Source organism: Anabrus simplex, chromosome 5 (assembly GCF_040414725.1).
Source record: "Anabrus simplex isolate iqAnaSimp1 chromosome 5, ASM4041472v1, whole genome shotgun sequence".
NCBI lineage: Eukaryota > Metazoa > Arthropoda > Insecta > Orthoptera > Tettigoniidae > Anabrus > Anabrus simplex.
In genome coordinates, this window is record NC_090269.1 from 358,027,459 (window position 1) to 358,309,837 (window position 282,379).

The 282,379-nt window shown below is 38.6% G+C and overlaps 1 protein-coding gene across 1 annotated transcript; it reads left to right on the forward strand.

The window, feature by feature from the left end:
* Positions 1–55,888: 55,888 nt before the first annotated feature.
* LOC136874537 (sodium channel protein Nach) lies at positions 55,889–199,495 on the forward strand. Its single transcript, XM_067148174.2, has 10 exons — positions 55,889–56,037; positions 71,913–72,119; positions 89,910–90,075; positions 106,127–106,269; positions 138,078–138,234; positions 144,173–144,458; positions 162,886–162,939; positions 175,442–175,610; positions 186,440–186,546; positions 199,142–199,495. Exons 1-10 carry the CDS (start codon positions 55,889–55,891, stop codon positions 199,360–199,362), a joined length of 1,659 nt encoding a protein of 552 aa, XP_067004275.2. The 3' UTR covers positions 199,363–199,495.
* The last annotated feature ends 82,884 nt before the right edge of the window (positions 199,496–282,379 follow it).

Below are 282,379 nucleotides of genomic sequence, written 5' to 3' on the forward strand. Positions count from 1 at the left end.
ATCATGGTACCTCAGACTGCCTTGCCAATGTCAAACTATGTTTACATTGTGATCGGTAGCATTCAACGGGCTCATCTGATTGTGCTGTCCACCTGAGACAAGTAGAGATGAAGAAACTGATGTGCATTGATAATATCTCCTTTTCGGAAGCTTCCTCTAAATTATTTCCACCTAATTTTTCTGATTATAGTAACCTTCAGCAATTTCCTCCCCTTACCACTCAATCTTCTCCTCCCAAGCCGGAAATGCCGCGCATACGTAAATTGACGCAAGTGATCGTCAAGGACTTGCCTTCCAAGCCACCTCCCGGCTAAGATAGAGCCGGCTATCTCCAGATCGTGCAACCCACTCAATTTTCCCGTCCCATGCAAACTCTGTCTCACCAATACCCCATACCTCCCAACCAGCCAGCTCCAACAACATCGAAACAAGTAACCCCGCTGCAAACCGCACAACAGCCACTACAAACAGGTAACACACTACCACACCGGGAACATGTTCAACAGTGTGATCTCTATCTTCTAGTGAAAATTACGCAACTTATTAGAGATCACCCCACTATTTTGACAGTTATTAGTCAACTACGAGAAATTTTACAGTTTATCTTTAGTGAGCATTCTTCAATGGAATGTCAGAAGTCTACAAAACAAACAATATGAACTACAAATTTTAATGAAGGAAACATCTCCTCAAATAGTAGCCCTGCAAGAAACTTGGTTCCAACAAACTCTACCTTTTATTTTCCAGGTTATTATAATGAACGGCATGACGGACCAGGGTTTGATGGCGTGACTCTTATGATCCACAATTCGCTATAATACGTTCAGTTACAACTGCAATACATCATACACAATACCTACGCCCTTGAAATTATATATCACAACACATACGTTATAAATTTATATAATCCACCAGATAATTACATCTCATTCGCACAATGGTTAAAATTTTAAATCAATTTCCATCTGATAGCCAACTCCTGCATTTGGGGGACCTAAATATGTATCATACTCAGTGCGGAGCTCATGTAGCCACCTCCAAAAGCACACAGTTCGTAAATGCTGCAAATCAACACAATCTCATGATTCTTAATGATGGTTCACCTACTAGACTCACTCCTCCCGGTACGTCGCTTAGCGTAGTAAATTATCACTTTGTCGTTACACTCTCGCCTCTATAACTACGTGGAGAGTATTAGGAGACACTCATAACAGTGATCACTTTCCCACCATAATTACTTATGGACTTGTGAATATCACTCATAACCCTCCTTCCCACTATTCCCCTGGTCGAATTCGCTCCCTACAACATTTTGATACTTCGTGCTTTAAGTCATTCATGGTACAACAACTGGAGACATGCCCAGTTACAGAATTATCCTATCATTCGATTATGCAAATGACAGTAAAGTATCTTGGCCTCTACCGCCCCCTTAAACACCTTCGAATGCCATAACATCCGGCACCTCTAGATTAAAGTGGTGGGATTCTGAATGCCACCAGTTAGCACTCAAACGAAAGAGGCTTTTCAGAATATATCGAAAAACTTGAACCCCTTCACACTATTTTCATCTTAAGCATCAGACGTGTCTTCAATCAAAAAAGAAGACGAGCCTGGAAAACTTTTATATCCTTTTTTAATACACATATTTCTGCATCTCAGTTATGGAACGCCGTACGTGCTCTTACCAGGGCTTCGAACCATATCCCACACCCTCATATAACGTTGAATATTCTTAATGAATTTCTAACATCCCTAACTCCAGATCATGTGGTCCCACCTTACACCCCAACTCTCTTTCCTTCTTCTAGTCAGTCTTCAGTTCTTTCACGTCCCATAACTCTCCTGGAGCTTACATCTATTCTTAACTCTTGTAAAGCATCCACACCAGGTCCCGATTATGTTTCTTATGCTGTGTTAAAATAATTACCTATATACATTTCGATTTCTTCTACAAAAGAATCCTCTATGTGATCCCAGTAATTGCAGTTCAAGTCCCTGGAGTAGTAGGAGTAGTTTTGATAGAAATATTTGAGAAAATGACAATATATTACATTGGGTTAAATTGATATTACTTATTCGCAGGTTTTTACATTTCATTTGAAGGGTCAAAAATTTTATTTTTGTAGGTGGGCCCATATCACATATCATCACTTCAACACCGTCTGGAGTTGGTACGTGGTTCCATGGTGTCGAGAGCCGTTCTAGTGACGACGAGAATAGCAGCGGTGCGACGCGGGACATCGCCAGCAAGAGAACTGGAGGACATCGTGCCTAATCAGTCTCCAATAGTACCTACTGAGGTGATATGATCTTGACTTTGTTTAATAAATCAGCAGTTTTTTTAAGGGAATTAACTTCATACGGAGTTAAACCCCTTCTCTCTCTATACCCGCTCAAATTTAATGCGCCGTACACGCCCTGCGTTCAATCTCGTGCTCTTCAAGCTCAAAAGTACGGGCAATTCCTGATACCATTTATAAGTATGACAGCAGAGGACAACGACAACTGTTTTAGAGTTAGGGTAAACACACAATTTTCTGAACAGGATCCTTTTAGAAGGGAGTAATATTTTTCAATAAACTCCCACAGGAAATTATACTGCTGTCAGATTACATATTCAAGAAGAGTTTAAAAGTACTTAGCAAACAAAGTATTATATTCTATAGGTGAATTATGATTATTCTCAAATATACCAAGTAGATGTAAACATATGATTTTTATCACTTTATGTTTGTGTATCTATCAAATTCTAAATTACACTTGAGAAAATGGAAATTGCAACACCATGAAGGCATTGGTCGTTTTTGTTGATTTTCAAGATATGGAACGATGCCATGTAGGTATGTAAATGATCAAAGTTTCAAACTCATTGGATTGTTGCTACAGTTCTCCCCACGTGATTGGTCGTGGAGGAATCAACTCCAGTACGGTATACGGACTCTGGTGTAGCGTAGTTGAGTTGCAGTCTGTGCAGTGAAGTGTTCCCCGTCAAACATGCTTCGACGACAAAGAAGAGCACGCTATCAATAACTGTCGCCGTTTGAGAGGGCTCGGATTATTGGGCTGTGTGAGGCTGGATTATCGCTAAAGACTGTCGCTGAACGTGTTGGCCGACAGGCATCTACGGTATAACGTGTATGGCAGCAGTGGTCAAATTAAGGTACCCACACTCCTAGACCTGGCACAGGCCCAGAGCGACAGACAACTGTGAGAGAGGATCGCCGCATCATTCCGATGGCCCGGATGGAACTCCATGCAACAGCAGCAATAATTCGGGGCACCCCACGTTACACAACAAACTGTTGGTAATCGCCTGCGGCAGCTGGCTTACGAGTCCGTGTCCCTACAGAAGGTGTTCCATTGACCCCACAACAGCGACATGTAAAGCTGGCCTGGTGTCGAGAAAGATCGACGTGGGTTGACGAATGGCATAGGGTCGTCTTTAGTGATGAATCGCGGTTCTGTCTTGCCCGCAATGATCGCCCGAATCGTGTGTGTCGAAGTACCGGGGAGAGGGGCCGCCCAGATCTTATTGTCGAGAGGCACACAGGGCCAACGCCAAGCATTATGGTCTGGGGAGCTATTGGCTTCAATGTGAAATCACAATTAGTGCTTGTTGAGGGCACTATGACTGCTCGACAGTACGTTGATAGGGTACTCAATCCAGTGGTTGTCCCTATGATGGCGAACATTGCTAATGGGATGTTTCAGCAGGACAATGCCCGGGTTCACACTGCACGCATCTCCAGAGAAGCTCTCCACGATATCACAACATTAGAATGGCCCGCCAGATCCCCGAACCGCAGTCCTATTGATCATGTGTGGGATATGATGGGTCGACAACTGGCCAACCGTCCTCAGCCACCCACAATTCTGGAACAACTGACCCGTGCAGTGCAGCAAGCATGGGCCACAATTCCTCAGTAAGCGATCCAGGGCCTTATGGACTCCATGCCTCGACGAATTCATCAATGTATTGCAGCTCGTGGTGGGCACATCCTGTATTGATTGTTGCCCAAACTTGCGGTCAGAGGGATCTGAAAGTGTAATCATCGAATCAAAACCGAACACTCCTCCTGAATGTTCAATTGCAGCAATGTAGCACCACTCCTTCTGGGTGTAGCAATTTCCATTTTCTTCAGTGTATATCAAAGAAATGGTAGTATAAAACTGAACTTTGTGTACTGATATCTTGAAGTGTTACATTTACACTGTTACATGGAAATTCTGAATCATTCCAAAACATTCGATGTACATGGACATTAATTATGAAGATTTCAGAATATGTTATATTAAATCAAGTCAAAATCTCTTTATTTGCAAATGAGGTGTCTACCTCGGTGGCAAATGGTACACTAAAATACATTACTGTCAAGCAATAAATTTTAAATTAACAAGAGAGGAGGAATATTTCTTCTAGAATACAATAATATACAATTTATGCTAACATTTTTTTCTATTAAACAAACAGCTCATCCTTAATAAATTTATATTGTTTACAAAATTCTACTTATAATATCTCCTATACTTACAAACATAGTCAACTGATATACAGTATGTGTAATTACTTCAAATAATACTATACAACTGGTATAAGATTAAAATTTACATTGCATTTATTTACTTATTATTTTTTTTACCCATTTTGGAACATAACGACCTGCTGCGTCTTAACCAGAGACCCTTTTGCCACCACTTTTCAGAGTTCCTGAAGGGCCTTCACAGCTACCATAGCGGTCCCAGGGCCCTCGAAGTCCTCACTGTACTTCACCCCTACAGGCAGTCCCCTACTTTGGCTGTCCAAACTCCTTAGACCAGGGGATGGAATTAATTTTTTTCACACACATTTTTTATTTACAATAGCCTGCTCTGGTCGAATGCGCTCTTACATTTCATTTATTTTCTCTGTTGCTGTTTATTTTCTTCTTGAATATCTGTACAGATTTTGGAAAAGGATCAAACACTAACCCTAGTAAACTGTTCCACTCCTTCACGTCCTTCCCAATGAATGAAAATTTACCCCAATCGCTTCTGCTAAAATTCCTTCTAAATTTATACTTGTGGTCAGTTCTGCCGATATAATTATTTTCCAACTGAAGACTCTCATGGATTTCTCTCCATGCTTCTTCTCCTGTATAGGCTCTGTATAATCCTATAAGTCTAGTTTTCTCCCTTGTCTTACTTAAAGTTTCCCACACAAGTTCCTCCAACATTTCTGATACACTACTTTTTCTCCTGAAATTCCCTGTTACAAAACTTGCTGCTTTCCTCTGCACACTATCTATTTCTTTTATTAGGTATTCTTGGTGAGGATCCTAAACACTGTTTGAATATTCCAGTAATGGACGAACCATACTGAAGTAAATTTTTCATTTAATTATTTGTTGCATCCTTCAGTAGCCTAATTATGACATGTGACGGTCTGTATGCTTTCCCAACAATGTCATCAACATGATCCTTCCAGTGCAAATTACTTTCTAATCTCACACCTAAGTATTTGCACTTGCCATCTTTTGGGATAACTACCTCATCCAAAGTACGTAGTGTAATACAGGGATTCGGCCGCCACCTCCACCTCTGGCTCTCGGGAGAGGCCTCTATCGTCGCCATAAGACCTATCTGTGTCGGTGCGACGTAAAGCCCCTAGCAAAAAAAAGGGAGAGGCCTCCACCTCCCGCGGGATATTTGAATTTTGGTGCGAGATTTGAATTTGCAAACAAAGCCACGTGCTTTTTGACAGCTGTCATCGACAAAAACGCATCGCTAACCTCACTGCTGCCATCTTGACGGGCCTAAACCTCAGTGGTACCAACTTAACCTAACTAGCGCGAGATTTGAAATTGTAAATAAAGCCACGTGTTTTTTGACAGCCACGTGCTTTTTGACAGACAACAACGTATCGCAAACCTCAGTGCAGCCATCTTGACGGACCTAAACCTTAGTGGTACCAACTTAACCTCACTAGCGCGGGATTTGAATTTGTAAACAAATCCTCGTGCTTTTTGACAGCTGTCATCCGCCATCTTTAAACTACAGAGCACCGTGCTGCCCTCTTTATCGCAGTAGCTGCAAATTCGTCACCTGTCATCCGCAGTGCTACCATCTTAACGGGCCTAAACCTTAGTGCTACCAACTTAACCTCACTAGCGCGAGATTTGAATTTGTAAACAAAGCCACGTGAATTTTTAGACAGCTGTCATCCGCCATCTTTAATCAAGAGAGCGTCGTGCTGCACTCTATGGGGTGGCGGCAAATTCGAAGTGCTTTAAAAACTCACGTGCTTTTGTCATCCGCCATCTTTAATCCAGAGAGGACCGTGCTGCCCTGTTTGTGGCGGTGGCAAATTCCACGTGCTCTTGTTTGGAAATAAACTCACGTGCTTTTTTCTGACAGCTGTCATCCGCCATCTTTAATCAAGAGAGCGCCGTGCTGCCATCTTTAGCTAGATACCTTTGAAATGTGGTGGCGGCAAATTCCACATTCTCTTCTTTGGAAACAAAGCTACGTGTTTTTTGACAGCTGTCATCCGCCATCTTTAATTTAGAGAGCACCGTGCTGCCCTCTTGCGTCAGCTGTCATCCGCTATCTTTAAACTACAGAGCACCATGCTGCTCTCTGTAGTAACGGGTAATTTGAAAAATTCTATCAGCTATCATCCGCCATCTTTAATCTAGAGAGCACCGTGCTTCCATCTTTGTGGTGGTGGCGAATTCCACGTGCTTTACAAACTCTCGTGTTTTTTTGACAGCTGTCATCCACCATCTTTAATCTACAGAGCGCCGCGCTGCACTCTGTGGTGGCGGACAATTTGAAAAACTGCTAAGAGAGCATCGTGTTGGCATCTTTATTCTTTGACATGTGGTGGCGGCAAATTCCACATCCGCCATCTGAGAGCACCGTGCTGCGCTCTTGATCGTAGTAGCGGACAATTTAAAAAGAAGCGATTAAGAATATATAATCGAACACTGTACTCGATACAACATATGATCAGAACATCGATTTGTTCTAAGAGAAGACAAGAGTACAGTTTTGAACGGCTTGCGTATGATAGCGATTGTTTGCTTAGCATAACTTGCACCTAACATGCTTGTTGTTACATCAGGAATGTTAACTGGCTAAATCCTGGACTCTCAGCGCTAGGAGGGGCATCTAGCTGTAAAACAATAGTTCAAGAAACTGTGATTTAAATTCCTAGCTGTAAAAAAACAGATTCTTGCATCAGGAAGGGCATCCGACCGTAAAATAGGTTCTTACAATTTAAAATCTCATGTTAGGAAGGGGCAACCGGTTGTAAAATCAGGAGGAGAGCAGCAGCTAGCTGCTTCCTAATGCATTCCAGGTGTTATGCCTTACGAGTAGCTATGTACTAGCACCGGATTTAGAATAAGCAGACTCTAGAACGAGAAAAAATATCTGGGATATGTTTTTGAAGCATGCCTACACACACACGCGCGCAAGCTGCATCCGGCTAGCAAGCTCCTACCTGGAATGTGTTTGCCTCAGCGGAGTACGAAGTCCACTGCACGCGTACAGTTCGCATGAAAATTATTAGCAGCTTGTCGAGCTGAGCTCAAACCTTCCCGTTTAATCGTAGTACAAATACGTCTGCTTGTAGAACTTGTATATTTCGATACCTCAGCGTTTCGTGTTGTTGCTAACATGTGGGTGGTACTGTGGATGTAGGCTTAGCTTAGTAAAACTCACGACAATGTCTGACCTCTGTAGGTTGAAACTTGGTTTCTTCCGAACATTGCAACTTTAGTCTATTGATAAATAGTTGTTCTCTTCAATCCTCATGCTATAGAAGAGGTTAATCTTATAATTTCACACTTACAACCATGTCCGATTTCTATAGGTTGAAATTGGGTTTCTTCCGAACATCGTAACATTTAGCTCATTTCTATTGATAAATAGTTGTTCTCTTCTATCCGCATGCTATAGGAGAGGTTAATCTTATAATTTCAAACCTACAACCATGTCCGATTTCTATAGGTTGAAACTGGGTTTGTTCCGAACATCGTAACATTTAGCTCATTTCTATTGATAAATAGTTGTTATCTTCTATCCGCATGCTATAGGAGAGGTTAATGTTATAATTTCAAACTCACAACAATGTCTGACCTCTATAAGTTGAAACCGGGTTTCTTCGGAACATTGCAACTTTAAGCTAATATCTATTGATAAATAGTTGTTCTCTTCAATCCTCATGCTATAGAAGAGGTTAAACTTATAATTTCATACTTACAGCAATGTCCGACCTCTATAGGTTGAAACTTGGTTTCTTCCGAACATCGCAACTTTAAGCTAATCTCTCTATTAATAAATGGTTGTTCTCTTCAATTCTTATGCTATAGAAGAGGTTAATCTCATAATTTGAAACTCACAACTACGTCTGACCTCTATATGTTGAAACTGGGTTTCTTCCGAAAATAGCAACTCTAGGCTAGCTGACTTGTCCTTTCGTATCGAATTATTGCATCTGCTTTTACGCTAGGTAATAAAGGTCTTTAATTTAAAAATAGCTAGGTTAGCTGTTAACGAACCAAGTAACTTTTACAACCTTCATTGTGTTTAGCATTTTACGAAAGGAGAATTAGAAGGTGTAGACAAGGAAGAGGATAATCTAATGATTTCAAACTCATAACCATGTCCAACCTCTATAGGTTAAAACCTGGTTTCTTCCGAACATCGCAACTCTAGGCTAGCTGACTCGCGCTTTGGTTTTCAGCACTCTCGGGTTAGAAGGTGTAGACATAGTAGAGGTTAATCTTGTAACTTCAAACTTACAACCATGTCTGACCTCTATAGGTTGAAACTGGTTTTTTCCCAAACATTGGAATCGCGCGCGCTGACCTTCCCAGGTTTGATCTGCTGCAGAACTCCTAAATTCTAGCACTTCGGCATCAGCAGCAGGTTCGATTCCGGCTTAGTGCTTAAATACGTCAGCCTGCAGAACTCAGCGTAAGGTACTCAGGAGAGCTCTTGTTGCATAGACATTAATTCCAACTGTACTGTAGATGTCAGCGACTCTGATATCCGCTTGGTAACAAGCAGCATATTTTCTCGCTGCAGTCTGCGTGAAGCGCTCACAGTTCTTTGTGTTTGTTTATTGCGTGCACATCCGCGTCTAAGTACTGTCTGCTGTGAATATTAATCTTCAGCCTTCGACTTAAGGTAAGCTTGAACTGTTAGTTAGTGTTTGCAAAGCAACTTCTACGCTAGGCAATAAACATCTACATTCATATATGTTTGTTCTTTTTAGGTACAACTAGAATATTATTGTTCGAGTTACAGGCTTGAATGTACCCATTTTATTCATCCGAGTAACAGTTTGCAGCCCGTGCATTTTAAGGTATGTTGTGAACTTTGAGTTGTAAAGATAGCAAGGCTAGCTGACATATCCCACACTACATTCATATATGTTTGTTCTTTTTAGGTACGACCAGAATATTATCATTCGAGTTTCAGGCTTGAACGCTCGCATTTTATTCATCCGAGTAACAGTCTACAGCGCGAAGATTTTAAGTTATGTCTGACCTCTATAGGTTGAAACTTGGTTTTCTTCCGAACATCGTAAATTTAAGCTAATCTCTATTGATAAATAGTTGTTCTCTTCAATCCACATGCTGTAGAAGAGGTTAATCTTATAATTTCAAACTTACAGCCATGTCTGACCTCTGTTTTCTTTCGAACATCGCAACTCTAGGCTAGCTGACTTACCCTTTGGTTTTTAACACGGAAGAGGTTAATCTTGTAACTTCAAATTTACAACCTTGTCTGACCTCTATATGTTGAAACTTGGTTTCTCCCGAACATCGCAACTCTTGGCTAGCCGACTTACCCTTTGGTTTTTAGCACGGAAGAGGTTAATCTTGTAACTTCAAACTCACAACACTGTCTGACCTTTATAGGTTGAAACTTGGTTTCTTCCGAACATCGCAACTCTAGGCTAGCTGACTTAACCTTTGGTTTTAACATGGAAGAGGTTAATCTTGTATCTTCAAATTTACAACTATGTCTGACCTCTATAGGTTGAAACTTGGTTTCTTCCGAACATCACAACTCTTGGCTAGCTGACTTAGCCTTTGGTTTTTAACACGGAGGAGGTTAATCTAGTAACTTCAAACTCACAACCATGTCTGACCTCTATAGGTTGAAACTCGATTTCTTCCGAACATCGCAACCCTAAGATAGAAGAGGTTAATTTTGTAACTTCAAACACACAACCACGTCTAACCTCTATAGATTATAACTTGGTTTCTTCTAAACATCACAACTTTCGGCTAGCGCTTAGGTGATAAACATCTTTGAGTTGCATGTTTGTAAAGTTAGCATTCTAGGATAGGAGATAGAAGTGGTTAATCTTGTAACTTGAAATTTACAACTATGTCTGATCCCTATATGTTGAAACTTGGTTTCTTCCGAACATCACATCTCTAGGCTAGCGGACTAGCCCTTTTATATTCGATTATTACAAGTGCTTTTATAAACATATTGAGTTAAAGATAGCTAGGTTAGTTAACTTACCCTTTTATACTCCTACAGTACAGTAATATATTTTATTCTTTTTAGGTACAACTAGAATATTATCGTTCGAGTCACAGGCTTGAACGTACACATTTTATTTATCCGAGTAACAGTCTGCAGCGTGTGCATTTTAAGGTATGTTTCGAACTTTTAGTTGCATGTTTGTAAAGATAGCTATGCTATTATCACAAGTGCTTCTGCACTACATTAATATATTTTTTGTTCTTTTTTAGGTACAACTAGAATATTATTGTTCGAGTTACATGCTTGAACGTGCACATTTTATTTATCTGAGTAACAGTTTGCAGTCTGCAGCGTGTGCATTTTAAGGTATGTTTCGAAGTTTTAGTTGCATGTTTGTAAAGATAGCTAGGCTATTATCACAAATGCTTCTGCACTACATTAATATATTTTCGTTCTTTTGAGGTGCAACTAGAATATTATTGTTCGAGTTACAGGCTTGAACGTGCACATTTTATTGATCCGAGGAACAGTTTTCAGCGCGTACATTTTAAAGTATGTTTCAAACATTTTTTTTATCGATCTTATATGTGTACAACGTTTTCAGCATTCTAAGATAGGTGAATTATAAGGCATAGACATAGAAGAGGTTAATCTTATAATTTCAAACTTACAATAATGTCCGACCTCTATAAGTTGAAACTTGATTTCTTTCGAGCATCGCAAATTTAGTCTAATCTCTATTGATGAATATTTGTTCTCTTTAATCCTACATGCTGGTTAATCGTTAGTAATTAAATTTTCGTTTTTCTTTGCGACTCGAGGAAAGGATATTGAGTTACTATATTTTTAACAAGAGTGCTTCGACTTTGTTAGGTATAGAACATTTATCTCTTTCTGTTTGCTTTTAAAAACTTACAACAATGTCTGACCTCTATAGGTTGAAACTTGGTTTCTTCCGCGCGTTGCAACTTAGGCTAATCTCCATTCATAAATAGTTGTTCTCTTCACTCTTTCATGCTGGTTGATCGTTATTAATTAAATTATTGTTTTTTCATTGCGACTCGAGGAAAGGACAATAAGTTACTTTAGTTTTAAGAACAAAAGTGCTTCTGCTTTGTTAGGTATAAAACATTTATGTCTCTCTGACTGCTTTTTTAAATTTACGACAATGTCTGACTTCTATAAGTTAAAACTTGGTTTTCTTCCGCACGTTGCAACTTTAGTCTAATCCCTATTCATAAATGGTTGTTCTCTCTTCAGGACATGAAGTCAACATGTTTCCCTGCTCTCAGTGCGATGTAATTTTTACAAGACGAGATGCCCTTACACGTCATTTAAAAATAAAACATAGTAAGGCATCCAATACGTTACACTGCGAGCAGTGTCACGTAACGTTTACGAGAGAAGATAACCTCGCGCGTCATGATAAATCAAAACACCCTAGCATAACATCCGCTTTATGTAATGTTTTCGGGCTGTACTTCGCTAATGTAGAGCAATACCAGGCTCACTTAGCAGAAGTACATCAAATATCTACTTGCCCTCAGGTAGTAGTAGGGAAAAAGCGTACAGCTACTGATGTAGCTGTAGAAAGTACTAGTAGTAAAAAACCTAGAAAAAATCATGAACTTCAAACTATTCACTGCGAGCACTGTAACACTGATGTACCATCTTCGCATTTTCAGGGACACTTATGCAGTAATGAGCATAAAAATAATGCTAGTAGAAGTGGCTGTAGTGCAAACATCGAGGAAATTAATACTGCATTTAAAAGCAGGATTTTTAGTTGCAGAATTCGTGCCAGTCAAAAGTTTCAGAGCACTTCAAACTTTTTAAATTGTGTTCAACCGGATGTACAACAGCTTCTCGCTAAAACTTTGTCCAATCAAAATTTATTTAAAGTTAATTTTGAACTTTTCGCCATGTACATTAAAAGCACGGATGAATCGGAAATAACGGACATTAAATAATTTAATACGAAAATTTTCGTCATAAGTCAGTCCACTAATTTTGGTGATGTACTTAGGGATGTCTCGAACATTATTTCAACTAAGAGCGAGGAATTTCAGGAAAAGGAATCAGGGTAGGCTTTAGTTGAAATAATGTATCTAGAAGTTAACATCAATAAGTCCAATCCCATGCGAGGATCTTCGCACATCGAGCTGCCGACATGGATTCAGCGAAAAGAAGCTGTTGTAAACATCCAAAACAATGACGAGGCATGTTTTGCATGGGCAGTGATGTCGGCTTTAAATCCTGCGAAATCGTATGTAGCGAATAGAACATCATCGTATCCACACTATTCAACGCAAGTAAATTTAGATAGCATAGAATTTCCTATGCAGTTAAAGGACATTAAGCGCTTTGAAGAACTAAATAACATCAGCATTTATGTGTATGGTGTAGAGAAAACGTCTGTAGTAGGTCCTCTGTATTATACATGTCATAAGAAGAGTACTCATGTTAACTTTATATCGAAAACAGTGAGAATAGCCACTTTTGCTGGATTAAAAATCTGAGTAGACTTGTTGGTAGTCAGTTGTCCAAAGAAAGGTGTAAAAAGTGGCTATGTGATGGATGTTTGCAGTATTTTAGAACTGAAGATCAGTTAACGAACCATTCCAAGAATGACTGCAATCATGTACGTACAGAGATACCTACTACAGGCAATAATGTTTTAAAGTTTACAAATTATGACAAGCAGATGTGGGTACCTTTCGTGATTTATGCAGACATTGAAGCCATCCTCAAGCCATACAGCACATGCTCACCTAATCCTAACAACTCTTTCACTAATACTACGCACATGCATGTCCCGTATAGCTTCGCGTATTACATCAAGTGTAGTTATGATAGTACGCTTAACAATTTAGAGCTGTTTCGATGACCTGATGCTGCTAAAGCATTTCTAGAAAAACTTGAAAGTGATGTAGTGCGTCTTGGTCGTATTCTAAATAGTAATATTCCTATGAAGCCACTCACCGAAATTCAGTTAAATGATCATGAACGTGCTACGAAATGTGGCATTTGCGATGGGGAATTTTCCGAAAATGACCCTAAAGTTTTTGATCATGATCATTTAACTGGTTGCTACAGATGTGCCGCTCATAATAGCTGTAATCTTAAGTACAGAGTTCCAAAATTTATCCCCGTAATTTTTCATAACTTATCTGGTTACGACTCACATTTCATCATTTCACAATTTGGAGCTTCAGATGAAAAAGTACATATAATCCCTCAGAATAAAGAGCGGTACATTGCATTTGCAAAGTCTGTAAAAGTAGATGAGCAGCATTCTATAAAACTGAGATTCCTTGACTCGTTTCGCTTTATAGCGAGTAGCGTCGATAAAATTTCTAGTCTTTTACAGCCAGAACAATTTACGGAAATTCGACGCGTTTTTCCTGAAGAAGCACAGTTTAATTTACTTCGGTGTAAGGGTGTTTTTTATTATGAATATCTTGACTGCTTAGAACGCCTCGAAGATCGTGCTTTACCATCGAAACAATCATTTTACAGCTCGCTGAATTCAGCTGATATTAGTGAAGATGACTATTTACATGCACAACATATCTGGGAGCAGTTCCACATTCAAACGCTAGGTGAATACTCCGACTTATATTTAAAGACGGATGCACTTTTGTTAGCTGATGTTTTCGAAAATTTTCGCTGTGTTTGCAAGAAAACCTGCAGCCTTGACCCATGTCAGTATTTTTCAGCGCCTGGGTTAAGTTGGGATGCCATGTTAAAATACACGCAGGTGAATTTGGAACTGCTAACTGATATTGATATGGTGCACTTTATAAAATCGTCTATTCGAGGCGGTCTAAGCCAGTGCAGTGGGCGGTATTCTAAGGCAAATAATAAGCACATTCCGAGTTTCGATTCTAGTCAGGAATCTCAGTATATTGTTTATCTCGATGCTAATAATCAGTATGGGTGGGCGATGAGTCAGCATCTACCGGTGAGTGGTTTCCGTGGCTAACGCAGTGCGAAATTGATGCTTTACAGCTGCACGCCCTAGGCGATGAAGCTGATAAAGGCTATTTCCTCGAAGTTGACTTACAGTATCCTAAAGATTTACGCACTTCTCATAATGACTTACCGTTCTGCCCTGAAAATATATCGCATCGCATCAACGACGAAAATGCTAATTGCTAATTTGTGTGACAAATCTAAGTATATCATTCATTACCGAAATTTAAAACAGTGTTTGCAGCATGGTTTGAAGTTATCCAAAATTCATCGCGTACTAGAATTTAATCAGTCACCGTGGCTAAAGCCATATATCGATCTGAACAATAATTTAAGAACAAATGCAGTTAACAAGTTTGAGAAAGATTTCTACAAGCCTATGAATAACAGTGTGTTTGGTAAGACTATGGAAAATTTTGACAAACGCGTTGTTGTAAAATTGATTACAAACTGGGAAAATATTAAGAAAAGGTATGGTGCTAACTATTTAATAAGTAAACCAAATTTCCACAGCTGTACAATCATACATGATAATTTAGTTATTATACAGATGAATCGTGTTAGGGATAAGTACGACAATCCTACCTACGTCGGCTTTGCAGTACTTGAATTGGCTAAAACACTCATGTATGAATTCCATTACGATTATATGATGAAGAAGTACGCGCATAATGCGCAATTGCTCTACACAGATACCGATTCATTTATTTATAAAATCAAAACTGATGACTATTACAATGATATAAAGCAAGACTTGGGTAGGTTTGATACTAGTAACTATCCTGCAAATAATCAATATCATCTACCGCTAGTGAACAAAAAGGTTCTAGGTAAAATGAAAGATTAATGTGCTGGAAATATTATCGATTCATTTGTAGGTACTAAATCCAAGTCACATTGCATAAAACTCTTAAATGAACTACAAATAAAGAGATTGAAGGGAATTAAAAAGAATGTAGTACAGAATCAGCTAAGTTTTGAAAACTATAACAATTGCATTAAAAGTAATCCACCTATTTTGCATAAGCAAATGTCCGTCATTAGAAGCAAGAAGCACCAGTTGTACACTCATTTAATTAGTAAGGTAGCCCTTAATAATGTTGATTGCAAACGGTTTGTCATTCCAAATTCTACCAACACTCGAGTCTGGGGGCATAGTAGTATTGATAGGTACTACTTTACATAAATTAGTAAACATTATGCTAGAGGTGTGTACTTTGTAATATATACCGTAAGCTGTCTTACATCACAATTCACTGTACACTAGGGTAAAATGATTCGAGATAAAACTTGTACATACAAGATGTAAATAAATAATGTAGAATTGGCATATTCTTTTATTTTAGATTAGGTATTACCTTCCTCGCGCTCCTTATTTGCAAGATAGAGTTTTGTTCAATACTATATCAGTTAAGGAAGAAGAGTAAGTATGACAAGGAAGAAGGTGTTGAGCAGATTTGTAAGTATGTTGAGAAGAGAATTTGCAGCGTTTCATTCTAGTCTTGCAATGCAGTGTTCAACAACATCGAACTATAAACGGTAGTATGTGTTCAAGTCTAAACTTGCATACTCTTGCTTTTGCGATGCACGTTCGATAGAGATGTACCTTGATAGAGGAGGAAGAGCAGCTTAGTAAGTATGTTGAGAAGATAATTTTTTTCTTTCTAAACAGTGCTCGATTCTAGTCATGCAATGCAGTGTTCAACAACGTCGAACTATAAACAGTAGTATGTGTTCAAGTCTAAACATGTAGGTACGCGATATGTGTGCTGTCTTATGTGTAAGATCGCGCTGTATGTTCGATAAAGCTATGCCTTAACAGAGCAGGAAAAGGAGGTTATAACTATCGCTATCATACGCAAGCCGTTCAAAACTGTACTCTTGTTTTCTCTTAGAACAAATCGATGTTCTGATCATATGTTGTATCGAGTACAGTGTTCGATTATATATTCTTAATCGCTTCTTTTTAAATTGTCCGCTACTGCGATCAAGAGCGCAGCACGGTGCTCTCAGATGGCGGATGTGGAATTTGCCGCCACCACATGTCAAAGAATAAAGATGCTAACACGATGCTCTCTTAGCAGCTTTTCAAATTGTCCGCCACAACAGAGTGCAGCGCGGCGCTCTGTAGATTAAAGATGGTGGATGACAGCTGTCAAAAAAGCACGAGAGTTTGTAAAGCACGTGGAATTCGCCACCACCACAAAGATGGAAGCACGGTGCTCTCTAGATTAAAGATGGCGGATGATAGCTGACAGAACTTTTCAAATTACCCGCTACTACAGAGAGCAGCATGGTGCTCTGTAATTTAAAGATAGCGGATGGCAGCTGACGCAAGAGGGCAGCACGGTGCTCTCTAGATTAAAGATGGCGGATGACAGCTGTCAAAAAAGCACGTAGCTTTGTTTCCAAAAAAGAGAACGTGGAATTTGCCGCCACCACATTTCAAAGGTATCTAGCTAAAGATGGCAGCACGGCGCTCTCTTGATTAAAGATGGCGGATGACAGCTGTCAGAAAAAAGCACGTGAGTTTATTTCCAAACAAGAGCACGTGGAAATTGCCACCGCCACAAAGAGGGCAGCACGGTCCTCTCTGGATTAAAGATGGCGGATGACAAAAGCACGTGAGTTTTTAAAGCACTTCGAATTTGCCGCCACCACATAGAGTGCAGCACGACGCTCTCTTGATTAAAGATGGCGGATGACAGCTGTCAAAAAATTCACGTGGCTTTGTTTACAAATTCAAATCTCGCGCTAGTGAGGTTAAGTTGGTAGCACTAAGGTTTAGGCCCGTTAAGATGGCAGCACTGCGGATGACAGGTGACGAATTTGCAGCTACTGCGATAAAGAGGGCAGCACGGTGCTCTGTAGTTTAAAGATGGCGGATGACATCTGTCAAAAGCACGTGGATTTGTTTACAAATTCAAATCCCGCGCTAGTGAGGTTAAGTTGGTACCACTAAGGTTTAGGTCCGTCAAGATGGCTGCACTGAGGTTTGCGATACGTTGTTGTCTGTCAAAAAGCACGTGGCTGTCAAAAACACGTGGCTTTGTTTACAAATTCAAATCTCGCGCTAGTTAGGTTAAGTTGGTACCACTGAGGTTTAGGCCCGTCAAGATGGCAGCAGTGAGGTTAGCGATGCGTTTTTGTCGATGACAGCTGTCAAAAATCACGTGGCTTATTTACAAATTCAAATCTCGCGCCAAAATTCAAATTTCCCGCCAAAATTCAAATTTCCCGCGGGAGGTGGAGGCCTCTCCCGAGAGCCAGAGGTGGAGATGGCGGCCGAATCCCTGTATTACACTACTAAAGTATATTCAAATTCAGTTTTAAAGCTCCTGTTTGTAAAAGTTGTAACAGTTGATTTGCCTCCATTAACCTTCATATTATTATCTTCAACCCATTGTTGGATACTTTCGAGGTCCCTTTGTAGTTCTGAACAATCTTCAATGTTATTTATTTCCCTATAAACAATTATGTCATCTGCATACAATCTTATTTTTGATGTTATATTATTCCCTAAATCGTTTGCGTATATTAAGACAAGTAACGGACCGATTATACTACCCTGTGCAATTCCCTTCCAAAGTTTCTCTTCCTGTGATATGTTATTTCCTACTTTGACTTTCTGAACCCTTGAATTTAGAAATGTTCTTATCCAACGTATAACCCTTACGTCCAATCCTATTACCTCCAATTTGTTTAATAATATTCCATGTTCCACTCTATCAAAGGCTTTGGAAAGATCTATGGCTATGCAATCTAAGTGGCCTCCTGAATCCAACTGATCTGATATGTCCTGCTGAATTCCTACCATTTGTGCCTCACAAGAAAATTTCTTTCCAAATCCATACTGGCTCCTCATGAACCAATTTTTATCATCACATATCCCTCTGATGTACTTTGATATTAAACTCTCCAGTATTTTACAAACTATACTGGTCAGGCTGATTGGTCTGTAGTTCTCAGGTTTCCTTTTATCACCCTTTCCTTTATAAATTGGTATAAATATAGATTTCTTCCATCCTTTCGGTATTACACTATTATTTATGACATTGTCAAAGAGAAATTTTAAATAAGGCACTATGTACCACCCCTTCGTCTTTAATACCTCCCCAGTAATTTGGTAACTTCCTGCTGCTTTTCCTTGCTGAAGCTGTTGGATTTCTCTGAAAATATCTTCATTTGTGAATGAGAAGCTTCTTGTTTCCCTATGTGTCACTCCCTCTCTATCTTCTGTTACGGTTTCCAACTGACAATCTTCTATTGCATCTCTGAATTCCCTACAAAATAGATTTAGTTTCTCAGCATCTATTAAATAGTGTTCACCCCCTTCTCCCACCATTGTAGGAATTCGGATTCCTTTTTGATTCCTAATATATGAATACAGCTTTTTTCCATTTCCCTTTGTGGTCATTACCCTCTTGAAGTATGCCATTCATATATTTCTCTTTTGCTTTCTTTTTCACTCTATTCAGATCTCTCATTAGCTGCTTTCTAATTTCTCTATTCTCTCTACCCTCTTTGATTTTCCTGTTTACTATTCTATATTTTCTTTTTAATTTTCTTATTTGCTTTGTATAATAAACAGGGTCAGAGGTCATTCTACCATTCTTAACAGGTACAAATCTCTTCTCTCCTTCGCAAATGATTCCTTTAAATTCAGCCCAAAGTGTATCCACATTTCTCCCTTCACTTATCCAACAACTGAATTGTGATTTAAGGTAAGTCCCAAATTCATCAACTTTAGTTTTTCTGTGTAATTTCTTGTCTTGTGTGACCCTCTTATTAAGCATTTTTGGTACGAGTCCTACATCTATTATTACAGCCTTATGGTCACGTATTCCTTCAATTACCTCAGTTTTATCAACAATTTCCCGTGGTTTAACGAAGAATACATCTAGCATGTTATTCAGACGAGTCGGTTCTTGTACTACTTGTGTAAATCCTCCCTCCCAAATTAACTTATTTGCCAGTTTCTGTTCATGGGCTTCACTTGCAGCTCCATTCCATTCAGCTTCAGGCAAGTTTAGATCTCCCTCAATTATTACCATATCATTATTATTGTTTTATGAGTATAATCTATTATTTTCTCAAATATTTCCATGTCTCTTTCCTCTCTTTCAGGCCTATATGTTCATATAATTCCCATCTGCTTCATATTATCACAAACTAATTTTATCCCTAATATTTCATCCCTTTCATCAGTAAACTATTCATGTGAACAGTAAGTTTCCTTCACCAGAATAAACAACCCTCCTCCCTCTTTATCTCCTCGGTCTCTACGATAGACTGTATACCCTTCTGGAAATACGTCTCTATTACTCACCCCTTCTCTCAACCACGATTCCACTCCCATCACCGCACCAGTCTCATAAGATTCCATCAATGTACCGTATTTTAACTGTTTATTTACTACACTCTGACAGTTTATCAAGAGCAATCTCAGACCCCCTTCCTCCCTAAAACTTGAGTGTTGCAATTGGGTAACATTTGACTCATGAGTTGAGAACGTCCCTGGAACCCAGATCCTTGTACATAGATCTTGATTTAAGGATCTGGGTTTACTGACAAGTTTCCCTGCATATGCCAGTTAAGTGGTTTGGAATTCTTACCTCTGAGGGTCGTAATTAGTTCCTCATCTTCATTTTCAGCAATGCCATTTGTACCACTCACAATCACCACATAACTGTCCTCCTCTAATACAGGATCACAACTTGAAAGGACGTTTTCAGTTTTAGCACCTGATTTTATTAGTCCTAAAACCTCAGTTTCTGGATTCTGCAGCTCATCCTTGATGCCTTCTGCCATACCCCGCCCTTGACTGTTTGCGTAGAGATGAATTTTTGGCGATCTTGACTTTCGGTTGGTTTTCTTCTTCTGTAGGTTACTTCCACTGGATTTAAAATTATTCGGAAAACTTGATGTGTCTTCTTCTGGAACTTGTTGCAATGGCTGAAATCTATTTTGGCACTGCAAAGGGTTTTTCCCGGTTTTATGTTGTACGCAGTTTCTCCCATATATTTAATATTAAGCCTAAAATGGCTACGCGTCACTTCCGTCCACGGCGATCTTTCTTCTTCAATGTCTTCTTTATCTTCCAGTTTCTTTATTCTGCCCTTTAAGCTTTCATTTTCAAGTTTCAGAGCACATAAGTCTTCTTGTAGCACTCCTAAAATCTTAAGCATAGATTCGTAAGCCTCTCTTTCTTGTAGTTCTGCCTCACTATCAGTGTTATTACTCTCGGGACACAGCCACACACTTTCTTCAATATCAGTCCTATTTACTATATTTGCACCACGAAAATGGTACCATTCATCACACTTACGACACAGAATCCCATTTTTAACTGCTCTTTTGCATTTGCCACATTTTTCACTGCATCTTGAAAGGAGGTTTTCAGTTTTAGCACCTGATTTTATTAGTCCTAAAACCTCAGTTTCTGGATTCTGCAGCTCATCCTTGATGCCTTCTGCCATACCTCCCCCTTGACTGTTTGCGTAGAGATGAATTTTTGGACGTGGCGAACCTGGGTGACGCCATTCATTCGATTTACGCTTTAATTCAGGCTTGTACGTTCATGCCCACGTCTCATCAATGGCTACAATACGCTGTAGAAATGTGCGTCTCCTTCGTTGCGGTATTTGTCCAGATAGATGCCAGCCAGTGCACACTGGTGCCGTTTCTGTACGTCGGTGAGTTGATGTGGAACTCAACGGGACGCAATGTTCCTAATCGGTAGTGTCAATGTACATAGTACGGAATATTTATTGAACTAACAAGTACAATTGAATTGCATTCCTGCTGAATTGAACTGAGTTTCTGTCAAATGTCGGGAAGCCGTAGGGGACGACTGATGACAGCGACGGAGCGCTCTACTGCTCGGAGTACAGATGGCACGTCAGAAAGTCTGTGGCCATGGAGGGGTTACTTCAACTTCGGAAACAGGTCGAAGTCACAAAAACGCATGTCGGGTGAGTACCGAAGGTATTCCAAGACCTCTTAATGCCACGGTTGCAATAAGAGCTTGACATTATCTGCGACATGTCAACGTGAGTTGTCATGCGACAAGATAGGACGATCATCTCTCAATAAACCTGGACGTTTGCGTCGCATAGCCCGACGCAGATGTCGCTCCAGAAAATGGCAACAGTAATCACTGTTGATGGTTTGTCCCCCAAGGCACAATCAGCATAAGCTTCACCCAGCTTCGAAATTTCTGTGGACGTGGCGAACCTGGGTGACGCTATTCATTCGATTTACGCTTTAATTCAGGCTTGTACGTTCATGCCCACGTCTCATCAATGGCTACAATACGCTGTAGAAATGTGCCTCTCCTTCGTTGCGGTATCTGTCCAGATGGATGCCAGCCAGTGCACACTGGTGCCGTTTCTGTACGTCGGTGAGTTGATGTGGAACTCAACGGGACGCAATGTTTCTAATTTTAAGACATTTCGTCAGTAGGCCCTATGTGCCACATCGTTTGATGACTGAGAGAAACCTCTACGGATAATTCCCGGACAGACCATCGATGGTCTGCGGAAACGACATCCGATGACGATGTCAATCTGATCTTGAGGAAAGGACGGTGTAAATCCGCAGTCACATTCCGACCCGCACGAAATGTTTTGACTCATCGTGCAACCGTCCTATTCGGTAATGCATTCTCGCCACAGGCTTCATGTAATCCTTGATAGCATTCTAATGCAACAATACTCCAAACTGGATGCTCGTCAAATGCACACTACACATCGACAACAGCGGCACCTGGCCGCTCCCGCATCCTTTATGTGCATGCCCGATCTCATGCGAATGTCTGGACTACGCTGCCACTACTTTAGTTACGGCCCTCATAACTGTACGGTATGTCATCCTAGTTTAACATATAATTTATACCGTATCCTTAAGTACAGAGAGTTTTCTTTTTTTTTGTGACTATCCTATTCTGTAAAATTTAATTAAAGGTAGCAGGTCTAATTTTGAATTTGAATTGTGTTGGAACCCTTTTCGGATAGTTACCGTAATTGTGATAATAATAAGAAATTGTAATTAGAACAAAACAGTGTTAATCGAATTACATCCTTAGAAATGTGGTAGCCTCTGTGGTGTAGTGGTTAGTGTGTTTAGCTACCGTCCCCGGAGGCCCGGGTTCGATTCCCGGCTCTGCCACGAAATTTGAAAAGTGGTATGAGGGCTGGAACGGGGTCCACTCAGCCTCCTGAGGTCAACTGAGTAGAGGTGGGTTCGATTCCTCTTGGAAGTAGTTTTCCGTGGTTTCCCACTTCTCCTCCAGGCAAATGCCGTGATGGTACCTAACTTAAGGCCACGGCCGCTTCCTTCCCTCTTCCTTTTCTATCCAGACAGCTGATTAAATTCCACTTCGTTACACTGTGATTCTGGATTTACCCACGGCCGGAAGAATACCGACATATTACTGCTCTTGCGCTAAACTGATAAGTTATAAATATTACAAATATCAGTTATTTAATATCTTACTATTAATAATGCTCACTAGGTCACTGCACTGCACTCGGGATGAAGAAAGAGTCAAGACTGAAGAGAGTGGTTTGGCAACCTCTCCATACCAAGCAAGGTTTACATGGAGCTCATTAACTCAGCAGGGTGCAGGGTGAGATTTACACCTGGCTCCCAGCTCGCTTCCAAGAACTGAGGTCATCATGTTTTGTCCCCAACTATAGGTACCTACCTACACTTGGACACTTTTATGTGGTAAAAGGCGCAGATTAATTTTATGAATTCCACCAAGCCTTCTCTGTAGTGCAAAACCGGCAGTGTATATTTTCATTGGTGTGTTGTTATTCATTTACCACATTTCTTCTTTATCTGTTTACTCTCCAGGGTCGGCTTTTTCTCTCGGACTCAGCAAGGGATCCCACCTCTACTGCTTCAAGGGCAGTGTCCTGGAGCTTCAGACTCTGGGTCGGGAAACAACTGGGGAGGATGACCAGTACCTCGCCCTGGTGGCCTCACCTGCTATGCTAAACAGCAGCCTTGCGGGGGATGGGAAGATTGGAGGGGATAGACAAGGAAGAGGGAAGGAAGCGGCCGTGGCCTTAAGTTAGGTACCATCACGGCATTTGCCTGGAGGAGAAGTGGGAAACCACGGAAAACTACTCCCAGGATGGCTGAAGTGGGAATCGAACATACCTCTACTCAGTTGACCTCCCGAGGCGGAGTGGACCCCATTCCAACCCATGTAGCACTTTTCAAATTTCGTGGCAGAGCCGGGAATCGAACCCGGGCCTCCGGGGGTGGCAGCTTATCACACTAACCACTACACCACAGAGGCGGATAGCGATGGCATACTGATAGAAAATGTGTGTGCATTTGTGAAGCGGAAGTAGTAGTCCATCTAATAGGCTTTCTGGAAACTTACTCGCTGGAGTCGCCGTCGTGTCATAGGTTAAATGCGGTGATGTAAATGCAGCCGCGGTTTATTAGGTGGGTTCGAATTCCACTTGGGCCTGTAAATTTTATTCGCATTTTGTACTTCGAGAATCATTCGGAGAGCCAATGTATCCTCATGCCCTCACGTCGTGGGTTATTTAATTTATTTATTTATTGTCCGCCTCTGTGGTGTAGTGGTTAGCGTAATTAACTGCCACCCCTGGAAGGCCCAGGTTCGATTCCCAGCTCTGCCATGAAATTGGTAAAGTGGTACGAGGGCTGGAACCAGGTCCACTCAGCCTCGGGAGGTCAACTGAGTAGAGGTGGGTTCGATTCCTACCTCAGCCACCCTCGAAGTGGTTTTCGTGGTTTCCCACTTCTCCTCCAGGCAAATGCCGGGTTGTATCTAATTCAAGGCCACGGCCCCTTCCTTGCCTTTCCCTTCCATTCTTCCCCTTCCCCCACAAGGCCCCTGTTTAGTATAGCAGGTGAGAGCACCTGGGTGAGGTACTGGTCCTCCTCCCCGTTTGTATCCCCCTACTCAAAGTCTTACACTCCAGGACACTGCTCTTGAGACGGTAGAGGTGAGATCCCTCGCTGAATCCGAAAGAAAAACCAACCCTGGCGGGTAAGCAAATTAAGAAAGGAAGAAAAGGAGTTAATTAATTAATTAATTTATTTATTTTGGCACTCTTCTAAGCCATTAGGACTGCTTATGTGGATGTTTTACAAGCAGGGATGGACGAGGATAAAATGGTTGGGGGTTTGAATCTGCTTGACTGAGCAACAGCCTGTTAGCGCAGTACGGTAAGTGTTCGAATAGATGGCCTTCTGCAGTAATGCACGTTTCAGCGCGCCGTTAAACTGCCATTCGGCAGTTCTTTGTAGCATTGTAGGTGTTACGGATTCACAGGTTTCGGTAATAAAATTTTGAAGGCATTCGGGATTTTCTGGCTGCTGAGCATACACTACATTATTCAAATAGCTCCATAGGAAAAAATTTCAGTGGCATCAAATCGGGCGATCTAGCAGGCCAGATGACAGGTGCTCCCCTTCCTATCCATCGACCGGGATGTGTAACATTCAGGTAGTTGCGAATATCTGCTGACATGTGAGGGGGAGCTCCATTGTGTTGATACAACATGGTTACGCGCTCACCCAGGGTTACATCCTGTTACGATCTCTCCACTACATACTCTGTATTATTCCTACCTTCGGCTGCAACATTTTCTTCAACTGCTCTGCTGCGGCCTTTCACTCTCTACTGCTATGCTCACCCGCTGTCATCTATTCTGCTGAACATGTGACTGCGATGTCATCTCCCTCAAGACTCTGCGATCTTCGCCTCCTATGCCGCACGTGCCTGTGCTACACCTATGGACACATGATTGTGATGTTCTCATTCTGGAACATGCTGGCTTTTTTTTTTTCCATATACATCTAGACTTTTCCATTCCATTGTGCTTTATATTCTTGGGCTCCACCTCTCACAAATGAGTCTGTCTTCGTATTGGAGCGATGGAGTATCAAACATCTGTGCACCGACTACTTGGTGAGCAAGAACTATGAACTTGTTATTTGGCTTTTACATTTTTCATTAGGCTATCTGCCCTCTATCCACTTGTGCTCTTGCCAGCTTACCAGTGTTTAAAGTTATGCTTGCAGACTCCATTCTTCTTTTTTGTTTGTTTAAATACGGACTTTGCTTTGGACAAAATAATATTACTTATTGCTAGTCTGTTAGCAAAGCATCTACTACTGCCCATAGTTCATTAAAATCCTCTAACAGCAATGATAGTTGGTTTTGAAGAAACTGTAGGTACCAGGCTCCTGTCAAATAATCCTCAAAGAAATAAGGTCCAATTAGGTGATCACCCAGCGTACCACACCAGACATTTACTCCCCATCGTGCCTGAAATGCTGCCTGCCTTTCCCAGTGAGTACGTATTATGACAATTCACAGAGCCATTATCAAGAAATCGTGCCTCGTACGAAAATAAAATGTGAAAAACAAATGCTGGATCATTTGCCACTTGCATTAGTATCCATGCACAGAAATCAACGTGAGTTTCAAAATCTCGTCCGTGGAGTTCTTGATGTAGTTGCAGGTGATATGTACAAAAAAAACTGGAATGCAATATCAGACGACTGGCTGATGTTGGCCCTTTGTGCTACTGCCCGGGTACTTGTGTGAATACATAGTGAAGAAATTACCAGGACTGCTAGGCTACACCAAATGTCAGGAAACTACACATTCAACATGCATGCTATGGGTCGAATGTGGCACGAATGGCCTATGATTTGATTCTCTAAGTTTAAAATTTGAATAAAAATATTTATCGTTCGTAGGATTCGAACCCACCTACGAACGCAACATGCGTCACCACGTCTGTGGTTAGTCCACTACACTACGGTGACTTACCTGCAGTTTATCAGAAAGCTTACTTGGTGTAAAACTACGTCCCACTTCAAAAACTCACACATGTTTTCTATCAGTATGCCATCGCTTTTAGCTATAATTTCGTAACCAATCGAAAACTTATAATTGGCACGTACATTTTACATAATCGTATGACAGTTTGATGTATTGTGTAAATACCTGTCACATAAATGGTTTTGTAAAAGTCGTGCAGTGATGATGCAGTAAGCGCTTTAAAGGCAACTGTAGCTTGGTATACGGCAGAGGAAAATCAACCATCACCCCACTGACATTCGTTGGGATGTCTAAAAGTAGAAACGTCAGGCGCAGCGGACTCACCCATTATATATAGTGTATATTCTATTCTATATGGATTCGAGTTGTCCATGCGGTTAGCAGCACGCAGCTGTGAGCTTGCATCTGGGAGATAGTGGGTTTGTATCCTTCTGTAGGCAGCCCCAAAGATGATTTTCTGTCATTTTCTGTTTTCATGCCAGGCAAATACTGGGGCTGTACCTTACTTCAGGCTATGGCCACTTCCTTCCCACTCCTAGGCCTTTCCTATCCTATCATTGCCATAAGACCTATCTGTGTTGGTGTGAATAAAGTCAATTGTAAAAAAACAAAAACAATAATACTTTTATGCTTGACTTCCTCCACATTATAGCTGAAGTCATAAATTTAAGAAGAGGGTCAGAAAGAAAATAAGAGGCAAAAAAATTCATGTTACAAATGTTGTTAAAATATTTATAGCAGAAACAGTGTTAAATCAATATGAAAGGTGGGAATCAAATTTCTGTTGGCAACTTAATCAGTACAGTAATACTCTTACAAATTCTGCTTTGGACACTTAGGAAGAATAAAATATCAGACAATTTCATATCTTTCACAATATTGTGATGTCACAAGTTTATACTTAAATTTAATGTGACAAAATTTACTTCGTAACAATCTCCTTTCATTCAGGAGCATAACTAAAGTGATATTGGCCCATCTGCAAAAATAAAATTTTTGACCCCTTCAAATAAAATCTAAACCCCTACGAATAACTAATATCAATTTAATGCAATGTAATATATTGTCAAATAGTACAAAGATAGTATTGGTGATTGTAGGATAATTAAAAAATGTATAATATGTTTTATTTGACTGCCTGTGTGGCTTAACAGCTCAACTGCTGAACTGCCAACCGTGCACCACTTAGATCTTTGTACTTAACTAATTTGTTTCATTTTTCAGTAACTACAGAAATATACTTTGTAACTGATACCAAAGTCTCAATTTTAATAATTTATTTGATTACAGCACAAAAATAATAAACACAAACAAAATTAAATAAAAACTCTCAAAATTAAAAAAAAAAAATCAAACCACACAACTGATAAGTCTAGTCTAATATTAACTTTGGGCAGAGAACTCATTTGAAACTGAGTTGATTGATTGTTAGTACTGTAACTTCTTATTGGCATTATACATTTTTGTCGAATGAATGTGTGACAAAAGTTAAATGTTCAACAAAATGTATGCATAATACGCTCTCAGGTATTATCAACAAAGTATCATTTTCCAACTAAAATACCAAATTTTCGTATCAATTTTCATTCCTGTACTGGTAATTATTTTTCAATAATTTGGTGAAGATCTTTTTTGAGAAGCGTATTGTGGTGCTGGAGGAGATGGCAAGGGCAGGCAATGTTTATGACTGTGTTGTGTTACACTCAACACAATAAACTTTTTTATTTTTTGAATTACAATTTGCTTTATGTCACACGACACAAATAGGTCTTATGGCGACAATGGGATAGGAAGGGACTACGAGTGGGAGGGAAGTGACCATGGCCTTAATTAAGGTACAGCCTCGGCATTTGCCTGGTATTAAAATCGGAAACCACACTGAGAACCATCTTCAGACTTACCGAAAGTGGCATTCGAACCCACAGTCTTCCTAATGCAAACTCACAGCTACATGACCCTAACTGCATGGCCGACTCCCTTGGTACACAATAAACTGCTGCTAGATGCAGCTAAGTGGCAATTCCTCTATGTAAAATTAGAAAGAAAAAAAACAACCTCTTTTGACTGATTCTACAGAACTACCCTGATAATTTCTGTGCAGAGTGATGTTAGCCTTTATTTTTTTTTTAGGAGTCTGCTGGGCCTCTTAAAGGCTTGGGCCCACCTGCATTGCAGGCCCTGCGGGTCCTTTCATTCCATCCAAGTACTATGAGGTATACACCATATGTGAAGTTTTGTGGACCATCTTGAATAATAAGAAGTTTGATTGTACATAGGCCTATTAAGGTTTTCCAACCCTGTAAACTCTTGTCCTTAAAAATTATTAAGACAGTTATTTCTTTCAAATATGTGAATCTAGTGGGCATAGGAAATACAAATTCATTATGGTACTGGTATATGCTAAACAGTAGCTTCAAGAATAGAGTAATTACAAATATTGATCCTCTGCAAAGGGCATGTTTCATGTGCCTAATCTCTGATCTGCTGAGTTTTTGCATAATTTATGTGGTTCACCGCATATTAAATGATTAACCAAGCTACACGTGACCTGATATTGATATATGTTGTTTCCTAGGCCACCCATTAATGTTGTTGTACTTCAAGGGAGGATTGTCAAGGTCTATACCTCTACAATACAGTAGTAAGGCAAATATGTTGACAATATTGGAAAAAAACAAGCATTAGAACTACTCATTTATAAAGAGAAATGTATGGTAAGTCTAATGAAATATGAAAGTAGTGTATGTATTTAGTGGCTGTGCGTATACAAACCATATCTCCTTTTCTCTCACAAACTCTAGTATAAGTCCACAAATAAATCAGCTTGTAAAATTAAATTTCACAAACATTTTTGTTAACTAACCTAGAGAATGAATGTTGTAATATAATTCTTTTTTTAAAGATAAGAAAAAGATCCTACAGAAGCCTACAGGTACTTACTGTACATTTACAAGCATGAATTGGATGGGGCTACATTGCACTGCAACTCCTTCAAACAAAATTTTTACCTCCATTTGGAGTTATTTATTTATGATCCAAAGTAACCTTTCAGCTACGGTATATAGAGAAATGTTACAAAATGCATATTGTTTTGCTGTTAATGTTAAGAATAATAATACTGAGCAAGTTGGCTGTGTGCTTAGAGGCACGCATTTGCAAGCTTGTATTCGAGAGATAGTGTGTTCAAACCCCACTATTGGCAGCCCTGAAGATGGTTTTCCATGGTTTCCCATTTTCATACCAGGCAAATGTTGGGGCTGTACCCTAATTAAGGTCAAAGCCACTTCCTTCCCACTACTATCCCTTTCCTGTCCCACTGTCTCCATAAGACCTATCTGTGTCAGTATGACGTAAAGCCAATTGTATAATAATAATAATAATTCTCTAACATCCTCTCAATTGCTGAAGATTTTTAGATATGCCCTACTGAATTCTTTAACATGTTGGATGCAAATGACACAGAGCTCTAGCTCTAGCTCTGAAATACCACTGAGTCCAGCAAAGATAAAGCCATCCTCAGATTAGAATGCTGGTGAAAAGAAAGAAGAAGAAGGAACTGGAGTTAATGAGGAGAGATTCCATCTATAGAAAACAGTATTTAAAGATATATAATTTGTCCTTGTCTTTTTGGTCATGTCCCTCTTTCTACTTCTCCCACCAGGGGAGTTGGCCGTGCATTGAGATGTGCGCAGCTGTGAGCTTGCATCTGGGAGATAGTGGGTTTGAACTCCTCTGTCAGCAGCCCTAATTAAGGCCATGGCTGCTTCCTTCTCACTCCTAGGCCTTTTCTAACCCATCATCACCTTAAGACCTGTCTGTGTCGGTGTGATGTAAAGCAAATAGTAGAGAAAATCTATTTCTCCCTCCACCCATAGACTTTTCAATTTTTCCTTCTTCTTAATTTCATCATCCTTATCATCATCATCTTCTCCTGTAGATAATATTTGCTTGCAGCAGAATACTTAAGTTCGTTATCAAATCAAGGAAGCAATAGGTAAGTATAAACAGAAGCATATGTCAGTCCTCCTCGACAATGAGTGAAACCTGGCAGTAGAAACTAAAGGAATCTAATCATTTGGAAGGCATAAATGGAAGAACTATTCTGCAATGAACGAGGAGACAAATAAGATTTGAGCAGAACTTAGGACCTCGTATACTCATGAAAGAAGTGAAAAAGGCACTTGAAAGATGTAAAAGGGGAAGGGCAATGGGCCATGATGAGATCCGAAATACTGAAGGTGATGGGTGAAATGAGCGAGAGACAACTAACAGAGTTCTTCAATGCAATCTACAATTCAGAGACCAATCCAGAGGACTGGCTAATATCGATTTTCAAGAATATGTGTATTGAGTGAACCAAAACCTAACACTGTTTCTTAGTTTTAACTGTATCAATACGGATCTATACAATGAAGTTCGTAAATTGTACTTTCAAGACTTTGCCAATAAAAACATCTGCAAAGAAATGTAAGGAATTCCAAACCATCAGCCTGATGAGTCATTGTGTTGAAACTCTTTCTGAAGATCACACAGACCAAAATCTGTAAGAAGTGTGAAGAATATTAGGTGAAATGCAATTTGGATTCTAGAACTCACTGAGTACTTGCAAGGCCCTTTTCATGTTGCAAGTACTTGTTCAAAGATGTAGAGATGTGAGCTGTGATGTTTTCTTATGTTTTATCGATTATACCAAGGCATTTGATCACTGTCAGCACCAGAAGATGATCCAGGTCCTTTGCCGATTAGGTGTGGTTGATAAAACCAGTCTCTACTGGTAGTTCTTCACTCAAGTCTGAGTTGAAGACCAGGTGAGTAGAAATACACAGGGGCATCAGGCAGGTTTGCATACTTAACCCTGCTCTGTTCAATATTTACTCAAGAAGATCTTTGCAGAGCTTTGGCTGGTCTACATGTGGGTACTCATATGATATTAGTTTCATTTTCCGTATTGATGGTTCTACAGTTCTCAGTTACAAAGGTTTGATGTTTCCACCTAATCAATACCATAATTATGTAATGATAAATATATATGTTTTCAAAAATACATAACAGGACTAGTTTTGATCTACATAGATCATCTGCAGCTGATAAATCATACTACGAATAACTAAAATAGGATTCACTTATTTAAATGTCACTCTTCTCGTATTAAATTTTTTGCAAACTAATTCTGCTGTTACAAATCAATGTCATGGTAAAATGGGTCATTAAAACTGTTTGCACTAGTTAAGCACTTGTGAAGTACAATTGTATTGTTTTTACTCCAACTGTGAAGCAATGTGTGATGGCTCACTGCTAGTTGTTGTTGCTTTTTGAGTAGTTGTGAATAGGAGGGAACATCTTATATTTTGGTAGTCTGTATTCTATTGTCAATATGTAGATGTGAACTGTAGAATAACAAGCGATCACCATCAGCAAGGCCGCAAGAAGCAGGCCTATGAGGACTTAAGGGAACATCATACATCTGTTATACTTCAGGCAATAGATAAGTTTGTCTTTGAGCACAGCAAGGATCTTATTTTAATGAAGGCCAATCAGGTGATTTCTATTCGGGCTTTGATTAGTACATTGGAGTCCCACTATGTTTTGAGACTGTTTCCTAGGTAGACAAATTATCCTTATTACGCATAATCAAGTGTTATATCTACCGTGTTTTGTTGTATGAGGTAAAGCCATGAACATTAACAGAGCAATGCAGAGGGGAATAGACGCATTCAAAATGTGGATCTTTAGAAGCTTGCTCAGAATATCTTGGTTGGATCATGTGACCAACGTCATAGTTCTGTGGTGGACTGGCCACAATGAAGAGCTGATGAAAATCATGAAGAAACAGAAATCAGAATATTTCAGAATGTCGTATATTGAAATATTTAATACTCCAACTCATCATACAAGGCAAGATATTCATGAAAAGAGGTCTTGGACACAATCAGATCTCTTGGCTGAGAAACCTCCATCAGTGGTTTGAACTGTCATCTGTTAAGCTGTTCCAATGATCTGCGAACAAAATTACAATAGGCCTGATGATCGCAAACATCCGGACTGGATAATGCACAAGAAGAGGAAGAAGAATACCAAATGTATTTAAAAAAAAACAGAATGGTATAACTTTATGGTATCCTACAGCTAACAAAAAATATATCTTCAAATATTCACAATATGGTAAGACAATGGTAAAATCGTCATGAACATTAAGACAAAAGTTCTACAGTTATAAGATAACCAGAGTTGGGAAGTAACTAAGTAAAAGTAATGATTATATTCTTAGTAATTTTTACTTGTAATCATTTCTTTTTTTACAAAAAAATCTTTAATTGTAATTTACTTCTTGAAATAAAATTGTAATCGTTACATGTTAGTAAATGATATATGTTGCACGGAAGCAAAAACAGGGGAAGAAAAAACTCTGATGAAGATAACTTTTTCAGTTCTAGTACATCAGTAGTTTCACCAGTGCTAGATGAGGCACTTTCTTACCTGTCTGGTACTTCCAAAGACATCATACTTATCCCTCTGATGTCCTTCAAATTAAACACAGGTATTCCTTCAAATGGACTCTCCGAGGCTCAAGCGGCAGCACGCTGGCCTCTCACCACTGGGTTCCGTGGTTCAAATCCCGGTCACTCCATGTGTGATTTGTGCTGGACAAAGCGAAGGTGGGACAGGTTTTTCTTCGGGTACTTTGGTTTTCTCTGACATCTTTCATTCAGCAACACTCTCCATTACCATTCCATTTATCAGTCATTAATCATTGCCCCAGAGGAGTGCGACAGCCTTCAGAAGCCAGCACAGTTCCTGTCGTTGCTGTTAGATGGGGCTTCATTAATTCCATTCCTGACCCGGTCACACGACTGGAGACAGGCTGTGGATATATATACATATTCCTTCAAATGCCCCTGTAGGGTGTCTTTTCAGATGTATTTTCCACCAAAAAGATCAAGGATTAGTAATGAGAATTTTAAGAAGCAATTATTTTATTTGTAAAATAAATGACAAATCATTTGAAATGCTAGGAGTAATTAACTAAAATAAAAATGATGGGAAAAGATAATTTTGCATGTTTCAAGGTATCATGTTTAGTCTCACCTAATGATAACCACTTGATGTCTCTATCCTTAAAAAAAGCATACAAACACAGAATGAAGCAATATATTTTTCTTACAAACTTTTATATTATTCCATCACCATGTGAAAAAAATAACAGAATTTACGTCGCACCGACACATGTAATTCTCATGGCAACGACGGTATAGGAAAGGGCTAAGAGCGGGAAGGAAGCAGCCGTGGTCTTAATTAAGGTACAGCCCCAGCATTTGCCTGATGTGAGAATGGGAAACCGGAAAACTATCTTCAGGACTGCCAACAGTGGGATCAAACCTACTATCTCCCAAATGCAAGGTGACAGCTATGAACCCAAACCATGCAGCCACTTGCTTGATGAAAAAAAAGTCAATGATTTCCTTAAGACTACCATTCTGTAAAGCAATTGCAATTTTACTGATTACTATTTGAAAATGTAATTTGTAACTTTAATTGAGTAAAACATTTGTTAGGTAACTATAATTCAGCCCGATCCTTGTACTCTTCCCATCACCAATGATAACATTATTTCAAACACAGTACTAACAGCTGTTATTTTCACCAGTCACAGAATATATGTATGGTTTGTAGTACGGTTAAGGAAGTAATGGCAAGGAATGTACAAGTACAATATATAGTCATATATAGAAAGATAGGAACATCGAAAAGAACTCATAATAGGATGAACATACTGACAAATCAGTGTGAGGATAGGGAAGAATAGAAGGATAACGGAGCTCCTTCTTCCCACACTGACCTGCTGTTGTGTTCATTTGGTTGTTCCTATCTCTCTATACAGTGTGTGACTTCATTTGACACTTGTCTGTTCCGTTCCAGTACTTAAATATTTATTACAGTTAGTCTCCTGTGGTCTACTCTTTACCTCACATGAATAATCGGCCTTTATGCAAAAGGGGCTTTTGAACTGGTTATTCAACTCTCCCCATGCTTTGTTGTCAATGTAAGACTTTTTTTATATGGTAAATCAGAGCCAAAAGCAAAATTCTCTTTGTACAGGCCATGAAGGCCCTTAAACAAGTGGAAGGTAAAGACTTCTACTACCTATAATCTTGGCACTAAGTAAAATAGGGTGATTTGCTGTGTATCCATCTACCTTTGTCCCCAGGAATTACTCGATTTTGGGAGTGAATCTCAAGACCATATGCCTTTCCAGAAGTGGAAATATCGTTTCAAAATTTTTCGACCTCTTGATAGGGAATCCCCATCTCCCTCTGGGGAGAACCAAGCATGAAATGCAAATTCATCATATACCATATTTTATTTTATATTCATCTGTGCAAGTGTTATAGTGTGTTTTTAAACTTGTTTTAAAGTTATATTTCATATTCATCCATGCAGGTGTTATAATGTGTTTAAAGTTGTTTTATTGTGTTTGCCCGATTTGACTTTGTGGCTGATGATGGCACATATTTGGTGCCGAAACTAGTACCTCATGTGAACGATATGTGATTCTTTCACGTTAATGAACATCTTTGTATTAAATAGGAGGAATCCTCTTAATTTCAAATATTGTAATCTAAGCCACCAGCGGGGTAAATTCACCACACTAGCGGTTAGCAAACATGCACCGGCCGGTACTACCTATAAGCCGGTGTTAAATAAATAATATTTATTAAACAAATTAAGGAAATCAGACACAAGGATAGGAAAATTACATCCAACAGTTACTTACCCAGCAAGGCCCAAATAAAACTCCCAGAGGAAATGGATAAAAATCCCTTGTTTTGGCGCTGAACCACACAGATAATGAAATGAGACACTGGTTTCAATCAAATAAACTTTTAATTAAAGAATGAAAACTTAACATGAAACCAAAAGAACATCGTCCTACCTGAGGGAATAAAAGTATTTTAAGTAGTTCAAAAAACAATTAGTGAATAATAGAAAATACACGGATGAAACTGAAAGACGTAGTCCTTTTCAGAAAATGATACTGATGGAAATCATTAACTTAAAACAGAAAATTGTACTAATTAAAGACACTAAACCCATTACCAGAAATAGTACACTTTGATAACATTACCATAATAACAGAAAATGATACGAATTAAAACTTAAATTGTTTACAGAAGGTTTACACGGGCCCGTTTGTTAGACTTACTAAAATGAAATTAAAGCTAACATATTAAACCTAGGGAAAGCCAATCAATTAACGAGTTTCGCAGAACTTTCTTAGTAAGATGAGGCTTTGCAGGAGCATAGAACTCTAGCCCAATTAATAAACTACAAGGGGTCAAATAAGATCAGCAAACGGAAATCACACACAGTTAAATAGGGGGAAAAGGAAGAAAACCGTAAGAGATCAAGTGAGGAGCAAAGAAATCTTCCACATAAATTGAAAATTCTTAAGTAAACTCAGGCTCCACAATCAACACGCAAAACCCACAGGCAACAATCACCGACACGCCCCTAAAGGCAAAATCGTTACCATAGCAACGAAAACATACGCCCGCAAACCAATCATGGTACAAGGCACAACAAAGGCCAGAAACACAAAAATAAAATCAGGACACACAAAAGTATAAAATACCAGAAAACTAGAAGAAGCAAGTTGTTGTTTTATTTTCTTTTTTAAACAAGAAAACTAGAATTATATGCTTCTGCAGAACCTCACGCAGTATAAAGGCCACTAATTGCCCAACACATTTTGAATTTACATGATGAATGAAATTCATTAACGGGTGAAAATGATAGTTAATTTAAAAAGGATTTCCTTATTTTCGTAGTCTTTACATGCCAATAATTTTGATATGTTATTAGAATTAGCCACACGTCCGTCTGCTTAGTAATTTCCAAAAATAATTATTTTCACTAAATTCCACCTTGAAAGAGTTAATTTCAAGACACGGATCACACGAATTTCCTTGCAGTTTCATAATCACAGGATATAACTTGCCGAATGATGAAGCCACTTACTTGGGTGAAGTTGACGCTCAGGCTTGATGAGCTAGTTCCTCACATACTTACAGATGCTTGCTGATGAGTTTGGTTTTCCTGGTCAGAATTAGCTGAAAAGTATCATAATAGGATGATGCAGGAAACAAGGTAATTTGGGTTTAAAACGCACATCTCAAGACCTTCAGCCGGGGTCTATACTCCAACATGACGCCAACATCTTAAGAATCCAATTAACACAACCGCATGCCATGACTTCCCCATGTGTACTGTCAGCGGTCAAAATGGCGAGGTTTGCTCCATCAGGAAGTAGCCGCGCTCTGATAGGTAGAAGAGCGCTTGGGGAGGGGAAACTAATTGTGGGTGACTGGCGGAAGATTGCAGCACTTATTAGAAGAGAAATGAAACAGTCCGTACAATACAGAAATGCGATAATCCAAAGACGTAGCCATCAGTCCACAATAAGAAATATAAATAAGTTCGATGAGTATCACCAAAGCACGTAGTAGTTCGAGGGAAACCATCCGCTTAGACATATAGAAAGATTAAGATTTTCTACGGCGATATTGCCAGTTCAAAATAGGTTCTCGGGGGAGGTTTTAAATTGCGTTACTCCGTAACAGCCCTCTCCCCCTGAAGCTTTGTATATTCACTGATATACCTCCCAGTTCAGTTTAGTGGTCAAGAAGTAAGCTAAATTTCAAATCACGTCCACATTAGATAGAGACCACTAGTGACGACTTCGTGTATGCACAACAATAACATGTCGAACCAGAGTCATTTTAATGTTATATTCTTGACTTAAGTTCATGGTAGTTGTGGCTTAGGTTTAGTAAACAGTCTTTTTTTAAAAATATTATCCATGAAGACACTTACGTTAATTAACCCCATTTCAAACAGAGTTCCATTTCCCTAACATTCATAACAATTAGATTAACTGAAATCAACCCTGTTATATACATTACAATTCACCCGTTCTATGAAAATTAAGATTAAATTCACAATTACAGATTAGAGAATAAATTTTCTCTAGGTCACCAAGAAATGCATTATCTCACCCTTTTCCTTTTGACATAATAGTCAAACGTGTAACCCACCAAGAGGAAGAAGAGAACCCTCCGCAAGTACGGGGAACGAAAGGGGAAAGGAGATAAACAAGTCCGGTGATACCGTACGGAAAGAAAATTACAAGATCCAAAATAAAACACATATAGCTTAAACTAGTAGAAGGCGGACTCAAGGTTAAATCATACCAATTGACCCCACAAAGAAACCCGGAGGCCTACACTATGATAGGATAGAGAACTAAAACGAATAGATAAAGCAACAAAATAACACCAACTTACAAATAATTAAGGTAAAAGTGAGAGAAATAAATCACACAAGGTTAGATTCTAGATAAATAAGGGACATTAGGAATCGAAGTAACTGCACCAGCTACTGATAGTTAACTATGCCAACTCACCCAACATGTTAACCAAAATCACTGGATCACAACATCGAGCAGTGACATGCTGAGCAGTGCCTTACATCAACGGGCACAACCTTCCTTACAGAACAATACATAAAAATGACCCACCATAAGATGAGGAGACAAGCTTCAACTCACCAGGTTACAGACAAATAGGGCAAGGACCTAACTATCGAAACAATTTTGGTATAAATAAACTTAATTTGATCAAGAAAATCAAGGTGATAGATGGGGTAGGGCTTACTTTCAATGAGCAAAAGAAAATTTACATTAGTTTCACAATAAAACCAAAATTAAATACCTCATAAATTAGTTTCAACACATTCGTATTACCCATACATAACTTACTACCACAATAGGTGAAATCAGATATATTATTACCCGACCAATCAACAACACAGAGCAACAGGATGTAATCAAATGACAAGAATACATGGGTTACAGGAAGGAATTACTTCAGGAAAGGCCGATATTGGTAGCTGCAGTTGGAGACTTCAAGATCTTTCCGATGGTGGGTGCGCTCTTAGTTGGTCATCACCAACGAGCTATCACCAACATAAGGCCAACAATGATACTAAGATAGAAAACAATAAACTCACAGTAACCCTTTCCTTTACACCATTGGTGGAGCGGAACACAAAATATCAGAAGAAAATTCAGGAAGGTTAACCAATCGGAAATCACATTTCTCATGACTGCACTGAAATTTCAAACATATACCTCAACAATGGACAACTCAATTAAATAAAAGGTTCAGAAATATACCTCAATTAAGTGACCGACTTGGAAGTGAGAAAGCAGAGACATAGCACGATTCACTACCAGTTATCCGCAAGGGATCTCAGACTAGCCGGACTAGTAATAAGAGATATCTGTAGACTCACACTGTAGCTTCACAGCGACAGGTACCTTGCCCAAAACAAAATGAAACAAGGTTAATAAAATATAAATGGTAGATAACAAACCAGATTGATGGAGAATGCTCAATACAACCATGAAGAAAGAGAAAACACTACTAAAAGACCCTATGATCAAATAGCGGAACGACTTCAGTACTGCTTTAGGAGTACTAGTTAATACCATACCTAACTAGCACCGTAGGACAGCGAGATGACCAAACAACAGCAACAGATATTAATACTCAACAGAGTCAGGTTCCAACAGACTGGCAGGTTGATCTAGAACGAACCTTATGGTACAGCAAGTTAAATACCAGATGACGACAGGTTAGCAAGTTATGCAGAGGAATTTTTTTTTTTTTTAAGATAGAATAGACCCAACTCATACGATAACCAGCAAAGAGTTGTAGACCCAAACAAGAATTAATATCAAACCACTGTGGGCACAAGGTACAAATAAAGGCAACACACCGCCCATACCTGACATGCCCTAACAAATCAATTACACAACACCATAACATCAACACAACCATGGATTACATTTGACGACATGCATCTGCCCCAAGAGGGATAAAGGACCATTTACTTTCCCCGACACCATGCCCAGAAACAATCACATTCCACTCAAAACTATTTTCACAATACACCTACTTACGATATAGTACCAACGGTACCAACATAGGACCCAAACCAAACCTACTGCGTTTAAGAAGGGAGATGCTCTCCCCAAGTTAAGGATCCATACAAATGTAGTTAAGGTAGATAAGGTAGGGAAAAATGAGGGTTACAACTCAATACCAAAATAATGCAACCATATTAGAGGCCAGAAACCCGGTAAGTGGGGTTTGTAGTAGGGTGCGGAACTAATACCACATTCGACCGAAAAATACAGTTAAGTAACAACTTAGTTAACCACCATTACCAGAACGGAAAACTCAGTTGCCAACCTTCTAAAGGTAGGTAGAGTAAACCTTTACTCACCAAAAGGTCAATGGGGCAGAAATGTTCATAAATAAATCAATCAGCCAAAGGATAATTCACAACAGATTACAGGAATTATTTTGAGAGAGAGCGTTGGAGCAATCGAAAATTAAGAACCCATGCCACCGGAAGTAGGGGACCGAAAGCGGTAAAGACAGTAAAGTCCATGCCCAAGGCAAACAGCTAACCATCACCAACGCCGATCGACAGGGCTCAACAATAGCAATAGCCACTCCCTAAGCGAATTAACCAAAAGAAACTAACATTGGGTACTACTTAGTAGTGAACGGACCCACTGTAACCCGAAAGGTCCACAGTTACATCTTACTAATAGAGTCGAATTACCGAAAATAGGGTATAGCATTTTAGAAATATAATAGAAAAGAAAAGCTAGAATTCCCTAACAATATTCACTTCCATACATAACAACGAAACAGGCTAAAATCACACAAATTTTGAAGTACCACTTGACCAAGGTAAACACATCATGACAGCCCATAACTCAATTCATTTTCAATTTAGTAGTCCATCAAAGAACAAGATCAAATAATATTGGTGACGGAACTGGCAAGCAATCTCCCCATTAACCCGATGAGTAGTTAACGGTTAAATAAGTAGATGCTTACAGCATAAGGGAAACACACATATACTCCTAAGTGACAATCACATTTTTAAAAGACCAAGATCGTAGTAAATACGCAGTAGTTCGTTTCTACACAGGCATATCGCCTGAGATGTGAATGCAGAAGATTCGGACTAGGTAGTCTTAATACATGGTAAAAAATTCACACACAACTAAACAAACTCACTATTTTTTTTTTTTTTTTAAACAGGAACAGATCTTAAGCTTTTGGAAACCAACCCCCAGAACATCCAACACTATAAACACAGTACCCCAGGAAACCATAACTAAATTAAAATTCATACTCAACCAGAATAATTACCTAACGATCTAAAAATAATTAAATAAATTTGCTCATTGAAATGTAGCCCTCATCCGCAGATTCCAACTACAACCACAGGAACAACTAAGAAGCCCTAAAGGAAGGAGGAGGGACCTTAACTGGTTTTTAATTGGGAAAAATGAACTCGCCTAATCCTTTTAGCGATGGGGTCGCTCACCAACACCGAAACTGGAGATAAAAACTGCAATACCGTACAGGGACCTTGGTACCTAGGAGAAAGTTTGGCAGAAAATTTATTAATGGCTTTGCTGATTGGGTAACATTTAACGAAGACTTTATCTCCAACCTTTAACCTAGTTGGTTTCCTACCGATATCATACCTTTTCTTGGCTTTCTCATACGAAATGGACAGGTTTTTCTTTGCTTCATCCCACACCTTTTGAACATCATGGGGTTTAGACAGATCAGGCAAAAGATCATCAATACCAAGCACATTTGACATTGGGGAATATGGAGTATAAGAAAACATAAGAGACATGGGCATTTTCCCATGAGATTCATGGATAGCTGAGTTGAATGCTTGAGCTAACCAATGTAGACAGGAGTCCCACTTAGACTGATCATTGTGATGACAGGCAATCAATGCAGATTTCAAATTTCGGTTTACTCTCTCGGCATAAGAAGGATTTGGGTAATATGGTGTGGTTGTGACATGTGAGATACACAACTCGAAAAGGTATTTTTTAAACAGATGACTAGTGAACGCACTGGCATTATCAGAAACAAGGAACTTGGGAGGACCGAAAGAAGCAAAGATATAATTTAGACAGTTAATAGTAGTCCGAGAAGTGGTAGACCTAGTGGGAAAGATCCAAGTGAACCGTGAGAACACATCCACACACACAAAAATATGGGTGTTCCCCTGAGAAGATCGAACCATTGGTCCCACATAGTCGATGAATAGTCGCTCCATGGGGCGAGAGGCTTGTGAGGATGACAACAAACCTACATGGTTGTTCAAACTAGGCTTACTGATGGCACAAATTTTGCAAGATTTGACCATGTTTCGAATATCACTGTCCATTCTTTTCCAAATGAAAAACTGCCTAATTTTCTGCCTAGTTTTAAACGTCCCTAAATGACCCCCAATAGGACAGTCATGATAATACTTGAAGATAATCGGTACTAGTACCTTGGGAACGACAATTTTGAAACCATGATCTCCGCGACCTTTACAGCACAAGACACCCTTGACTAGGGAGTAAGGCTTTACAAGATTCCCATCATTAATTTTGTTGATGATCTCATTTAATTCAGGGTCAGATTTCTGATGATCTTTGAATTCATGGTAAAGTAAAGGTAGATCGGAAAGGATGGCACTAACTCCAAAAATATTACTTTCATCTAAATTTTCAACGTTATATTGTACAATAGGACAAGGTTCCCCATCAAACATTCTGCTTAGACTGTCAGCGATGACATTATCCGTACCTCTGATATGTTTAACTTGAAAATTAAAGGCAGAAATCCTAAGTGCCCATCGAGTAATCCTTCCAGTTCTTTTGGGTCGGTTCAACACCCACGAGAGAGCCTGGTTATCCGTCTCAAGATCGAAATTCACATGTTCCACAAATGGCCGAAACTTTTTGAGAGCGAACAGGACAGCAAGGCATTCCAACTCATAAATAGAGTATTTGCACTCAAGATCAGTTAGGACTCGGGAGGCATATGCAACAGGTCTGCGTCCATCCTCATACTCTTGCAGGAGTACCCCAGCAATAGCTTTTCCAGATGCGTCGGTCTGAACAATAAAGCGTTTAGAAAAATCAGGTATAGCCAAAACAGGGGCGTTCGACAGAGCGAACTTCAATTTCTCAAAAGCTTCTTGTAGGAGAGGACCCCAGAAGAACTTCACATCTTTCTGCCTTAAATGATTGAGAGGGGCAGCTACCTCAGCGAAGTTGGGAATAAATTTCCTGAAAAAGTTAACCATTCCCACAAAACGGGCAATGCCTTTGACATCTTTAGGAGGCTGAAACTCACGAATGGCTTGTGTTCTGGATTGATCAATAGAAACTCCATTTGAAGACACAACGTGCCCAAGAAAGGACATACTCGGTTGGGCGAAGGCTACCTTAGATAGCTTAACGGTGAGGCCAGCTTTCCTCAAGCATTCAAGAACTTCCTGTACATGGGTCACATGTTCTTCAAAAGTTTTAGAATACACGACGACATCATCAAGGTAGTTAAAAACGCATTTAAATTTAATATCAGAGAAGATAGAATCAAACAAACGTGTGAGAACTGCAGCTCCAGAATTCAAACCGAGCGGAAGCCGGAGAAATTCATACAAATTCCAGTCAGTGATGAAGGCAGTAAGTGGTATTGACCGCTTAGATAAAGGAATTTGGTAGTAGGCCTGGTTAAGGTCCAATACAGTGAAAAACTTTGCCCCAGAAAACCACCCAAAGCAGGTGTGCAGGTCAGGTAATGGAATGGACTGAAGGAGCACCTTCTTGTTTAATTTTCTATAGTCCAGAACAGCCCGGAAGCCACCAGAGAGCTTGGGTACAAGGAAAACAGGAGAGGCGTATGGAGATGTAGAAGGTTGGATAACACCTTCTGCAAGCATATTCTCAATAATCTTTTTCAATTCCAGCATACGTGGAGGAGAGAGTCTAAATGGAGGGGAACGGACAGGTTTGGTATCAGTTAGTTCAATATCATATTCAAGAACATCAGTTACGCCTAACTTACTGGTAAATACTTCAGGAAATTCACTACAGAGGGCATGGATTACTTCAGTTTTTTCTTTACTCAGATGATCAAGCTTTAAGTTTTCAATACCACTAATTTCATCTGGTACAGACCCAGATACACAAGAGACATTATAGGTACCCCTAGAACTCTCAATCAATTTAAATTTACAGGCGGGAGAAAATTTAAAAAAGAACATTTTGTCCTGAAGATCAAGAACTAATCCAGTTTTTGACAAGAATCCAGTTCCTAAAATTACATTGCAGGATAGTTGGGATGCCACTAGGAAAGTAATTTTCCAAGTGAAGTTTCCTATTCTTAGTTTTACTCTCACAGTTCCCAAAATATCCAATTTGTTACCATTAGCTGCAACACATTTTATGCCAACGGGTTGCAATTCAGAAAATTTACAGGCACACTTTAGACAATTATACCAATCAAAATCAATCAAGTTCACTACACTACCAGAATCTATCAATGCAAGGACAGGTTCATTATTTACTTCCACCTTAGTGAAGGTGCCATGGGAAGAAACGTGCCCATATATTTTATTACATTCAGGAGGACAGAGAACTTCATTCAAATAATTTGAATTCACGGAATTTTGAAATGCAGATAGTTTACCATTACCTCTTAGTCATTTGGCACGTCTATGGAAGGAGTTAGGGCAGAAATTTTTTGTATGTTGCCGAGAACCACACAAATAGCAACAAATATCCTGTTTTCTGTTCTTGGAAGGGCAAGAATTCCTAAGATGCTCGATAGAACCACATACAAAACATGCTTTAAGATTAGAACCATTACCCGTTTTAGAATCCACTGGAAAACTGGGATTAATAGGGGGAGGTAGGTGTACAGGTCTGGACACGTCTCCGTGCTTTACATCTTCAGCGAAGGAACACGCGGCCCCAAGTTCAATGATATTAGTAGGACTCCTCGTAAGGGAAAGGTAAGACCGATAGGCAGGAGAAATGCCTTTTAGTATACGAGTTACCATTTCTTCTTCAGGGACCGTAATTTGGAACACCTTACAAAAGAATTTCACATCAACAATGTATGTGAGCAAATTTTCATGAAGGTACTGAGTCCTGAAGCAGTGCAGTGGTATGAGACTCTGAAGGCCTAAGGAGGGAATAAATTTATTAAGAATTAGTTCATGAAAATCATCGATTTTACACTTCTGAGAAATAGCCTCAGAAATTTCTCTCTTTAAAATACCCTCGCAATGGGAAAATAAGGCCCTATACATGCCTAGATCGTCAACAGAATATACACTAGCAGATTCCTTCATTTCTACAAGGAATCTTAGGAATCTTAAAGTTTCTTCGATTGAATTCACAGAAAAATTCTTAACTCCGTTAAACAGTTCCTTAAGGGAATTATGAGAAGGGGTAACATTTAACCTGGAGATGAGGCTTTCTAACACCGAAGTAGCAACACAGGTAGACACTAGTTCATTAGTATTGGAAACAACTTGATTAGGATTGTTATTAGGGTTAGAACACGAAGGACTTGGTCTGTCAACCACAGATAAACTTTCTACCTCCCTACACGCTAACATCAGGTCTAACTCAGTCGAAATATTAGAGGCGAGACATAACAAGCGTGTTAACTCACTAATATTTTCCGCAGCAGGCTTAACTGTCAAAAGGTCCTGAATCCGCCCACAATAGTGGAATGATCTAGCCTTGAGCCGATCTACTTGAGCCTTAGTAGGCGTCACCTCAATAAATTCATTTCTGAAGGATTGAATCTCCTCTACATTACTTTTAATCTCAAGAATGGACTCACCGGAGTTGTTAACTTCTACCTTAGATACATCAATCGGAACCTGGAGATGGGATGATAAACGAGCCGCACATTCAGTAGCAGTGCCGCCTGTCTCCAAGCCACGTACCTGGAGCTCATACACGAGTTTGGACTTCCTCAAATGATATGGAAACAACACCCCTCGGGACATGATGAATGAACATGAAACAGAGTTTAAAAAAATTAGGAAAGATACTTGCACTTCTTTTCACAATTATGCATACAATTTCCATACATAGTGCTCCTTCATTATCCAGCCTTTCAGTGCCATCTCAAGAACAATTACCCAGGAAAATGGGAAAAGAGAACAATGGTTAGCAGCGCCCAAAGAAAAATTAAACAACCAGAGCTTCTTGCTACCACTTTACTAAGCCACCAGCGGGGTAAACTCACCACACTAGCGGTTAGCAAACATGCACCGGCCGGTACTACCTATAAGCCGGTGTTAAATAAATAATATTATTAAACAAATTAAGGAAATCAGACACAAGGATAGGAAAATTACATCCAACAGTTACTTACCCAGCAAGGCCCAAATAAAACTCCCAGAGGAAATGGATAAAAATCCCTTGTTTTGGCACTGAACCACACAGATAATGAAATGAGACACTGGTTTCAATCAAATAAACTTTTAATTAAAGAATGAAAACTTAACATGAAACCAAAAGAACATCGTCCTACCTGAGGGAATAAAAGTATTTTAAGTAGTTCAAAAAACAATTAGTGAATAATAGAAAATACACGGATGAAACTGAAAAACGTAGTCCTTTTCAGAAAATGATACTGATGGAAATCATTAAAACAGAAAATTGTACTAATTAAAGACACTAAATCCATTACCAGAAATAGTACACTTTGATAACATTACCATAATAACAGAAAATGATACGAATTAAAGCTTAAATTGTTTACAGAAGGTTTACACGGGCCTGTTTGTTAGACTTACTAAAATGAAATTAAAGCTAACATATTAAACCTAGGGAAAGCCAATCAATTAACGAGTTTCGCTGAACTTTCTTAGTAAGATGAGGCTTCGCAGGAGCATAGAACTCTAGCCCAATTAATAAACTACAAGGAGTCAAATAAGATCAGCAAACGGAAATCACACACAGTTAAATAGGGGGAAAAGGAAGAAAACCGTAAGAGATCAAGTGAGGAGCAAAGAAATCTTCCACATAAATCAAAAATTCTTAAGTAAACTCAGGCTCCACAATCAACACGCAAAACCCACAGGCAACAATCACCGACACGTCCCCAAAGGCAAAATCGTTACCATAGCAACGAAAACATACGCCCGCAAACCAATCATGGTACAAGGCACAACAAAGGCCAGAAACACAAAAATAAAATCAGGACACACGAAAGTATAAAATACCAGAAAAATAGAAGAAGCAAGTTTTTTTTTTTTTTTTAAACAAGAAAACTAGAATTATATGCTTCTGCAGAACCTCGCGCAGTATAAAGGCCACTAATTGCCCAGCACATTTTGAATTTACATGATGAATGAAATTCATTAACGGGTGAAAATGATAGTTAATTTAAAAAGGATTTCCTTATTTTCGTAGTCTTTACATCCCAATAATTTTGATATATTATTAGAATTAGCCACACGTCTGTCCGCTTAGTAATTTCCAAAAATAATTATTTTCACTAAATTCCACCTTGAAAGAGTTAATTTCAAGACACGGATCACACGAATTTCCTTGCAGTTTCATAATCACAGGATATAACTTGCCAAATGATGAAGCCACTTACTTGGGTGAAGCTGACGGTCAGGCTTGATGAGCTAGTTCCTCACATACTTACAGATGCTTGCTGATAAGTTTGGTTTCCCTGGTCAGAATTAGCTGAAAAGTATCATAATAGGACGATGCAGGAAACAAGGTAATTTGGGTTTAAAACGCACATCTCAAGACGTTCAGCCGGGGTCTATACTCCAACATGACGCCAACATCTTAAGAATCCAATTAACACAACCGCACGCCATGACTTCCCCACACGTACTGTCAGCGGTCAAAATGGCGAGGTTTGCTCCATCAGGAAGTAGCTGCGCTCTGATAGGTAGAAGAGCGCTTGGGGAGGGGAAACTAATTGTGGGTGACTGGCGGAAGATTGCAGCACTTATTAGAAGAGAAATGAAACAGTCCGTACAATACAGAAATGCGATAATCCAAAGACGTAGCCATCAGTCCACAATAAGAAATATAAATAAGTTCGATGAGTATCACCAAAGCACGTAGTAGTACGAGGGAAACCATCCGCTTAGACATACAGAAAGATTAAGATTTTATACGGCGATATTGCCAGTTCAAAATAGGTTCTCTGGGGAGGTTTTAAATTGCGTTACTCCGTAACATAATCCCACTTCAATACGGATCATGAAATTTCTAAATATTAAAGAACCAAGCATGTCTTTATTGCCTCAGATAGGTAGCCTCTAATATGGCACATTCTTCTTCTTCTTCCTCTTCTTCTTCTTAGGATGATGTCTCCCTACGAAGGTTAGCGAGCCATCTGAATATGATAACTCTCGAAACAGTGGATCGAAAGATTTTTAAGGAAGTTTGTCCATACCAATGGCACAGGTCTTGAAGCCAGGAATTTCTCTGTCTCCCCACAGATCATCTTCCTTCAATTTTCCCTGCGATGATGAATTGGAGAAGTTAATATTTTTCACCTTTCGTGATGTGCCCAACGGTTCATATTTTTCACCTGTCATAATGTGCCAAACGTACTTGAGCTTTCGCTCCTTGACAAATGTTAGAAGCTCTTTTTTCTTATTTAATAAGTTAGGACTTCCTCTTTGGTCTTCTTTTCTACCCAGGATATTCGAAGCATTCTTCTGTACAAGTACATTTCAGAACCTTCAATCTGTCTTCCAGCAAAGGACTGAGCATCCAGCCTTCAAAACCATACAGAAGGACAGGGAAAACATAGCATCGCAACATGCAAACTTGGAACTGGAGGTTGAGATCTCTACTGGTGAAGAGACCTCATACTGCTGAACAAATGTTTGGCTTGCCTAATCCTGGAGAATATTTTATTCTTGGGATCGCAATGCTCAGTCACTGTAGTCCCAAGATATTTTAAGGATGGCACCTGTTGAACAATTGTGTTGTTAATGTGCAGGGAGGCCTGCTTAGGTGTTTTCGAAAATATACTTAGCTTGGTCTTGCCAATATTCATGAACAGACCAAATGCTGCACTGATCCTGCAAGGTTACTGGCTAACACAATGGTATCATAACCAAAGTGGATGTTATTAATGGCACTGCCATTTATCCTAATCCCTAGGTTAACATCCTTAAGAGCTTCTCTGAACACAGCCTCAGAATAAATATTAAAAAGTAGAAGGGACAGGACACAGCCATGTTGCATGCCTCTATGTATAACTATGTCCTCAGTTATATCTCCCTCTATTTTGACCTCTCCTGTTTGGTTCCATTAGAGCTGAGTGATGATATGTAGATCACCAGCATCAACACAAGAAGTTTATAAAACCTTAGCAAATTTTGCATAAGACATGCAATTGAAAGCTAATTGGTGGTTGATGAAGCATGTTTACACATTGATATTCATATCCAGGCATCTCTGAGTCAAAACATTCAGAGAGATAAAGGCCTTGTGAGTTCCCAGTTCATTTCTACAACCAGACTGAGTAGGACCAATTTGGCATTCACATTTCGCATAGATACAAGTGTGGATGATACGTAGAAATACCTTTAAGACATGGGATATTAGGCTGATCATGGGATAATCAACACAATGTGATGCACTAGCTTTTTTATGGTATGATAACCAAAGCTGATCTTAACCAGTCAGATGGAATTCTCCTGGCCTTATATACTGTGTTGAATAGTGCAGTTAGCAGGTTTAGGCCTCTACCATCACCTTTTAAGCAATGAGTTTGAGAGGTTCTGCATGTATCTTGTCCAGACCCACAGCTTTACCTTCTTTCTGAAGCTTGATTGCATACAATACTTCCTCTTTTGTTATGTCAGGACTTGCTTCACTGCATTCTTCAATACAGGGAGGTTTGTCTGGCAGCATATCGCTAAATAGATTCTCAACATACTCCTTCCAGTACTTGAGCTTTTCTTCAGCTCCCACCAAGATAATGTTATTGGCATCCCTTAGTATAGCTGTATATGGCTTGTGATATTTCCCATTAAGTTCCTTGATTTTTTATGGAGGCTGAAGAAGTCCTGTTTCTCCTGGAAAATTTTTATTTCTCTGCATTTTTCCACCAGCCAAAGTTCTTTTGCCTCCCTGCATTTTCTCTGCACTGCCCTGTTCAACTCTTGATATTGATCTTTATCCCTGTGCTTCATCTTCCATAAGTTGTAATATTTCATCCATCATCATTGGCAGTTTCTTTGGACTGCTTGAATATCCAATGTCTGTTTCTTGAGTATCAATAAGTCCATTCTTTAGGGACTCCATTGTGATTCAATATCAACTGTTCCTGAGGTTTTTACTGCACTCATCTGTTCTTCAAGCTTCAAGGTTGTTTGAGTCCGTGCCTCGAGGTTGTCAAGTTTTCTTATATCAATGCGCTTAGGTTTTTCAGAGCATCTGATCTTGACAAAGTGATGGAGTTTGAAACGCATGATGACGGGATTATGGTCACTGTTAACATCCGCACCAGGGTAGGTTTTAGTTGATTTCACAAACCATTTTAGATGAATTTTAATGAGGATGAAGTCTATCTGGTTCCTGACAATATGAATGTCACAATCCGCAGGGGACATCCATGTATACAAGAGCCGGGGATGTAGTTTGAAGAAGGTATTGAAACAAGTAATGAACTCTTTCTGGTTCCGTATTGACTTAAATTCATTTAGAATTTTTTTCTTAGAAGGTAGTGATGACAGATAGCTGTTGTTCTGAACAAAACTGTACCAGATGTTCTCCTCTGGTATTTCTCTCACCAAGACCATATTGTTCAACAATATCATCCTCCATGCCAAGACCTATCTTTGGGTTGAAGTCACCGAGGGCCGTTGTTATCTTCCCTTTCTGCATAAAGGCCATTGCCTTCTCAGAGTGGAATAAAATTCCTCAACCAATCCATTGTCTTTATCTTCTTTTAGAGCATAAACCTGGACAATGTTCATGAGATGATGTGATGTTTGCAATTTAAGAAGCATGACTCGTTCTCCAAGAGGAATGAAATCAAAGACTAACTTCACCAGATTAGAAGAGAGGAGCACAGCTACTCCTTGTTGATATTGAGGATCATCACCAACAGAGTAATAGAGGACCCCATGTTCAGTCTTATGTGTTCCTAATCCAGGCCATCTAACTTCACTGAGGCACAAAATTTTGATCTCCAGACATTGCATTTCTGCTTCAACATTTGCAAGCTTTTCAGCCATATACAAACTTCATACATTCCAAGTGGCAACTTTTGTTTTTTTTTGTTGTAAATTTGAAACTTATCACTAACTAGCAAGATACCCGTGCTTTGCTACGGTATTAGAATGAAATTTATAATTGAATGCTTGATGTTTTATATATAATCCACCAAAATTCACGATCTAACTCGTTTTCTGAGAGAATCTGCCAAAATTCGTGATCTGACTCGTTTTCTGAGAGATTACGGCAAATTTCCTCCCATTTTCCAATCTTTCTTTCCAACAATCGATTTCGTACTTCCCGGGCTAGGTCCAGGTATTCCACCCGGCCAGTTGGGTCCCTAAATCTTTGCCATCTTTTCCTATAAGCATTTTAATATGGATCAAATCCGTGAGGAGATCCGTAGTGGTGTCGTCTTGGGTGCCTTGGCGGTACTGAACCCGCGGCCGGACTGCAATCATAGTCATTACCCAGCCAGGACCCGTTTTTAAAGGGAAATTCACTTGGGGGGGAAGTGTGAAAGGAAGTGAAAAGTGAACTCCTTTTTATGGGGATACTTATATCTCAAAACTGAAGGTAACAGATGTGAACATAGGGGATTCTAAATACCAAATTTTACATCCGTACACTTTAAAAGTTTTGAGATATATACATACTCTCATTTTAAAAATTCATCCCCCTTTTCAACCCTCCATTAACTGGATTTTCCAAAAATAAAAAAAATTGTGTTTCTTTATTTTTAAAGGAGATCCCAAATACCAATTTTCATGTCTGTAATATCTTCAGTTTCTGAGATATAAGTATCCTCATTGAAGGCATTCAGCTCCTTTTTCACCCTTTTCCACCCTTTTCCACCCTTCCTATTGGGATTTTTTTCGAAAACAACAAAATACGTGTTTCTTTATTTTTAAAGGAGATTCTAAATACCAATTTGTACATAAACAAACTTTAATAGTTTTGAGATATAGATACACTCATTTTTAAATTCACCCCCTTTTCACACCCCCCCCCCCCATTAATTGGATTTTCCAAAAATAAATGTTTCTTTATTTTTAAAGGAGATCCCAAACACCAATTTTCAGGTTTGTAATATCTTCAGTTTCTGAGATATAAGTATCCTCATTAAAAGGCATTCAACCACTTTTCCACCCCTTTTCACCCCTCCTACTGGGATTTTCCAAAAACAAAAAATATGTCTTTCTTCATTTTTAATGAAGATTTTAAATACAAATTTTTACATCTGTGAACTTTCAAAGTTTTGAGATATAGATACACTCATTTTAAAAATTCACCCCTCTTTTCACCCTCTCATGAATTGGATTTTCCAAAAACAAAAAATATGTGCTTCTTTATTTTTAAAAGAGACCAAAAGTACCAATTTTCAGGTCTGTAATATCTTCAGTTTCTGAGATATAAGTACCGGTATCCTGATTAAAGGCATTCAAACCATTTTTCACCCTTTTCACCCCTCCTATTGGGATTTTCTGAAAACAAAAAAAAATATGTGTTTCCTTATTTTTAAAGAAGATTCTAAATACCAATTTTTCCATCTGTAAACTTTTAAAGTTTTGAGATATAGATACACTCATTTTAAAATTTCACCCCCCTTTTCACCCCCTTAGCGATGGAATATCCAAAAATCCTCTCTTAGCAAGCACCTACATCTTAATATGAATGTATCCCCAAAATTTCATTTCTTTATGTCCAGTAGTTTTGGCTCAGCGATGATGAATCAGTCAGTCAGTCAGTCAGTCAGTCAGTCAGTCAGTCAGTCAGTCAGTCAGTCAGGACAAGTTATTTTATATATATAGATTGCCTTTATGGGGATTCCTAGCACCCTCTCCCCACTTAAAGGAATATTTTGGAAAGATAGTGCATTAGATCATGTGTTTCCTTTCTGCGCAGCAGTGTGGGAACTGTAGAGGCTGCTACAGCTGTGCTTCCCACGTCTACTGTAATGCAGGTAGTGAAGTCCATCCTTATGCGCAACTACACGATACTGTTGGAGCTGTTGCCATTCAGCAGGAAATGTCCACTTAACCCTGAACAGTGGACTGCTTCTTTCATCAGCTCTGCCATACCAAGTCCCTCTTCTCCGTCTTCGCTAATGATGAGGAACCTTTTACTCACATTCAACCGGAGTACATGGCTGCCTCCCCTGCCATTTACACTGTACTGAAAGACTATCTTCTCCATTACAAATGCTGTTGAGGTCTTCACTCATTACCCTGAGCTATGGCCCTCCGTATTTTATGACCCCTGGAGAAAGGTTGTTCCAGTATTATTAAGCCCCCAGGAATTGGGCTGCCTGTTGGTCCGTGGGTCCATTTCCGGGTTGTCTGAACCAGCCCACATATATGTGGGTCCCCTATCCACCACTTATCAGCCTGCAGGGCAAAATTCTGGCACCTTGGCACATCCAAAAACTAGAAAAGTTGTTAGTGAGATATGAAAACAATAACATTATTATTATTACTTTTCCCTTCTAGCCTCGAGTGTTTCCCAGTTTCTCTATCGTCCTTGGCACTCCATTTCTAAGATGAAAGCACTAAGTAGCCTTGATTTGTACCATATCTAGTTCACTGATGCCTTGGTTAACTACCCTTTAGAACCTGTATAACATATTGCAACAATCTATATACTTACACTCTCCTTTAGATCATTTTTTAAAATATAGATTCCTAGGTAATTATATGAGTCTCTGTTCACTAATCCATCTGTTCCAATACAGTATTGAAATTCATATAATGAGCGAAGTAATTGCTCGGTAGTGTCGTGTAGCTGGAAGCTTGTGTTCAGGAGACAGCAGATTTGAACCCCACTGTTAGTAGCCATGAAGATAGTTTTCCATCATTTCTCATTTTAATTAAGGCAATGACTGCTACCTTCTCAGACCTAGTCATTTCGTATCCTGTTGTTATCAATATCTTAATAACATATGAGTTAGGATGATATCATTTTATCTTTCCTTCCTATTCTTACAAGATTATATTTTAAAATATTAATTTTTATTCTGTTGTCAAGTACCCACATATGGAACATGCTAAAGTCAACTTGTAACAACTCATTGTCTTCAGAACTAAGAATTTTTTGTGTGTATTATGCAGCCTCTTTACATATTGCTGGCCAAATTGTTGATAAACATTACAAATATTAGTGGTCCAATGCACTTCACATACAACTTTCAATATTATAGCAACTTTGTCTTTGCACTTTTCTCCTTTGTGTACAACTTAACAAAAGTTCTTGAAACACAAAATCATCCTATTATCTACCTTTGTTTCTGCTAAAGATTTTTATCAGAACACCATGCAATATGCCATCAAAGGCCTTAATGAAATCTATTAGAACAATGTCAACTTGAACTCCTCTGTCTAGTGATTCACCATTATCATGAAACAGTGATGGCAACTGACTCTCACAAGAGCTTTCCTAAATTAATTTTGCTAGTCATTTGTAACTTCAGCAAAAGTATATATTTGTGCATATATTAATATCTTCTTTGTATCATTCCCTCAATCCTGAGGATTATAATTTTTAATAATATTTCTTTATATCCATTTCCATCTTTTTTGTTCTTGTGCTAGACATTTTTCTTGTAGGAGGGATGTATTGGTTGTGTGTTTTATGCAGTCTGTTCAGTGTGTAGGAGCTCTTCCATGCTCCCTCTTTCCTGTCACATTTCTTTTCAAAGCTTTCTTTTCTGCACTGTATGATGTGACCAATAAAATGCAGAATTATTTGCTGGCACACTGATGATAGATAACCTGATACTGATGCTCAGCTCCTTCAGGGTGAACTCATTGGTAAGAAATGCTGTCCAAGGAATGCAAAAAATTATTCTTGGGAAGGTGAAACTGCACTGTTGTTAGCTGCCAAAATGAATGTATATGAGAATAAACTATACACTCTTTAACAGTAGCTTTTCCTGGAAGACTGTTTCAGTATTCAAACTCACTATATCCTGCAATTTTAAATGATACTCTTGAAGATCTTGACAAGCCAGGTGTGATGTTAAACTCTTTGCTCTTGCAGGTTTTCTTTGACTTCTTTAGCTACCGGTTTTTAAATGAAAGGGTATGTATCTTCTGCCTACACTTCTTTTACAGTAATTGATTTTTCATACTTGTTTTGATTAGGAGTTCTTTATACTCTTCCACTCTGTACAATTCTGTTACCGGCACTTTTTCTAATGATCCTCTTGATACACCCAAGTTTCCTGTTGCACTATAGGTATGGGCGTTCACAATTTTCTTAAAATAACCATTGTCTGCAAATTCAATAAAAATCTAATCACAGTGCAATTGTTATTTTGACTGACACAGCTATCACTTAATAAATTTAACATTTTTGATTGACCATAACTTGTGGCTTCTGATTGAGGTAACTAAATAAATTCAAGAAACTCAGTCATAAAAGCACCAATGTTTAACCCCAGTGTATCTTGAGCTCATCACTTGGAAACGGCACCTTTCCAAGACACTAGCTGGTTAGCACACCGGTAGCGATACCACTTCAAACTATCCTGTGATAAGCACAATGCGGTGCCATTGTACTAGAGGAGATATTGGAGGGGAGATGTTTTTACCTGTTCTCCAAAAATCAGCTACCTCAGCTGGGATCAAACCTTTGAACTTGGGATCATAAGTTGGACTCTACCTCTGATAGACCAAGATATTTTTAGGCTATTTGTTGAACATCTCACTAACACATCAAAGGTTTTCAGCAATGGAAAGATGGGAAAGGGCTAGGATTGGGAAGGTAGTGACTGTGGCCTTCACTAAGGTACTGCATTTGCCTGGTGTGAAAATGGGAAACTATGCAAAACCATTTTCAGGGCTACCAACGGTGGGATTTAAATCCTCTATCTCCTGAATGCAAGCTCATAGCTGTGCGACCCTAACCACTTGGCCAAATCGCTTGGTCAACCAAGAGAGCTACAAATAAGGTGACATATTATCATGTGCTTCCAGCGTGCCCTATACTTAAAGCTGAATGTTTGTCTGATACTAGATCAACAGTCTGAGCACGAGGATAATCCAGACCTTCCTATGTTAATCTAAACAGGTCTCCACTTTAACTGTTTAAAACTCAATGTGACAACATACTCATGTAAAATCAAATGTTTTAATAATAATTTCAACACTGATGATGGACCTTAGAGTCTGAAAACTGGTTTTGAAATAAAATTTAGTGTGCTGATACGACTGTATATGATTAATTATAACAATAACAAATACCAGTAATGAAGTCCAACATTTTTACCACATCTATTAAGTACTTCATACTATGTGGACTTCCAATCCCATTTAAAATATATCTCTCTTAATTTGCAGTTCTCCAGTGGACTACTAACTTGAATACAACTATCATATTGATCGTTGTTATCAACACTGCCAACTATGCCTAATCCTACTCAAGCTCGCACACAGCAAGATGATGGATTACGCTGGACACAAGTGCTATGGAGCGTAGTGGAGGAATATATGGAGAATACCTCATTGCATGGATATCGATACCTAACAGAACCAAATCGCCACTGGCTAGAAAGGTAAGTAGCAGACTGATATGTTCCTTGTTCCAATACATAATTACGTTACAAAAATATGAATGTTATTATTAATAACTAATGTTATGTCTCTTGGATTTTAACAAATCATACTTTTAATTTTTTCAAATTTAATATATTTTCAGTTTTTATTTTTTATGTTCTAAAATGAATCGATTAATATTATTAAGAAGCATAAAAGCATTTATGTTAAAACCTGTGCCCACTCTTCTTTGTGTTGTTTGAGTCATTAGTCCATAGACTGGTTTGATGAAGCTCTCACTACCATTCAAAACAATGTAAAATATGATGATGATGATGATGATGATGATGATGATGATGATGATGATAATGATGATGAAGATGATGATGATGGTGGTGGTGGTGGTGATGATGATGATAGACTATAATTATAATTCTGTAGAAGTCCGACGATGTCACTGAAGCATGATAGAATGAAAAGTTACTGGTAAACAAGCCAGCTAGTGCAACGCCAGTGACAGTCCATTGCACCACGTTGCATTCTTGGGTAGACTATTGAGGAGAAAAGAAGTACATGAGGAGTACTTCGTTAATATAAGTTAAAAATGTGATTTGATAGAATCTGATGATGTTCTTTCAAGAACAAAATATATCATTCAATTTTTGATAAAAGTGTTTCTTTTTCTAAATTTTACTTACTCATAAAATATATCCGCAGACTGAAGAACCTAATTTTTTTTTGCTAGTGGCTTTACGTCGCACCGACACAGATAGGTCTTATGGCGATGATGGGGTAGGAAAGGCCTAGGAGTTGGAAGGAAGTGGCCGTGGCATTAATTAAGGTGCAGCCCCCCAGCATTTGCCTGATGTGAAAATGGGAAACCACAGAAAACCATCTTAGGGCTGCCGACAGTGGGATTCGAACCCACCATCTCCTGGATGCAAGCTCACAGCTGCACGCTCCTAACCGCACGGCCAACTCACCCGGTATTCTTGTTATTATCACTATGTAACTTCATCAAGAATATAGCATATCCCATGGACAACATCTATGCACAAAGTGTTGTATGATTAGGAAGTGAAGTTGTAAAGGAAATACAAAAATTTTCTTACATAGGTAGTAAATTTTCCTCTAACAGACACTTACTTTTACCTTCTGAATTCCTTTGGAGATGCAACTGAAGCTTAACTTCCATTCATATTCCATAATAGTAAAAGTTCTGCTTAATTATTTCATGATGGTCACCTCCGAAAGTTTATCTGAATACACAGTTTATTATTTCCTGCTTGACGATATAACAGATAGTGAGCTAAATAATCTCACTCAAATCCTATGCATAGCTGCCCATGGCTGAAGACTGGTTTTGGAAAATAGAGACATATTTTATCAAAAGTTTGATCCTGAGTCTTACTGATCATCATTGAGAAAGTTTAACATATTAGAAACTGTCATTGTTCAAGTTTAAAAGGCACACACACATCAGAGGGAGTAAGTGTATTCAGGGTATGAGAACAGTTTCCATAGTATCAGAACCTATAACAGTTAGGACTATTATATTACGCTCTGATTTAAAAAAATAGAAGTCTTGGACAGTAGTCAATTTCATAGTGACATGATTATAGCAGCTTTCTTCATTCTCAGTTTGTGTGGAAGCATCCTGGCTGATAGACTCGTAAGAAATTCTTCATGGTAAGCAAATTAATCTTCACCATTGTCACTCACAAAACTGTCTGCACTTTGTTAAGAAGGAAGCCATACTTTCTAGTGTCCACTCAGTTAAATGTAACTTGAAAGGTCATCAGTCTGTCGAACACCTAAGTTAAATATAAATTTTATACTACAACCTATCTGTAAAAAAAAAAAGAAAAACACATTATTAAATAAGGGATAATAGTGTGTATTTTTATCCCTTGTTTAATAATGTGTTTGTTACAGATATGTTGTAGTATAAAATTTATATTTAACCTGCGTGTTCAACAGACTGAAGAGCTTTTAAGACCGACCGACCGATCCTGATCTGCATTTAGGGCAGTCGCCCAGGTGGCAGATTCCCTATCCGTTGTTTTCCTAGCCTTTTCTTAAACGATTTCAAAGAAATTGGAAAATTATTGAACATTTCCCTTGGTAAGTTATTCCAATCCCTAACTCCCCTTCCTATAAACAAATATTTGCCCCAATTTGTCCTCTTGAATTCCAACTTTATCTTCATATTGTGATCTTTCCTACTTTTAAAGACACCACTCAAACTTATTCATCTAATGATGTCCTCCCACGCCATCTCTCCACTGACAGCTCGGAACATACCACTTATAAATGCTTACAATATAGTGATTATTTTAATCTACCTATTCAATACAAATTGGTTTTGTGTTGCTAGTTCATAATACTACAACACGAATTTACAGGAAGATGTTTCGCTTTATTTACAAGCATCTTCAGCCTACATAATTGTCTCAAGGTTAAGACCTGTCATATTTGGATTCTTTTACAAATTTTTTGCTTGATTATAAATCCATGTTTAGTAATAATATGTAAAAATTATAGGAATTATGTACACATTAAAAGTATGACAATATGAATTACAATGTTGAATTGAAGTAACCCTTAATTCTAAAATACATTGACATCCAAAACATAGTAACTACAATTTAAAAATTTGGTTAAGATTGTTTTCACAATTACAATGTTGAATTGGAGTAACCCTTAATTGTAAAATACATTGACGTCCAAAACATAGTAACTACAATTTGAAAATTTGGCTAAAATTGTTTTCACAATGCTGTGGTTGATTGAATCAACTGTAATATGGCTTTAAATTTGAGTCATAAATATAAACTGAAGGTTAAAATATAGGAGCCATTTTTTCTAAAATTCATTGATTTCTGGAACACAGTAACTTCCGATATTGAGAATTTGGTTAATAATTGTGATCTCTAATGCAATTATTTAAAAACAACTATGATTTGACTCCATGTGTAATATGAGTCGAAATGATATTCTAAAAATTAAAATCTTGGAACCGTTGGAGACCAGCTTCTAGAATTTTCGTGGCTTGCTGCAGTTTGGTGATTTGATCAGTGAAAATATTAGAATAATTAGTTCTTGTTTATTGCGACTTGAATATCCATTGGTAGCAGATTGTATTAAAGTAGTTGTAGTTAAAAGGGGGGGCTTCTACCCAAATCTTGAGTAGCTGTTTATGTTTCTTTTGAGGTAATAGAATGAGTGAAGCATCCCTTTGACTGCTGCTACAAAGTCTTGTGGTCTTTCTTACGTTACTGTGACTAATGAGATTAGTTACATGTAACATACCACTTAATCGAGCAGCTCGTCTCCTTTCTCCCAAGTCTTCCCAGCTCAAACTTTGCAACATTTTTGTAACGCTACTCTTTTGTCGGAAATCACCCAGAACAAATCAAGCTGCTTTTCTTTGGATTTTTTCCAGTTCGTGAATCAAATAATCCTGGTGAGGGTCCCATACACTGGAATCATACTCTAGTTGGGGTCTTACCAGAGACTTATATGCCCTCTCCTTTACATCCTTACTACAACCCCTAAGTACCCACATAACCAAGTGCTGAGATCTGTACCCTTTATTAAGAATCATATTTATGTGGTTACCCCAATGAAGGTCTTTTCTTATATTAACATCTAGGTACTTTCAATGATCGCCAAAAGAACCTTTCACCCCATCAACGTAGTAATTAAAACTGAGAGAACTTTTCCTATTTGTGAAACTCACAACCTGACTTTTAACCCCGTTTATCATCATACCATTGCCCACCGTCCATCTCACAACACTATTGAGGTCACCCTGCAGCTGCTCACAATCTTGTAACTTATTTATTACTCTGTGCAGAATAACATCATCTTCAAACAGCCTTATCTATGATTTCACTTCTTTACAGATATCATTGATATATATATAAGGAAACATAGAGGTCAAATAATACTGCCTTGAGGAATTCCCCTCTTAATTGTTACAGGGTCAGATAAAGCTTCACCTACTCTAATTCTCTGGGATCTATTTTCTAGAAATATAGCCACCCGTTCAGTCATTCTTTTTTCTAGTCCAATAGGACTCATTTTTGCCAGTAGTCTTCTATGATCTACCCTATCAAATGCCTTAGATGGGTCAATCGCAATAGTCCATTTGGCCTCCTGAATCCAGGATATCTGCTATATCTTCCTGAAATCCTACAAGCTGAGCTTCAGTGGAATAACCTTTCCTAAACCCAAACTGCCTTCTGTCCAACCATTTATTAATTTTGCAAACATATCTAATATAATCACCAAGAAAGCTTTCCCAAAGCTTACATGCAATGCATGTCAAACTGACTGGCCTGTAATTTTCAGCTTTATGTCTATCACCCTTTCCTTTATACACGGGGGGCTACTATAGCAACTCTCCATTCATTTGGCATAGCTCCTTCAACCAAACAATAATCAAATAAGTATTTCAGATATGGTACTATATCCCAACTCATTGTCTTTAATATATCCCCAGAAATCTTATCAATTCCAGCTGCTTTTCTAGTTTTCAACTTTTGTAAATGTAAATGTAAATGTCATTGTTATCATAGGTAAATTTTAATACTTCTTTAGTATTAGACACCTCCTCTATCTGGACATTATCCCTGTAACCAACAATCTTTACATACTGCTGACTGAATATTTTTGCCTTTTGAAGATCCTCGCATACACTACACACTCCCCTTGTTCATTAATGATTCCTGGAATGTCCTTCTTTGAACCTGTTTCTGCCTTAAAGTACCTATACATACCCTTCCGTACTGTAAATTTGTCCGCACTTTTGCAGACTTCCTTATCGCCAGGTAAAAATTAAAGTACGCAATTGCTGATTTCAATTTTTTCATCATTAGCAACACTAAGACTCATTATTCCTTTTAACCTTTCTCAGCATGAGCCTCTAATCAGAACGGTTTCAACTTAGATAACATATAACCTTTCAGTTTTATAGTCTGTCCAATGTAACACAAGATTATGAAATATTGGAAAATTAATTAATTAATATTAATTAATAACAGTATGGCATGTTTTTTCCTAAAGGAGCATCATCAGGTTCAAACATTTATCAAGGTACTGAACGTAGGATTTTAATATGAAATATTTTTGCACTTGTTCTTAATAATCATAATTGAAGATCAACATGGCGGACGACACGGAAGATCGTGTAAAAGATGCTCTACAATACCTAACACATATCGCAGAAACAGGAGGTTATATGAAGAAAGAAAATAAGGAGGAAATCCTAAAAGCAGTAAGTGTACTGAGAAATTACTTCACTGGACAGAAAAAAGCCTGAAAATCAAAAAACGATGATGAAAACATGCCTTCAATGGAGGTTAAGGGAACACAAACAGAGAGCTTACAAGACAAGAATGACAGCTGTGTAACAGGACTAGTAGTGCCATCTAGCGACCAAGAACAATAGTTAACAAGAGGCACCCAGCACCCGCTGCCACCTACCAGAGAAACGGCAAATGATCTGAACCCCGAGCTACATCCAACACTGGAATACAAAATTACTGAAAAAATCAACAATCAAATGAGAGAATATCAAAAATATGATTAAAGAGGAAATGCCAGCTGCAAAGCAGCAGAACCCTGTACCACTGGAATTTGTAAGAATAAATAAGAACGACATCATATGAGAGAGAATCAACCATCCCACGGAGGAGAGTAGTGGAAGGGGAAACCACTCCACCTGGGAGCAAGAACAACAGCCGTATGCAGAAGTATTGCTTCAATACCAAGAACATAATCAGACAACGGATGAACAAGAAGAGGAAAAATGGACAAGACAAATCCACAAAAGGCACAGACACCCAGAAAGACAGCAACAAACCATGAATGGTACAGGAGTGAAGGACGATGACTTACAAGCAGAAGAAAAGAGGGCCTGGCTGTATGTGGGAAGACTAAAACAGGAGACAACAAAAGACACCATAAAAAGATTCCTAGCCAAAAAGGGAATCAAAGAGAACGTTACTTGCGAAGAGATAGAAACAAGATACAGAACCAAAGCTTTCAAGGTAGGAATACCTTTCAACTTCCTTGAAAATGCAAACAAGATGGAATTCTGGCCAACAGGAGTAACAGTTAGACGCTACCATTTTATTCGGTCTTTTCGAAGGGACATAGGGACATCACTTGAATAAAACAACTCAGAAGCTCTCAGAAATTACAAGACTTGGAGAAATCGATGGGAGAAGAAGCATGAAAATAATGTTATGGAACGTAGAAGGATTAAAGAGCGCAGCATGCATAGCTCCACCAGACTTTCTTGAAGGATATGACACAGCTATATTCACAGAAACCTTTCTCACAGACCATTGGCAGTACCTATACTATAGCATACACCTGCTAGCAAAACAAGGAGAAAGAGGAAGACCCCAAGGAGGAACAACAGTCCTTCTTAAACCGTGGATAACACCAATTGTATCGACATCAGAGCAGAACCACTCAATTCTAATAGAGACAAAATAAATCACAATATTAGCAACCTACTTTCAGCCAAATGCAATGGCTATAGATATAATAGATGAATTGGGCCAACAAATAACACAGAGCAAGAAAGACATCTCTCTAGTTATTGCAGATATTTCTGATTTTTGGGACTGATGTAATAGTCATGTCTGATGTCTTTTCTCCACTGTTTCATCACATTCACTGTTCCACCATTGGTGTTTTTTATGTGATTGGAGCCAGGTCTTCTGCAATTTGTCTAAGGTTGTGTACTAAGTCCTCAAGTTTATCTGTGATTTTTATATTTTCAGTTGCTTTTTGGTGATTTTAATTGTTGATTAGCTGGGTAGGATCTATTTTTCTTTTACTTTTAGGGGCTTGTTTTTGTTATCTTCTCTGGGGAGTGAGTTTGATTTTAATTTTAACTACGTAGTGATCTGAACCTATATCTATTCCTTGACAATCAACCATGGAAGGTCTTTTAAGGAATACTTCACCGGCTGAACCAAGAGTAAAGAGAAGGCAGCATTCAGATATGGTGGGCTGCCACTTAAAATATACTCCACATATTATATTATATATTACTCAGAAAATTAAAGTTGTAAATAAATTTGAATATCTTGATGAAATTGTCACTTAGAATGCTAATGAAAATGCATCCATAGATAACAGAACTCTAAAATTGAGATGAGCGCAACAAATTACATGGCCGAGTTACAAAAAAACAGTCTCTTTCAATTAAAGCTAAAGTTTTCCATTATAACTCTGTCATCAAACCAGAAGCAACATATGCAAGTGAAACAGTATTCAAACTAAATACCCAAGCAACAACAGACAAACTGCAGAAAGTGGACAGAAGAATTCTCTGGACAATTAATAATTTTACCCAATTCAATAATTTACAAGGAAAGTGAATGAATTATTGACACAATGTGAAAACAGAGGATTGCCTTCGAAGACAGTGACTGGGGGAACCGCAAAGCCTGAACAATCCCTTCAAAGAGACCTGAACGATGGACTGGCTAAAGTGATCCTATGGGGTCATAAAACAGAAGAAGAAGAAGAAGAAGAAGAAGAAGAAGAAGAAGAAGAAGAAGAAGAAGAAGAAGAAGAAGAAGAAGAAGAAGAAGAAGAAGAAGTGGGGTGTCATCTTTAAAGGATGGCATCATTTTTGTTTTCTCAAAAGATATTTTCGACCCAGTCTTCGCTGCTAATCTTCCTAGTTCCGCTACTTGAAATTTTGCTTCTTCTATACGATTTGTTAATAGCGCCAGATCATCAGCAAATGCAAGACAATTTAGTTGAATATTTCTTCCAATCCTAACAGTCGGAGGACATATTCTTACTCTATTCATGCATACCTGTCTGTAGAAATAGACTACATAGTAACATCGATTTTAGTATACTCAGATTGTAACATACTAATATTCAGTTAATTTATTTTAGCCTTATGTTTGAATAAGTTTTCCTTTAAGCTAGTTGTAGATATATTCTTTAGCTTATAAGTTGATACTTTTTTGTTATTATCCACTCGCTATTTATCCTATAATTTTTCATCAGTAGTAATCTTAATTGTATTATTGTTATTCTATATCTGACTCACCTATATCAATAACAGAAATTGATTACAATGATATTTTAGATTAATACTGTAAAAAAAAAAAAAAAATGTATGTGGTTAAGTGTAAGAGAGGGCCAAGATCTCTAACTTCGCCTCATGATGAATAGTATCATAAGGCTTTTGAAAATCAATAAAAGTGATCACTAAATTTTTGCTCCTAATGCGTTGATGTTTTATGATTCATTTGAGACTGATAATTTATCTGGACAGCTTCATCCTGGATGAAAACCACCCTAATATTCACCCAATTCACTATCAAGCTGATCATGGATTCTGGCATATAGGGTCTTAGAAAAAAAATTTAGGTGATATCTGACAAAGAAATTCCCTTATAGTTACTAGGATCTGATATATCACCTTTTTTTTTTTTTAAATGGATTGGGTATATAATTGCAACACTCCATTCTTCAGGCAATTTTTCTGTATTCCAAATGTCAATGAGATGTTTATGTAGATTCTGAATAGTCTGTATATATATCCTTCCAGAGTTCCGCAACTAGTTGATTTTCTCCTGCTGTTTTAAAATTTTTCAGTGAATACCTGCACATACTTCATCATAAACCGGTGGTATGACCTTTTCCAAAGGTATTTTATTTCTGGAAAATAGATCAAAATCGAAATATTTTTCAGGTTCATCACTATTAAGTAATGTTTTGAAGTATTCATCCAAAATTAATGCATTGTTATAATCATCATGAGCTACCTTTCTTTTCTTATCTTTCATCAGAAGAGTAGGGGGAGTATAATTTTTTTGGTATTGTTTAAATGTCCTTTAACAGTCTCTTGTTTTATTTCTATTGAAAGCTTCATCAATAGATTTTAATGTTTCCTTCTGGTAATTTATTTTAACTCTCCTGATTTCTTTAGTCATTAATCATCTAGCATTGACTAATTCTTCTCTAGAGCTTTCTGTTTTTTATTGTTGATCATTCAACCAGGCTTCATGCCGGCGTAGTATTGCTGTATCACACTCTTCATTCCACCAAGAATGTTTTTCGTTTTTTAATGGGAGCAACTTCCTCTGCTATGGCTTTTTTCATTGCTATTTGCTTTATGTCGCACCAACACAGATAGGTCTTTTGGCGACAATGGGACAGGAAAGGCCTAGGAATGGGAAGGTAGCGGCCGTGGTCTTAAGAAACAGCCCCAGCATTTGCCTGGTGTGAAAATGTGAAACCAAGGAAAACCATCTTCAGGGCTGCCGACAGTGGGGTTCGAACCCACTGTCTCCCAGATGCGAACTCACAGCTGCACACCCCTAACCGCACGGTGAACTCACCCGGTGCTATAGCTTTTAGTGTGTTAATAGTGCTTCCCAAGCTATCACTTAAAAGTGTTGTGGATTTGTATGTTTGATTATTAATGACTGAACAAGGATCATACAATCTTTTCCTATTAAGGTAATAATAATAATAATAATAATAATAATAATAATAATAATAATAATAATAATAATAATAATAATAATAATAATAATAATAATAATAATCATCATCATCATCATCATCCAGGTTGCATTCATGAACTGGAAATCTGGTATTCTGTTGGACCTTATCTAATACCCTCAAAAAATGACAGAAGTGAGGAATAACACACCACAAGGACATCTCTACGAAGAATCAACAAACAAATAAAAAAATAAATTTGGAAAAATATATATATTCAAAAATATATTCAAATAAACATTTCAAGACAACATAGCATAAAAATAATTAATAGAATCCAAGCAGAACAGCATTTATAAACTTCTCCCTTACACTTCCATTGTAAATACCGTGATGTCTTTTAATTCAACATTTTAACATTACTTAATGAGATAGGAGTCATCTTGTAGATTTATCACGCCGGATATGTAATAGTTGGCATCTAAATCCACCTCCATGACTTAAACAGCTTCCATAAAACAGTTGATAAACTTGACTTGAGCTCACTGAACAACGTACAGACTTGCTGCAATTTCTTTTCGTGCAACTGACACAGACAAGTCTTACAGCACCGAAACATACAGACTGTTGTCCCAAAACCAGCTATTAGCCTTGAAGATTAATGGAATACAGTATACTGAATGCCAGTGCACTTTACATTTCATTAAATGAAAACTGTTAGCAAAAAACGAATCTCCATACTGTGGACATAGATTATACATGATGTAAGTAAACTCATGTCCTCATCCAGAGGTGGTGCAGCTCTTTTCAGGCACACTTCCATTAGAGGTGAGCTGCACGTACCATTTCAACCACATACCAGCCCTCCTGCCATTCTTAAATTTCTGGCAGTATCGGGAATAGAACCTGGGCCCCCGAGGATGGCAGCTAATAACATTAACCGTTACGCTACAGAGGCGGACAATTATACATAATGATGCTTTAAAAACAATATCAATTTACATGCTAATAGCTTTTAGACATAATCACTATCTCACATTTTCCTGCACTGTTGCACAAAGGATATACTGTGTGAGCAATGTCACAACTTCACTTATTTAATGCTGGAATATCATAACTCACTTCCTGATATTTCCTTCCTTTTTTAAAAATTATTTTCCCCAAGTTTTCATTCCCCCCTCCTGAAGGGGTGGGGTGGACCACCTAGAAGGTGTCGCCCTCTCCCTGGCCAGGGGACTGGATGAGGTTGTGAGGGATTGGAGGAAGAGGGGGATGGGGAAGGAAAGGATTATTGGTTTTAAGGATGTGTTGAAGAACTGGTTGGTCTTGAGGCTCCCTGATTACATCTTTCTCTTTTTATACCTGTAGGTCATCACAGCCTAGGTTTGCAGATTAGCTGGTGCAACCCAAGCGTTCCTTGCAAACAACATATTTTCCATTTGAGCCATAGAATCTTGGAGATGATACACGAAACCCAGCAAAAGGCCCCGCTTTACTTGTTTCAACGTAACAATTTATTTCAAACCTCACTTGAAGTGAGCAACGGAAACATCTCTTTACAAATTTTACGTTCTTAAAAAACTACCAGTACACAATTTGTTACCAATTTTTAAACAAGGACATTCATAAATTTACGACTATTTGTATATTAGACTTTATTAAGGTTTCATTTTAAGAATATCAAAACTATTGTCAACCATTTCACTCACCGTTTGAAACACTTTTCCAACATCATCTTCATATTCATATGTAATTTAATTACAATCAGATACCTGATTAATTAACTTTTAGATTGAGATTAGGCTGAAGATGCCCTTAATTAAAGGGCGAAACATGTCCCTATAGTTTTATTTACAGATTTCATTCTTTATTAACATCTCTTTTTATGTATTGAATAGGTGGAATAATTAATATTATTTATTTGACTTCATTGTACATTTCAGTACGGATCAAAATATGAAAATTATAACATGTAACATACCACTTAGTCGAGCAGCTCTCCTTCTTTCTCTCAATTCTTCCCAGCCCAAACTTTGCAACATTTTTGTAACGCTACTCTTTTGTCGGAAATCACCCAGAACAAATCGAGCTGCTTTTCTTTGGATTTTTTTCAGTTCTTGAAACAGGTAATCCTGGTGAGGGTACCATACACTGGAACCATACTTTAGTTGGGGTCTTACCACAGACTTATATGCCCTCTCCTTTACATCCTTACTACAACCCTTAAACACCCTCATAACCATGTGCAGAGATCTGTACCGTTTATTTATCATCCCATTTATGTGATTACCCCAATGAAGATCTTTCCTTATATTAACACCTAGATACCTACAATGATCCCCAAAAGGAACTTTCACCCCATCAATGCAGTAATTAAAACTGAGAGGTCTTTTCCTATTTGTGAAACTCACCACCTGACTTTTAACCCCATTTATCAACATACCCTTGCCTGCTGTCCATCTCACAACATTTTCGAGGTCACGTTGCAGTTGCTCACAATCTTGTAACTTATTTATTACTCTATAGAGAATAACATCATCCACAAAAAGCCTTACTCTGATTCCACTCCTTTACTCATATCATTTATATATATAAGAAAACATAAAGGTCCGATAATACTGCCTTGAGGAATTTCCCTCTTAATTATTACAGGATCAGATAAAGCTTCACCTACTCTAATTGTCTGAGATATATTTTCTAGAAATATAGCAACCCATTCAGTCACTCTTTTGTCTAGTCCAATTGCACTCATTTTTGCCAGTAGTCTGTTTTGACGACTGGAAACTGAAAGGTGTATGTTAAGTTCCAGGTTCAATAATGTTTTGAACCTGCTGTGCAAACTGTGGTTTGCTCACACTGTCACATTGCACTGTGAATGCAATTTAGCTACACGTGACACATCCTCACCAGAGGCTTCCAGCTTCTTCAGGAATTTTCCACACAAATAATGTGATGACTTTCAAAAACTGTTATGTCTTAACATTGCTGTTCTTAACATGTATTGCAACAGCCACAGTGTGCCATTTCATCCCTTATATTGATGCTGACATTGATGCTCTGAAAAGATAAAAGTGCAGCAATTAATAACACATAAATTTACCTGCAAAATGACATGTTTTCAAATACCATAAACATCCTTTTATATTTTCTACTCTTTACTGATATACAAGTTGGTAGGATACTTTCAGAACTTATATATTTTTGACTATTTGAAAATTGCATAGTGGTTACTTATTTTGAAGTCTTGTTCATTTCTTTTCAACAGGTCAATGTTTTCTTTCTTTCTTTCTTTCTTTCTTTCTTTCTTTCTTTCTTTCTTTCTTTCTCTTTTCTTGGTGTGTTAGTGGGTGCATTAATATATGTATGTCTCCATTAAAATATTATGCAGACTCCTTTGTTAGCTGAGCTTCATAATACATCACATATAATTTTACTCTGAGGCTAATACTTCTATCTCATGGCGACATCATAATCCATCAAATGGTATTTGGGAAACACTGTCAAACGCAGCATGCTGCTGCCAGATTATGATCGCCTGTATCAGGGAAAAGTTCTGGATTATTGGCATCAAGAGATTGGAATGAAACACAGTGAGTAAATGTGTGATTTGAGGATGATATCAAAGCAAGCCGGTTGAACCCCTTTCTGCACCATTACCGAAAGACAGCGTTAAATGTGCAGCGGCATTTGAAATGGCGAGAGTAAGGACTGCTCATGGAGAAAGGATTAGGCCACATCAACATCTTCATCCTTTGAAGGTGTGTGCAACAATGAAGCAGCTGCTTGTGGAACCTGATTCTCCATTGAACGTCCAGCCAAAAGACTCCAAGCCAGGCTGAGTGGCCCAGATGATTGAGGCATTGGCTTTCTGACCCCAACTTGGCAGGTTTGATCCTGGCTCAGTCCGGTGGTATTTGAAGGTGCTCAAATGTATCAGCCTCGTGTTGGTAGATTTACTGGCACGTAAAAGAACTCCTGCGGGACTAAATTCCGGCACCTTGGCATCTCCAAAAACTGTAAAAGAGTAGTTAATGGAATGTAAAGCAAATAACATTATTATTTAAAAGACTAACCACACCCAGGCGACTGGAGTGGGACATTGATGATGATGATTTAAAAGACCCCAAGGTGTCCATGGTTGGAAGGAAGATACTTACAACTACAAGATTGAGGCATTGTGTGAAAATACCTGACAGACTGAACTTGTGAGGAAACTAGAAAAGGTTGCAAATTTGTGTTACTTTTAAAATTGCAAGATGGGAGAGTTCTCAATTATTGTCGGACAAGGAGGTCATCTACAAAATTCAGACTAACAATGTGAGACTGGGTTCAGTTGATAATTACTTGCAGAACTACAAGGAAAATGTCAAGTTGATTATATTGAGGGACTTACATTGCAAATTGGTGGGCAGCTGGACCATCCAACTTGGAGCCATGAACCAGGCTTTGCATTTGTGGTGGTACACAGTGGGCTTTGCTAGCATCGACAATGCCATGAGAACTAAGTTGAGGAGCTTGTATACTTCCAAACCGGTCTCTTTTACTCCATTATCTATTAGGTTATTGTCAACAAGTTCAGCACTTCAAGATACTCATGAAGGGTGGTTTACCAAACTGCTGGTATGTCGAATCAAACCCACGAAAGAGTCCCACTCTCGATTATTGTCAGGCGGGTGAGAGTACAGGTCATATACAACTGATAACGGCACCAACTTTGTAGGTGCAAGCAACAGTCTGAAACAACTGAACTAATAGGTAGTAATTGCTATGTCCACCATACAGAAAATCAAGTGGATCTTCAATCCTCCGGCCGCACTTTGGGGGGGGGGCATAGTGGTAGAGATTGATCCGCATGGTAAAAGAACACCTACAAAGAATCCTAGGCAAGGTGGTAAACCATACTGTGTGACTGTCCAGCAACATTTAAACTCTAGACCATTGACCTTCATAGAAGGCACGACAGGGACTCTGAAACCATTGACACTGGCTATGTTTGTGCAAGGTCTACAAAGAAATGATGTCATAGACTTTGATGAAATGGATGCCCACAGCCTCAACAGAAGGCTGAGATATCTTCAGAAGCTCCGAGATGACTTCCGTCAGCATTTCTGCAATGAATATTTGGCCATGTTGGTCCATCAGAGGGTGAAGAAACAACTCTACAGGTGGGAGAGATTGTGCTGATCGAGTCAGAAGGGTGAAGAAATTCAACTGGCCCCTCAGTCTGGGGTTAGAAACCTACTCAGGAGCAGATGGCAACTTAAGAGTGGCAACCGTGACAGGACGGGAAAGACTGAAAAAAGAAAGATCGCAAGCGAGACCCATATTTACATGGGCTATCAGCCAAGAGAAATAAAATCTACAGGAAAATACCGTAGATAAAGTGGAATTGGAGTCATCGTTCAACATATTGGAAGATAAGGAAAATTGTCTCTTCAAACTGGATGAAGAAATCCATGAATCTTGGTTATGTGAGAGCAAAGCAGAAGAGGAAGCCTGCCAGAAAGACTACGATGATGCAGAAACGTACAGAGATGAGTATATTGTCATCAAAACAAGGTATGAAAATGTTATTCAAGTTAATTATGTAGCTTCAGACCAGGTCTACAAGATAAATAGTGCCATAGTACAGCCATCTAACTGAAATTTCCAGGTCCCCAAACTGAAGCTTACGAAATTCGACGAAAATGCAAAAAGAACTGGCATGGATTTTGGGGTCAGTTTAAGTTTTGATGCTAGGTGTTCTGCATCAAAGGTAGATAAAGTACCCACTGCTGCATGTATTTTAGCAAGTGAGAGTAAGTGTTCTACTAAGGGCATTTATAAACTATGAGAAAAAGGACTGGTAATATGGAAGCATGTGTGTGTAATTGTGTCTCATGTTAAGAAAATTAAAATCTGTAATTAAGTACAATAAATGTGTGCAGAATCATAGTTTAATATCAGTGCATTCTTGTGATGTGTATTCAGTTTTCTATACTGCAATAATTACTCTCTCTCTTACATTCATAATACATCACAATTAGTTTTACTCTGAGACTGGCATATCTTTATTTGTAGCTATTAACACACCAGCAATCCTTACTGGCCTGCTACATGCAACTAAGTTATTGTGTACTTCCACAGCTACAGCATTATATGAATCTAAAGCGAATTATTCAACATGGTCTTTTGTATCCATGCTAAAAGATTGAGACTAAGTTATTTATACAATACAAGGGTCAAATATTTCCAAATTGTTTTTGATATATGCTTATTAAGTGAAAGCATTCCCAAATTACAGATGTTATGAAGTCATCATCATCATCATCATCATCATCAGTAATAGACTTCAGTCACTGTGTATGTAGATTACCACAAGTGTCTTTAAAAAAATAATTTGTTTTTGTTTTGTATTCAGATTGTTGTGGCTTATAATACATGGACTAGCTGCATGGGGAGTGGTGAATATCATTCTGGGTGTGTGGGAGGAATTTGTCAACACTCCAACTGTGACCACTGTTGATTCTACCAATTATCCAATCTGGAACGTTCCATTTCCAGCAGTTGCTGTGTGTAATATCAATCGAATTAGCAAATCAAGAGCAAGAGAAACAGCAAAAAAGGTGTAAGGTTCTCTTTGTCTTCTTTATAATATTATTGAATAAAAAAATGCAGGTACAAGAAAAGGAAAAATAAATTGTAGTACTTTAGGTTCCATTATATCCAAGTAACTGGTATTGTAATTTCAATGTAGGCGTATGATATGCACCTAAGGGTCCATGAATGAATCGTATCTATAAAATTTCATTATAATTATTGTCCTAAATAGAAGATAATAATTACTTTTACGCAAATTAAGAGTAAAATTAGTGGTAAATTAATAAATATCAAATTACTGGAGAAATATATACATACTTTGTTACATTACGACTATTAATTCTTCTACGTCACAGCACTTCAGCATGTCTTTTGTTCATGAAACACTTTTGTGTGTGAAGTCTTTGCTCACTTAACTTCTTTGCTTTGCTTTGCTTGATGTTTCTTAGTGGGGTGAGTTGTTGACTTGGGTCCATAACTCATTAATTACAACGTGCGTTCCATAAGTAATGCGACCAGTTTTTTTCTGACGCAACTGTACACCGCAGCGTGTTCTAACCTGCTGGGCTAGGTGGAGAGGGGTGTTAGCTTCAAACGCTCTTTGTCTCATTCGGCAGTGAGCTGCTGGAGAGTCAGGACGTGCGTTTCCGTCAAGCCCGTTTTGAGTTCATGTAACACGGCACAATGGATCGTTCTGTAGAGCAGCGGTACGCTATCAAATTTTGCGTTAAACTTGGGAAGTCCGCCACCGAAATGTTTCCATTACTTCAGCAGGCCTTTGGGACTGATTGCTTGTCCAAATCACAAGTTTTCCAATGGCACAAGTCGTTCATGGAGGGCTGAGAGGAGATCACTAATGAACCTCACAGTGGACGGCCATCAACCTCACGAGTCGACGAAAATGTGACGCGTGTGCGCGATTGTTTGAACTCTGACAGATGGCTGAGCCTTCAATTGATAGCACAAACTCTAAACATAGCAAAAACAACCGTTTTCCGCATTGTGACTGAAGATTTGAACATGAGAAAGGTGTGTGCCAAACTGGTCCCAAAAGTGTTGACTGACGAACAAAAGGACTTTCGAGTGCTTCGGTGCCGAGAAATGTTGGAAATGTGTGAAAATGATCCTAATTTTTAAAACTCAGTAATCACTGGTGATGAGTCATGGATTTTCGAGTATGACCCTGAGACAAAAAGGCAGAGTTCAGAGTGGCACACCCCATCGTTGCCCCGTCCCAAGAAGGCACGCATGAGCAAGTCCAGGATCAAAACCATGCTCATTGTCTTCTTTGACGTCAGAGGCATTGTCCACCACGAATTCGTACCTACTGGGACTATAGTGAACTCAGCTTTCTACATGGAAGTGATCAAAAGACTGAAAAGGAGGGTCTCGCGCTGCCAAAGCGACATCAAGGACTCGTGGAAAGTTCATCACGACAACGCGCCAAGTCACAGCGCCTTCATTGTCAACGACTTCCTGGCCAGGACCAACACCCCATTGGTTCCGCAGCCTCCCTACAGTCCTGACCTGGCTCCCACTGACTTTTTTTTGTTTCCTCGGTTAAAGGGAGTCATGAAAGGAAAACATTGGGACACGATTGAAAGAATCCAGGCGCGTTTTACATCAACTCTAAAGGACATTCCAAAAAAGGTCTTCCAGGATGCCTTCCAGGCATGGAAACACCGCCTCCAGAAGTGTATCGACGCAAGAGGGTGCTATTTTAAAGATTTTTGATTATTTTTGCAAATATATTCAATAAATTATATTTTTATGAATTTGGTCCCATTATTTATGGAACGCACCTTGTAATATAGCTATTGGTCCAGGGATCACATTATTTTTCTTTCAAGAGAAATTTTTTGGTGTGATTTATGATATACTTTTTACCTCCATTTTCCTGTTTGAAATGATTGCGTTGGACAAAGATATTGAGAATTCACAGACATAGTACTTCCATTTGTCCGTGCTAGTCTTGGACCTCAGGAAGGAAACAAAAGACGGCACAATGAAGTGAAATGCCACAAAAGAGAGTCGTATCTATAGCAAAATTTTTGCCGTAGTTACGTATCTATATTTCTCTAGTAATAATGGTATTTATCAATTTACTACTAATTTTACTGTTGATTTGTGTGAAAGCAATTATTTTCCTCCATTTAAGACAAACATTACAATAAAATTTCATGCATACGATTTGTTCACATAACCGCATATAGGAGAACTACTTCTGTAAATAGTCTGCATTAACCTCCAAAGAGATTCTGTTGCAGTCATGGAAAGGGCCAATAATGAAAATTGTGTCATGATAAGAGCACTGCATAGGGTAGGAAGAAAGCCTTCAGACAACTCTAATATCTGTAAGAAGCTTGGCATCAAAAGAAAGAAAGTTCAATAATCAAACAGTCAAACACTTCATTAAAACCAGCGGAACATCTGACTGCCCTCATTTGGGTCGTTGAGTTCTGCATGGAGATCACAGCTCGCCAATGCCATGGAACAAAGAACTGCCTGAGATCCTGTGTGAAAAATAAGGTAATGGCAAGAGAGATGAAAATTTCAAAATGTGCATTGCCCAGGAAACACTTTGTCACAGCACTAAGTACTTCTGTACAGCACAACTGAGGAGGCAGAAGCTGGTCAAATGCTGAGCTCTACTTAAGCAGTATGGTCAAAATGGTCATCAAAAACTTATCTTTACTGATGCAGAAGTTTTCACAACTGAAGGGCTTTATAATCATCAAAATTACTGTGCCTATGTCCCAGATGCAGTCACAGCTCATCAGGTGACTCCAAAAATCCAGAGCTCATCATCTGGTGTCGCTAGATGGTAAATATAAGTTGTACCTCCAGAGCTGCCGAAAGGTCCCTAAGTTTGCCTTACTTTGAATTTTAGTATCAGTTATTTTGTTTATATATATTATTGGTCGTAAATTCTAAAATATAACCTTATCCTAATTTAAAATAACCTTACCCTAATATCTTTACATGGTTAAGATTAATGCACATCATGAGCTGATTAAAAAGCAGGAGACATGATTAGCTCAGTGGCTTAGCAGATAGTTTCCCTCCTGGAAGGCTGGGGTTCAAAATCCAGTCAATCCTGGGTTGATATTTTCATCTAGGCCACATAAAATCAAATCCATGTCCATATATGAGGATCAGATGATTGTGGATGTAGAATTGGTGATTAGTTACCTTCATTACTGCTGATGTCACATACCCAACAATTTGATAGACACTTTGTTGCTCTCTAGTTTTCGATACATCACACAAATTATTTGCAGTCATGCCATCTGTATCTATTTTAATGGTCTCCAGCAAACATACATCTACATCAAAATATGCAACAGCCCTAAAGGACCATTGCCTACCAAGCAACCGCTGCTCAGCCCTAAGGCCTGCAGATTATGAGGTGTCATGTGGTCAGCATGATGAATCTTCTCGCCCGTTATTCTTGGCTTAGTGACCAGGGCCGCCATCTCACCGTCAGATAGCTCCTCAATTGTATTCACGTAGGCTGAGTGGACCTCGAACCAGCCCTCAGACCAAGTAAAAAATCCCTGGCTTGGCCTGGAATTGAACCCGGGGCCTCCAGGTAAGAGGCAGGTACGCTACCCCAGCATATACTGTATTTACATCACTGTGACATATGTCTACTTTCGTGTACCAGTACTGGTAAATATTTAAGCCTTCTCAGAATAATCTGGACTATACTCGTTAATGTAGTGTATTGCATTTCCAAAGCAGAGCAAAATTTTGAATTTGTAAAAAGTGTCTGACCCAATTTAACAGTATGTTCCATGGAATTGAAACTGAAATTATGTTCCACAGCTGACAAGGTTAATCTTAACTCAATAATGTCTGATTGATCATATTAAATTGAAGGTGAATACTTGAGTTAATTATTCATACTTTTCAGTTTCTTTTCATTTTTATTATACCTTATGGTGTTCTTGTGCTTCAACTGATCTGTTTTACTGGAATTTAATATTTTGTCACAACACATGCATGCACACAGCTTTAAATTTATCTTCTTGAGGAGTCAGCCAACACCAAAATTCATTTTACTCTGACCATTTATTTGAAAATGCTTGTCCTCTCCAGCCTTTTTCAGTCTTTAAATGTTTTGCCCTATTTTCATGTATTTTTTTAGGCATAGATGGGCCTTACTGTTCTACAGATGACATAAAGTATAGTATATGGTAATAAACTAAATTAACAGACAAAGAAATACACTCTTTCATCCCATCGAAATAAACTGTGAAACACACAACTACAGTTACTAGCAGCGGAGGTTAATACCAACCAACAGCAAACCAATGCAACAGTGCTGAGTCAGCACCATTGACTTACTTTTTACAAAAACTTTAGTTTATTATCCACCTGATCAATACACTTTACTCTCAGACAGTACTAGTTTTGATAGTATGTAGCAGTTATCCTCAGCAATTAATCATAAAATTAGAAATAGGACATAGTGATATCATAAACAAAATGGGGTGGGGGTGTACGGATTAATCCTCCCGAATTAAAGTTACAAATACAAACACACAAAATACACTAGTGTATACCTTAAAAGTCCACACATTAGACATTTGATAAAAGATCAAGTGGATTTGAATAAAAACTAGTAAGTCACAAGATTAATGACACTTAAAATGATTTCAAAACTGCACTTGTGTCAAACAAAAGATCAATCAGTCAATACTGATATATATTTAGGACTGTCGTCCAGGTTGCAGATTCCCTATCTGTTGTTTTCCTAGCCTTTTCTTGAATGATTTCAAAGAAATTGGATATTTATTGACACATGCCTTTGCTCAACAAGTATAAGTAAAGAACCACCTAATCGATACTTTATTTTTTGCGTTGGGCAAAATTAATTTGTTCTTGTACCTCTGCAACTCTGTGTTATGTATATATACTGTAAATACTCTGTAATCAATTCCTGTACGTCTGCAACTTTTGTGTTATGTAATTGTAAATAATCTGAAATCTATTCTTGTATTTCAGCAACTCTTATGTAAATGAAAATACTCCATAATCCATTCTTGTACCTTTGCAACTTTCATGTTATGTAAATGTAAATACAGTCAGAAATAATTCTCTGTAATCCTCATATACATATTTTATATATTGTATGTGTTTATATGTTCAACCATTTACTAGTTATCTTATATACACAAACTATATTTTGATGTGTAAGTGCCCGCCAGTATGTAATGTCCTGTACAATTCCTATGTATGAGCCTGCAGGCTCGTTGGAATTTATTGAAATAAATGAATGAATGAATAAATATACATTATCACTCACAGAACATGTTTTTACCACTTAGTGGTCATCATCAGCTGTATAAGGAATCACTGCTAAGCCTCCCTCCTCCCTCAAATGACGTACTAGATGATGATACAACTCCGCTTCCCTTTTCTTCTGTGGATTGCACGAACAATCAAACCGTGTCACATCGCTACTACACTAGGTCGTGCACAAAGACAGATCCCCAAGACAGTGCAGAATAAACATCTTTCCAAGATATGATAACGTGAGGCAAGCTGCCCTAACCAGATGACCGCCATTTTATAACAGGGAAGATACCAAAGAACTTTTACCAATCAAACAATCAACACAGCAAATATTTTTCCCATAACCTAAAGATTAACGCTTGTGCTTATTGTCCAATATTTTTCATCTAAGTTTTCCTTATACAGCTGATGATGACCACTAAGTGGTCGAAACATGTTCTGTGAGTGATAATGTATATTTAATTTTGCCCAACGCAAAAAATAAAGTATTGATTAGGTGGTTCTTTAATTATACTTGTTGATTATACTCATCGATACGGTCATGAAGTGGACAACTTGCAATACATGCCTTTGCTGGCGAGATGTAGTGTTTACAGTGCACTTTGTCTTCTGGTATGGGCTATATCAAATTTGTTACTTTCATTGACCTGTCTCAGTCTCATGCTTGGCTTTGACAATATGAAAGTGACTGAGGTATGAGTGATGCTAGTAATACCATTCCTTATGCAGCCAGTCCCTGTTATAAATGGTGTGAAAATATCGCTCATAAGGTCGGTTGGTGCATGCATTTCAGTGGGCTTGGCTGACTGATATGTAATAGCAACGGCTGGCTCGGTGAGGAAAGCAACAGGAAACTACCTCACTCCTCATTTCCCTAGTATGCCTCTTCAGCGACGCCTAGGCTATTTATGACAGCTGTTGGTGGAGCTGCAAAGGATCAAACCAGCCTTCGGGCTGACTACCCAACATACATACATACATACTCCCTTGGTAAGTTGTGCCAATCCCCAACTCCCCTTCCTATAAATGAATATTTGCACCAATTTGTCCTCTTGAATTCCAAATTTATCTTCATTTTGTGATCTTTCCTACTTTTAAGGACACCACTCAAACTTATTCGTCTACTAATGTCATTCCACGCCATCTCTCCACTGACAGCTCGGAACATACCACTTACAGCAATTATAATAAGAAGTATTTCTTATCCACTTATTCAATACAAATCCCCTTTATTGGTGTTTACACTTTCATACAATTAATTCTTCTAAGGGACATGTTTTGGTCTTATAAAAAGCATCTTCAGCCATTAATTTTAATCTTAAAATGATGTTCGTGAAAAGTCGTAAACATATTAAAAGGACAGTAGTCAAAATTAAAATTACGGTAGTCTAAAGACCAAATTACATTACATCTAAAAAACAACATTAAAACACTTCAGAAATGTGATAACATGAACATTTATAATTATCACAATGTCCATTCAGAACCTTGTGTTTAAATGTTCAAGTTATCATGTTTTTGAAGTGTTTTAATGTTAATTTTTAGATGTAATGTAATTTGGTTTTTAGGCTACTGTAATTTTAATTTTGACTATTGTCTTTTTAATATGTTACGACTGTTCACAAACATCATTTTAAGATTAAAATTAATGACTGAAGATGCTCTTTATAAGAGCAAAACATGTTTCTTAGAAGAATTAATTGTATGAAAGTGTGAACACCAATAAAGTTGATTTGTATTGAATAGGTGGATAAGAAATACTTCTTATGATAATTGCTGTGAATAACATCATTCATTACGGAACAACCACGAGGATAATGACCTGTAACATACCACTTAGACGAGTAGCTTCTCTTCTTTCTCCCAAGTCTTCCCAGCCCAAACTTTGCAACATTTTTGTAATGCTACTCTTTTGTTGGAAATCACCCAGAACAAATGGAGCTGCTTTTCTTTGGATTTCCTCCAGTTCTTGAATCAAGTAATCCTGGCAAGGGTCCCATACACTGGAACTATACTCTGGTTGGGGTCTTACCAGAGACTTATATGCCCTCTCCTTTACATCTTTACTACAACCCCTAAATACCCTTAAACTATGTGCAGAGATCTGTCCCCTTTATTTACAATCCCATTTATGTGATTACCCCAATGAAGATCTTTCCTTATATTAACACCTAGGTACTTACAGTGATCACCATAAGGAACGTTCACCCCATCAACGCAGTAATTAAAACTGAGAGAACTATTCCTATTTGTGAAACTCACCACCTGACTTTTAACACCGTTTATCATCATACCATTGCCTGCTGTCCATTTTACAACATTATCCAGGTCATTTTGCAGTTGATCTCAATCTCTTAACTTATTTATTACTCTATATAGAATAACATCATCTGCAAAAAGCCTTATCTCCGATTCCACTTCTTTACTCATATCATTTATATATGTAAGAAAACATAAAGATCCAATAAAACTGCCTTGAGGAATTCCCCTCTTAATTTACATTTACATTCATTTTATGGCCTTCATTCGACCACTCTAGCCAACTTTATACAAATAATTTTTCAGTTTCCTATCAGTCCAGTACTTCTTCATTCTCTCTGATCTTATCCTTCTTTCTTAATTGGAAATCACCCTTCCTATTGTCTGTTTGTTGATTCTGGTTTGCTTGTCTGTGAGTTTCCTGATTTTGTTGGTTTTGTTTCTTAGGTCTTCCACTGTAATTTGTAGTTCATCCATATCTTCCTTGATTTCTGTAATCCACTTAATGTTGCACTTACTATTCCATAATTTTTCTATTATTCTCCTGATGATCCTGTTCTCTGGTGTCCTGATTAGATGTCCGAAAAATGAAATTTGTTTCTTCCTGATTGTGCTCATTGCTGGTTCTATTTCCTTGTAGACTGTTTCATTAGAAGCTACTCTCCAGTGTCCATCTTTTTGGTATGATTTGTTGAAGCACATTCTAATGATTCTCTCTATCTTGAGTATTTTGTCTATTTGTGTAGTGTTAGTTGTTTTGAAGATGGTTTCACTTGTGTATGTTATTTCTGGTTGAGTGACTGTTTTGTAGCGTTTTAATTTTGTTGCTATTGACAGGCCCTTTTTGTTGTAAATATTCTTGGTGACATATTGTGCACTGGTCAATTTATTTATTCTGTTATGCCATGCTGGCTTTTCGTTGAGAATATATGTTATGATTTCTCCCAGATATTTAAATTTATCTACAATTTTATTTCTTGGTTTCCTATGGCAATTTTGTTTATGAGTAGTGGGCCAGTAAACATGATTACTGTCTTTTCAAAAGATATTCCAAGACCAATTTTCTGTGCTATTTCCTGTAGTGATATAACTTGTTGTCTGGTTTCCTGAATATTGTTGGACAAGAGAGCAAGGTCATCAGCAAATCCTAGGCAATTTAAGCTTATGTTGTCTTTGGGTCTTCCAATTTGGATATTCTTTGGGTTAATCTTGTACCATTCCCTCAGCATATATTCCAAGGCACAGTTCAACAGCAGTGGTGATAAGCAATCTCCTTGTCTTAAGCCTGTTTTTATGATGAATGGCTCAGGGAATTCCCCTCTGAACTTGACTTTTGATTTAGTGTTGGTTAAGGTAAGTTCTATCAATTAGATTAATTTTAGATGAAGCCCAAAATTTCTTAAAATTTTCAACATTGAAGGTCTATGGATACAGTCGTAAGCTTTTCTGAAGTCCACGAAGGTTATTGCAAGAGGTTTGTTTAGCTTCTTGTAATATACTATGGCTAATTTTAAAATGATTTTTTTGTTCTGCACAGCTTCTCCAAGATCTTAAGCCTCCTTGGTATTCACCTAATTCTCCCTCTAGTTGCTCTTTGATCCCCCCCGTATAGGATTCTGGAGAAAATCTTGTATGTGCAGTCTAAGAGAGAGATACCTCTGTAATTATCTGGATTGCTTTTATCTCCTTTTTTGTGGAGTGGGTGGATTATGGCTGTGGTCCAATGTTCGGGGAACTTTTCTGCTATCCAGATTTTTGTTAGGGCCATATGTAAGGATCTTCAAACTGTATCACTGGCATATTTCCACATTTCTGCAAAAACTTGGTCTTCTCCACATTCCTTATAATGTTTCAACTCTCTGAGTGCTGTTTCCACCTCTTGGATTGTTGAGGGGTTTATGAGTTCAGGCAGGGTTTTGATGGGCGTGTCTGTATTAACTGCTAAAAGTTCCTGTGGTTCTTCACAATTCAAAAGTTTAATGAATGCTTTTGCCATGATTTCGGTATTTTTCTTGTCATTATGTGTCGTTTTTCCATCCTCACTTTTCAGTATTAACGTGGGAGGGGCAAATTTTTGTACTTGCTTTCCAAACATTTTGTAAAAGTCTCTGGAATTGGGTTTGTGGTAATTTTCTTCTATTGAGTTGATTAGATCTTTCTGTGATTGTCTCTTGGTTTGCCTGATAATTTGTGTGAACTTTTTCCTGATATTTTTGAGGTTGGTTGCACTTTCTTCTGTTTTGTGTGTTTGAAATTTTAACCGTGCCTGATGTCTTTCTTCATAAATTTTGTCACATTCTGAGGTCCACCAGGCATGTCTTTCATGTGTGTTCATTTGGGCTAAATTTTCAGCTTGTTGCCTGAGAATTGGAACCAGTTCTTCTAAGTTATCTGTCAGTTTTATGTTGTGTGTAACTCCTCTATATTTATCATTTCTAATTAATTGGTGTGGATCAAAGTTCCTCTTTTGTTTATTGTGTTTTGGTTTCTTTATTAGTGGTGTGAACTTAATTTTGATTTTGACTATGTAATGATCTGAACCTATATCTACTCCTTGTAATACTTTAACATTGTAGATTTATCTGTGGAAGGTTTTGTCCATAAATACATGATCCAGCTGCCATTCCCCTTTTCTCCAATCAGGATGTTTCCAAGTTTTAAGTTTGGTAGGCCTCCTTTTGAAGTATGTGGACTTTGAGATCAGTTTGTGTTCTCTGCAGAGTTCAACAAGTCTTTGACCATTCTTATTTGTATGTTTATGTGGAGCCCATTTCCCAATGATATCTCGGTATTTCTTTTCTCTTCCGAGTTGGGCATTGAAGTCCCCTTACAGGATCTTAACGTTGTTAATATTTATTTGGTTTACAGTTTGGTCAAGGAGATCCCAAAACTTTTCCACTTCTTTCCTAGTCTTTGTTGGAAAATTCTTTTCATTAGTAGGGACATGGGCATGTATGATGGTATAAATTTTGTTGGATGCTTTTAAACTCAAAGTTGCAATTCTAGGTGAGATGGCTTGAAAATAGATTATCGAATCTATTATTTTCACATTAACAATAATCCAAATTGGGGACATTGTTTCACAACCCTTAGTCCAGGTTTCCCGTTGTAAATTCTGTAGCCTTGAGATTCAAATGGTTCTTCTGTAGTATTCCTCATCTCCTGGAGTCTTGCTACTAAAATTTTCTGTTTATCTAATTCATCCGTCAAGTTCTTTAGTTTTCCTGCTTTAAGTAGAGAATTAATATTATGAGTTGCAATGTAGTTGATCTGATCTTCTTTGATCCTGTTCTTATGTGCTGGCATAGGAATGGTTGATTGCCAACGCTCCAGCTCGTTGACGCCTTCTAGGTGGCTACCCACCGAGTCCGATGTAGCCTTCTCCTGCTTTCTTGGATAGGACGGTGGAATTTTTTTCCTAAAAGACCTTTCAATGGTTGACTTTCGAAGGTAGTTAATCTTGGGTGGAGCAAGCTCCTATTTAGAACTACGGTTGTTAACCGCAGAGGGACAACCCCAGATGTTCAGGGTTCTGGGTTGGCATTTCCTCCTAACCCAATGAGGTATGGTTTCCCCTCTTAATTATTACAGGGTCAGATACAGCTTTGCCTACTCTAATTCTCTGAGATCTATTTTCTAGAAATATAGCAACCCATTCAGTCACTCTTTTGTCTAGTCCAATTGCACTCAGTTTTGCCAGTGGTCTCCCATGATCCACCCTATCAAATGCTTTAGACAGGTCAATCACGATACAGTCCATTTGACCTCCTGAATCCAAGATATCTGCTATATCTTGCTGGAATCCTACAAGTTGAGCTTCACTGGAATAACCTTTCCTAAACCCAAACTGCCTTCTATCGAACCAGTTATTCATTTTGCAAACATGTCTAATGTAATCAAAAAGAATGCCTTCCCAAAGCTTACATACAACGCATGTCAAACTGACTGGCCTGTAATTTTCAGCTTTATGTCCATCACCCTTTCTTTTATACACAGGGGCTACTATAGCAACTCTCCATTCATTCGATATAACTCCTTCATGCAAACAATAATCAAATAAATACTTCAGATATGGTACTATATCCCAACCCATTGTCTTTAGTGTATCCCCAGAAATATTATCAAATCCAGCCACTTTTCTAGTTTTCAACTTTTGTATCTTATTGTAAATGTCATTGTTATCATATGTAAATTTTAATACTTCTTTAGCATTAGTCACCTCCTCTATCTGGACATTATCCTTGTAACCAACAATCTTTACATACTGCTGACTGAATACTTCTGCCTTTTTGAAGATCCTCACATACACACTCCCCTTGTTCATTAATGATTCCTGGAATGTCCTTCTTGGAACCTGTTTCTTCCTAAGTACCTCATAAAAAAGCCGTTGTCTATAAGTAGTCCCATCATAGATCATAGTTTAATATGCATTACAAGAAAATATCACAGTACTGATGCAAATAAAATTGATTAATTGTTGATATGCCTGTCAAAGCCGTATCACTGAAGGAACAATCTTCTTTTGTTACAATGAATGAAGGATATCCTGGTGTTATTAAAGTATGTCTATCCGTCCATAAGGGTGTTAACCTCAAAGGATATCCCCCTATTAACCTCAAAGGATATCCCTCCATTCACACCCAGCAAGTATGACATGACAACTTTTCCACATACTATCTAATAAGTAACCTACATACAGAAAATAAGTTTCAGGAAGTTGTTTAAAAAATTCATTAATGCTGGAACGTTAATAAATTTACTCATTTAAAAAAGTTTTAATACAGGAAGTACCTATGATCTGAACATTTTTTGCTGAAAATTCCCTACACAAAATTAATTAGTAAAAGTATGTTACACATAGGGAAAAATTCACTACATCTGGCACCACTGAACATTCATAGTTTAATGGGGAGTTGCTTATAATGGTGTTTTAGACATCCACTTTTGCAAGAAAGATGTCAAAACATCTGCAAAAGAAGTTTGTACCAAACATGATGATATGTTCTGTTGTCAAGGCCTCAATCTCACTTTGTTTATGGGGAGGAATTGGAGTTTTTGACAGACCTCTGCTCCAGCACTACTCAAGAATAGTTGCAAGCAAATGTTCCAGGCTTGATTTTTGTTACTGATTGGCCATCTGTCAGTCTAGATAACAATCCTTTGGGAAGCAGGTTGTGGTCAGTGATTGAGTAAATGGTCTGCAAGAAGAGATATGCTGTTACTGAAGACCACCGTTGCCAATTTTCCCATGAACATCACGAGTGATGCATCGATGTGCGGCCAGGTAGACTACAGTCCTATGCTCGAGAAAAAATGTGGTGACAATATCTTCATAACGGTTGGTTTTAGGGCCTTAAAACATTGTTTTCAAGCCCATAGGGCCTTACCAAGTTTTGTTATTAACATTGTGAGGCTTAAAATGAGCTTTACCTCGTCCTTGCACAACATTTTCAATATTTTGCTTATATTCGTGGATGTTGATGTGCCAAAGGGCCTAAATCTAGGGATTGGAAAGGGCTGTTAAAATTTCTTATAGATAGGGTTACCTGCAGAGTCCTAAAATGTAAGTATACAAATTTTAGCTCAGGTTGGTGGAACGGTATGGATTTGTATAACAAACAGACAGATAGATGCACAGATGGACATTATGCTTTATATATATATCTATCCATCTATAGAGAGAGAGAGAGATGTTTGGGATCGTTGTATCCAATATTTTTATACAAGTAAAAGATCATTTTTGCTCCCTTTATCTGCTTTGACTAACAAAGAATTGAGTATACATTTCAAGAAAACTGTAATATTTTTATACTTACCAGCTGGGAAAAAAAAGACCAAAAAAACATACATACATACATACATACATACATACATACATACATACATACATGCATTGTCATTATAGACTGTTATGCCTTTCAGCGCTCAGTCTGCAAGCCTCTGTGAATTTTCTACACGTCGCCACAATCCTCGATTTGCAACTAGTGTTGTGGCCTCATTTAGTTCTATACCTCTTATCTTTAAATCATTAGAAACTAACTCTAACCATAGTCGTGTTGGTCTACTCTTACCCTCCATAACAGAGTCCATTATTCTCCTAGGTAACTTATCCTCCTCCATTCACCTCACATGGCTCCACCACCGAAGCCGGTTTATGCGTACAGCTTCATCCATCGAGTTCATTCCTAAATTAGCCTTTATCTCCTCATTCCAAGTACCCTCCTGCCATTGTTGCCACCTGTTTGTACCAGCAATCATTCTTGCTACTTTCATGTCTGTTACGTCTAACTTTGAAAAAGATATCCTGAGTCCACCCAGGTTTCGCTCTCATAAAGCAAAGTTGGTCTGAAAACAGACTGATGTAAAGATAGTTTCGTCTGGGAGCTGACTTCCTTCTTACAGAATACTGTTGATCGCAACTGCAAGCTCACTGCATTAGCTTTACGACACCTTGATTCAATCTCACTTACTATATTACCATCATGGGAGAACACACAACCTAAATACTTGAAATTATCAACCTGTTCTAGCTTTGTATCACCAATCTGACATTCAATTTTGTTGAATTTCTTACCTACTGACATCAATTTAGTGCTCGAGAGGCTAATTTTCATACCATACTCATTGCACCTATTTTCAAGTTCCAAGATATTAGACTGCAGGCTTTTGGCACAATCTGCTATTAAGACCAAGTCGTCAGCATAGGCCAGACTGCTTACTACATTTCCACCTAACTGAATTCCTCTCTGCCACTTTATACCTTTCCGCAGATGATCCATATAAACTACGAACAGCAAAAGTGAAAGATTACAGCCTTGTCTAACTCCCGTAAGTACCCTGAACCAAGAACTCATTCTACCATCAATTCTCACTGAAGTCCAATTGTCAACATAAATGCCTTTGATTGATTTTAATAATCTACCTTTAATTCCATAGTCCCCCAGTATTGCGAACATCTTTTCCCTCTGTACCCCATCATATGCTTTCTCTAGATCTACGAAACATAAACACAACTGCCTATTCCACTCGTAACATTTTTCAATTACCTGGCGCATACTGAAAATATGATCCTGACAGCCTCTCTGTGGTCTGAAACCACACTGGTTTTCATCCAACCTCCTCTCAACGACTGATCGCACCCTCCCTTCCAAGATGCCAGTGAATACTTTGCCTGGTATACTAATCAATGAGATACCTCCATAGTTGTTGCAATCCTTCCTGTTCCCTTGCTTATAGATAGGGGCAATTACTGCTTTTGTCCAATCTGAAGGTACCTTACCAACACTCCATGCTAATTTTACTACTCTATGAAGCCATTTCATCCCTGCCTTCCCACTATACTTCACCACGTCAGGTCTAATTTCATCTATTCCTGCTGCTTTATGACAATGGAGTTTATTTACCATCCTTTCCACTTCCTCAAGCGTAATTTCACCAACATCATTTTCCTCCTCCCCATGAGCTTGGCTGTTCGCAACACCACCATGATGATTTCCTTTTACATTGAGAAGATGTTCAAAATATTCCCTCCACCTCTCCAGTGATTCCCTGGGATCTATTATGAGTTCACCTGAATTACTCAAAACACTGTTCATTTCCTTTTTCCCTCCCTTCCTAAGATTATTACTGTCCAGAAAGGTTTCCCTGCTGCTTGACCTAGCCTTTCCAGGTTGTTACCAAAATCTTCCCAGGACTTCTTTTTGGATTTAACAACTATTTGTTTCGCTCTGTTTCTTTCATACATACAAATCCCTGTCTGCCTCGGCCCTTGTTTGGAGCCATTTCTGATAAGCCTTTTTTTTTACGTTTACAAGCTGCTCTCACTTCATCATTCCACCAAGATGTTCACCTTTTCCCACCTTTACACACAGTTGTTCCTAGGCATTCTTTTGCTGTATCTACTACAGCATCCCTGTATGCCACCCATTCACTTTCTATATCCTGAACCTGCTTATTGTCCACTGTTCGAAATTTCTCACTAATCATATCCATGTACTTCTGTCTAATTTCCTCGTCCTGGAGATTTTCTACCCTTATTCGTTTGCAGACAGTTTTCACTTTCTCTGCCCTAGGCCTAGAGATACTTAGTTCACTACAGATCAGATAGCGGTCTGTATCATTGAAAGATCCCCAGAAAACTCGTACATTCCTAACAGATTTCCTGAATTCGAAGTCTGTTAAGATATAGTCTATTATGGATCTGGTACCCCTAGCCTCCCATGTGTAGCGGTGAATAACCTTATTAAAATTATAAAATTCTTTTATATATATATATTGTATTGAGTAGGTGGTTGTTAATAAAAGAATTTTATAATTTTAATATATTATCCTCAATACGGTTCTATTATGAGATTAATTACATGTAGAATAGCCTTATGCTTGAAGAATTTATTCATAACTGCTAAACCCATACTAGCACGGAAGTCCAGCAAACGCTTCCCATTCCCATTAGCTTCCATATCTTCCCCACATTTACCAATCACCCTTTCGTATCCTTCAGTTTTATTCCCAGCTCTCGCATTGAAATCGCCCATTAGCACTATTCTATCCTTGCTGTTGACCCTGACCACGATGTCACTCAATACTTCATAAAACTTGTCAACTTCATCTCATCTGCACCCTCACATGGTGAATACACTGAGACAATTTTAAGCCTAATTCCTCCAACTGACAAATCTACCCACATCATTCACTCATTTACATGCCTAACAGAAACTATGTTGCGTGCATGGTATTCCTGATAAAGAGCCCTACCCCAGACTCTGCCCTTCCCTTTCTAACACCCGTCAAGTATACTTTATAATCTCCTCTCACTTCCTCGTCATCTCCCCTTACCCAAATATCACTTACTCCTAGCACATCCAGATGCATCCTCTTTGCTGACTCAGCCAGTTCTACTTTCTTTCTTCCATAAGCCCCATTAATATTGATAACTCCCCATCGAATTCCATTTCATTCGCCAAGTTGTTTCCAAGGAGTCCCTCGCCTGTCAAATGGGAGTGGGACTCCGTTACTCCCATAGGTCCGAGGCTTGCTTAAAATGTTCTGAGCTCAGTAAATTCATGAAGCAGGATGCTACCCTACTTGCACATAGTCCAAGTGAGGATCTCTCCTCTAACGGGTTATGGACCACCGGTGAATTGTATAGTCTTAGCCGCCTGAGCACAAGGAGGGCCATGACTCGAAATATGTCCGAGATGCCCACTCCCATTCCATAGCAACTGGTATCCCGACTCTCAGGACCACTTATTAGGCCACTCAGCCGTTGCCCATGGTTCACGAACTAGGACGTGACTACAGTGAAACCCACACCATGAACCATAAAGGAATGTTAAATTTCAGGTACAGAATCTATATCAAATTTTAAGTTGAAATACCATTCATAATGCTGTGGCTTGGTTCTAAAAGGGCCAATGTCAAAAAAACCTGTTTTCGAGCTATGAGCATTTGAAGTTTCACTTATGGTTTTCCAATTATTTTTTTCAACAACTAACTTTAAATAACTTTATACTTTCTTTGTGGAAGTCACTTTACTAAACGCTAATTTTTTCTATCGTATTCTTTAAAAATGTCCAGGTCTCTCATCTTTATTGGTAATCTAACATAATTGGCAAGGGCTTATTTACTTAAACGTTAACTGTTCGTTTGCTACTTAACAGAGATACTGGACCTTTTAACGTGTTGCAAGCCAGGATAAAACGTGTTTGTATCAGTTAATATCTCAATTTCGATAAAAAGTGACATTGGCCCTTTTAGAACCAAGCCACAGAATGGTATCTTCAAAGTCACTGTAGACCATTCTCTTGTGCCAAATTGTTCACTGGAATGCTGGAAAGCAGTTGTTTTGTCATGAAAGAGAATTGACAGTATCTGTAAGGAAAGGATGTGTAAATCATATTTGAGTGTCAATCAATCAATCAATCAATCAATCAATCAATCAATCAATCAATCAATCAATCAATCAATCAATCAATCAATCAATCAATCAATCCTGATCTGCATTTGGGGCAGTCACCCAGGTGGCAGATTCCCTATCTGTTATTTTCCTAGCCTTTTCTTAAATGATTGCAAAGATATTGGAAATTTATTGAACATCTCCCTTGGCAAGTTATTCTAATCCCTAACTCCCCTTCCTATGAATAAATATTTGCCCCAATTTGTCCTCTTGAATTCCAACTTTATCTTCATATTGTGATCTTTCCTACTTTTAAAGACAACACTCAAACATAAATTTGTTTTTCTTCCCATTTAGGGCTAGAAGCACCGAAAGAACCGAGGAAGATGAAGAGCGACTCTTTCAACTGCTTCGTTATTTAGGTCGACTATATGATCATGATGATGATGACAAAGGAAAATTGGAAGAATTACATGTTATGCTGACGACACTGAATAGCAGCTATGATGTGAATCAATTAATGAAAGATGTAAGCAAGTACTAAATATTTTGAATTAATATAAATAGAATGCAGAGAAAAAAGTAGTTAAACAGGATTATTTGCAGTTTAATGAAGCAGCATAACACATTCTCAACTGAACATAACTGTATAAATTACACTTTAATCAATATACTTGTCAGAAGGCATCAATAACATACAGTTCTTATGTTTGGATTTAAGAATCTGTATGCACTTATGTGCTTAACCATATATTTAGATATAAGCAAAAGTAATACTATGAAAAGCACAATTTTCTTTGCTATATTTGTATGGTTTTCAAATTCCATGATGGTACTTATGTAATTTAATCAAATATAGCAACAAATTTACTAAAAATGTGAATACTGTACATAAAAATATTTGGACATTATACCTTTAACTGAAGAGCTGGTCGACCTCATGGAAAGGAGGAAACTTCTGATCATGGGCCTGAGTGAAACAAAGTGGAAGAAAACTGGAAAAATGAATATCAGATTGGACGATAGTCTCTACTGGTCTGGAAATGAAGTAGAGTCTATGAATGGAGTAGGATTTTTAATACATAAAGATATACAATGAAACTCTTTTAAGAAGTTTTTCAAGGGACCACAAAAAAACTTCTAAAGCAGGAAACTTCTTAAAAGGGGTAATGCCCGAAAACTGATTCTGTACTTTGACATACATGTGAAACACACAGCCAACAGATTTCCTTGTTTGTGAAGAATACCAAAATAGGCTGATATATAAGAGCTGCTAAAAGAAAGCCACAATATAAATACAGTATTAGATTATCATGACATGTATTTTTAGAGATAAAGTAAAATACTGTAATTGAACATACTGTATTATAAAAATTTTTGATAAGTGAAAGAAACATATTACATAAAACCTTGCACAAGAGATAAAAGAAATACTAAGAACATTAAAACGGTAGATGGTGACCGTACATTATGTAAATTCCATACTACATTAGACATTAAATACATTTCCAAACACAAAAATCTAGGCTCCTACTTGGAAAAGAAATTGTCCAGGGTTGACTGTTTTTAGGTTTTTACTGCTTTCTTGAACTATAAACCACTGAGTTGGATAGCTGCAGTCGCTTAAGTGCAGCCAGTATTCAGTATTTGGGAGATAGTGGGTTCGAACTCCACTGTCGGCAGCCCTGAAGATGGTTTTCCATGGTTTCCCATTTTCACACAAGGCAAATGCTGGGCCTGTACCTTAATTAAGGCCACGGCCGCTTCCTTCCCATTCCTAGCGCTTTCCTGTCTCATCATCGCCGTAAGACCTATCTGTGTCGGTGCGACGTAAAGCAACTTGCAAAAAAAAAAAACTATGAAACCTCCCACATTCCCACATTGCCTTCCATGTGTTCTGAGGCACACTGACTGAACCTTCCATAAACCGCCTCAGTTTTTCACACACCCCGACATCTTCAAGTTAACGGCAGCAGACAGGACATCGGCAACTTATTCTTAGAGATTCTTAGAACCTATTCATAGGCCTATATCGCCCCTGCATTCGTACTAGTTGTCACAGCCATGGGCGTAGTTTCTGGCTGTTTTGCAAGTACCGCATGGACAAGCTGATATTGAGTTTATTTTCCTGCTTTAATCCCCTTCATGCTAAAGGTAATGAAGAAAGGAAAAGCAGGTTCGAAGTTGCAGAAATGAGTGCATGGGAAAGTATCGGGGTATTATGTGCGAGTGATAAAGGCGCAGTAGCAACACTATCACATCTAAACGTAAACAGTTTCTTTCCCTGCGAGAATTTTATTTCATGTCTCCTCATCCTTGTGCTACGTTCTAATAATGTGATGTAATAATTACGAGTGACATGATAATACAATGTTTAGCTCGTATAAAGGTAAAAATTAAAATAACTTTCAATTTTATGCCAACACGTGGTATCACAATGCTTCTGAGTGCCTGTATCAGGCAGGTCTCCTCTCACCAACACCCAGCTGGTTATCAACATTCGTTCAACTTCGTAGACGATCAGGATCTTTCGGCTGGCTGTTTGGCGGCATAATATGTATCAGCTGGCAAGTCGGCTGCATTCTCTTTGGTCGGCTGTTTCCTGCATAGGCACACTGAGGGACACTAATAATGGACACGGAAAATCTTATCAGTTTAGTTCCAAAACGTAATTTCCTCTACGACAAGACCCATAAGCATTAATGCAACAACAATGTAAGAGAGAATGTCTGGAAGGAAATAAGCAAGGGAATGTAAACCAAACAGGTTAGAATATTCAATTTTGTGGTAGATTAGGCCTATACGGTACTTTATTTCACAATTATTTTTGACCTTATTTCAAATCATATTATCATGTTGGAGTCCATATACAGTACGGTATGTCAGTACAATAATTGACATGGCTTGGAATGTACAGTATTTTTACAAGTTATAAATCTCATTTTATAACTGTATTGGAGTTCAGAGTAATACATTATTATTCATATATTTTTATCAATGTATATCAGACATTCTTTTGTGATATACGACAGGATCAGGGTCCTGACCCACCAATGATTTATGTTACCTATTGCTGATGATGCTCACTAAGATTGAGCGAAACATGTCCAATTTGTAATTAAAATGGTTTCATCCTAATTATAACGATTTTGTGTATTGGAAAGGTGGTTTTTTAAATATAATAATTTATTATTGTACAGTATTTACCGTGAACAATTTTGTAAGTGGCATTCTCCATGGTTGTCGTTCATGTATTCCTAACAAACAGTACGGTAATGCATAAGAAACTGCTGTGTTATGGACAAATACATTTTTCAGTTTTTAATTAATGTTGATGCCACCTCAATTAATGACTTCACCCTGTCGCGGCACACAACTTACTGCATTAATGTTTTATCAAAGCATCCATTGCGTGCTTTGTGTTTCCTGTGTAGAATCTCATTTGATTCTATTCTGCTTGTTGTAAACAGTGGAGTGGAAATTACGACTGATGGGTTCGATTCGATTCCACAAGGTGAGAGTGAGCATCTGGTGGTGGTGTTGTCACAGCGTGATGTCATATGCCCTTGGCAAGCTCGGAGAGGCTCCATGACAGGCGCAAACGGTCTAACACAGGGTTCAACTTGCACGGGGACTGGAGGGTTCTAACCATGAGCTGCTTTGAGCAGAAGTTTTCTATCTCAAGGGGCTCTAAAATTTGAACTGTTTAACTGGGAAATATATTTACAACAGAACACTTTAAGCGGGATAAATATGCATATATCTTAATGCAACTGATCAAAGGACCAAGAATATCACATACAACAGAACACTTTAAGCGGGATAAATATGCATATATCTTAATGCAACTGATCAAAGGACCAAGAATATCACACTTCTTAGGCGGGAAGACTTCTTATGCGGAAACTTCTTAACCGAGTTTCACTGTAGATGCTTGTAGTGAAGTTGAGTTTGTTAGTGAAAGGATAATTAAGTTATCTGTGAACTTAGGAGGGAAAAAGTACAATGTGATCCAAGTCTATGCTCCACAGGTAGGATGCTCAAAAGAGGAAAAGGCCAACTTCCTTAATAACTTGGAAGAACACACTGAGTATGACAATCTAATTGTAATGGGTGATTTTAATTCACAAGTTGGCTCACAACGAACAGGATATGAATCCATATTGGGCCCTCATGGAATGGGAAACAGAAATGAAGAGGGAGAATATATGCTAGATTTATGCATGAGAAACAACCTGATAGTGAGTAACACTTGGTTCAAGAAAAGAGACTCCCATAAAATCACAAGATATAGCTGGGATGATAAAATAGGTACAGTAATATATTATATTCTGATAGATCAAAATGTATGGAAAAATGTCAATGATGTTAAGGTCATTCCAAGTGAAGACCTTGGTGGATACCATAGACTGTTGGTTGCAGTTATTGCAGAGAAAAAACCTCCCAAAGTCTGTAACAAAAGAGTCCCAAAAATAAAAACTTGGCGACAAACCGAGCTAAGTGTAAAGGAAGAATTCAGGGAAGGTGTCCGCAGGTGCTAAGAGAAGAACTGAAATTGGTAGATGAAGAATGGGATACTCCAAAGAAGGTTGTGGTTGGTACAGCAGAAAAAGTATGTGGATGACAGAAGCAAATAAGAAAACCTAAAGAAACTGCCTGGTGGAATGATGATAATAAAAAGGCTATCAATGACAGAAACCATGCAAGAAGATCCTTATATCAAGCAAGAACGTGGTGAGATCAACATGAAATAGAGGAGAAGCCGTCACTTTACAGAAAGAAAAAAATTACACCTCAAAAAGTTGGTTGTAGCTGAAAAGCAGAAATGCAAGGAAGATCTGGCTACCAAAATAACGCAGGATGGAAATAAAAAGCTGTTATACAGTATTGTTAAGAATAGAACAACTCAAAATGAATCTATCCAATCTGTAGAACTTCCTAATGGTGAGGTGACTAGGGATAAGACCAAAATATTACAGGAGTTCCAAAGGCACTTTGAAACTTTGCTGAACTATTATGAAAATGTCACTCCATTAGATGACGAACCTTATGATTTTGGCAACACAAATACCACTAATCTGACATGCTTGGAAGTAGAGACAGCAATATCTAAGCTGAAAAACAACACATCAACTGGATCAGATGAATTAAGTATTGAGATGATCAAAGCACTAGGAGAGGTGGGACAACAGTGGATGTACTTCTTCTTCTTCTTTTCCCTTTGTGCCGTTAGGCGTCGGGACATTTCAGCCATTTACTAAACTTTCGTCTATCATGCGCCATTCTCTGAACCTCACCCAGGGTCTTCCCTCGCTTCCTGATCAGTCCCAAGATGTACTCCTCCCATTCAATCCGTGGCCTCCCTCGTGTTCTTCTTCCTGTTGGTCTGGCTCGCCACACCTGCTTCGCTTTCCTTTCATCTTCCATTCTTTCTAGGTGACCAATCCAGCCCAATCCTCTCCTCTCAATGACGTCCATTATTGGCTCCTGCTGAAGCTCATCTCTTACTGTGGTGTTTCTAATATGGTCTCTTCGAGTTTTCCCGGCAACTTTCCATAAATGTCTCATCTCAGCGGCAACCGAACGGCTCTCCAGTTTTTTATGCACTGTCCAACTCTCTGCACCATACAGGAGGGTTGGCAGGTACACGGCATGATATACCCTCATTTTTGTGTTTCTAATAATTTCTTTCTTCCCTATGATTGTGTTGTTTATACCATAGTAAACTTGATTAGCTTTTCTAATTCTGTTGTTTATTTCTGCCTCTAATTTTCTGTCCTCTCTGAAAATGGTGCCCAGATACTCAATTTGTTCTACTTGTTCTATATCCTCATTGTTCCACTTGATTTGAAGCTGTACTTTTTCTCCTTTGGTGAACTGCATGACCTTGGTTTTGCTCGCATTCACTTCCATCCCACGGTTCTGGAAGGCATAAGTCCATTCAGTAAGAGCTTGTTGAAGATCCTCCTCTTTCCCAGCCAAAATCAGAATGTCGTCTGCATAGACCAGGGATTGGACATATATTGGTCTCATGTTCCAGTTGCCAACCTTAATTCTTTTAGTTCTTCTTTTACACTGCTTAATGACTTGGTTCATGAAGATCACAAAGAGAAGAGGACTCAAGCTGTCACCCTGATTTACTCCCTTCCCCATTTCAAATTCCCTAGAGCATTCACCAGCTATTCTCACCACTCCTTGGACTCTATTGTACATGCTACTAATGCGGCATAAGAGAGTCTTTGTTACCTTTTCGTCTTCAAGTGCTGCCCACAGCTGTTCCCTGGGGACCGAGTCAAATGCAGCCTTTAGGTCGACAAATGCAGCTAGAACATCCTTCCCTCGACTAAGTATTTTCTCTATAACAGTTCTTAGTGTATATATATGGTTGTGTGTTTGTCAACTTGGCCTGAAAGCACACTGTTCTTCTTCCAATTTTTCCTCTACTTCTTGTCTCAACCTCCTCTCTAATATGCGAGAGTATATGTTTCCGGCCACACTGGAAAGACAAATTGCTCGATAGTTTGCACAGTCCAGAGTGCTGCCCTTCTTATGGATAGGAACAATAATGTTCTTCTCCCAATCCTTTGGAATCTTCTGAATGCTCCCTGCTTGTTGGCATATCCTTGTCATCCATTTCACCACTGCCTCTCCTCCATACTTCATCAATTCCGGTGAAATTCCATCCCAACCAGCTGCCTTGCCCACCTTCATTTCAGTAATAGCCTCTCTTACTTCACTCTGCATAATTGTCTCCCCTTCTTCTAGTTCTTCTTCTGCCCCGTTACCGGCGTCGTCTTGTAAATTCTGGTTTGCGCGGAACACATCCTCACAGTACGTGCTCCATGTATCAAGGATGTCCCATGGCCTCGTTTGGATCTTCTGGTTCCTATCTTTAATGTTCCTGATTCTCTTTCCAGTTTTGCCTTGGAGGGATCTTAGTATCTTCCAAAACTTCTTCCGATTATTTCTGTATTCTGATTCCATTTCCACACCGAATTCCTGCCAGTTCATTTCTTTTGCCTCTTTTACTTGCTGCTTTGCTTCATTACGTTCTTCAACATAGTTCCTCCAGTCCTCTACACTTCTTGTTCTCATGTACTCCTTCCAAGCTACCTTTTTCCTCCTTACAACTTCCTTGACTTCGTCAGTCCACCACTTTGTTCGTTTCCTTCGTGTGTTTACTGTAGTATTCCCACAGACCTCTTCTGTTACTTTAATAATATTCATCTTAAATTCACTCCATCTCTCTTCTAAGTTCCAACCTCTCTCAGGTTCTTCTCTTTCTCTTTGCTGAAGCATTTCCCCCAACTTCTGAGCATAATTCTGCCTTACCTCTTCCTCTCTAAATGCAGAAATTCTTATTTTCTCAAATCGAAGATGAGACGGTGTGGGTGTAGCCTTGAACCTTGTTTTCATAACCAGAAGCTGATGTTCTGTACTCATTTCTGCACTGCAAAAGACTCTTACATCTAGTGCTGCATAAGTCATGTTCTTAGTGTAACAGTGGATGTACAAGGTACTAAATAGAATCTGGAAAGAGAATGTAATACCCAATGAATTGAAGCAAGGAGTCATCATCCCATTGTTGAAAAAAAAGGTGATAAAAAGAAATGTACCAACTACAGAGGTATAAATCTGCTGTCACATGGCCTCAAAATCTACGAATCCATCCTTGAGAGCAGGATTAGAAAATAGGTTGAACCTACACTTGAGGAGGAACAACATGGATTTAGACCTCATAGATCAACTATAGGCCTCATTTTTGCCACCAGAATGCTCTATGAGAAGTATTGGGAGAAAGGTAAAACACTTATAACTGTTTTTCTGGACATCGAGAAAGCATATGACCATGTACCACACAGGCATATATGGGAATGTTTGAGACATAAGAAAGTGCCCGATGACATCATAGCACGAGTACAACGATTATATGATGAAACCAAGTGTTGTGTCCAGGTCCAGGATGGAAGGTCAGGTTGGTTTGAAATGAAGAGAGGAGTCCAGCAAGGAAGTTGTCTTTCACCACTTCTCTTCATAATCATAATGGATGAAGTTTTAAAAGCGGTTAAGAGAAAGGATCCAACAACTAATGCCCCGGTTTTTGCTGATGATGTAATGGACAGAAGTGGAAGTACAAACTAGACTCTCTAGCATGAAGCTTTTACAACCTTTGGTCTCAAAATCAGCAAAACGAAGACAGTTGGCTTGGTGATGAGTAGAAACTCTCCAACTGTTCATCTAAGAATTGGAGATGAGGAGATGGATATTGTAGACAACTTCCAGTCTTTAGGTAGTGTTCTGTCATCAGACAATACTGTACATCAAGAGATTAGTAACAGAATACTGAAAGCTTCCAAATACTATCACGCTGTACGTCAAATACTTCGGGATGAAACATTTCCGTTAGTTTCCAAGATCAGCTTGTACAAAATATATCTAGTACCTATACTGACGTATGGCCTGGAAGCAGTAACACTTACTGGACCAACAAAGAGTCGTCTTCAGGCAACAGAAATGAAGTTTCTCCATTCTTGTCTACAAAAAACAAAAACGGATAAAATAAGGAATGTGGATATCCGACAACAGCTTGGATTGGAAAGAAGCTAGCTGGAGACTCTAGAAGTGAAGAGATTGAAATGGTATGGTCACATGAAAAGAATGAATCCTCACAGGACTCCTCGAACATACTTTGACCACAATGTTCCCGGGAAGAGACCAAGAGGAAGACCTCGTGATGTTTGGGAAAAACAGATAATGAAGGACCTTGAAATTAGAGATGCGAACTGGTGTCGCATATATGAGCAGCATCTGTGGATGGATAGAACAAACTGGAGGAGGCTCATACACAACCACATCCGGCTTGCTGGAGCAAAGAAATGATGATGATGATGATGATGATGATGATGATGATGATGATGGTGATGATAATAATAATTTCGTGTGGCTATTTCTAGCCGATTGCAGCCCTTGTAAGGCAGACCCTCCGATGAGGGTGGGCGGCATCTGCCATGTGTAGTTAACTGTGTGTTATTGTGGTGGAGGATAGTGTTATGTGTGGTGTAAGAGTTGCAGGGATGTTGGGGACAGCACAGACACCCAGCCCCCGAGCCATGGGAATTAACCAATTAAGGTTAAAATCCCCGACCCGGATGGGAATCGAACCCGGGACCCTCTGCACTGAAGGCCAGTATGCTGACCATTCAGCCAACGAGTCGGACGGTGGTGGTGGTGGTGGTGGTGGTGATGATGATGATGATGATGATGATGATGATGATGATGATGATGATGATGATGATGATGATGATGGTGATGACCTTTGATGAATGGTCAGCATACTGAACTTCAGTACATAGAACCCCAGCTACATTTCCCAACTGGGCCAGGAATTTTAACTGTGTGTGGCTAATATATTTGGCTCAGGGACTGAGTGTTTGCTGTTTGTATACAGTTCTCTTCATCTACACCCAACCCTCAACACTACTAACAACCAATAGTTAATACCTCCCTCCACACAGAGTTAGCAACAGGAAGGGCATCCTGCTATAAAACTGGGCTAAATCTACATCATGTCTTGGCTCCAGTTAATTGGGAAAAAGGCCTGGAAGAAGGAGTATAGACATTCATACCAACTTAATCTTCATCATATACTAAAGGTAAAGCTTTGTTGCTGCAGATATTCTCCTCTCTCCTCTGTCACTCTCTTCATTTCCTTGTAGTCCTAGTACTTCATTATCATCATGTACTAAAGGCTCTTGTTGCTGCAAACATTCTCCTCCGTATTCTGCTATTCTCTTCATTTCCTTGTAGACACCACACTGCATCACATTCTGCAGGTTGTCAAAAGGCAACAAATGTACTAAAAATCTGAATACTGTACATAAAAATATCTTTCTTGAATGGTCAGCATACTGACCTAAATAGGTACCTTTTTTGATCTGGAAAGTGTGTTTAGCCAATGGTTTCATTTTATACAGAATATTTAAACTTATAATATTATATGAATAATAGTTTCTGAATAAAATTAAGAATATTTTTTGTTGCATCAAACTTAAACAGAATACATAAATAGTATCTTCATAATGCCTTGTATAATATGTTAATATATCATTGCATGTATTTGCACACATTTATTAACTTCCTTACAAATGGAGCATTTTGCTGCATGGCAGGATGTTATCTCATCTACAATTGGATATAATTTATAATTAACTCTCAGTAAGTAAATTATGACTTCTGTGAAACATAATTAATTTACTGTATATTATGATGTCCCATACACCACGGAAGTTCAAAGATATATAATCCATTCTTTTTATAAATTCTGGGTTTCTTATTATGGTTATGATCACTTAACCTCATTTGAAAAAGGAGAAACAGTATAAAGCAATGGACAGACCATGAAGGTCGTTGAAGGAGTGGAAGGCTTTCACTAGTTGTAACCTCAGCACTAAATGAGATAGAGGACCAGGCTGAGTGGCTCATATGGCTAAGGTGCTGGTTTTTTGAGCCCAAGTTGCAGGATTAATCCTGAATCAGTCCTGTGGTATTTTTGAAGTGGTCAAATACATCAGTACTGTGTCAGTAGACCACTATGTCAAAGAACTCCTGCAGGACAAAATTCCAGGATCCCCAAAAACTGTAAAAGTAGTTAGTTGGATGTAAAACTAATAACATTATTATTTTATGTAATAAATGACTCGGCTGCCTTTGCCCCATATTCGGTCAGCAGTATGTGAAGGTGTTGGATATAAACATAATGTCCAGATAAGGAGGTGATTTCTACTGGAATATTATTGAAATTTAATTATGATAATAAAGACATTTACATACCATACAGACCATATAGACTTCATGCCTTAACAATCATGGATCATGGCCACCAGGCAGGCTAATGTGAACAGTTTTTTTTTGTTTTTGTTTTTTTTTGCTAGTGGCTTTACTCGCACCGACACAGATATGTTTTATGGTGACGATGGGATAGGAAAGGCCTAGGAGTTGGAAGGAAGCGACCGTGGCCTTAATTATGGTACAGCCCCAGCATTTGCCTAGTGTAAAAATGGGAAACCACAGAAAACCATCTTGACTTTTTCAAAAAGGAAATTCTTAAGTTTCAAGCCACAAATACGGTGGTCATGCAGCGCTGGTCTTTGCCATACAACAGGCAGTCTCATAAGGCTTCTGATTTCTTCTACCAGAATAGCTCAATTTGAAAGAAAATTCTACCAGTGAATATTTTTAAATGTTCTGATATGGATTTAGTACCAATCCTTTTCCAAGGCCAGAATTTTGATCTCCCCAGTCAACACACTGAAACTATCAGATTTCAATAATGCTTGCAATGTTTTTCAAGTAAGGTCATTCATATTTAATTTTGCAGAAAGATTGTTTGCAAGAAGTGTTAATCTACCTCATTAAATATGTGTATATTTGTTCTCCAATGTTTTCTCAACAGTTCAAAAGGAACTTCCATTTTAAATACGGACGGCAACAATGGACATTGATTCCGTATGAAACGTTATGGTAGGCTTGTCATATTGAAAATTATATTTCATTTTTTTCATTTCAAAAGCTTGTACAAGAAGTGAGTCATTTTGTGTAAATAATGTTCTTATATTATATCTTTTGCCTTTCTCAAAAATGTCCCTAAAAGGCATTGGGTTCTTCTATTTTTTTCAATTTCTGATTTTTGAGTTTTGTAATCTACCATGTGATTTTATGGTTGATGAAGTCTCAAATAGAGATGAAACATGTCCCTATTTATATTTATTATGTTGTTTAATTAAATAGTTCACTTGTAAAGCAATGTGTATTGATTGGGTGGATCAAGCCTAACATTGTTTCTTAGTTTTAACTGTATCAGTACGGATCTATACAATGAAGTTCGTAAATTGAACACATAAGTACTTACTCTAATTCTCTCTCTTTTTTATTTCTGCTTTTAAGATTCCCTTTCCTTCTCCTTTCAGAGAACGAATGGTCCAATAGACTAACAAATGTTCTCTACAACGAACCCTACACACAATGTGACCACGTGGTATTCTGCAGATTAGCCTCACGATCTTATACAGAGGTTCCAGTTCGCACCTCATTTTACAACTACCCGAGGAGAAGTTTTGAGGAGCTAGATGCAATAACAGCGTAAGTCTACTTAAGCTGTTATTGCATAAATACCGTTTTGGGATTTCTCGGTCCATTCACTACAACCTAGTCCAGGTCTTAGTTCGCTAGGGTGCCGATAGAGGTTAGGAGCTCACTAAAACCAGTACCATGCGCTACGCTGTTATTGCATGAAGCATGCTTCACGAGCGGCACGTTCAGTTGCTGCCAGTTATTTGGCTGGAGAAGATGTCAGCGAGCGCAAGAGAAGGTTTTGTGGCTAGTGCAGACAAAAGGGTTGATGTTCTTTCAGTAATGAAATACTTAAAACCTGAAAATTTTGAGTGGTGTGTGAAAGTCATATGTGCGTAATGATTCCCTAGAGTCTGCTAATGCAGCATGTGAAAGGTGAATCATCCTGGTTTTGGTCAATGATGCCGTATTTAAGTATTTTAAACAAGTAAGGCATACAATGTCTAAATCCTAATTATATACTTTGTGATCTGTTTTTTGTTTCTTTTCATTTTTTAAGTTTAGAGAATCACTTTTTAAATGAAAATAGGAATAAAAGTTGTTCAGAAAGCAATGTTTCTAATTTTGTAACATTTCAAATATTTGTTGGGGAAGGTGGGGAATTACCGTAGCCTAATACTATAGTTGGGGAGAACACTGTAACAAACCTCTCTCTGCCCTTTGCGCAATAAAGAACGAAAAAGGTGAATATTATATAACGAATAAACGTATTTTTACCTTTCTTAGTTGACAATTATTTTAATGAATTTGTTCTTAATTTCAGTAAGTTTGGACATTTTAGAGAACTGAGGTGTGATAAACTGCCACTTTTGTTCCTCTATAGTGGGCGATCATGCTTTTCTATCTCCCTGATCAATACTGGTGTATGGCAAAATATAATATTCCTGCTCTTCATGCAATAACAGCGTATAAAAGGAAATTTTAAATAACTCTGTCTTTTTTATATGCTAACAGATCAATAAAATTCTTTGGGGAAATACATTTCCTGGCTGTTTCAAACGTCTTTTAATGAAATTCAGGTTGATTCCTAATATTACTTTTAACTCAGAACATTTATAAACTTCAAGCTTCTGTTTCTCAAAATAACGTAAATCTACTTACGCTGTTATTGCATCCAACTCCTCAAATTGCTTTCACATCTAATGTCAACAATAGCTCCATGACCACTTCTTACACAAGACATAATTCCTGTGTTTATGAAATCACTTTTCCTTTGTTAGAACATATGTTTTTACCATTGCATTTGGAGAAATAGGAGACAACTCAAAGTGACATTCTATAAGGATTTCACAATTTCGTATAAGAAGAGGATCTGGTTTTAGTCTCGGAACATATGGTTTTAGAATGACAAAGTGATAGTGTTTCAATGACATTTTATCACAGTTTTTATTTAGTGTAGTCCGCATGTCACACTTAGTGTACCAGAATTTTAAGCATATAAGGTCATAAGGCTAATTAGCTAGCTTCATGTTTTAATATTGAAGGTTAGTATTTTAAGATTGATTAAGGTTGAAGATGCCATATAGAAATGGCGAAATATGTCCTGAAGGTGTCTGTAATTGTATGTATTTGTAACCACTTATAAGTGGATAGTATTGAATAGGTGGACTAATAAAATACCATAATTGGATTTTAATTATAACAACTTTCAGTACGGAATAATTATGAAGTTTATAACTTGTAATACTATTCCTTATAGTCCAGAAAGTGATTAATGCCATTGAATAAACAGGTTTCTGTGTGCTTAGAATAGTGAGTGATAGTCATAGAACCAGTATTTCTATTTTAGAGAGGGAAAACTGAGAACCTGTGTGACTCACCCATTTGATCCCAGTCATAAGGCTTCTTTTTTATTTTCAGTTTTGAACCAAAATGTGCAAAACTGAAGGGTCTAATTAATGAAATGGCAGATGCTCCCTTGCTAACTGTGAAATCCCCAGTGGAATGGGTCTCTTATCTGTTACAGAATGGGTTTGTTTATGTTCTCATCAGGAGATTTTTGGAGGAACAGTAGAAGTTCTATTTAGTGCAGAGATTAGGTGGTGGATCTCAATGACAATGATGGACATATGCACTGCAGTATGTGCTGTAAAACGTGTCCTGAAATCTGAGCTTATGATACCTTCTCACAGTGCGAATGTTGTTAGTGCAGATATTATTTTATAGAGCCTGCGGTTATGCTTTGCTGATTTAATGCTACTATCAATGTCACAAGAAACAAATCAAACTCAATGAAGAAAATGCTCTTCCTGAAGATGTCACCGTCCTTTCCCCCTGTGGGTGGGGGCGGTAGAATAACACCCACGGTATCCCCTGCCTGTCGTAAGAGGCGACTAAAAGGGGCATCATGGGCTCTGAACTTTGGAGCGTGGGTTAGTGACCGCAGGGCCCTCAGTTGAGTCCTGGCATTGCTTCCACCTACTTGTGCCAGGGTCCTCACTTTCATCTATCCTATCCAACCTCACTTGGTCAACTCTTGTTCTTTTCAGACCCCGACGGTATTATGTATGGAGGCCTAGGGAGTCTTTCATTTTCATGCCCTTCGTGGCCCTTGTCTTTCTTTTAGAATGATGAAGTGATAGTGTTTCAATGACATTTTGTGAAATATTGGACCCCATCCATTTTTTCTCTCTGATTTGTGATACATAGAGGATGGTTGCCCAGTTGTACTTCCTCTTAAAACAATAATCACCACCACCACCACCACCACCACCACCACCACCACCACCACCACCACCACCACCACCACCACGACCACCACCACCACCTGTCACCGTCCTTCTGGAAAACATTCGTGTGTCAATGACTAAAGTGGAATTAAATTTAGGAACAGCCCCCCAAGCTTTGGTTTGTAATGCATGTGGTTGAAGAAAGACTAGGATGTGACAGGTGCTTTTGCAATATATCCTTGCCCATCTCTTCATCAGTACTAATGTAGATCATTAGAAATCAACACAGGGGAGGCCTTTGATACTTTGAACAGTGTTTTATAGGATTTATGAAGTGTTTGCAAGGCTTTGTTGAAGCAGCTTTTCCATATTTTAAAAAATAAAGCACCGGGCGAGTTGGCTATGCGGTTAAGGGCACGCAGCTGTAAGCTTGCAACCGGGAGATAGTGGGTTCAAATCCCACTGTCAGCAGCCCTAAAGATGGTTTTCCGTGGTTTCCCATTTTCACACCAGGCAAATGCTGGGGCTGTACCTTAATTAAGGCCATGGTCGCCTCCTTCCAACTCCTGGGCCTTTCCTATCCCATCGTTGCCATAAGACCTATCTGTGTCGGTGCGACGTAAACCCACAAGCCAAAAAAATAAAACGCCCTCTTTTTTAAGACAATACACGGCATTGTGATAGCTTCCCTTTCACAGTATGCTTCGCTGAAATGTGATGTTCCATGTCATGAACAAATGGTCAGCAAAATAATGATAGAAATTTTTGTGTGCCCACAGCTAGTAAATATTGGTAAGAAAAGGACCAAAAAGGAGCTCCGATACTCATGTTACTCCAAATCCCTGTCAAGGAAAATTCTGATATGCTGAGAAATATTCTTATATGCCTACTGTGCACAGTAAGATTTTATATATTTTACGTTTCTATATCTTAAATCAGGCTCAAATATGAAATGTTAGTTTCTGTATGTGCACTATCTTCTCAATTAGTAATATGTTAAAGATTATTTCTTATTTTATATTGGTCTTTCGGACAAACTCTCATTTAACTGACTTGTTTTGTGTGCTGCAAAGGCTGCCATCTGTAATGTCACTGTAAATGCAATTCTCGTGACACAGAGCAGGCAGTATATAGAGATTGAGATGGCGGTGGTCTGCCATGCTGGAGGGGCGGTGGCTGATTGGCTGTTCTTTGACCAATGATTGAAGCACCAAAGAACCCGACGCTGGTCGACCTGCCTTGCCGGAGACAGGCAACTAAGTGATCACCTGTTGCTTTTTCTGGTCTGCCGTGCCCATCATGTCCTCCAGGATTAAGAGCTTTCAGGACTGAAATACATGCTTTGTTGGCCCAGTCAAATTCTTCCTTATGGTTGAATATAACAGATGCTCATTTTTGTCAGAGTCTACCTTATAAGAGCAGCACCAAGCTAGTAATAGCCACAAGAAATTATTGTTGTTATTGTTTTGAGGATGGTTACCTGATTTTATTTCCTCTTAAAATAAAAATTACCACCCCATATTATTATTATTATTATTATTATTATTATTATTATTATTATTATTATTATTATTATTATTATTATTATTTACAGTCATATATCATCGAAATTATTAATAGCTATTTGGCCAAAATAAACATTAATGTGAGTATGATATCATTGTTCTGAATATTGTTCAGTAAGGTATTTCTTTGTGTCCCACTGGAATATTTATTTTCGAATAGTGATCTAACGTATAATTCCAGCATAGACAATAAAACAGAATTCTGTGTTTATTTCAGTTGTCACCCCAGTGTTCAGAACTCTTAGTACGTTGTATGTGGCTAGGCCGTGTATACGACTGTGAGGAGCTGTTTGATTTTCGCAAAACTATGGATGGTTACTGCTGCACTTTCAATTATATTCGTCAAAGTGACAGTTTTGGGTAAGTTCTACAAAAAATTAAGTTTCACCTCTTTCAGACACAAATATTTTTATTAAAATGTATTTTTCTCAGGAATAATTTCTATAAGAAGGAATGAATCTGGGGTAGAAAACTAATTCCTTGCTTTCTATGATCTCCATTGAATTTGTCTTTAAGACCTTATGATATATGTGAAGAAAACGCTTCTCTTAGATGTCAAAAGTAGTCACCATCTTTGACTTTGTCAATGTCATACAGCGGCACTGGACTTCACTCCACATTTCTTTGTTGTATGTATATTCTCTGTGTATTTTTTAACTTAATAAAAACAATAGCTGCATTATTTTAATGCTGGAAGTAAAAATGTGTTTTTGCTATTTCATTTTCATCAGGTTATGGGCCCAGGATCATGAACTGTGTGAGTAGATTAAGACTTCTCTATAAAAATGTACTGTAACTGTGCAACATGACTCAAGACAGTATAAGGTTGAATATCCCATTACTGAATAATGGCAATTACATAATTTGGCAAATACGGATGTGAGCTATTTTTGTATACAGTGATTTATGGGAAGTTGTCAGTGAGCCAAAACCCAAAGATGCAAATGATGATGGGGAAAAAGAAGAATAACAAGGCTATAGCATACATTACGTTGGGTGTTGAAATTGATTGATTTAAGTATCTTCATGTTCGGACAAGGTAATATGCTACAATATATTAAAGGAAAACTACTCGTAGTTCAATCAATGTTTTCAGACCATATGTGAAGGGAAACAGAAACAATGAGACTTATCCAATCTGATCTTTATGGGCTTATGCAAATGGCAACACCTAGTGGCAACATATATTTTCTGACACTAATCGATGACTGCTTGAGATTTACTGTAGTGAGATTAGTCAAATCCAAGGATGAAGTATCAGGTGTCATACGTGAATATATCACCCAAATGTCGACGAGATTTGGGAGAAAATCAATTTCCATTTGTTCGGATAATGGCAAAGAACACATTTGTAAAGAACTCAAGATTTTTCTGTGGAAAGAGGGCATTACAGCATCAGCTTACTGTCCCCCTATACTCCTCAGCAGAATGGTGTCACAGAGAAGAAAAACAGGTCACTAACTGAATCTGCAAAATTGATGCTACTACTTGCTGGATTGAAAAACTATTACTGGGGAGAAGCTGTATTCACAGCAGCATACTTACAAAATTGATCAGCGAGTTGGAGTATCAATATAACTGCAGTTGAGTTATTCACGGGAGTAAAACATGATCTTAGTCATATACAAGTTTTTGGATCCAAGATTTATACCTTGATTTCCAAGCAGAAACACAAGAAATGGGATGATAAAGCAGCAGGAGGTGTTCTTATTGGGTATAATGACTATATTAAAGGACATAGGACTTTGGACCCTAATACAGTCAAGATTTGATTCAGAAGGTCTGTGAAAATAGTCAAATATAACACCAGTCACACGGGAATCTTGTTAGCAGTACAACGCCAGAAGGGGAAAACCATCTCGAAAACCAACTCAATGGTGAAGGGCATTTCTATTGAAATGTGTTCATCTAATAACAATGCACAAGATTCTTATGATGAAAAAGACAACTTGAAAGAGGAATTTGAAAGCACAACTGAAAGTGAAGAGAAACCCTTAACGTGCACCAAGACGGAGAAATTAAGGAGTACCACCATCAAGATTGACCTATAAAGTGCGAACAGATTACGTGAGAGAGCCAAGCACATAGGATGAACTGCTGAAAATGGCACCTGTGAGCAGAAGTTATGGTCGATTGCTGCTGAAGAGGAAATACATATTCTAAAGGAACATAAAGTATGGGAATTGATAGATCTTCCATCTGGAAAGGAAGCAATTTCCTGCAAATGGGTTTTAAAAGCAAAACAAGGCAGGGTTGGAAATGTCCACATATATAAGGCCTGTTTGGTAGCTCAAGGTTTTTGCAAAAATTAGGAGGAGATTTTGACGTAACACTTGCACCATTTGTTAAACACGAGACTATTAGAATTTTGTTCATCATAGGTGCTCAGAAATGCCTCTATGTTCAACATTTGGATGTCAAATCTGCATACTTGAATGGTACATTAACAAATGATATATGCATATATGGAGTAGCCACAAGGTTTTGAAGAACCGGGTCTGGAAAACTGAGTATTAAAATTGCAAAAATGTCTTTACGGATTGAAACAGTCTGCATGTGTGTGCAATAAAAGGGCTCAAGAAGTTTTATTGAACTGTTTTATTGAAGGTTTCAACAAGGAAAGGCTGATAAATGTCTGTATTCCCAAAGAGAAGAAAATGGTTCTATTACATATATTTTGTTATATGTGAACAACTTGCTGGTAGCTGGTATATCTTCAAAATTAACGGCAAGGGTTGGTTGAGAACTACTCAGTTATTTTGATATGAAAGACAGGTGATGTAAAACATTATTTGAGACTCTGGATCAAACGAAAAACAGATGGATAATTTTTGTTAAACTGGAGTGCAAAAATTGCAAAACTACTCTAAGACTATGGATTATCAGAAGCAAAGCCAGCAGTTACCCTGTTAGATATGAGTTTCCTCTCTGCAGAAACAGCTGATAGTCCAGATCTAGAAAACAATACAGTGTACAGAAAGGCAATAGGACCTTTAATGTAATTAAGTACAGTATCAAGACCTGACATCAGTATGGCAGTTGGCATTAGTCGTCATGCTGAAAGACCGAAGCAAAGTGATTGGAATGCTGTGAAGTGGGTGATGCATTACCTTGCTGTAACAATCGATAAGAAACTGCATTTATCTTCACATGGAAATTTAGATTTGAAATGTTACGTGGATGCTGACTGGGCTAGTGACAGGATGAATAGAAAATCAACAAGTGAGTATGTATTCTTGCTTAGAAAGGGGTCAAATGCCTGGTCTAGTCGCCAGCAAACTTCTGTTGTAATGCCATCAACAGAAGCAGAGTTATGTTACAGCGTCTCTAGCTAGTCAGGAGTTATTGTGACTCAAGCAGTTAATCAGAGATTTCAGTATAAAAATTGTTGAGCTGTTTGAAGATAATCAAGATTGCATTTGACTGAATAAATTGAGTGTTTCTGGAACTCGAACGAAACATATCGATGTCTGCCTTCATCTGTTATGGGATCTGCATGAGAAAGGAATTATAAATTTTCAGTACGGTACTGTCCTTCTAATATGATGTTGGCAGATTTATTTATGAAACTGTTACAACAGGAACCATTCAATTGTTTTTTGGAAAAATTAAGTTTCTTGGAGTGCTGAACTTTTGAATCTGTTTCAGTGAGAAGGGGTGAAGAAAATGCTCCTTTTAGATGTCAAAAGTAGCTGCCATCTTTGACTATGTCAATATCATACAGCGGTGATGGATTTAACTCCACATTTATTTGTTCTATATGTATTCTCTGTGTATGCTTTGAACTTAATAAAAACAATAGCTGCATTGCTTTATGCTGGAAATAAATGTGTGTTTTTGCTACTTCATTTTCACCAATATTTCTAGTTGTAAATTTCATATTGTGATCTGAATAAGTTCATGAAAGAATTATCTCATAGAAGTCCACCATTATGTAACATCAGTTTTGATTTCTAATAAATCACAAATTGTATTGAAGAGGTGGACTTCTATGAGGTAATTCTTTGGTGACATTTCATCAATATGTTACTCATATTTTTCAAAGCAAGCACTGATATAGACAGTCATACCAGCTCCAATACACAGCAATTTTCTTCCTCAGTTCTTCTTTTTCCAGGTGTTGTGTTTGATCTCTCATGGTAGAATGTTGTAGGAAACATATTTCTTTCAGATTAGATAATTCAGGGAATGAAAAATGTCTGTATCCTCAGTGAATAGTCACTGTACACTCTGAATGATTCTTCAAGAAATGTCATTTCTAGATAATTACCCTGATAATTTGTATTTGGATATTTCCTACAGATTTCATATTTGTTACTCTATCCACCTGTGCATTCATGCAGTATGTAACAAGGTCAACATGTACTTTTATTTACAGCCATCATGCTAAAAGTTGCTCTTGATTCCGTATGTCCTTTATTATTATAATAAAATAATCGTCATCAGCTGGATAAAGAGAAGTGAGGATAATGATGATGATGAACCATCATCAATATGAACCACTATGGACTACAAAGTAAATACTTGAACACAGCTAATTTGAAATCATTTTTCCTCCAATGTTCCTTCATTCTGTCACTTATTTTCATTCTTCTGAAAAGACCAGCTTTGGGTGTTTCCTTCCAACTTCCTCTTGGAAACCCTTGAACTCTGACACTATTTGTCTGAAATGATTTTTATTGTGGATATCTTCCTGTTTGATGCCCAGTTTCTCTATATCTGAATGGATATCAGTGAGCCATCTGGGGAAAACGTTTTTTTATTTCAAAGTAGCTTAGACTCTTTCATTTATGTGTGTCTCTCTCTTAGCTCATTTTGAGGAGATGTCCGTAAAAGATGGCTAGTCTCTTTTTCAGTGATCCACAATTCCTTTGGTTTCTCTGTAGAGGTCACTCTTAGGTCTTAGTCACCATTGACCACATTCATAACCAGGCCCTAGAAATGCCGGGCTGAGTGGCTCAGACGGTTAAGGCGCTGGCTTTCTAACCCCAACTTGGCAGGTTCGATCCTGGCTCAGTCCGGTGGTATTTGAAGGTGCTCAAATACGACAGTCCCGTGTCAGTAGATTTACTGGCACGTAAAAGAACTCCTGCGAGACTAAATTCCGGCACCTCGGTGTCTCTGAAGACCTTAAAAAGTAGTTAGTGGGACGTAAAACAAATAACATTATTATTATTAGGCCCTAGAAATTCCTCGAGAGCTTTCTTTCCTCCTTTTCCAGTCATTTCAGTAAGCCCTAGCTCATTAGATTCAAGGTTTCAGCAGCGTGCAAAGTTTCCAGCATGATCACCACGTTGTAATGTCTCAGTTTTTTCTCCAGCTGAGAGATTTCTTGTTATACACATTCTTTGTTACTTTGTATGCCAGTTCCAGCTTCCAGATTCTTGCTTTCACTGCTTCCTTTTATAAATAATTAGCTCCAGATAATCTCATCATTTCTTAACTTCCTCAACCTTTGTTTCTTTCTTTCTTTCTTTCTTTCTTTCTTTCTTTCTTTCTTTCTTTCTTTTGTCTTGATGATTTGTGGAAGTGACTTGATGTTTGTCATAAATCTTGTCTTCTCAAATGATATTTGCAGACCAGTCTTCTTCATAACCACTCCTTGAAGGATATTTCATTACTGATTAAATGTTATACACAAGGTCTGCTAAATCATCTACACAGGAGAGGCAGTTGATGCACACTCCTTTAGTTCATATCTAGGGATTCTTAGTTAGTCGTTTTTGTCTCTTGCTGAAAGGAACAAATTTCATCCTAATTATTATGCCACACGCCTGACTCGTTCTTTTTCTGTTTCATGTACTCTCAGTTATCTTCCCATTTTCTAATTAAGAGTTGAAAATGATGGGTAATAATCCAACTTCTTCTTCCTTGCCTTTTTCCAATTTATTGGGGTCAGCATTTGATGAGCATTTGGTCCAGTTTTACAGTCAGATGACTTTCCCGACACCAATCATATGTGAAGGGATGTATTCACTATTGCATGTTCCTGTGGTGGTTAGTTGTATGTGTGTGTAGATGAAGACTAACACAAATACTAGTCCCCAAGACAGAGGAATTAATTATACACAGTTAAAATCCTCGGTCTGTATGGTTATTGAACCCGGGACCCTTTGAACTGAAGACCAGTACACTGATCATTCATCCAAGGAGTTAGGCATAATCCATTGCCTTGCCTAATACCATATTTGTTTTCATTTAAAAAGACTCCTAGATTATCCCCCAGAGCTTAACTTTAGACACTGTATTGCCAATAGTCATTTTAAACAGGTCTTGTGATTTGTCACATTATTCCAAGGAGTGTCTCCCTATGTACTTAATCATAGGCATTATACCCTTTAAAATCATCTAAATATCTTTGCTGCTACCTCCCTTGCACAGCTAGGACTTCAATCTCTATCCCTTCCATGCTTCTGATCTCTAGTTTAAGGTCTCTTCACATTCATTATTCCACAGGATTTTGACAGGTTTTTATATGCAACTGAAACCACACCAGGGCAACTGGAGTGGGACATTGATGATGATGATGATTTATAGACAACTGAATGAACAGATGTCTTGTAGGCTAGTTATTTACATCTGGTTATGACCTTTTTTATGAATATATCTTACAAGAAACAATTGCCACGCATTAGGAATAGTTTCTGATTCCCACTTATCATGAACAAGTTCTTCCACTGTCTTCTTTGCTGCTTGCTGAATATTCTGTGTCCAGTCACCTGAATCAACCACCAGCTTCACCTGGTAAGTTTCATGTACCGGTATTATTTCTTTGTTAATCTTTGGATTTTGAACATCATATCTATGGATTTTTAGTTTGTTGTTTTGCCTTTCGTTGGAAGGGATTAATTTCATTTTGAATTTTGGTCAGGTAATGGTCAGAATCAACATCTTCAGAGTTAACATTGACGCAAGTCAGTTTGTGTGTTTTGTGTGTGTGTTTCTGTGTTACTGAAACAAAATCATATTTTTTAGGCTAGGTTATGTATCTGGATTTAATCATGTGTATTTAGCTCTTGTATTATAGGTTAGGCTATATTTTCCACTTGTAAATAATCCTTCATGTTTTCAAAGTCATACAGGAAATGTTTGGTTTTTTGTATAATAACTCAAGGGAAGTTAGGTTAAGGATACATCATGTTTATCATTGTAAATAATTGTCAATGTTTTCTAAGTAGTTAAATAATACCCCAGTCATGTGTGTGTTAATGTAAGTGAGCTTTGGAATATTCATATACCAAGGAAATGTATAATATTCTAGGAGATTTTGAAGTGCTTTTGACAGGATTTTATAGATAACTGAATTAACAGATGTCTTGTAGTTATTTACATCTGGCTTTTCGCCTTTTTTAATGAATAGATCTTACAAGAACCAATTGCCGCTCATTAGAAATAGTTTCTGATTCCCACTTATCCGAACAGGTTCTTCCATTGTGGCAACAAAATTGGGACCAGTCATTTTCAGAAGTTTGGCAGCTACAGAATAATTGCCTGATGTGGGTGATTTCTTCTAGATCAGGAGGAAAATAATCGAGTGAACTGAAGGATGGACCAGTTTTTGTAATGTTTGTTGCTAGAAGATGGCAGTTGCATAAGGACTCAAAATAATCAGCTGATCATTCACAATTACCATGATTATTATAATTTTTCTTTTTACAATTAGTTTTATGTCTCACTGAGACAGATAGGTCTTATGGCAATGATGATGGGATAGGAAAGGGCTAGGAGTGAGAAGGAAGCGGCCATGGGCTTAATTAAGGTACAGCCCCAGCATTTGTCTGGTGTGAAAATGGAAAACCATGGAAAACCATCTTTAGGGCTGCCAACAGTGGGATTCAAACCCACTCTCTCCCAGAGGCAAGCTTACAGCAACACACCCCTAACCGCACAGCCAACTCACTCGGTACCATGATTGTTCAGAATAAGATGTAGTTTTTGTCCTGGAAACATAATGAAGGGGCTTGGTAGCCTGTAAGTCCAGATTTCAAAGTGTGATAAAAGTCACAAATGTTCCTTGAGGTTGTTTCTTCATTTTTCTCAACACGAGCCATTTCATAGGCAAATTATGCTTTAAGGATCACTTTAACAGTTATTTTATATTTGATGATGAATTCTTCAATTTTTCCTGTTTCAGTCTAATGATTCCAGACTTGGGAACATTTTCTGAGAGCTTCATCACACAGTTCGGTCCACTATGGATTTCTTTTAACCTTCTAAATTAGTCTTTACAGCAGTAGTGTTCATGAACTTCTTGGAAATGTATTCCCAATTCCATGATCCTAGAGACTTGAACTCTTTCTGGTAGTCATGAATGATATTTTGATGTACCCTGAGTTTGCTGAGCCAAAATTTATGGATCTTCAGCATTTGGAACTGCAATTGGACCTGTTTATTTTACAATTTGCTTTACACTGCTCTGACACAGATAAGTCTTACAGCTATAAAAAACGAATGACGTATGGTTTTTAGGGCTGGGAGTTTTCGAGGGCAAGTTGATTTGACATCCATAGGTGACCTGCATGTCATGATGAGGATGAAATGATGATGAAGATTGTCGTAGGACAGGTATCCTAATTAGGATAAAACCTTCAATACTCTTATTTTGAGTTTTACGATGAGCCGAAAGTATTATGTTATTATATTTATGTTTCGTGTCCATGGACGTATAACGTGCATATGCTTAACCTGGTTAACATAGCAACGGACGTACGGACACACAGACTTCCAATATGGCGTCAAGGAACAGCACCATTAGATCTCTGATGTAAAACATGTATAAATTCTATGTAGATTGTTTTAGAGAGCGATTGTTTTTTTTTTGTATTCTATGAGAGGCACTGAATGTCTTCTTCTTCTGACAGGATAAGTTTCGTAGTGGAATAAAGTTGTTTTTTAGAAATACGTAAAAGTGTTCTCGTGTGATATTTTTATTGCGTAAAATAGAAAATCGCATATAGAGAACGATAAATTGGCGACCGTGACAGGACTTTCGAAGTTTAATGATGAAGATTGATCAAATGACCGTCGTGATTTTACGAAAGGCGCTGATATCCCGAGGAATACCGACGGATGGGAGCAAGTCGGAACTACAAGAGAGACTACGCCGGGATCTGATAGAAAATGAGGAAGACCCAGGTAGTTTCGATTTTGAAGTTGTCTCGGAGAAGGAAGCCAACGACCGGGTAGGCATGATGCTTACGCAATTAACTACTTTGATTGGGATACAATCTGAAAAACTCGAAAGGAAAATCGAGGCCCAGGCTCGGGAGATAAAAGGCCGAATCGATTCCTTGGTAAGAGATCTGAAAGAGGATATTTCCAAAATTAATGACCAAAACAACAGCGTAGAATTAGATGTACCGGTAGATAAAGTAGTAAGTGATATGAACACCTTGGAAAACGAAGTCAAGGAGAAGAAAGACGAAGAGAAAACCATTTCAGAGGCTAACAATGCAAAAGATCAAGATTTTGATGCTCATTCTGCAACTGAAGAAGATCAACGAAAGAAACCTGCGTATGATCTGTCCTGTCCTCATTGCTTAATACAATGTGACACAGTACAGGAGTACAAAATGCACCCCTATTCACCTAAACACATAAATGCCATGAGGAAACAATCATTATTACATAAGCAGACCTTGCAGCGAATGCGTATGAATCAACGTCAAAAGCACCGCAAGCTAGAGGAAACTGAAGAGTTCCGGCATACACTGTCTGATAGAACGAAGTTCTGTGCCATTTGTAAGCTCAATTACAAGCAACCCAAATCAACACACATGACTTCTGAGGATCATGAGAATATGGTGAAATTCTTGAATCCATATTGCCGGGTGTGTAAACAAAGATTCAATACACTAATGTCTTACGAACATCATCTGTGTTCCTTAGATCACATCAAGTTCAAGGCTCTCTTGGCCGACAAATCCAAGAGTGACGATGAAGAGAGTGGTGGAAAAGATGACGAAAAGGAGGTCAACCTTGTCAACTTTATGATTCTTGATTCAGTAGGTTCTGTTGGTAGTAAGGAAGGAAAAAGCGGAGGAGATGGAAAAGCTGAAAAGAAAGCCGGGGGAGAAGAAGAGAATGAAATAGTACCCAAATCTAAAGACAAAACTGAAACCATAGGTGCTGAATATGCCCGGATGGTGGGGGTGTATTACTATGATTGGTGTCGTACCTACTTGTCATTGTATGAAGAACAAGAGAGTGTTCTAACCATCCATTATCACTCAAGGGCACGCTTACGGCGATATGTACGTGCCTCCACGGTATGCATCTACATCACATGATATGTACGTTATCGTGAAGATAGATTTCTTAGAAAAGAGGCTGAGAGACTTCATCAGAAAAAAGTTGTCAAGAAAGATTCTGAAAAAGAAGCAAGGTCCTGAAAGGCATCTGGAGAGAAGGATCAATCAGATAGTAAAACAGCGGAAAATAAGAAAAAAAGTGAGAAGGATGGTGAGAAATGCCCAGAAGATACAACAGGTGAATCTTCCAAGAAAAAGAAAAAAGACGACTGAAATGGCAGTGAGGTTTCTCAAGGAGAAGATGTTATCTCGACCCCTACAGGATAGCGGAGGGACCGGAGAGTGGGCACTCTCTAGGGGGTCCCGGAGGAGAATGGACTTCGGAGAGGATCAACATACACTGATACCTGTTCTGGAGGATGGAATAGCTGAAGACATAGATAACAAGACGACTAGTTGTAATTTGGGACCTGGAGAAGAGAAGGTCCGGAATCAGTATTGAAGGTTTTAGGGGGGGATAATTGTCGTAGGACAGGTATCCTAATTAGGATAAAAACCTTCAATACTCTTATTTTGAGTTTTACGATGAGCCGAAAGTATTATGTTATTATATTTATGTTTCGTGTCCATGGACGTATAACGTGCATATGCTTAACCTGGTTAACATAGCAACGGACGTACGGACACACAGACTTCCAATATGGCGTCAAGGAACAGCACCATTAGATCTCTGATGTAAAACATGTTTAAATTCTATGTAGATTGTTTTAGAGAGCGATTGTTTTTTTTTTGTATTCTATGAGAGGCACTGAATGTCTTCTTCATCTGACAGGATAAGTTCGTAGCGATAATAAAGTTGTTTTTTAGAAATACGTAAAAGTGTTCTCGTGTGATATTTTTATTGCGTAAAATAGAAAATCGCATATAGAGAACGACAAGATGACACACATACCCAGCCCCTGTACAAGTGCAAATTAACCAATTATGATTAAAATTCCCAACCCTGCCAGGAATCGAACCCAGTACTCCTGTGACCAAAGGCCAGCACACTAACCGTTTAGCAATGATGAGATAGGAGAGGACTAGGAGTGGGAAGAAAGCAACCATGGTCTTAATTAAGGTACAGCCCCAGCATTTGCCTGGTGTGAAAATGGAAAAATATGGAAGAACTATCTTCAGAGCTGCCAACAGCGGGGTTTGAACTCACTATCTTCTGAATGCAAGCTGACAGTAATTAGACTTCAATAAAACGTGCACTCTAAGTGGTGGTGGTGGTGGTGGTGGTGATCCTTATTGTTTTAAGAGGAAGTACAACTAGGCAACCATCCCCTATATAACACTAATCAGAGAGAAAAAATGGAAGGAGTCCGACACTTTGAAAAATGAAGGTATCGGCCAAAGGAAGACAAGGGCCATGAAGGGCATGAAAATGAAAGATTCCCTAGGCCTCCATACATAATACCGTCGGGGTTCGAAAAGAACAAGCGTTGACCAAGGGAGGTCGGATAGGATACATGAAAGTGAGGAGCCTGGCACAAGTAAGTGGAAGCAATGCCAGGGCTCAGCTGAGGGCCCTGTGGTTGCCAATCCACACTCCAAAGTTCAGAGCCCCTGATGTCCCTTTTAGTCACCTCTTACGACAGGCAGGGGATACCGTGGGTGTTATTCTACCACCCCCACCCACAGGGGGTCGTACACTCTAACCTTGATTAGATAATGGTCCAAATCAAAATTAGCACCTCTAAGCACCACATTCCATATTTCATGGAAATTGCAGAGAGAAGTGATTCTTCTTCTCCTTCTGCTTGCTACTTTTGTTTAGTATTAGCTTTGAAAGAGGGCTTTGAGCCCTAACTTTGCCTCAAAGCAATCTATTTATATATCTATCTAGATGACGAAAGAATTTTCAGACATTAATTTTGATGCAAGTGTGATAAACTAACATTACTTGAAAACAATATTCTCTCACTCATGGGTAAATAATGCAAGTATTGAGCTTGAATTATTATTATCATTATTTTATGATTATGATTATTATGACTTGTGATGTACATCCACTTATTTGTAGGTATCATTATTAGTTTACAATTGCATTATTTGTGAGGTTATGTCATAAAACATTTGTTGTATATGATGAAATATGATATTTTATTATTTTTCTCCAGATCTACAGTAACAAATACCCATTTGATCTTTTAAATGAGAAAAATAACAGTGTCCAGCCTACACCAAAATTCACTCTTTCTCCACATACTGTACAGAAAAAAGAAAAGAAAAATAATGCACGCAATAAACAGAAATGAGCAAACAAAGTAACAATAATAATAATCAAACATACTCCTTGGACATGCCATAAAATAAAATAAAAGTTTAGTTGAAAACTTTAGAGGATACTATCAAAATGTAAATGGACTTCGAAGCAAACTAACTGAACTTAAAATTTCTTCATGTTTAGCTGACTATGACTTCATGGTATTAACCGAAACAAAAATGATGAAATTAGTGATGTGGAACTCAGACTCAAAACATATTCAATTTTCAGATGTGATAGGTCTTCTTTAACGAGTATGAAGGCATCCCATGGGGGGTGGGTAATGATCTGTAATAGCAAGAGGTTTTATACTCTGATACCGTGCATTAACACAGTAACATTCCAGTGGAATGGAAGAAAGGATTTGTTTGTCCAGTTTTCAAAAATGGTGATAAAACTGACATAAAACAGTATAGACCAGTTATAATTTCTTCTCATATTTCCAAAACTTTTGACTCAATAATTCTTGACAAAATCACACCTCTCTTTAGAAACATTATCATTGATGAGCAACATGGATTCTTTTCAGGACGTTCAACCTGCAGCAATCTTCTTTTATTCTATCAGTTCCTCTTGGATGCAATAGAGAACCACTCCCAAGTGGACTGTATTTATACAGACTTCTCAAAAGCTCTTGACACTGTCGACCACGCTATCTTGCTGCAAAAACTAACGGGCTACAGAATTAATGGGCCTCTCCTCTCATGGTTTGAATTGTATCTTAAAAATCGCCTGCAGATTGTTAAAATAAGGAATCATTTTTCTGCGCCTATTATTGTTACCTGTGGAGTTCCTCAAGGGTCTCACCTTGTGCCCCTACTTTTTACTCTCTACATAAATGACATTAAAAATATACTTAGGAATTCTGAATTGCTTTTGTTTGCTGACGATGCAAAGAATTTTATGCAAATTAATTGTCCACTTGATTGTTTAGAACTTCAAAAAGATTTACATCATCTGGAAAAGTACTGTATTCAAAATGGGTTGAAACTTAATCATGAGAAATGTAAAATCATATCATTTTTTAAAAACAAGAAGAAAATATCATTTCAGTACAAATTTAGTAATAACAACATTCTAACTCCTGTTTCACAAGTTAATGACCTTGGTGTTTTATTCAGTTATAACCTATCGTTTAATGAACATATTGAAAATATTTGTAAGAAAGTATTTAAAAAATTGGGTTGCATCACTAGATATTCTACAGAATTTTCAAACTTAGCTACCTATCGATTGCCGTATGTATCTTTGGTACGCCCTATACTAGAATACTGTACACCTGTTTGGAACCCTTATCATCAGACCTCTATCCATAGATTAGATTCAGTACAACATAAATTTCTTCGTCTATATTCATTTAGAGCAGGATTCTCATATGATAATGTTGATTATACATCCCTACAACAGTCCTTAAATCTGCATAGCCTGTCACAACGCCGTGAATTATTGGATACTCTCTTCATTTTTAAATTGCTTCATTCCTTGGTGAATTGTCCACAACTCCTTGCAAAAATTAACGTACATGTACCAGACAGATGCACAAGGTTCAAGAATACATTGTCTACAAATTGGCATAGAACTAACTACGCATTCAATGGGCCAATTGAACGAATGTCAAGATCTCTAAACAAAGTGGATATTGATATATTTAACTGCTCATTGTCAAAAATTTAGAAATCACTTACATAATCTCCAGAATTGACTATTACTTTCCTGTGTATACTTGTAATATAACCTGTGTATATATCTGTACATATTTTTCTACTTATACTCCACTGAACTTTCTTTTTAGTGTGTTTTGTTTTGTTTATTCTTCTCTATTGTTATGTAAAATGGTATTACCGTTAATAAAGTATTATTATTATTATGAAATCCCTCAGATACTCCAGAAATGTAACCCCCAAAGTGAGGGTCACCACGGCAGTCATTCTCGGCCCCTTCATGCCATTTCCAACGTCTCCCCTGAATATTTCTATTGTCTTTCCAGAATATGCAGTTTAAATAAAATATAATTAAAAGACATAATGAAGTTGAAATAAAATAAGCGGTAATAAGAATGTCAAAGACCTTCATGCCCCTCCTGACTAGACACTCAAACCTTTGCACATTCCATTCCTCCTACCTTTCTTCTACTTGACCCACTCAGGCTTGCTGAGTCCAGACTTACGTTACATCACCAGCCAGGTATGTGTACCTCATCATAATGTCTTCGCTACACTTACATTCTGCCATTACATATTCTGCTCACATTGCAACTTTATCCTTGTACTACTTATCTATTCCTGCTCATCATATTCAACCATGCTTAATCAATTTAAATACCAAGCCATACTCCACATTAAATTTGCCATCACGTCCACCAAACCAAAATTTACCAACCCTACCTAATTAATATACACAATCACTCCTCATATGCCACCATACGTCAACTTTCCAATCTCATACCATCACTTACAGACACCTACCTCCAACTCCACCTCATAACACACCTCAAGACATTATATCCCTCCTCATATCATTTCATCCCATACTTTTAACACTCAAACACCACTTCTCAATTCTCATCCCTCTCAATACTTAAATTCTGCCATTACATATACCACCACTTCTCCATCTCCACATTTCAGCAATAAATAAACACACTCCATCTACCTCTGCAATCATTCACTTACACTTAACATTCCCAATCAACTCTAAATTATCTTACTATATACCAATTACAACTTACTCCATTAATTCACTATACCTATTATACCAACACATACCACCATCACCATCAAATTCACTATACAGACACCTACCTCCAACTCCACATACCTCCAAACACATTTTACCATTAACTTCCCTATACAAACACATACTTCATTACCTACCAAAAACTCCATCCAACTCCACAATCATTCATTTACACTCCAAATTAACTATACAGACACCAATACTACCTCAACTTGCCAATCTCATACCGCCACTTCAATCTCTTCATCATCAATCTCATATCGCCACCTCAATCTCTTCACTATACAAACACATACCTCCATACTAAATACCAATGACAACTTACTCCATTAATTCACTATACCTACTATACCAATACATACCACCACACCATCAAATTCACTATACTTCATAACCTACCAAAAAACTCCATCAAGCTCCACAATCATTCACTTACACTTAACACTCAAATCTATTCCAAATTACCTTACTACATACCAATTACAACTTACTCCATTAATTGACTATACCTATTATACCAACACATCCCTCCATCACCATCAAATTCACTAGACTCTCATCCCTCTCAACACTTAAATTCTGCCATTATGTATTCCACCACTTTTCCATTTCCACACTTAAATTACATTTTACCATTAACTTAAATAAACACACTTCATTACCTACCAAACTCCATTCAACTCCACAATCTTTCACTTAAGTCTAACACTCCAGATCAATTCCAAATTACATTACTACATACCAACTACAATACCAACACATACCACCATCACACTCTTCTTATCACCAATCATAACAAACCATCAAAAACCATCTTATTATATACATCTTACTATATACATACACATACATACTATATACATCAAGAACAGCAATACAAACAAAACACTAGCCCTAAATTACTTTCTAGCTTTACTTTGTTTTTGACTCCTAGTTACTATACCTTCTCTTTAATCTATCTTCCCCCATGAATCTTTTAGGCTCCTACTTCTCTCTTTATGTAGAACCGTATTTTTATTGACTTCCTCACTCTTATTAACTTTCTCACTCTGCACAACACATTCACTCACACTTGGGCTTAAACAGCCCTCCCCACCGGACTCTCCTCTTATTTCTCTACTTAATTCTCTGGCCCACATTTTCCTTTTCTCACTGTCAGACCAAAACTCGTCTAAACTTTGTTGCCTTCCCTTTCTTTCCTCTGGACTCATTTCCACATTAAGATCACTCAACTCACTGTTTCCCTTGTTCGCACTGGTTCCTGGACTTGCCTTTTCATAGTGTCTGTCTTCTCCGGCACTCGTTTCAACCTGTTTTAAACACTGTTCGAAAGACTGAAGTTTCGGCACCATCCAATTGCGGGTCCACTTACCATTGGACACCACCAGTGACTGACCCTTAATATGTGTCCGCAGATATTGCATTCTTGCCTTAGCCATATGTTTCTCCAGGAGTTTAAAATTTTTATTCCCCTCTCTTCCCAAGTCCGGCTTAATCCATATTTTTTTCCTCTGCAAGTTTCCGGCGTTTCTGATTACTATGTCCACCATTAGTGATGATAGCAGTGTCACCTTTATAGGTCTGCGCCCCCTCATCTTGCTTACCCTCTCAACGTTGTCTATATCTACCTCACTAAAGTTAATTTTCATTATTTTTTGTATGACATCTACCACCTTATAGATAATGTCCACTTTTGCTTCTCCCTTATCTTCTTGTAGACCGTACATAAATATGGTTTTCTTCCTCCGTTTTAGATTGTGGGCTGCTACTTCTTTCTTCAAATACATTACTTCCTCTTCCATATTTTTTATTTTCTCCCTTAGCAATACTATTTCTCCCTCACTTTTTTCCACTCTTCCTTTAACTTTGTTCGAGTTTTCCTGGATCCACAGCCTCGTCTTCTTGTGTTCCTTGACTTGCTCTTGAATCATCTGCTTTAACTGCTCAAACAGGCAGAGTTCCTCAACTACCTCCTTTACCACTTTCTTTATCACCTCTATATCCTCCCAATTCATATTTCCACTGCTCTGAGGGCCTGGATTCACTTCTACCCCCCCCCCCCCCCCAATCACCAAGAGCACTGAGACCACCGTTACCGCCAATAACATCTCACCCTTCAAACCCAGTTCCACACGCACTTCCTTGCTTCTGGTCATATTCTTCTTCATTCTTCCCTGCCATCTACCTATGACAGCCCTATATTGTTCTATGCCGATCATCTTCCTTGTCACACTCTACTCACCCCGTCAGCTCCCCACTCTTACTCCGCTTACCCGGCATACTTCACACAGCACGACCATTCGTTCTGCTTACATAGGCTCGACTGGATTTGTTGTATATAGATATTGATATGTTTAGTTAAGGTAAGAACCTGTATATAATTTATTATCACCAGTATATAAGATTTGTAATCCATTACAGAATTGTGAAACACACTGTAACATCCAGAATGGTACTGGGTAGACAAGAACTCTGTAGAATATTCTGTACATTATATCTGGGCCTTAAGCACTCTAGAATTTACGAGAAATGTATTTTCTAGAAGCCTGGCCAGGCACATGTATAAAGAGGTGGTCTTGATGGTAGAGACGAGTTATTACTTAGTTGGAGTTATGGTTTAACAGGAGTATACTTGTGACCACGTGTTATGACTTACTTGTAAGCAGTCAATGGTTTTAAGGTTGGGATATCCGTGTGGCTTAGTGATAGGCATTTGTTAAAGATGGTGGTTTGTTGATGTGTGTATTTTGTTTGTGACAGCAGTTGATTAGGTTATGTGTACATTTATGTGAAATTAAGGTGAAATAAATAAGTGTACCAACTGACAGCATTTTGTGTGCGTCTTTGTGGATACATCAATTTCCTTCTTCATATTTCATTATTTTTCTATTTCATTCACATAATACTGTATTAGAACATTATCTCCATAGTAATGTGTATAATAATTAGAAAATCATTGTAGTTCAATCAATCAATCAATCAATCAATGATCTGCATTCAGGGCTGTTGCCCAGGTGGCAGATTCCCTATCAGTTGTTTACCCGAGCAGGCGAGTTGGCCGTGTGGTTAGAGGCTGTGAGCTTACATCCAGGAGATAGTGGGTTTGAATCCCACTGTCGGCAGCCCTGAGGATGGTTTTCTATTTGCACACCAGGCAAGTGCTGGGGTTGTATCTTAATTAAAGCCATGACCGCTTTCTTCCCACTCCTAGGCCTTTCCTATTCCATTGTCACCATAAGGCCTATCTGTGTTGGTGCAACATAAAACAAATTGTAAAAAAAAAGTATTTACCTAGCTTTTTCTTAAACGTTTACAAAGAACTTGACAATTTATCAAACATTTCCCTCAATAATTATTCCAATCCCTTACTTCTCAATACCAGCTAACACTATGATGTGTTACAGGAAAGAAGTTTAATTTACCCTTACAATTACAGTTATGAGTTGGTCAATTTTCTAGTTGAAAATTATTATAGTTTAGAGTAATACTGTAAATTCATTGTTCTAGATTGTTTCTCAGTAAGATAGTGTACTAATGCCTTCCACTTAACTTTGTCATTCCCCCATTCCTATTTGAATACCCTGTCAACATTGATTCCTCTATCCTTAATGTATTCCCTTACTCCTATCTAGTTTGGGGCTGGCCTTTAGCCCTAACAATGTACCGTACTACTTAACCCTCTTAGTGACACACCTATTTACAGTGGGTATGCTAAGAATGCAAACTGCTTTACAACCAAATTGCAAGGCTGAACAAGATGTACCATAATTCTCCTAATTCTAAATCCAGATAATTGATTATTGTCCCAAATTGCTCTGAAAGTTTGACTGTATCAATATTGTTAGCAAATAATACCAACTAAGGTCACATTTGGGGATGAAAATGTTTTTTCCTGGGAAATTAACATGGAGCAGATAATATTTTTTAAGTTCAGACCTACAAAAGTTCCCTGATATACATAGGTACTCACCTAAGAAAGATGTGTCAGGATGTCTTATGATGTGTACTTGCTCGCAGTCAGATGTAAAAGAAACCCAGGATATTCTGCCTAGTATTTATTGAAATTATGTTAACACTATCTACAAGAAAATCATGTACGTATTTACACTTTTTCGGTCATGACCACTTTTAACACTTGTGGACCCCGAAGCATAATGGGTGGAGCGCCTGTTTGCACTTTACACACTGTAAATGGGATCTCTTTACTGGTCCACCACATGGCGCATAGTTTTAGGTTTGGAAGTTTTTCCAGTAGCGCTCTGGGAGGACTTGGATCTGTCGGATGTTGTGCTGGAGATAAGAGGTTTTTTCTGACATCCACTCATTTTTGAGTTCAAGAATAATGGAAGGTGTAAATTTTAATCTCATCATTTTCTTGGTAGAGGAGTTTTCCTTATAGATAATATTTGCATTCAGCACCATTCTCGCAAAAATTGAAAAGACAACCTTCTTCCAAAATTTAAGTGTCTGGCGCTCATCTAGGTAAGTGTATAGTATCATATCTGAACCATCAGCACCCCCCATAAATTCATAAATTCGTTGTACTGGTGTATAATTATTGGTTTCATTACCTCCTTAGGAGGTCTGTTGTTTCTTGGTTTGGTGGTAGTTTTGCTTTCGTTAGCAGTACCTCGTCCTTCCTAAAGTACCTAGCCTCACCAACAGCAAATTTACATTTCAGTTCTGAAGGGACATTCTTCCTGTTTCGCTGGAGAGTACCTGTGAAGTATGTGCCCTTAGGAAACAAATGCTGGGCCAGACTAATCGTAGTAAAATAATTGTCCGTTACCACATCATAGCGTTTCATTAGGTAGTTGCCCTCCTCCTCTTCTTCTTCTTCTTCTTTTCTTCTTGTATGGCTCTACAGTTCCAAGTGAACCTTGGCCTCTTCAACAATCTTCCGCCATTTATCTCGATCTAACGCTAAGACTTTCCAATTCCTATAGCCCGTTTCCCGCAGATCTTCAGTAACTCCATCCATCTATCTGGTTCTCGGTTAACCTCATCCTCTCTGTCCCCCTGGATTTCCATTTAATATCTTTTTAGTGACAATCTGCATGCAATAATGAAAGTTCTGTGCCTTTGTTATCCTACAACAACCAGCTTTTCCATCCATCAATGAAACAATACTCAGTAATTAGTGTTTATTAAGGCACTAGCGAGAAGAGCACAATCACGCTCCCAGCAATTTTAGCAGGAGTCGAAAGGAGCGTGATTGCCCTCCTCGGCACTCTAAGGGTTAAATATTAAAACTGTCAACTATGTCCAGGGGTTCATTTCTGATCCTTATGTCATCTCTCTCCATTCAATTTCACCTTGTTAGTCCCAATGTCTTACATTTAATTTTTTTATTTTCATTGCAAAATACTCAATTTACTGATTCCACAACTTAACTTGCTGCTGTAAATAGAAGACATCCTTGGATAAGTTAGTTGACTGATGTTGTTAAATTATAAAATTATTCAATATTTAATTATGATATTTAGATGTTATTATACATATTATACTTTTGACCACATAGTATCAATTAATAATTTCAAGATATTGGGAGATATTGCAAGGTTCTCTAAAAATAATTTGGTATTCCATGCAGTGAACTGAACTGAACATTAGAAAGTATGCTGGAACAATGCAGTGGTTTACACCTTTTGTAGTTGTCAGGGCTGGCACATAAACTTTGCCCTCAAGTAAACCCAAAGAGAAAATCTGATGGGATCAAATCAGGTGAAAAGACTAGCCACCAGATGATATATCCACATCTAATTCACTGACCATACCGAGCAAGTTGGCCACACAGTTTGGGTCACGTAGCTGTGACCTTGCATTTGGGAGATGGTGGGTTCAAATCCCACCATCGGCAGCCCTGATAGTTTTCTATGGTTTCCCATTTTCTACTTGTGACTAATAATGGTGACTAGGTCTACTGTGAGTTACCATTAGATATACATCAAATATAGAAATAGGAAAATCAAAATAAACTCATAATAGGGCAGTGTGGGAAGTATGAGAAAAGGAAAGAGAACAAAAAAAGGACAGAGTCTCCGTATCTTCATACACTGTCATCTTCAAATAGATCAGCTCTCTCCTCATCTACTCTACCTTAATTAAGCCCTCAAGCCAGCAATTTCATCCTGAGCTGCTCACTTCCCGGGCAGTATTTAAATTGAACCTCAACAGAGGTTTATAATAATCAAGTTCAAGAATTCATAATGTTAAATCTATGAAACATAATGTAATGAATGAATCAATCAAACGCTACTGATCTGCATTTAGGACAGTCGCCCAGATAGCAGATTCCCTATGTGTTGTTTTCCTAGCCTTTTCTTAAATGATTGCAAAGAAATTGGAAATTTATTGAACATCTCCCTTGGTAAGTTATTCCAGTCCCTAACTCCCCGTCCTATAAACGAATATTTACCCAAATTTGTCTTCTTGAATTCCAACTTTATCTTCATATTGTGATCTTTCCTGCTTTTAAAGACACCACTCAGACTTATTCATCTACAGTACTAATGCCATTCCAGGCCATCTCTCCACTGACAGCTCAGAACATAACACTTATGATAAAGATGTTGATTTACATAGGGAATGTGAAATATTTGTTGCAAATGAGTAAATTTATAATATCAATATAGTTGGTCCATTATTGGACATTATGTTTTATGTATATATATTTATATTATATATTCATTCATTCATATAATTTTTGCCCTTTTGGACAGTGTTTGAACTCGAATATCTCATGATGACACAATTTTCACTTCTTTCCCTTCTTCCTCTTCTCTTCCCAAAATCTCTTCATCCTTTGGCTGTGCTCCTATTTCCTTTGTTCTTTCCACAATGTTCCTGTCTTCTTCTTCTCATTTACTATAAATTTTGTATTCCTAATTTTGTTTCTGAATTCTTTTCTATCTCTTATTGTTTGCCTGTAGATCCCCACCTGCCTTAAGTCTTCCTCTGTTTCATGATACCAATTTGTTTTCTTGCTTGAACTGTTCACTACATCAAAGATTTTCTTTGTAAATCTGTTGTTGTTCATTCCCTGTATGTGCCCATAGAAAGTTAGTCTGCATTTCCTGATCATGTCTGTGAGTCTGTCAGTGTTCTGGTACAGCTCTTTGGTAGGTCATTTCATCCATATGCCATCTCTGTGTATTGGTCCAAATATTTTCCTGAGAATTTTATGTTCAATTTTTTCTGCCTCTGTGATGCCTGATGCTCCAATTGTGGTTGTTTCTGATGCATACAATGCTTCCAGTAATACGATTGTGTTGTGGTGTCTAAGTTTGGCCTGTCTTGATATGCTTTTCTTATTATAATGTGACCGTGTGAGTTTGTATGCTTTCTGGAGTTTTTCCGTTCGTTCTATGTTAGACGCCTTATTTGATCCTCCTATTTGTATGCATTCCCTTAAATATTTAAATTTTTCAACTCTTTTTATGGATCCATATACAGTATGCATGGTGTTCACATTGTCGTTCTGTCGTTCCATGTATTGGGTCTTCTTGTAAGATATCTGTAGACCTGTTTTGGCAGCTATTTCATGCAAGCGTTCTAGTGCTTCCTTTGCCTCCTGTGTATTATTGCTGAGTATGGCTATGTCATCTGCAAATGCCAGACATTTTATGATGGTTTTTGTTTCACGTGTTCTTCCCAGCTGTATTCCTTTAACTTGTTCCTCCCACTGCTTGATAATTTTGTCTAACACCATGTTGAACATGATTGGTGAGAGCCCATCTCCTTGTTGGACACCTGTGTGTATCTGGAAGTGTTCCAAAATTTCTCCCTTGAACTTGATCTTGGAGGTGGTGTCTGTTAGCGTCTGTTGTATAAGTTCTCTGGTTTTTCTGTCATTGCCATATTCTTCCAGGATGTCAAATGGCATCTGTCTGTCTATACAATTGTACGCTTTTTTAAAGTCCACAAAGGTAACTACAGTGTTGTTTGTCTGACTTTCAAAAGTATTCTCAAGTTCCAGATTTGTTCGATGCATGATCTCCCTTTTCTGAAGCCTGCCTGGTATTCCCCTATTTGTGGATCTGCCTGCGGTTCTAGCCTGTTTAATAGCACCTTAGAAAAAATTTTGCAACTGGTACTAGCAAAATACCTCTGTAATTATTTGGATCTGCCTTATCACCCTTTTTATGTAATGGAAGGATTAATGCACATTTCCATTCTTCTGGCACTTTCTCTGTGACCCAAATTTCTGTGATAATCTTATGGGTCTTTTTGGTAATGTTTTCATCTTGGAGCTTCTAGATCTTGGCGATAATACCATCCTCTCCTGCTGCTCTGTTATTTTTCATTTGTTTTATGATTTCCTCTACCTCTTCTATTATGGGTGGACTGGAATCGGGTTTGGATGTAGTTCTTTGGAATGTTAGTTTTTCTGTGGGTTTCTTGCAATTAAGTAGTTTATCAAAGTAATGTTTGAGAATTTTACAGTTTTCTTTCGTGTTTGTTTCCAGGGATCCATCTGTTCTTCGGAAGCAGAGGCTATTATATATATAATATATATGTCGAACAATGGACCAACTATATTGGTATTACATACCACTTAGTCGAGCAGCTTGTCTCCTTTCTCCCAAGTCTTCTCAGCCCAAACTTTGCAACATTTTTGTAATGCTACTCTTTTGTTGAAAATCACCCAGAACAAATTGAGCTGCTTTTCTGTGGATTTTAGGACTATTTACCAAGATAATTATCAATGTATTTCAGTAATATATGTGATGACAGCAGTTCAGGTTTGTCCATAACCATCTGCAATATTTGCAAAAATATATAATTTGGATAAATTCTACATTTGGTACATTTGTATTTTAGGCATATTTACAAAATAAGCAAGAAATATTTTCATTGGAAATGTTAGCAGTATCAAAATGTTCATGAATAATTTCCAGGAAAGGCTGAATTTTAAAAATCTTTTTACGCCCCGTTTATGTATCCAGTGTAGAATTGTCAACAAAATGTAAATACTGCAAGATGAGTTCAAACCTGTTTCTTGCCATTATTGGAGAGTATGCAGGGGCTACTAAAAAATCCATCCTTGGTGAAATAGCTCTTCAGGATAGGTGTCTGCATTATCCCCATAAACATAACAAGCCCCAAGAATACATAAATTTCCTCCCTTGTCACTGGCTCCCACTTCCTGGCGCACAACCTTGCTTTCAAATGCATGCCAAGTATTCATTCTAATAATAGTAATGTTACTGGCTTTATGTCCCACTAACTACTTTTAGGGTTTTTGGAGAAGCCAAGTTGCCAGGAGTTCTTAAAAAATACATGTCAGGAAATTTACTGACATGAGGCTGACATATTTGAGCACCTTCAAATCCCTCTGGACAGAGTCAGGATCGAACCTGCCAAGTTGAGGTCAAGAAGCCCAACGCCTCAACCATCTGAGCCACTCGGCACGGCAGTTTTCAATCTGCTGCATACCTATTTGTCCCCTGAACAATTAGGTCAATCTCTTTGCCGCCAAAAAACCAGCAGAAATGCGTCTAAAACAGACTCAAAATCCTTTTTGGTACCCTGCATACCTCTGAGATTGATCCTTTATGTGCTTGTGATGAAATATACCTCTTGCCACACCCAGTGAACAGCGGACAAAGTTATTACAGCTGAAGCTGTTTCTTCTTTGTCTGCACTGTCTGCCACTTCTGCAGTAACCTCTTGCTTTGCACAGTCACTGCCATTTCACTACTGAAAATATCGCTACCCGATACATCACTTCCACTACTGTCATCAATCAAAGGAATAATCTCTGCGTCTGTAACAGAATGGGACAGCCCAGCCATTCTTCTGCGATTGAGTAGCCTCTAGTCTATGAAACAAAAGATACCTGCAAATTATTTGCGTTTGGTAATTCCCCTTTATAAGTGGCAAGAATTTTCAAGTTCTATATAGTTCACGAATCGTTCTCGAGATGGTAGGAAAGGATCTAAAGCAACTTCCTCGAAACTTAACAGAGTGCATTTCATGTTCTATCCCTGATCGATATGAGTCAAGGGCAACATATAGAGATCAATTTTGTATTTGTTTTAATTATGAAACGGTAGGAAAGTACACAACTTCTTGATTCATACGGTGAAAAAAGATCCTGGAAAACAGCAGTGATGCGTGTGCAATAGGTGTTCTAACTTCTGCTAGCATCAGCTGTTCATGGTACGTTGAAACGGCCGAGCACGTACAGTCCATCAGACGTACAATGAACATCGATCCGGTTTGAGTGGTACCTTCTCAATCCTACCCCTTTCCCATCCTTGCACTGCCAAAAACCTGTTGATGTGTTAGTGCGATGTTAAACCACTAGCAAACAAACAACAACAAAAAATCATTAATCAGAGAACAAGTTGTTCAGGGATTCCCCAGTTTCAAGAAAGAAATAAGCAGGGTGTTGATCATCTTGAAACTGGTCTAATCGTGCATATTCGAAAGTTAATGAAAGTTGATTCATATGCGAAGAGAATTTTGGCTATGAAATGGCTATTATACCATGTAGTTCAAGAAAACTGTATTCCAGGTATTTGTGATAATCACATCAAGTTGCTGATGAAGTGATGGCCAGTAGGAATTGTATTGATGTTGGTAAAATATGGGAATAGCACTCCTCTGGTTTGCACTAGCTCCATCCACTATTGCACTTGAACCAATATGTGAGTTGTGAGCTGCAATTGTTACTGGTCTTCTATTTGTTCTCTCCAAGGCATTGCAGTATTATCGTCATCAATTCTCCACTACAGCAAGATGGATGCGGGTGTTTACAAGCCTCTCTCAGTTTGTCCTGTCCATACACTGCTGATGTTCGTCTTTTTTGCAGCTAATTCAGATCACATTTTGCAAGGTTTTTGAAAATTTGCTTTTTCCAACCATCAAAAGATATCTGCTTCTTACTAACAGCATTCTGGGGTCCTAATTGGAGCCATCCTTCTCATATGTCCATACCATCATATTTTGCTTAATTGAGATATTTTCACTCCTTACTTTCTCTCTTTGTCTGCTGGAGACAAGAACAAAGGAACTTCATTTCAGTGGCTTGTAGACAACTTTTTGCAGGTCTAGTCAACGTTGTTGCTTCCAATCCATATGTTATAGTTGGTACAAGATATGGTTTGTACAGTGTGAGCTTGGAAGCTTGGAGAAACGAGTCATCTCAAAGTAGTTGACGAACAGAGTGGTAGAATTTTGATGCAGCCTATTTCTTGTTTTAAGGTATCGTCAGAAGAAACAAAGTTCCCTTAAGTATTTGAAGTTATTAATAATATCTGCTTCATTTTGCACTCAAAGGTGGGCTGCTTCAGGATTTCAACTCATTACTAAACCAATGGTTTTAGTTTAGCTGATGATGATCATTTCCACTCTAAAATTCTTCTCGTCAAAGACCTAGTTTAGCTTGAACTTCTGCTTCTGTCTCACCCCATAGTATAACATCATCAGCAAATACAAGTACACTTGTTGTCTAATTCTTCAATTTCACTGCTTTTACAACCTCATCCGTTATAGTAATGAAGAGAAATGGTAATGGACAACTTCCTTGTTAGACTCTGCTCTTGGTTTCAAAACAAGTTGAACTGCTTCCTTGAATTTGCACATAGCTCTTTGTCTCTCAATATGGTTGTTTTGATGATGATGTTTGTTATTTAAAGGTGACTAACAGTTAGGTTATCAGCTCCTAATGGTACGAGGTGAATGAAACAAAAATTTAAATTTAAAAATATATCTACAAACTAGAATCTAAAATGAATGATGATTAAAAAAATGCACAAAACAAAACAATCAGTGGATCCAATTCACAATGTCTTCATTACTGGGATGATACTCATCATCTAAAAGGGTCCAAAATTCAGGTTACTGAGTACTCATAATGATACCAACCACCAGTAAAGCAGAACCATGGTGTTGCTCACATCGTGGTATTAATCATAGGCAATATAGACCCACGGTGTATCACACATTATGGCAACACCAGCAGGCAACACAAGCCCATGGTGTTCCTCACATAATACTACTACTCTCAGGCAATGCAAACCCATGGTTTTACTCACATAGTGGTAATAATCACAGGCGCCAGCCAAACCCATGGTGTTTCTCACTTAGTGGCACTAATCACAAGCAGCGTAGACCCATGGTGTTTCTGATGAAGTGTTACTACTCATAGGTAATGCAGCCCCATTCTGAACACAGTGGAACCAACCAGTGGAATACATATGATCACCATTATCACAAACAATACCCAGACCCATAGTGTTTCTCACATAATGGTACTGCTCCTATATAACATAGATCTATGGTGTTCCTCACAAGGTGGTACTAATCGCAAGTAACGTCAACCCATGGTGTTCCGCATGTAATAGTACTAATCACAAGTATTCTCACGGTTCTAATTTCATCCCTTGATCGTCTCTTTTAGTCGCCTCTTACAACAGGCAGGGGATACCGTGGGTGTATTCTTCATCTCCCCACCCACAGGGGGTTATAGTTCTTTTACTTGAGCCATAATCTCATCTGTTACTTCTTTATGTCTCAGACATTCTCATACATGCTTTTGTAGTATCTGAATGATAATATTTTATATGAGGTATTTGTACCAATTACTAAACATGCTATGTATTTTCATATATGTATCTGCTCCTTATTACCTACTTGTGACTAACTCTACTGTGTGTCACCATCAGATGTAAGTCAAATATAAAGGAAAATCGAAATGAACACATAAAAGGACAAACACAATAACAGGTCAGTGTGGGAAGTAGGAGAAATAGAAAGAAAACCCAAAAGGACAACCAACGACTAGAGCCAATTTCCACAATTAATGTAATTTTTTCATTTCTCAATGATTAGTATGTATGTTCTGTTTCATAAATGTATCATGGTGTGTGTGAATATGTAACTTTTCATGTTTTTAATATACTTTGTAAAAATTTAAAAAACTGAAAGTAGAAAAAAATGGTTTTTAATTTATTTATAAAAGTTAGTGGTTTTGCTCCAATTTTGAAAAACAAGGTATGCATGAATAGCTCAAACATTGCTAAATCCAAAAAAAAAAAAGATTTGTATAAAAATGTGAAAAGGCACTAAAATGCTCAGTCCACAGTGTAAGATTTAACTTCACCTGTTCAGTCTTCAGTGTGTTAATGTTCCAGCACATTGTGTGTAATAATGTAATAGATTTGATGTACTGATACAGTTGTAAAGTGTACAGGTCATAACTTTATTCTAATGAAGTAGCATGTGAGTTTACTGTACACAATTCTGTACACTCTCTGATCCAAAGTGTCTGGAAACCCCTCTGTACATGTAAACTAGAGCTAGATGTCACTAACACCATCACAGCTGTTACCGTGCAGGACACCCTGGAGAAGGAAATTACCTACTTCAGCAAGACGCTCTCAAAAGCCAAAGATTTGATGTTGCTCAGTGCTACAAGGTGCCTGCAGGCTGTGTGGAGCAAGGGAGCTTAGTGACTTAAAATAATAATAATAATAATAATAATAATAATAATAATAATAATAATAATAATAATAATAATAATAAATTATATAATTATATATTATTATATTATATATTATATATTATATATTATTATTATTATTATTATTATTATTATTATTATTATTATTATTATTATTATTATTATTATTATTATTATTATTATTATTATTATTATTATTATTATTATTATTATTATTATTGGGGATGTGACTGTGAAGTGCAAACAGAAAGACACCAACCACAACAAAACCATTAATGTAGGGGTAAGGCCATTGACTGATGAGATATCTTGAAAATTTCAATTCTCAGATGGATTTCAATGAGTTTAGAGCCGGGGCTGTACCTTACTTAAGGCCACGGCCGCTTCCTTCCAATTCCTAGGCCTTTCCTATCCCATTGTCGCCATAAGACCTATCTGTGTCGGTGCGACGTAAAGCAAATGGCAAAAAAGAAAATGGAGTTTAGAGCAATCTCGAACCAACACAAACCTAAAAGTAGAGACAAATTTTTTAACTATATGTTAGCATTGCAAAATCGGAGACAGTGAAAGTGATTTGTAAAAAGACTAGTAAGGAAGGAAACTCACCTCAAGCACCAAGTTGACAAACATAAAGTTAGTGAGGAACTGCAACGCAGAGTGTCAAGAGGCAGCTTGCATGCATCAGCTGTTAGGCGGGGCGGGTTAGGTGGGGGGAGGGGAGGTTGCGGTAGCAGGAGAATGTAGGTCAGGAGGGCATGGATTCCGATGGGGGTAGTAAGCCAGCGTGTTATGTATTGTTTTGTGAACCAATTGATCTCTAGGTATTTTTAAATTATTTATAACCAAAATAAGCATATCTAATAAAATTGTGGGTATTCTCGGACAGATCATTGAGATTGTAGTTGGGGTTATAATACTGATCCAGTAAAATAAAACATTGTTCAGTAAGGTCAAGCAGTAGACCTTTGTTCATTGTTTCAATGATGTCCAAATCGTTATTGATCCCATGAAAGCTGCAAATTTTGATTTAATATGTACCAAAAATGAAATTCTTGATATTAAATACATACTGCATTGGCTTTATTGCACTTTGATTTGGTCTCACTTAGTATACTATCATCTTGGGAGAATACACATCTTAAAAACTTGAAATTATCTACCTGTTCCAGTTTTGTATCCCTAATCTGACTTTCATTTCTCTTGGATTTCTTACCTACTGATGTCACTTTAGTCTTGGAAAGTCTAGTGTTCATAACATACTCATCGCACTTATTTTCAAGTTCCATGATATTAAACTGCAGGCTTTCAGCACAATTTGCCATTAACACCAAGTCGTCAGCATAGGCCAGACTGCTTACTACATTTCCAACTAACTGAATCCCTCCCTGCCACTTTATACCTTTCAGCAAATGATCCATATAAACTATGAACAACAAACATGAAAGATTACAACCTTGTCTAACCACTGTAATTGCCTTGAACCAAGAACTCATTCTACCATCAGTTCTCACTGCAGCCCAATTGTCAACATAAATGACTATGCATAAATTATTTTTCTGTATTTTTAAATTTAAATAATCGTTTTGTGACCTAATAGTTATTTTAGGTATTTTTGTTATTATTTCTGTAACTTATTGATATATTTTCACTGCTAAAATGTTTCCTTACCATTTTTGTATGTTTTTTAGGTGGATAGTACAACTAAATTACTTCAGATATCTAATTGACTGTCTTCTATTACTATTATAGGATGTTAATGCCTTGATTTGATATAAATATTATGAATGCTGTGTGATAGTAAAATATTAAGAAAAAAGTGTTAGTTCATGAGGAGGATCTGTGTTTAAAGATGATAGTGCCCAAAGTGATTTGTGGGATAATGACAGTGGATGAAGAAAATATATATTGTAGACAATACAGTGATACAGTTTTAAAGGGAGTAGTGCCAGTGTCAGTGGCAGAAAAAGTACTCATCAAAGAGAATCAGTTCCAGTGAATATAAATTGTCACCAGAAAGAAAGATACCTTTGATCATAAATACACCTGTATGTAATAGACAAGAAAACATTTTTCTTGTCTATTACATTGAATCCAATCAATACGGAATATGAAACTTATAAATAATAATACATAAATACACCTCTCGGTCATGGTCATCAATCAATGGCTGCAAATTTCAAATGACCACCAACCATAAGACAAAGCCTGCATGGTTGCTAGGATTACACCTCTGTCACACATTTTGTGACACTAACTTCTGTAACGCAAATTTTTAGATGACCTCCAACCATAAGACATATTTGTGTCAAAAATCCAACAAATCTAAATTTCTGGAAGAACATCTTGAACATATTTATGATGCTTATCATAAATCTTCACATAAAGTGACAACTTACTGTGGCTTATTAAAGAGACATCCATCTTTGAAAAGTACCTACATCAAACATTGAATTTATATTTGATTATGTGAAGAAAAATCTACGTAATGAACATAATTTTCAAGGAAACAAGGCAATTAAAGAACTGGCAATAAAACAAAGTATTCTATTCCTATTTGACATGGCACCTAACATTTTGGGCAATGCAAAAAGTAAGAGAAATTGGGCACATAAATTTAAAATATTCTGCAAATTTCATAACATGTCTCAAAAAAGAATACAGAATGTGCCAGAAATACATCACTACTTTCATGACAGCCAAAGATATACAAAATGTCCAAAATATTCATCAGTGTGGGACCCATTTTATGAAATAAGTAAACCAGAAAACTGCAAGTTTCCAAATATAACCACACTGCATTTTGAAGTTCAATCAAAGTGGCTTCAATTATGAACTAGCTTCTGATTCGACATTACCTAGGTAAGGGGAAAAATTCTACAGTTGACTTAGTTCAGTCTCCACACAATAAAACTTGTTGTTACACAACAGATGTAAGACTTTCAATGAGTAAACACCTATTTTTAAAAAAACTGTTTGTCTTCAGGAAAAGGCTTTCAGCAACAACAAAACAAAAAAGCATTCTACTATTCACAATCACCTGGGGACCATACTCCTGCACATATTGCTGAATTCAAGAATGTGATTGAAGTGGCATTTGGTTTTCAGCTCAAGAATGTGATTCTGGGGATTGTTCAGATATTACTTTTGACAAATGTGCCTATTGTGATGCTCCATATCCTTTCAGGCATTTTGTTGAGGAACCTCATATACATTAAATATTTTTATAACATTTCATGATTACCTATAATTTTTCATAATTGATAATTGCTTGTCATGACTGCCTCAAATGATCTTTTGTAATGTGATAAGAACAGATTGGCTGTTAGGGTCGAGAGAGACTTTTTGTGCCATTTTACAGCTTACTTATATTGAACATATTTTCTTTCAAACTTATGAATAGAGATTATGGCAAAACTCATAATCAAGATGATCCAGAAGACATTGTAGATGATGGTGTTCGAGTCAATTCGCCAGGCTACCAGATGGGACTATCAGTAGTGCTCAATCCAGAGCCTGAAGACTACTACTATCCCCTCATTTCGTCTATAGGGACTAAGGTAAGAATATTCAACTTTTAACATTTTCCTCAAATAACAGTCTAATTTGATTGTGTTATGGAATCCACATTGGTCAGTGTTATTTAATTTAGCAGATTTCCAAGAGAAAAGAGATGTTCACAGAAGTACAATGCTGGATTTATAAATGAGCCTGTTGGGGCCAGGTTTAAGGTACCAAATTTTGAGGGGTGCAAAGTTCAGTGAAGCATAATAATTTATTATTGGCTTTCTATAATGAAATGACAACCTCCATAGCATAACGGTTAGTGTTATCAGCTGCCATGCTCGGGGGCCCGGGTTCGATTCCTGGTACTGCCAGAAATTTAAGAATGGCAGGAGGGCTGGTATGTGGTTGAAATAGTACATGCAGCTCCCCTCCATTGGGGGATTTTGCCTAGAAAGAGCTGCACTACCTTGGGATGAGGACACGAGTTTACTTTTTACTTTATAATGAAATAGGTAATAAGGTCTCGTGGTGTTATTCCAAAATTCTCTGAATCGTTTTGAAAGAAATTCACATTCCCTCAATCTTGTCTGAGATAAAATTCTATAAGAATTTAATTGTATAAAGTCTACCTGTTCAATACACGTTTGCCATTTGATAAATGGACTGTCTAAAAAGCTACATAGCACATGTTTTGACCTAGCCTAGAGGTCATCATCAGCTAAAATAATATAGAGAAGAAAGACATACAAAAAACAGTGATTCATAAAAAACTTGAGATAAAATGTAATCAACAAATACAATGGGAATCTATGTTTAAAATGTACATAGTTTCAATCTTAAAATACACTCTACAAATGCAATGGAAATCTGTGTTTAAAATGTACATAGCTTCAAACTTGGACAAATTTAACTGTAAGTGTAGGTCCAACCATATTTAATACAACTATTGGTTGGCTGGAGGAAATACGGTACTTAAAAATTGTGAAGACTCTTAGATGTTGTTCTATTTGTCATGCTTCTGGAAACGGAGTTAAGTTTTGAAAAATTAGTTAAATTTCTTCATGAAGGACAAAGTATAGCCAGGATCTAAAAGTAGAAACAAAAAGCCGAGTATGAGAAAGAAAACTGAAGTAGAAGTAAAAGATAATATGAAGAGTCGTAAAATATTACTTGTGTCCTCTTTCCTCTAGCCTGGTGCTTGTATAGATCAGGTTGGGTCAGTGTTTGTTGACCTCCACACTGTGTTGAGTGGGGGAAATGGCAGGTGAGGGGAGAGAGAGAGAGTGAGTGGAAGAATGGGAGGATGGACCAGTAATGCGTGTTGTGATAGACTTAATTGAACATTGCTTCCAAGATCTTTCTTGATTATTGCGTTAACCAGAATGTTCGTTTTTTCTTGGATTTCGTTAAGATTATGGTTGAACATTTGATGTAAGGATTTCACATCGGAACGGTTACGAGTCAGTGTGGAGGCCAACACCGACCCAACCTGATCTACACAAGCATGGGGCTGGAGGAAAAACGACATCCTGGTTGTACTTGTGTTCTCTGTGATGCAATACAATGGATCTTTTAAAAATTTCACTCCGTTTTCTAGAAAAATGACAGATTAGAGCAACATCTCTCTTTACTATTCTTTAAGTATTTCCTCCGCCCAACTAATACTGTACTATTTCCTCCGCCCAACTAATACTGCACTAAATACGGTTGGACCCACAGTCTCAACTTATTCTGGGGCCGATGACCTTCAATGTTAGGCCCCTTTAAACAACAAGCATCAACTTATTTTGTCCAAGTTTGAATCTATGCAAATTTTTAACAGTTTTCCATTGTACTTGTTGTGGAGTTGTGGACAATTCACCAAGGAATGAAGCAATTTAAAAATGAAGAGTGTATCCAATAATTCACGGCGTTGTGACAGGCTATGTAGATTTAAGGACTGTTGTAAGGATGTATAATCAACATTATCATATGAGAATTCTGCTCTAAAAGAATATAGACGAAGAAATTTATGTTGTACTGAATCTAATCTATGGATAGAGGTCTGATGATAAGGGTTCCATACAGGTGAACAGTATTCTAGTATAGGGCGTACCATAGATACATACAGCAATCGATAGGTATCTAAGTTTAAAAATTCTCTAGAATATCTAGTAATGCAACCCAATCTTTGAAATGCTTTCTTACAAATATTTTCAATATGTTCATTAAATGATAGGTTATAACTGAATAAAACACCAAGGTCATTAACTTGTGAAACAGGCGTTAGAATGTTGTTATTACTAAATTTGTACGGAAATGATATTTTCTTCTTGTTTTTAAAAAACGATATGATTTTACATTTCTCATGATTAAGTTTCAACCTATTTTGATTACAGTACTTTTCCAGATGATGTAAATCTTCTTGAAGTTTTAAACAATCAAGTGGACAATTAATTTGCATAAATAATTTTGCATCGTCGGCAAACAAAAGCAATTTAGAATTCTTAAGTATATTTTTAATGTCATTTATGTAGAGAGTAAAAAGTAAGGGCGCAAGGTGAGACCCTTGAGGAACTCCACTTTTTAACAGTAATAGGCGCAGAAAAATGATTCCTTATTTTAACAATCTGCAGGCGATTTTTAAGATATGATTCAAACCATGAGAGGAGAGGCCCATTAATTCCGTAGCCCGTTAGTTTTTGCAGCAAGATATTGTGATCGACAGTGTCAAAAGCTTTTGAGAAGTCTGTATAAATGCAGTCCACTTGGGAGTGGTTCTCTATTGCATCCAAGAGGAACTGATAGAATAAAAGAAGATTACTACAGGTTGACCGTCCTGAAAAGAATCCATGTTGCTCATCAATGATGATGTTTCTAAAGAGAGGTGTGATTTTGTCAAGAATTATTGAGTCAAATATTTTGGAAATGGGATCTGCAGTTTTGTGTGAAATCCAAACCACAGGGAGATTTCTTTAAATTTCAAAAATTCCCACACACAATGGCAGGGATTCCAACTGTGGGAAGTCAGTGACGAGGATGGAATTCAGCTATGATGCCCGAATAAAAGCATTGGATGACTCTTATGTGTATGAATCAATGCCAATGATAAGATCACATGAGGTGAAGAGGAGAGTTGGTTTTGCAGGAGATTAATAGTACTAGTTACAGATACAAAAAAAAGAGAAAGACATGTAGATGATCATTAGACTTTGGTTTCAAAGGAAGAGATTGAAGCAAGTTAACCCATTGAAGATGAAGTTATATAAAGGGGATTTGTTCATGCACAGAACATAACATATTAAGCAATGAAAGGTACCTACAATAGTTTATAATAAGAATGTGTGTATATATATACTGTATTGTTTATAAATGTACAGTATATTGTGATACTGTATGTCATTTGCTTGTGTTACTGAAGATAATATTTTTGATTTAGTAACATTCTTTTATGTGTAGCTTATAAATAAGTTGAAATTATTAATATATAATGTGGTTGTACTTACATCTATAAATATAAAATAAGAGTTTTGTCTGTACATTGCTCAGAATTTGAAAAGAATGGTATTTCTGTATCGGTCATGTCCATAGTAACAAGAAAATGTACTTTTTACTTTTCAATAATTTCTGTCTGTCTGTATGTACACGCATCACGAGAAAACGGCTGAAGAGAATTTAATGAAAATCGGTATGTAAAGTTGGGGGATGAGCCGCTACAATCTAGGCTATAAATAATTGTATTCACCCTGAGTGAAATGGTAGTTTAGGGGAAGGCCTTAAATTTAATTCTCGAATATTTATATTATTAGTGGTCCTATCGATAAATACTATATAACTAAAGTTATATAGAATTAAATTTCCAATCATATATGTCTTATACATTTTTACCATACCGGCTCTGATAACACAGATATTAATGAATTTGTAGTTTTGTTGCTAAGTCCAAATTAACGCCTAGCCACGAGAAAATGGGTTATCAGGATTTAATGAAAACCGCTATATAGAGTCGGGGAATAAGAAACTACAGTCTAGGCTGTCAATAATTTTATTCGCCCGAGATGAAATGGTAGTTTAGGTGAAGGCACCTAAAATTTAATTTTTAAATACCAGTACCTATGTTATTGGTGCTATCGGAAAGTACTACATAACAAAAGTTATAGACAGTACAATTTCCGATAATTTATGTTTCATTCAGATTTAGTGTACTGACTATGATAAGAGTGGTATTTCAGAAGGCCTATAATATCGAAAGCACATAACACTGATCAACAATAAATTTATATTGACCATTGTTTGTTGTGATGTTCTTCATTTCTTATGGTCCCGCTCAACTCCGATAAATGGGATTACTATTGCGTACCGAGTATAACAGCCCGACTGAACATTGGCAGGAAATAGCTGGGGAGTTGGAAAATTTTCTTCTTTAGCATGCCATTCCTCTGGTTCATGTAGCCTCCGTGGCTCAGACAGTAGCGCGTCGGCCTCTCACCGATGGTAACCATGGTTCAAATCCTGGTCACTCCATGTGAGATTTGTGCTGGACAAAGCAGAGGTGGGACATGTTTTTCTCTGTGTACTCCGGTTTTCCCTGTCACCTTTCATTCCAGCAACACTCTCCATTCTCATTTCATAGCATCTATCAGTCATTAATGTATCACTGGGAGCGGCGACCCCATCGTACTAACAGTATGTATATATATATATATATATATATGCTTCATTCATTCCATCCCTGACCCGGTCAATGACTGGAAAACAGGTTGTAGGTTTTCATTTTCATTTTCCTCTGGTTCATACATTTTCTGATACTGCAGGTACGTAACACACTGGTTCATCATAGTATTCCAGTTATTTGATCCCTATTCTGATGCGCTGTTTTGAATGAGCTGTATGCACACTTACGGCAGAGGCTCACTTAGTAGTAGTAGTAGTAGTAGTAGTAGTAGTAGTAGTAGTAGTATGACCTGGTCTAGAATTACTATTTAAGCCTATTTCAAATTATAGCACCACAATTCACTATATAACTCAAAAGTCAACCCTGAAAAGAACTGTTTCTTAAGAAAAGCTCTCTTCACTTTTATTAAATTCTACATTCATTTAATTCCAAATTAGCAGTGAAGAGGGGGCTTCTCCTCTGGGTTGGAGGAAAAAATTGCCTCCAAATCAGATAGGTTTTTCCGTTGCCATTGTAGTGAATTGAGATTTTCCGACTCGTCGGGGTACTCCTCGGAAACAGATTAGTAAAAAGGCATAGTTTATGCCCTGGGACTCTCCAATATTCGCCTCCCCCCCACTCCCCCCCCCTCCCGCACCACAGAAAAGAGACAAATTGTGTTCACGGATCAGAACTGTCTGCGACTTGGTCATTCCAGCTCTAGAATTCCAGCATAGTACTGTTTGTTAAAAGTGAGAAACTGTGTGGTCTTTCATTTGATGGAGTATTTCATATGAAAGTATTGCTTTTAATCGTGCCATTCCTACTGACGTCATTGCAATGACCTACATTCATTTCAGTTGGAAAAACCACTAAGACAGTCTTTCTGAGGATGTAAAATGGCTGGTGGAGAGTGAGTGTCTGCCATTATAATGAAAACTCCCCAACCTGGTGGTGACTGATGGTAGGCAAGCGGGCCTATCATTACAATGAAAATTCCCTAATACAGTCTTCATATGAGAAAAGACGTTTGGTGACTTCCCTGTCGCGTTTCTATGGTAACGTTAAGAGCTATGAAATTTAATACAATCTTGCTCACAACATGTAAACTACCTAGCCTAGAATTCTGTATACAATGTAGAATTCCGTAGCAAAGCACGGGTACATCAGCTAGTTGAATATAAGTCAAGACAGACCCTCTGTTATCACTTACCTGAATTATTAGGAAATGATTATTACTAGAAAAATATTTGAAGGCTCTTGTTATAAAGCACAAAGTGAATAAAATGTAATGTTTTATGCCATCGATCTTTGATACACTCCTGAGGTTTTATTGATAACAAGATGAATGATTGCAGATATTGGTGTACAATCCACGAGACTTTCCTGATACACCAAGTGGTGGGCTAATTGAGAAGCTGGTTCCCTTGCGATCAGAAGTATTCTACCGAATAGAAGCTACTACAGTAGAGAGCATGCCAGATGTTCAGGAATTTGCCCTTGATCAGAGAGGATGTCTGTTCCAGAGTGAATTGTCAGAGGAGTTCTCAGGTTACTACTCATACAGTGACTGTCTGATGAACTGTCGAGTGAAGAGTATCAACACACTGTGCAAGTGTGTACCGTTTTACATGCCCAAAACAAGTGAGTACAATTTTACTACCCAGTAGTATAATAAAAAAATGATATTGTTCAATTCATATATATATATGATGCATCATCATTATCATCATCATTATCAATTCCCATTGTTCAGTTTGATCTTGGATTGGATAATGGAACATTGATCTCTATCTCTGCCTGTCTTTATACCATCTTCATCAAAGACATCTTGAAATTTTACATTCTCTTACTGAGGTCTTGTTCGATTTGTTCTCTTCATCATTTTCTGGGTCTGCCTCTTTGATTTTCCCCCCCTTTAATCTCCAGTTCAAACATCGAGTTCAGGATCACCTATTAAAATACTTCCTAAAACCCATTAAAAGTATATGGGCAGCAGGTGAAATATTGAAGGACCTCCTTTAATAGGTTATTTGTCCCTGATTAGTTTTTGCCATTATTGCAACTTTAAGGTGTCAAAAGATCACACTCTCAATGTTGGAACATGTAAGTGACTGAAAAGTGATGGTGATAAATACTGGCTAGACAGTCATTGTTAACTTGGAGCTTTACCAGTTATCATACAAAATGTGAAACTAATTGAAACATGAGTCCTCTTGAAGGGAAATATAAATAACTTATCAAATGGTGTTGAATCAACTGGGAAGATTAGAACTCTCTGTCCACCTTTAATTCCACTTACTATTTCCGAAAGCACATTCATTTTATGTGTAACGTTGTTCTTTTTATGCTGCTTGAAAACCCTTCTGATATGTGTTGCACTGATAAAACCTAAAGTGCTGGACCTTGGTACTGAAACAGTGTTACTTTGCACATCCTTTATCTTCTATTTGAGGTGAGAGACAGCAGACAGATATTGGTACTTGGGTTGTGTTAATAACTCTCTTTCTTCTATGGATGCTACTGAATGTCCAAGAAACATGGAATGTGAAAAACAAAACAACATTGAACTTCTCATCTTAAAGTACCTCTTAGTGCAGAAACTTTTAGGCACAGTTTGCACTTTCAGCTATTTCATCACTTGAAACATTGCTACATACAGTACAACTGGCCAAGTCTAAATACAGACTGGGGAAAATAAATATAAACAACCAGTTGAGTTGGCTGTGCAGTATGGGCTGCATTCAGGAGATGGTGGATTCGAACCCCCAGCGTCAGCATCCCTGAAGATGGCTTTCTGTGATGTCCCATTTTTACATCATTTTCACCTTAATTAAGGCCACAGTTACTTCCTTCTCAGTCCTAGCCCTTTCCTGTTCCAACTGCAAAAATCTATCTGAATTATTGTGATTTTCCACCACTAGGAAAAAACGAATATTAACATAATCTAAAATCTGTCCTTATTCTTTGTTTATTGTAATACAAAGTGCCAGAAAAATAGAAAATTACCATTGTTTAAAGGGAAAGCTGTATGATGGTGTTTAGTTTATTCTCAGCCTTTGACATACCATATACTTTTACCTGTAATAATTTCAGGATCTAAACAGTTGTACATGTTTCGAACAATTAGTTTTGAACCATTTAAGGGGCCTTATATAATTGTTATAGTTCTTAATAGCTTGACAATAGTTTTAAAAAGGAGACAAGACTTAAATTCAAAATATTTCAAAAATGGAAATGGAGGTATTTTGTTTTGTTCTTCTGTAATTATGCTATCAACACTGATATACAGTATGTCCTTTTGTGTTCTTGGAATAAGACCTACAATTTCATTTCAATGTTAAGCAGTAATAGATCAAATTAGACCTTAAATGGTGAAATGCAGTGGGAAGGCAGGTATGAAATGGCTTCATAGATTAACAGAATTAGCATGGAATTTGATTAAAGTACTTTCTGATTGGATGAAAGCAGGACTTGCACCTATTTATAAGCAAGGCAACAGGAGGGATTCCAACAATTACCTATCAAGGTATTTCTTTTGTCAGTATATGCATCAAAGTTTTTGTAGGCATTTTAGAAAAATAAGTGGAGAGTAAGTTAGTTGAAAATCAATTCAGTTTCAGACCATAGAGGAAGTGTCAGGAAGAGATTTCCAGTATGCATCATGTAACTAAAAAGTTTGAGAGGAATAAGTGAAGCTAATGTTTTTAGAGACCGCGCAAGTTGGCTGTGCAGTTAGGGGCACACAGCTGTGAGATTGCATTTGGGAAATAGTGCGTTTGAGCCCCATCGTCAGCAGCCCTGAAGATGGTTTTTCCATGGTTTCCCATTTTCACACCAGGCAAATGCTGGGGCTGTACCTTAATTAAGGCCACGGCCGATTCCTTCCCAGTCCTAGGTCCTTCCTATCCCATCGTCGCCATAAAACCCGTTTATATTGGTGCAACGTAAAGCAAGTTATTTTTAAAAAAGTTCTCTAGATATGATATACAGTTTATTTATCACAGCAGATGTCACCTCCCGTTATCGAAGGGGCTGTATTAGAAAGACTACATCAGGTTATGTTATCCACTCAAAGTAATGATAATAGAATAAAGTTGTACGGTGTCTGCTGTCTGTAATTTTATTCATTTTGCCAGTTTCTGAGAGATTTATCCATTTTAGGTCAACTCAATACCATATCAATGGTTTTTAGCTTCCTTCCTTCCTTCCTTCCTTCCTTCCTTCCTTGTTTGTTTGTTTGTTTGTTTGTTTGTTTGTTTGTTTGTTCCACTGTCACAGGGAAACAGCTGGACAAATCTTGACCAAACTTCACATTTAGAGCCTACTCATCCAGAAGCAGGTTAAAAATCACTCAATAGACTGGAAGATTATAGGAAGACCAAATAAGTTATTATGTGATATTTTCTCACACACTATTGACATTTTATAAAATCTGTTCACAATATGTGAAACATCCCCTCATTTTTAATTATTTTTGTTAAGTACATAATTTTTCTTATTCTTTAAATGATGAAGAAAATTACTATTTCCTATGAGTTTCATGCTCTGCAACCAGTGAGAGACATCCTTGCAGACCATCAGGGAATCTACTGTTTGCCATGGCAATGTCTCAGTTTGCTTGCCAGCAGGGATGTAACGTAATGCGATTTTCGTCAACATTCCTGTAAACTCGTGGTTGTTTGTTGGATGGAAGGCGAAAGAGGTGTCAAGCTGCCATTGTGAGGGATATTTGCAGATACTGTTGGAGGTTACAATTGTCTTTGAATAGTGCTAAGCATGCCTGTTAATATTTGAACAGTACCACAGAATATAGCCCATTATTTCACACTGTAAGGTATTTTCTGACATTGCTATAATTGTTACTGTATTTCTCCTTTATTCTACTTTTTGCTTTAATTTGTTGACCTCTGCCTTGCCTCTTTGGGCTTAAGTAATAACACCGTAAGTCATCTTCTTATCTAAATACTTAACATGCCCTGTGCTTAAAAATCTCCTCTGTTACTGCTTTCAAAAATCCGTAACTCATATGATCAGAATTTAGTGAGGGACATTTCATATTTCCAATACATCAACATGGTATTTACATATTTTTCCTATGCAGGTGTCCTCAGATATTATCCTATTTTCAGTTATTGTCTACTTTCTTTACTGTCTTAATTTCTCCCTTCATTTTTCCGTATTATGGGAGTCCTAATGCTGAAACCTGGACTCTTCTCTTTGAGTGATATTACACACTATTTCTTTTGTGCATTTTTTCTTTCACAGTCCATGATTTTACTGATTAAGTCACATAATGTACCATTAACTAGACTTATTTTGTGTCAGTGGGTAGATTGTGACTCTTTTGAAAGTTGCTGCCTTTTACTATCTATGGCCACTAAAAATGAGCTGCCCTTGGAAAATAATACTTCAAAGCTGAGAAATAATAATAATAATAATAATAATAATAATAATAATAATAATAATAATAATAATAATAATAATAATAATAATAATAATAATAATAATAATAATAATAATAATAATAATTTTTTTTTTTTTGCGAGGGAGTGTGGAAAATCTTTCATAAGATACTTGTGACGGTCCACACTCGACAAGTGTGTGGAGATTCTTACCCACTAAAAACCACACTCCCTTTTCCCACGACATTTATCTCCGCTCTCTGCCCCGGAAACTGCTCTCGCATTACTTCAGGACGGATATCATGCTTAATGCATCTTGTGTTTCATCTTCCTTCTTCTGCTTTACTGTCTGTCGTAATCATCCAGGTCCTTCTTCATCTGATGCAGAATATTTTCTACGTAGACTGCCACCTGATTCCAAGACTCTCGACTTAGTAGCATTACTGACACGATGCCTTCTGGTGTCAATTCTCTCTGCATAACTTCTGAACATCTTCTTTGTGGCAGCCAATGAACACACACAAAGAATGTAAGTAATACATCATCGATATCACCGCAGTATATGCACACCGGACTAGTTGCTAGCCCTAGTCTATGAAGAAATTTTTGGAAGTAGCCATGACCTGTCAAGAACTGTGTGAGATAGTAGTTCACTTCACCATGATTTCAGCCAACCCATATGCCCAGAGAAGGTATCGGTCTTTTAGTCCATTTCCCTCTAGAATTATCTTCCCATCTCATTTGCCATCATTGCATTCTCCAACTAAGAGCCAAAGCCTTTGCCCATTTCCTTCCTAGTTATCCTTGTGTGAGCCAAATTTTTTGTCTTTCAAAAGCCAACAGCTTAATAGGAGCTACTGCTGCTACAATTAAAATCGCAGGTTCTGATACTGTACGATATGCGTATACAATTCGTAAAGCTGCTCTCCGTTGTACAGCCACAATTCTTGTCCGATATTTTGCAATTTTTAACGATTCAGCCCAAATTTCCAAAACGTATAGAAGTTTCGATTTGACAGTCGACATGAGAAGCCGCCTTTTAATTTCCCATGAGTCTTCTCAGTGCAGTATGGTTTTCGCTGCCTTATCTGTTACCCATTGGATGTGGTCCCAATATGTAAGCTTACTATCAAGCGTTACCCCAAGATATTTTGTGCTCCTAGTTGTTTCGATGGCTATCTGCCCGATTTGCATTGCTACAACAGTATTAATCTTTTCCTCATCAGGAGGACAATTTTTGTTTTATGATCTGCGAGTTCTAACCTGTGATTTATCATCCATTCTTTAACACATCACATCACCTGATTCATTTTAAATTGAGCCAGCTCTAGATTACGGGTTACTATCAGGGCAGCCACATCATCAGCATAACCCACAAGTTTCACATCTTCTGGCATCTCCAGCCGTAACAAACCATCATACATGATATTCCAAAGGTTTGGTCCAAGAATTGAGCCTTATGCTGTACCAGCTGTGGGCTGTTGTCTTCTCTGACCATCTTCCGTGTCATATAACAATGTACAATCTTTAAAATAGTCTCACAGTATTGCGCCCTGGTGGGGGTGTGATAAGCGTCATGAAATTGTAATTATGATGAATTATTGAGGAATGTATATTTCATTTTCAGAATAAAGAATATCTTACTGTACATACAGTAAGAGCAGGCCAGGCCGAGATGGTATGGTGAAACATGCACAGACTATTGTCTCCGCTGAGATTAACAAACACAATGAACGGCAGAATTAGAATTCTCAGAAATTGTGACGAAGGGGGAAAGAGAAAGGCACGAGTTGTTGACAAGTTGCGGAAAGTTTTCATAGCCCCGAGCAGAATAGGTAGTGGCGACAGCGCAGAGAGCTGGGTGCAAATTTCTGAGAAATGACGTAGGGGTATCTCCATGTACTAGCGGGAGTTGAACGCAGGGTTGGCACTGGAAGAAAAAAATATGAGCCTTCCCGGTCACGTGGTTTAGGTGGACCAATGGAAAAATTCACTGGACCATAGCAAGGCTGAGACAGTATTAAATTGTGTGAGCCTCCCCCTTATAACTTTTGGACTGGCCTTTGCGCCCTAGAATATCTGTGTCAATTGACTGCTCGACATACCGTTTTAAGCTAATGTAGGCCGCGCGCCGTTTCTCCTGGCTCTGTTTGGTTGCGCATAACTGCGCATGCGCCGGCCTACTACCAGGCAGACTTGCCTCCTCCTCGCTTGCCGACGCGAGACTCAGTTCGCTTCAGTCAGCCATCATGTGCGCTTGTGTGTTTGAGAGCTACGCCATGGAGAGGTGGATTTCCAGAAATCCCCCGTGATACCTCCATTAATGGGGATTTTCCCCGGGTGAACTAGTTGGAGACCTCCTGCCTTTTCTTCTGATCATATTTTTGGATTTATTTTTCGTCTGGATACTTCCCAACGAGGTCTGGATGCCGGTCGTGTGACTGTATTCTTCGTCAACAATGGTCAGGTTTAAATTCCTCTCATTTCTTCATCACCAAAGGTATGTACCAGTGTTTGAATCATTTTAAACGTCGTCCAGAAGAGGATTTTGATATTTTCGAAGATTTCAGGAAAAATAATAATAATAATAATAATAATAATAATAATAATAATAATAATAATAATAATAATAAATATTTGGACTTCGTCGTTAAATTAATTCCTATTAGCGTGTGTGGTAATGAAAATCTGAAAAACAGTTTCGGCAATTAATCACAGTAATGTGGAAGGTTCACAGTGAACTGAATTGGGATTATTAATTTAAAATTTAAAAGGTTTCTTTTTGGCACTTTAAATTGTTACTTTCCTTGTGAACCAAGGTACAGTCTCCAAGGTAGTGAGCTTTACCTTCTTCGGCTTTCTGTTTGTTTTCATGTGTTTGTTTTCTAATTCGTTTGGTATGTTTTCTTCTCCCCTCCCCCTTCTGGGGTTTTGGGTGAATTAAAATATTTTTTCTCTAGCCTGTTTTCCTCCTCGTTATTTGGAAACGTTGCTTTTGTTTGGTGGTTACCTTGGCAACGTTTGGTGGTGTGTATTGTTGTCGGGTTTTAATGTTGTCTGGCGTATGGAGCCTGTGTGCATCTAGAAGTTTATATTTCTGAGTTGAGTGTATCGTTCTCTGTTTTAAAGTTAATTTATTAATTTTGACCACCCTTTAAAGTTGTGTCACTATTTTCTTCCCCCCGGGTGGTGTGTATTTTTACGTAAAATTCTATATGTCTTGGAAACTGTCCTTGGTGGAAACTGAACGTTTTTAATTTTGGTAATTATGAGAAGCGGCCGCGTTGAAGATCCATTTTTTTGAATAATTGATAACTGAGTTTTTTTATTAATTAACTATCCGTGATCGATCACATTTTATTTCAAGGTAGTATTTATGTAAGGAAGTCTGTTGGTTTTCCGTTGTTTTCTTATTACATTTTATTAGGTACGGAGGTCATCCTTTTCCTTTCTTTGTTGTTTTCATAAAAATTTCAATTTATTATCTGTTAATGAGTATTTATTTACCATTAATTGTTAATTAATAATTAATTAATTTTTCTTTTAAACCATACCTGGGTATATTCTGATTTATTTTATTTATTGTTAATTACCTTTTCCACCTTTCAACTTTACGTTGACTTTATTTACATTTTGGCTTTACGTCTTAAAATAAACTTAGGTTTTATCAACTTAATGACTTGGTTTGTTACCTACAATTTGCCCTTCAATTAAAATTCTTTAACTTCATTGACGTGCTGGTTTTCATTCGCCACGTTCGGTGGAGCACTGCCACCGATTTTCTTGTGCATTAACTTCCATGGCCTTAAGTCGTCTTCCTCCGCTGCTTCCGGTAAGTTATTTCTATGGTTTCTTGTTTTTTTATTGCGCTTGAACTTTTGTTGTCCTTCTTCTTGTGCCCATCATTCCCCCCTCGTGTTCGCTATAACTCCCATTTTGGGGCGGACACGCTAGCAACCTTCTCACCAGGGTCTCTACCTATCTCTCTCTCTCTCTCTCTCTCTCTCTCTCTCTCTCTCTTCTTCTCTCACCCTGGTGGGTAAGGTTATTCACCTCATCATCCCTAGGTCATACCGGGGTCCTAGAGGGTGGTGAGCGGTGAGAAGGCGACAACTTCGTATTGTAAGAAGCTCTAGCGAGGCTATCTCCGCGGATTAAATTGATAGAAGGAAGTGAGTTATCAATTCAGAATAAGGTGGAATTTAGGAGCCTTACTATATTATAAAACTTATAAAAATTTAATAATTGCGGGAGATTGCAGGGTATAATTCTGAGAATTCATGGACGCTATTCGTTGATTGGCTGGAGGCATAGGACGCCACAATAGAGCGCGAAATCCCAGGCCGGAATACGGCAGCTAAATTCGCAAATATATCCATTACCAGCGAACGATAATAGTTGAGAATTGGTATAGAGCATTTGAGAACATAATTACATCATTGGATATCATATTTAAGCCACTGGCAAAGGCGCAAAGTGTCGTATGAAGATATCGGGACTGCGCGTCCCAAGATGAACTCCGGTGAACTCGGAAGAGAAGGGATACGAGTATAAATATGAGGTCGTGGACAAGGACTGACAACTACTTTTGACAAAGCGGTCGGAGCTGATACCACGCCTGGGGTGCGTAACTACTTTTGACAAAGCGGTCGGAGCTGATACCACGCCTGGGGTGCGTAACTACTTTTGACAAAGCGCTCGAGCGGATACCACGCCTGGGGTGCGTGACAACTTCTGATATTTTGTTCGAGCCGTGATTACGCCAGGGGTGCGTGTGTGTACTTACTCGTGGAGTAGGGTTCGAAGTATTATATTGTTACATAGTACAGCGATTCATGACGTGATGTAGCTCATATTACAGTCTTGAGCAGTATACTAGTATGAAGTGTTTCAAATAGACAGGACTCAGTAAAGCATAACTTACGGAGTGTGAGATTCTACCAACAGATTAGGAAGTGCGTTACGTGAGAACGGTCACGAGTGTTTATGTCACCTAGTAAACAGTCGATTCTAAACTGATACTTGGTCAGCTACACGGACGTGAGACGGGAAATTCAAGTGCGCGCACGGGCCGTTGTAAAGTGGATCCCGAGGTATCCCATGTTCCTAGTGTCCGGGAAAGGAATGAAGAATGTATATCTACATTACGTGGGCTAGATACAAGGCCGAGAGTGTAAAATTTGTGAGTAGAATTTAGGGTGGAAATTATTCCAAAGTGCAACAGGTATTTTGTTTTTATTCAAAATGTGTAAAGTTGAAAAGGGTCAAGGATTAATTCTTCAAGCTGGCATGAATACCAGTGGAATGCAGGGCTAAGACTGGACGGGGCCTGTGCTTCTCGTCCGGCTTAACAGACTACAAAAAAGAGATGAGTAACCTTTTCAAATATTTGTAGATTGCTATCGTTAGGGGGAGGAAATCATATTATTTTATCATGGTAACTTGATTGTGAAACGAGCCGTTTCCGGCTCGTATAAATTCAAAGATAGATAGACAAAGGGACAAATTAATATGTACATGATTAGATCGAGCACTCATCATAATTTTGATTATTAAATAGAGTATAGTAGGGTTGAGTTGTTCATTCAAGTGCTTGAGTTGTTTGATATGATATGGAGCACGTTTCACGTAAAGATAATGTTAATATTCATTTAGAAGTGCTTCCAAAGTGTTTTTCCAGTATCGGAACTTTTATAGATATTAAGGCATGTGGTTAAGATAATCCAGAGGTAGGGTTGCCAAGTGATTTAAATTATTGTGGGACGGAATGAAGTCCATTGATTTGTTTGTAAATATCGCGAAGTTCGCCAGTGGACAAAATAATAATAATCTGTACGAGTGTCGAAGTAGTTACATTAATATTGGGTAATGTGTAAAGGCGTGTTTAATAATAATCTTTGCGAATAAAGGCACGGGCCTAGATGGATAGAATGATTGCAAATTAATGTAATTTAAATGTGGAGATATTATGTGACATGAATATTTTAGTTGGGCATTGAATCCGATTTTAACACTAATTGTTGATTTAACGTTTTTGGACTCCATAATAATCATAAATAAAATTTTGGTAGAAACGAGATAGGCATTTTGATAATATGGTCACGCTATGTTTGAGGCCCAGAGTGATTTGAGCCAAAAGTTGAGATTTGGAGTTTTGTGGGACAGAAATCCGGCCCGAAATAAAAGTGAATTGTACTGATGTTGATGAAGAAATAGATGGATCTTAAGGCCTACATAGAGGTTGTATTTCGATACCGGTGTATTGAGTGGCAGAATAGAGTCCACACACCGAGGGTTAATTAGTGAAAATGTTTTGAAGAGTTCCGATGGATAAATGGACTTCAAAATGGAAAAGGAAGGAATAATTTAACACTTGCAGAGATTGGAGGTATTTGCCCAACTGCGAGGTGTTATGGGATTTGAGAATTGTCTTAGGAGCATATGGTCTCCATGAATTAACGACAGTATGAAAATAAGGTTGCGGGTTCGAACACTATTATGTCCCGACCGATGTGAATTCGGATCTTGGTGTTTTCTGTTTGGGAGAGAACGTATGTGACTAAATTATAAAGATAGGGAATAAAAAATAAAGATTCTCGAAAGAATAATAATATTAATAATAATAATAATATTCCAAGTAAATCATGTCTGGATTGATTAGTGCCAAAATAAATCGGAATTGTAAAAGGGGATGTGTTAAACATATTAAGAGTGGACTACCGTGTAACAAGTGAAATTAATTTTTTTAAATTAATAATAATAATAATAATAATAATAATAATAATAAATATTTGAAGAAGAAGAAGAATTTTTTTATTTTTATTTATGAACACAATAATGTTGGATGGAATTGAATTGAAAATATTGAAATTTTCAAACCACTTTAATAATGATAATATTTTTTTTAAAAAAGGCTACTTTTTTTGAAGAAGAAGAAGAAGAAGAAGAATTTACTTTTTTATATTTTGGACATAATGATGATGTTGGGAGTTGAAATGAAAAATTTGAGATTTTTAACTAAAAATAATAATAATAATAATAATGAGAATATTTGACGGAGGAGAAGAAGAATAAAAAAGGAAGCTACTTTTTTTTATTTTTTTTGATGAGAATATAAAGAGCGAGAAGTTGAAGTATTATAGCGAGGATGATTACGGGTTACAATAATCACGATTTCCACTGTTAATAATAATAATAATAATAATAATAATAATAATAATAATAATAATAATAATAATAATAATAATAATAATAATAATATTTTTTTTAATATTTTTATTTTATTTTATTATTTCGGATGCTGATGATGAATGATACTAGGGAAGTCAGCTGGCGAATTAACGTAATAATGTCAAGTTGTTGTGAATAATAAGTTAAGTTAGTAGTTGTAAAATGAAGGCAAATCCCTACATCTGGACCATTAGGTTAGAGTCGCTTTGTCGTTTCCTTCAACTAACGATTAGCATATCTTGGTTAGGAACCCATGGAGAGTTTGTAGTTTCCCGGGTTGGTCTCATCTCAATCAAAGTGGAGGCGATAACATAGTTCATGTGATCGCGCCCACTTAGCCAACAGGTAATTGGTCCACGACCAAATATGGTCATGGTGTTAACGAAGGTAAATCTGATACCTTCAGATATCAACGGTTTCACCACCCAAATGGAAGGGTGGTCAAAAGTGATAAATATTATGTAATCATTTTTCAGGAATAATTTGCCAAATTACCGGCAAATCAAAGGTCAACAGATTTTTATTGTGTGTAAAAATTACTTAAATAAAATGCTCCTTTAGCATTTGCAAGGAAACATTTCCAGGTTCTTGTTCTTGTAGAATAGTAAACCCTTGGTGACCATTTAAATATCCGTCCCCATCCCTAGGATGGAGCCTTCATAATTTCCCTTTGATCTGAATAGATATATAATTTGTGTGTTTTATGATGAGCCTTAAAGTTAAAGATTAGAGTGTCCCGTTCAACCCTGTAGTACTGATTGGATGGCGCCCTTACATTTAGTTTGAGATCTTATATCTCAAAATATAAATTTATTGTTTATTAGTTGCGATAGATTCAGACCATAACACTCCCTGAGATAAATGCTGGTTGGGACTCAGACTTTGAGCGGGTACAGTATGTACATGAGATATTCTGGTAGCTTGAATGTTTCTTGTAGAGCTTCCAAAATATCACTCCATCTTGCCAAGTTGAGAAGCATTTTTTAATATCTAGGGTCACAAGAAGGGTCAGCTTTCTAGACTAATGATTACCCATTTGAGCTTGTTCTGCTGTCTTCACCACTTCCTTCACAGCATCTAGCGTTGAGTGATCTCTGCGAAATCCATGTTGTTGGTCAGATAGGTCGACAGCTAATTGAACTGCTGAGAGTATTCTCGGCTGTATCAGCTTCTCTAAACCTTTTCTGGCAGTGTCCAGCATACATAGAGGTCTGTAACCTCCGGTTTTCCCTTTACTGATCAAAACCAATCTAGCTATCTTCCAACGAAAACTAAACATTCCTGCTTTCGAATAATGATTATACATTTTCAACAGCAGTTGAGGACATAATTCAACTGCCACCTCTAGTACTTCCGCTGGAATACCATCTGGTCCAGGGGCTTTCTTATTTCTAAGGGAATTAATTGCTGGTATCATTTCTTCAGTTGTAAAAGGTGGTACATTATCTAGTTCTTTTTTGGTCTCATCATCAATCCTCTCTGCATGATCAGGGAATAGTGTGTCTAATATTTCTTCCAAGAATGGAAGCAAGCAAATTACGAGCTACGGCACGTAATTACACGTTACGCCACTCATGGATTTCACCACAGATTCTGCCAAACCAAAAACTTCCACCAGCCGAACGAAGACTGTATATGTAACCTGTGCAACGATCATTGTGAAAGATACCATGCACAAAACTGCAAAATGAGGACAACCTCAATAATAAGAATGGCATTAGCATAGTTGACCATCTGTACAAAAACTGTTTTTGCACATTGTGCGCTTTTCATTTAATAATAATAATAATAATAATAATAATAATAATAATAATAATAATAATAATATTTCTTCCAAGGTGTGTGAATAATAATAATAATAATAATAATAATAATAATAATAATAATAATAATAATAATAATAATAATAATAATAATAATAATAATAATTTGAAGATAACATACACACATCCACCCAGATTTATCCCCTCTAATGAAAGAAGAATGATATAGATGTTGATTCCCATAGGGAATCTGAAATATTTGTACCGAATGAGTAAATTTATAATACCAATGTAAATGGTCTGTTATTGGACATTATAAATTTTTTTTTTCCAGCTAACTCATTCCTGGTTGCCAGCGTTTCGCCCTCATGTGCCAGGCTGGGCTCTTCAGTTGGTACCTAGCACACCTACCAAGACGCTGGCTAGTGCATACCGCGGAGGTCACTGCGTAGGCTAATTGTAGCCACCGGCAGTGCCAATGCACTATGAGACACTTCATCTCATTATCAAAAATTGATGCCTGCTTGGCCATCAGATGATATAGATATAGATATAGATATAGATATAGATATAGATATAGATATAGATATAGATATAGATATAGATATAGATGGGAATCAACATCTATATCATTTGATGGCCAAGCAGGCATCAATTTTGGATAATGAGATGAAGTGTCTCATAGTGCATTGGCACTGCCGGTGGCTACAATTAGCCTACGCAGTGGCCTCCATGGTATGCACTAGCCAGCGTCTTGGTAGGTGTGCTAGGTACCAACTGATGAGCCCAGTCTGGCACACGAGGGCGAAACGCTGGCAACCAGGAATGAGTTAGCTGGAAAAAAAAAATTTATAATGTCCAATAACGGGCCATTTATATTGGTATTATAAATTTACTCATTCGAAACAAATATTTCAGATTCCCTATGGGAATCAACATCTATATCATCTGATGGCCAAGCAGGCATCAATTTTTGATAATGAGATGAAGTGTCTCATAGTGCATTGGCACTGCCGGTGGCTACAATTAGCCTACGCAGTGGCCTCCACGATATGCACTAGCCAGCGTCTTGGTAGGTGTGCTAGGTACCAACTGATGAGCCCAGCCTGGCACACGAGGGCGAAACGCTGGCAACCAGGAATGAGTTAGCTGGAAAAAAAAAATTTATAATGTCCAATAATGGACCATTTATATTGGTATTATAAATTTACTCATTGGAAACAAATATTTCAGATTCCCTATGGGAATCAACATCTATATCATCTGATGGCCAAGCAGGCATCAATTTTTGATAATGAGATGAAGTGTCTCATAGTGCATTGGCACTGCCGGTGGCTACAATTAGCCTACGCAGTGGCCTCCACGGTATGCACTAGCCAGCGTCTTGGTAGGTGTGCTAGGTACCAACTGATGAGCCCAGCCTGGCACACGAGGGCGAAACGCTGGCAACCAGGAATGAGTTAGCTGGAAAAATTTTTTATATAATGTCCAATAACAGACCATTTATATTGGTATTATAAATTTACTCATTCGAAACAAATATTTCAGATTCCCTATGGGAATCAACATCTATATCATCTGATGGCCAAGCAGGCATCAATTTTTGATAATGAGATGAAGTGTCTCATAGTGCATTGGCACTGCCGGTGGCTACAATTAGCCTATGCAGTGGCCTCCACGGTATGCACTAGACAGCGTCTTGGTAGGTGTGCTAGGTAACAACTGATGAGCCCAGCCTGGCAAATGAGGGCGAAATGCTGGCAACCAGGAATGAGTTAGCTGGAAAAAAAAAAAAAAAGAAAAAAAAAAAATTTATAATGTCCAATAACGGACCATTTATATTGGTATGAAAGAAGAAATCAAATGGATTATCCAGTCCCTTAAAAATAACAAGACACCAGGTGAGGACTTAATAACTGCTGATTTGTGGAAGTATGCTGGTGACAAAATGTTTGGTAAACTGACCAATATCATCAACAATATTTGGGAAACCAAGAAACTTCCACGCACTGGACTTCTGCCTTGATTCACCCACTGCATAAGAAAGGGGACAGACCAGGTGAGTTGGCCATGTGGTTAGGGGTGTGCAACTGTGAGCTTGCATCCAGGAGATAGTGGGTTTGAATCCCACTGTCGACAGCCCTATCGATGGCTTTCCGTGGTTTCCCATTTTCACACCAGGCAAATGCTGGGGCTGTACTTTAATTAAGGCCACAGCCACTTCCTTCCAACTCCTAGGCCTTTATCCCATCGTCACCATAAGTCCTATCTGTGTAGGTGGAATGTAAAGCCACTAGGCATTTACCTCCTATTGGTATCTTATAAAATGTTCTCAAAAGCTTTACAGATTAGGGCAGAACAACAACTTTATCCACAACTGGGATAGTACCAAAGAGGGTTCAGGAAAGAAGGCTCATGTGCTGAATCTGAATCTGAAATCTATCCTCTCATATCTGAAACTAAGGAACAAGAAATTTGTGGTAACCTTAGTTGACTTCAAGAAGGCCTATGACTCAATGATAGAATCACACTTATTCAACTCCTAAAGGAATTTGGCTTGGTTAACAAAACCAGGGCAATCATCGAACGGACCCTAGCTAACACAACCTCCAGAGTTAAGTTCAGAGGAGAAATTTCATTCACTTTCAAGATAAAGACAGAAGTTAGGCAGTGAGATGGGCTCTCACCCTTGCTCTTCAATTGCGTCCTTGAAAAAGTCATCCATGAGTGGTGCAAAGAAATTAACAACGATGGGCTCCAAAATGGTGTGAGATTGGGTTACAAGAACATGAACCTTTCAATTGATTTTCCAGCTTTTGCAGATGATCTCTGACTCTTTACACATGGCTAGAAAGCAAATTAATCACCTCAAGACACAGGCAGAAAAGGTACGCCTTCAGATCTCTTTGGAGAAAACTCAGTTCGTAACTAAAATCAAGCCAGCACCAAGAGAGCTAAAAGTAAACGAGGGGGCAATCAAGTGGACAGATAATTTTAAAATATCTTGGCGAGTGGATAGAACCAAACATATCTGAAAAAGAAGCTTTCACATCACGCATGAATAAAATGGGAATGGCTTATCAACTGACCAAAGACGTTTACAACAAAAAGACCATATCCTTAAATGCAAAATTCAGATATTATTGCACTGTCGTAAGACCAGAGGCTTTATATGCAGTGGAATGCCTTGCTATGAACAAGAAAAGCCTGATAAAAAATTGGAAATTAAAGAAAAATTAAGGAAATTAAGGAAAATTCTTGGCCCAATTAAAGAGAGAGATGAATATAGACACTGGCATAACCATGAGCTGTATACTCATGTCCAGAAGATCTCTGATGTCATGCAGAGAAGGAGAATTGTATTTTATGGTCACGTGCTAAGAAAGAAATCCACACAATTATTGAACCAGATCTTTACCTACTTTAAGGGGGAGAGATTTATTAAAGAAATAAATCATCCGTCCTCCAAGCAAGGAGGCTGACCATTTGGATTCAGAATACAATTTCAATGGAGTTTAAAAATATCAAAAAATGAAAATTTAATCGTTAATGCTGTTATCTTCTTTCTTCCAGGGTTAGTTGGGAAGGAATGTTAGTTACGTTCTCAGGTATAGATAGAAATGAATAATTTGCAGAGAGTACCTTAGTATCTGTATTAGTATTTTTCCTAACTCGCAGAATGCAAAATTCAAATTTTTTTAGAAAGGTCAATGTCTGACTAGGGAGGGTGCCTCTTGCTCCGAATAGCAGGCCTCTGACAATCCACCGATCGATAAGTATTTTATACTTTATTGACAGGTAAGGCAAGCATGGTATATAAATAGCTTGCTTTTCTAGGGCCACATCCTGAGCCTGATTTAGGTCTCTTTCGAAGCGAATGGTGGAATCTAAGACCATTGCTTTAATGTCCTTTCTGTTGATTGCTATGATGTCAATCCTCTGATTAGCATCATCGGTAGAGATGCAGTGAACCTCCTCGTGCACCTCCCATTCACGCTGTCTTAAGCCTTGAGCAATCGACGTTCTTACACGATGGTGGCAATGGTTGTGCATTAGCTCAGTGCTCCAGCAGAATCCCAGCACATGTCCAAGGGTTTCTGTCTTGTTGCAGCCATTTTGGCAGCAACGAGTTGTGTTGAATGACCTACCGGGAACTGTGTTTATGTATTCAGAAGAGGATAGAGGTGATTTATGAGTCATCCAGGAGTTAGCTTTCGGACGGTCTGAATATAACACTACTCCCTTTACTTTATGTGGTAGCTGGCACCACGACTGAAAGGATCAATTTCTCATAATTTCACGTAGTTTTCTTCCGTCAATCTTTGGGGGAAGACTTTCTTTTATCTGTGGAGTGCATTACCTTGCTCTTCAGGTAACTTCCTTACATATGGTAGATGAATGCCCTAAATATGGAGTAAGTAATTACAGATATTGTAATGCTGTATACTGGCTTCCCATTCTGCGCAAATTATTCCCATACCTCTGACCTTTCTGGCACTATACAGCATCGAATTTGGAGTACCATCTGGTAGCATCATTATTTCTTTTACAGAACTTCTTATAATTTTGTCCAAATCTTTAAGAAAAGTGTTTGATAGTTGTGTCAATGGGGCCCACATTGTAGAGGATAGAACAAACCCGGCCAAACAAACTCATTAATAATCTCTGGTTTTAGAAGTTTTGTTTTTTACCAGATTATTTAAGTCAGAAGTTTTTTGTGCTTATTAGTTTATGTCTGTCACGAGAAATTTCACTGTTGAAGCCAATTCCTAAATACTTGATTTGTTCATTGTTTGTTTTTATTGATGGGATTGTTGATCCTTCGGGTGTAGTGACATTTCCTTCAGTTAATTTTCCTTTCTCCAGAATTTTAGATTTGCTTTTAAGAGGATTGATATGTAAAATTTCTGCAAAGCTGCTTTCAACTAAATTTAACAAGGTAGTAGCATCACTTTTGGTTTCACTGAGTGTGATTAGGTCACCTGCGAAAGCAAATGAGGAGTACGGTGATAGATCATCAGATAAAATATAGCCATAATGTTGGCATATGTCATGGTCAATGAGATTTTGTATTACAGTATTGATTTCTAAAATAAACAGCAGTGGTGAGATAGGGGAACCTGAGCTATGCCACACTTAATTTTGATGGGTTTTGATTTCTTATTATCAGCTTCCACTTGAACTGTGTTCTTTGTAAGAAATACTTCAATTAGTTTATATAAGACCCAACCAACTTGGTTCAAGGAGGTGGAAAGGGACCTACAAGAGACAGGGATCACTAATTGAAGATATACAAGAACGCAACTGACTCAGGAGGAAACTAAAAGACCACCAGTGTTTTCAGGAAAGGCCAAAGTTGAAGATGGGAAAGAAGTGGGCGGAGAAAAGAGCAACATTGGCTACGAATGAATGGAGCACTGGGCAGAGATCAAAGCCCAGAGAAGACAGGTGAAATAACGTGGTCCTTAGTAGGCTGAGATGAACAAAGAATAATAATAGTAAATGTATGATCTCATAATAATTATTTAGTGTGTGCTAACCTATATGTGTACCGGTAATACTCCAGTAAAGCTCCAGCACAAGAAAGTTCAATATCAATCATATGACCATTAATTTATTCCAGACTGCTCAGATTTCGAATATATTATTTACTGTTTATTTGTTTTATTCCAGGTAATATTCGAGACTGTGATCTACTGGATATTCCATGCTTGAATAGATACAGAGGTGAGGAAGCAGAAATTATTTCTTGTAGACTATTCATATACAGTAGAATTCCAAAGGTCCGGCATCCAACAGTCCAGAACGCCCGATGATCCGGCACCATCCCAGGATTTTTAAAATGATATTATCTCTTAATAATGATCTCTCGTGAACGATTTGATGCATTATTTGTCGAAACCAATCGAAGTGTATTTTTTATTATTTCAAAGTTAATAGTGCAAATGTATCTGATACAATCCATTTGTTATGCATTGACTTACTTAAATATCCCTACAGTATCTCTGGAAATATTCAGCCTAGAAGGCTGTGTGCTATACTGAGTACTGGAAAGCCAACCATATGATAAAAAAACAAATTTCAAAAACTGATTGTATGGGCCACATTCAAAAACGGATGGGAACATGCCTTCAAAAATTGAAGTGGACAGAAGGAAAAGAGAAGTTGTTGATGGTAGGACTCTAAATGTTAAAGGAAGACTTACAGATAAAAACGTTGATGAACTCCGGCATTATTATGGAATGGCAATAAGAAACAACATGTTTGAAAAGAGGAGTGTGTTATTAAACTAATGATTCTGCTGATCAACATTTTACTGCAAAACGCTGTGTTACAGCTGTTTTCGCTGTACGCCTTAACCTATATCACAGTATGAGGTACCGCTCGACAGTCTGGCATTTTCAGTAATCCGGCACCGGGCCGGTCCCGAACGTGCCGGATTATCGGACTTCTACTGTAACAGTTTTTGGTAACAAAGGAAAGAATTTCCTTTTCCACAGACTTAAAGATTTTAAAACTTCTATAAGTAGAACTTTTTTTACCTGAATATTGGGGAATACCAGTTTAGATATGATTTGTGAATCAATCAGTCAATCACTACTGATCTGCATTTAGGGCAGTCGCCCAGGTGGCAGATTCCCTACCTGTTGTTTTCCTAGCCTTTTCTTAAATGATTGCAAGGAAATTGGAAATTTATTGAACATCTCCCTTGGTAAGTTATTCCAATCCCTGACTTCCCTTCCTATAAACGAATATTTGCCCCAATTCGTCCTCTTGAATTCCAACTTTATCTTCATATTGTGATATTTCCTACTTAAAAAAGAACTCTCAAACTTACTTGTCTACTAATCTCATTCCACACCATCTCTCCACCGACAGCTTGGAACATACCACTTAGTCGAGCAGCTCGTCTCCTTTCTCCCAAGTCTTCCCAGCCCAAACTTTGCAACATTTTTGTAATGCTACTCGTTTGTCGGAAATCGCTAGTAGGCTACTGGATCATTCTTCCACAAGATGCAAGTAGTAAGTACATACAAGCAAAAAAGATAAACAAAATAGTGAAATTCTCTTTATTCTTCTTCTTTTTCTTCTTCCTCCCTTTTTCTAATCACCTGGGGGTCAGCAATTTGTACAGATTAGACCAGATTTATGCCCAGCTGCCCTTCCTCATGCTAATGCTATTTGAAGGGACATTATCACTATTAGATGTTTCTTTGGTAGTTTGTAATGTAAAATATTGTATGTAAATGAAGATGTGTATTAAGATAAACATAAACATCCAGTCCCCAAGCTACAGGAATTAAGTTAAACTCCTCGTCCCATCTGGGAATTGAACTCAGAGACCTCTTGAATTAAAAGCCACTACACTGATCATTCAAGTATGAAACCAGAAATGGTGAAACAATGCTGTCTAGGAACATCATGAAATTGACTGCAGCCAGGTACTGAACATGTCAATATACAAACTGTTAGTGGCAGGGAACTGAGGAGGCTACTACTTATCATTAAACAACCTGCACCCATAAATGAACACCAATCAATCAATCAATCAATCAATCAATCAATCAATCAATCAATCAATCAATCAATCAATCAATCAATCAATCAATCAATCAATCAATCAATCAATCAATCAATCAATCAATCAATCAATCAATCAATCAATCAATCAATCAATCAATCAATCAATCGATCAATCAATCAATCAGTGCATGAATCAATCAATCAATCAATCAATCACCACTGATCTGTATTTAGGGCAGTCGCCCAGGTGGCAGAGATTCCCTGTTTGTTGTTTACCTAGTCTTTTCTTAAATAATTGCAAAGAATTTGGAAATATATTAAACATCTCCCTTGGAAAATTATTCCAATCCCTAACTCCTCTTCTTATAAATGAATATTTGCCCCACTTTGTTCACTTGAATTCCAACTTTATCTTCATATTGTGATATTTCCTACTTAAAAAAGAACTCTCAAACTTACTTGTCTACTAATCTCATTCCACACCATCTCTCCACTGACAACTTGGAACATACCACTTAGTCGAGCAGCTCGTCTCCTTTCTCCCAAGTCTTCTCAGCCCAAACCTTGCAACATTTTTGTAACACTACTCTTTTGTAGAAAATCACCCAGAACAAATCAAACTGCTTTTATATATAATATTTTCCAGTTCTTGAATCAAGTAATCCTGGTGAGGGTCCCAAACACTGGAACCATATTCTAGTTGAGGTCGTACCAGAGACTTATATGCCCTCTCCTTTGCATCCTTACTACAACCCTTAAATACCCTCATAATCATGTGCAGAGATCTGTACCCTTTAGTTATAATACCATTTATGGATTACCTCAATGAAGATCTTTCCTTATATTAACACCTAGGTACTTAAAGTGATCGCCATAAGGAACTTTCACCCCACTAATGCAGTAATTAAGAGCACTTTTCCTATCAGTGAAACTCACAACCTGACATTTAACCTTGTTACCATTGCCTACTATCCATCTGACAACATTGCTGAGGTCTGTTTGCAGTTGCTCACAGTCTTGTAACATATTTATTACTCCATACTGTATAACATCATCCAAAAAAAAAAAAAAAAAAAAAAAAAAAAAAAGCCTTACCTGTGATTCCAGTTCTTTACTCATATCATTTATATACACAGTGTGATTCAGCCACCCCTTCCAATGTAGTTTTATGCAACCTGCGATATTCATTCCATCCTGAAAACATCTGCCCTGCCAGTATGCTCAGATAACACAACCGGATATCTTGGTATTTAACGCCTCACCATGATAGGACGCTGTAATGTTATACTTGTATTAAACACTGGAAGACATGCGTGTGCCTTCTAGATCATATGAACTTGACACGCTGGTGAAACACTAAATTGATATTGTGAACGCAGTAAACCTAATACTTGCTATAAGCTGTCCAGTGTGCCGTACGGAAACGTAGTATAGTTGGTAAAGGCATGGCAGAGTGGGCTAGCATGTCAGGTAGGAGGCTTCAGTCCAGGGTGAAGATTAGAAATTTTTGAAATATTTGTTTAATACATACTGCACGCAATGTAAGTTCAATACTCGCTTTCTTGCAAATTGTGTGTGAATGAATTTGCTTGTGGCCCTAAGAAGGGATGATTAGTTAGCACATCGGGCACATACAGACCAGAAATAATAGGAACACAACTGCCCTGACAATGTTTTATTGCAGGAAATGCTCGATATGATGACCATTTTGGTTTATGCACGTTCAGGCCCGGTGTCCAATAGATCGTCTTGCGCGCTAAAGCATTCCAGGTATAATTGCTTGGCAGGCATCCGTGATGATTTGCAGGAGCTGGCGGGGTTTTCCGGCGCTTGAGTGTAAACGACGTTCTTCAAATGTCCCCACAAGAAAAACAGCGTTAAATCTGGTGATCTGGCGGGCCAAGAAACAGGGCCTCCTCGTCCTATCCACTTCCCTGGCAGTTCCTCATACGGATGGTTACGAACAGGCAAAGTCGAATGTGGTGGAGCTTCATCCTGTTGCAACCACATCGTCAAATGATCGTGCAAAGGCACATCCTCCAGCAGCAGGGGAGTTCCTGATGCAGAAAGTGCAAGTAGCATGGGCCTGTCCAATGGCACTCAAGGAAATAAGGTCCAATCAGGTGATCCCCCAAGATTCCACACCAAACATTCACTCACCATTGTGCTTGATGGGCCACCTGTCACACCCAGTGGGGATTGTCCAGACTCCAATAGTGTATGTAGTGGCGATTGATGTTCCCATTATTGTGGAAGCATGATACGAATGCTGCATCAACCAATCAATCAATCAATCAATCAATCAATCAATCAATCAATCAATCAATCAATCAATCAATCAATACTGATCTGCATTTAGGGCAGTCACCCAGGTGGCAGATTTCCTATCTGTTGTTTTTCTAGACTTTTCTTAAGTGATTTCAATGACATTGGAAATTTATTGAACATCACCCTTGGTAATTTATTCCAATCCCTAACTCCCCTTTCTATAAATGAATATTTGCCCCAATTTGTCCTCTTGAATTCCAACATTACCTTCGTATTGTGATCTTTCCTACTTTTAAAGACGCCACTCAAACTTATCTGTCGACTAATGTCATTCCACAACATTTCTCCGCTGACAGCCTAAAGTATTGGAACGGTGGTTTTCAAATAAATTTGTTTGAAACGTTTACATTCTGTACTCCAATACGGCTATCATAATGAGACTCATAACGTGTAACATACCACTTAGTCGAGCAGCCCGTCTTCTTTCTTCCAAGTCTTTCCAGCCCCAGCCTGCATAATAGCCACCAACAGAACTCCAACGGAGCTCTTGATTTAGCTCAAGATGGTATGGGTGAATTTTATGTTCATGCAGTATTCGCCAGACAGTCAGCTGGCTGGTGTTCACCTATCATGCAATCGCCCTTGTACTAATGTGTGGATTGTTACGAGCTGCCTCTAGAATGGCCTCTTCTGTTTCTACTTCAATACTGTAGGAAGATCATTCACATAGATCAAGAAAAGAACAGGCCCCAAAATACTACCCTGCAGAATATGTAAGTTGTTTTTCACCTGATATATCTCATTATACCCTTTACTGTTACAGTGTGTAATTTCAACAAACTGGGATCGTTTATCCAGGTAAGATCTAAACTAGTCGTTAAAAATTCCTCTAACCCCAGTCTGATATAATTTATGCAACAATATTTCATGACCAACAGAATCAGATGCCTTTGAAAGGTCAAGAAATACAGTAGTCCTATCACAGTTTCATCATTATCAAGAGCATTTACGACCAACTGTGTAAAATGTGATAAAGCAGACCAAGTACTTCTGGCAACGCTGAACCCGTGTTGTGCATTTTTTAGCAAGTTAGTAAGCCGATCTTCCATAGCACATTCAAATATTTTTGAAATAACAGTAAGTATTGATATTGGTCTGTAATTATGTAAATCATGTAAGTTTCCACTTTTAAAGACTGGATAACTATTTTTAAGAGGGAAACTGACCACTAGAAAATGATGCTTTGATGAGATAAGTTAAAGGCTGTACCAGATAAGGAGTACATTTTTTAACGAGTTTTATGGGAATTTCATCTACACCCGTGGAAGTTTTATTCTTCAAAGACTATATGATTTTAAGAACTTCCAATTCTGTTACTGGAGTTAATTGCATAGAGTTTTGCACAAAGGTTGAGAGTTCTGGTAATACATCTGATTTATTTGCATTTTCAAGTTTGTATGGTAAGGATAGAAATAAATCATTTATATAATTAGCCAAATGATGAGGGTCATTCATTTGTATTCCCTTATAATTTTGTATGGCAGCAACTTTATTTCCAACTGCGTGTCTGTTGGTTTCTCCCTTGATTACATTCCATATGGTTAGTGATTTTTTGCACGACTCTTTAACTTTCTTATCATTGTGCATTATCTTAGCCACCCTAAGAACTCTTCGATAGACCTTCTGATCCCAACTTGGCAGGTTCGATCCTGGCTCAGTTTGGTGGTATTTGAAGGTGCTCATATATGTCAGCCTCGTGTCGGTAGATTTAGTGGCATGTAAAAGAACTCCTGTGGGACTAAATTCCAGCACCTCGGCATCTCCGAAAACCATCAAAGTAGTTAGTGGGACATAAAGCCAATAACATTATTATTATTATTATTATTATTATTATTATTATTATTATTATTATTATTATTATTATTATTATTATTATTATTATTATTATTATTATTATTATTATTATTATTATTATTATTATTATTTGATAGAATGATTTGTAGTTTTTAACATACTTGTGAAAATCCTGGTCACAACTCTACTATGTTAACCTACTTAGTAATTTACATTTTTGACTTGAAATCCATGTTATCACCCTTCTCACAATTCTTATTTCCAAACAAATTATTTTTCTTGTCATTAGTAGAGAGAGAAATTTATTATCATTCACCATTGTATAAAACTGCAATCAGACTCTTGCTGAGAAAGTGATTTCATACATAGACACTTCGTTAAAAAATATGTTTAAAGTTATGAAAAATCCTGGAATTTTTTAATAGTAATATTGGAATACATCTCTTGAAGCAGAAACATGGTTTGAAAATCTACTTATTCAGTAAAGTTATTTTTCAAGATTCCTTATCAGTAAACCTATAAAAGAAAAAATACATCAAGCGAGTTGGTCATGCAGTTAGGTGCCTGCAACTGTGAGCTTGTATTCAGGAGATAGTGGGTTTGAACCCCACTGTTGGCAGCCCTGAAAATGGTTTTCCACGGTTTCCCATTTTCACACCAGGTAAATGGGGCTATACTTTAATTAAGGCCATGGCCACTTCCTTGCTACTCTTAGCCCTTTCCTATCCCGTTGTGGCCATAAGACCTATCTTTGTCAGTGTGACGTAAAGCAACCTGTAAAAAAGAAAAAAACTTTTTTTAATGATAAAATCAAGAATTTATATCATATTGTTATTCAGTTTGGAATTTACCTCAAAACAAGGTATGTATTGCTGTATAATGAACTACACATTGCTGGAAAATAAACTAATTGATGTTATGATACTGTATGCCGTGTCAAGAAAATAAGGTAAAATTCTCTACGTTTTGCAGAGAACTATGCTCTGTGTCATTAGAAGAAAATTTTGACTGTCCATGAGAGAGGATTCTTAAACAATGACTCCTTAAATTTAGATGTAATAATAGAAATGGTAATGGTATGTTCATTCACCACCAGATGGCTCCCCAGATGTGGCACAGCGCTAGTGTTCGAAGCGGAAGCTAACCGAATCATCAGAATCAGTCTAAGAGTTTCACATAACATGTGTACGTAACATATGACATTGACACAAGCCTGGAATGAAACATCTGGCGATGAGGAACGTATGAATACAGTGTCATGTCTATAAGTACGAGTCGTGAAAGCATCAATGGCAACATTAATTGATGTTATGATATTTACTTGATAAAAGGAAGGTTTACATTTTCATTATATGTATGTTTCACTGCAAACTAGGAGTCTGGCTCCATGGCTAATTAGCATGCTGGTCTTTGGTGCATGGGGTCCTGAGTTCAATTCCAGGCTGGATTGGGTATTTTAACATTAGTTAATTCCTCTGGCTCTGGGACTGGGTGTACATGTTGTCTTCAATGTTAGATATCATCCTGGGTGTGCCTCATCATCACAGGCACAGGTTGCCTAAGGACGTCAACTCAAAAGACCAGCACCAGGTTTCTCCAGAGGCCATGCACTACTGTATTCAAACTGTAAACTAGGAACCCAGAAATAATACAAACAATCTGATTAATGAGGCACACATGACTGAGGACTGGCAGTTTGGAACATTTTAGTAGGCTTGTAGGGTAGAAGTGTGTTGCTTGTTGATAAACTAACTTTTCTGTCATCTTGATAGCAGCCTTAATCATCCAATTCTTTAAGCACATTTTAATGATCGTTAATTGGCCCAAAGACAAAAGTCATGGTCGTGGACAGGGCAACAACAATCTGGCACACATGAGTAGAGTAGCTGGGTTTGAGGTGGTGGGAAAATTCATCTACCAGGTAATTCTCATCTCAAACAATGGAGGCTGCTTGGATGAGAGGACTGCCAAACTCAGCAAGATGTGGAGCAACAGGACCATTACCAAGAACACAAAACTGAAATTGGTAAATGTGTCGATATTTCTGACCAGCACATATACCGCTGAGACAAAGACCATTAAAATAGCTGACAGGAAGATGACAGAAGTGCTGGAACTGCAGGTCTACCGTTGAGTCATGCATATATCTTGGATGATCCAACACTCTGGTTCTTGAGGAGATTGGAGTCTAGGACCGGTTCGTCGAGAAGATCGACTGAGCATTCTTCAGATACTTAGGCCATGTTTCAAGCAGGAAGCTATGGAGAAAATTGTGGTATAAGGGAGGTACTAGGACGGAGACAAACACCTATGAGATGGGGTGATTGGATAAGCATACTTTTGGAAAGTCCTTATTTGAGGCTAGAAATTGATCAGCATGTCAAGAAACTCTTCAACTACTCTTAACATGCCTCCGTAGCATAATGGTTAGTGTTATTAGCTACCGACCTCAAGGGCCGAGGTTCGATTCCCAGTACTGCCAGAAATTTAAGAATGGCAAGAGGGCTGGTATGTGGTTGAAATGGTGCATGCAGCTCACCTCCATTGGGTGGTGTGCCTGAAAAGAGCTGCACCACCTCGGTATGTGGATACGAGTTTGTATTTTACCACATGTTACAAACAGCAGAGACGTTCCATGTCATTTTATCCTCTGGACCTTGTTGTTTCCTGACTAGCCAGTCAACATTATATAAAGATAGTTGAACATAAGGATAATAATGTCCATGTAGAGGTGACTAATACTAGCAAAGTACGGTACTGAAATTTTCCTATAATAATAAAAATATTTGCAAAAAGTTACAAAAGTTACTGATAAAAATGAAGGCTATTGGTGTAGACACGAGAGTGACTGAATGCGTAGCAAAATTTCTGGAAAAGAGAACTCAGAGAATTAGAGTAGGTGAAACATTATCTGATTATGTAGTGCTCCTTTGTGATACTTCTGCAAGGGAGTATTATTGGACCTTTATATTTTCTCATATATAAATGATATGAGTAAAGAACTAGAATTACAGATTAGGCATATGGCAAAGGATAGGACTGTAAGCAACTGCAAAACCTCAATAAGTTGTGAGATGGATAGCAGACAATGCTGTGGTGAAAAAATGGGGTGAAAAATCATGTTGTAAGTTTCACCAAGAGGAAATGTTCTCTCAGTTTTAATTACTGTGTTGATGCATCGTGATCTGCTATGCTTATAACACCTTATCATTTTCTTCCGCTTCCATGCTAAGCAGCGAAGAGCTTGTTCTTGACATTTTTCTCACAGGAGTAAGACACCCTTCTTGACAGCCTTCTTAATTCCACTACCCGCCCTGTCGGCCGCTGCTATTCATCTGGTGTAGTACACTAGTGTCCAAAAGTTAAGCATAATCACTAAACGAGGTCATACCACCTGATAGGAATGGCAAGACAGATTGCTGAACAAACGGAAGCTGAATCACACACCATATGTCACACAAATTGTCCAGAAAACAGTGTCAGAAAGGTTCTGATATCTAAGGTACACCTTTGACAACAACTAACAAAACTTGGCAATGTCTTCCATAACAATAATATCCTGTTAATAGGGTGTATGGTTACCCCTAACAGCCACACATGCTTCACAGTGGCATGGCATGCTCTCTATCAGATGGTCCAAGAGCTCTTGTGGCAGTTAATCCCATTCCTCCTAAAGGGCAATGTGAAGGTCTCGGAGCGTCCTTCGTGGAGGCTGACGGGATGCAGTTCACCACCCCAATGCATCCCAGGCATGTTCTATAGGATTCAGATTCGTAGACCTTGCTGGTCAGTCCATGGAATGAATGTCTTCCCCAGCCAGAAATTCATCCTCCAGCAGCACAGTTCGGTCGGGCATTATTGTTCAGTAAGAGGAAGTCTGGACCAACCGCACCTCTGAAGAGGCAAACATGTGGTCTCAGTACCTTATCCCTGTATCTCCAAGCGTTAACAGTGTTCTTCAGACCACCCATGAAGATATGCAGGACCATACGGCCATTCAACATGATGCCGCTCCACAGCATGACGCCACCACCAAAATACTGGTCCCGTTTCACAATGTTCCTGTGGTTGTATCGGCTACCTGGTTCTCTCCAGATCAATGTGCAATGGGATTCATTCTGCAAACTGAAGCAGGATTCATCTGTGAAGAGCACATGCCTCCATTTATTCATAGTCCAGTTTTGATGTTGACGGCTCGACAGTAAACGGGCACATGGAGTGAGCAGGACACACACCGCTGGACATCGGGCAAACAGCCCTACTGTTCTGAGCCTCCGGTACACAGTTTGCCGGGAAACGACAACCCCTGAGATGGCTGCAAGCTCCGCCAACAATTGTCTTGCAGGTGCACTACAATTTCGTCAGGAGGTTAAGGTCAGATATCGGTCCTGATGTGAGGTGGTTACCCTTGGTCGATCTGGTACTGGCCTATGACTAACATCTCCTGTGTCTTGAAATCGTCTCCAAAGCCTGGAAATGACGCTTTGTGGCACATTCAAGGATACGGCGACTCCGGTTTGTGTCTAGCCTGCTTCCAGGCGGCCGAGTATTCTACCCTGCAAAACAGGATCCAAATGGCATCGTCATGCCATTATGTTGTCACGTTCACCACGAGGCTACACTCTGCACACTATAACAAGGCAAACACGAGTGAGGGAATATGGGGCTCAGGCACTGGCTGTGTTTACCTTGCAGTTACGCCGCTAGTCAAAGCAGGGAACACTCCTTTCCTATACAGAGCGAACATGTAAGGTTGGTAGGTTGTTAGATTTGTGGTCTGTTTCCTGTTACCCTGCTTACTTGTAACTTATGCTTAACTTTTGGAGACTAGTGTATGAAGTTACTAAAAGCAGCCAGCTGTGTGAAGGAAGAGAGAGACTTCTGTAATATCTGAACATCATACATCTACCAAGATTCTTAAATATTGGTATACCAGTTCCATATTGGTTCACAACACATCCTGAGAAGTCCCCTCTTCCCTACAGCTTGCAATAAGACTACAACAAAAACATCAGTTGTGCATTCAGCAAATTACTGAAGAGTTGTACATTAAAAAACATGTTCAATTTTATGTAATCACAAGCCCAGTTTTTAACAAGATGAACTTAGTGTGTTTTAATAAGTGTTTTAGATTTAAATGTGTATGTTTAGTTAACATTGTTTTTAAGGTGCTAGTAAGTGAGAAGGACTTTTTTCACCGAGAAAAACTCTACAAGGAAGATTAAAAACAAATGTTAAATGTATAAGAACACTCTCAATGGCCAGTCTAGTGAAAATGAAAACTGACAACCTGTTTTCCAGTCAGTGACTGGGTCAGAGATAGAATGAATGAAGCCCCCATCTTGCGGCGAGGATAGGAATTGTTACAAGTTATAAATCTCATTTTTCAACTGTATTGGAGTTCAGAGTAATAAATTATTATATTTATAATATATTTGAAGAACCACCTTTCCAATACACAAAATCCTTATGTTTAGGATGAAACCATTAAATCACAAAAATCATAAATAGGAATTGTGTCGGCTGCCGAGGCCTGTCGCACTCCTCTGGGGCAATGATTAATGACTGAGAGATGAAATGAAATGATATTGGAGAGTGTTGCTGTAATTAAAGATGGATAGGGAAAACCGGAGTACCCAGAGAAAAACCTGTCCTGCCTCCACTTTGTCCACCACAAATCTCACATGGAGTGACCGGGATTTGAATCACGGTATCCAGTGGTGAGAGGCCAGCATGCTGCCACCTGAGCCACATAGGCCATGGCCAGTCTAATATTATATTTTAATCTTAACAAATTTTTTTTATGGTTGAGGATGTCTCAAATATTAAGAAAAATAAACTTATGTAATCTATAAGATTACAAGTTGTATGGCATAGGAGGAACCTCATGGTATCTGTTAAACATTTCAATAATATCTTGTCAATACAGACCCAAAAATGAAGGTTATAGTATGCCATAACAAGTAGAGTTATGAAAATGTTGCAAACTTCAGGATGGGAAGACTTGGGAGTAAGGAGATGAGCTGCTTGACTAACCAGTATGTTCTGAGCCATCAGGGGAGAGAGAGCATGAAATGGTATTCGTACACTAAGATAAAGTTGGAATTCAAGAGCACAAATAGGGGCAAATATTCATTTATTGGAATTAGGAATTGCAATAATCTATTAATAGAAATGTTTGATCAATTTCCAAGTTCTTTGAAATCATTTAAGATAAAATTATGTAAACAACTGAAAGGGAATCTGCCACCTGGGTGACAGCCCTGAATGCAGATCAATGACTGACTGACAAATAAGCTGGAATGAAATTTTAAAAATAAGAAACATCATATAAATATGAAGTTGGAATTCAGGAATTAGGGATTTCAATAATGTATCAAGGGAGATGTTCAATAAATTTCCAACTACTTAGGAATTAAGAAAGACCACATAAACAATTGAAAAGAAACCTGCCACCTGAGTGACAAACCTAAGTGCAGATCAGTGGTGATTGACTGATAGATTGATTGATTGGAATTTATTTGAATTTTTAATAATAAGACATAATCTAAGGTAATTGTCTAAACGTATATTCTTGATATAGAGAAATGGACTACACTTCGTCCACCAGATAATGTCCCAGGCCTTGATGTGGAACGTGAAGAATCAATTACTTGTCATCAGTGTCTACCTGCCTGTTCAGATTCAGCATATCATGTTCAAACTACATCAGCACCCTTGACAAATGAAAAATATGGTCATTCATTACTGTCGTAAGTATATTTAAAGTAGTTAATTATTATTCTTTTCTTTGTTTCTCCTTGTTACTAAAAGGAAAATCCATGGCACAAGAGGCCCGAAGGGCCTTGGCCTACCAAGTGACCACTGCTCAGCCCAAAGGTCTGCAAATTATGAGGTGCTGTGTGGTCAGCATGACAAATCCTCTCTGCTGTTATTCTTGGCTTTCTGTAGCATTTCTTTGTGTATGTATAGTTGACATCAATACAGAACTCAGTATGAAACTCATTGTATGTAATGTCATTCTTTAAAAAAATTGTTATTTTTTTCTATTAAAACCATCTCATCTCATTACAATGAAAATTAAGTTTTTTACTGATAGCTTAAAATATTGTTGACAAAATATGAAAACTAACAGAATAAACCTGTTTATACTATCCCTTTCCACATGTCCATGTAAGGTACACAAAAATTGAGATGCCTTTGGTATTAAGAATTTGTGATGTTCATTTCTTTACACTCTTTAAAATTTGTTTCCTGCTCACAGAAATTTCACAGCTTATGCAGTGTAGGTATTTATTTATGGTATTCAAAGCATTGCAGAAAGGTTCCCTTCATCACACTTGGTCAAATTAATCACAATATTTTGAGGCACGATCTTAAGTCTTTTCCCCTCAGCTTTGTTGCCTTCTTTCTGAACTTTTCATATTGTCATTTGACTCAGACTTAGGGTTAATGTAATCCTCCTCCAAAAGAACTGGGACAGAAGTATAATATACATAAAAAAAATTGGCAGAAAGCAAGCATAATGTTATGACATCAGTAGAAAACTCTTGCACACTAAATACATCAATCTATCATACTGTGGTACCTGTATTTACACCAGTTGTGGTTTCAGATTATACCAACCATATTTTTCAGAAGACTGCTCGTAAGTTTATAAAACTGAATGTAACTTTTTTAAATTTGGTCTTCCATTTCAAAGCCATCATCTGTTTTTAAAAGATTCTTATAAGCATTAAATGGTTATACAATTCTCATGATAACTAGAAATACAATAGACTGTGCAAGTGTGACATCACATTGTCGAGAAAACCGCTGCTCATTTCTGAACAACTTAAACTTCCTAATAAAGGTACACACATTGTATTGCTCTCCATCTTTTTGGGAATATTTTTAAATTTCTGTTAGCAGAGACTGATAATCCTGGATCATTTAATAAAATTGATCATTTTAGAAAATGTTTTTAATCTCTTTTAGCAAGGAGCTATTAACTGAAGAAAAATAAATTTTCCAACCCCTGGAGGAAGGGATGATTGTCATAAGGCAAAGCCTACTGAACACTATAACTTCATAATTAAAAAATAAGAGGGTTTGAAAAATCTTAGAGACTTTGTAGAGTTAGTGGAAATTATTGCATAAGATTGCAATTGAGCCTTTTAGAGCACTAATTGTAAATCTTAGAAGAAAGGCATTATCCAGAAGGAAGTAATTCCAGAACTTTGCAAAGAAACCTGGGATTGTACCTCTTGCACCAATTATCAAACCAATGACCTGAATCTTGTCGAGTTGATACTCTGAATTATAGTAAGGAATGGTTGGATTATAAATGGAGCATTTCTTGGTGTCCACATCAGATGGTTGTTCTTGGCATGACTCTGTTCTTACAGTTGAGTGTATAATGGGACCTATTTTGGATTCAGGGTTGATAGCTGTCATGTCGATACGCCTTGTGTTGCCTGTTTCCGAGATTCTATCGACTTCTTCATGAAGAAACTTTTATCTCTTAAAGAATTAGCAATGGCAGATCATCCTCACTGATTTGCCATACGAATAAAAACCTGAAACATGCCCAAGTGTTTCATATACACTGTGGCATTGCTGACAGTGATTATCATTTTTTGGACCAGCCAGGTATGGTTCTAACAGCACTGATGTTAGATTACATGTTGATGGCTTCTTCCCACTCCCCACTTCCCAGATCATCAGGCTTGCTCGTTCATTTATTACCAGGCGTACACTCACTCATTTTAAAGAATGACACCTTTCCTCTTGTGTAAGAGGGAACACCAGGATTGAAATTCTTTCTTGTCACTCTTTTCTAGCTTTACACTGACATGCCTGCTATACAAAATAAGCCTTTCCAAATCTGTCTCCAAGTTAAGTTGATGCATGCAGCTTAAAACTTCATGAACCAATTCACAAGTACGGTCGATGTACTTATTAGATGTTGAAAGCAGCTATGATATGTTGAAGAAATGCTTCCCATCTCAACTTAAATAAACCCAGACCCTTGCATTTGCTAAGGAGTTGCAAAATTTCCTTGTGAGCACTTTTGATTAGGATATCTACATCTTGAAAAAATGTTACTGGCATAAATTTAGTAGGTGTACTTAAGAATGGGTATATAAGAGTAGGACAAATGAAAGTCTAAAGTATTGACAGCTTTTGATGTAACTTGAGCAGGGGAGAAGATGTTAGCACATCTAATTTAGTTTCAAAATTCCTAATCACTCATTTCAAATCAAAGATCAACTCATCTCTGAAGCAACTCATGGTCTTACTGGAGCGTATAGTGCCCTTGAAGAGTGTCCTTTCAGCACTAAAAGTAACACCTGTGTTAAGTTTCAAGAACATTCCCACCAGTGATGGATACTGTACAATACGTTTGATGATTTGGAGGTATTGGAGAGGTAAGAAAGTACATCATCTAGCACGGGTGAAGCTACTGGCTCTCCTGTAGTAGAACTGAAATAGTGACCTGCATCATCACTAATTTTTTCCCATTTCTGCTTCCATGCAATGTATGTCAAAATTACTAGAATGCATTGATTATTAGGATGTAATGATTACTAGAATACAATGATTACAATTCTATTTTGAGAAGTAAATTAAAATTAAAAATTACATTTTGCAGAAATAATAATTACAAGTAAAAATTACTAAAAAAGAAAGCTTTGTTACAAGTAAATTTGATTACTTTTACTTAATTACTTCCCAATTCTGCATACATACATGTGCACCGTTTCCACGTCCAGGTCAAGTCGCAATAAGATCCAGACTAACTTGAAATTATCATTAATCTTTAGTCAGTGTTGAATTGGGGTCATGAGTTCTGATAGAGGGTAGTCAAACGAGATAAATGGTTGAATTAGTGTTACATCTACACGTTGGACGTCTCTAGGGCTGGGACAGATACAACACAACCGTTTTATCGCAACAGTTTCCGGAACACAACCGTTGTCGAATGAAACTGTTGCGAGAAAATAACAGTTGCAGTTGCGCTTTGCTGTTGCGTTCTTCGCCAGCACAGATCAAGTGGAGTTTCAAGTTTCACAACCGATACGTATACAAAACTGCCTTCCGCAATTGTCGCGTTTCTTGACACTGGGGTTTTCCAGTATAACTCACAGGTGAGATAGGCTGTTCTGGAGAGCTGCCAAATACAGTATTTGGAGCTGCCCTGGCTATTGAATGATGCGCTTAACGTCACCGAGAGCCATAATAGACAGTGCTACACCAGTTCTATGGCTCGAGTGTTGTAAGGTGCAGTTAGTTTAGTATTTTTAGAGTTCATTTTGTTAGTTATTCTAATTAGCCTCCATTCAGTCATGAAATACAGAACTAGTGGATCTTTAGATGGCGTGACATTTAACATTTAAAACTAATACGAAAATATAACACGACTTCAAATCCGACTCTGTAATGACAGGCAGACTCACAAAGGCGATAGTGAGTTGAGAATCAACCTTTTACGAACAACTAAAAACATACGAGGGCTATTTTTTTGCAAGGTCCAATCGGTCGTGACAGTCAAACGCCCGCGAATATATGATGAACCGCTGCGCAGATGTGTTGCGCAACGTCTCTGAAATGACCGTTATGCGCCTCACCTCAGTCCCGTCAGTTGTGAACGTGCAGCGCGCTCGTAAACATGGCTACAACGATCGCTTCGCCCGCCAAGTGTGAAGTGTGCGGTGTAATTCGATTTCTTCAGGCTGAGGGGTGCAATGCAGCCGAAATTCATCGCCGAATAAGTCGTGTGTATGGTGAAACGTGCATGAGCGAAAGCAAAGTGCGACAATGGTGTAGGAACTTTACAGCAGGGCGTACAGACGTCCATGATGCAGGCGGCCAGGGAAGGAAGCGTGTGTCAACCGATGATCTTGTTCAGCGTGTGGATCAGGCAATTCGAGAAAATTGTCAGTTCACAATTTCTGTGTTGAGTGCTTCGTTTCCTGAAATTTCCAGGTCAGCTCACTACACAATTGTGAGTGAGAACTTCAGTACCGCAAACTTTGTGCGAGATGGGTTCCGAAGATGCTGTCTGACCGTCACAAAACACAGCGAATGGGCGCCGCTTTAGCGTTTCTCCAGCGCTACCATGATGAAGGACCGGATTTTTTGAACAAAATTGTCACAGGGGACGAGACATGGGTTCATTTTGAAATGGAAGAAACAAAAGAGCAATCCAAACAGTGGATGCATTCGCACTCCCCGAGTAAGCCAAAGAAATTCAAGTGAACATTCTCCAACAGAAAGTGTATGGCTACTGTGTTCTGGGACCGGAAAGGAGTTCTGTTGGTGGAATTCATGGAACGTGGTTCCACCATCACTGCAGCCGCATACTGTGCGACTATTCAACGTCTACGACGGGCAATTCAGAATAAGCGGAGAGGGATGTTGTCATCAGGCATTGTCCTCCTCCATGACAATGCTCGGCCGCACGCTGCAGCTGCCACCACGAACCTCCTGCAGCGTTTCCAGTGGGACGTTTTCGATCACCCAGCATACAGTCCGGATCTGGCTCCATCAGATTTTCACCTCTTTGCTCACATGAAACGCTGGCTAGGAGGACAGCGTTTTGACACCGACGAGGCGCTGCAGACCGGCGTACAAAGATGGTTACAGGCGCAGGTGGCGACGTTCTATCAAGAGGGCATTGACAAGTTGGTACCACGCTACGACAAATGTCTCAATCTCCCAGGCGACTATGTTGAAAAATAGCTGTGATGTATCAGTAAGTGTTACTAATAGAAAAGTGTCAAATTTGTACTGCTGTTTCATTTCGTGACCAATCGGACCTTGAAAAAAAAATAGCCCTCGTAGGTATTAATCAAGGCATAATTCTGCCCCAGTTTAAAGAAGGAAGAGAAACTACGAGCATTATTCCACCTCTAGGTCGCAGAAAGTACAATAATTTAAGATTATTTTGTTATGGATTTGTAAATTTTTTTGATACTCGGATACATTTATTTGTAATCTCTGTAATGTACGGTAGTAGATTTTCAAGCACACTGTAATTTTAAATTCTTCTAACCCACATTTCCGGTAGTCTAAATAGGTAATATTGTATAGTAGTAGGTTAGAAGAGTGTTAGAAACAAGAAAGTTATATTACTACTGTCGACCAAACTATTATGCTCATTCAAATGTTTATGATATAACCAGTAAGCCTATAAAAATCCAATTACACCATAATTTTCCTCATTTTATTTCACGGTAGTCACAAACGTTTGGAATTTTAAATTTGTACTTTAGTATTTTTTATGACAAATGGAACGCAGGAAGTGCCCTTTTTAAACGTGTTTCAACAATACGTCAAGTTAAAAAAAAATTCTCAAAACACGTTATCAGACCGAATCCAAATTTTAACACAATATACAATGTAATGTTTAATACATTAACTTATTTAGAAATTTAAGAATTTACCGAGCTCAATAGCTGCAGTCGCTTAAGTGCGGCCAGTATCCAGTAATCGGGAGATAGTGGGTTCAAACACCACTGTTGGCAGCCCTGAAGATGGTTTTCCGTGGTTTCCCATTTTCACACCAGGCAAATGCTGGGGCTGTACCTTAATTAAGGCCACGGCCGCTTCCTTCCCATTCCTAAGCCTTTCCTATCCCATCATCGCCATAAGACCTCTCTGTGTCTGAGCAACGTAAAGCAAATAGAAAAAAAAAAAAAGTTAAGAATTTGATGTTCCCAAGGAAAAAAGCTGTTATCAATTTTGTAAGACAACTTTTTCTTGACTTACGGTGGTTGGAAAACTACATTCTTGTTCGCGTTGTAATCTTAATATATCCAATGGTTATGCTATATGACTGAAATTTGTAAATGAATTCAATTCATTCATATAATTTGTGTTTATATTGGATAGAATGATACACATCACTGACTGACCGGTACAAGGAAAGATGAGAGGCGTTGCCACGCACTCCCACATTTGTTTGGTAGAAGTACGTTATTTTTCAACCGTTTTATACAACGGTTGTCTGCGCGCAACAGTTTCACGAACAACCATTGTCTGAGCGCAACTGTTTTGCCCAGCACTAGATGTCTCCATTTCACGATCCGGTTCATCTCCTCAAAAATTCCTACGATTCTTAACCTATGTTCACTTATAACTACATGCTTAACCTAAGTACATCAATCAATCAATCAATCAATCAATCAATCAATCAATCAATCAATCAATCAATCAATCAATCAATCAATCAATCAATCAATCAATACTGATCTGCATTTAGGGCAGTCGCTCAGGTGGCAGATTCCCTATCTGTTGTTTTCCTAGCCTTTTCTTAAATGATTTCAAAGAAATTGGAAATTTATTGAACATCTCCCTTGGTGAGTTATTCCAATCCCTAACTCCCCTTACTATAAATGAATATTTGCCCCAGTTTGTCGAGTTCCAACTTTATCTTCATATTGTGATATTTCCTACTTTTAAAGACGCCTCTCAAACTTATTCGTCTACTAATGTGATTCCACACCATCTCTTCGTTGACAGCTTGGAACATACCACTTAGTCAAGCAGCTCGTCTTCTTTCTCTCAGTTCTTCCCAGCCCAACCTTTGCAACATTTTTGTAATGCTACTCTTTTGTCGGAAATCACCCAGAACAAATTGAGCTGCTTTTCTTTGGATTTTTTCCAGTTCTTGAATCAGGTAATCCTGGTGAGGGTCCCATATTCTAGTTGGGGTCTTACCAGAGACTTATATGCCCTCTCCTTTACATCCTTACTACAACCCCTAAACACCCTCATAACCATGTGCAGAGATCTGTACCCTTTATTTACAATCCCATTTATGTGATTACCCCAATGAAGATTTTTCCTTATATTAACACCTAGATACTTACAATGATCCCCAAAAGAAACTCAAAAAATCTAATTATATCATCAGCTGACTTTGAATCTACTTATTATTCATAATACATTTAAAAAGGCCTTTAGTCTTAAATGAAAAAGATAAATTCATGTTATATACAAGCTTTCAGTGGGATCTAGAAAATGTCTCTGATGCACATTATTCGATATAAATAACCAAATATAAAATCATGTTTCACATTCTTGCTTCTGTCTTTGTGGAACCTTGTTTCTTAAATTTCCAATTAATTTATATATATTACATTTTCAAATCAATTCACAGGATTTAAATTAGCTATGCCTGTAACTAGCTGTTAATATTTCATTATCACAATCATCGCTTGTTAACTATCATAAGAGGAAAAACACTGATCTTCTCATTCATGTAAATCAATCTTCTCATGCTTGTGAAATTCTTGAGTATTTTAAAGTTCACATCCCTAACATTCACACTTCAGGAAGAAAAGATAAGATAATTCATTAAATCATCATTTTGCTCTAAAAATAACCCAAATTACCATTAGTGCTAATTACTTAAGTTATTCATCAAAAATAAATACCGGTATCAATTTCCAAAATTAAGTTAAGTGCCAAGGTATTTATCATACATGATCTGTCATTGTGTTATCAGTTACATCTGACATCTATATGTTATTCTTCCGGACATTCAGTAGTATGACTTGTAAGAAGACTCCACTAATCAATGTCAGCATCCTTCACTTACAGATAACCTTTAATGTGATACCATTTAATGTGATCAAACAAGCCTCCTAACTCTTCTTATTTAAGTAAAAATATTTGTGGTTAGAAATTCAGGACAATATAGGCTAAGTTCACATTATCCTCCTTATGTGGATTTGTTTTTGATGATCTACAGGTATTCAATTAACATATGCACGCTATATAGATCGTACTTTGTGTTATTTATGGAATACTCATGGAATCAAACATAACTATTCTCAATCTAAAAATGCGTCAACTAACTTGACATCGTCAAAAAAAGAATCCATTTCTTCAATTTTGACGAAATGGTTAATCATCACCATCATTACTCTTCTTAATACTCGACCATTCTTCACACATATATCATCTACTTCATATTTCACATCTCGTATTTCACTCTTCATTACAATAACCATAACAATCCATCTTAATTTGACACATATGACTACATAATTACTATTCATCCACTTATATATTCCATTCTGTTCTCCATTTTCTTCAAATTCCTCTCATTTTCTTCATATGTCTTCCTATGACCTTGATATAACCTGTATACGACCTTGCATTAACTCCATTTTTGCAGTATAATGTCCTAATATAATCCTAATATTAACCACAATGTCATATCACATCAACAGGTGAGATAAGTTAACCTCTTCACTCAGTATTGACAGCATTACGAATGCATGGGTTGGTTATCACTGGTTAAATATATCCTAACTCAAAAAACTTGTCATTCTGGTTAGATGACTACCTAATAACCTCTTATGTTATTAAATCGATCGCCTTTCCGCGTAACATCACTTCCATTGAATATAATTCACGACAGCACTACACATTTATATATATCTCACAAGAATAGAAAATGGCACTTCTTAAAAACATGATATTTAAATTACTTACAAAACCTATACTTTAATGATCTTATCTTTTCTTCCTGTTTTCCCTCGTCGCTGTGTAGTCTAAATGCTTAGGACATGCTGTCAATGCGATTGCGACATTGCATCAGCCTCCAGGAACATCTGGGAAGGATTTGGTTCATCACGGTCATCAGGGAATAGATTTGTCGGCTTCAAGTCCCCATCTCCAGGCAGCCTTTGCCTTAGTCTTCTTAGCGCATAATGTAGGCCATTTCTTGCGCAGTTGAAACAGAAATATATATTAAGATGGTCAGTTTTGTTATCTTAGAGTACAAAGCCTTCTATGATTTAGAAATGTATTGCTACTAATGCTTCTTGTAATCGTACTGAATTAAAATTTTGCAGTTTACCAATATGGTTATCAAAGCTTTAATTATAATGAGATTTAATTTCCTATAGCTTGTTTTTAATCATTGTTATTCTTCTATATTTTCTTGAGAATGAACTATGATGCTGGGTGCTTCGTCCTTTTGGTGTCTCATGATGTAAGTCATTACGTAATGATCCTGTCCAGCTGTTCTGTTTAAATTTTATCAATTTACGGAAATGCGATAATCTCGTCTCGCACGATTTCTCCACTGAATGTTCATATTTATTCTTCAATTATAAACCGTCTTTTCTTACTGTAATCTTCTTTTTGTGTCAATCTGCTGTAGCAAACGCCTTAAGTAGAACCCTTCTCGAATGCATTTTTTTTTAATAATAAATTTTTAACAATATTCCATCTTTCTTTCTTTTTCACCGGCTTCTATATTTTATTTCTCTGCTTGTACCTGGTAAAAGTATAATCTTCTTGACATCTACGATTATATTAGCATGTTATTTTTAATGTTCTCGCAGCATAGCGTCCATTTTTGCTCCAGAGTATTCACTGCTAACAGTGAAAATGGCACACATACAAACATACATACATACATACATGTATGCATATTATCGGCACACTTTATCTTGGTGCATTTGTGTAGGGTGGGTGAGGAGTAAGGAGGGAGCTGTCCCGGTTCCGGTAGTGCTGCCAACTAAATGAAAATGAAATCTGAATTGAATCGAGAATATGCTCGATCGATATGAAGTTCCTAAACTGTTATTGTCTTAAGCCAATAACTGTGTCACATACACATTATATAACATTTCTCGATGTGAATCTTGTTCCTAGCATGAATTCTATAGTTTGGCTTTCCTGTGTAAACAACAACAGTACTAGTACGTAAAGTGTACGCCAGATGTCCCACAATGATGCTTAAGCGATTCATAGTTTGTGTTTCAAAAGTTGCCAGTACGAATCTCGAAGATTGCCGAGGTAGACCGATTCAGCACTAGGGTGTAAATGCACCAAGATAAAGTGTGCCGATAATACATACATCTTTAATACCGACTGTTATGCCTTTCAGACTGTAGATATAAGTGGCACTTAAAAAGTCTAAATGTTCCTAATTTGTTGGCCACCCACAAGAAATGCTTTTCTAACTGCACTATTGGTAACAGATACAATACATCAAATCTCCCTGTCTCTGGAGTTAGTTACTGAGGATGAGTTTTCCCACAACAGTTAAAAATGCTTCAGAGTGGTAAATTATTTTAAAAGTGAAATATCAAAGCCACCTCTTGCCATTTCTTGATGGATGCAGTACTTTTGCATCCACATTTTAGCACAGGCCAGAGCAAAGGGTTGCTTTCACTGTAGTCCCAGTTTCATCCATGGCTGTGACAATATGGAAGCTGCTGGAGTTTGAGTGATGGCGAGTAATGACATTCGAACCACGACTAGTACGTCTGAGTGTAATGAAAAGTGTTGCTCATAGGGTCAGTCATGCTACAATAGCACTTTCTGGTCCAGTGAGAAAAGCAATGGCAAACTACCTCTCACTCCTCATCTTGCCTAATATGCCTCATTTTGGCTATTCGAGAACCCAGCCAGCCTCTGGGCTGATGACCAAGGAGACACATATTGATGAACTAATTAGCTCTCTATTCTCTCATAAACTAGCTTTCTTTTGCATGATCCTGTTTAACTTACAAATTTCAATTCATAATATAGTAATTATGAATGATTAATTAAGGCATTCTCCTTGTTGCAGAGAAGACCTGCAGTTTGGGAATCACAGCGTATTCCATTTGTTCTTTGGAAGTGTCAATTCTGTGAAACTGAAACAAGATATTCTTTATTACTGGTATGAGTTGTTAAGTAAGTATAACTTCTTAACAAGAGACCTTAAGTAGAAATACAGAAATAGTATATTCTATACCAGGGGTTTCCAAATGGTGGCCCACAAAGCCATATAATGCGGCCCGCGAGAACATTTTAATAAATAATGTGAAGAATAGTTGCAAAATAATATTTTATAGGTCGTTCAAAAAAGTATTAATTTTTATATTTTTTATAGACCCATGTCCGAACTAGTTCATTCTTTAATATTATTTCCTCTTTTTAAATATGCACTTGATCTGAATGGATTATTTTTCATTTAAAAAATGTAATATCCAAATTTCAGATAATAATGATTGGTTTTTACATCCCACTAACTACTTTTGATGTTTTTCGGGGACGCCGAGGTGCCGGACAGGAGTTCTTTTACTTGCCAGTAAATCATTCGACATGAGGGTGACGTATTTGAGCACCTTCGGAATGATCTAACATGGAACCTGCCAAGCTGGCTTCAGAAGGCCAGTGCCTCAACCATCTGAGCCACTCAGCCCGGCTCCAAATTTCACTCTTTTATGCAATTCTAAAAATAATTATGTTTTACCTAAGTAATTAAAATTATCAAACTTTTATTTCAATTGAATTATGCATATTATTGTTTCATAATGGTACTTCTGTAGGCCTACTATATGCAGAATTTTACAAAAATTGGCCTATTATTCAAGTGCGAACATGACTAAGGTTTCCAGTATGGCCCTCGAGCCCTTACAAATTGGAAACCCCTGTTCTATACTATGGTAATATTGTGATAATTCATAGCATTAATTGTTGAGAAAACGAGATAATTGACTTTCTTGAATCCCCTTGTATCCTCATATTACTAATCAATGAAATTTCATTATATTGTCTTCTTCTTCTTCTTCTTCTTCTTCTTCATCCATTCCTTTTTCCAGATTCTCTCTGGGTAGGGTAGTGTACCAAAGCCCTCCACCTTACTCGATCTTTCCACCACTCCTCTCCTAGTACTTTATTGCTTTGGGGCTGATGACCTAGATGTTAGGCCCCTTTAACAACAAGCATCATCAGTACTTTATTGCTGTCGACTCCTCTATTTGTAATACAGCCCACAACAGAGCTCCTCCATCTCATTCTCTGTCCCCTAGGCCTCTTTGCAGTCTCTGTATCCATGAAAGTTCTCTTTGGTATTCTATCTCTTGAAATTTACACACTCCCACACTTCTCCTTATTTCCTCATTTCGTATTCTATCTTTTCTTGTCTTTCCCTGTATGCTCCTCAAGAACTTCATTTCAGCTGCTTGTATCTTACTTTGGTTCTGCTTTGTCAACGTCCAGGCTGCTGGAGCATAGGTCAGTATAGGTTTAAAATAGGTCGAGTATAAAACCTTCTTGCACTTCATTGGCACCTCTTAGTTGTCCGGCTCCATGGCTAAATGGTTTGCTTGCTGGCCTTTGGTCATAGAGGTCCCGGGTTTGATTCCTAGCAGGGTCGGAAATTTAAACCATCATTGATTAATTTTGCTGGCGTAGGGGCTGGGTGTATGTGTTGTCTTCATCATCATTTCATCCTCATCATGATGCGCAGATCACCTATGGGTGTCAAATCAAAAGTCATGCACCTGGCGAGCCGAACATGTCCTCGGACACTCTCGCCACTAAAAGCCATACGACCGGGCGAGTTGGCCATGCGGTTAGAGGCGTGCGGCTGTGAGCTTGCATCCGGGAGATAGTGGGTTCGAATCCCACTGTCGGCAGCCCTGAAGATGGTTTTCCGTGGTTTCCCATTTTCACACCAGGCAAATGCTGGGGCTGTGCCTTAATTAAGGCCATGGCCGCTTCCTTCCAACTCCTAGGCCTTTCCTATCCCATCATCGCCATAAGACCTATCTGTGTTGGTGCGACGTAAAGCCACTAGCAAAAAAAAAAAAAAAAGCCATACGCCATTTCATTTCACCTCTTTGTTCCATACAATGTCTCACACACTGGTAAAAGCTTGCAGACTGCTGTATTCTTAAATCAATTTCTCCATCCAAATTTCCATCTTGTGACATCATGCTGCCCAAATATTGAAGAATTTTCACTACTTCAAGAGGTTCATTTCCTATTTTTATCACTCCCCTGGATTTTCTGTTACCTCTCGTCATGATCAAAGTCTTACTTTTCACAGCACTAATCTTCATTCCAAAATTCCTTATCCCCTCATTCCATAAATCAACTTGTGTCTGTACTTCCTCTTCATTATCCTCCCAAACTACAATGTCATTAGCAAAGAGCATAGACTTTACTGTCCGACTCGTTGGCTGAATGGTCAGCATACTGGCCTTCGGTTCAGAGGGTCCTAGGTTCAATTCCCGGCTGATTCAGGAATTTTAACCTTCATTGGTTAATTCCAATGGGCCGGGGGCTGTGTGTTTGTGCTGTCTCCAACATCCCTGCAACTCACACACCACACATTACACTATCCTCCACCACAATAACACGCAGTTACCTATACATGGCAGATGCCGCCCACCCTCATCGGAGGGTCTGCCTCACAAGGGCTGCACTCAGCTAGAAATAGCCGCACGAAATTAAATTATAGACTTTACTTGCTCGCCCATCATCTTCTCCTTGACATTATATAGAATTCTATCCATGATGATAATGAAGAGTAAGGGAGACAATACACTTCCCTGTCTTAAGCCTGTCTCAACTCTGAAGCATTCAGTTTGACCCACTTTAATTCTAACACAGCTTTTGCAGTTTTGATACAATGCTATTACCATCTGCATTGTTTCATTCCCAGTCTGTGCCTCTGTCAATATTTTCCATACGAAATTCCTTGGGACACTGTCATATGCCTTTTCAATATCCAAAAACATTACTACCATGTCCTTTCCATATTCCCAATACCTTTCCATCATTTGACGCAATGTAAATATTGGGTCAAATATGGACCTGCCTCTTCTGAATCCATATTGGTGTTCTGCCAATTTTCCCACTACTCTGTCTCTTATTTGTTTATCCAAGATTCTTTTTTTTTTTTTTTTTTTTTTTGCTAGTGGTTTTACATCGCACCAACACAGATAGGTCTTATGGCGACGATAGGATAGGAAAGGTCTAGGAGTTGGAAGGAAACGGCTGTGGCCTTAATTAAGGTACAGCCCCAGCATTTGCCTGGTGTGAAAATGGGAAACCACGGAAAACCATCTTCAGGGCTGCCGACAGTGGGATTCAAACCCACTATTTCCCGGATGCAAGCTTGCAGCCGCATGCCTCTAACCGCACGACCAACTCGCCCGGTCCAAGATTACTTCAAGGATCTTGATGATGATGATGCTTCTTGTTTAAAGGGGCCTAACATCTAGGTCATTGGCCCCTTCAAGGATCTTAGCTATATAAGGGATCAGTGTCACTCCTCTGCAGTTTTCACATTTCTTCCTGTCTCCTTTCTTGAAAATTGGTATAATGACCCCTTTTGTCCACACTATTGGAACAGCCTTTTCTCTCCATATCACTCTGAAGAGTCTATACAACCACTGTAGACCAGTTGCTCCTGTTGCTATTATTGTTTCTGTAGTGACCTAGTCAATTCCAGCTGTCTTGCCTCATTTCATCCTTTTAGTGGCCCACTCAATCTCTGCCATGGACACCTCATTTTCCTTATCTTCTATCTGCAATAAATCTGATTCTTTAATTTCTACATATACTGAGGTATTTTGCATGTTATAAAGCTGTTCAAAGTATTTTTCCCACCTCTGCAGTATATCCTGCTTCTGTGTCATCACTTCCTCCTGGTCATTTTTGATGAAGTTAGCACCTTTACCTGGGTTTTTCTTCTTTTTTTACCCACTGGAATAAGATTTTTTTGCTTCCAGTTGCATCTTCTTGCAGAAATTCAGTGAATTTTTGCCAGCATTTCTTTTTTCTCTTCTTGAACCACCTTGGAGCATTCTTTCTTGCACTGCCTGTATTCTGTTTTGCATTCTGTTGTTCTGTTTCTGAGCCATTTTTTCAAAGTTTGTTTCTTCCGTTCAACTATATCTTTTACCCTGTTATTCCATCGGGGCATTTCTTGATCTTTCTTCCTTCCTGATACTCTTCCACAGGTCTTTTCTGCAGACTCCGCCTTGACTGTTTTAAAGTACGCCCATTCTCCTTCGACCCTTCCGATGTCTTTCTTAGGTATACTGTACTTGTTTTAATGTGTGTCTGGAATTCTTCATTTATTTCCTTCTCCTGCAATTTCCACACCTTTAGCTTTCTCTGCCTAATCTCAGTCATCTTTTGTATCTTTCCCATCTTCAATTTTGCTATCAGAACTCTGTGATCTCCTTCAAAATGATTCACTTGGGAGGGCTGTTACATCTACCAACATTTTCCTGTTACCTTTCTCGACCAAAATGTAATCTATCAGAGTATTTATTTTCTTATCGCAGCTATATCTTCTGACTTTCCTTTTTTTTTTTTTTTTTTTTAAACCATGTGTTATCATTGATCAGCTCATTTTTCCTACAAAAGTCAACCAAAATATCTCCAGCCTTGTTTCTCTTCCCATAAGCAAATGGTCCTATAATCTCTTCATCTCCTTTTCTTTCCTGACCTACTTGGGCATTCATGTCTCCTATGATCACGAATTGTTTGTCCTGGAAATGGCCTTCCAGATATTCAGGGTATTCCTCTAGATCCATAACTGTATTTCCTGTTTGTGGAGCATGTGAATTATGTCTGTAACACCAGTTTCAAGTCTCAATCCGACTTCAATCAACCTGTCATTTATATTTTGTACCAATTCTAGGTATTTCTTTAGGTCTTTTCTAATTATGAGACCTACACCATTTTTGGCTTCTCTTCCCCCACTATAGTATAAGGTGTAACCTTTCTTCAGTTTCCTCTCACCTTTTCCTTTCCATTTGGTCTCGCTGATTCCCAGAAATGCTATATCTTTGTCAACCATAAAATCTACAATTTCTTCCACTTTCCCTGTTAATGTCACTACATTGATGGTCGCTATCGTGATGTATTTGGTTGCTGGTCACCCATTTCTCACATTTCTCCCAGCATCACAAGAATTGCACATCGCTTGTGGAGAACACCCGCATGTCGTTTGTGGGGAACGCCGTAGCATTTTCCGAGGTGCCAGTACACTTATTATCATATAGGCTTTTATTACGATGGATTTGCCACTTCCAAAGGCATTTTAGAGCTACTGCCAGCCAAAACTTGTAGGCCGCTCCTAACATGGAGAACAGACGCCTTGTGTAGCCGCTCATCTGGAGTACAGATGCTACAGTTGATATGGGGTTTCAGTGGCATTTCCTTCACTGAGGGCCCATTTTCCTTCTATAAGGACTCCTCCACCCGTAGCCGTTGGTCCTTTTAGTGGATCAGGCTATTTACCGCTGTCCAACACTCGGCGTGGAGACACTGGTTGTATGGTTTACGCCATTGCCATAGCAGATTTAACTTTACACTTGCAACACAACTGGTTGTCTCCTACACAACTTATATACAATTAGCTTTTTTGCATTCTAGATGATGTGCGAAAGGGTACTACTACTATATAAGGAAATTTGAGCAGTTCAACTTCAAAGTTAATACAGATTTGTTTATCTTGGAGATAGTAGAAAACAAGATATCTTACCTTTTTTATTGTTTTTATAATATTTTGCTCATTTTAGTTATTAAAGGTCATATTTTGGTTATATTTTGCACGGAAAAATGTACTGTATTTCAAAAGTAATGTCCGATGTTGCTTGTGTCAATGTGTTTGTGGCATTGTGATGAAACTTGAAGCTCGGGCATCAATACTGAATTGTTGAAGCTTATTATCTCCGGGACATTACTTATAAAATTTTCTCTAGAATTATTCTCAATAGAATTAAATTACAACTTGACAATGAACTAGGAGACTATCAAGCAGGTTTCAGGCCTTGGAGGAGTTGCCCTGACCAAATTATGAGCCTCAAACTGATAATGGATTACAACAAAAAAAGAAATAGAGATATGGTGATAACATTTATTGACTTCAAGAAGGCCCATAATTGTATTCCCAGGAAATCTTTATTAAAATTTTTACGACACATCCTAAATTAGTAAATGTGATAAAATTAACTCTTACAGAGACTAAATCAAAAGTAAAGTTCAGAGGCAAATTATCAGACCCATTCGAAGTAACTACTGGGTTACAGCAGGGTGATGGTTTATCACTTATTGCTAAGGTATAATAGTGTTGCTATAGTCACATACCTTTGGTCTATTGCATGTCTGATATCGTCTGTAACTTGCAGTAATGTTGGCATGGTACTGTCCTTTCTTAACGCCGGACTGAAAATTGTTAGGGAGGGAAATCTGCGACAGGTATTCAATGATTTGCACATAAATTACACGTTTGAGTGTTTTGTGAGGGGTAGGGGAATGTACTCTGGGTGGTAATCTGTTGGAGAGTCCAAGATAGTGTTTTTTGGGATTGGACGTATTAGTGCGTCTTTCCAAACGTCAGGGAATACTCCACTGGTCAGGCAGTACCAAGTTGAATATGCAAGTATTGACAGTAGAGGCCCAATTTCAATTAAATTTATAGAGATGCCATCTTTACCTATCACATTGGAAGTGCTTGAGTATAGCACGTTTAATATCATTTATGCTGATGGTGCAGAAAGAGAACTGGTAGCGCTTCGTACAGCATGTGTAGCTTATAGGGTTAACAGATAATGAAACAGATCCTATGCTGGATTGAGAAAAGTAATTACCGGTATTTAACTTATCTAGAAATATGTTGGAGATGTGCTCCTCTATGAGTTTATCTATGCCTAAAGATCGTAGCTTCTACAAGGTTTGGCTTATATTATTATTTGACACTAACTGCTGAAAGTAGTACCCTACTTTATGAAGCCATTTCATCCCTAACTTCCCATTATATTTCACTCTAAATCACACTGTAAATATTTCCTCTGTAATCTGAATCATGTACTTTAATGAAGACTTTTTTGTATGGTACACTTCGTTATAATGGCAATATAAATCAGGTTGTAATTAAATGATACATTAAAAATGCATAAACAGAGAGAAAGGCCAAAGCTAGCTAGCTACTTTACGTTTTTGTTTAATGTTATTATTTTTACATCCCCCTAACTACTGTTTTGGTTTTCGGAGATGCCAAGGTGCCAGAATATTGTCCTGCAGGAGTTCTTTTATGTGCCAGTAAATGTACAGACACGAGGCTGATGTATTTGAGCACGTTCAAATATCACCGGATGAGCCAGGATCGAACCTGCTAAGTTGGACTTAGAAGGCAAGTGGTCCACCATCTAAGCTACTCAGGCCGACTATGTGACTGTTAATCCTCTGATCTTCACCCTAGGGATCAGCAGTTTTATGTGGAATATGAACCAAAGGATATGACTTTTCATTTCTAAAACTTTACGAGAATTGCCAGGGGAGGGAGTGATTGATATATTATGGCAGGAGTAATAAAGGATTAAGTAAGCCTTCCCAAACTATTCTCTTGGAGCCTGGGCAGGTTCTGTTTGATTCTGCCTCATATAAGTGTTTGATCCTAGAATTGCAAATAAGGCTTTATGTTGTTGATATAGTGAGAAGATAAGGGAGAATTGAGTGATATATTCAGAAAAGCATTGCAATAAGCTTTACCTTTAGAGACTGCCTTTGCAGTACCTCAACTTATTGGAGTTTAACAAAATGATACAACATTGTTATAACCAAAATTTCAGAATGGTGTGTTCAGAATATTGCTATTTATACTTACCCAAAAGCACTTCCTTTATGAAATAAAGAACTTAGTTTGAGTCAGAGGTAAATGTTGGCGGCTTTGTTTGATATCCTTGAGAAATGTCTTTTGCATGATCCTTCTTGCACCATGTGCACCAATGATTAATATCACTTATCTGTCAACCTTCTACTATCAAAAATTGAATAATACTAATCCTGATTTCGGAACCACCACCACCACATTTGCTCACAGCCTACACAGCTAAACGGCATATAGTAATTGAACTCCTACTGGGAAATTATGGTGTATAGTTACCTCTTTTCCCTCTCTTTGATAGTTCACTAATGCACACAGCAGAGCATGCATAGGAGCCTGGGCAGGTTTCATTTGATTCTGCCTCGTATAAGTGTTTGATCCTAGAATTGCAAATAAGGCTTTATGTTTTTGATAGAGTGAGAAGCAAACCATCACACATTATGCATGTATTGAAAATAATAAGTGGTAAAGGTAATAGGGAAGTACATATTATGGAAATAGTAAAAATAACAGGCAGAGTATACTGTAGTAGAATTAAATTAATTTCAGCAGTATTTTGTTATGGTATTTCCAGACATATAGTTGTAGTATTGAAAAGGTGGAAACGTTTACGTTATTATTATTATTATTATTATTACTTATATATTATTCTCAGTTCAATACGGACCAAAAACATGAAATTCATAACCATCAATATAGTTATGTTGCTGACTCTTCTTCTTCTTCTTTTATGACCACATAGGATCACTTTAGTCAGTCCATCATTTAGGTCTCTTTGAAGGGATTGTTTGGGCTTTGCGGTTCTCCCAGTACTTCTTCAGACGCTCTGATCTTTGTTCCCTTTCCTCAGTTGAAAATATGCGTGTTGTCGGTTTGTTTTGTGTAAGGGTAAAGCGGAGGTTTGTATTCTTGAGTTTTATATTTAATTTTATCTTATTTGTGGTGTCTTCTGTTGTAAAGCCTATTTCCTTCAGATCCTCTCTTACTTCTCTGATCCATTTACATCCTGTTGTGGTATTTTTTGAGACTAGATTGTGTTGTACTAGTTGTTTCAGAAGTCTCGAATCCTGCATCCTCATGATATGTCCAAAGAATCCCAGTCTCCTCTTATGCATAGTATATCTGTAATGGGTTCTAGCTCTTTGTACATGACTTTGTTAGGTATTAACCGCCACTGGCCATCTTTTTGGTGCAGGTTCTTCCAATCCTCCTTTCAATTTTCTGAAGTCTGTCCGTTTTTAATTGTTTATTCAGGTAAAAAAAGTGTTTCTGCTGCATATGTAGCTTCTGGTTTTATAACTGTGTTGTAATGTTTTATATTTGTATTTATTGATAGACATTTCTTTTTGTAGATATCCCATGTTAATTTTTGTGCTTTAGCTAATCTATTTGTTCTTGTTTGGATTGAGATTTTTTCTTTTAGGTTATGTGTTATTACTTCTCCAAGATATTTAAATTGAGTTACTATTTTGATTTTATTACCATTATGGTAACTTCTTTTAGTTGTGTTGGTTTTTGGGGCATAATTTCTGTGTTTTCAAATCATATGTTGAGGCCAATTTTATTTGCAATGTTTTGAAGTTCTGATATCTGGGTTTTGGCTTCTTTTATGTCCACTGCTAGTAATGCTAAATCGTCAGCAAAACCCAGGCAATTTGTTTTGATTTTTTGCCCAATCTTTATTTTGGAGGGGAGGGGGGACATTTCCTAAACCATTCCCTCATTACCATTTCTAGAGCACAATTAAATAATAATGGTGAGAGCCCATCTCCCTGCTGTAGTCCAGTTTTAATTTCAAATGTCTCTGATGTTTCACCCCTAAACTTCACTTTTGATTTGGTGTTGGTGAGAGTCAATTTTATCATGTTTTTTAATTTGGGGTGTAGTCCAAGGTGCCTTAAAATTTTAAACAGAGGTTCTCTACGGATGCAATCATAAGCTTTCTTGAAATCTACAAATGTTATCAACATGTCTCTGTTTCTTCTCCTGTTATAGTCCATTATCAACTTAAGACTCATGATCTGATCAGGACAGCTCCTCCAGGGTCTGAAACCTCCTTGATATTCTCCTAGTTCTCAAGTTGTAAACTTATCCTATAAAGGATGATTATTGAAAATATTTTGTATGTTATGTCTAGGAGCGAGATTCCCCTGTAGTTATTAGGGTCGGTTTTGTCCCCTTTTTTTGTGAAGTGGGTGAATGAGGGCTGTTGTCCAGTGTTGTGGTAGTTCTTCTTTAATCCAGATAGAGACAAGTTGTTGATGAAGGGCAACTTTTGCTGATGTTCCTGCATATTTCCAGATTTCCGCAAAGGTCTGATCTTCTCCTGGCGCTTTGTAGTTTTTTAATTTATTCAGAGCTTGGTGGACTTCCTTTACTGCTGGGGGGGATTGATGTTCTCTGGTGGTGTTTTTATCAGGGTGTTGGTGTCCATATGAAGGAGTTCTGTAGGTTCCTCACAATTTAAAAGCTTGTTGAAATATTTAGCCAGAATTTCTGCATTGTCTTTATTGTTATGGGCCAGCTTACCATTTTCATCCTTCATCAGTAGGGTTGGGTGTTCATATTTTTGGAGCTGTTTTCTGAAGGTTTTGTAGTAGTCCCTTGATTGAGTTTTATTGAATTGTTCTTCAGTTAACTGCAGTGTGTCCTTATGATGATGTCTTTTTATTTTTCTTAAGACTTGGGTAGTTTCTTTTCTCTGTTTTACTAGATTTTGATAGGATATTTCTGTTTTTTGGGAATGATGTAATAGCCATGCCTGATGTCTTTTCTACACTGTTTTGTCCATACAGATGTGATCCAGTTGCCATTCTCCTTTAGTGTAGTCAGGGTGTTTCCATGTTTTGAGTTTTTGAGGCTTCCTCTTAAAACATGTAGATTTTGAGATTAAATTATGGTTTCTACAAGGTCAACTAGTCTCTCTCCATTTTTATTTGTTTTCTTATGTTTTGGCCATTTTCAGATGATGTCACGGTGGTTTCTTTCTCTGCCTAGTTGAGCGTTGAATCGCCTGTTAAGAATTTTACATGGTGTTTGGGTTGATGCATAAGTTTGTGCGGTATTCTTTTGGGTTGGCAACAATGCAGCGTGAAGGGATTGCTTGTACAAGGCTGATTCAAATATATTTTAAATATTTTTGAACTACATTCAAACTAGTCATTATGGATCAAACAATCATTTTAACCTAGCATGGTTAAGTTTATCAACAGCAAGGGATTGCTTATCGTTATTCAATTGTTTTAACTGAGTTTGGAGTTTGTGTGTTGTGAAACACAAGTTTCCTTGATTGTGAACATATTATTTGTGTATATTTCAGACAAATGGATATGGAATCACAAATTAAGAATGAGCATTTCCAACACATTTTATTCTTTGAGTTTAACCGAGGATCCAGTGCAGCATGAGCTGCGAGAACAATTTGTGAAGTGTACAGGAATGAAGCAATTGCTGAAAGAACAGCACAAGAATGGTTTTTCCACTTACAAGCAGGACGGTTTGACTTGTCTGATGATCCACGTTCTGGGAGACCTTCAGATTTTGACAAAAATCGCTTGAATGAGTTCCTTCATGAGAATCCTCGTCAAACAACGCGGGAAATGGCGGAAGTTTTTGAATGTGATCGGTCAACTATTGTACGCCATTTGCATTTGATGGGTAAGGTACAGAAATTGGGTGTATAGGTACCACATGTGCTAAGTGACAGTAACAACAATCAACAAAAAACATCTGTTCATCATTGCTTGCCCGTCATCGGTTAGCTTGTGATAGACACGAAACATTCCTTTCAAACATTGTCACCGGTGATGAGGAATGGTGCCTGTATGTCAACATGAAGAAAAGGAAAGAGTGGCTCAGCCGATCAAAGAAAGCAACTCCCCGTGCCAAGGATAGTGCCCAACCACTGAATATCAGGTTGTGTGTTTGGTGGAACAAAGATGGCATTCTTCACTATGATCTTCTTCCGAAAAACATATAGTGGCAAGCTAAGATGGCTTGCCATTGCTATTGACAACAAAAGACAAAGACAACAGCCAGTCTTATTGCTCCATGATAACTCTCATCCGCATACAGTGCAATTGACCAAAGGTGTGATTCCTGAACTTGGCTGGGAACCTCTTCCTCATCCTCCATATTCCCTCACCTTGTCCCCTCAGATTTCCATCTTTTCTGCTCTCTTTCTAACCACATTTAGGGGCAAGTGTTTCCTGACAAAGCTTCTCTTGAGCAATGGCTAACAGATTTCTTCCAGTCAAAACCAAAACAGTTCTACAGGCGAGGCATTCAACTGCTACCTGAATGTTGGCAGAAGGTCATAGAGAGTGGAGGTGAATATATCACTGAGTGATTGTGATTGTGAGTTACAGTGCATGACAGTGACAGTAAAATAAAATAAAATAAAATAAAATAAAATAAAATAAAATAAAATAAAATATAAGAACCGCACAAACGTATGCATCAATTGTATAGTTTCAATAAGATATTTAAAAAGTCTGAATTAAAAAATTTAGCATGAAGAGGAATGGTAGGAATATAGCTAGCACTCAAAGGAGCTTGTGGTGCCATTGTGAGATAAATGGGGCTGAGAGGACATGTAAGGTAGGGTTAACAATGAATGAAAATTGAGTAACATATATTGTGATAAATATTGTAAGAATTTAATATAACTCATGTTAGAAGGTTAACTATTAAGTGGTTATACATAATATATGAATGAATGAATGAATGAATGAATGAATGAATGAATGAATGAATGAATGGAAGGAAAATAAATAGAAGCTGTTAAATGAGATAAGATTACATTTTATTTCATTTATTTCATTCATTCAAAAATAACTTATACCAAACTCAAAGATTTGTTGTCTCTTTTAGGTAACTTTGGAGGCATCTGTGGACTGTTTGTGGGATTTAGTCTTATCAGTGTAGTGGAGTTTGTGTACTTTTTCACATTCCGACTATTTTTTGCAACTCAACGAGGATCACATTCTGAAGAGCAGCCTACGACTGAATCTTCTACTGGTGAACGCAGTAACTTTCCTAATGGACAGAAGGGAGAACTGTACTGGAAAGAGTTTCAAGCACCACGATTCTAGGACAGTAGAAAGCTCATAAGCTGAAGTGTGCTCGTTTGAACCACTTTTCAAATGGACATGATGATAGTGATTGAAAATAGGACTGGAGTTGGGAAATGCACAGTTATATTATTGTTATATAAACAATGAGTGATTTATGAAGAATACTTGAATACCAATCCCTTTCCATTTGGTCTCACTTAATCCCAATATTGATATTTTTCTTCTATCCATCATGTCTAGGAGTTCTTCTAACTTTCCAGTTAATTATAGAATGTTCATAGTTCCAATTCGGTATTTGGGTCTCTTTTTTATTTGGGGTTTCCTTTCAGAACATTGTATATCATCAGCCTTACAATCATCATACTTTACAATTGTCTGAGAGGACTTGTCAGTCCGGTCTATAATATTCTTTCCGAGGCTCTTTTTCTTATTGAAAGCAACTGTACTCAATACTCTCCTGCTGACTTGCTAGGCCTAACGCATAAGAGGATTTTCTTTCAGGGTTTACTCCCTTAGCCTTTGAGGATGCCTTCCTCGTCCTACAAGGCAGTAGGTTCCATCTGTACACCCCAGAAGGATGGGTTGCCTCTTCCGCCATCTCCACCGTACCGAAGTCCGTCTTCTCCGCCGTAGATGCCGTTGAGGTCTTCACCCTTAACCCAGGGCAAGGGCCCTCCATATTTATGACCCCTGGAGACAGGGTGTCCCAGTATTTTAAAACCCCCAGGCATTGGGCTACCTGTTGGGAAGGCCACGAAGGAAATGGATAGATTTAGTTAAGAGCGATGTACTGCTGAGTGGTCATGATTGAGACAAGTTAGTGGAGGAAGAAAGGTACAAGGACAGGATGAGATGGAGGAGGCTCATATAACACAACCGGGAAACTGGAGATGGTTTAGGATGATGATGATGATGATGATGACTTGAATGCCATACAAGTATGAAGTTATTTTAAGCTTAAGGAAAAAAAATTAATCACTTAGGCTCATTTTAAAAATAAATGGATATTCAAAGTATTTTGAGTTAGTATGCACTTGGGATATTTATAGAAGACTTAATAATAATAACAATTAAAATAATAATACATACATACATTACCATTATAGACCATTATGCCTTTCAGTGTTCAGTCTGCAAGCCTCTGTGAATTTACTAAACGTCGCCACAGTCCTCTATTTGCAACTAGTGCTGTGGCCTCATTCAGTTCTATACCTATTATCTTAAAATCGTTAGAAAATGAGTCAAACCATCGTCATCTCAGTCTCCCTTTACTCCTCTTACCCTCCATGACAGAGTCCATTATTCTTCTAGGTAACCTATCCTCCTCCATTCGTCACACATGACCCCACCACCAAAGCCGGTTTATGCGTACAGCTTCATCCATCGAGTTCATTCCTAACTTAGCCTTTATTTCCTCATTCCAAATATCCTCCCACCATTGTTCTCATCTGTTTGTACCAGCAATCATACTCGCTACTTTCATGTCTGTTAATTCTAACTTATGAATAAGATATCCTGAGTCAACCCAGCTTTTGCTCCAATTTAACAAAGTTGGTCTGAAAACAGACCGATATAAAGACAGTTTCGTCCGGGAGCTGACTTCCTTCTTACAGAACACTGTTGTTCGCAACTGCGAGCTCACTGCATTAGCTTTACTACACCTTGATTCAATCTCACTTATTATATTACCAGCTTGGGAGAACACTCAACCTAAATACTTAAAATTTTCTACCTGTTCCAGTTTTGTATCACCAATCTGACATTCAGTTCTGTTGAATTTCTTACCTACTGATATCAATTTAGTCTTCGGGAGGCTAATTTTTATCCCATACTCATTGCACCTATTTTCAAGTTCCAAGATACTAGACTGCAGGCTTTCGGCACAATCTGCCATTAAGATCAAGTCGTCAGCATAGGCCAGACTGCTTACTACATTTCCACCTAACTGAATCCCTCCCTGCCACTTTATACCTTTCAGCAGATGATCCATGTACACTACGAACAGCAAAGGTGAAAGATTACAGCCTTGTCTAATACCTGTAAGTACCCCGAACCAAGAACTCATTCTACCATCAATTCTCACTGCAGCCCAATTGTCAACACAAATGCCTTCAATTGATTTCAATAATCTACCCTTAATTCCATAGTCCCCCAGTATGGCAAACATCTTTTTCCTGGGTACCCTGTCATATGCTTTCTCTAGATCTACGAGACATAAACACAACTGTCTATTCTTCTCGTAACATTTTTCAATTACCGGGCACATACTGAAAATCTGATCCAGACAGTCCCTCTGTGGTCTGAAACCACACTGGTTTTCATCCAACTTCCTCTCAACCACTAATCGCACCCTCCCTTGCCAGTGAATACTTTGCCTGGTATACTAATGTTCCAAAGAGATACCTCAATAATTGCTGCAATCCTTCCTGTTCTCTTGTTTGTAGAGAGGTGCAGTTACTGCTTTTGTCCAATCTGAAGGTACCTTACCAACACTCCATGCTAATCTTACTACTCTATGAAGCCATTTCATCCCTGCCTTCCCACTATACTTCACCATTTCAAGTCTAATTTCATTCATTCCTGCTGCTTCATGACAATGGAGTTTATTTACCATACTTTCCGCTTCCTCAAGCAAAATTTTCTTCCCCCCCCTCCATGAACTTGGATGTTCACGACATCACCATGAAGATTTCCTTTTACATTGAGAAGATTTACAAAGTATTCCCTCCACTTGTCCAGTGATTTCCTGGGATCTATTATGAGTTCACCTGAATTACTCAAAACACTGTTCATTTCCTTTTCCCCTCCCTTTGTAATATTTTTTATTACTGCCCAGAAAGGTTTCCCTGCTGCTTGACCTAGCCTTTCCAGGTTATTACCAAAATCTTCCCATGACTTTGTTTTTGGATTCAACAACTATTTGTTTCACTCGGTTTCTTTCATCTACGTCTGCATCAGCCCTTGTTTGGAGCCAGTTCTGATCAGCCTTCTTTTTATGTTTACAAACTGCTCTCACTTCATCATTCCACCAAGATGTTTGCTTTTTCTCGTCTTTACACACAGTTGTTCCTAGGCATTCCCTTGCTGTTTCTACTACAGCATCCCTGTATGCCACCCATTCTCTTTCTATATCCTCAGCCTGCTTACTGTCCACTGTTCAAAACTTCTCACTAATCTTATATGCACTTCTGTCTAATCTCCTCGTCCTGGAGACTTTCTACCCTTATTCATTTGCAGACAGATTTCACTTTCTCTACCCTAGGCCTAGAGATACTTAGTTTACTACAGATCAACAGATCGGATAGTGGCCTGTATCATCGAAAAATCCCCAAAAACCTGTACATTCCTAAGAGACTTCCTGAATTTAAAGTCGGTTAAGATATAGTCTATTATAGATCTGGTACCCCTAGCCTCCCATGTGTAGCGGTGAATAGCCTTATGCTTGAAGAATGTATTCGTAACTGCTAAACCCATACTAGCACAGAACTCCAGCAAACGCTTCCCATTCCCATTAGCTTCCATATTTTCCCCACATTTACCAATCACCCTTTCGTATCCTTCAGTTCTATTTCCAACTCTCTCATTGAAATCTCCCATTAGCACTATCCTATCCTTGCTGTTCACCCTGACTACGACGTCACTCATTGCTTCATAAAACTTGTCAACTTCATCCTCATCTGCACCCTCACATGGTGAATACACTGAGACAATTCTCATCCTAATTCTTCCAACTGCTCGTTTACGTGCCTAACAGAACTTTACAAATAAAAGTATTTGTATTATCCCGCTTATCAATACAAATCAACTCATCTGTTAGATGGAACAAAGTGTATACATGTTTCAGCCTATTCTCAAGGCCACCTTCAGTAGCAGAACAATAACACAAACAAATTAAAAATCTTGATGAAGTGAAATGACAGTGATCATGATTAATGAATTAAAAACATATTGAGATACAAAGTACAAAGGACTGCTCCTGAAGATGGCCTTGAGAATAGACTGAAACATGTTTAGACTTTGTTCCATCTAACAGATGAGTTGATTTGTATTGATAAGGAGGATTTTATAAATACTTTTATTTGTAAAGTGATAACTGTCAATATGGAATGAGATTTATAACTTGCAATGCCTAACAGAAACTATATTGTGTGCAATGGTATTCCTGATCAACAGCCCTTCCCCATACTCTGCCCTTCCCTTTCTAACACCCATCAAGTACAATTTATAATCTCCTATCTCTTCCTCGTTATCTCCCCTTACCCATATATCACTTACTCCTAGCACATCCAGATGCATCCTCTTTGCTGACTCAGCCAGTTCTACTTTCTTGCTTCCATAAGCCCCATTAATATTTATAGCTCCCCATCGAATTCCATTTCGTTCGCCAAGTTGTTTCCAAGGAGTCCCTCGCCTGTCAAATTAGAGTGGGACTCCATTACTCCCATAGGTCCGAGGCTTGCTTAAAATGTTCTGAGCTTGGTAAATTCATGAAGCAGGATGCTACCCTACTTGCACATAGTCCAAGTGATGATCTCTCCCCTAACGGGTTAGAGACCAATGGTGGATTGTATAGTCCTAGCCGCCTGAGCACAAGGAGGGCCACGAATCAGAATATGTCCGAGATGCCCACTCCCATTCCATAGCAACTGGTATTCCGACTCTCAGGTCCACTTACTAGGCCACTCAGCCGTTGCCCATGGTTCACGAACTAGAATGTGACTACAGTAACCCACACCATGGTCCACTAAAATAATAATAATAATTTCATTATGATATCTCACTAATTTGTTGACAGGAGAAATATTCACATTTATTTTAAAAAGGAAATATTTTTATTTCTTGCTACTGGTTTAACATTGCACTAACACATCAAAGGTTGTCAGCACACAAGGATGGGAAGATGATAGGATTGGGATGGTAGCAGCTGTAACTTTAATTAAGGTACAGCCCCAGCATTTGCCTGAGGTAAAAATGGGGAACCACGGAAAAACATCTTCAGGGCTGCCAACAGTAGAATTCAAACTCACCGTCTCCTAAATGCAAGCTTGCAGCTACACGATCCAAACCACACCGCCAACTCGCTCGGTGGTTTCAAAATGTCTTACTTACTTATTAATGCCTCAAAATGTTTTAACATACTAGCTGATGAAACATTTACTCTTTATGCCAGGTGCACTTAAAAGAAGGATGGCACTGTAATTTTAAGAGATGTTTTCTTAATGTTTCCATTCATGACAATGAAATAGCAATAGCAAATAAGTTATTAATAGAGCTGGAGTTTATTGGTGTGAAACTCTCATAAATACAGGGTCATAGTGCAGCAGCAATGAGTAGCCAGTGCAAGTGTTGTGTGCAGCACTCGTAGAAGAAACTCATTTCAAAGCTCTCTACGTACACTCTTCTAGTCATGCGCAGAATCTTGTACTATCTCGTGCTTACTACGTGACAACTGTAAGAATGCTTAGCCATGATGAAAGGTATAATTAATTTCTTCAGTCTGTCACCAATGTGAAACGAAGTTCTACAAGAAGAAAATTTTGAATGATAATCTTAGTGCAGAAAGAGTAATATTTTAAAATTTTGCGAGCAAGGTGGACAGAGCTTGTTTCATTCAGCGAATTGTGTCTGGCTATTTCTGAACCACTGAAAGTGATGCAGAAACAGGATCATTCGGAAACATCAGGAAAAGCATTTCTATTATCCACTGCACTCAAAAGTGGCCAGTTTTTACTGACAGTTGTAACCATTGGTCAAACATTTTATCTGGCTGTCGACTCTGCAAATACTTACAAACCAAACAGTGTGACCCATCATCAGTATTGAAATATGATTAATCGCTCACAGAAGAAGTTTGATGAATGAGAAATGATGGTGAAAATTCATTTAAAAAGCTATTTTCTGAAGCTCAGAAAATCATTGATGAATTGGGAGTAGTGACTGACATGCCATGTATAGTAGGCAAGCAAAAGATCAAACTATTAATACAAATCAAGTAATCCTGAAGAATAATATAGACTAGTATTTTCATTCCTTTCCTGGCTGCTTCCTTCATGAAATCAGTGACAGGTTTTCATTGCACATACACATACTAGCAAAACTCTCTTTCCTACTGCCAGAGAAAAGTTCAAATCTGATCCAGATTGAAACTGTAAAAATATTTGAAGACATACTGGTATATACCTGATCCTGCACATATGGAAGAGAACTTGCAGTGGTGTAAAATAATTTCCTTGTGATTATTTTTTTGAAAAGTGTCAAGAAGACACATTTCTTCCAGTACATTCCATATTGCAAATATCCACTACTTTCCCCATATGAACAGCAACTGCAGAAAGATCTTTCTCTAATCCCTGGCACTTAAAGACTTAGATAATTCTACATCACAAAAATGACCTCATGCAAGCAACACCTGAGTCCTTGAAAGTGGCTAGCTATTGATCAGCAACCAATAAGTTTGTTCTTCTCTCAATGCATCATCTACTTTTCCAAGCACCGTGCTTGACAGAAAATCACCTATATACTTCAAATCTATCATACTGGGACTTTTTTCTTTTATGTTATGATTGTTATTGTTATATATTTTGTCTTTTAGTTGTACAGCTTATATTTTATATACCGTATTAGTGCTCCTGATATGATAAATAAATAATACCGTAGCTTAGCACTCTTGTCAATACATAGGGAACTATATGTGAAACCAAATGAAGTACGGTACTGGACTTCTTGGCTAAAATAAACATGCAAACTGGACCTTGTCTTTGTAATGAGTGATTAATTTTGTGTACGGTACATAATGATTATTTTGAAGCAATGTTGTAATTATTATAAAGATTCAAATACTATCTGCGCACTTTTTAGCGATAGATTTGTGTACGGGTTTGAGGAGCAAGGAGGGAGCACTTCCGGTTCCGTTAGTACTGCCAATTGAATGGAAATGAAATCTGAATTGAATCGATAATATGATCGATCGATATGAATATTCTAAACCTTTGTTATCTTAAGCCAACAACTATGTCACACACACATTGTATAACATTTCTCGATGCGAATCTTATTCCCAGAGTGAATTCTATTGTATAGCTTTGCTGTGTAAATAACAACAGTACTAGTACGTAAAGTGTACGCCAGATGTCACTTAGCGATGCATAAGCGATTCATAGTTTGTGTTTCAAAGGTTGCCAGTACGAATCTCGAAGATTGCCGAGGTCGACCGATTCAGCACTAGGGTGTAAATCTATCGCTAAAAAGTGCGCAGATAGTAATGTGACTAATAAATAAATAAATAAATAAATAAATAAATAAATAAATAAATAAATAAATAAATAAATAAATAAATATATAAATCATAATGCCTGATTTATTATTAGGTTTTTATGAAAAGACATCGCTAATTTTTATTTTGCTTTGTTTTTATGATTGTCAATATTTTAAGAATAAATATTTGTCCAATTTTATTCATTTTAATTTCTTTGTCTTGTCTTGTCTTGATAATTTGATGGGCTTCGCTGAATAGCGGTGTACCCAGTCACAGATCTGATAATAAAAACACGCAGTATGGAGGAGGCGAAAACACAAAGGCTAAAAACTAAAAAGGAGGGTAAGAATTCAACTACTAATCTACTATCTGTGCACTTTTTAGCGATACATTTACTCCCTAGTGCTGAAGCGGTTGACCTCGGCAATCTTCGAGATTCGTACTGGCAATCTTTGAAACACAAACTATGAATCGCTGTGCGACATCTGTCGTACACTTTACGTACTAGTACTGTTGTTATTTACACAGTAAAGCCAAACCAAGACCGACTACAATAATATCAGACCTTAATGTTACTATCGATTAGGAGGAAAATGGCGACTTCGTGGGCGAGCGTTTGAGACATGTGGTTGGTTCATATCTGTGTTTACATTCTGTTAGAGAGTGTTATTTTGATCGAGTTATTGAAGTATAAAGTATGTTTGGTAAAATAGTAATCTATAACGGTTTATCAGTATGTTGTTTTGTTAGAAATTTATATGATGGTATTTTTTATGTATAATAGTGCTTATATTGTGCTGTAATATAGCACAAAATGGGTCGTTCCTGCTGCGTTCGTGGTTGTAGATCTAATTATACCGTTGCTGAAGCTTTTAAATTCCCTGAAGATAGATCTCTACAGGAGAAATGGATAAGGAATATTCACCGGGAAAATTTGGAAGTCAAAGACCAAACTATCGTACTAGGCTATGTGTGTAACCAAAATTTGTGGTTAGGGAAGATCTCTTTCCAACCGATAACGGTGAGCCTATTCGTTTTAGTTTTCTCATTCAGTCGGAGTAATTTCATGTAAGCTGACGATAAGTATTAGTTTCTATGTAGAATATAAGTGTGTGAGTGTATTTATATGGGTCACTGGTCACTAGGATCCGGAATTATACGCAGTCATGTGAGAATATATTAGTTTTGATCATGTTGTGAACCGGACTTAAATCGAACTATGGCAGTGCCTCTCATACATCTATTCTTAAGTTCTCTAAGGAATAAAACATTAAGAGAGAAGTGGATTAGGAACATACATCGTTAATATTTCTACAAAACAGTAGTATGCATATGTCATCTGAGAGTAAGTCTGAGATTAGGGAAGACTATTTTTTCTAATTCTAAATGGTTGACCTATTCGTATTCCTCAAAAAACAATTCATTTAGATATTGATAATTGATACGGTGATGTTCCTTCAGTGTCTATGTGCTTCAAAGTGTCGTGTGATTTAGATGCAATTGTATTTTGAAAGAATCTGTGCTTGCCTGCGGGAACATTTGGCTAGATCTTGGTGTATGACAAAACTTATAGTGTGATAGATGGAGCAATCTGAACACTGTTACACAGAAGAAATAGTGACTTGCAGGGATGGTGGTGGTGGTGATTATTGTTTTAATAGGAAATACAACTAGGCAACCATCCTCTATATAACATTAATCACAGAGATAGAATGGAAGGGGTCCGACACTTGGAAAAATGAAGGTATCGGCCGAAGGAAGACACAAGGGCCACGAAGGGCATGAAAATGAAAGACTCCCTACGCATCCATACGTAATACCATCGGGGTCAGAAAAGAACAAGTGTTGACCAAGGGATGCCGGATATGATAGATGAAAGTGAGGAGCCTGGCACAAGTAAGTGGAAGCAATGCCAGAACTCAGCTGAGGGCCCCGTGGTCGCTCCAGAGTTCAGAGCCCCTGGGGCCCTTTTTAGTCACCTCTTACGACAGGCAGGGGATATTGTTGGTGTTATTCTACCGCCCCCAACCACAGGGGGGATTTGCAGGGATTAGATTTGTTTGTAACTAAGGGGTTTTACTGTACCAATACCTTCCGATTCATGCTGTGGATATCTGTTATCAAGCAGTCTACACCAAATTGTAGCTCGTCCATGTAGATTAAAGACACCATTGTTTAGAGTCAATAGAGCTGTTTTATTCATGTTCTTCAATGGGGAAAATCCTATTATATATTTCGTGTCTGAACTCTTCATTGCTAAGTTTACCACCATGGTTGGAAGTGCTACTATATCATATGTCAACACATGATATAAGAGTTTCCAGTAAGGAAGGCTTAACATCACCGGGGCTGTTCAATGGGCTGGCATAATCATTTCGGCTGTACTTCATTTTCATCATTTTCATTTTCTTCATTTTCATCGAGTGCTGAACATTAGAAATTGTCCACCACTGCGAAACTCAGACAACACGTTATGTTTCATAGTTCTTATGAGAGTGAATAAATCGAGGAATTTCGCATCTTAAATTATTTATAAACATTCAAAATGATGTTATAAATATCATTTTAACAGTTTTATAATGTATTTCCATCTATCCAGTGAAGTGTAATCTAAGAGAAAACGTTATTTGACTAAGTGACATTTCGAAATAATCAGCTTGTTGTTCTCTTTTACTGTGGGGCTGTCCATCTATTCTAGCAGAATATGCGTGATTCTAGTTGATCATATGTGATGAGTACTTGTTCGCGAAGTGTTTTCATAGGTGCAACAGTGATTTTCCTTATGATGTTACATTTATCATGTTAAATTACCTACCACAGTTTGCAAAATATGTACGCGATCTTTTCTTAATTTCTGGCGGATTGAATCAGATATTGTGTAGCTCTTTCAGTGGTATCAACACAAGTAATTTAATGTGGCGCTGGGCCGAGTGGCTCAGGCGGTTGAAGCTCTGGCCTTCTGACCCCAACTTGGCAGGTTTGATCCCGGCTCAGTCCGGTAGTATTTGAAGGTGCTCAAATACGTCAGCCTCGTGTCGGTAAATTTACTGGCAGGTAAAAGAACTTCTTTGGGACGAAATTCCGACATCTCCGAAAATCGTGAGTTGGTCTATCGTCGAAATGAAGTTATTGCGTGCAACCCTAACCTTCATCAGACGGCAGCTACTGCGCCCACGACGTCCACCATCTTGGTTTTGATATTACGGTCTGATATATTGTAGTCGGTCTTGGCCAAACTATAGAATTCACTCTAAGAATAAGATTCGCATCGAGAAATGTTATATAATGTGTGTGCGACACAGTTGTTAGCTTAAAATAACAAAGGTTCAGAAAATTCATATCGATCATATTATCGATTCAATTCAGATTTCATTTCCATTCAGTTGGCAGTGCTAATGGAACCGGAAGTGCTCCCTCCTTACTCCTCAAACACGTACACCACTGATCTCTATACCTGGATGGCTGGTAGCTTGGGTAGCAGTAAGCCGAATAGAAGATGACTGGCGCAGTAAGATGGCAGTGAGCGCACGGTGCAGTAGACTACGAGGAGCGCGCTTGCTTTGTTTATGCTTAGTTCAGTGACGCCAGGCCTCTTGATTGTAGTTCCACGAGTGTTCTGTGCTTTGTTATTGCAAAGTAAATAGTAGGTAGTGTATTTTACGAATTTAGGTTCGTTGCTTTGTAGTATACTTGTGGATTACAAGATTCAATTTAAATATGTATGTGTTTATCTGAGTCCGCCTCTGTGGTGTAGTGGTTAGCGTGAGGCCCGGGTTCGATTCCCGGCTCTGCCACGAAATTTGAAAAGTGGAATGAGGGCTGGAACGGGGTCCACTCAGCCTCGGGAGGTCAACTGAGTAGAGGTGGGTTCGATTCCCACCTCAGCCATCCTGGAAGTAGTTTTCCGTGGTTTCCCACTTCTCCAGACGAATGCCGGGATGGTACCTAACATAAGGCCACGGCCGCTTCCTTCCCTCTTCCTTGCCTATCCCTTCCAATCTTCCCATCCCTTCACAAGGCCCCTGTTCAGCATAGCAGGTGAGGCCGCCTGGGCGAGGTACTGGTCATTCTCCCCAGTTGTATCCCCGACCAAGAGTCTGAAGCTCCAGGACACTGCCCTTGAGGCGGTAGAGGTGGGATCCCTCGCTGTGTCCGAGGAAAAAAGCCGACCCTGGAGGGTAAACAGATGATGATGATGATGATGATGATGTGTTTATCTGAAATATGAATGAAGAAACATTCTACGGGGTATTAACATACCGCAGTGTTCAGCTTATGGATGTACAAACAGAACCGATCAGCAGAAGGAGAAATCATTTCATCGGGGAGTTTTATACTGTACATAAGAATCTTCCTAGGGTAGTGTTTTGAGTTTTAGGTTTATTGTATCTTATTTCGCATATTCCGGGAACAAAATGGCAATTAATTTTTGTAGGTTTTCTTTCTCGAGACCCGAACATCTAAGATCATCGATTAGGAGTATCAGGCGGGAGAATTGGGAGCCTTCTAAAACAGCTGTTCTCTGCTCGGATCACTTAGAGGAAGACTGTTTTGATAGAAATGGACAAACTGCACACTTTAGAAGTGATGTACAGCCAACTGTTTTCAATTTTACTGAACATTAACTGCAAGTAAAAATTTACTTATTTTTTTTATTTCTCGTAATTAAACTGACGGTTTCGATGAAATAATTGACGTGACCTTATAACAATCTTAGAAAATGAAGTCTGGGGGAATTCTAGACCTTATTTGCATCAGTAATTATTATGGGTTTCAGACACTGGACTGGTGGGAGAAGGGAAAGTGTGGTGGGTGTTTGGGGCTATCCCATTATACAATTTGTGGTATTTGGGACTCTTTTAACTGGTGTTACATATATCTGATGATGACTATCAATATCGCTTTGCTAGCTGAATTTAATTAAAGAGGTCTGTAATAGTAAATTAAGCTGCAGGTAATGTGATATATTGACAAGTTTTGAATATTTGCTGGTTTTATAAATGTATACATTTGCTTCAATGATATTTTAATTTGATAATATGCGCGTTATTTCATGGAAACAGGAAACAGAAATTCATTATCAAGCACCGATTACGATATGTCGAATCTAGGCTTGTATAGTGAGCTACGTTCATAGGTACATCATTTTAAGAATGCATAATTTCGTGGCATACATGTATACAATTTACAGCAATGTTTCCATAAACTGGTTTTCACTTGTATTGTGTTACCGATCGCTAATTGCATGTATTCAGCACCTAAGTTAATATTTGTCGGCCGTTATTATACACTCATGTTTATTGCTATCCCGGAGATTTAGTGACCACGGAATGACGTGTCAGTGATCCCAATGTCCTTATGCTTTGAGTGAACATGTCTCTATATTTTTAATTATTCCAATGCGCCATTAATTGCGACTTAAAATTGACTATATTATCATTGCTTCCCCATAAGGAGAGCTCTAGGTTGGGTACGCCAACATGGCGAACCGCGCACTCAACTTGGCGTACTTTCTCCTGCAGCGGAGACCTGCCATCAGCGATCCATGTATAGAGATCAGTGACGTACACAAATCTATCGCTAAAAAGTGCGCAGATAGTACACACACAGGAGTAACACAAGGACACAAGGTACAAAGCTTCACGCGAGATCGACGCGACTTGGAGACTTTACTACACACACGCACATTACCTGGTCAACACATAAGGAAGTGACAAAGGGACATAAAGTGTTGGTGTCAGAAAATAAATTCGATAAAGCAACGGCCGTAGTGGGCGTGGGATTGAGTATCCAACATGACAATTGGGTGGGTAGCGCGAATTGTTTCCGAAAAAATGGCTGTAACCATTTTCGCCTACTAACTTCGAGCAACGGACACTGGAACAAAATATGATTAATTGTACCAACCAAATTACTGTACCCGGATGAGATGGGCCCTAGATATCATGATTTGATATTATAATATAAATGCAGACATACGGGCATATTAAATTATGTACAGTGTCAGTTTGGTGTGAAAAGAAGAATTTCGAAATAGCCAGACGTATTCTCGACAATCTGTCGCCAAGAGTTAAGCCTGTCATTAGGGGTAGTATTATTTCTTGGTCAGAAGCTAAGAGGATTAAAAGCGAGCGCTCACAATAACAGAAATAATTACTACAAGGAAGTGAAGGAGCATTTATTTCTGAACAAGGCGAGGCCAGGTGCATCACCGATATGGAGAATATGACGAAATAGGGTTTCCAACGCCTCGAGGCATTTTGTAGTCAGGTTGCAAGGAAGAGATATTTAAAATAACCGCTGCGGTGTCAGCCAATGACAAAATTTATCACAGACTCGCAGATGCACCAACGTAAGAGAAACCAAGGCGAAGTCCAGTTAGCTTCTCCGATAAAAGTAATTAAATTATTCCAACCACAAAATTGAACAGAGGGGATTTTTGCGAAATCATCCCAATGTTGATTAATTGTAATTGTAATAAATTAAAGTAAAGAATTCTTGGAAATGACCCACGCTAGCTCGCCATTGGTCAAGACGATCACGCCATCAGGGACGCCGACTTAGCGCGCGAAAAGTGGAGGACAGCAATCAAGTGATATCTCCGTGATCGCCGAACGATATGATATCAGAATACGACACGTGAATGTGTATCGCCAGTTTATTAAGTGGGATAAATTAAGAGATCCAAATCCACCTGCAAATGCCGATTTAGGATAACCAACCCCCCTCCTTGTGGTATGACCGCGGATGACCCCGGCGGGAATTCATATCATCCATAAATAACCGGCAATTGGACCTCACATTACCAGTTGTTATCGGTCACCAGTTGTTATCGGTCACCAGTCGAACCAGTCGTTTAAAATAATTTGATACGCTGACATGGTGACTCTGTAACCCAGTACCAAAAAACGCATTAGAGATTCTCTTGGAGTTGAAAGTACGTTAGTAGTCATGAAGGTGAAGACGAACAGTGATAATTATTCAGAACATCGAGTGTAAATTATCAGTAACACTGTATGTGAAAATAATACATTTCTCAACTTTTCATGTGTTAGAATGTGCAGCATCGACGGAATGCCGATGGTAATTTTTGAAGGCATTGTTCAGAGCCTGAAATAAATATTTCATGATAGACGGTGTAACAATTATTGTAGCAGGGAACTGTAGGAGTGAGGCGATCACGAGACGGCCTCGTATACATCAGAAAGTGCCGGATAAAGAACGCGATACGCGCCGGTTCGAATGAAACGACACTTCGTCGTATTGTGTCCATCTTGTGGTGCGGGCTCAAGGAAGAATATATTGTGCAAATGTAATGGGTCTAGAGGCACCTATAAGTGTTTTTTATTCTTGTATAAATCAGTGTAAATTCTCTAGTAAGGTATTAATCATGGATAGTCGCCCAGAAGTGTTTTATTGTGTTAAATTTATAAAGTGCGATATGATGGACGAGTAAAATTACCATGGGACCATGAGGCTTCTCATCCGCTACGAGACAATGGAATTCTACATAGGAATGAGTACACCAATTTAATATTTGTGGATCTTATCGCGACAAAACTGGGTTACTTAACATGGTTCGCCTCTAGAATCCATGATTTTTTGATAGGCAGACGAACTAATTTATATTAACGTAATAATGGGTTAGATTAATTAATTGAGCATTTGTTTGTTGTATATAATGTAAAAATGGAATATTTATTTCAATTAATGCATGCTGTTTGTGGATACTTTGATTTAAGTGTTAGATTTCTTTTTGTGCTAACCCATTTATTTGATTTTCAATCATTGCGGTGATTATTTGTTTGTTACCAGACAGCCAGGTTATGAAAGTGCCGGAGTGAAAAATTTGTGTTGCGTACGGAAGGTCATAATAATAATAATAATAATAATAATAATAATAATAATAATAATAATAATAATACTGCTTTATGTGGTTTGTGTGTTCGCAAGTTCAATAATAATAATAATATTTCTGCGTTTGCAAGTTAAAGTATTAGAATAATAATGACAGTGCTTCGTGAGTTGGCTAGTGCATATAATAATCAATGTGGAGATGGCATGTAGCGTTAAGGAATTTATTTCGGGCAGTAAGTTTGATTTTAACCTTAATTGTTGATATCACGTTTTTGGACTTTATCTTAACCATTAAAATTTGTTTATAAGCGATAAAGGCACGTGGATAGATTGGTCACGATATGTTGAAAGCTCAGAGTGGTTTGAGCCCATATTTAGAGTTGGAAGTCTTGAGGAACGAAAATCCGGCATGAAATAAAATTGAGCCGTACTGTTTGTAATGATGAATTATATTAATCTCAAGGCCTAAGTTGATATAAAATTCCGATTCCGGTGTTATGAGTGGCAGAATCCACGCACCGAGGATTAATTTACGAATTAAATGTTTGAAGAGTTCCAATAAAAAAAGGTGGACTTCAAATCAATTGGAAGGAATAGTTTAGCAATCGCCGGCATTGGAGGTATTTGCCCAGCCGCGATATGCCATAGGTTGTGAGATGAGTCTTGGGAGGACATGTGTCCCCATAAAATTAACGGCAGTACGAAACTGAAGGTGCGATCCCGAATACCGTGTTGTCCCGACCGATATAAAGCAGATCTTGGTGGTTCATAACGGGATTTAATATATGTGACTGAATTCTAAAGAGTGGAAATTAAAATATCAAATTTTCATTTTTAATAATAATAATAATATTAATAATAATAATAATCCAAGTGAATCTTGTCTCAAATCAATTGCTTAGTGCCAAAGTAGACCGAAATTGTAAAAGCTTATGCATTAACCATAAATTTCGCTAACGGTAATGTAACACGTGAAATTAAGTTACCATAATAATAATAATAATAATAATAATAATAATAATAATAATAATAATAATAATTGTACCGGGCGGTACACCTCCACTCCGCTAATTTAAAATGTGCGCCAGTTGAAACTCCTCTGTTGGAGGAAGTCTGAACTTTATCTACGCTATTAATTCTTTACTTTCTCTGAAGATGTCACCACATGGAAAACTTTGAGTTTTTGAACTGTGTCATTTGTGATGTGTTTTTGTTTCGCTTGAAGTAAGAAGTGTGAACTTTCTCTTCTAGAGGACACTACTGAAGATCAACAATAGTGCGACCTAGTGCGGAGTCAAAGAACTATTTTGTTGGAGAAATTTTTATTTCAAATGTTTGTTCTTTGCTAAAATTTTTTCAGTCTTTGGTTAAGTTGGCAATATTAACCCCTTCTTTCCCCTTGTTTTAAATCTAGCCTATCCCGAATTTCTTGAATTAATTTTCCACCAATTATGTGTTTCTTCTTAGTATTGTGTAGGGGGTTTATTGATCTACCAATAAAATCATCGCGGGAGGGTGTTTTCATTCCCCTAACGCCTAGAACCTTCTGCGAGAGTATTTAAACTGCTGATTTTTGGGTCTCCGGGCCACTTCTGTTCCATCTTTCAGTGTATAAAGTACATAGCAGGAGGCGGGAAGCGCCTCTTTCTTCGGCAGCGGTCAACAATAAGGTAATGGCCGATTAATAAATTCTTTCTTTGCTAGCTCAGCAGTTTAACTCTCGGGGCGGGTGCGAAGCGTTTCTCCATGTAACCTTTTCCTAAAATGTAACGATCTTTTCTTCTATTTTCTTTTAAGCTGCATATTGGGATAGAGAGTGCTAACCCTCTCGAGCTCCCACTCACATTGTCTTGAGGTGAACTTATTTTCTCAACCTATTCTTCGTTAATGTAAAACAAATTGCTCTTTTCTAAAGTCACCTCGGTAGTATGGGATTAGCCCTTGCATTAGTGGCCTAGAGCCAGATTAGGGTTTTAAAAACAAGTGTATTAGGAGTGCAAGATCGCCTCCTCTCAAATTGTTATTTTAGAGGTCATGTAATTGCCCATTTTTATTTAATAGACCTCAGTAGGTTGGGTATTTTACCCCTGTGTCTATGTCCAGTGAGGACAACTTGAAAGTGGAGTTTGGTGTGGCCTGGGAGAGGCTTAAATTTTGAGAGCGAGTGGCTCTTTTGAAAATTGAGTGTTGTATGCCTCGTGGAGGCTTTTCTGTGTAATTTGGAGCAAGGGCTCCTAGGTATGAATGGGGTTTTCTGCCCCTCTGTTAAAACTCGTGTTTGGGGTAAAACTGAGCTGATTGCCCAAGCAGTGTAAAATCAGGGCGCTAAGCCCAATTCCTGTAAATATTGTAACTACCCTTTTTGATTTGCTACTTTGTACCTGCCATGCTTGTTATTTCTTTGTTTTTGAAAAGAAAATATAACCTTGTTAAATTTTAAATTAATTTTGCTTTCGTAGCTGGAGACCTATTCACACCCGCACCTTCTTTCACCTCTACCTACCACGGAAAAACTCCGTAACAAGTGGTAGCAGAGCGTGGTTGAATGGGTCTCAATTTAGCCCCTTTTGACGGCTAAACATTGTTTGTTCCGAACTCTAACTATTTTCCCAGTTGCTGGAATTTTTTGAGTTTTTCAAAATTGTTCTGTCACCATGCCCGGCCCTCGCGATGTTCTCCATCTTAACTATTTGCGCAAGGAGGAGTTGATCTATGAATTGACTATTAGAAATGTACAATCTGGAGGCACGGTTGCAGTAGACACAAACAAGCTTAGAGAGTCCCTAGATTTGCCCATTTCCATCCCCAATTTGGGAGAGAAAGAAATTGACGACTCTCTTTCCACGATCACGGAGAATATTACTGGGCTAGCTTCTGTAGTTAGTTTTTTTGATGAAAATGATCCTTCTCCTAATCAAATTAAGCGTGTGCAAGCTAGGTTATATCATTTTTCGAATAGGGTTAACGATCTGTTGTCTCTAAAGTTGAATGACGTTCAGAAGAAGGAAGCTAGTACGCTGCTTGAAAATATGTCTGAATTATCTAGCAAGGTCACTCAATTGTTAACAGGGGAGGTTCCTCCCAAAAGCGATCTACCCACCACAGTGAATGCAGGTAGTGAGGAAGCGCCTCCCAAGGGAGAAGTTAATAGGATAACCGTTGCTGCTCAAACTATCCCTGCCCCATTGGACAACGAATCTGAACGTCGTGCATCATTGAGTAACATCCCTTCTGAATTAACTTCCTTGCCATTGAAACCTTTACCTACTATGTCACCCGGGTTTAGCAGCTTGCCTCATCCATTGGCAATGTTGCTCAGAGGTATCTCTAAGTTTTCCGTTAATACCACCAGTGATGTAATTTCATTTTTAAGATTTCTAGTTGAATTTCAGGATCATGCCCTTGTGTTTTCTCTTTCTCCATGTCAAATTTTGCAAATTATCTATCCGTATGCTATTGGTATTCTCTCAGATAAAATCGTAAGAGCCATTGCCGAGCAATCATCTATTGAGGATTTCCATGCCCATTTGCTAGCTAACTTCATCCCGGCTAGGGCCAGGTCCTCCCTTATTCAGAAGTACTATTACCGTGTACAACGCCTGGATGAAAACTTGACTGATTTCATACAGGACATTAAGTTTTATACTAGGGTGTTTGCTCTTCATTTCCCTGAGGATCAGATTGTACAAGCTATTGTGGAAGGGATTTCACCACCCTACAGGTCATATTTGTGTTTCGCGGCGTGCCCGCAAACTTTCTCTGAACTTGAACCATTGGCCGTCTCAGCGGAAGGAGTTAGATACGCCGATTCTTTGCGTGTCGCGAAAGAACCCCCGCCTTCCTTTAGTAATACTCGGCCTCCACCTCGCCGACCAGTCAATCCCCGTAAATGTTATGCTTGCGGGTCGCCTGACCATCTGCGCAACAAGTGTCGACTGATCAAGTCAAGTGGGACAAGGAATGGAGCCGGGTCATCACAAGGCTGTTTTAAATGTGGGGCTTTCTCACATATCGCCAAGAATTGTCCCAATTCGAATAGCACCCACTCCTGCTCAACTTCTGGTGCAAATTCCACCTATGCCAATAATAAAAAGTGACTAGTGGCTTCGGCTGAGTCGACTAATCCATCTTCCCGAGACTCAGCCCCGGGTAAGCAGGTTGTAAATTCAGGGAACGAGCAATTTTCAAATTCATCTTTTGAAGGTCCCAAAGAGTGTCTTAGGATTGCGGCGGATTCCCCCGCACCGGTCCCCTTTCTCAAAATTGAGTTAAATAACGAGCCTATAACAGCTCTCTTAGATTCAGGTAGTGTTTGTTCTATTATTTCGGCTGATTGGTATTCAAAATTGAAATCTGTTTGTAAGCTTCCTAACTATTGTTTGTCGGCGATCCAATACGTTTCGGCTAATTCCTCTCCATTAGAAATTCTCGGTTCCTTATATGTCAAAATTCGTATTTTTAAATTCACATGGAAAGTTAAATTGTTTGTGGCCAAGCATTTGTCTTGCCCCATTATATTGGGAGCGGACTTTATTTCTCACGCTGGTCTTGTGCTCGATCTTCAGAGTAGGTCTTGCACTTTCAAATTTGCCTCTAATTGTAATATCCCTCTATTAAAGTGTAATTCTGCATCATGTTCTTCTATTTCGCCTACCCAGGATGAGATGTTTTTAGACCTTAGACATCTACCTGAGGAGCAGGCTGATAGTATTCGCAAATTGTGTCAGTCGTTTCCCGAGGTGTTCTCTGATACTCTTGGTGTTACTGACCTTATTGAATACAAAATTGAGGTCACGGATTCGATTCCTGTCCGTTTTCCACCTTATAGGCTATCTCCACCTAAAATGAAGGCTCTAAAAGAAATCATCGATCAGATGTTGAAGGACGGTATTATTAGGCTCTCTAAGTCAGCGTATTCTTCGCCTATTTTTTTAGTCCCGAAACCCCAAGGAGGCTTCAGGCCTGTCATTGATTACAGGGCTCTCAATCGGAAGGTGGTGTTACAATCTGTGCCCCTTCCCGACCTTCATTCTTGTTTTTCATGGTTTCGTAAGGCCAAGTTCTTTACTATCTTGGACTTGAATCAAGCCTATAATCAAATTCCCCTGGCCGAAGAGTCTAAACACCTTACAGCGTTTGCCACGGACTGGAATTTATATGAATACAACCGCGTGCCTTTCGGGCTCCCCACGGGAGCAGCTGTACTCACTAGGCTCCTAGATAGGGTCTTCTCCGACATCAAATTTGAGTACTTATATCACTACTTGGACGATGTCGTCGTATTTTCAGAGACTTTTGAAGAGCATCTAGATCATCTGCGAGAAGTTCTCGATCGCCTTCGTAAGGCTGGGTTAACTGTTAAGTTGTCCAAGGTTGCCTTCGCTAAGCCTTCTATGTCTTTCCTAGGGCATATTGTGTCACCTGATGGTGTAGCTGTCGATCATTCTAGAACACAGGCCATCCGTGATTTTAAACCTCCCAAGGACATTAAAGGTATCGCCAGGTTCATTGGTATGGTGAATTTCTTCAGGAAGTTTATTCCTAACTTCGCTAATAGAGCGGCACCCTTAAACCTTCTTCGTAGGAAAGGCATCAAATTCGAGTGGGGACCTTCTCAACAAGCCGCTTTTGAAGACCTTAAATTAGCTCTTTGTAATGCCCCTGTACTTGCTATGCCTGATTTCTCGAAGAAATTCATTGTCCAAACCGACGCATCGTCGTCAGCGGTAGCTGCAGTCCTTCTTCAAGAGACTGAACTAGGGAGGCGCCCCATCGCCTATGCGTCTAGGACATTGTCGGCTCAAGAAGCCAAGTATTCCATCTATGAGCTCGAAGGTTTGGCAGTCTTATTCGCCTTAGAGAAGTTCCGTCTCTATCTGGAACATGTCAAATTCGACCTGGAGACAGATAATCAAGCCTTAAGCTGGGTCTTAGGTAGGCCGCGTCGTACTGGTCGTATAGCCCGCTGGGCCATTCGTATTTCCGCCTTCCAGTTTGATGTTAGACATATCAGAGGTACCGAAAATGTTGTGGCTGATGGACTCAGCCGTATGTTTTCTAACGACGTCGAGACCCACGAACCGGTCGACAGTTCATCACCTTCCGAGTCCATACTATCTAAGGTTAATGCCATCCTAACAGATGCTCCCATGCTCTTTAGGGATATCGAGAAATACCAACGTGAAGATCCGACGCTGGCTCCGATAATGGAAACCCTTTCTTCTGGGGAACATGTTGTCCCTTATGTTCTGAGGAATGGTGTTCTATGTTGCCCCTCGAGGCATGATAAGATGATGAAAGTTGTCGTTCCAGCTGTTCTTGTACCTATGATCTTCAAGTATTATCATGAGACCCCATTAGGAGGGCATCTGGGAATCTTTAAAACTCGTGAAAAGATTCGTGAAATGTTCATCTGGAAAGGTATGGACGGTGAAATCCGTGAACTAGTAAAGGCTTGTAAATCCTGTTTGCTTAGTAAACCGACCATGTCCACCAAGGTAGGCCTCTTGTCTTCTCAGCAAGCGTCGCGCCCCATGGAACGCCTGTATATTGATTATGTAGGACCATTCCCTCAGTCAAAGGGTAATGCCAACAAGTTCATCCTTGTGTGTGTAGATGGGTTTACCAGATTTTCTTGGTTATTTCCGACTAAGCTGGCTACCGCTCAGTCTACTATTACTTGCTTAAATTCTATTTTTGCTTCTTTTGGTCCGTGCCAATATATTGTATCTGATAATGCTAAGGCTTTTACATCTAACTTATTTCGTAAATTCTGTTTTGACTTATCCATCTCTCATGTAACTACTTCTGCTTATTACCCTCAACCATCTCTGGCTGAACGGGTTAATCGTAATCTCACGTCCGCACTTATTGCCTATCATCATGAAGATCATTCCAGGTGGGACACGTCCCTGCATTGGTTAGCTTTTGCTTTGAATTCGGCGGTTCATGAATCTCATAAGTTCACTCCAGCTTCCTTGATGTTCAAGTTTGTTCCTAACACGCCGCTCTCTAACCTTTGGTCTCTGAGTGACATTCTACCCGAGACAATAGATCCGGATAATATTAAGGATCTTTGGAAGAAGGCTAAAGCCAATCTTAAGGTATCTCATGAAAAGGTTAGGGAAACGTATGATCGTGGACGGAGACCCACCACTTTGAAGGTAGGTGACCAGGTGATGGTCAAGAATTTTGTTCCCGCGGGCAAGCTTGCCCCCAGATTTCATGGGCCATGCATCATTCTCGATTTTCTTACGCCGGTTACATTGTTAGTAAGCAATCCAGCCACCGAGAGGATATTTAGGGTTCACCTGTCCCAGGTGAAACCGGTGTAAATTTTGTGTCAACTTGCTTCATATAATTTGATAGGAATATGAAGGTTATATTTTTTTTTGAGTTCCACTCTTAAGGCATTCTGCTCCTTCTATTTTATTTTATATGTAAGCATTTCTGTGAAACCTCCCCCGATTTGTTAAACTGCCATCCTGTCCTTGCCACGGCCATTACCACGCTCCCGTCTCCTGCTCCACTACACACAGTGGCTGGCTTAGATGAAATGCCATGGATATCTGCACGCCGCTGGCCCCTCAATCTCTCTACATGCCTGTGCCCTCAAAAGAAACATAATGGTCCAACACAATTCTGCCGCCTAGCTTTAATGTTTCAGTGCCCCCGCAGCCGCGCGGCGCTGTGCCGCGGCTGGGTTCGAGGACGAGCCCCCTCGGCCCCAGCGAGGACGACATGTGCACGGCGAGCCGGAGCTCTCCTCCCGGCCAAGGCTGATGTGCGGCGCACCACCTGCTACTTGCCCGCAGCCTGTATATGTTCACCGCGGGCGCGGCGTGTTTCAACACCTCTGCTCCCCTCATAGTGCCGGCGAGCGGTATCTCAGGGTACTTGAGGGGTCCGAGCGGCCTCCTTTGGACGCAAGCTGCAACGGCCGGTCTGGCCATCCAACTTCATCAACCTCAACTACATGGACAGTTACGATAAGCAATGACTACACTCGGGAATTCAACAGCAATATTTGGTGGACATTGCAAAAATTTTTCATCACTTTTAAGTATTAAAAGTTTATCCTCAGAATTCTACTTCTACAAACTTAAAAACTATTCTTCATCTGCAACAACAAAATTTTGAAACTAAATCAAACCAAATTAAGAAAATCTTATAAATTTTTTTGGCAATTAATCTCCATATCTACATCAAAACTTGGACCTTGTTTTCAAACAATTTCATGTGTCACCCCGGGAGGAACTTTTGGGGGGGGGAGGTCTGTACCGGGCGGTACACCTCCACTCCGCTAATTTAAAATGTGCGCCAGTTGAAACTCCTCTGTTGGAGGAAGTCTGAACTTTATCTACGCTATTAATTCTTTACTTTCTCTGAAGATGTCACCACATGGAAAACTTTGAGTTTTTGAACTGTGTCATTTGTGATGTGTTTTTGTTTCGCTTGAAGTAAGAAGTGTGAACTTTCTCTTCTAGAGGACACTACTGAAGATCAACAATAGTGCGACCTAGTGCGGAGTCAAAGAACTATTTTGTTGGAGAAATTTTTATTTCAAATGTTTGTTCTTTGCTAAAATTTTTTCAGTCTTTGGTTAAGTTGGCAATATTAACCCCTTCTTTCCCCTTGTTTTAAATCTAGCCTATCCCGAATTTCTTGAATTAATTTTCCACCAATTATGTGTTTCTTCTTAGTATTGTGTAGGGGGTTTATTGATCTACCAATAAAATCATCGCGGGAGGGTGTTTTCATTCCCCTAACGCCTAGAACCTTCTGCGAGAGTATTTAAACTGCTGATTTTTGGGTCTCCGGGCCACTTCTGTTCCATCTTTCAGTGTATAAAGTACATAGCAGGAGGCGGGAAGCGCCTCTTTCTTCGGCAGCGGTCAACAATAAGGTAATGGCCGATTAATAAATTCTTTCTTTGCTAGCTCAGCAGTTTAACTCTCGGGGCGGGTGCGAAGCGTTCCTCCATGTAACCTTTTCCTAAAATGTAACGATCTTTTCTTCTATTTTCTTTTAAGCTGCATATTGGGATAGAGAGTGCTAACCCTCTCGAGCTCCCACTCACATTGTCTTGAGGTGAACTTATTTTCTCAACCTATTCTTCGTTAATGTAAAACAAATTGCTCTTTTCTAAAGTCACCTCGGTAGTATGGGATTAGCCCTTGCATTAGTGGCCTAGAGCCAGATTAGGGTTTTAAAAACAAGTGTATTAGGAGTGCAAGATCGCCTCCTCTCAAATTGTTATTTTAGAGGTCATGTAATTGCCCATTTTTATTTAATAGACCTCAGTAGGTTGGGTATTTTACCCCTGTGTCTATGTCCAGTGAGGACAACTTGAAGGTGGAGTTTGGTGTGGCCTGGGAGAGGCTTAAATTTTGAGAGCGAGTGGCTCTTTTGAAAATTGAGTGTTGTATGCCTCGTGGAGGCTTTTCTGTGTAATTTGGAGCAAGGGCTCCTAGGTATGAATGGGGTTTTCTGCCCCTCTGTTAAAACTCGTGTTTGGGGTAAAACTGAGCTGATTGCCCAAGCAGTGTAAAATCAGGGCGCTAAGCCCAATTCCTGTAAATATTGTAACTACCCTTTTTGATTTGCTACTTTGTACCTGCCATGCTTGTTATTTCTTTGTTTTTGAAAAGAAAATATAACCTTGTTAAATTTTAAATTAATTTTGCTTTCGTAGCTGGAGACCTATTCACACCCGCACCTTCTTTCACCTCTACCTACCACGGAAAAACTCCGTAACAATAATAATAATAATAATAATAATAATAATAATAATAATAATAATAATAATAATAATAATAATAATAATAATAATAATAATAATAATAATAATATGAAGAGGAATAATAGGAAGAATTTATTCGATTAATTTGAGAATAATTATGGTGAGATCTATGTAAACTATCAAATCCATGATGAATAAGTGATGCGATAATGATAATCTCCACTGATGAAAATATTAATAAATAATAATAATAATAATAATAATAATAATAATAATTTGAAGAAGAAGAAGAACTTGCAATAGCATTTTGAGAATAATAATCATTGATGAAAGGAAATTAAGATATTTTATGGACAATGATTCATTGTTACGAAAATAATAATAATAATAATAATAATAATAATAATAATAATAATAATAATAATAATAATAATAATAATAATAATAATAATAATAATAATAATAATAATACCGAGCTCGATAGCTGCAGTCGCTTAAGTGCGGCCAGTATCCAGTATTCGGGAGATAGTAGGTTCGAACCCCACTGTCGGTAGCCCTGAAAATGGTTTTCCGTGGTTTCCCATTTTCACACCGGGCAAATGCTGGGGCTGTACCTTAATTAAGGCCACGGCCGCTTCCTTCCCACTCCTAGCCTTTACCCATCCCATCTTCGCCATAAGACCTATCTGTGCCGGTGCGACGTAAAGCAACTAGCAATAATAATAATAATAATAATAATAATAATAATAATAATAATAATAATAATAATAATAATAATAATAATAATAATAATAATAATAATAATAATATTTTATTAGGAAACTGATCATTAATTTGTGCGGATAAATTACGAGGAAGAACGACCCTTCGTTTGAAACGTCGGCAAGGGTTAGCATATAATCATCCCGGATGACAAATGATAATAATCAAATATAGGATTATAATTGAAATTAATGATAATAATAAAATAATTGATGGTAATCAAAGAATATATAATGATCAGATATAGGATGATAATGATAATTATTTAATAATCATAGGAGGATATTATAGGGACAGTCGTCCTGTGTCGAACTGGTCAGAACCAGATGTTGGGGTTTCCACGTGGGAGATTGTTAGCGGTAGATGCGAAATAACCCACGGACGGCACATGTCTTCATTGTCAGAGCATAGTAATGAACCTTTCCGTACGTCTTGTCGTATTGACAAATGTAAATATTGAGACAAGCTTTGAGTTAATGAGCTATACTTGGCATGTTTGTGAATCTGGAAATATAGGCTAGAGTTTGTCCGTACTATAAATTCCCGTTTTAAATACGATAACATTTCCACGGTGGGGGTCCGACTCACCAGAATGTATATACCGGAAGTGTCTCATGTCCAAACGGAACGAGGAGATGACAGTAAATAGTTACTCTCATGCCTTCGTCTCCGAAAGAAGATCTCCAGCGGTGAAACGTCCACTCATACGGATGTGGATTCGATCCCCAATAACCAATGGGGCGAATTTACCAAATATTGCACACTACCAGAGTAGTGAGGTGAATCCAAGTATTATGTCATTTCTTTTTCAGGATGGAAGTGTCCCAATGTAATAATTGTCATCATGTGCAGTTTGCAAAGTAAGTCAATAAATTGCTCCTCATTGCAATTTCAATAGGAAACAGTTTCCATATCTTTTTATTGTAGTTAGTCCAGTATGCCCATGAAATGTATGTTGTCACTTCCCAGTCCTATTGTGGAGTCTATAATTTGTATCCATGAATGAGCCGTCCCCCGTTACCTTAATTTGCATGCCCCGTTCATCACTGTGTTCATTTGGTGCGCGATATATATTTTGATTTTAAAATTATTATTTTTAATCTTTTACGAACTGATCACCCCTGAGATTAAGGCTAGTCTGGAACTCAGGAGATGATTGGGTGCAGTACGACATTTACAGAGGTTAGAATCAACCAACTTCATACGAAATAATTGCTCAGTCGTGCACATATGATTTAGTAGCAAACGGATAATATTAGAAATGTGACGTCTCGTATAAGGATGTTTAGTAAACCACGGAGAACGTGGGACGTTCGGAAGGATCGTAAACAAACTCCGTCCTGTACGACACAAGGGGTGGCTCCACTCGTCCTACCATAACTGTCTTATCTTCTCTCGACAACCGCTCCAGTAATCAGTGAAGGGTAACGCCAAATGGTCGGTACGCGACACCCTGACTTTGAGCTGCCGCTTGAGCGAAAGCATCCGTCTGTTCATTACCTGCAATACTGGAGTGGAACGGAACCCAAAGTAAGGAAATACTTTTACCTAGTTGGTGTAGATCGAAACAGATTTTTCGAAGATTTTGAGTATAGCAATTGGACCGGAAGCTGGGATTATTTAAGGGTTGGAGCACAATGAGGGAATCTGATGCAATGTAGGCACTATCAAGATGCCAATACTTGATGTATAGTAAGGCTTGACGGATGGCAAAAGCGTCCGCCGTAAAAATAGTTGTTTCTGTTGGAAGTGAAAATTGTTTGGAAATGAGTAACTCGGGTGAGAGAAAGGCCGCCCCACACCTGGAGGGGTGTGAGTTTTGGACCCGTCAGAAAAAAAATATTGGTGAAAGAGAATGAACATCTTGGGACAAAGCTAGACGGACATATTTCCTTGCAGCGTGTGTCCGGGCCGGGCCAATAGGTGGAGAATCACATAAGGCTGGTAAAATCAGAGCAGGGACATAGTAATTTGCTTGATAGGGAAGAATGTAATTAGTTGTTGACGGGGAAAGAATAATAGAAGTGCGAAGGGAATTAAAGTAATAATATGCCCAGACAAGCGCTGGGTAACTGTGTAGAGGTGTACCTTTATCTTGATAGTAACGGGCCAATAATGATAATTTAGGGAGGAGTGGGCTTGAGTTGAGAGAGAAAGTCCTCAGTAGAAACTTGGAGGCAAGCAATTTTATCCTCAGATTTAATGGGATTTCCGCAGCCTCAACCAATGTTGCATTGTTGGGGGACGACTGCAGAGCCCCAATACAAAGTTTAATAAATTGAACCTGAAGCTAATCCAATTGAGTAAGCTTCTGCTTGGCCACCATGTCAATGAACCCCGAGTCATAACCCAAAGTTGAACGAATAATATTTCGATATAACAGGAGCATAGTACTGGGATCCGATCCCCAAGATCTTTGTCGTAGGGCAAAAAATAAGTTTTTTTGGAAGAGACTTTCCCACAAGATGTTTAACGTGGGAGTGCCATAATAATTTCCTGTCGAGGTAAATCCCGAGATATTTAGTCGTCTGGACGATCGGGATCGAAAAACTTGAAATCGTATAGGCGGGTGAACAGTACGCTGGGACCAAGAGAAAAGAACCGCACGACATTTATCGTCAGCCACTTCTAAGTGATGATCGTGAAGCCAAGTAGCGAATTCAGAAAGCGTCGTATGTAACGACGTGTAAATAGTTTCAAGGGATAGGAGACTAAGATATATTAATAGATCATCGGCGAATTGTATCATGCGAGCGCTGCGGGTGATGATTTTCTCGAGGGACATCGTATAAAGTGTGAATAAAATAGAACTGAGAAGGTCTCCTTGAGGAAGGCCCGTAGCCGTCATACGTGCCTGAATATGAGGAAAATGTTTTAATTGAAGCGTTCTGTGTGTCAGCATGTTCAAAAGCAGATTAACGAAAAAGGGCGGGAAGTTATAATGGAGAAATTTTTGGAATAGCACTTGGAGGTCAACATTATCATAAGTTCCACGTAGATCGAAAAATATAGCCAATAAGGGTTCTTTCCGACAGCGTGCGAGGTTGAAGTCATTGATGTCAGTTACCAAGAGGTTAATTGCATCAGTGGCAGAGCGACCCGGGAGAAAGCCAAATTGATATTTGGGAAGCAAATTATAAAAGTCTAGAGACCATTGTAGTCGTTTAAGAAGAATTTTTTGGAAAATATTTCGAATGCATTGACCCAGGTATATGCCCCTATAACTGTCGGGAAGAACAGGGTTTTTCCCTAGTTTCAGCCGGGGACCAAGAAAAAATCGTTCCAGGTGGAAGGGACTTGAGCCGACTGGAGGCACTGATTGAATATCTGCAGTAATTTCTGGCGAGCCAACGGGGGGAGTTGCTTTAGTACTGAATACGAGATATCATCCCGCCCAGGGGTTGAAGTGTGGGATGTATTAATTGTTAGATTTAATTCTGTGGTATCAATGGGATAATGAGCGAAGAAAATTTATTGGAGCTAGGAGGAAGAGCGAAACTATAATGTGGGGCTACAAAATCCGGAGTAAGTTGTTGAAAGAAGCTTAAAATAGCCTCCGTGTTGAAGTGTACAGTAGCTGGAGTACTGATAGGACGGTTGGATAGACCGGCAACTGCTCTCCAAATGTTTAGACGATGAAAGTCTATTGAGAGAGGAAATGAGGGCTTTCCAAGCCGCGCGGCGTTTGTCGTTAAATACATTTTTAGTTTGGGCAACCAGTACTTTATAGTGTAAGTACGCTGGAACGTACCAAAACGGCGAAAGGAACGAAGGTCCGCCTTCCGTTTTGCTATTAAAGCCGCACACTCAGTATCCCACCAGAGAGCATAATGAATAGTTTTGGGTCGGAAATGTGGCTGTTTCGAATGGTATAGATCTAAATATTCCGTGAGAGTTGATGTAAAGGTATCATAGGACATCTGTTGACCTTCAAATGCAGCTAACTTTTGAGACAAAAATTGTTGAAATTGGAGTGTATTGAAGGGGAACATGCGCCTACTCACTTTAAGCATGGGGGCAGCGGCTGGTTGACTGTCCGCGAACCCAATAATGATGGGGAGATTATCACTCGAATGAGTGTCCTTGACTACCTCCCATTCGATTCTATGTGCCAGATCGCTAGTACAGATGGTTAAATCGACAGCACTCTTATTTGCAAGAGCAGACGTCACTCGAGTAGGTGAGCCGTCATTCAAAATGCGTAAATGATATAAGGCCGCTATTGTAGCTATTTTGTTCCCTTTTGGACACGGAACATCGCATCCCCAGCTCTGATGGTGCCCGTTTAGGTCGTCCCCGAGGATAAAGGGGTGCGGAAGTTGCGCGAACAGATTCGCCCAATTCGAATATATGCCTTGGATTTTCGGTGGGCAATAAATAGAAATAAAATGTATGTTATCCACCACAATGGCTACCACCTGTGTACCCGGTATTCTATAATGCAAAAGTATCGAAAGTAGGTTGTTAGCTACCAAAATGCAAGCCCCATCGTAACCGTAGTTGTCATGGCGAATACAAGTATAGTTTGGTATGTGAAATTGTTTGGCTGGAGCCAACCAAGATTTACTAATCAAAATTACATGAGGATGATAGGAATCAATCAGTAAAAATAGTTCGTGTCTCTTATGTACGACACTACGTGCGTTCCACTGGAGAATTATCATGAGGGGAGACAGAGAGTGCTAATGAATTGAGCAGAACCAGTACTTCCTCCTGCATAGTTAGGAGTAGTTTGGACCATTTAGAATCGTTTTCCGCTGCCCTAGCATAAGCAAATATTTTATTCGAAATAGCTGTAATTGTGGCAGTTATCAGGGTCGAGTCCCGGACTCGTTCTTGGGACGAATGATCAGTAGAATCAACCCGCCTGGGAGGAACCTGTATGTTCTTCCCAGAGACAGAAGACATGGGAGGTATTGCACTCTTGGAAGAGGAAGGCATGTGTAGGATAGCACGATGACCCTGAACATCGTAACCTGGTGTACGATCATGTCTAGGCGGAGGCAATGTAACAACCGCCATGAATTTTCTTCTCCGGGACGGCTGTGGTTGAGGAACTGGAGAAGTTCGTGAGAGAGAAGGAAATTGTTGGAGGGACAAGAGTGGGCCGAATCGATTTTCGACTGGTGTGAAAAATGACTCAGAGTTTAACGTAGGGACTTCCATAGCCTGCTTTCTCTTCAATTCTTGTTGGCGTTTGTGTTCGGGGCAGTGAAGGGAGCTCACTGAATGTTCCCCAGAACAGTTTATACATTGTCTACGAGAATCCATACATTCTTGGGTTTCAGGATTGAGGGCGCAATTGGCACATCTAGGGTTTTGGGCCCTGCAATTTTTCCTTGTATGGCCATAGCGCTGACATTTTCGACAGATAGTAGGCTAAAACACAAAAGGTTCAACAGGGGTTCGAACCCTATAAATGGAAATGAAGGAAAGTAGCGTCTGGCCACGAAAAGTTAACTTAAAGGTATCTGTTGGAATATATGTGACCTTTCCGTCCTGCGTGGAGCGTCTGTTCATCCTCTTACAGAGGTGCCAACTATTACGGATTGTCCGTAATGATTACGGATTTCACTTCGCGATTACGGCATTACGGTCGAAAGGGAAATTATTACGGAAAGGCAACATTGTCACGATAAAAATTAATTTCTGCGATAAAAGGAAAGAAGTAAAAAATGTTCAATCCTTTAGAGCATTACTGGCCAACCCTCCTCGTTTCTATGTTTGTAAGTTTGCAACTAAACATATTTAGCAGTTATTTGGTCGTCACTTCGTTTTGTGTCCCGCGAGCGTTGTGAAATCACGGCCAGCTACATAGATATACGCTGCTCTCTTAGCTACAGTAGAATGACGTATCAAGTAGGCCGTGAGGTAGGCTCTACTCCTTGCTCTGCTGTTCTCGAGTGCGCGGTTTGTTGCGTGCGTAGAACGAGTGGTATATTTATCGCATTTCAATTCTAATTATCCTAGATGTTGATTCGAAAAGTAGTGATAGGTTTTGTGAAATGAAGCGGAGCAATTGTCAAATTTCATCTTCTTCTAAGAAGACAGCAGTGTTATAGAAATATCGAGACGGTTACATAAGGAATGCCCGTGCTTACTTGCCCCACGTGTTAGTGAAAACCACGTGTTCTGCAGTGTGTGCTCGTGTGATTTCTCTGTGGCTCACAGTGGACGAGATGATTGCAGAAGACACATAGAATCCAAGAAACATCACACATACGAAGAATCAAAACCATGAAACCAGTCTGTTTCATCGTTCTTCGTAAAAGGTAATGAAACTGCGGTGACAAATGCCGAATTATTGTTCACATCATTTATTTTGGAGCATAATATTCCGTTATCAGTTTCAGACCACGCTGGAAATTTGTTTAGATCAATGTGCCCGGACTCTAAGATATCTCAGAAATATGGTTGTGCAAGAACTGAAATCTCTGCTTTGGTTCAATACACGGCATCGGAGGAAAAAAAGGAATTTAAGTTAACTTTTGCAAATAACGCCTTTTTCTTTGGCTACTGATGGTAGTACGGATTCAAATGCAGTTAAACTTTATCCTATAGTTGTATCTTTATTTAATGCTCAGAGAGACCAAATATCAACTCTTCTATTGTCATTGTTAGAGAGCACCGACAATACAGGTGTGGGAATTTTCTCTGTTATTAATAGTGAATTGTCTTCTTTAGTAATTCCATGGGAAAATTGCATTTTTTTTTCATCTGACAATGCATACACAATGGTAGGGGCAAATAAAGGTGTTGCCAAATTTGTGAAGGACAGGCATTCTTCTGTTTATGTCCCGGGTTGTTCATGTTATCTCATACACATCTGTGCACAAAATGCAGCAGCTCAATTGCCAGTCAATGTAGAGAACTTTTTGGTTCAGTTATATTACTATCTTGATAACACTTCTAAAAGGCAAAACACGTTGAAAGTTTATCAGGCTGTTTGTGGCACAGAGGGTCACAAACTTTTGAAATATGTTAGTACCCGTTGGCTCTCGCTTCTTCAGTCTATTGATAGAGTTCTTGAGCAGTGGGAAGCTTTGACACTCATGTTTTGTAGTGAGACCCACCATAAAAATGAGACCACCAAGCAGTTTGAAACTGTGAAATCTTTCATACAAGACCCACACACAAAACTGCTTTGCTACTTTCTTCAGAGTTCACTTCCTGTTTTTAACTCTGTGAATATATTTCTGCAACAAGATGCTCTAGCCATACATCTTCTTAGGAGGAAACTTACTGGTCTTTTAACTAAGCTATTGGTCAGATTTGTTCATCCATGTTCTCTTCAGTCAGAATCTACCTCCCTTTTGAGTGTTGAATTCAAGAGGAGGGAATACCAGAAAGCCAATGAGGACTTGGTAATTGGAGCAAAATCTAGGCCATACTTGAAAGATAATGACTGTGATGAAGAGATATTTTATAATTCTGTCAGAGAGTTTTATATGGCAGCTTGCAGTTACATTACCAGAAATTTCCCCTTGATGATGAATTTTTTCATCATGCCGAAATTGTAGACATCTCTCTCAGAATGAAGGTTTCCTATTCATCTCTTGAATATTTTGTTCAAAGATTCCCAACTTTGGTCAAGGAAAGTGAACATGACAAACTTGAAAGAGGAATTTGTAGTTTACCATTGTGAAACTTTCCCTGAATACATTGTACATGGACCTAACATTGATGTGAATTGGGGCAACATTGCAGAGTTTAAAAATGAAAGAGGACAAATTCAGTATAAAACCTTAAGTAATGTTGTATTTGCAGTACTAAGTGCACCCCATAGTAACTCTCCCACAGAAAGAGTTTTCAGTGTTGTTAGGAAAAATCAGACAAAATTCAGGCCTACATTAAGTACATCTGCACTGGAATCGCGTATGGTTCTGAAGATGAAAATGTCATCTCAGGGGAAGTATGTTTCAAGAAAACCTACACCGAAAAGCAGCTGCTGGGTGCGAATCAAGCTACAAAGATTATTTTATCGCAGAACTAACAGGTAATGAGCAATTTTATTGTGTAATATGATATAGTTTAGAATAGATTGCTGTAGGAAAGGGCAAATGCGGTGCTTTGTATTTAACTCGTAAACTTTTTGTCGGGGGGGGGGGGGGGGGGCGAGTTAAAAATGGGATTGCTGATAACCCACTTCAAAGGTTGGTACCTCTGCTCTTAGCTCCTACTATCGGTACGGACGTTTCAGGGAAATTGCAGATTTCATCTTCGGTCAAATCCCTATCTACCCCAACCTTAAAGAGAGACGCCGAGGGAATAAAAGCTTTTAGATGCTTTTCCTTTAAAATAGGGTTAGTTAGGAACTGATTGGCCTGGGTTCCTGTCTGAAACTCAATTTGTATTCGGTGTCTACCTCTACGAGAAATTAGGGAAACACCCTCAAATTTCCGGTCATAAAAATATTTTCCGAGAGACATTGGATGTATATTACCTAGTTTTCTGTTGTCGTCAGCGGCTTCCACGAAAACTATATTTGGACCTGTATGACGGGCATCGTATGTCGGCACTTCAGGTTTTTGAACAGAGGAACCGATATTAGTAGGGACAGCAGAATTAGATTTCGGTAGGGTTTTATCATTACGCACAATAGTGTCATCCATAGATATTTCTCGACTGTCTACTACTACAGGCTCCTCCTCTATACTATCTCCCCCAATTGACTCCTACATAAGGCCAGGAGTGAAGTGGGCGCTCAATACATATAACACTCACAAAACACTCTCACCACACCCAATAAGAGAAAGAATGAAACACAAAACCGAGTCCGATAACGACTTGCACACCACGCACAGTAACACGCTAGCACCTAGCACCACACGTCTACTCACCACAGCGACCCAGCGCCAACTGGAGGATTAATTAATTTATTTGAGGAGGCGAGAATCAAAACTTTCTTTATCCACCATAAGTGAATGTTCTGAAATCGAGAAAACTTCTATTTCATTTACGAAACATTATTGAAACGAAAACTTTTTTCGGGTGTAAAAGGAGGTAAAATTGACTTCTTCCTGCATGAAAAATAACCTAGCTCATAAACAATATATTTATTGAAGGAAATAATTTGTCTAAGGAAAGTTTTTCTGCCAAACAAGGACGTTATCAGTTTTGAATTCGAACACTTTGGATAAGGTACCAATAGTTCTGGAACTAATAAGTTACATTAAGTTTAGAAATGAAAGCATGTTTAATAACACAGTGATTAAATGTTTACAAATGTAAAATAATATTGAACAATATAAAGGTATGGTAAATGTTCAGGAGTTTACGAAAACATTACCAGATTTCAAAATTTGTTATACAACAAAATCTTCGAATTTACGCACACTCTCTTCGGTTGTTTCTTCTGTCACTTCGGACTCATCACGCAGGGCTAGCCAAGTATCAATTACGGTACAGTTTTATAGTGGTAATGTAGTTCCTCAATATCTCTCCACTCTTTCCCAAAATGCTTTGCCAACAGTTTGTCAGCATCTTGGCTTTCTTCGCTGCAGCTACATTTACAATTCTCTCTGGGTCAGTGTGTTCAATATTCTTCCCTCATTTTAGGAGTGATTTCTTCATGCAAATATCACTGTTATAATAGATTTTAGCCCTAACCAAAACATTCCCCATATCACATTTAGCCAGAACCAGTCCCTTACATAGAGCAAACTTAAAATGCCACTGGCTGGTAGGCTTTAAAGTGGTTTACACAGACTCTTTCCGGTTATAAACTGGCACTTCCACACCTAAATGTCTCTAACTGTTGTAAGTCGTCATTAGCTGCACTCAATCATTTACACCGCGCGAACACGTACCGGTACTAAGCATTTATATACTAAGCAAATGTTGCTCAGGTGAGCTTAAACAAATAATTATAAAGTCTGCTCTATCACTGATACAATACTGTATGCTTTGTTGATCACGTTTCGAATATCACTTAGCTACCGGAATGAGTCTAAGAAAGTAAGCGAGTGAGTTAGTCAGTGAATGAATCAGAGAGTAACTGAGAGAATGAGAGCTTGTCCTGACACTATCAGCCTTTTATAATCGGAGGATAGGGCCGCACCCTCTAGTACTTACACGAGATACACTAACATTCCTTTTGTGAACAGTCAGCTACCTCATAACGGATGTTTCAAAGAAGTCGGAAATGGACAAAACAGGCACAGTTACACCATTTTAATGGCTCACCGTACTTGAAAAATAGAACAAGGAATTGTCCTTATTTGGGCCTGTGGCTCTGTGTCTAAGATACGGAATCGAATTCAAATGATTCCAGGCCTGGATATTTCGTGTTAGACGGCGACCTGACGATGTTCAGTAGTTCCCCGCTTTCAAATCTCTCGCTCTGTCCCTAGCATGCTGTGTGCTGACACTCTGTTCTCTTTGTGTACCCAACTGAATTATAGGTAATTATTACCTACAGTTCAATGGTGTACCCACGCCATCGATGGGGCTCACACCAATAACATCACGGCATTCTGCCTTGGTTGGTCCAAATACAGTAGAGACAATACGCGACACTTACGGATTTAGCCTTGTTAAAATGGGAGACAATTCGACGGTGGCGCTCCTAGTGACTTTATCTGGAAAGTCGCGCTAAATTCAAATATCAATGGAAATGCAGATACGAAAATGGATAAATAAATTACGTCTAGAGAGAAAGTATTATTGAGATATTAACTTCGAAGTTACTAAAGAATTCTGGATAAATGAATGAAGAATTATTTAAAAGGTTATTATTTAAAGACTGAAATTAGACATATACACAAGATGTGAAATGGACTGCTGTGAAATGGTTTGATCTTTCATTTATGCATTACTTTTTTTGCTTTAGTATTCCTATCTGAACTTTTACGGTTAGATTTGTCTTTTTTCTCGTTTAAAAACATTGTATCATCACATTAAGGCACTTGTCAATAAAAATATCGGAACATTCCTTACACACATGATGCAATGAATTAACATTTAAAAGCTGGACAATTTTCCTCTTAACGTGAAGCCTACTAACAGAAAGAAATTTATAAAATCCCGGCTTTAATCTGAGAAGAGGGATAAAAGAAAGAAAATTATGAAAATGTTGTCGATAGTGATGCTTTGAGGAATATTTACGTACAATTAGAGTAAAAATGTAACATACCCTTGGCTGTATAGTCGAGGATTTTTAAAGTCGCTGGCCTGGAAATGATCTTAACAGATCTTATAATACTTATATAAGCGTTACGTCCCTTCTTTCTTGTACACCATATCCAAATCACTTCTGTGCAGCTCTGGGGCTTACCTCTGCATTCTCGAGGAGCGCTGGTTTCAAAATCTCCGAAGACTCTCCTCAATATTTTTGTTGCCGGCCGGGTGGCTCTACATCTTTAACTCAGCTCCCCGCCGGACTCTCAAGCATATAGGCCTGACACCGAGTTGGAAGTCGGCCGTTCCCACACCATGCGCACCTGTGTCATCCCCGATGTTAATCCTGCCATATCCGAAGAAGAGATTTGCTACGCCCTCCGCACCGCTGGCTACCCAGTCCACGATGCCCACCGGATGTTGGATGCCTCAACTTCATCACCATCATCGCAGGTTCTTCTTTATCTACCTACGTTGGACGACTGGAAGCGCCTCCTTGACACGGGAGTGTCTATTCACGACCGATACTACCTAGTGGAGCCTACCAGCCAGCCTATATTAGCCCAGCTTACAGCAGATCCCACCACATTGCCTGTCGTCAACGCGCCTCACCACAAGCCTCTGCTACAACAAACATCGCCCTCCTTTCCCCCTCATCACACACCACCTACTACTACCACCGCGACCACTACGATGTCAGCCACTACTCGACACCATATTCCTGTTACTACCGTTACGTCATGCCATCCTTCCCCTGTAATGATATCCTCCCTCTCTTCAATCCTGACTTCTGCACAACCTCGTCCCCAGCAAATTCCCGACAACATCCTAGCCTCCCCCGCCGTGTCACCACCAGACGACACCGCAACAGCCGCCGCAACATCCTCGCAACGGTCGCAACCACCACCTCTGGACACTATGTCAAGCTGTGTCATCCGCGGCGTAGAACCTACCATCTCAGAACGGGAAATTCTCCAAGAACTCCAGGAAGCAGGCATCCCCGCTCGTCGGGCGTTCAGGATTTACAACGCCTCCGGGCCTACTTTTATGGTCCGAATTCACCTTCCCACCGCCAATGATGTGGAACAACTTATCAACACTGGTGCCTACATCTTTCAACGTCGCTTCAAAGTGGAGCCCTCACGTTCCCCACCCCAACCTTTTCGCCATACTTCCAACACTCCCTTTCGTCGCCCCCGGCCAGCCAGTCCTCCATTTCAAACTTGTCAACCCGTCCGTCCACCCCTACCTCCACCTAACTTCTTCTATCAACCTCCTCTGCAACTTGAACTCCTCAGACTCCTCACCACCTCATTATGCAATATAACCGCAACATTACACCTTCTAACTCTTCAATTCCATCCTAGCCCTCCCATCTAAAACTTGTCAATCATTGAACTCTCCTCAAAATATTTAATCCTTGCACACATCTCCGATCATTCACTACTATCCGCACACAACTCCTAATTCCATACATCAAATTACCCACCTCCCTCTTTCCTCACATCTTCTCAACCCCGTCATCTCTCCTGGCCAGAGAGAGGGCGACACCCTCTAGGTGGCCCGCCCCACCCCTTCAGGGTGGGGAATGAAAGCATTTGAACAACAACAACACTTCTGTGACATTTCAAAACCAACAGATCACACTTACAGCAACATCTCGGTATTGAAGGTTAACTGCTGCAATATACAATAAAATATGCGTATTATATTTTAAGCAGTTAAAATATGGGTCGAGCATGTCAGATGGTTATGAAGTACTATAAAAATATCATTGTCACTGGAAGAATATACATGCAAACACAACATTACTTACATTTTCTTGTTTCGAGGGTAGCGAAAGAAAGACCGCGCATTCTTCTCTACTTCATAGTTACTGCAGCCAAACACAGCACATACCTTTCCCCTCATGTTGAGACGAGATATCAAGGAATGATACACGCTACTATTTAATCATGTCAACTCACAGAAAACGCATAAATAACACGTGCTCTTATGACAGAATCAGTAGTTCTCAGGTCTACACGCTAGAGAGAGAGCTCGAATAGCTGTTCCTCGATATCTCGTCGGGAGTCGCGTATTGTCTCTACTGTATTTGGTTGGTCTGAGGTAAAAGCGTCTTGCTTGATGCAGGTTCGATACGTAAAACCATATGGTCACCCAACGTTTTTAAACTCATTCCTAAGTGGTAGACTCAAAATGCTCCACAGTGTTAAATTATTTTAATTGGACCGTGATCTAAAACAGCTTATATCCCTCTTGGACCGCATAAAAATATATGCCAATATTTTCCATTCCTACACTCTTTCGCTGTTTTCTCTCCTCGACGAGTCTGTGATTGTTTTTTCCTGAGTTCTTCTCGCTCCTTCCTCGCGTAGAAATACACACGTAATAAAGCCAGGAATTTCCTGTGGTTCCCGCTGCACTCATTACAGTCTTCCTCTGTGGGCTCTGTGTTTTCTTCTGTGCTGGCTAGGTTGACTTCGTCTCTTGGCTTCTCATTTTCTTCATCTGCCAGCATCTCGGGCTCCTGGTCTGACTCTTTCTCCTCCCTGATGTCATTTTCTTCTTCTCCCTCGTCATTCTCGTCCTCCAGCGTTTCATTTTTCAGAATCTCATTAATCCTCATCTGTCCTAGCCGTCCATGCTTCTTACTTTATAGGAAAGAGCATAGGCCAATAAAGGCCAGTTTATTATCTACCTTGATGGCCGATATAGTGGTGAGAAACACAAGGAATCTACATGGCGAGAAAGTGTGGTTGAATGAGACATAGGGAGTGAAGGAAGTAAGAACATTAGAATCTTAAGGAAGCATCAAGTGATAGCCAGGAGTCAAGGAATGAGAGCATACATCAGGGGCTAACAGCTGGTGGTGGGGAATGGAAGATGGTGTAGAACTTGTTCAGTGGATAAACTACAGGAAATAGAAGATGAGGATAAACAGGAAGGGTGTCGGGTGACGAGGCAAGGTGAAAGGATGGTCACAGCTTGAACGGATGGCCATGACGAGGCAGGAGACGGCGGCATGGAAGAGGGCAAAGTCCAGGAGAGTGCAACTGCAGATACGAGAGGCCAGCAGTCACTAGTGTTAGGGGAAAGTGAAGAATCAGCGAGTGTCGTCGACAATGTGCAGGTGTATGGAAAAGGTGAGGGAGCACGAGAATAAAGAAAAAGAAGCGAGGCATTGGACAGAGGATGAAGTTTGAGTTTAAAAGGCCTGTAGAGAAAGAAAAATATAGTTCAGGAGGAAAATACGGATATCAGTCGATTGGAGCCCTGCAAACAACGGAGTAGACGTGTGTGCGGAGTGCTGAGTGTTGTAGCGTAAGCGAAATGGGAATAAACATAGAATTCTACCGAGCGGTCATCGGCCGATGGACCAATCGAATAAAATATCAGGTATGTGGTTTAAAATGTGATATAAAATACTCTGAAATCTTGCTGGCAGCGTTAGTGATTGCTGCGTTATTAGTAATTGGAGGAGGGAAAAGCAACCCTGGGCCACAGAATTGGGAAGATATAGCAAAGATAAAGGAGGTGATAAAAGAGGTCAGCCAAACAGACACAACGAGGGAGCTCATCCGTAGAAACTCTTACTAAAATATTGGTGAAATTAGGATAGGCTTAATTGCAGTTTGGAATTGTGTAGTTCTTGTGTATTACTTTCGATAGTCAGTAATTAACAGCAGCTTTTATCCTGTTAGGGGTTGTAGGATAAAAAAATACAGCACGACTAAGTAGTATTGTAGTGTAGTCATATATTAATTACCTTATTGTTGTGTACTATCCCAGACAATATATCCCTCCGTTCATTTATTTTCTTGCAAATAAGTTATTCTATTTTTTAATTTAAAAATTTTCCCCCGTAAAGAATGGCTAAGGAGCGCGAGTGTACTTATTGTGGGTGTGGTGAGGCATTGAGGGGTATGGGGGAGGAGCTGGAAAGTTTGAGGGAGATAATTAGGATTCTCACAGAAGACAGGAAGGAAGATAGGACTCCCTCAAACAATGTACAGGTTACAGTAGGTGTACAAGAGTGAGGGGAAGGAAAGGGAGGAGTTGTAGAAGACAGGTGGTCTAATGTTCTAAGGGGAAGGAGATTGCAGGCCAAGGGCTCTATTCAGGATCAGAATTCAGGACAGGTGTCTGTGCGAAATCGGTACGAGTCACTCCAGGTAGAACAACAGAGGGAAGATGAGGGACAGGAAACTGTTGCTGAGATGCGTGGAAGTAGGAGGAAGGGAAAAGGTAGGAAAGGAAAATGTAGAGTAGAGGATAGGAAAAGACAGGTGGAACAGGGTCATGGGAAGGAGAAAAAGGAGGAGGAAGTAGCTTCTGCAGCTATCAGGGAAGATAGGGCTGACCAGGAGGGGAGGGGATCAAATGAGGTGGGTAGGGTTGAGGCTCTGGTCATGGGGGATACCATTGTTAGACACGTGGGGAAAGTGTGTGGAGGAAAGGGTACCAGGGTAGAGTGTTATCCAGGAATTAGGTTGAGGCAGATGTTGAGGAAAGTAGAAGAGAGGGAGGAGGAGAAGGAGAAGGTGGTAGTGTTTCACGCTGGTACCATCAACGTAAGGCAAGCTGATATAAGTACCAACATAGTTGGAGATGTGTGGGATCTGGTAAATGCAGTACGGATGAAGTTTAAGAAAGCGGAGATTGTTATTAGTGGAATACTGTGTAGAAGGGATACTGACTGGAGGGTGATTGGGGATTTAAATGAGACTATGGAGTGGGTATGTGAGAAACTGGGAGTGAAATTTCTAGATCCTAATGGGTGGGTAGGAGATAGGGATCTGCGCTCGGATGGCCTTCATTTAAACCGCAGTGGTACGTATAAGTTAGGAAATTTGTTTGGAAGGGTAATAGGGAGGTACATTCAGGGAAACGGGATGGCCTAGGGAGCGGTGATAAGGGAACAGGGAACTGGAAATCAAGTAGGGATGACATAAAATTGTTAGTGTTGAACTGTAGAAGTATTGTAAAGAAAGGAATAGAATTAAGTAATTTAATACATATATATTTACCAGATATTGTAATAGGAGTTGAATCATGGCTGAGAAATTATATAATGGATGCAGAAATTTTCTCACGGCACTGGAGAGTGTATCGTAGAGATAGGATAGGAAAGGTGGGAGGGGGAGTTTTCATTCTGGTGAAAGAAGAATTTGTAAGCTACGAAAAAGTTAAAGATGAGACACATGAAATTCTAGGTGTAAGGCTCATTTCTAAAGATAATAGGCAACTTGATATATTTGGAGTGTACAGATCGGGAAAGGGTAGCACTGATGCGGATTCGGAATTATTTGATAGGATAGTCAGCTATGTGGGAAACGACATGGAAATAAATGTGATTGTAGCGGGAGATCTGAATTTACCAGATGTCAATTGGGAAGGAAATGCGAACGACAGGAAGCATGACCAACAAATGGCAAATAAGTTAATATGGGAAGGACAGCTGATTCAGAAAGTGATGGAACCAACCAGAGGGAAAAATATCCTGGATGTCGTGCTGATAAAACCAGATGAGCTCTATAGGGAAACTGAAGTAATAGATGGTATTAGTGATCATGAAGCTGTTTTTGTGGTAGTTAAAAATAAATGTGATAGAAAGGAAGGTCTTAAAAGTAGGACTGTTAGGCAGTACCATATGGCTGATAAAGCAGGTATGAGGCAGTTTCTAAAAAGTAACTATGATCGGTGGAAAACGGTAAATAAAAATGTAAACAGACTCTGGGATGGGTTTAAAGAAATTGTTGAGGACTGCGAAAACAGGTTTGTACCTTTAAGGGTGGTAAGGAATGGTAAAGACCCACATTATTATAACAGAGAAATAAAGAGATTAAGAAGGAGGTGCAGACTGGAAAGAAATAGTTAGAAATGGCTGTGGAAGTAAGGAGAAACTGAAGGAACTTACTAGAAAATTGAACCTAGCAAAGAAGGCAGCTAAGGATAACATGATGGCAAGCATTATTGGCAGCCATACAAATTTTAGTGAAAAATGGAAGGGTATGTATAGGTATTTTAAGGCAGAAACAGGTTCCAAGAAGGACATTCCAGGAATAATTAATGAACAAGGGGAGTGTGTATGTGAGGATCTTCAAAAGGCAGAAGTATTCAGTCAGCAGTATGTAAAGATTGTTGGTTACAAGGATAATGTCGAGATAGAGGAGGAGACTAAGGCCAAAGAAGTAATAAAATTTACATATGATAACAATGACATTTACAATAAGATACAAAAGTTGAAAACTAGAAAAGCGGCTGGAATTGATCAGATTTCTGGGGATATACTAAAGACAATGGGTTGGAATATAGTACCATATCTGAAGTACTTATTTGATTATTGTTTGGCCGAAGGACCTATACCAGATGAATGGAGAGTTGCTATAGTAGCCCCTGTGTATATAGGAATGGGTGATAGACATAAAGCTGAAAATTACATGCCAGTAAGTTTGACATGCATTGTATGTAAGCTTTGGGAAGGCATTCTTTCTGATTATATTAGACATGTTTGTGAAATTAATAACTGGTTCGATAGAAGGCAATTCGGTTTTAGGAAAGGTTATTCCACTGAAGCTCAACTTGTAGGATTCCAGCAAGATATAGCAGATATCTTGGATTCTGGAGGTCAAATGGACTGTATCGCGATTGACATGTCTAAAGCATTTGATAGGGTGGATCATGGGAGACTACTGGAAAAAATGAGTGCAATTGGACTAGACAAAAGAGTGACTGAATGGGTTGCTATATTTCTAGAAAATAGATCTCAGAGAGTTAGAGTAGGTGAAGCTTTGTCTGACCCTGTAATAGTTGAGAGGGGAGTTCCTCAGGGCAGTGTTATCGGACCTTTATGTTTTCTTATATAAATAAATGATATGAGTAAAGGAGTGGAATCGGAGATAAGGCTTTTTGCGGATGATGTTATTCTCTATAGAGTGATAAATAAGTTACAAGATTGTGAGCAACTGCAACGTGACCTCGAAAATGTTGTGAGATGGACGGCAGGCAATGGTATGTTGATAAACGGGGTTAAAAGTCAGGTTGTGAGTTTCACAAATAGGAAAAGTCCTCTCAGTTTTAATTACTGCGTTGATGGGGTGAAAGTTCCTTTTGGGGATCATTGTAAGTATCTAGGTGTTAATATAAGGAAAGATCTTCACTGGGGTAATCACATAAATGGGATTGTAAATAAAGGTTACCGATCTCTGCACATGGTTATGAGGGTGTTTAGGGGTTGTAGTAAGGATGTAAAGGAGAGTGCATATAAGTCTCTGGTAAGACCCCAACTAGAGTATGGTTCCAGTGTATGGGACCCTCACCAGGATTACCTGATTCAAGAACTGGAAAAAATCCAACGAAAAGCAGCTCGATTTGTTCTGGGTGATTTCCGACAAACGATTAGCGTTACTAAAATATTGCAATGTTTGGGTTGGGAAGAATTGAGAGAAAGAAGAAGAGCTGCTCGACTAAGTGGTATATTCCGAGCTGTCAGCGGAGAGCTGGCGTGGATTGACATTAGTAGACGAATAGGTTTGAATGGCGTCTATAAAAGTAGAAAAGATCACAAAATGAAGATAAAGTTGGAATTCAAGAGGACAAACTGGGGCAAATATTCATTTATAGGAAGGGGAGTTAGGGATTGGAATAACTTACCATGGGAGATGTTCAATAAATTTCCAATTTCTTTGAAATCATTTTGGAAAAGGCTAGGAAAGCAACAGATAGGGAATCTGCCACCTTGGGCGACTGCCCTAAATGCAGATCAGTATTGATTGATGATCATGGCACAGAATAAAGATATTCAGGATGTGAAATATAGTCTTCGGGTTGATATGGCAGGTATAAAAGAATCTCTGTATAAATACCAGGAAGAAATGGAAATTGCAAAGGAACACCGATTGGCGTTGGAGCAGCGCAGACGGGAGCTGGGGATGCAGGTCCGGAGATCAGTGTTTGCCCAACGTAGCAGATGCCTGGTCATACATGGGATCAAGGAGAATAGAAGCGAGGACAAACTGGCATTACTATACGCGGTGTTGGAAGTGTTCACGCTAGGGGTGAAAATAAAATGCAGGGAATCCGATGTGGACGACGTGCAGAGAATAGGAAGGACCCAAGGGAACAGGCCGATTAAAGTACAATTGTTATCTGGAATGATAACCTACAAAATTCTTCGGAATGTCAGGTATTTAAAAGGGACGGAAGTCTGTATCCAGAGAGAAGATTTGAAGAAGATGTGAATCCTACGATTTCACATGGGGAGAGCAACAAGAGAGGGCTTTACAGTGTTTATTAGAGGCAAGAGACTATTGATCACAGGCGATGGTTGGAGAAACAACTACACGCCATCCCAGCTGGAAGCCTTGACGCGAGAAGGAAGTGCGGTACCAGCGCAACACGGAAGAAGGAATGATGACGTGCAGGAAACAGGAGCAGAGCTCGTGTCGTCAATGTAGCTGACACCTACTGAGAGTTAGGGCGTTGCCACTAGTACGGAGAGACAACCTGTAAGTAAATGTTTAACACCTGATGATGGATCGGGAAATAGCTCGTGTACTACTCCGGTGGCTGAAAAAAGCAGCAGCAAGACAGAGGAGTATAAGAAAAAGAAGCATGGACAGAGCTTGAATGATGGACTAAGAAGGGGATGCTTACAGATGGAAAAGGTAATAAATGGGAAGGAAAGAAGCTAGGGGAAATTTATAGTTCTCCTCATGGAAGTATAGTACAAATTGATAAAACAATAAACACACGTAGAAAAACAGGAAGGGTCTCTGATAACAGGAAAGCGAAGTAACTAGCTTTGAGAATTGGTTTTGTTAATATAGAAGGCTTATTAAGTAAACGGAGGAATGATGGAGTGCCTGAGCTGAAAATTTTGAGATATTTGCATTTTTAGAAACATGGATGCCCGAAGGAAATATTTTAACATGGAAGGGGTATGTTACGAGAAGTGTAATAAAAAGTATACGAGGGACTCGAGGGTGAATTCCGGGAGGAATATCACTTCTGAGAAAGGAAGAGTTTAGTAGTCAGATAGAAGAATTGCCTAACGATATGCAAGATGTAATTTAGATCAAACTTAAACTGGAAGGGAGTAAACAGAGATGTGCATAGGCTTTATATACAACCATCCGATGGGGTCACCATATACGAATGTGAACTTTTTTGAGGATTTAATAGAGGAGATTAACTTAATAATAGGTAACTATGAAGAAGCAGGAATCATTGTGTTGGGAGATTGGAACGCTGGAATTGGAGAGTCAATTCCAGCATATAGTAAAGAAGGAATAGAGCCAATGATAGGTAGCAGAAACAGTCAGGAATAACAACGTAATATATATGGGGATAAACTACTAGAACTATGTGCCACAGAGAATTTATATATTCTAAATGTATGGAGGCGGGGAGATGAAACGGGAAAGCTAACATATGCCACAGCGCAGGAAGGTAGTGTAATTGATTTGGTTGTGTGTACGGGAGATATTTTAGAGATGGTAAAAGAAATAGAGATCTTAGAATGGGTCGAAACACATCATTCCCCGGTATCTGTTACCCTAGAAGTGTATGAGAAAGATCAGGAAGAACGTAGCACTGTAAAAGAAAAAGATAATAATAGGATAATTAATAAATATAAGTGGTGGGAGAATACTCCAAAAAGATTATAGTCATATTTAAAGGAAGAAGAATTCCAGATAATTAAGAGTGAAATAGAGGTAGCGTTATTGAGTAGTAATGTGGACTGGTAGAGAAACCCTTTAAAACTGTAGCTCACGTGTAAAGAAAGCAGAATAATAGTAAAGATAAAAGGAAAGGATGGTATAATGATCTGTGTAAAACAAAGATATTGGAGGTGATTAGAGCCCTAAAGGCATATAGAAAGGAGGGGCGGCCTGAGGTTCGGGCTCGCTAATGTAAACTAAGAAAGGAATATGAAGTGTTGTTAGTAGAACAAAAGAGGACATGGCAACAGGAGGAGGCAAAATTAATAAACATAGACTGTAAGAATAATCAAAGTGATAAGATATGGAATAGAATGAACAAAATTAGTAGAGGTGAGAGAGGATATGCCAATGTTATAATTGCTAATGGAGTCTGGATTGATTATTTTAATAAATTGTTAGGAGGACAGGATACTTGGATAAATAATAGAACATGTATGGATATCTCGAGGGGTTTAGAGATTTGTATCCCCTGCTTAGATGAAGAAATATCAGAATGTGCGGTTTTAGAAATGATTAGAAAAGCCAAATGTGGTATAACTAATGAATTTTGAAAAGAAGCAATAAAAAGTCTACAAATGCTGGAAATACTAGTAGAATTGTTCAATAGGATATTTGATTCTTTGGAGTTTCCTAAGGCTTGGCAGACAGGTATAATATGTTGTAACTGTTCGCTCTCCTAACTTCACACTTGAGGAGACGTAAGTTAATACCTGGGGACACGAGAATATAAATATAACTTTATGTGGCTTGCCCGCAAATTGCCACGCAAATAGAATCAATTAATATTCCATGGTTTCCCATTTCTCTACGTAATGTCTGGGCCCCAGCGTTACAGTTTTAAACAAAACTGTAAAGCAAAATTTATATTTACTAGCATAGAGACTTACGTACTTCAATCACAGGGGTAGGATTTTAAATAATTAACCATTAGGTATCGCTTAAGAAAGAAAATTAACGCAATATAAGATACAAATGAATTTATTATTTTTAAAAATGAGATGAATCGGAAAAGTTCCTTTAAGCGTGGAGGGATTTAAGAATTTACTTTACTGAAATTAACTGTTGCTTGCTTTATCTAATTGAAGCTCACCAACTGCAGCTTCCGTTGAGGTCATCTATTTTCCGTGGTTACTCGTTCTCCTCGTCTCGTTGTAGAATTGGCTCCATGGACATCCTTCCTTCTGTGATGTGATTTGGGCTATCTGGACTAGCACTCCCTAATTGCCTAGTCTTTAAATTAGACATTGGCCCTATACTTGTGAAAATTGATCAGCGTTGACCGTAGGAGGAGAAAATTCAGAGATATGAATTTTGCCACGTTAGCAGAAATCTCAATCCAACTTAGCTAATCTACTGATACCATACACACTTGTACCAAATGCCATGGACTTGAACTAAACGTAGTTCTTCGTCCAGAATAATTACTGAATACCTCACAAGCCGTAAGCTTGTTTCGTCTCACGCAAGTCCGACAGCATCACAGCAGCTAAGTACTGTGTCGAAGCGACAACACACTGGACGAAAATAACCGTCTCGAAGCGAGCACTCACTGTCTCAAACATCAATAAAGTAGTAGACGTTCTGGTAGTGATGTGTGTGAGTGTCGAGGATTGCTCCGCGCTAGATAATATATCTTCGGGCTCTCCCCACTCTTGGTAACAGCTTAATACCAATCACAATATAACGAAGCATCTGATTGGTAGGACACATTATCATCTCCCTCTCTTCATTCTTGACAAGTAACCAGTAGGCGTAGCGATGATGTAGTATCCAAGCTGCTAGCCTTGCACGCGGGTAGCTGTGTAGTGCCTCTTGCTCATGAGTTTAACCCAGTGACTCATCCAACTTCCCCGCTTCAAGAATAACTTTTCCGTGTACACAAGTATGAGATGAAATGACAACAACTCTGTCTCAACGTTGACCATATTTACAATACATTATGAATTCCTATCCTACGTAATATAATAATTTAAATAATAAATGACGTTCTAATGTATACAATGTGATTCCAAAAGCCCCACTTACAAATGATAGAAGTTAAAATAAATATGTCATATAAATAATTGCCGATGGCGGATAATCTTGATATCGAGTGATATCGCTTAAAAGTATGGCTGGAGAAGCCTGGACGGTTACAGTATCCCCTCCCTTGGATCTGCCTCTCCCCTCACGAAAACCTGTACTGAGAGAGGGGAACATCTCCCAGGCTTCCCCGTCGGAATGCCAAACGTAGGAACCTCCCATCACCCCTCTGCCCCCTTCCCTTGTGAATTCAGACCTCACCTACCTTACTTGAGTTAGGTCATTGTCTCTCCTATTGTTAGGATTTTAGATGACAGGCTGTGTTTATTCTATGGATCCAAACGTTTGTTCGGTTGTTTTTACTAAAAGAAATCGAGAAGACATGTAAAACAAGTGTCAATAAATATCTAGTGGAATATTCAAAACGGGTAGTTTAGTTTCTGTCCTAACATTATTGGTGACTCCGACGTGATCATCAGCCGATATCGGTAAGTCTAAATAACCTAGCATTATTATCATAACAAATTGAAAGTTGCAAGATGTTAACAGCCGCGCAAAGACGCAAGGCATTAAGACCAATATTTTTACTAAGACTTACGACAAATTTATTGAAGAAATAGACAGTGAAAATCCCATTAGAGAAGTTGTGAAAACGAAGTATACGTCTGTTGAGATGTTAGCGTCTGACCTACAAAACCTAGATGATAACGTCACTTGGTTGATGCTAGAGGATGAAAATGCAATATTTGAGTCCGAGCATTTAACAGCTGAAGAATATAGAGAAAAGATGGACCATGCAAGAGTGAAGATGTAGAATTTTACTGCGGCTAATCAGGTACAATTCGTAAGTGCGGTGCAATCAAATGCTTCATCACCGGCTACAGGTAGGAGAATATTAAGGCTCCCGAAAATAGAATTAAAGACATTTAGCGGCGAGATTAAGGACTTTCTAAGCTTTTGGAGCCAGTTTAAGAGAATACATGAGGACGATGAGATGGTAAACGAAGACAAGTTCTAGTATCTGATTCAAGCAACTGTCGAGGGCTCAAGAGCACGAGGGATTGTGGATAGTTTCCTTGCCATCGCGGAAAACTATGAGAAAGCTCTTGAAAGTCTGCGAAATAGATTTGTTAGAGAGGAACTTTTAACGGAATATTATGTAAGGGAGCTGCTGTCATTAGTAATTAAGAAGGCTGCTGGTGCAGAAAACAACAACGTCCGCGACCTATCTCGGCTGTATGACAACTTACAAGCTCACTTGCGCGCGCTGGAATGTATTGGCATTTCATTGGACAAGTACACGGCCGTGTTATTTCCACTTGTAGAATCCTCCATACCAGAATAGACAATATCCCAAGTTCCTCAATACCAATCTCTCAATCTATTAGCCAAAATGCCTGTATACATCTTACTGAACGAATCCAGAAGAGTTATTCCTTTATAGTTGCTTGGAAGATTTATATCTCCTTTCTTCTTTTATATTGGGCACATAATTCCCCTTTGCCATTCTCATGGGAACCTTCCATTCTCATTTCTCCATTTCACTCCAGAATACGTCATTTATCCCGTTTCCACCTCCTGCTGACTTGTTCTTAATTTTTTCTGCCACTTCCATTATCTCATCCCTTGTTATCTCTTTATCCAGCTGATAGATCGCCAGCACAAATCCCCTCTGCATGACCAATTTTGCTTTTGTTTCTGTCCACCTCTCTCCCCCAGCTAATAATTTACGAAAGTAAACCATCCAATCTTCGCAGTCTATCGTCGTTGCCCCCTTGTTAATTTTATTCACTCTTACCCGAACTTTACCAGGTTGATTCATTTCACATTCTTTATTTATCGCCTCCGTCTGCTCTCTTCACCATGATGATCTTTCTCTCAACAATTTTCGCCTTATATTCTTTCTTTAATTCTCAAAACGGCTTTCTTCTTTCGCTCCCTCCATATTTTCTGAACTCCTGTAGCGCTTTCATAACTACTACTCTCAATTCCTTGCATTCATTATTATACCGTCCGACTCGTTGGCTGAACGGTCAGCGTACTGGCATTCGGTTTGGAGGGCCCCGGGTTCGACTTCCGGGCGGGTCGGGGATTTTAACCTTAATTGTTTAATTCCAGTGGCACGGGGGCTGGGTGTATGTGTTGTCTTCATCATCATTTCATCCTCATCACGACTCGCAGGACGCCTACGGGAGTCACATAGAAAGACCTGCACCTGGCGAGCCGAACCCGTCCTGGGATATCCCGGCACTAAAGCCATACGACATCACATTATTATACCAACCTCCTCCCTATTCTTTCTTCCTAAAACTAACATTTGCAATACTAGCTAACATTTCTTATCGGGAACTCGATTAAGTCAGCTGCCCTATCCATGTTACCTTCCCTTAACGCCACCTCCCATCCTATATTAACCTTTTACATATCATTTTATAGCAACATGTTATCCCCCATTTTACCTCATCCGACCATTAATATTTAGGATACCTCGAACTCTTACCTGAAGCTCTCTTACTATCTCTCCTCTTTATCTCCCCCTCATCACTCCTTAACCTAATATATGTAATAGACTATCATGCTACTGGATCCAATCACCTACTTGAAAAGTCTTAATTCCATCAAGATTATCCTCCGTGATGACTACCAAATCTACCACACTCCACGACTGTGGCGTAATATACGTCATTTTCCTTTCTCTATGTCCATTCCACCAACCGTTTGAGATATTCATATTATAGACGGGAGCTCAAGAAATGAGTTTCGCTAGGAAAATGGCCACAAATGCGTTAGCCCTAGCTTCTCTCCTAGTCCCTGTCTTCTCGTCGCCAAGCTTATGTATGTACTTGCGTTTCTGAAAACGTTGGCCTTCGCAGACGCAGTGTCCTTTGGTGGTCTCTTCCTGCAAGGAACTCGATGTATTTTTGTATACCGCAGGTGGGTAGCATTATTCATCTATTAATAGACTACAACTGACCAACGAAATATTAAGATAAGGCAGTTTCCAGCTAACAATAGTCTAGGTTATTTCCACTGACACTGGGAATTTATGCCATCTTCTAAATTAGATTGTATTACAGGCAGAGTCCATCCTCAAGAAGCAGCTCGAAAGAGCTTCTGTTATTACTTTTACTTTAATATATATACTGTATTGTGCCATTTCCTGTCCTTTGGGCCGACTAGACTCAGGGTTCGGTAAAGCGGTGGTAAGGTTCGTTGAATATGGGCGAATCAAAAACTAATCCAAACTTATACTAATGAGTATACTGTCAAGAAGAATGAACATACAGTATACTTTGAAATGAGAAACATTTATGGGGAAAATGGATTTATTAATCCCTAATAACATAGAAATGGTCTATGGTAAATGCAGTTTGTATAAAAAAATATCAGAAATAGATCTCAAATTAGTCGTTGAAATAAAAATAAACTGCTAAAACACTTACAAGAAAAAATTACAATTACAAACAAGCAAATCAAAGTCGGGTTATGGCCCGTTAAATTATGTTGAATACATCCGTGTTTATGCAGGGGATTAGTCGTCAACATATTTACGCTGAGTAATTAAAAGTTGAACAATTACAAGTTGATTAATTGCAAGCTGACGATTCAACAGCTGGTATACCGTAGGTGGGTAGCATTATTCATCTATTAATAGACTACAACTGACCAACGAAATATTAAGAAAAGGCAGTCGTCAACATATTTACGCTGAGTAATTCAAAGCTGAACAATTACAAGTTGATTAATTACAAGTTGAGGGTTGACGATTTAAAAGATGATGACCAAAAATTGACGACATAAGAAAAACTGACGACTTTGAAATTGACCCGTAGTATTTTAATGATTGATTGCTCCAGATGCATACAAGAAATCCAATAATATTACCCGTAGGCATCGTCATAAATATGGTCTCTATGATGGACCGGTAGGACTAATACATTCGTAAATATAGCTAAGACAAAATATTTACAATCCGTCTAACTGCGGATACAAACGTATGAAAAAAAATTGGCATAGGGTGGTTCCCTGATATAACTTATATACTAACACAGACTCGACTGTAACCTCGCGGGCTAACACAAAAGACAGTCCAGGCAAAACTGGATGACAACCAAAATCAGCTGACGAGCTGATATGCTCAAATTAGCACAACAGGACACAGCAATCTAACACATAAAATAGATCACACCTGTGGAAAGAAACACACAGAAATATATGTACATATATACAAATGATGATATATGGGGAATCGAACTCGTTGTCTGTAGACTGCGCCAGATTGCGTCTTTAGGGACACAAAGTTGTCAGTATGCTCGGCTCTTTAAACTATCAGCTGCAAGGAAATACACAAATACTTGGCTGGCGAGGAAAGACGGCCTCAGGGTAATCTTCACTTTGACTGAGAGGGGGAAACATGTTCTCTGCCAGTCGGTCCATTGACTAACGGGACCACAAATAGCCATGCCTTCAGCCAGTTACAAAAACCTTCCTCGAGGTAAACAAACGAACAACTCAAATTCTCTGTTCAGCGGATGCATTATTCGCATCTCCCAGCTGACTAATTAGCAGTAAAATACATAAGACTCTCTCAATTAATAACGGCATATCTTGCCTAAACACAAATACTAGGATTCATTTCATCCCTCTGACGTATCAAAGCCTCTCATTTCAAATATCCTGGGTTCATTCCAAAGCTATACCCCTAACTCGCCTTCTCGCTAAATAAAAATGAGACTAAACTTTCTCAATGAAGGACAAGTTCCCACAGCAACTCCCGTATCAACTGAAATAATATTAATATTGCATGCATAGAAATATCTGACCAACATTGTGCTATTACGTGAAATTAACCAACGCTGATGGCGGGTGGCCTGTGTTCCTAACGAAGACTCATCCCCAAATAACTACAGAAAAACACTGAAAAACGAATTATACACACATGCAAAATAAAACAGACTACATAATCCTATGGTGTGAGCCCTATCCCTCTAACTAAAATAAATATGAACAAGTGGCCTGGGCGCAAAACATGCACACCGCCCATCTGCCAAACATTTATCGTTAAATGAAAAACACAAACTTCAACCATGATGGCTGACATTTAATATTACAAGATAGACAATGATTTCCCTAACCTGAATGTATTAGCCTACTCTAAGTTCATGCCATTTATTTTGGTTTCTTGTACTCATCTTTGCAATCAGTAGTTATTCATCCCGGGTTCCACAGCCACATGTCTTAGGCTGCTTAGCTGCTCATAACTCCAGAAATGAACGTTGAATAGCAGGTCCTGGCGTTGATACCACGTCCATCCATAATGCCTCCTTTATTCCTGGGATTCTGCAGAAATGAAGTAGATTAGAACAAGGTTCTTCACCGCTTAATGTGTACGATTACATAATGCCGATCCTAGGCTGTAATTGGCTCAACCTACACACAGATATTAGTTCGAAATGCGTGCCATCAGATCAAGCGGTAAAACCCAATCGACATTAGTTTATATAGCGTCTAATATACGTACGAGACGCACACAATTCACAAATAACTCGCGTACGCGAACCGTAGTGAGATACCGGTCACAGTTCGAGTGTATATCAATCTCACGCGCGGCTCTCGAGTTATAATCAATTGAAATTAACAGTCAAAGATTTGCGTGACCAGATCTTGGTCTATCAAATTACGGCGAATAAAATTCAGGACATGATATTATCCTGCAATTATCTTGCTCGAGGTAAGTATAGAAATAATTATAAACGCGCACAGGCATATAACGGTTTTGTTAACACAAAGAAAGTTTCATAACCGCTCTCTACGTACTACTCGCACCACCGACTTCAGAAGAATGAGAAAGCTTTCTCCCTCCAGGGGTCATAAATAAACTGTCTGTCTCTTTGTAGCACGAGGTAATTCCCCGTCTAACACTGGCTGCGTGACGGTTGACTGGCTCTCACCTTCTCAACGACTTTTCATTCAAATAAAATTGTTAAATAAGAACTCAAGTAAACATTATTGTGATCCAGGAGTGAATAGTATTTATATCTGCAAGTGATATTTAGTATAGAACTGTGGAATTCTAGCTTAGTGGCGAAGTAATCGTTGTAAATCTCGAGATGCGTAACTGCGAATTCGAAATTTGTCATCCTGGTACCTTGTTGTGGAGTTCCCATCTTTCAAATCAATCCACTCCCACATACAAATCATTTGAATTTGAAAGTTGGAGTGCGGGTGGCGTGCCTAGTAACCAAGGCAACGACTCGCTTTGAATTCAAACTGGCAAGCTACCCTCTGGAAAATTCCATGCCGCGCCGCTCCCAGCTTGGCTATGATGGACCTTCAGAGTTAGTACCCTGCTTCTTGCATGCGATTAATGGATGCGTTTTGAGCCACACCCTCCCAAACTAAAGGACACACGTAGTGAATCACGACCATCGTAGGGAAACAAATTTGCCGTGGATCCCCGATCAGGAAGGGCGAAATACATAGCCCTGAGCTGAAAACGTTATTCTCCTCAAACAATTAAAGCTAAAAACTAACACTACTACGAGTAAAAATCGTTATAAATGATAGATGAGAATTTATTGTAATGTAACGTAAATCAAAGGGATTAATTAGATGAAATAACCAGTAATAATAACAAGGTAATACATACATATTCGGCGTCAGCCCAAAAGATAATCGTACCAAGGTCTCGTGACCTCATCTTTTCTTACATGCATAGGGCACAGTTACTCTTGAGATGATAGCATTTATTCCACCACTGACCTCGCTACTAAAAACTGCGAGCTGAATATCATTAACTCAATCTTTATTCAATCCTTCGGCGAGGAATAGAAACGCAATTCCAAGCGTGGGAGTCATTTTCAATATCCCAACTTATTTTAACAATACCCCTCTCATATCGATTCCACACACCAAGGAGCAGATAAAATAATAAAGTGATTAAATCAGAAAACTGCCGGACCAAGGAAATAATCCACGAGGGACAAAGACAATGCTCCATGGAGCAATGAACGCAAAGCAAAACAATAACAGAAAACATGGACCTGCACACGGCCATGAAATAAATAAACCAACATGGCGAGCTCCAGGTCGTAAACAACAAGGATGCACACCATACAAAATAAGGACTTCGCACCCAGGAGAAAAGAGGCACCATAGGGAACAAATAGGCATAAATTCAACAGACCGATACGTCATCTTGGCACTCAGCTCATTCATCTACACATTCATTCAATCACGCGATCCTTTTGCCCCCAAAGGCAAATAATTCCGGCAGATTGGTGCGAGTAAATAAAATCAAGGCAACTCGTGGAGCGCAGTTCAACATTTCATCAATAAGGTCTCACGTCAGTAGTAGATATATAGCCCACCTAGGGCAAATTACAGTAGGACGTTTGTGACCCCACGGTCACGCGTAGATCCATCACCTACATACTGCGTACGGCTAGAATAGACCTTGCCGACACACAGACCATACCTCCAAATAATGGCAAAATGTTTCATCGAGAAATTCATTTAGAATACAGTAATCAGAGACCAGATTTTGACGCACCACAATCACTTACACAACTCATACACATGCCATTCTCGCTTCGAGTACCGAGATGGACTTCGGTCGGCCACAATAAAAAGAAAGATAATACATCAAATAAATTTAAAACGTTACATTACCGTCAATATCATTCGTCGAAGCATGCAAATGGTGCAGCAGTTTTGCATAGATTTAAACTTATAAAACCACCATAAGAAAAGCAAAAACGCCGCTCCTGTGTGTGTGTGACACATCTCTTCTTTCCCCAGCATAAACAGCCCACATTAAATCAAGGAGAAGATATTCAAAAGGTCTCGCCGAGAAAAGATCCTTCACGCTCGCGACAGAGGGAGCTGCCCTCTGTCGACAGAAGGATGAAATACAATAACTATAGGAACAGCCAGATATCTACTCTTGGAGACATCGGCATAATCACATTAGAAACCATGCTAAATTAGCATGTTTCAGTTTATAAGATAACCATATTATATATACTGAGGCATTCAGGGAATGACTTATAATTTATTACAATATATTTTACATATATATATATATTTTCGTGCAACCACCGACAAAAATGAGATTGCCAAAATGATCGCCAACGTCCGATGACGGTTACAGCACTAGAAGAAAACGATATTTATTTCCTGTGTTTCAAATGCAGTAAGTTACATGAAGTGAGCTAGAGGCAGGCAAATTTCGTTTGTCAGTGTGCCGAGTTACGAATGCATTCTCTCTCACATACATGTCCCGGCGTGTTCGTTATGTGAAGGTAATCATAATAATAATAATAATAATAATAATAATAATAATAATAATAATAATAATAATAATAATAATAATAATAACAATAATAATAATAATAATAATAATAATAATAATAATAATAATAATAATAATAATAATAATAATAATGAACTAGATTGAATTTGTGCGCGTATAACAATTTTATGATTACAATCCAATCATGCAACTCATCCAGACATGCAGCCATTCATTCATTCAGTTAATTTATAATGTCTACTGTACGCTAAGGCGAAATCTGTTCGGGCTCTTAAAAAACTTGCATGAATTAATAATAGGGGTTCCGGTAAGGTACGAGATAAGATTAACAAATTGCAATTTAGAGATTGGGTGTAAATAGTAATTAGGAGTAATTGTAATGTTTAATGTAGTAATAGATACATTAATTGTAACAAGAAAAGCATTCATATCAAAAATAGCATGTATTACTCCGTCCCCAGGTCCAGGCGATCCGAAACTAGGGGATGGGAGTATTCTATTCTACTGTTCTGTATAACAATGTTCTCGCTTTTGCGTCACGAATTCCGACCCGCAAAAGTTGTTTTACGTGTCGATAAAGCTGTCGACACGAGGCTGACGTATTTCAGCACCTTCAAATACCATAGGACTTAGCCGAGATAGAACTCGCCAACTTAAGCTCAGAAAGCCAGTGTTGTACCGTCTGAAAAGGGTGGGATAGGAGAGTTTTTATTCATTATTCGACCAGTTAGTTTACTGAAGAACTCAATTTTATAGAATTTTCTTTAATCCAAAAATATTTAAAAAGGCTGCAGGCCTAATTAGCTTCATCAATCCTTGTGTCCCTATGTCACTGTTCTTGATGATACACACAGCTATGAAATAAAATAATATTTAAAACAATAGACTGTAGGCCTAAATTAGCTTCATCAATCTTTGTGTCCCTATGCCACTTTTCCTAATACACATGACCATGAAAAAATAACATTTAAAACAATATTTCCTATACAATAGGCCTAAATTAGCTTCATCAATCCTTGTGTCCCTATGTCACTTTTCTTGATGATACACAAAATTATTAAATAACATTTAAAACAATATACTCTGGGCCTAAATAGCTTCATCAATCTTTGTGCCCATATGTCACTTTTCTTGATACACAAAACTATGAAATAAAATAACATTTAAAACAATATTTCCCATTCAGTAGGCCTAAATTAGCTTCATCAATCCTTGTGTCCCTACGTCACTCTTCTTGATGATACACAAAACCATAAAATAATATAACATTTAAAACAATAGACTGTAGTTCTAAATTAGCTTCATCAATCCTCTTGTCCCTATGTCATTTTTCTTGACGATACATAAAACTATGAAATAAAATAACATTTAAAATAATAGATTGTTGGCCTAAATTAGCTTCATCAATCTTTGTGTCCCTATGTCACTTTTCTTGATATACAAAACTATGAAATAAAATAACATTTAAAAAAATAATTCCTATACAGTAGGCATAAATTAGCTTCATCTATCCTTGTGACAGTATGTCACTTTTTCTTGAGGATTCACAAGACTATGAAATAAAATAACATTTAAAATAATAGACTGTAAGCCTAAATTATCTTCATCTATCCTTGTGTCCTGTGTCACATTTCTTGATACACAAAACTATGAAATAAAATAACATTTAAAACAATAGACTGTAGGCCTAAATTAGCTTCATCTATCCTTTTATCGGATGATGTTATTGCCTATAGAGTAATAAATAAGTTACAAGATTGTTAGCAACTGCAAAATGACCTCGATAATGTTGTGAGAAGGACAGTAGGTAATGGTATGATGATAAACGGGGTTGAAAGTTAGGTTTTGAGTTTCACAAATAGGAAAAGTCCTCTCAGTTTTAATTACTGCGTTGATGGAGTGAAAGTTCATTTTGGGGATCATTGTAAGGGTCTGGATGTTAGTATAAGGAAAGATCTTCATTGGGGTAATCACATAAATGGAATTGTAAATAAAGGATACAGATCTCTGCACATGGTTATGAGGATGTTTAGGGGTTGTAGTAAGGATGTAAAGGAGAGGGCTTATAAGTCTCTGATAAGACCCCAACTAGAGTAAGGTTCCAGTGTATGGGACTCTCGCCAGGATTATTTGATTCAAGAACTGGAAAAAATCCAAAGGAGAGCAGCTCGATTTGTTCTGGGTGATTTCCGACAAAGAGTAGCGTTACAAAAATGTTGCAAAGTTTGCACTGGGAAGAACTGGGAGTAAGGAGACGAGCTGTTCGACTGAGTGGTATGTTCGGAGCTGTCAGCGAAGAAATGGCGTGGAATGACATTAGTAAACGAATAAGTTTGAGTGGCGTCTTTAAAAATAGGAAAGATCACGTTGGAATACAAGAGGACAAATTGGGGCAAATATTCATTTATAGGAAGGGGAGTTAGGGATTGGAATAACTTACCAAGGGAGATGTTCAATAAATTTCCAATGTCGTTGAAATCATTTATTAAACGGTTAGGAAAACAACGGATGGGGAATTTGCCACCTGGGCGACTGCCCTAAATGTACATCAGTATTGATTGATTGATTGATTGATTGATTGATTGACTGATTGATTGATTGATTGATTGATTGATTGATTGATTGATTGATTGATTGATTGATTGATTGATTGATTGATTGATTGATTGATTGATTGATTGATTGATTGTGTCCCTATGTCACTTTTCTTGATACACAAAACTATGAAATAAAAACCCTTTGAAACAATATTTCCTATAGAGTAGACCTAAATTAGCTTCATCAATCCTTGTGTCCCTATGTCACTTTTCTTGATACACAAGACTATGAAATAAAATAACATTTAAAACAATATTTCCCATTCAGTAGACCTAAATTAGCTTCATCAATCCTTGTGTCCCTACGTCACTTTTCTTGATGATACACAAAACTATAAAATAAAGTAGCATTTAAAACAATAGATTGTAGGCGTAATTAGCTTCATCAATCCTTGTGTCCCTATGTCACTTTTCTTGATACACAAAACTATCCAATAAAATAACATTTAAAACAATATTTCCTAAGGTGGAGACGGACTTAAATTTTCGTTTCTACGCGAACGAATTACCAAAAACTGTACGAAGAAGTGTTCGAAGAGCATCTTCGATGGGTCACTCACTATCTGTTAGGGAAGGAGCAAGTTCGGATTCGGACGAGGAAAACTGGTCATCACTTGATTCATTAATGTCACTATCCAGAGATATGATGAATTCTTCGAGCGCGTCTTCCATGACAACAATGACATTTACAATAAGATACAAAAGTTGAAAACTAGAAAAGCGGCTGAAATTGGTCAGATTTCTGGGGATATACTAAACACAATGGGTTGGGATATAGTACCATATCTGAAGTACTTATTTGATTATTGTTTGGTCGGAGGAGCTATACCAGATGAATGGAGAGTTGCTATAGTAGCCCCTGTGTATAAAGGAAAGGGTGATAGACATAAAGCTGAAAATTACAGGCCAGTAAGTTTGATATGCATTGTATGTAAGCTTTGGGAAGGCATTCTTTCTGATTATATTAGACATGTTTGCGAAATTAATAACTGGTTCGATAGAAGGCAATTCGGTTTTAGGAAAGGTTATTCCACTGAAGCTCAACTTGTAGGATTCCAGCAAGATATAGCAGATATCTTGGATTCTGGGGGTCAAATGGACTGTATCGCGATTGACCTGTTTAAAGCATTTGATAGGGTGGATCATGGGCGACTACTGGCAAAAATGAGTGCAATTGGACTAGACAAAAGAGTGCCTGAATGGGTTGCTATATTTCTAGAAAATAGATCTCAGAGAATTAGGGTAGGTGAAGCTTTATCTGACCCTGTAAAAATTAAGAGGGGAATTCCTCAAGGCAGTATTATCGGACCTTCATGTTTTCTTATATATATAAATGATATGAGTAAAGGAGGTGGAATCGGAGGTAAGGCTTTTTGCGGATGATGTTATTCTCTATAGAGTGATAAATAAGGTACAAGATTGTGAGCAACTGCAGCGTGACCTCGAAAATGTTGTGAGATGGAAAGCAGGCAATGGTATGATGATAAACTGGGTTAAAAGTAAGGTTGTGAGTTTCACAAATAGGAAAAGTCCTCTCAATATAAGGAAAGATCTTCAGTGGGGTAATCAGATAAATGGGATTGTAAATAAAGGGTACAGATCTCTGCACATGGTTATGAGGGTGTTTAGGGGTTGTAGTAAGGATGTAAAGGAGAGGGCATATAAGTCTCTGGTAAGACCCCAACTAGAGTATGCTTCCAGTGTATGGGACCCTCACCAGGATTACCTGATTCAAGGACTGGAAAAAATCCAAAGAAAAGCAGCTCGATTTGTTCTGGGTGATTTCCGACAAAAGAGTAGCGTTACAAAAATGTTGCAATGTTTGGGTTGGGAAGAATTGAGAGAAAGAAGAAGAGCTGTTCGACTAAGTGGTATGTTCCGAGCTGTCAGCGGAGAGTTGGCGTGGAATGATGTTAGTAGACGAATAAGTTTGAATGGCGTTTATAAAAGTAGGAAAGATCACAATATGAAGATAAAGTTGGAATTCAAGAGGACAAACTGGGGCAAATATTCAATAATAGGAAGGGGAGTTAGGGATTGGAATAACTTACCAAGGGAGACGTTCAATAAATTTCCAATTTCTTTGAAATCATTTAGGAAAAGGCTAGGAAAGCAACAGATAGGGAATCTGCCACCTGGGCGACTGCCCTAAATGCAGATCAGTATTGATTGATTGATTGATTGATTGATTGATTGATTGATTGATTGATTGATTGATCCGTCCATCGTTCTGCCAGTACTCTTCCTCACACTTACGGACGTTGAACAATATCCTTCACAGTCTTCTTCGATAATAGAATAAATTGCAATTCTCTTTAGGAATTCGACCTTTGTCATGGAAATGTCGCCGGTAACATTGCTTTCCCGTACAATCCTCTTTGCCTTCGCCCAAACCACTTCAATGGAAATTAACTCGCACATGTAAGGCAGCAAACGAATTACCTCATGCCCATGTGATCTTAAAAGCTCATCAATCCGGTAGATTTTCTCGGGACCTTTATTAATTTCAATCAAATGGAGTTCCAATTTTCTCATGTCCTCACCGTATGGCACATTGTTCCTTTCTAGCCAGCTTTTCATGTCCTTCTTAACAGCATACTTCGTGGGGGTTTGTTCTGTTGCACACAATGATACAAAGCATTAGCTAACACTATGACGATGCTCTTAGGGAGGTTTGGCTAAAGCTTCTCTCAAATCCACTTCTCAAAATTATCTGCGTTCATCTGGCCGTGATAATCTCTTGACGGTTTTAAAAATTAGCAGCGCTCCTTCCAGGAACCCATCTTCACATCCCGCGGGTACAATTATTAAGCGGTTCGATGAGCTTTTGTTTATCATAACACCAGATTGATTGTCACTTTGCCAACACATACTAATGTTAAATTATTATCTACCTATGTTTCATCTATATAAACAATGGAACGATTATCTCTTCTGTAACGCCGCATAGCTCTTAAATACCCACAGCGCCAACTGACAATGTTCGGGCGCCCCACCAAATTTTTTATGAAATTCTGACACTTCTTCCACTTAAATCCCATATCTCTTAAAATTTGTCTCAATATATGAACGCCCCACGGAAATTCTATTTTCTCCTTGATGGCACTCAAAAGATTGGGGCATGTAGGCACTTTCTTCTGGACTACATAAAAGCCTTGAATTACTTTTCTGATTACCCCTCTCTTAAAACCATCACACAGCACTTTTCTTTTTTCGGGCTGTGGGCGGTGATTCCCTGGTGTTGATAGTGACGTATCGTCAGCTTCTGTACTTTGCTTGCGAATTCTACTCACTGTGCTGACTGAAATGCTAGTTTGCCTCAGTAAGTGTTTCAGTTGCCCTTCTCGTGCTTCTTCATTACATTCTTGGATAGCATGTCTGATAACCTCCCCAGCTTCGCTGTGGATATTCTTTCCGTTCTTCCGGAAGGATTCCATAATAGCATTAAAAAGTAGCACTATAATAACATAAATGTTTTATAACAAAGTTATATAAGCCTCAATATATAAAACGCTGTTCAACACTTACAACATACAGGCAAGATCAACGCCACCGAACTGTTCGACTGGCCACTAGTATCAACAAAAGGAGACTGGCTGCTGGCTGACGATACATTTAGGAAGAGCCATAGCCGAGGCAAGAGAGAGAGAGAGAGAAAACTGCTCCCCCGTGCCCCCACGTCATCACTTGAGCTCGCGTGTAAATCTTCCAAACATAATTCAAGAATTCAAGTAATTTATAAACCATAAGTATTGCACACTTTATCTTCACTACACCTCGATCTCTTCATTTTCCTACCTCCCTTTTTACTAGAGGCAGTGCTTAAAATCCCTATTTTTGCATTCCAGTCTCCAAACAAAATCAGTCCGTCCTCTTCGTATTTTTCCCCAGTCACGTTTATTTCCAATAAAGCTCCCCGAAACAATTTAATTCGCTTAGGGCGAATTTTTTGGATGGTGGTAAAAAGGTCAATCATACGTTCTTCTCTTTATATCTCCCCCATCACCTGTATTAAATTTAATCCAGATCACCTCCCCTCTCTCATTTTCGATGTTCCCCATTCGATTACTAATCTCGTCCTTTATCAAGACTACAATACCTCCGGGGTTCATCCCGCTTGCCGGCTCCTTCCTTTTGGATTTATTCTTCACCACAAAAACTCTCCATGTAAATACCTCCCCTTCACCTAGCCACGTCTCTAGTAGGGCTACAATATCAAAACTCTCTACTAATTTAATCACTTCCTAGTTCCGCATCTTGCCTAACAAACCTTTTATATTCACAAAAACAGATTTTCAATTGTAGTTATACATTTCCCTCCCCTACTGGCCATCTTCCTTCCTTGTTCTTATACCCTTTGCTCACGTTACTTTCCCTACTTCTTGTTTTTATCGCACATTCTCTTCCCACGCCCAGACCATCTTTTTAATCATTTTTGAACACTCTTTCTTCACCGTATCATCCTGACCTCTCTTATTCTTCCCCCACGGGTCTTTTAATCTTAAAGATCTTCCTCTTCTCAGAAGTTCACTTCTTTTTTCACCTCGGTCCCCATCCCTTGTTTCACGATACTCCCTTCCTTTATTCATCGTTTCACCCTTCCACCTGGGTCTGGTGATCTCTGCTCTTTCCACTAGCGCCTTCATGTTCCTTGGACTCGCTTGTGCTACCACTGCCTGCTTGATCATTGCAATTCGACCTCTCTGCAACTTTTTCACCTTGGTTTGACACAAAACACCCTTCCGGATTATGAATATTATCCATTTTCTGCAGCTTATTCACAGACCACGTCCTAAACCATCTTCCGTTCCCTACCGCAAGGTGTTGTTCCCTAATGAAAGTACTCAGCCCTTGGTCCCTGGCTCTCATTAGGTGGTTATTAAAATTCTAATGATTCTACTTCCGTCACTCCCCATGTCTCGTCTCACCCACACTTTCTCGCCTTCTAAGTTTCCAGCATTTCTAACCACAAGGTGGATAATAACTTCACTCTAATTGGCCTATGCCCTTTCACTTTACCCACTCTTTCCACATCGTCTATATCCACTTCACTAAAATTAATTGTCATGTTGTTCTGTATCACATCCAACACCTTGTACACTATATCCATTCTATATTCCTTCACTCCCTCCTGTAGATGAAGATATTTTTCCTCGTCCGTTAACTGGCAGCTTATTGCCTCTTCTCTCTTCACTTTCTTCAGCTCCTCTTCCAAACATTTCACCTTCTTTCTCAAAACCACTACTTCTTCAGCATTATTTTCCGTCTTCAGTCTCAACTCCTCCACTTTCTCCTCCAGTGACATTCTCATATCCTTAAATTCCGTCGACTGCTCCTTTATTAGCTTCTTTAATCGGTCTAGTGGACAGGCCCCTTTTAAAATCCCTTTAATAGTCTCAATTTCCATCCAAGCCAAGTTTCCACTTGGACCGGGGCCTGGGGTCAATTCCACGCCACCGATAATTAATAAAATCGCCTCCACTGCTGCCACAACTATCCTCCTCTCCAGAAGTCCTTTGCTTTTTGTCCTTCCTACCATTTTCATACCCCTGCATCTCTGCCATTCTCCAATAATTGCTCGATATTGCGCCAAGGAGATCTCCTTCCCCTCTCACTAACTGTTCCACACGTCCACCTCCGTTGCTTGCTCTCGATCGAAGCTCCCCATTCCTTCTTACTTTTTCCTTCGGATGGGCCCCCCGAAGTCCGCTCTCCCCGCGTGGCAATCGACACAATCTACATTGCCTTCGACATGTTATTAATTTCTAAGAAGATAAGAGATAGCAGGGAAGAGTGGGAAAGGTACTGCAGGAGTACCTGCCTGTTTGCACGTTAGACGCGTTACCAGGCATGGTTTGTGTTGGTAAGATGGCGTTTGTTAAGGCTTGATATTAAAGGTCAGGGGAAAACCACATAGGCAGAAAAGAGCCTACATGTAAAACCTGACATCTTTTGATAACGCATGCAAGGATGTGGGCTCGAAAGTCCAGAGGTGTGTTAGTTAGGAATATGTGTCATGCAGTCATAACAATTTTCCTTGAGTTTGTCAATTATTATGGGGATCAGTCCGTCTTGTCACTGCCTGGTGCGGCTCGGGTTCGCTAGAGTCTGGGCTTTGGGCCACAGGTTAGTCCCTTGGTCCAGCAGCTAACGGTACCTGGTGCCAAGCCTCCTTTAAGGAAGAGGAGAAATAGAGCCAACCGTAAATACCCTCATAACCATGTACAGGGATTTGTACCCTTTATTAACAATCATATTTATGTGATTACCCCAATGAAGGTCTTTTCTTATATTAACACCTAGGTACCTACAATTATCCCCAAAAGGAACTTTCACCCCATCAACGTAGTAATTAAAACTGAGAGGACTTTGCCTATATGTGAAACTCACAACCTGACTTTTAACCCCGTTTATCATCGTACCAATACCTACCGTCCATCTCACAACACTATCGAGGTCACCCTGCAGCCGCTCACAACCTTGTAACTTATTTATTACTCTGTACAGAATAGCATCATTTGCAAACCGCCTTATCTATATATATATAAAATAACTTGTCCTGACTGACTGACTGATTCATCATCGCAGAGCCAAAACTACTGGACGTAAAGAAATGAAATTTTGGGGATATATTCATATTAAGATGTAGGTGCTCGCTAAGAGAGTATTTTTGGATATTCCTTCGCTAAGGGGGTAAAAAGAGGGGTGAAAATTTAAAATGAGTGTGTCTATATCTCGAAAGTTTAAAAGTTTACAGATGTAAAAATTGGTATTTAGAATCTTCTTTAAAAATAAGGAAACACGTAGTTTTTTGTTTTCAGAAAATCCCAATAGGAGGGGTGAAAAGGGGTGAAAATGGGGAAAATGGGTTGAATGCCCTTAATCAGGATACCAGTACTTATATCTCAGAAACTGAAGATGTTACAGACCTGAAAATTGGTACTTTTGATCTCTTTTAAAAATAAAGAAACACGTATTTTTTTGTTTTCGGAAAATCGCAATAGGAGGGGTGAAAAGGGGTGAAAAAGTGGTTGAATGCCTTTGATGAGGCTACTTATATTTCAGAAACTGAAGATATTACAGACCTGAAAATTGGTGTTTGGGATCTCCTTTAAAAATAAAGAAACACGTATTTTTTGTTTTTGGAAAATCCAATTAATGGGGGGGTGAAAAGGGGATGATTTTTTAAAATGAGTGTATCTATATCTCAAAACTGTTACAGTTTATAGATGTAACAATTGGTATTTAGAATCTCCTTTAAAAATAAAGAAACACGTATTCTGTTGTTTTCGGAAAATCCCAATAGGAAGGGTGTAAAAGGGTGAATAATGGGTTGAATGCCTTTAATGAGGCTACTTATATTTCAGAACCTGAAGATATTACAGACCTAAAAATTGGTATTTGGGATCTACTTTAAATGTAAAGAAACACGTATTTTTTCGTTTTTGGAAAATACAAATATTGAGGGGTGAAAAGGGGGGTGAATTTTTTAAAATGAATGTGTCTACATCTTAAAACTTTAAAATTTACAGATGTAAAAATTGGTAGTTAGAATCTCCTCTAAAAATAAAGGAACACGTATTTTTTTGTTTCCTCTAAATCCCAATAGGAGGGGTGTAAAAGGGTGAAAATGGGTTGAATGCCTTTAATGAGGATACATATATCTCAGAAACGGAAGATATTACAGAACTGAAAATTTGTATATGGCATCTCCTTTAAAAATAAAGAAACACGTATTTTTTAAGTTTTTGGAAAATCCTATTAATGGCGGTTAAACAGAAGTGACAAATTGGGGTGAAATTTTTGAAAGATTATCTTGGAAACGTAAAATGTTACAGACGTAAAAAGTGGGTGTTTGGAATCTCCTGTAAATGTAAAGAAACATGGGTGTTTTGTTTGTGGAAACTCCACTTAAGGGGAACCCAAAAGGGGTGAAATTTTAAAATGAGAATTTTTACAGTATATCTAAAAAACTTAACATGTTACAGAAGTGAAAAATGGTATTTTTATCTCTATTAAACATAAAGAAACGTGTATTTTTAATTTTCGGAAATACCACTTGGGTGGAGGGGGGGTGAAATTGACTGAAAATGGTGTTTAATTCTTTTAATTAGGCTACTGATATCTCTTAAAAATGAAGATGTTACAGACGTGAAATTTGATATTTGCAATCTGCTTTAAAAGTAAAGAAACACGTATTCTCGGAAAATCCAATGAACCGGGGGAGGGGGTGAAAGAATTGAAAAATTAATTGACTTTAATTGTATGAGAATATATACGTCTAATAAAAACTAAAGTTGTTATAGACGTGAAAATTCGTATTTGGATCTCCTTTAAAAACAAAGAAAAACGCGTTTTGGGGAGGAAACCATCTTGGGGGGCGGGAGTGTAAAGGAGTTGAATTCCTTTCATGAGGACACATAAATCAAAAAGTGAAGAAGTTAGAGTCGTGATAATTGGTATTTAGAAGATCCTTCACTATTAAAGAAACAAGTAATTTTTGCGGGAAAATTCACTTAGGGGGAGGGGGGAGTAGTTTGAAATGAAGTGACAAAAGTAAATTATATTTATGGGGATACTTATATCTCAAAACTGAAGGTAATAGACGTGAACATTGGTGTTTGGAATCTCCCTTAAACATAAAGAAACATGCCTTCTTTTAATTTTTTGGGAGGGGGGGGGGTTGGCAGTAAAAACTAACGGCGGTGGGGTGTAAAAGGAGGTGAGACCAATTGATTTTACTGTTCTTAATGTACTTATAGGGATCCTCCGTTGCTCAGGCGGCAGCGCACCGGCCTCTCACAGCTGGGTTCCGTGGTTCAAATCCCGGTCACTCCATGTGACATTCGTGCTGGACAAAACGGAGGCGGGACAGGTTTTTCTCCGGATACTCCGCTTTTCCCTGTCATCATTCATCCCAGCAACACATAACAGTAATAATAATGATGTTCCGGACCTTCGTCAAATGTGCGGACCGCGCTGGAAACGGCTCCTGGACGGGTAATGACTAAGAATGCAGTCCGGCCGCAGGTTCAGTGCCGCCAAGACCCAATATGACACCACGCCGGATCTCCTGAAGGATTTTATCCAGATTAAAAATGGTTATAGGAAAATACGGTATGGCAAAGATTTACGGACCCAACTGACCGGGAGGAATACCTGAGCCTAGCCCGGGAATTACGAAATCGATTGCTGGAAAGGAAGATTGAAAAATGGGAGGAAACGTGCCGTAATCTAATAGAAAATGAGTCAGATCGGGAATTTTGGTGGATTCTCGCTGAAAACGTGTCAGATCGCGAATTTCGGCGGATTATATATCTAAAACAATAAGCATTCAATTATAAATTTCAGTATAATACCGTAGCGAAGCACGGGTACCTTGCTAGTCTCATATATATATAAGAAAATATAAAGGTCCAATAATACTGCCTTGAGGAATTCCCCTCTTAATTATTACTGGGTCAGATAAAGCTTCGCCTACTCTAATTCTCTGATATCTATTTTCTAGAAATATAGTCACCCATTCAGTCACTCATTTTTCTAGTCCCATAGCACTCATTTTTGCCAGTAGTCTTCCATGTTCTGCCCTATCAAATGCCTTAGATAGGTCAATCGCAATACAGTCCATATGGCCTCCTGAATCCAGTATATCTGCTATATCTTTCTGACTAGTGGGTTGATCTTAATACCCCATGACTTCGTGTACATTCGGAGTGTTTGTTTACGTATGTGTTGCCTTATCGAGCTGACTTTCGTAATTTAGCGTAGGTGTCGTATTGGTGTGTCATATGGGAGTCTAGCCGCTGCTCGAATGCATTCATTTTGTATTACTTCCAGCTTAACTAGGTTCGTCATAGCAGTGTGGCCCTATGCGGGCGCTGCGTATGTGATTATTGGCCTAACTAGCAAATGTACCCGTGCTTCGCTACGGTATTCTACATTGTATTCGAATATCGAAGTAAATACTGTACATACAGCAAATAAGATTGTTTTAAATGGTATGTCTCTTAGCGTTATCCGAGAAACATCATAGGGAGGTTCCCAATACGGTGTTTCCAATGTAAAGTGCTTGTTACGGATTTGTGATGATAACGGCAGGCTCACTTGCCTACTGCCATTCACAATCGAGTTGGGAAGCCTTCATTATAACTGCAGGCCCCATCGCCTACTGCGCGGTCACAATCGATTTGGGAGTTTTAGTTACAATGCCAGGCCCCCTTTCCTACTTCCAGACAGATTACCGTTTTCATTAGAATGTCTGGCAACTTCCCTACTACCAGTCGAAATTGAGTTGTGCAGTTATAATTATAATGACATGCCCCTTTTCCTACAGCCAGCCAGCTTACTGCCAGTCACACCAAATTTGTGAATTTCCATCAAAATAGCAGGCCACTATACCTAATACCAGTCACATTTTAGATGGATACATTTGTTTATAAGGGCGGGTACCGTTGCCTACAGCCAAACACAATCTGGTAGGGGACTTTTAAACAGCAATACATGCTCCCTTGCCTTCTGCAAGTCAAATCGAGAAGTGAATTATTCACTACAGTGGTAGGCCTTCCTTACTGTACCGTGAATTATCACTGGCGAAACCTACAGAAGGTGCGGCCTCCATAGGGTCTGGACTTCCCGAGAATATAGCACAACCCAGACGGCAAGAACACAGATAGCCGAGGAAATCAGGTTAACAAAAGTTTATTAAACAAATAGGTAAACACCAAGAAAAGTAAAAAGATTTAAAGTATTCAAACACCAACATCACTCAGGTTCCTCCGACACGTGCCCTATTGTAATTTACAGGGATCCAGCCCCTGTTCACAGTTCATCACCCAAAAAAAACAGTGTAAAAGGTAATTCTGGATAAGACTTATTGTTAAAGCGCCACCTCAGGTGGCTCAAGGAGGAGCGCAATTTTCCCTTAACATGACATACCATGATACCATATACATATATATATATACTTTCAACCACTAAGGGCACCAGCGCCCAATAAGTTAAGTTGCAGTAAGACTGCAATAAACGATCCCAAGAGGTTCACACATACCTTACGATTTAGAGGCAACTCTGCTTTTATAACAACTTGAAACAACTCTAGCGCCTATTCAGTGGTTTACAATCAAATAATGTCCTCCCATCGTCTGTGATGAAGAGCGAGTTTTAAGTGCTTACCTCCCATACCCCCTAGCGGTCCGGGGTTCGAAGGCGGTGCGTGAGATGCTCAAGTCAGAGAGCGAGGCAAGAATGACACTTGCTCCCAGCCAGGCCGCACGGCCTGGCCAAGAGAAGCCGTGACGCGAGACCACGTGACGCAAGGCGACACGGGGAGTCTGCGTAAAGAGCTTGGCGCATCCGCAGGGGTACGGGAGGGAAGGCAGAGGGGAGGCAGCACAGGCCGGGCCGTTCCCAGGACGGAAATAGTTCCTTTACCCTGGGAGCATCTTTTAGGAATAATTTTATTATTATTATTATATGCCCCAAGGGACAACAACGGGCGAAAAACATAATAATGCACAAAAATTGAAAAGCATTAAAACAGGCACAATAAATAGTATAGGAGGGGAGAGAATATCAAATACATGGCTCAGATCTCCCCCTGAAGCACCAACCAGGGTGAGCAATAAATTTTCATCAATAAAATACTCTTGCAGTATAGTCCATTCAGTGGCTCATAAGCTAATAATATAATAGAATTCTTGCCTTACAATTAATAAGCGATATAAATTACTTGAAGTACAATAGAAGAAATTCTTGTAGTATAATAGACGACAGTTCTTGTAGTATAATAGACGAAAGTTCTTGTCATATAATAGACGGAAGTTCTTGTCATAATATCCCGGGATGTAGACAAGTAACAGCTTCAGCTTAATTCAGTTAGTTAATTAATAGCTTCACCAAGTGACATCTCAGTAAATTTTCGAGACCAGACCGGCCTCACACACCATCACCAGTCCAACCAAACATATCTTCTCAAACAGCTGGACAGTTCTCGTGGCAGACACACGCCACGTGACGAAAGGCTGTAGCGACCTGCACAACTAGGTCAGCAGTAGGCTGGCAGAAGATAGTCCAACAAGAGCAAGGCCGAAGGCTCGGGAACTGGAGACGAGGCACACCAATGCCAGTTACACAGGTGTTGGAGAAGGACCCCATTTCTACTGCCAGTCAAAGTCGGTGTGGTGAGTGCTGATTACAATAGCAGACACACCCTTTCTCGATCGCTACAAGACGACATCAGTGAATATATATAGATCGACATACTAAAGTATATGCATGCTTAAAATATTGCAGACCTTCATTTACAGATTGACTCCTGCAAAACGGTACGTCATATCGACAAAGGATTGTACCATAAAAGGTCAGATTTAGCGGTCTAAATTGCTGGTCGTATGATATCTGATCTATTCATGGGTCAAATTGAGTTAGAAACGTTGAATAGGGTAACATTTTTGTAAGATTATCTCACATTGCAGTACTATTCAGATAATTATATGACAGCTACATACATAGCATTTGGCTCACATATGGCTACTGGGTGGGCCAATTTTCGTGTAGGGTTTGATGATTCTATCTTTCTTGTAAGTGATTGAAAGTATGAATTATGCATGTGAAAAGTTCAAATTTACTTAACATCGAGAAATAGACAAAAATGAAACGTAAAAGGGATACAGATACAACAAAAGGTCATAAGACGAGGTTGTAGATCACTCCAAATTGAACAGAGATTGTGCTTTCCCTTGTGTTATAGGACTTCGCGAAGATGTGCACCATCATTAAAATTGCCTCCTTATTTCGATATTCTTCGGGGGTAAAAGTGAAAAATTTAAAGCTCTTGGAAATGTTCTGTCCGTTACAGGCTAAAACGTATAATTTTGCCAAATTTCTGTTTTCTTGTTCGTCTGGCAGATTATGCCGCAATGTGGATTTTGGGCGAGGAGGGTTAAAATTAGGACTTTCAGGAAACTAAACCAAAAAATTATGCAGATGGTTGTTATTATTACCCCTTAAACGCGTAGCTGTGCGAACATTTCGCCAAAATAGTCAATGTACAGGCACACAGTCGTTAGGATTTTACTTATATAGATAGATAAGGAATCTGCTCCACGTACAACACCTTTTGGTCTATGTCTGCTGGACTTACCCTGCAAAACCGACCATTCATGCTATCTCCCTTATTAATCTTTCTGTCGAAAAATACACATGAAAAAAGTTTTAGAAATGGATTTCCAACAAATTTGGTCGATTTTCAGTCAGGTTGGTCATGTACTGTATATATTGTGGAAGAGTAAATTCACCATTTCGGTTCCCTATAAACCGCCAGTCCATTCCAGGAACAGGAAATGTGATTGACCTTTAAAATCTACCTTTGGAAAGGATGCTAAATATAAAGTTTGGTTCAAATATCTTCAATAGTTTTCAAGTTGTAAGAAATACGCTCAACACGCGCCCGTTCTTAAGTTAAGTCCGGTTAATGATATCTCCCTTATAAATCCTCTTACCGAAATGATGCACATGAGAAAAAAGGATTAAAAATTAATTTCCGTTAAGGCAGGTAGATTTCTATTAAGTTTGGTTGTGTATATTTTGTGGGAGTGCAAAATCACGGTTTCGGTTTCGTATAAACCCCCAGTCATTTCAAGCATTTAGAAACAATATTTGCCCTGAAACCTACCCAAGGACAGGTGGATTCTAAATATGAATTTTGGTGGAAATAGTTTCCAAGTTATAGACAAACAGTTCTGTTTAGTAAAACAGACACCAAAGTTAAAAATATGCAGATGGTCATTATTACACCTGAAACGGATAACTGTACAGAAATGTCGCCAAAATAGTCAATGTACAGACACACTCTAGAAGTGCAGACCTTTATTTCGAGAGTTACTGCTTTGAAACTCTGCGACATATCTGCAAAGGGACCTAACCATCAGACGCCTCTTTCTCAGTGTTCTACATGGTTGGTCCCATGACATCTTCTCGTATCTACTATATTTATGGGTTAGATTGAGTTGGAATCATTGGGTGTGAAATTTTGTACAGTTTTCGCATACTACTTTATATTTGTGATACTCATGTGACAGATAGTATCATAAAATTGGCTATCACATTGCCACTGGTCATGCCAATGTGCTTGCCGAATGTCATGATTCTATCTTTCTTATAAGTGTGTCAAATTAATGTTAACATATACGTGTGAAAGTACAAAATTAACTTGAAATCGAGAAATACAGCTCTATTTAACGCATAAGGAATAGAAATACGATATAAAGTCATAGGACCAAAGTTGTAGATCTCTCCAAAATGAAAGGCGATTGTGCTTTCTGATTTTTGATAAGACTAACAGATTAGCCACCAATTATCCCGAAACGAAGGTGTGCGCCGTCGTTAAAATTGCATCTATATTTCGATATTTTCCGGGGCCGAAAGTTACACATTTGCATAGCTTAGAATATTTCCTCAAAGGAAAGAGCTTTCGGGATTAGCACTAGCATACATACGGTGTAATTAAGGAAGAAAATAATTCAGTAAAGAAAGTTGAAGTTAATAGAAAATGGATTAAAACTGAGGACAGCCGGATGACGACAAATATATAAATACTAAGTGAATATGAATTGGAAAATCAAATGCCCCTCAATAAATTATGCTGGTGTGAGTTATGGATATAAGAAAGAGTTAACAGAGGAGAAATTTAGGCGCAGGCATTCTTAGGCCAACAGATAAGATGACTAATGTTGTTATTACTTAAACTATTCGAGGACGGTTATAAACTCCAACGATATTCCGCCAATATCCCGCAGAATGGCCGATTGACGCCCTCTCTTGCCTTCTACCCAAGGAACAACCATGAATTTAAAGGCATGATGAGGAAAATGGCAATACGTTACTTCCCTGCTGGCAAGGAGTCAGAGCCGTTGCCATGGTAACCTGTAGGTTCGTTGTCGGTCTGTCGGTCACACACGCAGACCATGATACCCGCAGAAAATAGTAAGTTTCTCAGTCATTTGAATAGTTAGGTAAATTATGAACATAACGAAAGTTGTTTATAATGAAGAGACGTTTCACTTACGGTCCACGGAGTTTACAAGAAATCAATAGTATAAGGGAAAATGGAGGAAAACCGTTCTGGTTTTCCTACAAACCCCGTCTAATCAAAGATTTTAAAATGAAATGCATATAGAAAACTCCCTCGGGGTGAGTATACTCCAAATATGAAGTTTGGTTGAAATCTATCCGTGATGGTGGAACAGACAAACAAACAAACAAACAAACAAACAAACACACAAACAGACATGCAGACAAACAGACACGAAAAGTAAAAACCACCGATTCGGTCTTGAGTTGACCTAAAACGGATAAATATCTGAAAAATTGGCAAAACAAACGAAATTACCGAGAGCGGACCCCCTATGACTTTATTTATAAGATTAAGGCCTTGTAAATTTTGGTTGCTACTCTCGTGTTAATATTGGATTTTTTATTCAGTATGGGATAGAGCTGTAGTAGTCTTACGTGTGCTTTTCGCTGGATGTCTTTAATACGATGTAGCATGATTTGCTTTCTATCTAGGACTACTCCTAGGTACTTGCCTTTGTCTTTCCATGCTATATCTTGATTAAATAACTTGAGCGGTTTGATATTGGCTGGCCTGTGTTTGTGTCTGTTCCTTCTAGTGAACAACACAGCTTGGCATTTGTCAACATTGACCTTGATTCGCCATTTAGTCAGCCAGGGCTCGAGAGTTCGCAGTGCTACTTGTAGCCTCTTTCGGGTGCACGCTAGCTGAGGGTGTTGTACATTGATGGCAGTGCCGTCAGCGTAGAGGTGTTCCGCCGTTGTCAATCAATCAATCAATCAATGAATACTGATCTGCATTTAGGGCAGTCACTCAGGTTGCGGATTCCCTATCTGTTGCTTTCCTAGCCTTTTCCTAAATGATTTCAAAGAAATTGGAAATTTATTAAACGTCTCCCTTGGTAAGTTATTCCAATCACTAACTCCCCTTCCTATAAATTAATATTTGCCCCAGTTTGTCCTCTTGAATTCCAACTTTATCATCATTTTGTGATCTTTTCTACTTTTATAAACGCCACTCAAACTTATTCGTCTACTAATGTCATTCCACGCCATCTCTCCGCTGACAGCTCGGAACATACCACTTAGTCGAGCAGCTCTTCTTCTTTCTCTCAATTCTTCCCAACCCAAACTTTGCAACATTTTTGTAACGCTACTTTTTTGTCGGAAATCACCCAGAACAAATCGAGCTGCTTTTCTTTGGATTTTTTCCAGTTCTTGAATCAGGTAATCCTGGTGACGGTCCCATACACTGGAACCATACTCTAGTTGGGGTCTTACCAGAGACTTATATGCCCTCTCCTTTACATCCTTACTACAACCCCTAAACACCCTCATAACCATGTGCAGAGATCTGTACCCTTTATTTACAATCCCATTTATGTGATTACCCCAATGAAGATCTTTCCTTATATTAACACCCAGATACCTACAATGATCCCCAAAAGGAACTTTCACCCCATCAATGCAGTAATTAAAACTGAGAGGACTTTTCCTATTTGTGAAACTCACAACCTGACTTTTAACCCCGTTTATCAACATACCATTGCCTGCTGTCCATCCTACAACATTATCGAGGTTTCCTTGCAGTTGCTCACAATCTTGTAACTTATTTATCACTCTATAGAGAATAACATCATCCGCAAAAAGCCTTACCTCCGATTCCACTTCTTTACATATATCATTTATATATATATATATAAGAAAACATAAAGGCCCGATAATACTGCCTTGAGGAATTCCCCTCTTAATTATTACAGGGTCAGATAAAGCTTCACCTACTCTAATTCTCTGGGATCTATTTTCTAGAAATATAGCCGTTGGCATGTCGTTTGTAAATAGGACGAACAGGATTGGGCCTATTAGTGACCCTTGGGCTACGCCCGCCCTAATCGTCCGCTTGCTTGACAGTGTGTTGTGAACAACTACTTGGCACTCTCGGCCTTCCAGGTATAATTTAATTAATCTTATGTACCCTGAGTGGAATTCGTGGTCTATTAATTTTGCTAATAGGCCTTCGTGCCACACTTTTATCAAATGCCTTCTGGATATCAAGGAATATCGTGCCTGTGTCCCTCCGCTTGTTTAGTCCAATGCTCGCTTGGATCTCGCCTGGGCCGGGTGCTTTCTTTGGGTAACCCTCTATAGGTTTGTGGTTAATAATTCGTATTTATTTTATTTTCGTTCGCTAATCTTCCGGAACGGTTTGTGGTCGAAAACATAGTTACACCTTGGTTCCTTGGGAGCACCGTTTTCTATTCTTTCTTTCTTAATTTGTTTACCCTCCAGGGTCGGTTTTTCCCTCGGACTCAGCTAGGGATCCCACCACTACCGCATCAAGCGCAGTGTCCTTAAAACCACTTACAGGATGGCTGAGGAGGGAATCGAACCCATCCCTACTCAGGTGACTTCCCGAGGCTGAGTGGACCCCGTTCCAGCCCTCGTACCAATTTTCAAATTTCGTGGCAGAGCCGGAAATCGAACCTGGACCTCCGGGGGTGGCAGCTAATCACACTAACCACTACACCACAGAGGCGGACACCGTTTTTTATTGTGGTCGATTAATCAACCACAGTGCATTCTGGAAGATTGTTGGACGCATGGTTTACATTTTAGGCGGTAAGTGAATGTATTTCCCATATTTAATTGCTCTTTCAGTGATATTGTGATGATGGTAATGTGTCTAAATTATAATTTGAAAGGATCTTTGTAAAATATGAAGTCTAACTTGATTGATTTTTTATTTTTCCCGTTCATTCATCCATTACATCAGTTCTTGCGAAAAACAAGGTACTTTTCTTTTATAAATAACTAACGTGTGGGATGCATATTATGACCTTTCATCAACCATATTTCTGCCAATATACTCGTAGGCTTTATATGACATAGTATTGCACATATATTATACACACTATATATGGCTAACATTTTATTAGCAAAATTGTGTGGGTTTGCATATTGGTGAACCTGAGAGGATCATTCTGAATACTGCATCTTTGTATGAAAGTCAAATTTTCATGTCATTGATAGTTGTATTACTGTTTCATTACTGTCATCGTCAGTATGTCGTGGTAGCCGAGTGGATACTTCGGACACGAATGTCCCGGTTTCGATTCCCGGTCGGTTCAGCAATTTTTACTTTGAATTATAGCTTCTCTCCTGTTGGGAACTCTGTGATTGCTACAATGTAAGAGTACGTTACACAGTTTGTCCGACTCCATGGTTAAATGGTTACCCTGCTGGCCTTTGGTTAGAGGGATCCCGGGTTCGATTCCTGTGAGGGTCGGGAATTTTAACCATCATTGGTTAATTTCGCTGGCACGGGGGCTGGGTGTATGTGTTGTTGTCATCATCATTTCATACTCATCACGACGCGCAGGTCGCCTACGGGAATCAAATCGAAAGACCTGCACCTGGCGAGCCGAACATGTCTTCGGACACTCTCGGCACTAAAAGCCATACTCCATTTCATTTACATAACATTTTAGTCTGTTCATATGTTTCTTTACCACGTTTCAGATTTTCTACCATGTTTAAATGTGTTACATACGGTATAATTTTTAGGCTTTTCATTTTCTCTAATGTGTTCCAGTGTGTTATTTATATAGATATTTTCTTATGTACAGCATTATACATTTTTACAAATAATATTTCTGAAGTGAAAAATATCTATTCTTAACAGTAAAAACCAAATTATGTAATGTGGTTAAACTATTAACCACAAACCACATATGTATTTTCAGTTTGCCTAAACGGATTGTGGTCGATGTCCGACTCGTTCGCTGAACGGTCAGCGTTCTGGCCTTCGGTTCAGAGGGTCCCGGGTTCGATTTCCGGCCGGGTCGGGGATTTTAACCTTAATTGTTTAATTCCAATGGCACGGGGGCTGGGTGTATGTGTTGTCTTCATCATCATTTCATCCTCATCATGACGCGCAGGTCGCCTACGGGAGTCAAATAGAAAGACCTGCACCTGGCGAGCCGAACCCGTCCCGATGATATCCCGGCATTAAAAGCCATACGACATTTCACATTTCATTTTGGTCGATTTTTTGCCACAGAAAATTGTAATAATTTTTCTTGGAATCATATACTTATTTCTGTATAAATACATCATATGAAAACTAATAAAAAAGGTTTCATTAAATTTCAGGTGATCTATTATCCACTTAATTTCGTGTATATTAGTCTTCTTAACCTCAGGCTTAGGTGCGTTTGGGAGGAATTCCGCTACCTTAGCCTCTGATCGTCTAATGAAAGCGGGATCGGACCATGGGCCCACCCTAGCTGTCAAGGAAAGGAAAAATCTAATATAGTCAGGTGTTTTTCTTTCAAGAAAATGATTTAAAAACCGGTATTAAGTAGAAGTGGTAGGGGATTCCTTGTGTGGTACTCTACCGTGGAATACAAGCCGCCATTCATCTTCCAAGATATTAAAAATACTACATACCCCCAAGTGTAGACCCCCCTCCCCTACAAACTATCCTATGGCCGCCCTTGGATCGGATGGTTCCTCGTTGGGTGTAAAAGCCGCTTTCAGTGAATCTGCTGTAACTTCAGTTTTATCTTGGTTCTCGTATACTGGTCCATTTTGTCCCCTGATTGTAGGGATCACGTGTGGTTCTCGCGTGAAATATCTCGCTAATTTCCAAACCGGTCTGGTGTTGTGTCAAACGTTCCAGACCCGCGACCTAAGTTCCATTAGTTGTGTTTCGATTTCCATTTTTTCTTACAGCTCCTCAGTGCTATATATACAACCATTGTACAACCCGGTTTTTCTCTTCCCACTGGGGACATGAAGTAATTCTTTTATTCTTAAAACCTAATAAATTACCCTCCAAAATAAGCTCATATAGACCTATAAGTATTTTACTCTTGTTATCCAAAATCCTAGAAACTATCATATCCCGACGTATATACGCTTACCTAAACTCCCTCCACCTAATACCACAATCCCAAGCAGGTTTCAGACCACAGTATTCCACATATTACCATGTGTTTCATATTTCGGCATCTCCAACATCTTAATTAAAACCAAGAAACCGAACAACCTTGATTAGCCTAGATATTAAAAAAACATTTGGTAAGGTTTGGGTATCGCGTCTTATTTACAAGCTTCGTCATTTGCCTCTTCCTGTTATAATGATCCGTTTTCTAGCCAATTTCCTTCATTTCCAAGCTTCTCGAATTACGATTAATAATATTCTATCATATTCCTTTCCTCTCACAGCGGGAGTAGCCCAAGTCAGTCCTCTATCCCCATGATGTAAGTCCTTAATTGTATAGATATCCCTGAACCCTTTACTGCATACTGTTGCCCTCAGGCAACATATAACTTTTCAGCTCACACCCGTCGCTCCTGGGCTCATGCGTTCACCATTCTCAACGCTCTCCACGCACACCCGCGCAAGTCCTAGCGTAAGCTGAGCACTCTCCTGGGTCAATACTCTATCTTAGATATCCGATCATAGACTGTGGCATCGTTCCAGCTAACACCACGGAGAAATTAGAGATCTTCGGCCAGCATTTTCAAACGCCCTTTCAACACACATGCTGACTCTAATTTCGATATTTCTGACACTCAGCTCTACCTAAACCTAGCCTCCTCCCCTGCGCTCATACCCACCACGAACCACACCCTCATAAATCATCCCCTGGACGAACCGATCACCTAATCTGAAATCCGTCCTATCCAATCCAAAACCTGTAACACTTCCCCTGGACCTAACAAGACCTACACTTCCGTCAAGCCCCTACGATCCTTTTCATCATCCTGGTCACACTCTGCACTTTTATCCTTATAACTGCCTTTTACCCTTCATCCTGGAAACAAACCGCAATGCTCCTTTTCCCCAAATCTGGTAATTCTCCCTCAGACCCCGACTCCTACCGCCCCATCATCCTTATTATGGTCCTTGCCAAAATCCTATTTCGCCTTCTCCACCCACATCTACACAGTAACTACTTACTTTCCCCTCCCAATTCGACTTCCGCCCTGGTCTCTCCACCACTCATAAACTCCTACGTCCGGGCCAAATCACATCCAATACCTTCAACCACACCCGTTCCACTCTATCTTTCACGTTTGATTTCCACCTAGCATTTGATTCCATCTGGCACTCTGCACTCCTTTTCAAGTTACATTTCTTTGCTCTGCCTATTTCCTACATACGGCTTATCTCCTCCTTCCTCTAGAACTTTACGATCCAGATCTCCTTCAACCAGCAGCTCTCCTCCCCTTTTCCTGCCAATACTTGGTGTCCCACAAGGCTCTCCACTATCTCCCCTACGTTGTATCCCCTTTGTAGCTGACATACCCATACCCACACCTACAACCCCGATCCAACTTCTTCAATTTGCGGATGACGCTGCCATCCTTGCCCCCTCTACTCCATCCAATCTATTAACAGCTCCGTCCAACCTTACCTACACTCCTTCATTTCGTGGTGTGACCGATGGTACCTTAAAATCAACCCAACTAAGACCCAATCCGTCCTATTCCGTCGCAAACGTTGGGGATTCAGCAGCCCACGGGATCCTCACAAACTCCACATCCGAGTCAGTGACACCCCATCTGGACCCAACACACCCTCAAATACCTAGGAATCCATTTTTGATGAACACCTAACCTTCCGTCCCAATTTTATTCACCTCAAAAGCAAGATCGCCGCTCGTGCCAGGCTGGTCCGACGGTTCGCCGGCATTCGATGGGTCCTAATACCTCTCTACTCCTCTTAACCTACAAGTCCTTTGTCCATCCTCCCATTATCTACAGTTCACTGCCTAGGCTGCTATCGCCAATTCCAATTATTCCCTGTACCGCCACTCCTTTCCATACTGCGTCGCCTTCTCCGACATGCCCAATGTCTCCCCTTCCTATTCCACACGTCTGACCGCCATGTCATCTTTCCCTTTCCCAAACTGGATTCCTACGTTCTCATCCACTCTCAACGAGCCGTCCTTTGTACCCTCAACCGAGCCCACCCTCCCCTAACCCAACTCCTTTATGGCTCATCCCTCCTTCCCCATTCTTCATTCAGTCCCCGCTTCACCTCTTTCAATCTCTTCCGCCACCCTTGGGTGGTGTCCGACTGGGGCCTGTGACGGGACATTCAACCCGGATTTCCTCCCTGTTCCTTCATCATCATCAGCAGCAGCAGCAGCAGCAGCAACAGCAGCAGCAAGAACAACAACAACAACAACAACAACAATTATTCAACTAATTTCACCCCATTATCATGATCACCATCTGCTGCTTGAGCCATCGTCGGCGTCCCCCACGCTTATGCTCAAATTTCATATACAGTGCCACTCTTTATGAATTTTCTCCTCATCAATAATCCATTTCTTGTATCACGGGTAATTTTTGTAACAATCCATCTAAATCACTCTAATTTGTAATTATGTCATAAAAAAGGAGCCCAGAACAAAAAATAAAACCCAACATTTGTACATGTCCAGTTACTCTGTTCAATGCTATATGTTCTCCATCATAATATATGTAAAGTCCAGAGTACCATAATTCTTTGTAACTATATGATGCAAGTCACCTCCTCTGTGTATCTATGTATATGTCTGCCTATGTCGCTTTATATGTCAATGTCAAATAATTACATCCTCTCTTTTGTCCTCATATTTATAATAGAATTACTAAATTAATGTAGTAATGGTCCACCTTTCAATACTATAATATGTAATATTCTAAATTTCATTAATTAATTAGGCACTAGTTTCGACCGGGCTGGCCATCTTCAGCCTTAATGTAAAACATCTAATAACTAAACAAATATACATGCACACAATTGACAATTGACATAAAACAAATGAAAGAAATGTATACAAATTGACATTAAAACTGGGAAGAAATTATGACTCAATTTGAAAATAAACTAGGTTCTAACTTCTTGAGTATGCTCATCATTGAGAATATATCAAGTATTAATTTATATACACAGAACATCTAATCATTAATAATTTAATAGTAAATGGGAACTGGCAAAAGTTGATTCCGTAGTTAGTGGTGTTAGTCATATGCAAGCCATTGGACACCGCTGTAAATAACCATTAGCTGACGGAGAACTGTTAGATGATGTTTCATCATCAATCGAGGTAATAAAATAAGATGCTCTCGTGGTGCTTGTTAAATCATGCTGAAATGTTGTTGGACATTGTCAGGATGGCACATGAAGATGTGGTTAACACAGATACATTGTGTCTGGTATAAAATTTGCAAGTCATTGCGGTGCCCATGAAGTTAACCTGAATAAATTAGATAAAATTAAATTAATAAATTGAATGAGAGAATATGTTAGTTAGATGACATAGATTATGAGACTTACCTCTCAATATAGCTTGAGATGTGTGAGATGTGTGAGATGTGTGAGATGTGTGAGATGTGTGAGATGTGTGGCGTATTGTTGTGTGTGCTTCAGACTAACTGTTGTGAGATTCATATGAAAAGGGAGGTGAGGGGTGGGGGAAGGTCCTGAAGGAGAGGGGGTGGGGGAAGAGTGGGGTGCGGGAAGGGGGATTTACGGCGGGGCTAAAGGATGTGGGAAAAACGATGGCTGTT

What these genes read in the sequence shown, in the direction of transcription:
- LOC136874537 (XM_067148174.2), top strand. Translation starts at nt 55,889, where the DNA reads ATGCCTAATCCTACTCAAGCTCGCACACAGCAAGATGATGGATTACGC. An exon ending in GTTTTACATGCCCAAAACAA is followed by an intron (nt 144,459 to 162,885) that starts GTGAGTACAATT and finishes GTTTTATTCCAG; the next exon opens with GTAATATTCGAGACTGTGAT. An exon ending in TATGGTCATTCATTACTGTC is followed by an intron (nt 175,611 to 186,439) that starts GTAAGTATATTT and finishes TCCTTGTTGCAG; the next exon opens with AGAAGACCTGCAGTTTGGGA.